Here is a 288358-nt window from a genome sequence, read left to right as displayed (position 1 = left end):
GCTATCATCATCAAGAGAGTATTGTAATGGCAAAAACAAAAACAAAACAAACAAACAAACAAAAAACAGACACACAGATCAATGGAACAGAATAGAAAACCCAGAAATGGACCCATAAATATATGGCCAACTAATCTCCAACAAAGCAAAAAAGAACATTCAGTGGAAAAAAGACAGTCTAGGGGCCCATGGGTGGCTCAGCTGGTTGAGCATCCAACTTCGGCTCGGGTCATGATCTCACAGTTTGTGAGTTCTAACCCCACATGGGCTTGCTGCCGTGGGTGTGAAGCCCACTTCGGATCCTCTGTTCCCCTCTCTCTGCCCCTCCCCAGTCATGCTCTCTCTCTCTCAAAAACAAATAGAAAATTTTTTAAAAAGAAAAAAAGACAGTCTCCTCTGCAAATGGTGCTGGGAAAACTGGACAGCAAAATGACGAAGAATGAAACTAGACAACTTTCTGACACCATAAACAAAAATACATTCAAAATGTATGAAAGGCCTAAATGTGAGACAGGAAACCAACAAAATCCTAAAGAAGAACACAGGCAGCCACCTATTTGACCTTGGGCAGAGCAACATCTTACTAGACATGTCACCAGAGCAAGGGAAGCAAAAGCAAAAATGAACTATTGGTACTCCATCAAGATAAAAACTTTCTGCACTTTAAAGGAAACAATCAAGAAAACTAAAAGGCAGCCTACAGAATGGGAGAAGATATTTGCAAATGACATATCTAATAAAGGGTTAGAATCCAAAATCTATAAAAACCTTATCAAACTAAACACCCCCAAAAAAAACAAAAAACAAAAAACAAATAACCCAGTGAAGAAATGGGCAAAAGACATGATTAGACACTTTTCCATAGAAGACATCCAGATAGCTAATAGACACGTGAAAAGATGCTCAACATCACTCATCGTCAGGGAAATGCAAATCATTTGAGATACCACCTCGCACCTCTCAGAATGGCTAAAATTAACAACATAAGAAACAATAGGTGTTGGCAAGGATGTGGTGAAAGGGGAACCCTCTTTCACTCTTGGTGGGAATGCAAACTGGTGCAGCCACTCTGTAAAACAGTATGGAGGTTCCTCATAAAGTTAAAAATGGAACTACCCTACAATGCAGCAATTGCACTACTAGGTATTTACCCAAAGGATACAAAAATACAGATTCAAAGGGGTACATGCACCCTAATATTTGTAGCAGCACTTTCAGCAATGGATAGATCATCCAGACAGAAAATCAATAAGGAAACACTGGACTTAAGCTATACATGAAACACATGGACTTATGGAATATTTATCCAAAAGCAGAATACATATTCTCAAGTGTACATCTCAACTCCATAAGACAGCATGTATTAGGCCATAATTCTAGTGTTAATAAATTTAATAAAACTGTAATCAATCAAGCATCTTTTCTGGCGAAAATGGTATGAAATTAGAAACCAATTACAAGAAAACAAAAATATATAAAAATACACAAAATATTGGAGATTACACAACATGGACAACCAATGGGTCAAAGAAGAAAACAAAGAGAAATAAAAACATACCTTGAGACAAATGATAGAAATATAACATATCAAAACATAAGATGCTGCAAAAGCAGTTCTAACAGGGAGGTTAATAGCAATAAATGCCTAAAAAAGAAACAAGAAAGATCTCAAATAAACAAACTTTACACATCAAGGATTTTGAAAAAGAACAAATTATCCAAAAGAGAGTAGAAGGGGGGTGACAATAACAAAGATAAAAGTGAAAATAAATGAAATCAAGACAAAAAAGACAAAAAAATATCAATGAAGCTAAAATAAAATTGACAAGCTTTTAGCTAGACTCACCAAGAATAAAAGAGAGAGGATTCAAATAAATAAAATCATAAATGGAAGAAGAGACATAACAACTGATATCACACAAATACAAAGGATTCTAAGAGAATACTGTCAACAACAATTAGCCAACAAATTAGACAAACTAGGAAATGGATAAATTCCTAAAAACATAGAGCCTACCAAGGCTGAATCATGAAGAAATAGAAAATCCAAACAGACTAATTTTTAGAAAGGAGATAAGGAGATAAGTCAGTAAGCAAAAACCTCCCAATAAAGAAATATCCAGGACCAGATGACTTCCTTGCAGATTTCTACCAAACATTTAAAGAAGAATTAATATCAATTAATTCAAACTCTTCCCCAAAATAAAAGAGGTAATAATGCTTCCAAACACAGTTTACAAGGCCAGCATTACCCTAATACCAAAACCAGACAAAGACTCACAGGAAAGGAGAATTATAAGCTAATATCCCTGATGAACATAAGTACAAAAATTCTCAACAGAACATTAGCAAACTGAATTCAATAATACATTAAAAGTATCATATACCATGATCAAATGGGATATATGCCAGGGATGCAAGGATGATTCAACATCCACATAGCAATCAATGTAATACATCACATTTACAAAATGAAGCATGAACATTATATGACCATCTCAGTGGATGAAGAAAAAAAAACATTTGACAAAATTCAACATCCATTCATGATAAAAACTCTCTTAACAAACTGGTTAGAGGGAACATACTTCAACATAATCAAGGGCCATATATGACAAGCCCATAGCTAACATCATACTCAACAGTAAAAAGCTGAAACTTTACCTCCAAGATCAAGAACAAGAAAAAGATACCTACTCTCACCATTTTTATTCAACATAGTACTGGAAGTTATAGCCAAGCACAATTAGGCAATATAAAGAAATAAAAGGCATCTATCTAGAAAAGGAAAACTGTTGCTATTTGCAGATGAATGATATTATATATAGAAAACCCTAAAAGCGAGTGGGAGAGAGCCAAAGCATAACAGACTCTTAAAAATTGAGAACAAACTGCGGGTTGATGGGGGGTGGGGGGGGGGGGGAGGGTGGGTGATGGGTATTGAGGAGGGCACCTTTTGGGATGAGCACTGGGTGTTGTATGGAAACCAATCTGACAATAAATTTCATATATTGAAAAAAAAAAAAAAGAAAACAGAAAACACAGAAAAGAAAAAAAAAAAAGAAAACCCTAAAAGCTCCACCAAAAAAACAAACAAAAAAACTTAGAACTAATCAACAAATTTAGTAAGGTTGCAGGATACAAAATCAATATACAAAAATCTATTCCATATCTATACATTAGTAACAAACTATTAGAAAAAGAAATTAAGAAAATAATCCTATTTACAATTGCACCAAAAATAATACAATACCTAGGAATAAATTTAACTAAAGAGGTGAAAGACCTGTACACTGAAAACTATAAGATACTGATGAAAGTATTCGAAAAAGAGAAAATAAATAGAAAGATATTCCATACTCATGGATTGGAAGAATTAATATTGTTAAAATGTTCATACTACCCAAAGCAATCAACAGGTACAGTGTAATCCCTATCCAAATTCCAATGGCATTTTTCACAGAAATAGAAAAAACAATCCTAAAATTTGTCTAGAACCAAAAGGAAAAACAAAACAAAAAACAACACCCAAACAAACAAAAAACCTATGAGCCAAAGAAAGCAATTTGGAGAAAGAAAAACAAAGCTGGGGGCAACGTGCTTCATGATTTCAAACTGTATTACAAAGCTATTGGTCGTCAAAAACAGTATGCTGTTGGCATAAAATTAGACACATTAATCAACGTAATAGAATAGAGAACTCTGAAATAAACACATGCATACATTTATGACAAAGGAGCCAAGAATATACACTGAGTGTGGGGGATAAGCTTGTGAATCCCCTAGGCTTATACCAATGGGTTCACAAGTCATAAAGAAATACAAAGCCATAAAATGCTCACATCCAAGTTTGGGTAAACTAGATTGGCATCCCAAGAATAGGGGGTGCAAAGGCACCCCGAGAATAGGGAGGCACAAAGGTGCCAGGAATAGGAAGGTGGAAAGGCCCTCCAAAATAGAGAGGGAGAGGGGCACCTGGGTGGCTCAGTCGGTTAAGTAGCCGACTTCGGCTCAGGTCATGATCTCGCGGTCTGTGAGTTCGAGCCCCGCGTCAGGCTCTGTGCTGACAGCTCAGAGCCTGGAGCCTGTTTCAGATTCTGTGTCTCCCTCTCTCTGACCCTCCCCTGTTCATGCTCTGTCTCTCTCTGTCTCAAAAATAAATAAACGTTAAAAAAAATTTTTTTTAATAATAAAAAAAACAAAATAGAGAGGGAGAGTTAAAGTCCTGAAATAGAAACAGCACAAAGGTGCCCAATACATAGGTATATGAAACAAACAAGATTAGATGTTCAGGGTGGAAGCACCCCCAATTTAGTACTATGGCAGAAAAGCTGCTTTCACGGGAGGATAGGGCTAGGTTAGGTAAATTGGTGAATTGGACTATGGACTGCTGCGCTGCAGGCAAAGCAGCCTAAAGCGGAGATGGTTAACAAAAGAAAAGGTGCCTTGTCAACCCTAAGGTTATTTCCCCTATCTGTCTCATCCCCTAGGTTAGCTAAGATAAACAGAGGTGCTGCCTCACGTCCGCTGTAAACAACCCTCCTCCCGGCTGCCCAGAGCCCAGATTTTTTTTTGTATTAACCCAAACCCCTAACCACAAATATCCTCAAAACCCCCTTTCCCTCATGTCCACAAGTTAATGTTCACAGATTCATTGTCTCTTTGTGCATGTCCATCGCCATGTTTGTAAGCTTTCTGATCCTAATAAAAACAGGACAAGGACCCTTTTCCCAGACATTAGTCATCTCTCGCTTTCAATACTGCATCCCACTCTTTTGCTAGACAAGAGAGAACTTTAGACCCAGAGTCTATGACAACTGAGGAAAGGATAGTCTCTTCAATAAGTGGTATTAGGAAAACTTCATAGCCACATGCAAGAGAATGAAACTAGACCACTATCTTCACTCACACCCCAAAAAATCAACTCAAAATGAATTCAAGTCGTGAATGCAAGACCTGAAACCATGAAACTCCTAGAAGAAAACATACATGGTAAGCTCCCTGACAACAGTCTTGGCAGTGATTTTTTGGATTTGACACCAAAAGCAAAGGCAATAAATAAGGCAAAAAAAATAGATAAGTGGGACTATATCAAACTAAGAAGCATCTGCACAGCAAAGGAAACCATCAACAAAATTAAAAGGCAACCTACAGAATAGGACAAAATATTTGCAAATTCTGTTTGGTTAGTATCCAAAATATATGAAGAACTCACACAACTCAGTAGCAAAAAAAATAAAAATTCTGATTAAAAAATGGGCAGAAGAATTGAACAGACATTTTTCCAGAGAAGACATGCAGATGGCCAACAGGTACATGAAAAGGTGCTCAGCATCACTAGTCATTGGATAAATGTAAATCAAAACCACAATGAGCTTTGGATATGGAGGAAAAGGTTCAAAATGTAAATTGATACAGCCACTAAAGAAGACAGTATGGAAGTTCCTCAAAAAATTAAAAATAGGACTACCATATGATCCAGCACTCCCACTTCTGGATAATTATATATCCAAAGGAAATGAAAACAGGATATTGAAGAGATATATGTACCCCCCCATGTTCACTGCAGCATTATTTACAATAACCAAGACAGAGAAACTATCTAAGTTTCATCAATGAATGAATAAAGAAAATTCACACACACACACACACACACACACACACACACACACACACAGGAATATAACTCAACCATGAGAAAGAAGTAAATCTTTCCATTTTCAACAACATGGATGGACCTGGAATGCATTATGCTAAGTGAGATATGATTCATCTCCTTGGTTCATCTCCTCCTCCTCACGCTCCACATTCATACACACCCTTGCCAGACAAAGAAAGACAAATTCTGCAGGTTATCACTTAATTGTGCAATCTAATTTTTAAAAAGCCAAATTCATAGAAATGGAGAGTAGAAAATTGACTTGCAGGGACTAGAGGGATGGAGGAAATAGGGATATGTTGGAAAATGGTATAAACTTTCAAGTATAAAAAGAATAAGGTTGAAAAATCTAATGTATAGCATGGTGACTACAGTTGATAACACTGTATTGTGTCATTGAAATTTGCTAAGACAGTACAACTTAAATGTCACAAAAAATTTTGAAAATCAATTAATTGATATAGATACATGGATATATCAACTAAGTAGATAGGAGGAATCCTCTCACAGTGTATACATTAATCAAATCATTTAAATGTCTTACAATTTTGTCAATTATACCTCAGTAAAGTTGGAAAAAAATAGAAGACATTTAATAAGTTGCCTCTTGGGGCGCCTGGGTGGCTCAGTTGGTTAAGCTTCTGACTTGGGCTCAGCTCATGATCTCGTGGTTCGTGAGTTTAACCCCCACATCGGCTCTGGGCTGACAGCTCAGTGCCTGGAGTCTGCTTCAGATTCTCTGTCTCCCTCTCTCTGCCCCTTCCCCACTCACACTCCATGTGTGTGTGTCTCTCTCTCTCAAAAATAAATAAACATTAAGAAAATAATGAAATAATAAATAAATAAAAAGTTGCCTCTTACATGTGAGTCTGGGATAAAGAGAGGTGGTATAAGATGAAAACAAAGCTCAACAGAGTCAAGACTATATGGAGTCCAATACTAGTTAAGTATTTTGTTCTTCTCTTAAAATACAACTGTAAGACATTGAGCATTGTTTTTATTTTGCTTTTAGTTTTAAGTGTGCATGTGTATGTGACTACACATATATACAAACAGTGGAAAAGGAATGGGGAATAAGATTTGCATGAAAAAGAAACCTCTGACTGCTGTGTGGAAAATGGATTAGAAGAGTACACACCAAGAACTATTTCTATAATTCAAGCAAAAGATGGAAATGTGTGTGAAAATAGTACATTGTCTTACATACAGTTTTTTCTCAGTTATAAAGTATTCATGATTATCAAATCAACTTATCTGAAACAAAAGTATTGGGATATTACATTGAGACATATTTCTGTTTTTTATGTAAAGTGAAATTTCCCAGAAAGAAAAATAGCCAATACCTGTCATCCACAGATAAGATAAAACAAAACAGACATTAAGCCATGGATGTCAATTCAATTTAAGTGTCTACATCCATCTAGCTCTGTTTTGTTCTTGTCTGGTGACAACATTCTAAATGAATCATCATTAGATATAACTAATGTCCTCTTAATAGGACTTTTAAAAAACACCATTAGGATAATTATTAAAAGTACTAATTTACCTCAATATCCACTAGTTAGGAGAACATTTTCCTTGGTTCATCTCCTCCTCACCCTCCACATTCATACACACACTTGCCAAAAACTTCATTCAACCATCAGTAAACATGTACTATGTTTACTGTACTAATCACTGTATTAATATAAATGTGAAAAGGCCAAATCTCTGGGTCTTAAGGTGCTTATACTCTAGTGCTAAATTTTATCCAATTAAGCTCTATTTCAAGTTCAAAATAATACAAAAAGATATATAGGATCTATAACATTCAATAGACACAAAAGAGAACACAGTACATTTGGATAAGGGCACAAAATCAGTGAGTGAATAAATTAACATTCTTCCCCATGCCAGAACAGAAAGGAAGAATACATATTTAGTCTTTCTTCCTTGATTAAGCCTCCATTGACTTGTTTTTCTTTTTTAATGTTCTCTAAAAGGCCAAATTATATTAAGATTTAGTAGTGAGAGTCAATGTGTTTGATTAGGATAAGTAAATGGAAAATAGAATTCAATCAGCAAAATTATTGGGATTTCACCCTACAAATTACAGAAATTTTTAATGCTATTTTAAAACAAATTACATAACCTTACTCTGCAATCAAGCAGAGTTGATTCTATTTCTCTCTTGTCATCTTCTGTTAGACTTGGACTATATCTAGGCTGTGATAATGATTTATTATAGTGCTTTAACTCATCACAAACCAGACTTCTCAAACCTAAATCTTATTACCATTTATGGATATATGATTCACAAACCTACAAACCCTACAAATTTCCACTATATGAGTGACAATCTAACAAACAGAATAGCTGTGTCATCATCACACAAAAACAAAAGTAATATTATAAAGCAAAAGTAGCAAATTCAAATGTTCCACCTTCCTTTTTTTTTTTCCTTCAGATACTTCTCTCATATTATTTCACTAACAAATAGTTTACCAGTCCTGTATGCCAAGTCCTAGTTGATTCTTGTAACATCATGTTTCTATTTCACTGAGGAGTCAACACATGAACAATCCATCCACAGTTGATCTTCATCTCCTCCTCCTCCTCCTCCCCCTCCTTCCTCATCCCTTTCTTCTTCTCCTTCTCCTCCTCCTCTTCCTCCTCCTCTATCATTTTTAACACATCTTATGTGCAAAGCACCATTAAACGTTAAGATAGATACTGTTAATATCCCCCTTCTAAAAGATGAGAAAACCAAGTCTTAGAGATTAAGAAATTTACAAAACAGACATGCTGGTTTAGGGATTGCTGAAATTTACACAGCCAGTAAGTGGTGGAATAGGTGTTTAGTCAGGCCTGTCTGACCCCAGAGCCCAAGTTCTTGACCACATATTAATCACATATGCCCAGGTTTTCACCACCATAAAATGTCTAGATCTTCTGCCTACAGGATCTGCCATACTTAGAGAATTCATAGTCTGTTAATTTACCCCCTTTTTTCAAAATAAGATGTTGCTTTAAAATTTGATTAATCTAGGGGCAACTGGGTGGCTCATTCAGTTAAGTGTCTGACTTTGGCTCAGGTCATGATCTCATGGTTCATGAGTTCAACCCTGCATCGGGCTCTTTGCTGACAGCTCAGAGCCTGGAGCCTGCTTCAGATTCTGTCTCCCTCTCTCTCTGCCCCTTGCCCATGCACACTCTGTCTCTGTCTCTCTCAAAAATAAATAAACATTGGGGCGCCTGGGTGGCGCAGTCGGTTAAGCGTCCGACTTCAGCCAGGTCACGATCTCGCGGTCCGCGAGTTCGAGCCCCGCGTCGGGCTCTGGGCTGATGGCTCAGAGCCTGGAGCCTGTTTCCGATTCTGTGTCTCCCTCTCTCTCTGCCCCTCCCCCGTTCATGCTCTGTCTCTCTCTGTCCCAAAAATAAATAAACGTTGAAAAAAAAAAAAAATTTTAAAAATAAAAAAAATAAATAAACATTTAAAAAAAATAAAATAATAAAATAAAATAAAATTTGATTAATCCAGGCTTACCAGTAGAGAGTGCATCTTACCCAAAACTCAGGCACGCTAAAACCAAGGGCATGTAAAAATTAAGCTGAGCAACAGAAAGAGACATTGCTAATTAAATTACAAACTAAAGACATTACAAACTAAAGTTTAAATATGCATTTAACAACTCTATTTAAAATAAAATAACCAATCCATAAAAAAAAACTAACCCACAGTTTTAGAAGATATAAAGAATATTGCTATCTATTGTCAGGGCACCTGGGTGGCTCAATCAGCTAAGTGCCTAACTTTGGCTCGGGTCATGATCTCAGTTCCTGAGTTCAAGCCTCAAATAGGACTCTCTGATGTCAGTGCAGAGCGTGCTTTGGATCTTTTGTCCCCCTCTCTCTCTGCCCCTCTCTTTCTCTTTCAAAAATAAATAAATAAATATTTTAAAAAATAATAATAATGCTACATATTGTGAAAGCACCCTAAGAATAATATGTAAAGCATCTATACCCAAAGATAAAAGCACTTCCTACAGGAAATTTAGAGGCTTCAAAATATGAAAATTGAATTGCATTGGAAAACAAGTAAAAGTATCCTAGGCATTCAGAGGAGAGAAAGAAAAACTGAGATGGATACAACAATATATGCCAAGGAAGGTCAAAAGTAAAAGTAATGGATCTCTTAGAGAACCACAGGCAAGAAACCTATGAGTGAACAGTACTAATAAAATCAAACTGAAGACACAGTTGAGGACCAGATCATAGAGGTACAAAATACCATGCCAAGATTTTTATACTTCATTTAGGAATAAAGGGGATGCATTCAAAGCTTTTAGTGGGGAGTTAGCACGTTTATGCTTTAAAAAGAGTATTCTGGCAAGGTTATGTAAGCATGGAGGAATCTTCAAAAATAAACATTTTCCTTAAAATAATGAAGTAAGAGGATAATAAAGTTAATTTTTTTAATTAATTAATATTTGGGCTGGAATGAGTATGAGGTGAATAATTGTATTCAATACATGTGAAACGTTAAAAACTAAGTGAGACTAATATGTTTGTAAATTCAGTATGATTTTCATTTTCCATAGCAGTTTATAGTTAAATAATATTTTAGACTCTAAACTAAATATTTGAAAAATCTGCTACTGAGATAATGCCTCATTTGACAAACTTACATATTTTTTAAAATTAAAGTCTAAAATAGCTTTATATTCAATTTGACATTGAAATTACAAAACAGTTCTTCAAACATTTACTGAGTGTTATGAATAAAAAGGTTGCTTCTAAACTGCCTGTCTTATTTATATCATAAGCAAATTATTTATTTTTTAACATTTATATCAATGATTTTATACAAAAATATCCCTCATGTAATTTTCGTTCATTGAATATTGCCAACTGACATATTCCATAACACTTCGCTCATTCCCTAGTGCTCATGAAAATATTTCACAAAATCAAAATAGCTCATAGTTGCTGCACACCAATTATGTGTCACACAGTGTGCTAAGCACTTTAATGTACTATCTCATTTAATCCTCAGAGCAACACCATGAAATAAGTACTATAATTATCCTCCATTTTATAATAAGGCATAGAAGGTTAACGTAACCTGCAGAAGGACACATTAATGGGAAGTGTAAAGCCAGAATAAGAACCCAAGAAGACTAATTGGAAAACCCATGCTTTTAACCACTTGTTCCATGGAGTTAAATCATTTCAAATCAAAAGTTTACACCAAAGTGTATCTCCATCAAACAGTCAACATGTAGGTCCTAAGTGATCTTTAAAACACCTACGTAAGTCACTTAAAATCATCCATTCAACACTTATTTAATAAATTTTTGTGTCTCTATTACATGTTAAGTAGTATTCCAGGTACCAGGTGCACAGCAATGAACAAAACAGGCAAAATACTCACATTTACTGTTCTAATGGAAAAATACAGATAATAAACAAAAAATATACAATATCCAACAAATATGAAACCAATATATGAATATTTTGTGGAAAAAATAGCTGTTTTGAAAAAAAATACAGTATGCTCAGTACTGCAGGTATTTTTCTTAGTAGGACACACATACTACCAAAATGGCAACTCAGCCAGACATGGTGTCAGAGTTACCACTCTGGTCAGATGCTCATTCTGAGCAAGAGTCTGGTTCCATATGCTAGCCCCCTTCTCCAAGCCTAATGACACCCTTTTCTCTCTTTCAAAAGTCTTATTTCCATTTTCCTAACCCTTCCCCTCTTCCAAATGAGGAGATGCCTGAAAACTGTGATTTATCTTTCATGACTAAGATCCAATCTCATTCTTTTGTGAAGTCTCCCTTGATCCATCCCTACTTCCTCCTCTGAACTATCTCTGCACCTTAGACATATTCCTATAATTGTATGCACTATACTATGTTATTTATTGGTTCACATCTCTATCCTCTACTAGACGGTAAGCGTATTCATCTTGTTACATCTACAATCCCTGGCCCTATCTCTAAGTAGGTACTCAGTAAAAAATGAAAGAATGACAAGCTTCATATTGCTGTGTATGGCTTAATAAAGTAAGCAGAATTAGCAGAACAGGCTGATAAAGAGACAGGAGGAGTTCAATCATGGATGTCCTCATATGCTAGGCCAAGGATTAAATATTTTTATCCTACTGATAATAAACTGCATAAACAGAAAAAAGCTTTAGGTACTGGTATAACTGGGCCCATCTCTACCATATTATTTAAACACCAGAAACCTTAAATTTCTCCGTCTGTTAACAAAGATAGCTAATCTTATAGATTTGACATGAGTATTAAAGGCAATGTTTATAATGCATCTAGCACAGCGCTTGGCACATACACAATAAGATGCTTAGTAAATAGTACCTATCATTATTATAAAAATGACATAAGGGCAGGAAGGACATGAATAAATCCATGTTTTAAACAGATCACTTTGTGAGGATATGAAGGATACGTTATCAGAGAAGAAACTAATAATTGGGAAAATACCCAATAAGCTATTTTTAAATTCTCCTGAAGAAACCAGATGAATACCATAACAAAAGAAGGAACAAATGAGGACATGGACCAAAGGATGAACATGAAAGTTATTTAGAAAAATTAATAATAATAATAATAATAATAATAATAATAAATATGGCTTAGTAACTAGTCAGATATGGAGACTATTGGGTAATGATGAAGAAGAGTTGGTAGAAATATCAATAGGTCAAAGATTTAGATATGTCATATACATGATGAGTTTTTTTTTTTAATAATAAAAAGATACCTTTAAGAGCATGACAACAAAAACAGTAGCAGGGGGAGAGGTGAATGGTATGAGCCTGGAGAGAGGTTGACAGATCTCCTTAGAGATCAAAATATGGAAGGAGGTATTAGAAAGCAAGGGTTTGTACCTTCTTGCAAATTAGATGGGGAGGTAAAAAGACATACTAATGAAAGATACATGCCTATTAAAGATATTTCCATTAATAAAAAAGCTGGCAGAACTAATCAGCTCTGAAAGTCCAGATGATAAGTTCATGTGAAATATGTTTGATTTGATCAGCTCTTAATGTCTTCAACTTAACTCCTCAAGAAAAAAATCTCGCTTGATTTTTTTTAATCTATAATGCTTTTTCTTCTTTTTCTTTTAGTTCATATTCAAGAGTATTTTTTTAGGCAATTTAAGCCACTTAGGTTTCATGTGGCTTGAAAATACATAAATAAATAGCATAATGAAAGGAAAAAAACTAAACTATTAGTGATTTTTCCTTCTTTATATTTTATTAGCTCAAGTGACTGCCTACGGTACAGATGAAAAATCTTATTTTATGTTAAGGAGTCATAACAGTTTTGAAAAAAAAGTCAAATCGAATTTTTTTAAAAATATATAAAAAAGTACAAATGAGTTTTATTATCATTGGTCAAAAATTGAGAATCTGTCCTAGGACTGAAACAGAAAACTACCTATGACTTAACTGGAAAACAATTTAGAGGAAAGGATTAAAATTTATAGAATAAGTTCAGGATTAACAACTACTGATTTTGCACTTGAAAATTTCAAAGAACAAAAATGATAATTTCAATAAATCAAATAGCCTTATAGTTTATTAATAAATAATAGAAAAAATAATATTGTATGACCTTGAACAAATTACTAGACCTCTCTATACCTCAGTTTCCTCATCTGAAATTAAAGGAATTATCATTGTTGACCTTTAAGATTCCTTACAACTCGAACATTCTGTTAATCTGTAAGATAATAAATTATATCATATAGACAATTAAATGTTGTAAGAGTTCAGAGGATAAGCACTAGTCTCGACTGGAAACCATGCTATATCAGAAAGAGAGAGGGCATCAAGTAATAAAACTGATAGCTGAACAGTTAATATATGTCAGAACTATATTAAGTATTCTAGTCATGGTCTGATTTTTTTAATTAGCATATTTTCTTTTTTAGAACAGTTTTAGGTTTATAGAAAATGAGAAGTACAGAGAATTCCCATATTCTCCCTCACTCCTCTCATTTATGATATTCACATATACACACATACTATGAACTTTCCATTATATTCATTGATCTGAATTTCAATGAACCAAATGGAAGTAAAACCTCCTTGAAGAAGACAAGACACTGTTTGACAGAATAGTCCTTTAGAGAATTCAAATGAAGACAGTTGGTTCTGAGGCTTCTTTGGAAAACAAAAAAAAAAAAAAAAACTTCTATCTAGGCAAAAGCTTATGAATGGTTATATAACAAGCAACTTAGCAAACACAAATTAGGTAATTGCAACGTACAATGCTCTATGCTGGTTGCTGTGGTGGACTGAATAATGGTCTTCCAAATATGCTCGTGCCCAAATAACCAGAACCTATACACCTTACCTTATATGTAAAAGGGACTTCACAGATGTGATTAAAGATTCTGAGATGGCAGATTATCCTGGATTACCTGATAGACCCAATGTAATCACAATAGTCCATATAAGAGGACCACAAAAAAGAATTAGAGAGAAGGCACAAGGGTGATGAAAGAAGAGACTGGAGTGATGCACTCTGAACTGAGATGGAGGAAGAAACTATAAGGCACAGAGAGAGATGGCCATTAGAAGACAGAAAAGACAAGGAAATGGTTACTCTCCTCAGAGCCTCCAGAAGGAACTACTTCTGCTGACACACTGACTTTAGCCCAGCAAAAATAATTCCAGATTTCTAACATTCAGCATTATAAGAAAATTAATCTGTGCTGTTTTAAGCCACTGTTTGTGTAATTTATTAAAGCAGCAATAGGAAATTAGTACAGTTGCAAAACAAGAAACCCTTATATAAAGACCCTACAATGGACTAGGCACTAAGATAAGAAACTTCTCAAGGCATAGTTCTTGCTTACACAGAAACTAGGAACTAGTTTCTAGGCAGGAACAAAGCTTCAGTGAGTTTATTATTTCCTCATCAATCGGGAAAATACTTCTACCTGAGACACAAAACATTTTCCGCTCTTTGTTGACATAAGAATTTTATAAGCTTCAGACAATCTCAACATTCAGAGTAAAAAATCAGTGAACTCATTTGGTGGAGTCTTTTTGGTAGGTAATGCTTTTTAAGTATCAGATTGTTTCCAAAATCTTTCTAAGTCAAAATGCCTGGGGAAAAAGTGTCTGCATATAATTGGACTTAGATCAAAACTTGAATAAAATAAGCATTGCCAGATAAAGTGTTTTAAATTTAGGATACAAATAATATGATATATGTGGATAGTGATGTTCTTGATACAACATAAAAGATATTTGTAGGGGCACCTGGGTGGCTCAGTCAGTTGGGTGTCCAACTTCAGCTCAGGTCATGATCTCACCATCCATGAGTTTGAGCCCCACATCAGGTTTTCTGCTGATAGCTCAGAGCCTGGAGCCTGCTTTGGATTCTGTGTCTCGTTCTCTCCCTGCCCCTCCCCCCACTAGCACTCTGTGTCTCTCTCTCAAAAATAAAATAAAAACATAAAAAAAATTTTTTAAAGATATTTGTTTGCTGAGTCCATCTGGATAAAAAGAAAACTTGCAGGCACTATGCAAAAATAGCAAATTTGAAAATACAAGCTAACAATAATGAAGACCTGTGGAGATTCGTAGTTGACTTTCTGTAATCTCTTCCTTCAATGGGAGAAACAATAGTGATGACCATACATTGTAACTTATAAAGTGGCAAGTAATCCAGAGAGAAGGATCTTTGAGGCAAATGAAATCAGCAGCCATAAATGTTTTCTGTTTCCTATAAACCAGTGGCAACCTGGACAACTATATGGAAGTACCACCGAATGAGGCAGACCCAATACTGAGAACTTACATGTACTTCAGTTACATACATGAGATACTGTATTAAAACTTTCTGATTTAATTGTGGTATTCCTGTTAGATATATCAGGGAGCAGATGTGCTTCTTATTAGGTCTATTCTGCAAATATATTTTTAAACACACAAAAAGAATCACTCATGTAAATATATTGGCTTAACAGCAGATTTTCATGCAACCCACTTAGAATGATCCATTCAATGTTTATCAACCCTACCAGAACATATGTTTCATAAGGGCAGGGACCTTGTCCATCTTACTCACCAATGAATTCCTAGAACCACACACAATGTCTCAAACATTGTAGGCTTCGAATAGGAGTATAAAATGTTATAACAACCATGTAAAACTGTTCAGAAACTTGTAAATTTAAACATACATCTACCTTATAACTAGGGAGTCTACTGGGTTTCTAGAGATGTGGGGCTTTCTGTTACAAAAAGAAAACAGTTTCAAAATAAAATAATGGAATAGAATAGAAAAATTAAAAAATAAAATAATAAAATAAAATACAGTCTCAAACTTACAGGGATGGCTGGTCACACTGCCTATAACTGAGCAACTCTGTTCTTTGAGACATACACAAGATAATTAAAGCATATGTCCATAAAATATGAACAATGTTCACAGCAGATTTATAATAGCAAGAAACTGGAAATGATCCAAATTTCCATCAACAGGAGAATGAATAAACAAATTGTGATGTATTCACACAATGAAAGAAATAAAAACTAATTTATGTACACTAACATATATAAATCTTAAAAACTGTACTGAGTTAAAGAAACTAGGTGCAAATGAGTATTACTCTTTAAGTTTATTATGTGAAGATCAAGAACAAGCAAAATTAATCTCTGGTTATAAAAACCAAAACAATAATTGCCCTTAGATGGAGACAGTATTGACTAGAAGGTAAGAGAAAACATTCTGGAATAGTGAAAATATTCTGTTTTTGTATCTTGATGGTAGTAGTAGTACACACTTAATAAATGTACACACCTATATACCTTTCTCTCTCTCTCTTTTCCATTAAGAAAGGTATATAGGTGTATACATTTCTGAAAACTCATTGAACAATAATACACTTAACATCAATTTACCTTATATAAATTATATCTCAAAAAGTAAGTCACAGTGAAAACTGTAATTACAGGGGCACCTGGGAGGATCAGTCAGTTAAGCATCCAACTCTTGGTTTCAGCTCAAGTCATCTCTTAGTTCGTGGGATCAAGCCCCACATTGGGTTCTGCACTGACAGCACAGAACCTGCTTGAGATTCTCTCTCCCTCTCCCTCTTCCTCTCTCTCAAAATAAATAAAAACTTTTTAAAAAATTGTAATCACAATATTAACAGAATAATAGAAAAAAAAATCCTTAGATTAAGTAGATGCAGAGAAAGCAACTGAAAAAGTCCAACACCCATTTAATTTTTTTTTTAATCTCTGAAACCTAGGAGTAGATTTCTGAAGCTGATAAATGACACCTACAAAGAATTTTTTAATTATGCACAATGTCAAAATGTTAAAAACATTTTATAGTGAAATCAGGAATGAGACAAAGGTCTCCACTATCTCTATCTGTCCAACATTGTAATGGATATCTCACTAGTGCATTAAAGCATAATAAGGAAATAAAGGTCATAGAGATTTTCAAAGAAATATATAAAACTGTCATTAGAGAAAAATTCTGACAAATTTATCTTCAAAATACAGTTGACCCTTGAACAACGCAAGGGTTGAGGCACCAATTCCCCACACAGTCAAAAATCCACATATAACTTTTTGATTCTCTGAAAACTTAACTACTAACAGCCTATTGTTGACTGGAAGCCTTACTGATAACATAAACAGTTGATTAACACAATTGTATGTTATACGTATTATAGACTACATTTTTACAATAAAGTACACTACATTTTAAAAATTTTATTTTAAAAAAATCATAAGGAAGAGAAAATATATGTACAGTACTATATTTATTTTAAAAATTTGGGGCATCTGGGTGGCTCAGTCAGATAAGAGTCCGACTCTCGGTTTTGGCTCAGGTCATGATCTCATGATTTCATAAGTTCAAGCCCCACATTGGGGTCTGTGATGACACTGTGGACCCTGCTTGGGATTCTCTCTCTCTCTCTCTCTCTGCCCCTCCCCCATTCATGCTGTGTCTGTCTCTCTCAAGATAAACCTAAAAAAATTTTTTTTAATCCATGTATAAGTGGACCTATATACTTCCAACTCATGTTCAAGGGTCAACAATATATGCAGAATCCTGACAGATCTCTACTTCCAAACAAAATAGAGTAACAGGGCCCATATTTACTCGCTAACCTGAAACAACTAAAACTCTGGACAAAAAAGAAATGGAACAATATCTTTTCAAGGCATTAGAAAAGGCAATAAAGAACAGTGATCCTTAAAACCAGAGATACAGACAAAATCTTAAAAGAGACAGAGGAAAAAAAGACACATTATACATAGGGGAACAAAAATTAAGAATGACAGCAGACTTCTCATCAGAAATAATGTGAAGTCAGAAGACAGTACACAACATCTTTGAAAACCTAAAAGAAAAAAATGTTAACCTAGAATTCAATACCCAAAAATATCTTTCAAAAATATAGTTGAAAAAAAGGACATACAAAGGCTGAAAGAATTCATCACCTACAGAACCACACAATAAGATATGTTAAAGGAAAGCCAATAGCAGCTACATGTAAAGGAATGAAATTGGACTACTTTCTTATACCATACTCAAAAATAAACTCAAAATGGATTCAAGACCTAAATGTAAGACCTGAAACCATAAAACTACTAAAATAAAACATAAGCAGTAATTTCTTGGACATAAGCCTTACCAATAATTTTCTGGATTTGTTTCCTCAGGCAGGAAAACAAAAGCAAAAATTAATAAGTGGGATTATATCAAACTAAAAAATTTTTACACCAAGGACATCAGCAACAAAACAAAAAGGCAACCTACCGAATGGAAGAAAATATTTGCAAATAATACTTCAATAAAAGGTTAATATACAAAATGCATAAAGAATTCATACAACCCAACACCAAAAAAAAAAAAAAAAAAAAAACACCCAAATAATCCAGCTAAAAAATGGTCAGAGGACCTGAATAGACATTTTTCCAAAGAAGACATACAGATGACCAGCAGACACCTGAAAAGATTCTCAACATCACTCATCATCAGGAAAATGCAAATCAAAACCACAATGAGATATCACCTTATACCAGTCAGAATGGCTAGTATCAAAAAGACAAGAAATAACAAGTGTTAGTGAGGATGTAGAGGAAGAGAACTCTTGTGGGAATGTAAATTGATGCAGACCCTATGGAAAATAGTATGGAGGTTTCTCAAAACATTAAAAATAGAAATACCATACAACACAAAAATTCCACTTCGGAGTATTTATCCAAAGAAAACAAAAAAAACTAATTCAAAAAGATATTTGCACCCCTATGGTTGTTATAGCATTATACACAATAGCCAAGATATGTAACCCAAGACTTCATCCATAGATGGATGGATAAAGAACACACACACCCCCACTGGAATATTACTCAGCCATGAATAAGAATGAAACCTCGCCATTTGAGACAACATGGATAGACTTAAAGGGTATTATGCTAAGTGAAATAAGTCAGACACAAAAGGACAAATGCTACATGATTTCATTTAGATATGGTATCTAAAAAAACAAAAAAATAAGAGAAATGAACATGCCAACAACAACAACAAAAAAAAACAGAAATAGATTCACACATAAGAGAACAAATTGGTGGTTGCCAGAGGGAAGAGGGGAAGAGGGTAAAGGGATGGGCAAAATAGGACAAAGAGATAAAAATGTACAAGCTTCTCGTTATAAGTCATGGGGATGAAACATACAGCAAAGGGCATATAGTCAGTAATGTTAGAATAATTATTTATGATGACAGATGGTAACTATACTTATTGCAGTGAGCATTTCATAATGTATATAATTGTCAAATCACTATGGTGTACACCTGAAACCAATATATTTATTGCATGTCAAATGCACTTCAATATGGAGGTCCAACAGGCAAAAGGAAAATGATACCATAGAGAAATATGGACCTACAGATAGAATGAATAGCACTAGCAATGGTGACTACATGAGTAAATATAAAAGAGTTTTTTATTGTTCAAACTGTATGCCGAATCCAACTCTATCTCTCAACTTCCTGTGCTACCTACCACTCTAATCCAGACTACCATTTTATCTCCCATGGAGTTTTATAATAACTTCCTAAACTTTCTTTCCTATGCTTCTACTTTATAATCTCAAAAGAGGAACCAGAGTGACTCATTCAAAACTTAAGTCTGATCATGTGACTTTTCTGTTAAAATATCCCAGCAGTTTCCAGGTGTTTTTTTTTTTTTTTTTTTTTCAGGTAAAAACCAATGTCCTTTCAAAGATCTTTAAGACTCTAACTCAACTACCTGTCTGATCTCATCTCCTGCCACACTCTCCTCCACATTCTCTAGCCACAGTGGCCTTCTTGTTGCCCCAAAAAAGACAATCACACTTCTGCCTTCAAGGTTTTTATATTTGTTGTTTCCTATGCCTAGGAATAAGAAAGAAGCCCAAAATAAATACTAAACATCAAAAGCACAATATGTGAATACAATACTACTCAGCGATTCTAATTTAGGCCCATATAGTATTAGGAAGTAAATCGCTTTTTAATAATATGATTAAAGCTGATAGGAGACAAACAAAATGTATATATTTTATCTATTGTTTATTCTGTAATTTTCCTGTCCTGTAATTGACACACAAATAGAAATATATGGGCAAGAGTCTTAAATAGGGGTTTCATCAAGAATAGATATCCAAATGGACAACAAACATATGAAAAGGTAATAAACTTTATTCATTGTAAAGGAAATTCAAAACAAAATTCAATGAGATATAATCATACCCACATTAGAGTAACTATTATTAATAAGACTTGTAATGCTTTCAAGGGTGTGGACCAACTGGAATTCACATATATTGCTGACAATACTGTAAATTGGTACACTTTGGAAAAGAGTTTGTCATTTAATCCCACAGTTTAATTTATGCAAAACCCATAAACCAGCAATTTTACCCCAGAACTCCCCATGAATAATACTGCAACAGTAAATAATTCCCCAAATCCCAGCAGTTTCAGACATGTAACCTGTGCAACTTCATAGCGTCTTGAACTTAGAAGGTCACCATGCTTAGTTTAATGCTCTGTTGCAACTGTCTTGAAATTCTTAATAAATGTTAAACAAGGGACCCCACATTATCACTCTGCATGGTCCCCACAAATTATGCATGTGGTCCTGTTTCTAGGCATAACATTAATAAAAATGTGTGCACGTGAGTACCAAGGGACACATACAAGGATATTCATAGCAAAAAAACTAGAAACAATTTACATTTTTAACAATAGACTGGATAAATTGTAGGACAATCATACCATGAAATACTACACAATAATGAAAATAAGAAGTATAGCAGCTACACAAATTAGTCTCACGTGATGTGAAAAGAAACAAGCAATGCACGTTAGAATATCTTCTATAAGCTCCCATTTATCTGATATACACAAATAAGCAAAACTAATATATAGTCTTAAAAGTCAGGATGGTGGTTATTTAGGGAGAGAAAGGAAACAATAATTGTTGGGAGGATACGCAAGGAAGATTTCTGAGGTCTGGCAATGTTCTATTAAACTTGATCAATGTTCAACATCTGGTAATGTCCTGTTAAACTTGACCTTTACCTCATCCTATGTACAAAATCAATTTTTGTTCAGCAAAAATTAAAAAAAAAAAAAAGAAGAGAAAGAAGGAAAAAAACTTAAATTGATTTTTGTGCATGGTGTGAGGTAGTGATCAAGCTTTGCTTTTTTTTTTTTTTTCATTATGCCAATCAATAAAGGAAGCACTATCAGTTGAAAAGAATACTCTTTGCCCAGGGTTCTGCAATGCCAAGTTTTGCCATAAATCAAGTCTTCACAGGTGTTCAGTTCTATTCCTAGGTTCTCTGTTCTATTCCACTAGTCTATTTACCTATCCTTGTACCAACACTATATGTCTTCATTAGTATAGTTTTTAAATTAGTCTTCATACCCAGTAGAATAAGTTCTACAAATTTATCCTTTTTTCAAAGAATTGTGGTTTTACAGGCCCTTTGTATTTTTCATACATATTTTAGAGTCAATTTGCCAATTTCATACACACATACATGTGCACACCTTTGTTGAGAGGTAGTTTGCAAGTTGTCACATCTTTTCTTCCCACGTTGACAAATTTAGAAGCATATAGCTAGCTGGAGCTTCCCTCCATCTAGGTACTTGAGTGAGGTCAATGTAAAGAAGCACGCATGCTTCCACCCTCCAACACATCATAAACACATGTTATGAGCAAAAAAACAAACCTTTGCTATTTAAAATTACTGGAATTTAGGCAATTTTTAATTGCCATAGCATTACCAGCTGATCTAGCTAGCATAAAAAATCTATCTAATGACCATTACCATTACTATTGTCTACTTAAAACCATCCACAAAATATCTACATTTTAATCTTGCTCACCTGCCACAAGAATTGTATCACAGTGCATCTAATATTAATTTGATTGAGAAATAGTCCATTTTATTTTTCTAGAATGATTCTCAATCATTCAATTTTGATTCTAGAATTCAAAATTCCCTGTAGTTCCAGTATTCTTGACTTTGGTAAACAAGTCGTCTCATGCTCTTCATACCTCTTACAATATTAATAACTATCATCATGTCCCCCCTTTACCTTTTCAATACTCTATTAAATTATCTTAATCCCAGGTGCACCTCTACATATAAAATCTTCCATTCCTTTAGGAAGGAATTAGGTCTAGCTTTCGGTCTAGCTTTTCCAGGGCCACACATGCAATTATGCATTTATGCTCCCAGACAAGGAGATGAGGTGGACTTTGTCTACTAGTCAGGTAATGCATCCTCACATGAGACTGGCAGGAGGACTATGATCCATTTTCTTTACATACATTTACCACCTTCTCTTTAAGCCAAGTACCCTAAGGGGTAGAGTTGCTCAGAGAGTGTGATTTTCTAATGGGTACATTCAATCTAGCAGAGTCCCTGAGTTTGCCTATCTTTAAAGTTGGCTTTGGTTCTGCTTTGTTTTAGCTACAGTTCTCACACTTCCTTTTTGCAACTCAACGGTTCATTGCCAAGATGATTTTCCTGAGTCTATTTGCCTGAGGCTATGTGCCACATGCAGTAAAACTGCTCTGTCCCTCTGTTCATTACACAACTCTGACGCTCTGATACACTACCATTTTTAACCCATTCACTTGGACTCAGTTATATTACAATTTCCTAAATCCCTTCAGTGGAAAGGATTGGGGGGCAAGTCTCTTCAGAGACTTCCTGCCCTCCCTTACTGCCATGATATATAAATAAATTAAAAATTAGACCAAGATTTCCTAGAAATACAATAATTAAAATAACTCTTAAAATAAGGTGTTCTTTACTTAATATTCAGTAAAATAATTTATTAAAAACTACTGCAATTATTTTAAAGTGCCAAGAGCATGAAATCATATAGTCGTTTTAAATATAAGATGCATGTATAATTTTTTTTACATTTATTTTTGAGAAACAGAGTGAGACAAAGCATGAGTGGGGGAGGGGCAGAGAGAGAAGGAGACACAAAATCTGAAGCAGGCTCCAGGCTCTGAGCAAGCAGCCAGCACAGAGCCTGATGTGGGGCTCGAACCCACAAACTGAGATCATGACCCGAGCTGAAGTCAGACACTCAACCGACTGAGCCACCCAGGCGCTCCAGAAACATATTTATACTTCATACTGGGGTGGCTGGGTGGCTCAATCAGTGAAACAAAGTTTGAAACTGTCTTTGACAGAAAGAAAAGTAGGAGTGAGCATCTGTGAAAGCATGAAAGTACAATAAAGTGAGCCTGTTACTGAATCAGGTTTCATGGGGCCAGAGGAATAGGGCAAGACACACACTGATAGACAAAATTAGAAAGGAAGACTTCTTCCTCCCCCTGGAGTTGATAACAGTAACATATTAATCTTTGAATGGATTATATTTAATGTCACAATAACCCTATGATGAAGATGCTAACATTTTCCCTATTTTATAGATGATAGATGATGGATGAATAAACTAAGGAACAGAAATGTTCATCAACTTTCCCAAAGCACAAAGGTAGAATTTTGAAAGACCTGGCATAACAAACCCAGGAAATCTGATGCCAGAACCTGGGTATTTATCTACTGTGTTCCACCTACTGCATCCAAGAAGAGATCCAATTAAAGAAAGGAAACTGTTTTGATTTATTATAATTTGTACAGAATAAGAGGAGATTTTTGAATGTCATAATCTCTAACATTCCTAGGTTCTCACTTACATGGCCCTTTACGTTACACAGTATATGAAAGAAAAAGTGCTCCTAAGTATGGAATATAAGCACAAGTTAAAAAACAAAGTAATGTTTAGTGTACTTTTCCACTGTTACTATTTCTTCAAAGATTGAAACACCCGAAAAGTGAAAGCCCTGAACATTAGTGGCATTATCAGAGTGTCCTGGAAGATTTTCCTACACTAGTTTCCCTGTCTTTATCCCACATGAGAAACAGGCAGGCTTCAGGCTTAGTGATTCTGCCACAAATCACCTGCTGCCATCCTCTATGCCGTCTTGTAGAAATTCTCATTCAGAAATACTATGTATTCATTTGTTTTTATATCCCATTCCTCCACATTTAAACAGAAACAGTTACAGGCTGAAGTTACATGAGCATCATAAACTAGACAATGATACCCATAAGGAATGGTCTACAGATGAAACAGATCATAATTTCCAGTGCAGTAATATTCAGATAGGCAGTACTGCCATACCCCAGCTCATTTCTTTTTAACCTGGCATGTCAATACCACTTTTGGATAAGAACACTCTTCCCATTTTAAAGAGCAAAAAGGTAAACATTCTTTTATATACCAATGACCCTATTATGGAGGGTCCTTAGCAGATAACTGAGCCCAGTAATTAATTTCTGTCAGAAATAAAATACATCATTTTAATGTCCCACATCTCTTCCCAACTTTCTTTAAGCTAAAGGTTTCACAGGAAAAATAAATCAATTCATTTTGTTATTTAGAATGTATATTTTATAACCAGGTTATCTTGGAATATATAAAAATAAATTGCATGGCACAACTTCAGAGATGCCCAAAGTGCCTTTCTGTGATTTTACTTTTAACTGGCTAGGGTGTGATTTTGGTTTCACTTGTTTTGGAGTAGAGGTTACAGCAAAGTTGTGATTCATGGCCAGAGATGGTAGGAGAAGGGGAGTAGATCATAGGGAGCTGGGTAGACTATGCTAAGGAATTTATACTTTTTTATCTGCTTTGCAGTGTGGTACTATAGAGTGTTTAGCTGGGTTTTATAAGGGTAAAAATGAGAATCATTCAAGACACTGTAGATATTATAAACATTATAGTATCACACACATCACTCTGTTTTTACTTTTGTGAAAATCACATCAAGTACATAGAGGTTTGCTTTTAATAATAGGTGTTGAGTAAACTGCATGAATGACAAGAGATATTTTTTGAATTTCGTATTTTAAAAGTTTGAATGTGGAAAAACTAAAACTTTCATATACTGATGGAAGGATTATGCAATGGTGAAACTATTTAGAAAACAATTTAGCAGCTCCTTAAAAAGTTAAACATAGACAGGGGGACCAGGGGAATCAGGGGGACTCAGTCGGCAGAGCGTCCGACTTCGGCTCAGGTCATGATCTCACGGTTTGTCAGTTTGTTCAAGCCCCAGGTCGGGCTCTGTGCTGACAGCTCAGAGCCTGGAGCCTACTTTGGATCCTGTGTCTTCTTCTCTCTGCCCCTCTCCTGCTCACATTCTGTCTCTCTCTCTCTCAAAAATAAATAAACATTTTTTAAAAATTTTTAAATAAAAAGTTAAACGTAGACTTACCATGTGAATCAGCTATTCCACTCCTAGGAATATACCCAAGAGAAAAGGAAACATAAGTTTCCACAAAAAATCTGTCTAAGAATGCTCGTAGCATCATTAATCCATAATAGCCAAAATGTGGGAACTACCCAAATTTCCATCACCTGATGAATGGATAAATAAAATGTAGCATATCATCATCATCAAGTATTATTTGGCCTTAAAATGAAATAAAGAACTGATACATGATACAACATGAGCAAACCTTGAAAACATTATCTTAAGTAAAAGAGGCCTGTCACAAAAGGCTACATACTATAAGGCTCCATCTATATGAAATGTTCAGAATGGGCAAATCTATTAAGACAGAAAGTATATTAACAGTTTCCAGGGGCTGGGCTGAGAGGAAAGTGAGGAATGCATGCTAATGGGTATAGTAATTATTTGGGGGATTATAAAAATATTCTGGAATTAGATAGTGATGATGACCACATCTCTGTGAATATATTGAAATCACTGAATTGAACACTTTAAAAAGATTAATCTTAAAGCTGTTACCCCAAAAATAATCATTAAAAAGAGTTTGACATGCCTATAGCACAGGGGTTATAAGTGAGAAAGCAAGAAAGATAGGTTGGGACTCTATTATAAAAAGAACAATTACTCTAATGTGCCATCCCAAGAAGTTTTTTACTTCATCTTATGGTGGAAAGCAATGAAATAAATATTCACAACTGATTCAAAAAGATAAATTATTGAGACCACTGCTAACCTAAGTAGAAATGATGTAACTAATATTTATATATGTATGACTTTAAATTACAATGCGGGACTTTCATTTACATATTGGACTGTTTCTCTCATTCTTAGTGACCTCACAGAATTTAGAACTAAAAAGTATACAGAAATAATTCAGACCAATTTCCTCATTTAACTGGACCTAGAAAATTAACTTACTTGTCCAATGTCATATTGCTAATGGGCATCACTGTTCATAAATATGTTTTATCCTTAACTAATATTTGTTATTATAATATATACCAATGGGTTATATGAAAATTGGATGAGTAAATGACTTAGAAAATATCCATCAAATTCTTTGAGATGGTTTATAAAACTACTACTGATTTGACATTTGCAACGAAACAATTAGTAGAGTAAGTATAAAAAATACGCATATTTGAATTCATAGAAAATTACTTTGAAGGATTAAAATCTGATCTATCACTCTCTATTCACTAAAAAAGTGACCATGTCAGCCAAATTCGGCATTATGAATTCAGCACCCCTTTACTTCTATCCCTCCCATTGTTTTGTAATTATTCCATATCTCCTAATATTAGGCTTCTTGTTGAATTACTAACAAAATCCAAGAAATGCCTGAAAAATTTAATTCAGATGTAAACGGAATTATTTGGGTTGTTTCGGTCTCTGCTTTTAAAAAATCATAATATGAAACAGTGTGCTGTTACTGAAAGCCCCACAGACTTCTCAGCTTGATACCTGAAGTAATTTAGGTGACCAAGGGGAAAAAAATCTGTGACTGCTTTACAGCTAATTTATTTACAACAACCTCGGAATTGAGAAAACCCACCCACACATGTATGCCCACAGAGAAAGAGAAATAAATTATATTCAAAACAGCAGCTATTTTTTATCCTGCTGGTGCTTTCATCTCATTTCTTTTTCCTTTCCATTCTCCTCATTTTAACTTCAATAAGATTTTAAATTTACTTCAGAGTGCAACCTAACTAGGAATTACACCAAAAGAAATGAGCCACCACCTCCATTGTTAAGCCATTTCCTGGAAATACATTATGTTGAAGAACATCCCCACAGACAGACACGAAATTGTGTGTACAAACTGACTTGCAACCAAATGGAATGATACCTATGTATTTGATGAGTCAATGAACCATACAAGGTCCTATGAAGCTAAAATTGAATAAAATAAAAAATTTTAGTTTGTTGGAAAGGAAATTCATGAGTGAGACTTCATCTTTGAAAGTAAATACTCACATCTTCAATATCAGCTTTTTTTTCCTTTGTAAGTTTGCATAATATATGACAACATGTAAAGTTGGAGGAAAACTGACTTATTACCTCTGAGTTTCAGAGTAGTATTTAAAGTTCTCAAAGATCTATTTTAGATCTTAAATTCTATAATTCTATGATTCTTTATTCTTCCTTTCTGTGTCATAGCACAATCATTTGACATGGCATTTCATAACCAGAAATGTCAAAGTAAATCATTTCAACACTGAATTATTGTTTTAAAGAGTAAAAGCCAGTACCAGCCCAAGGATATTTAGTAAGAAATGAAAATAGTCAAATTTATGTCAGAACATATAAGATATATGGTACATATGTGTTTGTGTATGTGTAAATTTAAATGTTTACAAGAATATCCATCCAAATGTTACTATCTCTAGGTAATATGACTGCTAAGTATAGCTATAAATGACTGACTCTCTTCCTATGCTTTTCTATATCTGAACATTTCACAATAAAAAAATATATTTTATAAGTATGGAAAAAAGCATTTCCCATCTAAAATATAAAAAAGACTAAAAAAAGAAGGTAGGATAAGGGAGTGTGTCATCTTTGGTGAGTATTTCCACTAACACCAAGATTTATCTTGTCCATGAGACAGAGACAGACAATAATGTGGTTAAACTTGACAGTGTCTCTTGGATTAGCTAGACAGGTTACGGATAAAGGGCAAAAGCAAATGAGTACCTGTCTGACCTTCTAAGTTCTGTCAGGTTGTCTGGCACACTGACAAATAAAGGAACAAAAGAAGTTCCTTAGAGTCATGTTTAGAGATGTAAGTGGATCAGCTAGATGGCCCATTGAGGTAGAATCAATCAAAGCTGGAACATATATGTGAAAGTCTTCCTACCAAGAGTGGCAACTGACTGGTTTGGACAAGGTAAATCACATACCTAATATTCTGCATCATAAGAGGCCTCCTCCTATTTATGAAATAAATATAAACATTTATGAAAAGCTTCCTATTTATGAAAAAAAAAAACCTCCATCTTAGAGCTCAAGACAATGGCAAGAATGTTCATCACTGCTAAGTGCTATAAATGGAAAAGAGAAGTCTCCTGTCAGAAATCAAAACTCCAATCCTGCACAACCCAAGAACAGCAAGAATCCCAAACCAAGAAATTTTTAAAAACTGGCCTCAAAACAATGGGACTCCTGAAGTTCCAAAAAAAAGTAAATACAAAGATCATCTCTGGGGATATTTCCACAACACATATGACTCATATGGAAAAATAAGAATCCTGATAAAGATTAACTCATAAAGTTTACAAATCATATGAGAACAAGATTCACCAAAATGGAGAGTCAATTGACATAACAAACAGGTAAAATAGCACTTCCTCCCAAAAAGAGAAAAATTTAGATAACAGAACAATCTGAGATTTTTAAAGTAATTTTTTGGAATTATTTTAAAAGGTAAAAGAATAAATAGAAACATACCCAGAAAATAAACCATAATAAAGAGTTGATTTCTTAAAAATGGAACATCTAAAAATAAAACATATTATCAAAATTTTAAAATCTCAATGTATAGAATAATGGGCAAATTAGATATAGGTGAAGAGAAAATCTTATTTGGGAAAATATACTTGAGAAACTTACCAAAAATGCAACCCCATAGAGACACAGAAAATACAAATGAGAGAGAGTCATGAAGGATAGAATGAGAAAAGCAGTCATATGCCTATTTAAATAAAATTTCTGGAGCACCTGGGTGGCTCAGTTGGTTGAGTGTCCAACTCTTGATTTTGGCTTAGGTCATGATCTCACAGTTCACTGGATCAAGCTCCATGTTGGATTATGCACTGACAGCATTGAGCCTGCTTGGGATTCTCTCTCTCCCTCTCCCTCTGACTCTCTCTCAAAATAAATAAATAACCATTTAAAAAATAAATTTTAAAAAAAAGTTCCAAGAGAGGGTAATAAAAATAAAATATTAAAAAGATAATAGCTAAGAATTTGCCATAAATGATTTGTAAAATGATCAGATTCAGGAAGAAATGAATCCCATGGAAAAATTTAAAAAGAACTCTACATCTAGATATATTATTGATAAACAGCAGATAGTCAAAGACCAAAAAAAAAAAAAAAAAAAAAGCTAACTGCAACCTCAGAGAAAAGAAGCATTGAATACAATAGAAAAACAATAAAATGGAGAGTAGCTTAATTATTATTTCATTTATTCATAAATATTTATGGAATGCCAGGCACTGTTCTAGGTGCTAGAGATACACCAGTGAACAAAACAAAACAAACAACTTCTTGCTTTCATGTAGCATATATCCTGGTGATAGGAACAGAATAATATTTACAAAGTACAAATATAAAATAAATATGAACTCAGAATTCTAAATTTACTTTTTGTTTCATTCATTAAATATTTATTAAGTACTTTGTACACATATAAAGAACTTTTTATGTGTCAGCCAGTATTTTTGGTGTTGGAATACGTCAATGAGCAAGTTGACAAAAACTCCTGGCTTCATGGAGCTTATATCCTGGGGATAAACAATAAACATAAAAATATATACAATATATGACATATTAGACTATAATAAATGTTGTTTTTAAAAGTTAAGTAAAATAAGTGAAGTAGGGAGTGGAAATTAGGGATGAGGCTGGAGTAGGTTGTGATTTTAAATAGGTGAAAGATAAGCATGTAACTTGAGTAAAGGCTTGAAGGATTTGCAGCTAAACTAACTTTAAAGAATAAAATACATTTTTAAAAAATTAACATTGAAAGACTCATAATGAAAAATGCTAAATGGCATGTGAAGGAAACTATATGCAAAAAAGAATACATTATAAAAGACAGTGTTAAGGAAAAATATTCCTTTCATGTATGCATTAAACACTTACAAAAATTATCCAGATAATAAGTCATAATCAATTCAACAAATACTGAATACCAAGAGTTAGCGTACAGAATATAAAGCAATAAAATTGGAGATCAAAAAAGGGCAATATCCTTAATGAACACAGATGCAAAAATCTCCAACAAAATGTTACCATACCAATTAAAGAATACATTAAAATGATCATTCACAAAGATCAAGTGGGACTTATTCTGGGGATTCAAAGATGGTTCAATATGAACAAATCCAAATAGCCAAAATAATCCTGAAAGGAAAAGAATAAAAAGCTGGAGGCTTCACAATTCCAGACTTCACGCTATATTACAAAGCTATAATCATCAAGACAGTATGGTACTGGCACAAAAACAGACACCTAGATCAATGGAACAAAATAGAGAACCCAGAAATGGGCCAACTAATCTTTGACAAAGCAGGAAAGAATATCCAGTGGAAAAAAGACAGTCTCTTCAGCAAATGGTGCTGAAACTGGACAGTGACATGCAGAAGAATGAACCTGGACCACTTCCTTACACCATGCACAAAAATAAACTCAAAATGGGTGAAAGACCTAAACGTAAGACAGGAAGCCATCAAAATCCTACAGGAGAAAACAGGCAACCTCTTTGACCTTGTCTGCATGAACTTCTTACTTGACATGTCTCCGGAGGCAAGGAAAACAAGAGTAAAAATGAACTACTGGTACCTCATCAAGATAAAAATCTTCTGCACAGTGAAGGAAACAATCAGCAAAACTTAAAGGCAACCTACAGAATGGGAGAAGATATTTGCAAGTGACATATCAGATAAAGGGTTAGTATCCAAAATCTATAAAGAACTTATCAAACTCAACACCCAAAAAACAAATAATCCAGTGAAGAAATGGGCAAAATACCTGAAGAGACCGTTTTCCAAAGAAGACATCCAGATGACTAACAGACACATAAAAAATGTTTAACATCACTCAGCATCAGGGAAATACAAATCAAAACCACAATGAGATACCATCTCACACGTGTAAGAATGGCTAACCTTAAGAACTCAGGCAACAACAGATGTTGGTGAGGATTGCACTGCTGGTGGAAATGCAAAATGGTGCGGTCACTCTGGAAAACAGTATGGAGATGTCTCAAAAAATTAAAAATAGAACTACCCAACAACCCAGCAATTGCACTACCAGGTATTTATTCAAAGGATCCAGGAGTGATGTTTTGAAGGGGCACATGCACGCCAATGTTCACAGCAGCACAATCAACAATAGCCAAAGTATGGAAAGAGTCCAAATGCCTATCGACAGATGAATGGATAAAAAAGATGTGGTATCTATATACACAATGGGGTATTAGTCACCAATCAAAGAGAATGAAATCTTGTCATTTGCAACAACATGGATGCAACTAGAGTGTATTACGCTAAGCGAAATAAGTCAGTCAGAGAAAGACAAATATCATATGATTTCAGTCATATGTGGAATTTAAGATACAAAACAGATGAACATAAGGGAAGGGGAGCAAAAATAATATAAAAGCAGAGAGGGAGACAAACCATAAGAGACTCTTAAATACAGAGAACAAACTGATGGTTGCTGGTGAGGTACTGGGTGGGAGGGGGGATGGCCTAATGGGTGGTGGGCATTAAGGAGGGACTTGCTGGGATGAGCACTGGGTGTTATATGTAAATGATGAATCACTAGATTCTGTTTCTGAAATCATTACTATACTACATGTTAACTAACTTGCATTTAAATTTTTAAAAATTAAAATTAATAAAAATATATTCACAAATCAATCAACATGATATATTACATCCACAAAATGAAGGATACAAATCATATGAACACCTCAATAGATGCAGAAAAAGCACGTGATAAAATTCAACATCGATTCATGATAAAAACTCTCAACAAAGTAGGTTTAGAGGAAACATACCTAACATATTAAGGACCTTATATGAAACACCAACAGCTATCTTATTCAATGGTAAAAAATTGAGGGTTTTCCTCTAAGATCAGGAACAAGACAAGGATTTCCACTCTCATCACTTTTATTCAACATAGTACTGGAAGTCCTAGCCATGGCAAGCAAGAGAAAGAAATAGGTGGCATCCATATTGGTAAGGAAGAAGTTAAACCGTCACTCTATGCAGGTGACATATTATACATACAAAATCCTAAAGACTCCAACAAAAAAATTATTAATAAGTGAATTCAGTAAAGGTGCAGCATATAAAATTAATACCCAGAAATCAGTACAGCATTTCTGTACACTAAGTAGCAGAAAGAGAAATTAAGAAATTAATTCCATTTACAATTGCACCAAAGGAATAAAATATCTAGGGATAAACTCAACCAAGGAGGTGAAAGACCTGTACTCTATACTATAAAACATGGATGAAAGAAATTGAAAACAACACAAACAAAATGAAAGATATTCCATGCTCGTGGGTCGGAAGAAATAACACTGTTAAAATGGCCATACACCAAAAGCAATCTATAGATTCAATACCATCTCTGCCAAAATATCAACAGCATTTTTCACAAAACTAGAACAAATAATCCTAAAATTTGTATGGAATCACAAAAGACCTTAAAAAGCCAATGTCATTTTGAGAAAGAACAACAAAGCTGGAGGTATCATAATTCCAGATTTCAAGATATACTACAAAGCCACAGTATAAGAGTATGATATTGGCACAAAAAGAGACACATAGAATAAGCGAACAAAATAGCTCAGAAATAAACCCATGCTTCTGGTGGCCAATTAGTCTTTGACAATGGAGGCAAGAACACACCATGGGGAAGAGAGTCCCTTCAATAAATGGTGCTGGGAGAAGTGGACAACTACATGCAAGAGAATGAAATTGGACCACTTTTTAACACCATATACAAAAGTAAACTCAAAATGATTAAAGACCTAAATGTGAGGCCTGAAACCATAAAAATCCTAGAAAAGAACACAGACCGTAATTTCTCTGGCATCAAACATAGCAACTTTTTTCTAGATATGTCTCCTAAGTAAGGGGAAACAAAAGAAAAAAATAAACTATTGGGACTATATCAAAATAAAAAGGTTTTACACAGCAAAGGAAAACATCAATAAAACAAAAAGGCAACCTACTGAACGGGAGAAGATATTTGCAAACGATCTATCTGAAAAGGGATTAATACCCAAAATACATAAAGAACTTATACACTTCAACATCAAAAAATTCAATTAAAAAATGGCAGAGGACCTAAATAGACATTTTTCCAAAGAAGATATATGATGGCAAACAAACACATGAAAAGATGCTCAACATCACTAATCAACAGGAAAATGCAAATCAAAACTTTAATGAGATATAACCTTATACCTGTCAGAATGGCAAAAATAAAAAAGGCAAGAAATAATAAGTGTTGATAAGGATGTGGAGAAAAAGGAACTTTCATGCACTGTTGGTGGGAATGTAAATCGGTACAGCCACCATGGAAAAGAGTATGCAGTTTCCTCAAAAATTAAATAGAAATACAACATGATCCAATAATTCCACTACTGGGTATTTACCCAAAGAAAATGAAAACATGATTTCAAAAAGACATGCACAGTCCTATGTTTACTGCAGCATTATATATAATAGCCAAGATACAAAAGCAACTTAAGGATCCACTGATATACAAATGGGTAAGATGTGGTACACACACACACACACACACACACACACACACACACACACACTTGACTACTACAAAGCCATAAAAAAGGATGAGATTATGAAATCTGTGACAACATCAATGGACTGAGAATATATTATGCTAAGTCAGGCTGAGAAAGACGAATACATACGATTTCACTCCTATGTTAGAATCTGAAAAATAAAGAAAATGAGTAAACAAAAAGCAGAATCAGATGTATAAATAAAGAAAACAAATGGATGCTAGAGGAAAGGGGGATAAGAGGATGGGCACATGGATGAAGGGAAGTGGGAGATACAGGCTTCCAATTATGGAATGATTAAGTCATGAGAACAAAAGGCACAGCATAAAGAATATAGTCCATGATATTGTAATAGCATCATAGAGTGACAGAGGGTAGCTACACTTGTGGTGAGTATAACATAAGGTACAGAGAAGTTAAATCACTATATTGTACATCTGAAATAATGTAACATTGTGTGTCTATACTCGGTTTTTAAAAAAAGAATGATTCTCCCTCAAAGAGAAACAAAAAAAGAAACACAATTTAGAAATTACCTTAAAATTTTACATAAAAATTATATTACATAAAAATTACACTGGGGACCCTGGGTGGCTCAGTCAGTAGAGCATATGACTCTTGATCTCAGAATCATGAATTCAAGTCTTTAAAAGTTCAAGTTCAATTTTTTTAAAAATTAAGTTAAGTTAGAAATTACACTGCTAAATAATTCATCATTTAAATTTCTATTTTATAGCATATACAGATACTTAGAAATTAACATAATATGAAAATATGTGGGCTGCAGATAAAGTAAAACTTAACAGAGAAAGTTATAGTGAAAATGCAGGGGACACCAGGGTGGCTCAGTGACTTTGGCTCAGGTCATGATCTTGCAGGTTCCTTAGTTCAGCCCCGCATCGGGCTAAGTGCTGAAAGCTCAGACCCTGGAGCCTGCTTCAGATTCTGTCTTGCTCTGTCTCTGCCCCTCCTTCACTTGTACTTCCTTCCTCTCTCTCTCTCTCTCTCTCTCAAAAAGTGAATAAATATTTTTAAAATGTATATATTAAATGGGGCATCTGGGTGGCTCAGTCGGTTAAGCATCCGACTTCAGCTCAGTTCATGATCTCATGATTCATGAGTTCTAGCCCCATGTCAGGCTCTGTGCTGACAGCTGAGAGCCCAGACACTGCTTCAGATTCTGTGTCCCCCTTTCTCTCTGCCCCTTCCCTGCTCGTGCTTCCTCTCTCTCTCTCTCTCTCTCTATCTCTCTCTCTCAAAAATAAACATTATAAAAATTGTTTCTAATGCCTATATTAGAGAAGAAAAAACACAGAAAACTATTAGCCAAGATTTCAACTCATGAACTTTTTAAAAGGGCAAAAGATTAAACCTAAAGAAAGCAGATGAAAGGAAATAATAAAGATGTGAATCAAATTTAATAAAAGAGAAAGAATAATATAGAGCAGATTATCAAACACAAAAATTGTGTCTTTGTAAACAATAGTAAAGTTGTAAAACTTCTGACAATGAAGAGAGATTTAACAATCATAAGCAAATAGATATTTTTGAAGGGATATGCAAGTTATTCACAGGAAGGGACTAGAAGGGGGTCATAAAATATTTTTCTGTACTTTTTTTTAATATATGAACATATATTAATTTTTCTTTTTATACATTTTAACAGTGAATATTTGGGTAATAATATTAACAGCCATAGTGATTTCCTTTCAAATAATCTTCCGTAAAGTTAAAAGGATTCTAGCACATGGATGCACCATAATTTACTCAATGATTCCTATTTATCATTGGACGTTTTAGTTCTAGTTCAATTTTTGCTACTAAGAATTGTACTATGACAAAAAAAATCATAAACAATTACTTAACTACCTTAAGTCAATAAATTTGAAAACATAGACAAAATGGACAATTTCCTTGAAAAATATAATTTACTTATATTGACAAATACACAACTTGAATAGACCTATAACCATTTCAGATACTGAATCAAAAATCACAAAGTCAACCTACAAAAAAAAAGCACCATGTGCAAATGGTTTCACAGACAAGTTTTATCATACCTTCAGGCAACTAACAACTCTTTTCTTATGCAAAACGTTCTAAAGAACAGAAAATGAGAAAGAGCTTCCCTAATTCTTTATGAAGCCAATGCAAACATGGTACCAAAACTGGACAAAACCAGTATAAGAAAAGAAAATTACAGTCTAAACTTACTTATAAACGTAGACATCAAAATTCTAAATATGACATCAGCAAGCCAACTCCAGGATACTATATTTTAAATTATATCAGAGAATTCCTATATAGTATATAGATCAATAATATTAGTAACTTCAACTTTTTCTATGTTAGGTATTTATGTACGTTAACAAAAATTTCCAGCAAGCAATTATTAAAACTAACAATAAAAAGCTGTCACATAATTTTGTAAAATTTTGTTATTTGCTTAGAGGTAATGTTTTCATGGAAATACAGTTTAAATGGGCATTATATGGATATCTAATACAATGTTATAGGAACCAAATAAGAGTCTCTGTACTGTGTGTTCACTATTATGTATACATGAAATCTCCTTATGTAAAACCCAAGTAGACCTATTCCAGTTGAAATATGGATGGAGAGCCTAGTACCTCCCTGGTTTACCATCTTCCCCTCTCTGCCCACACTCACCCACTAACTCCAGTACTCTGCAAAATTCATTTTGAAAACCATCAAAAAATGATCAAAACTACTTTTGAACAAGATTATATTGTATTTTCTTCCTAATTTATAACCTCTCTTGACATACCCAGGCATATTATCAGGGTTGGAATTATTGTTCTTCATAGTCAAGTTGGTTATCATTTTGAACATAATCTTCTAAGAATTTGAAAATTAATTTAATTTTACAAATATATCAGAAGGCCTTTTGATCTTAAAGCATTTCTTCAGACTAACAGGAGTTTAATTTACTTTTTATATAATTAATGTTCTTACTAAGATAGAATCATTTCTCTAAAATCTAAGATCCTAGGGGAATCTAGAGCACAGATGTGTTAGCAGATGTGATAAATTGGACAGTTGATCAGATTTAACACTAGGAAATATTATAATCCCAGCCATATGCACCAGGTAATCAGAATGACAGCAAAATAACAAAGGAATCCTCACAATATCGTAGTAGAATATTCTGAATTTTTCTTTCAATGACTGATTTTAAAGCTTTGCTAAAGGGGCAGCTGGGTGGCTCAGTCTCTGTTAAGTGTCCAACTTCCCCTCAGGTCATGGTCTCACAGTTCATGAGTTCAAGCCCCGCATCGGGCTCTGTGCTGACAGCTCAGAGCCTGCAGCCTGTTTCAGATTCTGTCTCCCCCTCTCTCCCTGCCCCTCCCCTGCTCATGTTCGCTCGCTCTCTCTCTCTCTCTCTCTCAAAAATAAAAATTAAAAAAAAAAAAAGCTTTGGTACAAAGTTCATTCTCACTTAGAGTTATTACAAGATAAAAAAAAAAAATACATTTCATTATATGGTTAAATTTATGTGGTACCGGTCCTCTGAAAAAACAAGTTTGATATGATAGAAATTCAAAACATGGGAAAACTACTTAAATAAATAACTATCATATAAAATGTTTTTTAAGCACTGAAGTTGCTGGTCATGTAGAAAACCAACATCGGCAAAAATGCAAGGTATCTCAAATCTCAAAATCTCAACATCTTGGGAGGGGCCAAGATGGTGGAACGGCATGGAATTTTTTTTGTGTGTGTCTCGCGTCCATGAAATACAGCCAGCCAACACTAAACCATCCTACACACCTAGAAAACTGATTGGAGGATTAACACAACAATCTGCACAACCTGAACCACAGAATTCAGCAGGTACGTGGAGCAGAGAGGTGAACTTGGGGAGAGAGAAGCCGGCAGCAGGCAGGGAGCCACCTTTGCGACTGGGGTGGGGGAGAATACAGGAAAAGCACCCGTCCACAAAAGCAGCTGGAGAGAAAGTGGAAAATTGGAAACAGCCACAGGGACTAAACTAAAAAGGGAGAAAGGAGAAAGGAGAGAGTTTAAATTCCATTAAGACTGTAAACAAGGGGAAGGCAAAGTCTGCAACTCCACGGCTCGATACCTGGCGGTGCTGTGGTGGGAAGAGCGAATCCCCAGGAACAGAGTGGGGTCCAGGAGGTTCTTGGGACACATGGGGAAAAGCAGGTCCACTGCTGGAAGGACATCTGGTAGAGACTGTTGAAGTCACCTAGTCCCAGAACCCCCAAAATGGCCACATTTGCTGGTGCTGGAACAAGGTCATTAAGCGTGAAGGCTGGTGCCAGATGTGTGTTGTGATTTTCCATAATCCCTGAAATGCTACTGCTACACTATCTCGCGAACTTTTTCTGGGGCGGGCTGGCACCTGGCCGCAGTCTCGGGGCACCTGCAGCAGCAGAGTCCAGCAGGCATTCCTGGGTGCAGCCATCATTCGGCCATTGCTTGGTGAGGCCCTCCCACAGAGGGGCGAAACAGGTCAAAGCCGCAGTCCTTCAGAAGTAAGGGGCCGGGGAAAACGGCCGCATCTGAGACAAAACTCGGGAGAGAGGTACTGCCTGGGGCTTGGTCACAGAAAGCGAAAAGCAGGGAATGGATGAAAGCTGAAGACAGAGGACTGATGCACGACTGCTGATCAGAGAGAACAGTTCCCATACTAGAGAGTGAGTAGCTGGGTGATGCCATATTTGCTGCTCCTGCACATGCACATACCCACCTACAAGCACTGCAACAATCTACCCCAGTAGGCTAGTGGCGCCATCTAGTGGAGAATGGAGCTGTTACACTGAGCCCCGCTCAATTGGGCCAGTCTTGCTCTTGGAACACAAGTCTCACCGCCTAGTTGGCTTATGGACTATAAAGAGCTACATAGTCTGACTTTTAGGGGAAAACGAAGTAATTTCAGTCCTATTTCAATCTGTTAGCAGGTCCATCTATTCAATTTTCTTTCTTTTTTTTTTCTTTTCTTTTTTCTCTTTTACACGATTCTTTCTCCTTACAGAAAGAGAAGAAATACATTTTTATTTTCAATTTTTATTAAAAATATTTTTAATTTTTTACTATATTTCTTACTTTTGTGTAAATTTTTTCAAATTCTATGTTACTGCCATCATTCTATTTTAGTCTACTTCAGTGTATTTACCTTTTTAAATTTTCACACGATTTCCTTGTTTTCTTTTTCTTTTTTCTCTTCTTCATTTCTTTTCTTTTTCTTGAATGAAGAAAGTAAGTGAAAAATTTCATTTTTACTTTCAATTTCTATTAAAAGTATTTTTCTTTAAATTTTTACTATATTTTTTGCTTTTATGTAATTTTTTTCAAATTCTATTTTACTTCCATCATTTTATTTTAGTCTACTACAGTGTATAGACTTTTTCAAATTTTCAAACAATTTTTATTCTTTTTTCTCTTTTTTGTTTCTTTTCTTTTTCTTGAATACAGAAAGAGAAAAAAATTCATTTCTATTTTTAATTTTTATTAAAAATATTTCTCTTTAATTTTTTCCTACTATATTCTTCACTTTTGTGTAATTTTTTTCAAATTCTACTTTACTCCCATCATCTCATTTTAGCCTAGTTCAGTGTATTCATTTTTTCAAATGCTCAAATGATTTCCTTTATTTTTTTTCCACTTTTTTTTCTCTAATCTGTCAAACCACTTTCAACACCCAGGTCAAAACACACCTAAGATCTAGCATCATTTATTAGATTTTGTGTGTGTGTGTGTGTGTGTGTGTGTGTGTGTGTTTAATTTTTTAACTTTAATATTTTTTAAATTTATTTTTTTTAATTTTAATTTTTCTACCTCATTAATTCCTTTTCTCCCTTCAAAATGAAAAAACAAAGGAATTCACCCTAAAAGAAAGAGCACAAAGAAACAACAGCCAGGGAATTAACCAACACAGATACAAGCAAGATGTCGGAACCAGAATTTAGAATCACGATAATAAGAATACTAGCTGGAGTTGAAAATAGATTAGAATCCCTTTCTGCAGAGATAAAAGAAGTAAAAAATAGAATGAAATTAAAAATGCTATAACTCAGCTGCAATCACACATGGATGCAGCGGTGGCAAGGATGCATGAGGCAGAACAAAGAATCAGCAATATAGAGGACTAACAGAGAATAATGAAGCAGAAAAAAAGAGGGAGATTAAGGCAAAAGAGCACAATTTATGAATTAGAGAAATCAGTGACTCATTAAAAAGGAACAACATCAGAATCATAGGGGTCACAGAAGAGGAAGAGAGAGAAATAGGGGTAGAAAAGTTATGTGAGCAAATCATAGCGGAAAATTTTCCTAACCTGGGGAAAGACACAGACATTAAAATCCAGAAAGCACAGAGGACCCCATTATATTCAACAAAAACCAACCATCAACAAGGCATATCATACTCAAATTCACAAAATACTCAGGCAAGGAGAGAATCATGAAAGCAGAAAGGAAGAAAAAGTCCCAAACCTACAAGGGAAGACAGATCAGATATGCAGCAGACCTATCCACAGAAACTTGGCAGGCCAGAAAGGAGTGGCAGGATATATTCAATGTGCTGAAACAGAAAAATATGCAGCCAGGAATTCTTTATCCAGCAAGGCTGTCATTCAAAATAGGAGAGATAAAAAATTTTCCCAGACAAAAAAAAATTAAAGGAGTTTGTGACCACTAAACCAGCCCTGCAAGAAATTTTAAGGGGACTCTCTGAGAGGAGAAAAGATGAAAAAAAAAAAAAAAAAAACAAATATATATATATATATATATATATATATATATATATATATATAACCAGAACCAGAGAACCAGAGAACCAGAGAACCAGAACAAATAACCAGAGAACATCACCAGAAACTCCAACTCTACAAGCATCATAATGGCAATAAATTCCTATCTTTCAGTGCTCATTCTAAATGTCAATGGACTCAATGCTCCAATCAAAGATATAGGGTAACACAATGGATAAGAAAACAAGATCAATCTATATGTTGTTTACAAGAGACCCACTTTAGACCTAAAGACACCTACAGATTGAAAATAAGGGGATGGAGAACCATCTATCATGCTAATGGTCAACAAAAGAAAGCCAGAGTAGCCATACTTATATCAGACAATCTAGACTTTAAAATAAAAACTGTATCAAGAAATGCAGAAGGGCATTATATCATAATCAAGGGGTCTATCTACCAAGAAGACCTAACAATTGTCCACATTTATGCACCAAATGTGGGAGAACCCAAATATATAAATCAATTAATCACAAAAATAAAGAAACTCATTGATAGTAATACCATAACAGTAGGAGACTTCAACACCCCACTCACAGCAATGGACAGATAATCTAATCAAAAAATCAACAAGAAAACAATGACTTTGAATGACACACTGGACCAGATGGACTTAACAGATATTTTCAAAACTTTTCATCCTAAAGCAGCAGAATATACATTCTTCTCCAGTGCACATGGAACGTTCTCCAGAATAGACCATATACTGGGACACAAATCAGCCCTAAGTAAGTACAAAAAGATCAAGATCATACCGTGCATATTTTCAGACCACAACGCTATGAAACTCGAAATCAACCACAAGAAAAAATTTGGAAAGGTAACAAATACTTGGAAACTGAAGAACATCCTACTAAAGAATGAATGGGCTAGCCAAGAAGTTAAAGAGGAAATTAAAAACTATACGGAAGCTGATTAAAATGATCACATCACAACCCAAAAACTCTGGGACACAGCAAAGGCAGTCATAAGAGAAGTATATAGCAATCCAGGCCTTCGTAAAGAAGGAAGAAAGATCTCAGATACACAACCAACCTTATACCTTAAGGAGCTGGAAAAAGAACAGCAAATAAAACCCAAAACCAGCAGAAGACAGGAAATAATAAAGATTAGAGCAGAAATTAATGCTATTGAAACCAGAAAAAACCATAGAACAGATCAATGAACCCAGAAGCTGGTTCTTTGAAAGAATTAACAAAATTGATAAACCACTAGCCAGTCTGATCAAAAAGAAAAAGGAAAAGACCCAAGTAAATAAAATCCAAAATGAAAGAGGAGAGATCACATCTAACAGAGCAGAAACAAAAACAATAATAAGAGAATATTATGAGCAATTATATGCCAATAAAATGGGCAATCTGGAAGAAATGGACAAATTCCTAGAAACATATACACTACCAAAATTGAAACGGGAAGAAACAGAAAACTTGAACAGACCCATAACCGGTAAGGAAATCGAATTAGTCATCAAAAATCTCCCAAAAAACAAGAGTCCAGGGTCACATGACTTTCCAGGAGAATTCTACCAAACATTTAAGGAAGAGTTAACACCTATTCTCTTGAAGCTGTTCCAAAAAATAAAAATGGAAGGAAAACTTCCAAACTCTTTCTATGAAGCCAGCATGACCTTCATTCCAAAACCAGACAGAGACCCCACTAAAAAGGAGAACTATAGACCAATTTTCCCTGATGAACATGGATGCAAAAATCCTCAACAAGATATTAACCAACCGGATCCAACAAATACATTAAAAAAATTATGCACCACGACCAAGTGGGATTTATACCTGGGAGGCAGGGCTGGTTCAATATCCACAAAACAATTAACGTGATTCATCATATCAATAAAAGAAAGGACAAGAACCATATTATCCTCTCAATAGATGCAGAGAAAGCATTTGACAAGATATAGTATCCTTTCTTGATAAAAACCCTCAAGAAAGTAGGGATAGAAGGAGCATACCTCAAGATCATAAAAGCCATATATGAACGGCCCAACACTAATATCATCCTCAATGGGGAAAAACTGAGAGCTTTCCCCTAAGGCAGGAACAAGACAGGGATGTCCACGCTCGCCACTGTTCTTCGACATAGTATTGGAAGTCTTAGCCTCAGCAATCAGATGACACAAACAAATAAAAGGCATCCAAATCAGCCAGGAGGAGGTCAAACTTTCACTCTTCACAGATGACATGATACTCTATATGGAAAACCCAAAAGATTCCACCAAAAACCTGCTAGAATTTATTCATGAATTTAGCAAAGTTGCAGGATATAAAATCAACGCACAGAAATCAGTTGCATTCCTATACACCAACAATGAAGTGACAGAAAGAGAAATCAAGGAATCAATCCCATTTACAGTTGCACAAAAAGCCATAAAATACCTAGGAATAAATCTAACCAAAGAGGTCAAAAATCTATACACTGAAAACTATAGAAAGCTTATGAAAGAAACTGAAGAAGACACCAAAAAATGGAAAAAGATCCATGCTCCTAGATAGTAAGAATAAGTATTGTTACAATGTTGATACTACCCAAAGCAATCTATATATTCAATGCAATCCCCATCAAAATAACACCAGCATTCTTCACAGAGCTAGAAAAAATAATCCTAAAATTTGTATGGAACCAGAAAAGACCCCAAATAGCCAAAGCAATCTTGAAAAAGAAAACCAAAGCAGGAGGCATCACAATCCCAGACTTTAAACTGGGATTCATCAAGACAGTATGGTACTGGCACAAGAACAGACACTCAGATCAATGGAAAAGAATAGAGAACCTAGAAATGGACCCACAAACGTATGGCCAACTAATCTTTGACAAAGCAGCAAAAAATATCCAATGGAATAAAGACAGTCTCTTCAGCAAGCAGGGCTAGGAAAACTGCACAGCGACATGGAGAAGAATGAACCTGGGCCACTTTCTTACACCATACACAAAAATAAACTCAAAATGGATGAAAGACCTAAATGTAAGACAGGAAGCAAAGCCATCAAAATCCTCAAGGAGAAAACAGGCAAAACCTCTTTGATCTTGGCTGCAGCAACTTGTTACTCAACGCGTCTCCAGAGGCAAGGGAAACAAAAGCAAAAATGAACTACTGGGACCTTCTCAAAATAAAAAGCCTCTGCACAGTGAAGGAACCAGCAAAACTAAAAGGCAACCAACACAATGGGAGAAGATATTTGCAAATGACATATCAGTTAGCATCCAAAATCTATGAAGAACTTAACAAATTCAACACCCAAAAAACAAATAAGCCAGTGAAGAAATAGGCAAAAGATATGAATAGACACTTCTTCAAGGAAGACATCCAGATGGCCAACTGACACATGAAAAATGCTCCATGTCACTCATCATCAGGGAAATACAAATCAAAACGACAATGAGATACCACCTCACACCTGTCAGAATGGCTAACTCAGGTAACAACAGATGTTGGCGAGGATGTGGAGAAAGAGGATCTCTTTTGCATTGTTGGTGGCAATGCAAGTTGGTGCAGCCACTCTGGAAAACAGTATGGAGGTTCCTCAAAAAAATAAAAATAGAACTACCCTACGACCCAGGAATTGCACTACTAGGCATTTATCCAAGGGATACAGGTGTGCTGTTTCGAAGGGACACATGCTGTTTCAAAGGGACCCATGTTTATAGCAGCACTATCAACAATAGCCAAAGTATGGAAAGAGCCCAAATGTCCATCAATGGATGAATGGATAAAGAAGATTTGGTGTGTGTATATATATATGTGTATACACATATATACACATATATATATATATACACACATATACACACACACACACACACATATATATATATATATATATATATATATACACACACACACATATATATATATATGATGGAGTATTACTCAGCAATCAAAAAGAATGAAATCTTGCCATTTGCAACTACATGGATGGAACTGGAGGATATTATGCTAAGTGAAATTAGTCAGAGAAAGACAAAAATCATATGACTTCACTCATATGAGGACTTTAAGAGACAAAACAGATGAGCATAAGGGAAGGGAAACAAAAATAATATAAAAACAGAGAGGGAGACAAAACAGAAGAGACTCATAAATATGGAGAACAAACTGAGGGTTACAGGAAGGGTTGTGGGAGGGGGAACGAGCTAAATGGGTAAGGGGCACTAAGGAATCCACTCCTGAAATCATTGTTGCACTATATGCTAACTAATTTGGATGTAAATTTTAAAAAATAAAAAATAAAACAAGTTAAAAAAAAATCTCACCATCTTAAAAAGAATCCTATGTGGCAGTAGAAAGTTTTTTTTAATCAGCTCCAAAACTTGATATCAGAAGTAGAATGAACCAAAACCCATTTAAGAAACAAAAGGATAAAATATAGATAGGGTACTATGAGTTAGTAGTAACAAAGCCATGAGAGGATCAATGTACAAAAAATAAATGGACCTGTTCTCATAAACATAGCACATGATGGCACAAGTTTGCATATCAGAAAATGAATCTAAACGACATATACAGAAGTTATTATATATGTGAAAGACAACTATATCAAGTGACTATATATACATATACACATATATATGTATTCATACATATATTTATTCATATAATCATATTGTTCCCAAACTCAAATTTGTCCTTTGATTAAATATGAATAGCTTCACTTTGCTCTTAAATAAAATATTATCTTAATACTAGGTTTTTACAGTTTAAATTCTTATTACTATGTCAAAAAATAGCAACTAGTTTTTTAAACTAATTAACAAATTAACCGTTAAATTCTCATGTGGTTGGACTTTCTGTACTGTCAAATACTTACCTGTGTTTCCTAGAGACACCATTGGAAAAGCCTTTGAAATTTAAATCACAGAATTAGTTGTCAAGATATAGAAAAGATTATAAAATAGTTTCTCATTCCTGAAGGAACTAAAATAGTTGTCTATTCCACCAAGTGCCAAGACAATTCAATAGGGAAAGGACAGTCTTTTCAACAAACGGGGTTGAGACTCTAGGAAATCCACAAGCAAAACAAAACCAAACAGCCTTAGATCCTTACTTCACATGATACACAAAATTTAACTCAAAATGGATCATAGACAAAATGTAAAAGCTAAAAAATTTAGTATAAAATGTATAGAAGAAAACAAAAAAGAAAATATTCATCATTTGGGGTTTAGAAAGAGTTTTTAGATATGATATCAAAGTACAAGCCTTAAAAAAACAAATTGCACAAGAAAAACTATAAGCCATTTTTAAATGGACATTATTTTAAAAGTTGAAGACAAGCTAAAGACTGGGGAAGCTATATGCAGTTAATATAGCCAAAGAAAAGAACTTGTGTTCAAAATATAAAATAATTCTTTAAACAATAAGACAGACAACCCAGTCAGTTAAGCATTCGACTTTGGCTCAGGTCATGATCTCACAGTTGATGAGTTCGAGCCCTGAGTCGGGCTCTGCACTGACAGCTCAGAGCCTGGAGCCTGCTTCGAATTTGTGTCTCCCTCTCCCTCTGCCCTTCCCTTGTGCTGTCTCTCTCTCTCAATAATAAATAAGCTTTAAAAATTAAAAAAAAAGATGGGGCGCCTGGGTGGCGCAGTCGGTTAAGCGTCCGACTTCAGCCAGGTCACGATCTTGCGGTCCGTGAGTTCGAGCCCCGCGTCGGGCTCTGGGCTGATGGCTCAGAGCCTGGAGCCTGTTTCCGATTCTGTGTCTCCCTCTCTCTCTGCCCCTCCCCCGTTCATGCTCTGTCTCTCTCTGTCCCAAAAATAAATAAACGTTGAAAAAAAAAAAATTAAAAAAAAGAAAAGATGGTGACATAGGAGGCTCCTGAACTCACCTCCTCCCATGAGCTCACTGAATCTACAGCTACACATGGAACAATTCCCTCTGACAAATATTCAGAAATTAGCTTAGTGACTACACATCTGGAAAATATGAAGAAAAAACCCACACTGATATGGATCACCAGTACTTCGCTGAAAGGAGATTGTGTTCATGTCTGGCACCTTGACTTTCACAGCTGCTATCCAGGTGACATGCTCTTTGATTGCCTGACCCTGGTAGTGAGTGAAGCTTGAGTTCCAGCTCCCATAAGACCATAGCAAAGAATCACTTCTGAACTAGCTATCTTCTCTGCATTCAGTACAGAGAGCACAAACAGAAACACCCAGAAACACCCATCTCCCACTCTCCCCCTGAAAGAAGCCTATTAGCACACTTTAAAAGATGCTGCCTGAGGGCACCTGGGTGGCTCATTGGGTTAAGTGTCTGACTTCGGCTCAAGTCACAATCTCACTGTTTGTGGGTTTGAGTCCCGCATCAGGTTCTGTGCTGACAGCTCAGAACCTGAAGTCTGCTTCAGATTCTGTGTCTCCCTCTCTCTTGGCTCCTCTCATGCTCTCTCTCTCTCTCTCTCTCTCTCTCTCTCTCTCTGTCTCTCTCTCTCTCAAAAATAAATAAACATAAAAAAAATTTAAAGATGCTGCCTGAGGGTCAGGCTTCTTATTTAGGATGCATCCAGAGACAGACTAGATTCTCCCTAGAGACCTAGGGAGAGCCAGCAGACATCACTCTGCATTCTCTTTGTAGTCAGGTCCAAATTACCATTATCACCCTGGAAGGAGTTTGTTTACACATCAGATACCCTGGCTTTTGCAGCTGCTGGTCAGGGGACAAAAAAAAAAATGATTGCCAAGCTGTAGTGGACAGCAGGGATTGTGTTTGTGGATTCCTCAGGGCTGTAGAAAACAAAGAAACTGTTCTTAACCTACTATATAACCTACTATCCTCTTAGGATTCTCCACAAAGGGAGCAAACAGAAATACCCATCTCCCAGTCTTTCCCTGAAAGAGATATACTTGCATACTTTAAAACCCACTGCCAGAGGGTATATATATCTCACGAGTAAATATGTAGTTAAATTCAGAACACTCTAATGTTGTAATGGTGGCGAGTAAACCATTGTAACTCTAATATGAAGGTTAAAAGACAAAATTGGTAAAAATATAACTACAGTAATTTGATAATGAATATACAAGATAAAAAAATGTAAATTGTGACATCAAAAAGATAAAATTAGTATGTGTTTGTAAAACTTCCCTACACTGGGGAAATAAATAAGACATCCAGATCCAGAAAGCCCACAGAGAATTCCAAATAAGATGAATCTGAAGAGACACACATGAAAACACATTATAATTAAACTGTCAAAAGTTAAAGACAAGGAGAGATTTGTAAAAGCAGCAAGAGAAAAACAACTTGCTAGGTACAAGGGAACCCCCCCCCCCAAGACTACCAACAGATATTGCAGCACAAACTGCAAGCCAGAAGGAAGTGATGTGATATATCCAAAGTACTGGGAGAGGATGAAAAACACTGCCATTCAAGAATACTCTAGCCAGCAAAGTTGTCTGTCAGAATTGAAGGATAATGAGAGTTTTCAAGACAAGCAATAACTAAAGAATTTCATCACCACCAGACCAGCCTTACAAGAAATGTTAACAGGACTTCTTCAAGCTAAAATGAAATGATGCTAGTTAGTAACAGCAAAATACATGAAAGTATATATCTCACTGGAAAAGGTAAATATATAGTTAAATTCAGAACCACTCTAATGTCCTAATAGAGGTGAATAAATCACTTATAACTCTAGTGTGAAGGTTAAAGAGACAAAACTGGTAAAAAAAAAAAAAAATACATACATAACTACAATAATTTGTTAATGGATACAAAGGTAAAAAGATGTAAATTGTGACATCAAAAACACAAAACATGGGGGACGAGAGTAAAAACTTAGAGTTTTAGTATGTGTTTTGAAATTAAGTTATTATCAAGTTAAAACATACTTATATAAAGACAGTTTATATAAGCCTCATGGTAACCACAAAAGCAAAAATCTATACCTTAGGTACAGAAAAGGATTCTAAACATACCACAACAAGAAATCATCAAATTACAAAAGAAGAGATGAAGGAAAGAAAAAAATGAAGGAATTACAAAACAGCCAGAAAATAAACAAAATGGCAGTAGTAAGGACAAAGTTGCCAAGAGCATGCAAAGGGGAAAGGATAGTCTCTTCAATAAATGGTGTTGAGAAAACTGGACAGCTACATACAAAAGAATGAAACTAGGCCCCTATTTTATGCCATACACAAAAAATCAACTCAAAATGAACTAAAGGCTTAAGACCTGAAACTATAAAACTCCTAGACGACAACACAGGGGATAACTTCCTTGACATCAGTCTTGGCAATGATTTGTGAATTTAACACCAAAAGCAAAGGCAACAAGAGCAAAAATAGACAAGTGGGACTATATTAAACTAAAAAGCAACTCCACAACAAAGGAAACCATCAACAAAATTAAAAGGCAACCTACAGAATGGGAGAAAATACTTTTAGACCATATATCTGATAAGAGGTTAATATCCAAAATATATAAAGAACTCACCCAACTAAAGAGGAAAAAGTGTTGGGGCGCCTGGGTGGCTCAGTCGGTTGAGTGTCTGACTTCAGCTCAGGTCATGATCTTGCGGTCTGTGGGTTCAAGCCCCGCATTGGGCTCTGCGTGACAGCTCACAGCCTGGAGCCTGCTTCCCATCCTGTGTCTCCCTCTCTCTCTATCCCTCCCTCACTCTCACTTTGTCTCACTCTGTCTCTCAAAAATAAATAAATGTAAAATAAAAATTAAAAAATAAAAAGGAAAAAATGGATAGAGGAACTGAATAGACATTTTTCCAAAAAAGAAATACAGCTGGCAAGCAGATATGTGAAAGATGCTTAGCATCACTAATTATCAGGAAAATGCAGATAAAAACACAATGAGATTATCACCTCACGTCTGCCAGAATGCCGAAGATCAAAAAGACAAGAGGTAAGTTTTGACAAAGATGTAGAACAGGGAACCCTTGTGCACTGGTAGATCGAATGTAAATTGGTGTAGCCAGTGTGGAAAACTATATGGAGGCTCCTCAAAAAGTTGAAATAGATCCACCACATGATCCAACTTTCCCACTTTTGGAAATGAAAATAGGATATCAACAAAATATCTGTACTCCCATGTTCATTGTAGTATTATTCATAGTAGACAAGAAATGAAAACAACTTAAGTGTTCCTCAATGAATGAATGAAGAAAGAAAGAATATTATTCAACCTTAAAAAGGAAGGAAATCCTGCCATTTGTGACAACATGGAGAAAATATGAAAACATGAGGGCACTATGCTAAGTGAAATAGGCCAACCAGAGAAAGATAAACACTGTATGGTATCACTTATATGTGGAATCTATTCTTTTTTAAATGGCTAGTAAGCATAATAAAAGATGCTCAGCATCACTGGTCACAGGAAATACAAATTAAAATGAAAATAAGATATCACTATACCCCTACTAAAATATCTAGAATCAAAAAGATACACAATACCAAGAGTTAGCAAGGATATGGAGAAACTGGAACCATCATACGTTCCTGATGGGAATGTGAAGCAGCATGACCAGTTTGAAAAATAATTTGGCAATGTTTTCAAAAGTTCAGTATAAACTTACCATATGACCTATCAATTTCACATCTATGAATCTACCCAAGAGAAAGGAATACATATGCCTACACCAAAACATTTATACAAATGTTGATAGCAACATGATTTATAATAGCCTAAACTGGAAACTATCCAAATGTCCATCAAGTGGTGAATGTTTTTTGTTTTTTTTAATGTGATATATCCATACTATGGAATACTATTTGGCAATAAAAAGGAATGAACATACTGATAGAGGCTACAACATGGATGAGCCAGTCAAAAACATTTGCTCAGTGAGACACAACATGTGAAAGATTACATATTGTAAGATTTAATTTATGTGAAATGTCCAGAAAAGGCAAATTTATAGAGACAGAAAGCAGTTCAGTTGTGGAAGGAAGATAGTAGTGAGGAAATTTTTACAGTGATGGGAATGTTCTAAAACTGGATTATGATGATGGGTTTCACAACTCTATAAATTTACTAAAAATTGTTGAATTATGCAATTATAAGAGATAAATTTTATGGTATGTAAATTAAACCTCCATAAAGCTGGTTTGTTTGTTTTTTTAAGCTCTGCAAACTTCCATCTTTTTCTTTGCTTTTGCTGACAGCGAGTGACAAAAATACTTTCAAAAGCCCTGAAATTCCTGCCAGTATTACAATGGGGAAACTATACACATAATTCTCAAATTAAGGATTAAGCTACTGTTCAACAGTTTTCAAGATTTCCCTTGGATTTGGCAGTCCAATCTAAACTAACAGCGTAATGAAGGCAAGAAGCATAGTTGGCAATAAGTAATTATTTAAATGGATAGAGCATAAAAGAAAACTCTTGTCAAATCAACTCCATAAGAAATGTTAGCACATGTGGTTCTACACTGATACACAGCACTGTATCTAACTTCACTATAATATAAATCCTGCCAATGTTCCAATCAGTCTCTGGTGCAGTCCTTTAATCTGTAATATTCTCATTGAGTTTCTCTCCTGAATAATTTTAAAATGATGCTTATAGTAATGATTTTATTGAACATTCTCAATATGCCAGTCACTATGCTAAGTATTGTCACATTTAATCTCATTAATCCTTACAACAATCTTGTTACATATTGTTAGCTCCGTTTTACGGATATGGAAATTGAGGCTCAGAGACACTGAGTGAAGGTAGGAAGTGACATATCTCCAAACTGATTTAGTAATCCATTTGCCTGACCACAGAACTATGTTTTCTACTCTAAAAAAGCAAAACACCTTTGCTTAAAAGAGGAACTTTATTACCTGAACATGCAATGCTCCTGCTTACAAGCAAGAATACCCACTAATGCTAGCAAAATTATATTGTGAATTTTGAAGTCAAATACGAAACACAGTCATCAGCAGCAGCTGAAAACTTGATCCAGGCAATTTATAAATGACTTTGAATTATGTACAGCCAAGTAAACCTGAGACCAGGTTTAAGACCAAGGTTCAATTTAGAGCTTAGAATTCCTGGATACCAGTGAGAAAGGAAATGTTTGCCATTTGTATTGACATTCTGTTTTTAGTCAGAGAATATGCCACACTATTCATAGATCTTATTTTAAATATCCTCAAAACTAAATCCATAAGTATTATGATCTTCAGTTTACAAATAAAAACTATAGGACATTGAGAGGTCAAGTAACTTGCCTCAAATCACACAGTTAATAAGCAGCAAAGCCAGGATCTAATCTAAAAGTCCACATTCTCTTCACTATACAATGCTCAAAGCCCATTCTTCTATTGCTCATTTTAGAACTGCTTTCCTCCAATCCAAAATGACCTTTTCTTATGCCTTCCATCAAACAATTAGAATTCTCCAAAGCTCTATCATATAATTGTCATGCATTCATTCATTTATTCATTCATTGTCATCCATTTAGCCCTTCTATTACCAGACAGAGCTAGGGGGAAAAAAAGGATGATTTAGATGAAACATTTTAAGGAAATGGCAGGATAGAAGTAGAGAGAGAGATTTGTGTAAAATAATTATAGTAAAATGCCATAAATAATCGCAAGGCACATTACCAACATGGAGAATGGAGTGCCTAAATTATTTCTCCTATTCTTTCTTACCTATAATGTCTTTGGGATGAAATATGTATTTCTTGCCTCATCTTTAAGGCCTTTAATTCGTCTGCTCACATTTATTTTCCCTCAATATTTATTGAGTACCTTTTGTGGGTATAAAAAGGCTACATAACATAGTGGAAAGAGGATGAACTTGGAGTCACATAGGCAAGAATTTCAATCTTTTCTCTGCCACTTACTAGCTATGTAAACTTGAGCAAGTAATTAGCTTTACCTCCTTCAGCTTCACTGAGCTTTTAAAATCGATTTTATTGAGGAATAATTTACATGAAATAACATGCTTCCATTTCAAGTGCACACTTTGCAGAATCCTGGCAAATGTCTACACTCATATAATCAACACAACAATCAAGACATAAAATATTTCCATCAACACAAAAGAGTTGCACAAAAATATTTACAGCAGCTTCTTCACAGTAGCCCCAAACTGGACCCCAAATATCCATTAGTACGTGAATGGATTTTAAAAAGTTCCCTTTTGCCCCTTCCCAATCTGCCCTCTCACCTCACACTCCAAATCTCCGACAACCACTATTACCTTTTCCTCAAAAAAATCAGAATTATAATAGAATTTCATAGAATTTCATACAAATAGAATCATATAGTGTGTATTCTTTTGTATCTGGCCTATTAATAGTTCAGCATGTTTTTGAGATTCATTTATGTTGTTGGATGTAGTTTGTTCCTTTTTACTGTTAGATAGTATTCCATTATACAGATACATCAAAATTTGTTTACCTATGCATCTACTGATGAACACTTGGAATCCAATTTGGGGTTACTATGAATAAAGCTGCTATAAAATTCATGCACAATGCTTTATGTGAACAAATATTTTCATTTCACTTGGGTAAAATATTCACTGGAATGGCAGGTTTGAATAAGTATGAGTTTAATTTTGTATGAAACATAAACTGCCTTCCAAAGTGGTTGCACCATTTTACATTCCCACTAGAAATGTGTATAAGTTCCTGCCAAAACTTGTTATTGTGAGTCTTTTTAATTTTAAGCTAGCTGAAGTTGTGTAGTTGTATCTTTTTGTGGCTTTAATTTGCATTTCCCTAATGACTAAACATAGTGAGTATATTGTAATGTGGTTATTTGTCATTCAAATACATTATTTTGCAAAATGTCTGAAAGATCTGTTCCTTTTTTTAGTGGGTGGGTAATTTGTCTTCTCATTCTACAGTTAAGAGTTCTTTACAAACCGCAAATACAGCCCTCCATCAGATGTTTGTGTTGCAATATTTTCTCTCCATCTCTGGCTTCTCTTTTCGTTTTCTTGACCGTGTCTTTTGTAGGGCAGAAGTTTTCAACTCTGAAAGGATCTATCAATTGTTTCTCTTATACTTCCGGGGCTCTAAGAAATCTTTGTCTCCTTTATGATTAAAAGGAATTTCTCTTACGTTTTCTTCCAGAGGTTTTATATTTGTACTTCTTTTGTTTACGTCTGTGATCTATTTTGAGTTAATTTTTCTCTATGATGTGAAGTAAGCCCCAAATTCACTTTTTTCTATATAGCTACCCATTTGTTCTAACATTATTTGTTGAAAAGACTATCATTTCTCCTACTGACGTGTTTTGGCACCTTTGTCAAAAATCAATTCACCTATATATTGTATCTATTTTTGGACACCCTAGTCTGCTCCATTGATATATATGACTACCCTTACGCCAGTAACACATTGTCTTGATTATGTTAACTTCATAATAGGTTATGTAATTAGGTATTGTAAATCTTCCAACTTGGATCTCCTTTTCCCAAATTGCTTGGCTATTCTAGGTTTTCTCATTTCTATATAAAGTTTAGAATTAGCTTGCCAATTTCTAAAAAATCTTGCTGAGATTTTTATTGAGATTACATTGAATTTATAGAACAGTTTGGGAAGAACAGACATTTTAACAATATTGAGTTTTCCAAGCAAGCAACATGTAATATCTTTCTGGTTATTCAAGTCTTATTTAATTTCTGACAGTTATATTTTATCTTGAAGAGATAACTGTACTCCCATTTTCACTGCAGTGTTATTCACAATAGCCAAGATATGAAAACAACCTACATGAACCTAATGGGTGACTGAATCCAGAAAATGTGTGTGTGTGTGTGTGTGTGTGTGCATACACACACAATGGAATATTATTATTCATCCTTAAAAAAGAAGGATACTGCTGATAACACTACATGATATAATTGAAATTTGCTAAGAAATTAGAACTACTCTCACCAGGAAAAACAGGGGTGGGGGTAAATATGTAAGGTGATGGATATGTTAATTAAGTCAATAGAATATTTTCACAATGTATATCAAATCATCATTTTACACTTTAAATATTCTATAATATTATTTATCAGTTATACCTCAATAAAGCTGAGAAAAATAATTTTCAATCCTCCATCAGTAGCCACTTCCAACTAATTTACCATGTAAGGATACAATTAAATTTAAATTCTTTTGATTTAAGAAAGTGATTCCAGATCTATAATTTTCTGTATATAGATCTTCTTTTGATGGAAAATAAAATTCATAATTCTTTGTCCAAAAGAAAAAGTTCTTATATAACAAATTTGTTAAATTTATCCCAAAGGATTGTGTATTTGGATGCATAGTATTCTTTTGATGCACTATATTTCTTAACGTCTAATTGTTCACTGCTAGTATATGAAGTCCAATTAATTTTTGTATATTTTTTATATCCTGTTATATTTCTAAACTCATTTATTAGTTTTATGAACATTTTTGTAGATTCCATAGGACTTTCTACAAAACCAATATGTCTTCTATGAATAAGAGAGTTTTACTTCTTTCTTTACAATCTTCTTTTGTTTTTCTTCCTTTTGTACAATGGCTAGATTCTCCAGTACGATGAAGGATAGAAGTGGTGAGAGCAACTATCCTTGTTTTAGGGGAAAAGCTTACAATCTTTAATAATTAAGTATAATGTAAACTGGAGGTGGGGCAGGCAGGGCTGGAGATAAAATTCACATAAAATTCACCACCATAATCATTTTAAAGCATACAATTCCATTTTTAGTATATTCACAATGTTGAGCCACCATCATAACTATCTGATTCCACGACATTTTCATCATTCCCAAGAAAAAACCCATATTCTTTAAGCAGTCATTTACCATTCCTCTTTCTCCCAGTCCTTGGCAAACACTAATCTACTTTTTATCTCTATAGATTTGCCTCTGCAGACATTTCACATAACTGGAATCATATATGTAACCTTTGGTAACTAGCTTCTCTCCTTTAGCATAATGTTTTCAAGGTTCATCCATGTTATAGAAAATGATCAGTATTTCATTCCTTTTTATGGTTGAATAATATTCCATGAATGGATATACCACATTTTGTTTAATTCATTCATCAGTTAATTTGCTTATAAATAATAAATTATAAAAATAAGTCAGTCTCATAAATATGTAATAAATAATTATATATATTATATTATTATAATAAATCAGTTAAGTTGCTTCTACTTTTTGGCTATTACAATCATCATTGCTATGAACATTCTTCTACAAATTGCATAAATGTATCTTTTCAATCCTCTCAGGTATACACCATGAAGGAGAATTTGGGTGTTATATAATAGCACTGTCTTTAATTTTTTGAGGAACCGCCATACTCTTTTTCATAATAGCTACACCACTTTATATTCCCACCAGCATTGTATGAGGGTTCCAATTTCTCTGCATCCTTGTCAACCATCATTGTTTATTTGTTTTTATTATAGTCATTTTAATGGTTGTGAAGTGGAATCTCTCTGTGCTTTTTACAAAAATTTTTATTATTTAAATGTAGTTGATATACAATATTATATTAGTTTTAGGTGCACAACGTAGTGATGACAATTCTATACATTACACAAAGTTCATCATAAGTGTAGGCTGTTACCATACAATGTTACTGCAATATCACTGGCTATTTTCCCTATGCGTATTTTTAATCTCCATGACTTATTCATTTTATAACTAGAACTTTGTACCTCTTAATCCCCTTCATCTATTTCACCCACCCACCCCCATTCCCCTCTCCTATGGCAACCACTAATTTGTTCTCTGTATTTGAGTCTCTTTCTGTTTTTTGCTGGTTGGTTGGTTGGTTGGTTGGTTGGTTGGTTGGTTGGTTGGTTTTTTAGATTCCACATGTAAGTGAAATCATATGGTATTTGTCTTTCTCATTGTACTTTTGATTTGCATTTCCCTAGTGATGAATGATGTTGAGCATCTCTTCCTGTGCTTACTGAATGTGAATGGTTAGTTTTATGTGTCAACTGACTGGCTTTTAATTGAATATTATTTAATTAAATACCAATTAAATATTATTATATTTAAATATACCAATTAAATATTATTTCTGGGTAGATCTGTGAAGGTATTTCTGTGTGAAATTAGCATTTGAATCTGTGAACTCAATGAAATTTATTGCCCACCCCAGTGTGGGCAGACATCATCTAATCTGTTGAGGGCCTGAATAGAATAAAAGGCACAGGAAGGAGAAATTCACCTCTTTTTTTGGCTTGACTAATTGCACTGGGACACCTCATCTCCTCCTGCCCTTGGAGTAGGATTTACACCAACAGCTCCCCCAGTTCTCAGGCCTTTGAACTTGGATTAAATTATACCAATTGCTTTCTTGAGATTTCATCTTATACACAACAGATCATGAGACTTTCAGCCTCCATAAGGCAATAAAATAATTTTTCATAATAAATCTTTGTAATATATAAACATAAATGTAAATATAAAAATATAAACATGAATATAAATATAAATATAAATATAAATATAAATATAAATATAAATATAAACAAATACGGGTTGGTTGGCTGAAACATGGGCCAAAAGGTGGCCCATCAGGAGCAAACTAAAAATGGCAGACATGTCTTGATTTAATGTAAAAGGGATTCAAAAGCTTAAGAAGATTGAAATGTTAGAGTGGATTAGTCACGTAAAATCTACTCATCCACACTGGGAGTGTTCAGAAGACATAGCTTTCACCAATACTGAGAGGAATCAATTGGTGATGGGAGCCCCTGCATCCTTAAAGAGCTCTATGATCACTCTTCTCTGTTGGCCAGACCTCACATTGGGCACTGCAGCCACTGAATCTGGGAAACCTAAATGCAGTGGGAATAACTGAATCCCCAGGTAGCAGGGATCAAGTGGCAGACTCAGCCACCACAGGCAAGGAGGACATGGGTACCATACTGGACAGCACGATTAAAAGCATTAATCAGAGTAGTCTGACTGCTGCAGATATATGGTGCTGGCCAACTGATCATGGTGTTCCTAAAAGTGATAAAGATAGGAAGCCTACTAAATTCTTACTTTATCTGTAAAAACAAAAAAGTTCTAAGTGAGCAAAAATCTAATCTGAATCATAAAAACAGAGAGTCATGGCCCTTCAATTAATTGCCTTAGAATGTCACTGTGGTGCACTAGTCAGAGTAGGGGTAGGTCAGAGTAGGGGTGATCATTTTAAATATTATAATGAAGAAACTATGGAACTTAGGTTCTCTCCCCTCCCCAGGATTTGTTGTTTTCATTTGTTATAGTTGTTTCTGTTAGGTTGTTTAGTGACTATATGAATTAATTTTGTAAAGTCCATATTCTTTGTCATGTGTGGCGTCTGCAGTCTCCATACCATTTGCTTAGTGGTCAGCTAATGATTGGACAGAGATTTCATTAATCACCAGAACCAAAATGTTCCCAGTCTTTGCAAAAGAGCTCTTGTATGCTGGGCCATATCTTTCACATTCAACCACACAGTTTACAAATCTGCATTAGCCTTCAATTACTAATTCTGCAGAGCCTCAAGATCAACCAGAGGTTAGACTTTAGGGTCTACTCAGATCCTTCCTGTAAATGTGCACAGTCATACACACACACACACACACACACACACACACACACACACACACACACGATTTTCTAGTTTCCCAGGAATATGTCAGAGCTTTTCAAAGCCCTTATTCTACTATCTCATTACCCAGGCTTTCCTCTGAAACTTATTGATTAGTCTACTGTTTGTACCAACTGTTAACCATTTTGTCCAATAGCAACAACTGAAACATTTGCTTGTAAACATTTTGACAGATGCTCCAGTATAGCCAATTTAGTACTGGGTAAGTTTGAGTAAGGTGAAATAAAAGTAAGCCTTTTGAGCCGGTATTCCAGGAAACCACTAGATGGGTCGAAATAAGTATATATTTTTTGCAAAAGAGGTATATTCTCTTCACTCCATTATATGTAGTGGGAATGCAGAACTTTATTTTCAAAGATATCACTGATTTGGAAACATGGGATATGACTAGGATAGGTTTTTAAAAAGCCACATCACTGGGCTGCCTGGGTGGCTCAGTCATTAAGCATCTGACTTTGGCTCAGGTCACGGTCATGATCCCACAGTTCATGAGTTTGAATCCCACATCAGGTGAACACAAGCCCCACTTCAGGTGAGCTCAACTCCCGCTTCAGGTGAGCATGAGCCCAACTTCGGGGAAACACAAACCCTGCTTTGGGTGAGCCCTGCTTTTCTCTCTCTCTCTCTCTCTCTCTCTCTCTCTCTTTCTCTCTCTCACCCTCACTCACTTGTGCCCTCTCTCTCAAAAAATAAAATAAAAAGCCACATCACTGTAAGATTTTGATTAATTTCTGGAGTTCTCAAAAAGTTGATTTCTGAAACGTTGTGCCAGTTTTTTTCACTTTTTATGGAGACATGAATTTTTAGAGTTAAGTCACCATTCTTCCAGCTATAGGTTTTTCCATAGATGTTTCTAGATCTACAGATTTTCTGCTTGTTCTAACAATTACTGAAAATGATTTTAGAAATCTCTTACTGAAATTATTTATTTGTCAACATTTCCTTTCAGTTTCTGATTCACAAATTCTGAAGCTCTTCTAACAGTTGCCTACCTATTTAAAGTTGTTTCCTTGAATTGGCCCATTTATCATTATGAGATACCTCTGTTAACCCCAGGTAATATACCTTGTCCTGATCCCTAAATTGCCTTAAATTGAAAGCCATTCTATCTTTCTTATGATTAGTGTTTAACATTTGTTTTTACTTTTAACCTGTGAATTTATATCTAAAGCGGACTTCTTATAGATAGCACATAGTAAAATTTTTCATTTTTTACCTGGCTGGCAATCTGATTGTTTGCATTTAAATCTACCATCTTGCTATTGTTTTGTTTGACCTATCTGTTTTCTAAACCATCTTTTTACCTCTTTTTGATTCCCTAAGTACTTTTTAGAATTCTACTTTATCTCCACAGTTTGTTTATTAGCTATATCCCTTTGTTTTATTCTTTCTTTTATTCTTAAAGAATTTTCCTTGACATTTCTTGTAGTGCAAATCTGCCTATAATCAATTTTCCCAAAATATGTTTTGTCTGAAACATATCTTTATTTTGTCTTCATTTTTGAAAGATGCTTCTATTGGATAAAGAATTCTAGGGTGACAGTTTTTTTCCTTTTATCAATTTTAAGATGCCATTGCACTGTCCTTCTGCTTACATAGTTCCTGACAAGATGTCTGTGTCTTTGTTTCTCTGGCTACTCTTAGGATTTTCTCTTTATCACTGTTTTCAGCAATTTAATTATAATGTGCCTTGGTGTGATTTTCCTTGTGTATATCCTGCTGTGGATTCAGTGAGCTTCTCAGATCTAGAGTTTTATAGCTTGCATCAAATCTGGAAAAATGATAATAATTATTGAACATTGTTTTAAGAATTATCAATAAGTTACATAAATAGCTCAAAATAACACCTTGCATATAGTACTCAACAATGGAAATTATTCTGTGATCTGTGCCAGAAACACAGTGAGAAAAAGAAAATAATAATAAAATCTTCCCTTTCAGAACTCAAAATGTATTAAATCTTTTTTCTTCAAAAAGTTCCACCTTGGGGCACTTGGGTGGCTCAGTTAGTTGAGCACCTGACTCTTGATTTTGGCTCAAGTCATGATCTCATGGTTCGTGAGATCAAACCCTGCATTGGGCTTTGTAGTGACAACACAGAGCCTGCTTGGGATTCTCTCTCTTGCTCTTTTATCTGCCCCTCCCCAACTTGCATTCATTCACTGTCTCAAAATAAATAAATATTTTTTTAAAGCCCACCTTTAAAAAAATTCCCACATTTTTGCCAGTTATAGTTTATTTACTCTCATTCTTTTGTCTCAATTTCTATATTTTCCTCCTTGTTCCCTATGTATCTAGCTTTCTTTGCACAACCATGAAGTTATATTATACGCAAGTCCCTGTTCAAGAGGTCCTTTTGGGAAGCTCACTACAATTTTCTCTGCAAGAAACATGAGAATGAAAGAAAGTGCCTCTAACTAAAACAAGCTTCTTAGAAATACACAAAATGCATATATACACACAATGTGAACATCTGTGAGCTGCCTCAATTCACTGCATGTGTTATGAGTCACATTCATCCACATCTAACATTACAACTTTCTTGTAGAGGCCGCTTTGAGACAACAGGCTGGAGCAATGGAAACTTGATCAAGGAAAAAGGGTCCACAGTGACCACCTGGCTGAATACAGACAGGCCTTTCAGGCGACCCACTTCAAATTACCCATAGGCCGTAACAGACCAATGGGCTATTTACAACCAGGCACAATTACCAAAAACAGGAAAATTCTGTATGTCCCCATACCTCCTCACCTTCCTCCTTTAAATTCAGCTCCCACCCACTGCCTCACTGCAAACAGTCTCTCCTTTGCTGTCCTGCCCACTGCTCCCTTGCAGTGTGTTCAATAAACTTCTATCTCCTTTGTTCTACCTTGGCTGGATCCTTTCACCGTCTGCACCACTAGCGCCCAGTCAATCAGTTTGCCCCACACTTTAAGGGCTCCCATCCAATCAGGACAGACACCACATTTCTGATTTCAAACAGCCCTGCTTTTACCACTTCACTATAACTCACAAGCTCCAACCCTGACAACATCCACTTCCACAAGCAATCTTTAGACCATTTTCAACATACTGAGTGCCATGGTAAGAAAAAAAAAAAAAAAACTGTCTCTTATCTCAACACTCTACACTATTTAAATACTTCTGAACTCCAAGTACATAGGAGTTTCTCACACCAAGCAACTTTCCCATTCTCTGTGGACACCAACTGGGTGTCCTACAATTCAAATCCATTCTAACAATATCTGCCTAAAGTCAGCATCAGATCCCATCAGTGAAGGGCTCAGTGCCACAATGCCATCCATCCTGACTTCAGATCTTAATCCCCAGTCTAGGTTGTCATCTGTGCTTCTGAGCAACCAGTTATAAATTAGAGATTTCTACAGCCCCTTCCTCAGGTTCAATAATTTTCTAGAACAGCTCACAGAACTCAGGAAAAGTTTACTTACTAGATTACTGGTTTATTATAAAAGGATACAACTCAGGAACAGTCACATCAAGAGATGCATAGAGCAAAATTTGGGGGAAAGAAAGAGGTCTCCCATGTCCTCTCCAGACACACTACCTTTCCAGTACCTCCATGTGTTCACCAATCCAGAAGCTCTTGGAACCACCTTAGGTTTTTTTTTTATGAAGGCTACTTTACATAGGCAAGGCTGATTAAATCATTAGCCGTTGGTGACTGAACTCTATCTCCAGTCCCTCTCTGCTCCTAGACTTCAAGGAGCAGGGATGAAAGTCTCAACTCTCTAATCACTCCATTGCTTCCCTTGGCAACCAGCCCCCATCCTGAGGCTATCCAGGAGTCCAGCTACCTGTGATCTCATTAGCATACACAAAAACATTTTTGTAGATTCCAAGAATTTTAGAAACTGTGTCCCCAAAAAAGGGGGGGGCAGCAGAGACCAAATATATACATTTCTTACTATGTCACAGTGATATTTACATCATATTTCTTGACCTAGGCATTTAATCTTCACAGAATGACTAACAGTGCTGGGAAAGTAAAAAATAACTCATGATGACTGTGGTAGAACCAAGAGTGTAAGGCCCAGTGATGAATGTTAGGAAGCCACAATCCAGAAGTGTGGTGTGGTAGCTAGTAGGTAATGGTAAAAGATCAGCATCATTAGAACTCTTTTTCTGTGGGGAAATCTTGACTATGCTTTGTAATTTTTGGCTCCTGTCTATTCTCTGAGTCTGATTTCCAGCCTTCCTGCAGTTTTTGTAAAGTATCTTACATCCTCCCAATAAATCCCTTTTCTATTTCAATTGCATGGCATTGGTCAGTCATTCTCAACCAAGAACTCTAAGTCCCAGGGTCATCTATTTCTAGACTTAATCTCTGTCACATTAGAAATGATCTTGATAAATCAATTCCAGAAGGTTTAAAAGTCAAGTATTGGTATATTAATTAATCAGGTAAATTCTTAAAATGATTAAATAAGCATGACCTCTTTTAAATTTGAAATTGAATCCCATAATGCTACTATTTATAGAAATTAGAACTCAGGCCAGTTAGAATAAGTTTTTTACCTAGTAATTGACACTTTTAAGAAGTTAGGAAATAAATTATTTTAACTTTAAAAAGATAAAAGCCAGTAAAAAGCTGTGCTGTACCCAACTAAGTAACTGGTTTCTATATGAAACTTTAATGAAGATTTTTGCACAACATTTAGCAAGAAAATAATTTCAACATCAATTATGAACACTATCAGCCTCAGAGAATTTAATAAATATTTTCATAGTACTGTGCATATCACAACCTCTTGCTTCTCCCTCCAGTCTCGTGGTTTTAAAAAACATTAATACTCTAAGTTTTCCCAAATTTAAGCTTCAATCCTTGATATCTCCCAGATTTCTATATCCAACTGTATATTTAACATATCCACATGGCTATCTCAAATTTCACACTTCCAAAACCAAATGCCTGATCTTCCACCCCTGCCGTAAATATGCTGCTTTACTAGACTTCCCCATCTCTGAAAATGGGAATGCAATATTTCCAGATGCTCAGGGTAAAAAAAAAAAATTAGTCCTCTTTACTCTACTTTTCTCAATCCTGAAAACCAATCTATTAGTAAATCCCATTGGCTCTACCTTCAAAATCTAGAATCTAAGCACTTCTCACCACTCTCACTGCTGTCACACCCTAATCTAAACCACAATTGTCTCAGGGTGCCTGGATGGCTCAGTCGGTTAAGCATCCGACTCTTCATTTTGGATCACATCATGATCTCACAGTTCATGAGATCGAACCCCACATCAGGCTCTGCACTGATGGTACAGAGCCTGCTTTGGATTCTCTCTCTCTCCCTCTCTCTCTGCTGCTACCCAGCTCACACAGGTGCTCTCTCTCTCTCTCTCTCTCTCTCTCAAAATAAATAAACTTTTAAAAAAATAGATAAACCATAATCATCTCTACCTGGAATATTACAATAAACTCCTAACTCATCTCTCCATTTTCTTCTTTGCATCCTTTCAGTCAATTTTAACAATGCGGAGTTGATCATTCCAGACATAATTCAGACCATATTATTCTTCTCAAAACTGCCAACAGTTTCCTAGATAATCCATAATAAAAATTAAAGTATTTATAATGACTAATAAATCCCTACATAATCTGTCCTCCTACCATAACCAAGCTCATTTCCTACTACTGTCTCTCAAACGAGTGATTGAGTCCATCACACTGGATTCCTATTATTTCTGGAATAACCTACACATGCACTCTCCTTAGAACCTTTGCACTAGCTCTTTCCTCCACAAATAGCCACATAATTCAGCCCTTCAGCTCTCTCAAGTCTACTCAAATGTCTTCTTAGACAGGACCACACTAACTACTCTTAAAATATCAGTCCTTCTCCCCACTCCATGGTACTCTCTATTCCCCTTCCTTGCCTTATTCTTCTCCATATCATATGTTTGTATATTGCTGATACCCCTCCACTTAACTATAAACTCCATGACATATAAATTCCATATCTATCTTGTTCACTGATACATACTCAGCATCTTTATCAGTGTTTGACACATCATAGCTGCTCCATAAATATCTGTTAAATTAACATATAATTTAATTAAAAGCATAGGTAAATACATCATAAAGAATAGTTATATCAGTAACAATACATTTTTAAGCAGTAGTTTTAAATTTCTCAAAACAGCTGAGACGCAACCAAGAATTTCAAGAGAAAGGTTCAAGTATGTAAAAGAAAAAAGATATATAAGAACACTTCTGCCTTAAACACTAGAAGTTAAGTCATATTATTAACAGATCCGTATTTTTATTGTTAAATTTTCAAAGCACTGCATAGTATTTTATATATATATATATACATATATATATAAATATATATATACATATATATATATATTTATATTATCAGCAATAACCTCAAAAAGGAACAGGACATGTAAACAAGTAAAATTTGCATGTTTTAATAGGCCTACCAATTTTAAATGATGCTGTTTTGATCATTTCATAGCATCAAACACCAAGAGATTGCTTGGCAATGCAGTAGAATAATTAACCTAATGTACTTTCCTGACCTCATAAATCACATTCTTCAATGCCCCGAGCTCTTGGCACAAAGACCCTGAAAATAAATGCAAAATTCTCACTGTATTAACTATAAAATATTGCAAACACAAGAGCCCTTTATAAATGAATATATTTTTCAACATTGTTCATCTAAGATTCCAATGATTTTGATTTTATAGAAAAAGCAAAAACAAAAAAAGTATTAATGCAGTTACCTTGCCAAAATCTAAAAGTTGACCATCAGTAGTAAATTAGCTTTTCCCTCATTCACCAAATTATATTAGCTCCTATTATATTCCATGAACTCTATTAAGTGTTGGGATTAGAAAAATGAACAGGACAACAAAGTCCTTGCCCTCAAGATTACATTAAAGATGGGAGGAAAAGACCACAAATATATAGCACAAGAAAATATATATTAATAAGTACAATAAAGAAGAGTCAAATAGAGTAAGCAAAAATGAGTAATGGGTGAAGGGTGTCTATTTTGGACAGAGTGCCCTAGAGAGGTCTGAGGAGGTGACAAGTAGACAGGTACTTGAGTAAGTGAGAAAGTAGGCAAACATTTGCAGGCAGAGAAAACAGCAAGTACAAATGCCTTGAGGTAGAAAGCCAGTTCAAGGAAAAGTTCAAGCCCAACAGTATTGGACAGGAGTGAGCAATGCTGACAGTGTTAATAAAACTGGTGGGAGAGGCAGGAGTCACATTACACTTAGGGTAATGAGAATTAAAATAAATTCTGATAATATCTACCCAGAGATAGCATGGAATTCCACAGGTTAAGGGCTCAGTCCTACCAGACTGCTACTACCTGCCCCACCCAACCCTCTTCAGAGCCAGTGGCAAGCCCAGGCTGTTACTTGTGCTCTTAACCCACCAACTACATATTGAAGGTTCACATCCTTCTCACGTTCCATTAATTTGCTAGAGAGACTTACAGAACTCAGAGAATCATTTCCCTTACGAGATCACAGGTTTATTATAAAAGGATATAATTCAGGAACAGACTAAAAAGATATATGAGGGCAAGGTATAGAGACAATATGCTGAGCTTCTATGCCCTCTCCAGGAGCACCACTCCCCACAAATCTCCACAAGTTTCCCAACCTGGAAGATCTCCTAACCCTGTCCTTTTGGGTTTTCATGGGGGCTTCCTTACGTAGGCATGACTCATTAAATCATTGATCACTAGCAATGGAATTCAATCTCTAACTCCTCTTCCTTCTCCTAAAGTGGGGGAAGGAGGGTTGAAAGTTCCATTCCTCCAATCACAGAGTTGGTTCTCCTGTCAACAAGCTCCTCCCTCAGCCTTGAGTTACCTAATGGCTTTGCAAAAGTAATCTGATTAACATAACAAAAGACACCTTTATTGCTCTTATGGAAGGAAATTCTAAGGATTTTAGGCCCTGTGGGTTCAGAACAAAGAATGAAGACCATACAAATGAGAAATATATATGACCAAACACATATTTCTTATAAATCACAATATCACAATAACCCGGACAACTACAATCTCTTTAGGGTGGAGAGAACAAGAGCCTAATCTGGAGTAGCTTCAAGAGAAAATGGGAGATAAAGAAGTGTTGGCTACGAATATAAACAATTCTTATCATAAACGTTGCTCTTAAAGGGATTAGTGTAAAGCGAAAAGGCCTACATACAAAAACTGTTGCCTTATGTAGAAGAATGCACTCACTGCTAAATCATGGCCCAGAAGAAAAGGGGCCAGAAGAATAAATAACCCAACCTGTCTTTCCTCTCTTTCTTCTGATCTCCTGTTAGTACCTTCCACTGACCTAACGCAGACAGAAACCAGAAGACAAGGTGAAGGGAAGTGACAATGAAGAGAATAGATTTTGAAGATGACAATAGTAGCAAATACTTATTATGTATCAGGCATTGATTGAAATGCAACACATGTATTAGCTTATTTATCCTGATGACAACCCTACAAAATGGGCACTTTTATTATCACCCCCATGTAATAGATTGAAAAATTGGGACACAGAGTGGTTCTGAAACTTGTCCAGAGCCATACAAACAGAAAGTGGCAGAGGAACCAAGATATAAACACAACTATCCTCTTAACCCTTACTCCAAACTCTTCTTTTAAGAAGTGATGTTTACTGTGTCTCCCTCTCTCTCTGCCCCTCCCCTGCTTGCTCTCTCTTTCTCTCTCAAAAATAAATAATAAAACATCCAAACAAATCTTTTTCAAGAAAAGATGTTTATGTGCTAACAGGCATAATTTAATAGGAAGGTGAATTAATTGCAAAGAGACAAAGAATATTTACAGTAGCATATTCTTTAAGTAAATGAGGAAAACCAGGATAGAGCTGTCATGAATCTGCTCCATTTGCCTTTCCAGATCATGTTTTTCCTTTTATTCACCCTGCTCTATTCCTAGGAGGCTGACCTCAACAAACTATGTCCTCTGGCTCTTTTGCCCTCTGGCTTCCAGTTCAAGTCCACTAATGGGAGGCACAAGCCTAAGATCAGGGTAGGGAGGAGAGAGGGGTTTGGATGTTTATTTCTCCAGCTCTCTCCTTTTGGGGCCACGGTTTGGCTCCTCTTCGGCTAAAGCCATAGTTTCTAACAGACAGCCCCTCCATTGGTTATAGCTCTCTGTGTTACAGTGATAGCTTGCTCTTCCTGCTCCTTCAGATTCCCACTATTCTTATTCCCCAAGTGTTTCCATCCCTGGATAGTTCCCATAACTCTGCCCATATCTTTGTGGGTTTTTTTTTTTTTTTACATGTTTATTTCTGAGAGAGAGAGAGAGAGAGAGAGGGAGCAGGGGAGGGGCAGAAAGTGAGGGAAACACAGAATCTGAAGCAGGCTCTAGGCTCTGAGCTGTCAGCACAGACCCCGACATGGGATTCAAACTCATGAACTGCAAGATCATAACCTGAGCCAAAGTTGGACACTCAACCAAGTGAGCCACTCAGGCACCCTGTCTTTGTAAACAGATCCTTCAATAAACTCTCTTTGAGAAAGCTTTCTGTTACCTTCTAGGACTCTTGACTTGATACTCTATCCAACAGGAGTATTTGGCCTTAGATAAAAAGAGGGACAGGTAATCCACTTTAATAAAAGGGAAGGCAGAATATATGGATACAGATATAGGTAGGTTAGTAGACTAAGTGGTAAAAATATAAGGAAGTTCTCTTTTGACTGTTTTTATTGTTTCAGTAAAAAAAATCAGAAGATAATGTTGCAGAATGTGAAGTGTATTATATTTGAGGAGAAAGAGGGTATGAAATGTTCCCTACAAAAACAAGAAAGTGAACTGTCCAAGAAAAAAAAAGCTTTCTGGTCATAAATTTAAAGTGAAATCAGTTAACAAGATTGTGTATTTTTCTTCAGCTACATTTGGCTGCATTGGTGCAGGCATGGAAGAGACAGAGATTGGGTTAACCACAGGTTGGATTTTGCCAGCAGATGGCAGGAACAACAAAGAAATTGAAGATGTATGCAAATGGTTAATTATAGCAATGAATCATGTATTCTAAGCTGGGTAAGGAGAGACATGAGGACTTATGGTAGCTACAGATCATGAAAATATATAGCACTGATCGTTTAGCAGTGCTTATGGGATCAAAGGAAGATGATAAGGGAAATATAGAAATGAACAGGATCAAAAAAGGTGATGAGTGGTGGTCAGAGTGGAGATTTTAGAGGGACATGGTTATTAAATAATGATAAGATGTAGAATAAAACATAAGAGTAAGTGGCTGACATGTGATAAAAGAAGAGATTATTGCTAAAAAGGAAATCAAAGAACTCATCCAAGGAATAGATTGTCCACAAACAAAGCCAAAATAATGATAATATTTCAAATTTGAAAGTATAAAACTATCGCAGACTATTACTAAAGCAGTGCTCCATAGGGTTAATAAGGTTAAGACTAACAGAAAATTTAAAACTTGGTTTTCAGAGACCTGTTCCTTCTTAATCACCTATTGTTTCTTTTCAGACACCACTAAAAAATCCAGTAGCGGTCTCCACAGAGACCTGGCCTGACAGAAATGAAAGCCACCAATATGGTTCCAGCCTATGAACAAGCAAAACTCTGCATTCCTTACCAGAAATGACAAGTCTAAGATCCCATATACTTTATATCAGCTCTGAGCATGCCCACAGCCCCTCGGTCCTGAAGATGACCTCCTAATGGCAGGAGCCAAATTTTGCTTCATTTTAATGTTAAGTCTGCACCTCAAAATGAACATGGGATGACTGTTATATATATTTGCTCAGTATGCATGTCCCATATTTCCTCATGAATAGTGATAAATTTCCCTGTCCTTTTCAATCCCTAGGATTACAAAAATTTGTTCTAATCTCCATTAGGGGAGACAAATTTGAGCCAGCCTCCTATCTCCTCGTATGACTATCTCAAATAAATTCTTTCCTTGCTTCATACAAGGAAATCCTTGTCTCAGTGATTGGCTCTGCTGTGTATCGGGCAGTACTGTCTATTTTCTACAATGCTCATTCAATATGCAGAGTCACTATTCCTCTCCATAATTATCCATGTTTATAAATAAAGTCATTAGCTCACCTCCTTCCATGTTACAATTATAAATACTCAAACTTGGGAAATGGAAGTATCCTGCACCAAAATTGGTTTAGTACTTACAGAGAGCTGTTAAATATGTTTAATTTCCCAAATTTCCAGGGGCTCCCTTCTAGAGAGGTTTTTTTGTTTGTTTGTTTTTTTAATGTTCGTTTTTGAGAAAGAGAGACAGAATGCAAGCAGGGGACAGGCAGAGAGAGAGAGAGGCACAGAATCCAAAACAAGCTCCAGGCTCTGAGCTGTCAGCACAGAGCCCGATGTGGGACTTGAACTCACAAACTGTGAGATCATGACCTGAGCCAAAGTTGCTTAACCAACTGAGCCACCCAGGTGCCCCTCCCATTCTAGAAAGTTTTAAAAATTAGATTTTATGAGAAAAATGGCAGAAAAATGTAAACATGTATCCTGAAAATTTATAATGGAGCTCTGCACCTAAAATAATCAAGTTTTGTTCATGCACCAATTATCTCAATTAATGAAATCTAAAACTCACCTTCATATTTATAATTATTGTCCTATTTTGATCAGTTGAAGAGCTCTTAAACTCTTCTTCAAGAAACTTTTGCAGAAACTATTTCTAAAGCATGAAGCTTATTTCTGAAGTAATTATTAATTTTTAAGTGGCTTATTTTTATAACTCAAGGTTTTTGTGAAAGTATTGTTTAATATTCTGTATAATTTGTCTCTGTGAGCTTATTAAAAGTGCCTTAAAATTCTAGGGATTCGTGATCAAGGCATTTTGTAAGAAATGCCATGCCCAATGGAGTTTTGTGGTTCTAGGTACATTTGATGACTCAATTTGCATATATACATATAGCCTACAAAGAGAATTGCTAATTTTATGGTTTCGTGAAGGTTTATTATTTTGACAGCAAACTGGAAAATGAATATAAAATAGAACCCAGGGACTCAGAAACTAGAAATCAGGGAAATTTATGCTGCATAGTGTATCTGTAGGTTATTACTAGAATGTTTAGAATTCCTAATATAGTGTAAGAAGTTCCAAGGCTTCTGAGCAGCAAATAATGTAGGGGATAAGTGTTTTCTTAAACAACTCTTAGGACCAATTCATGTAAACAAACTTAAGTAGATCAATGCACCTCATTTTACACCATGTCTATCTTTTGCCAGAAACCAGAACTAACAGGATGAAAGGGAAGACTTTCCCATCATATTCTTGTCAAATAATTCCTTTCCCATTGCTCCTTCTTGTGATTAATCTTTTTCAACACTCAATCCCAAATTTGAAAACAGTATGAAGTTAGAATCTACATTGAGAGCTATGTTCAATATAATGGAGTCTCGTGTAAAACATACACTACACCATGGATGTGCAAGCAAATTGTATAGATCTTTACTGTGTCCGTGGCTTATCCAGCTGCCTCAGAAACCCTAAATCCCTATAGTCTACCCATCATTCTGTTTATCTCTAAAATAATGCCCAGCTATATGTGAGTAAACAATTCTGGAGGGGGCATACAGTTTATCTGCCATCATAGCCATCATACTCTTGGGGGTAGAAATAGGTTGTATTCACTGGATTTAAATGCTGTTCTCTGCTCCTCTGGTCCTAAAGCAATGTCCCTGTCCATATGATCATTGAGCATACTGATGGCCACTCATGCAGTCATTCTCTCAGCTCAGACAAAGCTCCCAAGTGCTCAACCTGGCTGACAACACGTGCCTTGGGTTCTACTGGCACTATACTCCTACATTTCTCCCTAAGGACATATTACAATTTCCACCCAGCAAAGACATTGACCAGAACTTTCCTGAGATGCTGACCCAATGCCAGCAACTGCCTACCTTCAGATTTCCTATTATGTAGTAAAAAGTAAAACCCTACTTACATAAGTTTTCTACTCCTTTCAAATGAGTACATTTATAACTTAAGCAAGAATCTAATATAGTACCAGGCATGCAGCAACACTCACTTATTCATCATTCATTTAGTAAATATTTATTTAATGGCTAATATGTGTTAGGCACTAAGCTAATATAACAGATACAGCAATGAATAAGAGAGGCAAGATGTCTGCTCTTATCAAATCTACATTTTAGTGGAGAGACTCATGAAGAAAACACATAAACAAAATTTCTCATAGTGATCCACACAGTCACAAAAATAAAAAAAGTAATGTGATAGGTATGACTTGGGGGTGGGGTGGAAATGGGAAGTGAGGTAGAAAGGCACTTTAGAGGCACTGAGACCTAAATAATGATATAAGCCAATAAGGCAAAGATTTGGGTAGAAACATACTCCAAACAAAAGAAAAGCATGTGAAAACGTCATGAACAGCATTTAGGAACAGAGAGAAGGCCATGTGGCTGGAATGTAGTGAGTAGAGAAGAGATGAGATGAGACGTAGGCAGAGGAGATGGGGAACCCTACAGGTGAGAAGTCGGAATTTATAACGATAATAGATATGACTAGGAGGTTTTAATTAATAAACAGTATTTAAACATTTTTAATGGGTACCTGGCTGGCTCAGTTGGCAGAGCATGTGACTTTTGAACTCAAGGTCATGATTTCAAGCCCCACACTGGGTGTAGAGATTACTTAAATAATAAATAAATAAATAAATAAATAAATAATAAATAAATAAATAAATAAATAAATAAATGTTTGGGTTTTTTTAGAATAAACATTTTTAGGGGCACCTGGGTGGCTCAGTCGGTTAAGTGTCTGACTCTTGATTTCAGCTCAGGTCATGATCTCACAGTTCATGAGTTCAAGCTCCACATCGGGCTCTGTGCTGATAGCATGGAGCCTGCCTAGGATTCTCTCTCTCCCTCTCTCTCTGTCCCTCCCCTGGTTGCTCACTATCTCTTTCTCTCTCTCAAAAATAAATAAATAAATGTAAAAAATAATATATTTTTTAAAAGAATAAGTATTTTTAAACAAACACAATACACTAACATGAATTTGACCAGTTAAGTAATTCCTTATGATTTTACTGGTTAATCCAAATAACTTTTATTTCAAAGTACTTATCACTATAGTACTTGTTTAATGTCTGTCTCTCTTAGCAGATTACGTACTCTATGAAAATAGGTTCACATATCTCTTGTCACTAAATTCCCAGAGCCTGATACAGTATCTCTTAGATAGCAGGGGTTCAAAATGTATTTTGTCAAATGAAAGAAATTTAATGACAGAATATTCCATATCAGATATGTGCTACACACTGAATTAGAATCAGTCCCTGAATTCAAGAAGCTCACAGCTTACATGAGGGAAACTAACATGTAATCAATTAACAGTAATACAATGTAATATCTGCCGTACCAGAAACATGAACAAATACAGAAACATAAGGAAGAAAGTGACTAATTCTGCTTAAAGGTAAGAAAAGTGTTAAGGAAGTTTTTAACCAAGAAAGTAACAAATACTTATTTCTTTGAGATGAACGTTTACACTAAGAAAAAAACATCTACATCATGTTCTATTAATTTTTTTAGTTCTATAGTTCAAAAGATCATATGCTCTATTGAAAAAAAATTAATATATTATTATCATAATATTTCAAGACATCTAGAAAGGCCTATTCCTAAAATAATCTTATAGAATTTTCTCTATGTTTTTATTATGCATATCAAATCCCTACATCTGAAAGTTAAATTCAAGGTTAAAATATTCATAATATTATCACAATAGCTTTGGGAAAACCTAGATGGGCAAACCTGTAGTGTTCTGCTTTTTTGCCACCTGCCATAGATCAGTGACAGTGATCATTACCAACTTCTTATTTATTCTGTACTTAAGCAGAAATCACCCAAATCCTTTCATGTTCTCAAAGTTTTAGGGTTTCACTACCTTCCTCTGTAGAGAAGTCTCACATGCCATCAAAATAAATTAATTTTTCCTATTTCAGCTACAGCACAAATAAAATTGTTTCATTTAGAAACAACCAGCCTTATAAGCATCCAAAGTACATAAATTTTGTTAAATGGTGCCATCTGGTGACATAAATTCTCCAGCAAAGATACAGAGTCCAGAGCCAAGAATGGCATCCAACTCTTTTGATGGCATCTAATGTGAAGTGTCAAATTTAACTTAAGATATACTTGATTCCATGTGACATGAAACACACAACTAATCACACTCAGTATATGACAGTTTAACAAAGGGCTATAATAAGGATTGTTTGGGCCACATTTTACATTACCACTCCTGTTTGTCCAAGTTTACCTTCAAATTTAAATAAGCCTTTGGAAGAGACTTAAGTTTAACGTGATGCTTTATCTAATTCCTAGACATTTTAAAAACATAAATGTACTTATAAACATAAATAACATAAGAACCCTTGTTCTCATCATATCCGTTTCCTCGCTCTCCTTCTGACCTCCATGAATCAGTATAATTTTCATCACCTCAAATACCAATTCCCTAAGAAAGCTTTCCCTGATTCCACTGCAAAGGTTAAGCCTCTTTTCATAGCACCCTCTCCTTGTCCTTTGTATCATTTACCATAATTGTAAACATAACTATGCAATTTTGTTTAAAGCTTGTCTCCCCAGTATATATCACAATTCCAAGCACAATGTTCAGTAAATATCTTTTGAATGAATGGATGGATGGAAAAAATGTCCTTTTCTATCCTCTTCTTACCCAAATCCTATCATCGACAAGACCCAGCTCAAGTTTACATTTTATATAAGAGCTTTCCTACCAACACCAATGTACCATGATCCCATGCTTCTCTAAACTCCTACAGCAGCTTGGCCTAGCCTTCAGAGTTTAGTCCTTGATTTATATCCTGTCTTGTACTTGTTTGTATATATGTGAATATTACCTTCCCAATTGACCTTAACCTCCTTAAGGGAAAGGATTTTGTTGTTAGTAATACCAATTGCATATGTCCATGTAAATTAAACACTTCATAAATACTTCATTAATTATTATTACTCAATTGCAATAACTGAAATACCTGTGTAAGCAGAAGTAGGCAGAAGAGTAGGACTTAAAGTATCTAGGAATCTAACATGTACTGCTTTGACCAGTCAAGACTTATTTAAAGGTGTTGACATATAGCAATTTATATATTTTACTGGAGCACCTCATTAAGTCTGTAACTGTCAGCAAGCACACACTAGTGAGCCTTGTGTGTGCAATAGCAACATCTCAGTGTAGTTTTGCTGTTCTCTATCCATAGCCTCATAGGTAGACACTACCATTAAGTATCCAAAAGAAAAAAAAAATCAGTTTCAGATATACTATTGTACTTTAAAAAGAAAATTAGATGCCATAATTATATTCATTAAGTCATGGGTTCTTAAGGTGCTCCAAATATATCCTAGAATAATAGCTCATTATATTTGTTACGGATCAAATCAAATCTTTGTAAAATCCAAGAATAAAGAAATGACACGGTCGTATCTTACCAAATGTATTAATAATATTCATGTGCTATATTACTTTCCTTGAGTGACCAAATACCTCATCATTTTGAACATACGTTCTCAAAGTTTAGCATGCCTCAGAATCACCTAAAAGGCTTATTAAAACACTATTTACTGAGCACTACTTCCAGGTTTCTGATTCAGTAGGTATGGAGTAAGGCCCAAGAATTTACAATGCTAACCAAGTTTCCAGGTGATGCTGATGCTGCTGATCCAAGAACCATGCTTTGAGAACCTCTGCTTTGGGGGATTAGAGCCAAGTTTTTCCAAATTCATATAACCATGTGGATTTTCACCCTCATTATAATCTGTAATAAAAAAATCCTTTGACTATCTTATGAGCAGGTGGCAAAAATTACACATTACAATGAATAATTAGGACCAAAATAGCCAGGATGCTTTCACAAAGATGTTATTTTGAAAAAAAAAAAAAAAAAAAAAACATTATATTGGAATTACTATATCGGAAAAACACTACATTTTGTATTGAGTACTTGCCATCACTACATTTAAATAATCAACTATCTACATACCTAATGCCTCTTTTCCCTACTTGATCGTTCTCATTTATCCATAAGGGCAAGGACTATCCTCTCCTTTATAGTTTATTTTTGTATCGCCATTGCCTAGCACAATTTCTAATACATAACAGGAATTTTAAAAATAACTATTGAGTAAATGAAGAAATAAAATTTATTGAAGGCCTTCTCTTATTAGGGTCAATATACTGGGGATACAAAGTATCCCCATATAACTTACATATAACTTCAACTCTCAAACTACTCAGTCTACTAAGGGGACAGAAATATATTCAGTGTATTCATAAGGCAATATAATAAATGCTTTACAGTAATCTGAAAAAAAAATGCTACAAGCCATAATAAAAGGGCTGGTTAAAGTTACTATCAAGTAGGGATATGACAGAAGGCTTCAACAAGGAGGTGATAAATCCCAAAATAGTAGTATATCTATTGTATATTCCAATATGCAGTATATCCCAACATGTAGTATATCTACTGTATTACCCCTATGAATCCGTAAGGTTCTATGTTAAGATTTATGGACATGAAAAGTATTCTACTATAACACAAAATCTGACATGCAAGGGATAAGCACTTTTCTAAGATGTTGCTACTGGCAAGGTTTTAAGGAAAATAGCAGTTTACTGTCCATTCTCTTCTAAATATTTCCCCAAAAGACCCCCTCACACACTGCAGTGAAATAAGAGGAAATAAAATCAGATCAAAAGGTTAATAAGATTTTAAAGGGCTGAAACTCATTAAGTATATATGCATGGTTCTATCCATAATTTTATGAGTAATAAATAAAGAATAAAAAATTTTTCAATAAGGTATAAAAGCAAAGGACATTTGAGGTACATATCTGAGAATAAACTGACCCATTATATTATTAAAATGTTTCTTGCAAATAATTATAGTGGTAATGGAAATCTTTAAATATTCAAATAGCATCTGGAAGAGAAGTATCAAAATAATAAAAACATTTCCATCTTGCTCCTTCATCACCTAAATGAAGAATAAATAACCTAATAGAGTAGCTGGAAAAACTGAATGTTTTAAACTAAATAAAAGATACCTAAATTATTATGTAAAATATCACAGAAATCCAATTTACTTATATTCAAAATCTGTAGAGCTAATAATGTAATCATATAAAACTGTGATTATCATTGGACAAAACTTTTACCTTAGTTTAACCACAAGATGTCACCCTAAGCCCAACATCTAAATGTGCAGCTCCTAGCACATTGTTGTTTAAAGGATTTTTCTTTTTTCTACATTAATGAACACTAATTACTAACTTTTTTAAAGTTTAAGTGAGTTTTTCCACTATCAGTTATTGATAGATGGAAAATTAAAACAAAGTATACCAAAACTCAAGGAGGTAGAAAGTTAATCAAACAGTTGATCATTGTCTACATTTAGCATATATCCTGCTATTTACGATAAAAGGAATGTCTCTTACCATAGGATTTTATATTCTACTTTGACTTTATTTTAAAAATTTTTAAAGAATAAACATATTGCTTTCATAATCTGACAAAGTTATTATTTTAAAAATTAAAAAACAATACCTTTGTCACCGCCTTCCACCGCACAATCACAGAACCCACTTGTAAAATGCTTTCATGCACTATAATAATGGCCAAAATTATGTAGACAGAATTCTGTACTCACAGATAATACCATCTAAGACATAGTAGCGTGTGGGGTTTTTTTTTAAAGCATATGATGGAAGGACCACAAAAGGAGACTAGTATTCATTTTTGAAGTGATGCTTTTCATCTGTCGAGAGAAGGCTTGGTTTTCTGGTGATATGTAAACATTACAGTCCATCTTGAAATAATAATATTTTACTTCACTACCCACTTGTGCTGGGTTTTCTGCAGTATGATTCCTTTCTCTATTTAACTGAGATTCATGAAAGGTATTATTTCAATGTACTGGCTGTCTGAATATCAGAAGAACAGGTGAAGCCACTATGTTCCATTACTTGTAACAGAAAAAAAGAGGAGGGTAGGGTAGGAGGTAGCCAGTTCAAACAGAAAGTTACAGACCGTCAACAATGCTCTATTTATCAATAACTCCCTACTTATCCTTTTATAATGATATAATCCCCTTGAGGATGCAGAGGGCTACCTGGTTTTTCTTCTTTTGAGTCCTTAAAGAAAATACACAGTGAAACACTCAAACATTCAATGATAATAAAATTAGTTATCAGTTATCAACCCACATAGAACTGAAATGAAAATTATGTTTTGTTGCATAATGTTGCTCCAATCTTTGCAGTCTGGTTTATCCCAAAATGACTTTTAAAGACTAGCCAAAGCAAATCTATCCATTCCAAGCTGACCACCAGGATTACTTATATAACAGCTTTTTACAGATTATTGTTGCCTTTCATTTTATTAGAGAAATTCAAACTATGCTATAGGCTTTTTGCCAAGATATTTATCACTCACCCAAAACAATGGCAAAACGTAATTCTTTGTCATTCGTTTGCCCCTTTATTCCCCATATAATATTGTGATACCAAATGGCGACATTACCAAAGCATAGTAAAAGTATCTAAAGCATCTAACAATACTCTTCCTAAATCAAGTTCTCAAAAATTCAAATTCTCAAAACACTTGGCAAGAGTCAACTAAGCACATCATACAAATCTACTTAGAGATACTGCCATTCAGTTAATAACCTTTACTAATTATCAACTAGATGAAACTATTAATTTTTAATTGAGAAATCTGTGGTTTAAAAATGTTCTCCAAAATACTATTCTCTAATGGCAGGATTAATTTAAATTCTGTAAGACTCCATTTAGAGTTGTTTTTATTGAATACCACTAAGATGATTATAGTTATTTGTGTCATTAATTCTTACCAGCCACAAAAAAATATTTTAAAGAAATTAATCCACAGGCAAAATAATCCTATAAAGCTTTTTACTTCTATTTTTATTCAATAGCTGAATTTTAGATTTTCAAAATTTAATGGTTTTTTAAATTACATTCACACCATAAGGCTGGAGTTTTTGTCCGTAAGGGTAGACATAATAAAAACATACATAAAATGTTTTCAAAATTAATCCAAATGGGTTTTACATCCATCACTTTTAGATTTTACATCCATCACTACCAGACCTGAAAAAATAATGGGAATATGTAGTTGACTCAGTTATTTCTGTAAAATGTACTGTTTAAGCATAGTAAAATACAGTATAATTGAGTGGGGTTTTTTAATTGTTTAGTTACTTGATTAAAGTTAGTTTTTGTTTGTTTATATCTTTTGCTAGTTTATTTTAACTATTAAAATATTATGCCAAGAATGAAAAGTTATCTGCATAAATGCAAAACATACACATATAAAGACACACATACATAAGCCACACAATCTTTAACACATTAGAGATTAAACTAAGATTGACATTATGTGGTTAAATTCATGACAAATTGACAAAAGTTCCAAAGCACTGAGATCTTCATCAATAGAATTTTAAATATGGATCATAAACTTTCGTAAGAGAAGCAAAAGATGAAAAGAGTATTTTAACTTTTGTTTTAAGAGAATAAAAGTACAACTAAGAGGCTGAGTAGAAATGACCCATTATGTTTCGTGCTATATAGCCTGTTCCTTCTCTAGAGGGAGGTAGGTTCCTTCTCCAGCATTTGTTGTCAGTTTTTTGGCAACAAACCACTCAGATTTCTTCCCGTGTAAACTTCCCTTCCTATATAAATCATTCTTTAAATATTTATAGTTTTAATAACTACTCTATTTTTTCTACTTTTTAACAGTTCTTTTTTAGGTTAGCCTTAAATAAGGAAAAGAAAAAAAACAGAAAACACAAATCTGTTCCTCCACTATCATGGAAAATTATTCCAGTTTAAGTTTGGTTAACATTAGGTTCTTTGACCACGTTACTCAAACTATTAAGCCCAATTCTGACCATTATAATGATAACTTTTTAATACATACCTAGCAGAGCTTGGAATAAGCTGCTCTTAAAGATACCCATCACCTTTTTAACAGCATTTTTCAACTGCTGTTCCTCTGGTTTCCTTAATTTTTTGCAGTATTCTTCCAGTAATGATAAAGCTCGGTCAGTATCTGAAAAACATGATTTTAAAATTCTGTCTTATAGTCCTGGAAAAATAGGAACCTAATATATAACATGAAATGTACAAGTAATAAGAAGATGCATAACTTTTCATTATAAATTCCATATAATCAATAGATTCTCAAGAATATTTTTATTGATTTTTGCCCAATTCTGTTAATCAGAGCCAACTTAGGGTTGTAATTGATAAATGTAGTTTCAACATAAATGTTGGTTGATTTTTTTTGTTACATTAATAAGATAAAAATGAAACAACAAAGATGGCTTATGTTATAAACCTCCACTCACTCCTTCATCAATTTTGTGATTTCTTTGCTGAATCAAATAATTTTTTAGTAGTGGACAAATACTTCCTCAATGTCTATGCTAATCACAGTGTAACAGCTAGAGATATAATATGCTTTTACCTTGTACTTGCGTTATTAACATTTTCTTTATCACTTTTTTAGCAGAACAATAAATCGAGCCCTGATTTGTAGCATTTGCAATATCCAAGGTGTAAATATTCCCACCACGGCCAATTTCAAGATACCCACATGACTTAACTGAATGCAGACCCGGGAATTGATCACAGAGCTTTCCCACCATACAGATACAATAGATGCAAATAACCTCAAGAACATATGTAGTATCAAAATGTAGAAAAATATTAGGAAGTGATGAGTTTTGAGTATTTATTATTTTTATTTTTAACATAATTCATTTAATGTAAGTTTACATAACTTAATGTTCAGACGGCTGCATTTAAACCAGTTTACAAATGTGTTAAAAATGTAACAGTAGGCTCTTACAAACTGACGTGAGCCCATTCCAGCACACCAATGCTTCCAAGGTAGCACTATCTTATGGCTTTTCCTCCTATATCATGGCTGCCCTTTGTTCACTTTCTCTGGTTCCTTCTCATTCCTCAAGCCTCTAAACATCTGGAGACTCCTCTCTATTCTCATTCCGTAGGTAACTTTAGCAAGTCTCCTGGGCTTTAAATATTATCGGAACCCTTAAGACTCCCACGTTTATATTTATAGCTCAGGCATTTCCCCTTGAATCCCAGTCTCAAATTAAACTGTACACTCAACATTTCCATTTGGATGTCTAGTGAGCATCTCAAACTTAACTTGTCAAAACTGAACTCCAGATCTTATCTACCTTTACTGCTTCTCCTGCAGTTGTTCTCTCTCGTCCTTCCAATTTTTCAGGCCAGAATCCTTGGAGTCATTTGTTGTTCTCCTTTTCTAATTCTCTACATATAATCCATCAGTGAGTTCTGTTGGCTCTAACATCAAATACCACCACTATCATTTGCTCATACTACCACCTGGTGCACCAATATCTACTACCCCCTGCATTATTGCAATAACCTCCTACCAACCTACATGCTACCACCTTTGTCTTCCTGAAGACTTTTCTGAACACAGCAGCCAGAAAGATCATAAGCCAGATAATGTCATCCCCAATTCAAATCCTCCAGTGATTCCCCATCTCACTTAGCTTAAGACTACCTCACTGATTTCAGCTATTACTCCTCTCCCCTTGCTCAGTCTACTCCAACCACAGTGGTCTCTGCTCATTCTCACATATACTAAGAACTCTCCTACCCCAGGGTCTCTATACCTACTATTCTGCCTAATTATTCTTCCTTCAGATATCCATAAAGCTTGTTCCTTCACTTCCATATCTCTGCTCCTATACCACCGTATCAGTGAGGTCTTCCCAAATTTTCCTCTATAACATAGCAAATCTTAAGTTTACTCCATTGAAAGAAGGGAGAATTTCAATAGGCAGTCATGAGTGGAGACGGATGTCATGTAATTAGTTTGTCACCTAAAAAGGTTATAAATAAAAATGAATGTTGATGCACACGGAGCCCTTTCCAATTTTAAAGCAAAGCATAAACATATGCTGTACATTTGCACAGAATTTTGATTTTTTAAATGCTTTCATACTTTGCCCAATAAAATATTTTAACTCTTTGAGTCAAGAACCAATATTTGAACTCACATTTTGACAACAGTTAAAAAATCAGCTGTTTCCCTGAAACGATAGTAGCTTATTGATCTCATACTCTAATTCATTCCTAACCACTAATGTAAGTAATCAACAATACCATAATTATAATATACCTTCCTCAGTACTTCTACGTATCTTTGGGCTCCAGATTTCAAGCTTTAGTCTTTTTCATCCCTTCATTTGTTAGGTAGTCTTTGAAAATGTACTTAAACCTAGGCATCTTTTTTTTTTTCCTTTTTTTTACAATTATATTTTTAAGCTCTTTTTTAGCTTTGTGTCATTTTTGTAGGTATTCTCTTACTCTGATCTTTTATTCTTGTGAATAAAACTCATTTAAAATGAATTTTGAATTTAACGATACATTAAAAAAAGGTATCAACAGCATTTCCATAATCACATCTATAAATATAATTTGTTAGATAAGAGGACTTCCACTAATTCATTCAACACATATATACTGAATAACTACCCAGGGAAGACACTGTATTGATTCAAAGCAGCTAGATGTTCTCTAAACCAATAAAGCTTATTATGCTTCTCATCTCTGTATGAGAAAAACCTGACACATAAAATAAGATGCTAGAATATAAGAAAAACAAATGGTCAAATATGGTCAAGTTTCCCTTAGACTTTTGCATGCCAGCATCTAGTGCTGGAATTATGGCTGCCCTTTTTTCTTCTTTCGGTTATCAGTAATGATCACCTTCTTGTGTCAATTCCATTATGCCCTTTAGCTCACTCTACCGAAATTCTTATTTCTGAATAATGAGAGCATAATATCCAGGGTAACCTAAAACTAGATACCTGTGAAAAGATGAAGACATAAAGCAAAAAAATAAAAAAGACAAGATGACAAGGATCCTGTTTTATGAGACAAAAACCCCTAGCCAGATGTTGACAAGTTGGATAAAGTAGAAAATTGAGATAATTATCCAATCAGCACTAATACTTTAATTGACATTCAAATAACCAGTTAGAAGTGGAGAATTTTTCACCTGAATTGCCAGCATAATGACCACAATTCTCTTCTCCTATTTTCTTCATTAAAAGAAATCTATCTTCATAGGACTCCACCATCTACTGGAAGAATGAAACTACATTTGGACTACCTGAAGGCAGACACAAGAAGAAATGGAGAGTGGGGAATAATTTTGCAAAATAAAAATTTTTGCAGGAAATATGCAATGCAATGCAATGCAAAGGACATAGTGACTGTTACATAATTGCAATTGTAGGTAATCATGTGTCAGCTAATTAAGGTTCAACTTCTTGGTTTAAGAATAGCATTTCCAGAAGTTATAAATAATTTGGGACAGGTAATTTAAATTCGAAACAGTGAATGGCAATAGTGCTAACAAATGAGCTTTTTAAAAAAAGAAAATATGACACATAAAATTATTTGCCACAACTTAAAAATGGACAAATTACAGAATATATGGTGTTAAGAAAATTATGATGAAAGTATAGTAGGAGAAAAGGTGAACTTAATACACAAATCTTTAAGAGCAGAGCAGTTAGAATAATGAAATTCCTTTACGTAAATCTATGCAAAAATTTTTATAGCTCAAAAAGAACTTCTACATGCATTTTATCTGATTCTCACCACTAAGAAGTCATATCAGGTCTAATATACAGGAAACTTAAATCCATAGTAGCTTGTCCAAGAGCACAGAGCTACTAAATAACATATTTGGAGCTTAATGTTAAAGCTTTTGATTGCAAGTATAGTGTTCTCTCCACAATACTACCCTTAATCCTTCAGAATAGAATTGAGTAAATTGCTATAAAAAAAAAGAAAAGAAAAGAAAAGAACTTGGTCAATCAGACATAAATTGTTTGGGTGAATTTTAAAATCTAGTGTTAAATGTTGAATAACTAATTTTCACAAGCATGCAATTAACATAAAAATTGTATTCATAACATAAATAAATAACATATAAATGGCCCTACCTTTAAAAGTCTGGTAGATCAAAATAATAAGTTCTTTCTTACTAGAATTAAGTTCTATTTTTGGGTATCTAGCTATGTTCCAGACACTGGAAACTCAATATTAAACAAGATAGGCAATATTCTGCACTTAGAGATTTTTGTCTGAAAGTAAAGATAATTAAATAGGAAATTCCAACACAGTAAAAGATTAAAATAGAGTGTAATAATGCTATGATGAGGTACCAGGTGCCATGGGAGGAAAGAAGCTGATGCCAATAGAGACCATGTAAAATCTGTCCTTATACCCAAGGAGGAATAACAAGCCATGGAAGAACTTTTTTTTAAATGTTTATTCATTTATTTTGAGAGGGAGGGGTAGAGTGATAGGGAGAGAGAGAATCTGAAGTAGGCTCCATGTTCAGTGCAGAGCCCAACATGGGGCTCGATCTCACGATGCTGTGATCATGGCCTGAGCCAAAATCAAGAGTCAGATGCTTAACCAACTGAGCCACCCAGGTACCCCAACCCTGGAAGATTTTTAAGTGAAGATGAGCATGACCATTTTTAAAGCTTTAGAAAGAGCACTTTAACTACAGTGTGATAAATATCACTTAAGACAAGTAAGAACAACTAGGTTTTTTTTTCTCATACCATTTTAAGTAAATACAGGCAACACTGCAGTAATAATTTTTATTATTACTTATGACACATGTTTACTAGCAAATAAAAATATTTTATTAGGAAATATTTATATACGCTTAATTCTTATTATTGTTTTTTGTTATTTTATAAATTAAGGATATTCATATGAAAATAATAAAATGATAAATGCTAATAGAAAAGTCACCTTGTGCCAGGTCTTTAGAACGAAACTTTTTAGTATTAAAATTTACACTTCAGGGGAGCGTGGGTGGCTGACAGTTAAACATCTGACTCTTGATTTTGGCTCAGGTCATGATCTCATGGTTCGTCAGATTGAGCCCAGCATCGGGCTTTGCACAGGCTTTGGATTCTCTCTCCCTCTCTCTCTACCCCATCCCCACTCATGCACAGACCCATGCATGTTCTCTCTCTGTCTCTTAAAATAAATAAATAAATAAACTTTAAAAAATAAAATACAATTTACAATTCAAGGCGATACAACAAAGGTGTCATTTTATTACTAAGATTCTAGTTTTTGTTGAGCAATGCTAAGCATTCTGCGTAGATCACCTTTTCAATATTCACAAGAATCCTAAGAAATACTAATATACATATTTTTTTTTTAAATTTTTTTTTTCAACGTTTATTTATTTTTGGGACAGAGAGAGACAGAGCATGAATGGGGGAGGTGCAGAGAGAGAGAGGGAGACACAGAATCGGAAACAGGCTCCAGGCTCCGAGCCATCAGCCCAGAGCCCGACGCGGGGCTTGAACTCACGGACCGCGAGATCGTGACCTGGCTGAAGTCGGACGCTTAACCGACTGCGCCACCCAGGTGCCCCTATACATATTTTTCAAATGAAGACATGTCAAGTGAGAGAAATGAAATAACTTCTCCAAGGCTACACAACCAGTAAGTACTGAAACCAGGATTCAAATCCTGATCTGGCTGGCACCAAAGCCAACTTTTAATATTATGCCACACTGATACCTAACTTACTGGGAAAAAATCATAGTGTTTCTTTTTTCTGTAATTGTTCTCAGTATAATTACTCCTCCTACCCACCCACCCCCCAAAAACTGGTTCAATATAATTCAACAAACACCTATTGATAGTATATTTCCCCTGTGGAAACAAAAAGATATTATATAAAGTGGTGAACTTTTTTTTAGTGTTTATTTATTTTTTGAGAGAGAGAAAGAGACAGAGCACGAGTGGGGGAGGGGCAGAGGCAAAGGGAGACACAGAATCCAAAGCAGGCTCCAGGCTCTGAGCTGTCAGCACAAGAGCCCGATGCAGGGCTCAAACTCACAGACTGCAAGATCATGACCTGAGCCAAAGTCGAAGTCGGATGCTTAACTGACTGAGCCACCCAAGCGCCCCTAAAGTGGTGAATTTTTATTGCTACCTTTCAGATAGACATGTTTTCACATTTTCTATAGAACTGTTGAAGAGACCAATGTGGAAATTGCAAGGTTAAGTAGTAATAAATAGAAAGAAAAGACAATAGCAAATTTCACCTTCAGCTGAATATTGAAATATGCATCATTCCAGTTGCAGCAAACTAGAAAAAGACAATGAAAAAAGAAATAAAACTTGGAATTTGAATTATGGAAAAAATGTCTGGCCAGATTTAGAGCAGATCTAAAGATTGTAATCATTTTGTAAATATTGGAAGGTTTATAAATTACTTTGGCTTCAATGAAAGAGATAATACTCATAAGAAATATTGCCATAATCAATAAAGAAGCACAGTATGGCATTTCCTGTCTATAAGCAGATGTGTCCGTGCCATAACTGGGCAGACTTACTCCGAAGCTAACCAGGAAGCTAGACCCATCCACTGACAAAACGGGACTCTGACTCTGAACACAATTTTCCTCCTCCTTGAACCAAAAGGAAAAAAAAAGTATTCTGATGAAAAGCATTTGTGTAGCACTTTCCTCCTGACAAAACAATTTTTACATAGGCTATATATTTTTATTTGGCCATAATAATAATCCTAAGAGGTGAGTACAATTAATATAGTCGTTTTAAGATGAGGAATTTGAAGCTGTTTCTGTCAATTTTCTTTAGATAATTTAGCCAGCTAATGGTAAAGGCTGGATCCCTGGGCTCTTCTCCACTGTGCGATGATGTCATTCATTTGTTCCAAGAACACCACACTCATACAATGAAAAGAACATTGGATGAGCCTCTGGTCCTGATTCTATCACTAACTTTCTAAAATTGAAGTTCATATATGTTACCATATTTGATGTGGAAAAGAAACATTAAGCAGATAACTAGTTTTGCATTTTACTGCCTCAAAGGAGATATGTGCCAGGACAGAAAAAAAGCAATTTTTAAGTTTTTCCAGTTTTGCTTTCCTAAAACCTAAGCACTCAAACTAAGACTTTGTTACAGAAAGAGAGAGAAAGACATCTTCTAGCACCTCTCCAGTCTAGAAGAAGATTTTCTCAGCTGAAGAAGAGAGGTCTTTGAATTAATTCCAAGGCAGCAGGGATCTAGGCTCTGCTTCCTGAAAGCATTTCCTAGAAGGCAGAAAGAAGCCAGTGAGGAAGAGCATCATAATTGCACCTAGGTAAAGAGAAACACAGAAATTCGGGGTTGGGGGTGGGGGAATCTATGTCTTGGAAGTAGCAAATCACTGCTAGACCAGAAAGGAACTATCTAGACACAACAACTCTTGTCATAGAGGTAAGCTATTGCATATGGGATGATCGATGACCAGATGATGTCACCATTCCAGGCAGAACTCTACCATGACCCCGGAGAAGTAGGGAAAACCTGAAAAGTGATTGGAGTAATTGTATTCACCACTCAGTGACTAAGAGTCAAAAATAAAGTTGATCTATAGAAAATGAATGGATATTTCTTACAAAACTAAATTTATAGACTAAAGTCTATCTCAATGATTATCTGATCTTAAAGCCAGGTTTTCTGACTACTAGTACAGGTTTTTATCACAGTATCATTGCTATTGATGATGAGAAGGAGGAGGAGAAGGAGGAAGAGGTGGTGGAGGAGGAGGAGGAGGAGGAGGGGGAGGAGAGACCTCATGGTGAAAAGTTCAATGCAAAGAAAAAAAATAATGATCTGAAACAGTATCTTATAATCCCCCACATTGGTAAACCTCTACTGGTCTTTTGTGTCTCATCCTAAATGTCACCTATCCAGAAAGAATTCCCTGGTTTCTCTAGATGAGTTTGGGTATTCCTCATCGGTTTCCATGACAGTGTGTTAACCTCACCACACAACACTGAAATTACCTGTTTCCACATCTATCTCCTTAATAAATTTTAATCATCATAAAGGCAGACACTGAATATAATTTCCCACTGGGAAACATGCACCTAGCACAGTGCCTGGTACATAGCAGGTGCTCAATATATCTTTGATGAGTGGATAAATGACAGAATAAATAAATGAAACTAAAGTTATTGTCTTGAATACATACACATTTAGCTTTTAAAAGAACTTATAGTCTATTATTCAAAAGGGATTTTAAATTGAACAGAACTTAATGATTTATTCCAAGTCTTATCACAGAGTCAATGATAAAGATTCCACAGGTCTCTAAGATTATAGGCCCCCTACAGAAACTTCAAAATCTTATCTAACAGAGTTAGGGCCTCAGTGGCTAACAAGATGGTGTCATCAGAAGAAATGGGATACATAATCTTGCCATACTTGTCCACTGTCTTTGAAAGTTTTAACTTAATTCATTTCTACAGAATTTTCTACTTTTTATGCATTGTTTCTCTTGGTCCAAAATACTAAAACAAATCAGGTCAGGAGATTGGTTTCATAATGTAGGTGATTTGGCCATTAATTCTTGAAATAGCTTTGAGAAACTTACTAAAAATTGAACCTATGCAGAAAGCTTACTACTTGGAATTCAGAGTGACTGACTGGACTGAAGAGAGTAGGTAAAACTCATGATCCTTTGCTGACAAAGCAACCTAAATTGAGGATACAGAGCCCTCGTGCCTTGACTGATAAAAATTCCTGAGCTGGAGAAGAGGTCCTCTCCCCATAGTTTTAAAAAAGTTTTTTATACATCTTAGCCTGATAGTAAGAAATATTTTATAATCACTGAAATGGTTACACAGTAAATATTAATAGGAGAATATAATGAGAATATATAATTAATAAATAAGGGGATTCTTATAGTTTAGTGAATATACTGTTATAAAAGAGTGAGTGAGTGATTGATTGGCAAAGGCATGAATGAATTGAATGCCTTAATTCCTTGTTTTAAAAATCTAATATTTTGTGTACATCTTCCTACTGACTAGACTCTTCTACTCAAAGAAGTAACCAGTGATAGGCCTAAAGGAGAGATAAAATATTCTATCATATAGAGAATACTTGGGCAGTTTCCCAAAAACCTAACAGTTCAAATATTTCAGGTATCAAGTCATTAGCATATCATTTTCACACTTTCCCAATATATAAGAATTGTAGAATAAATTCAATTAACAGATAACTTTAATACTATGCCTAACGTTTGCTTCATAACATAGTCTTAACCAGTAGTTGAATACAAACATTTCTCTCTCCAGAATTCTCTCTCTTTATGCCTCCTGAAATGATGAGTATCTTCCAACCTCAAGAATCTGTGGCTTCATGGTTTCCAGTAATTCTCAAAACCAAAGTCAAGGTGACCCTTTTGAGGAATTTTAAATCTAAAAAAAAATCTTTGGTAAACAATCATTTTACTTTTACTTACAGAAATTAGAAAAACTATCTTTTCCCATCCCTCTCTAGGAAGATTCAGTTCTTAACTCATTTGAGTTTTACTGATTGAGAAAAAGAAAAAACATGAAGTTTGTGAAATGGAAAAAATGTCTGGATATAACACTGGTATGGCAAATATGAAAGTTCAAACACAAAGTTAGTAAAAGGAATAAAATAGCCACTCAAGTACGATCAATTCAGGCACACATTTTCCCCTTTAGTGAACTGAAAAAAAAAAAAATTCTAACAACTTGAGAAAAGTTAGAGATGGAAAGAGAATACATCCAAATAATGAAAGGAAAATATAAATTACTAAGATACTATGAGAAAGAAATTAAGCCACAAAGTACAAGAAACATAATGAAAGAAGAAAACTTCAAATGAGGAAGGAATGAACAGAAGAGTTTAAAGGGGCTCCTTCCCTAGGGAGAGGAAGAAAATAATAAAAACAAAATGACACCTTTAGAAAGTATAGACAACCAAAAGGAAAGATTGTGAACCCAGAAAACAACAATCTCAATTTCAGGGATGCCCAGGAGATACATGGAAGTATCAAGTCTTACTTAGAATTCTAATTACACAACACTCTTCAGCTTCCTCTCAAAAGAACAATATCAAAACATATGAGTTATGAATATGATGGTATTTAACTTCCAGTTCCTGGTAAAAATAAGTTTATACACACTCTATTATACCACTGAGAATAGCTGTAAAAAAAGAATTTAAAGGAAATAAAATGTTATACAAATGAAAACTGTCAGATAGACTTTTATACCAATTTAAAAGAAGCCCAGAGGATAATAAGACAATTTTTTTAAAAAATTTTTATTCTTTATTTATTTTTGGGAGAGAGACAGTGAGACAGAGTGTGAGTGGGGGAGGAACAGAGAGAGAGGGAGACACAAAATCTGAAGTGGGATCCAGGCTCTGAGCTGTCAGCACAGAACCCAACACAGGGCTTCAACTCACAAACCGCAAGATCATGACCCAAGCCGAAGTCAGATGCTTAACCGACTGAGCCACCCAGGCACCCCAATAAGACAATTTTTTTAACACAGACATGGGGGGCACATGGGTAGTTCATCAGTTATGCATGACATTCTTGACTTCAGCTCAGGGAGGTCATGATCTCACAGTTTGTGAGTTCAAGCCCCACGTTGGACTCTATGCTAATAGCGTGGAGCCTGCTTGGGATTCTCTGTCTCCCTCTCTCTCTCTGCCCCTCGCCACTAGTGCTCTCTCTCTCTCAAAATAAACAAACTTTTAAAACATAAATTAAAAGGGGCGCCTGGGTGGCGCAGTCGGTTAAGCGTCCGACTTCAGCCAGGTCACGATCTCACGGTCCGTGAGTTCGAAGCCTGCGTCAGGCTCTGGGCTGATGGCTCGGAGCCTGGAGCCTGTTTCCGATTCTGTGTCTCCCTCTCTCTCTGCCCCTCCCCCGTTCATGCTCTGTCTCTCTCTGTCCCAAAAATAAATAAACGTTGAAAAAAAAATTAAAAAAAAACATAAATTAAAAAATTAAAGCAACATAATGTATTTTTCTAAGTAGATCAGTTCATAAATGACATAATACATAGATTTTAGCATAATCCAAATACATTCTTGTCTTGCTAATTAGAACTTGTTGATTCCTTTAAAAAGTTGACCCTGGCACAAAAACAGACACTCAGATCAATGGAACAGAATAGAGAACCCAGAAATGGACCCACAAACATATGGCCAACTAATCTTTGACAAAGCAGCAAACAATATCCACTAGAATAAACACAGTCTCTTCAGCAAGTGGCGCTGGGAAAACTGGACAGTGACATGCAGAAGAATGAACCTGGACCAATTTCTTACATCATACACAAAAATAAACTCAAAATGTATGAAACACCTAAATGTAAGACAGGAAGCCATCAAAATCCTCGAGGAGAAAGCAGGAAAAACCTCTCTGATTTCGGCCGCAGCAACTTGTTACTCAACAAGTCTCCAGAGGCAAGGGAAACAAAAGCAAAAATGAACTATTGGGACTTCATCCAAATAAAAAGCTTCTGCACAGCAAAGGAAACATCAGCAAAACTAAAAGGCAACCAACACAATGGGAGAAGATATTTGCAAATGACATATCAGTTAGCATCAAAATCTATGAAGAACTTAACAAACTCACCCAAAAAACAAATAATCCAGTGAAGAAATCGGCAAAAGACATGAACAGACACTTCTTCAAAGAAGACATCCAGATGGCCAACCGACACATGAAAAAATGCTCCACATCACTCATCATCAGGGAAATACAAGTCAAAACCACCGTGAGATATCACCTCACACCTGTCAGAATGGCTAACATTAACAACACAGGCAACAACAGATGTTGGCAAGGATGCGGAGAAAGAGGATCTCTTTTGCACTGCTGTTGGGAATGCAAACTGGTGCAGCCACTCTGGAAAAACAGTATGGAGGTTCCTCAAAAAACTAAAAATAGAACTACCCTAAGATCCAGCAATTGCACTACTAGGCATTTATCCTCAGGATACAGGTATGCTGTTTCAAAGGGGCACATGCACCCCCATGTTTGTAGCAGCACTATCAACAATAGGCAAAGTATGGAAAGACCCCAAATGTCCATCGATGGATGAATGGATAAAGAAGATGTGGTTTATGTATATATATATACATATACATATATATATACACACACACACACATACACATACAACGGAGTATTACTCAGCAATCAAAAAGAATGAAATCTTGCCATCTTGCCATTTGCAACTATGTGGATGGAACTAGAGGGTATTATGCTAAGCAAAATTAGTCAGAGAAAGACAAATATCATATGACTTCATTCATATGAGGCCTTTAAGACACAGAACAGATGAACACAACGGAAAGGAAACAAAAATAATATATAAACAGGGAGGGGGGACAAAATATAAGAGACTCTTAAATATGGAGAACAAACAGATGGTTACTAGAGGGGTTGTGGGAAGGGGGATGGGCTAAATGGGTAAGGGGCATTAAAGAATCTACTCTTGAAATCACTGTTGCACTATATGCTAACTAACTTGGATGTAAATTTAAAAAATAAAAACATTAAAATTTTAAAAAAAAGTTGACCCATTACCATCAATTCAGTATTAAAGAAGGAAGGAAGAGGAGAGAGAGAAAGAAGGAAGAAGAGGAAAAGAAAGAAGGAAGGAAATAAACATTAAACTATTTCTCACAAAGTATAATTTTCAATTATGTATCTGTAATTTCTGTAACTTCCATCAAAGGTAAGAACTTTTGAGAAACTCAGCCTATTGGGCTTAGAAACCTTAAAATCAACCTGCTTACTGTTGGTGGGAATACAAACTGGTGCAGCAACTATGGAAAACAGAATGGAGATTCCTCAAAATATTAAAAATTGAAATACTATGTGATCCAGGAATTTCATTCTTGGATATATACCCAAAAAAACCAAAATGCTAATTTGAAAATAGTTTATTACAGCATATTTACAATAGCCCAGGTATGGAAGCAACCCAAGTATTCATCAACACATGAATGGAGAAGATGTGGTACACACATACACACAGACACACACACACACACTGGAATGAAAATCTTGCCACTTGTGACAACATGGATGGACCTACAGAGTGTTACGCTAAGTGAAATAAGTCAGAAAGAAAAAGGCAAATATCATATGGTTTCACTAATATCTGAAATCTAAAAACCAAAAACAACTGAATAAAGAAACAAAAGACAGAAACGGAGCCATAAACACAGAGAACAAACAGATGGTTGCCAGGTTGGGTGACAGACAGGTAGGGGGGATGGGCAAAATGGGTGAAGGGGAGTAGGAAGTACAGGCTTGCAGTTAGGGAATGAATAAGTCATGAAGATAAAAGATACAGCACAGGGAACACAGTCAAAGGTATTATAATGGAGTTGTATGGTGACCGATGGGGCTACACTTGTGAGCAAAGTATAATGTGCAGACTTGCCACACTATGTTGCACATCTGAAACTAATGTAATGCTGTGTACCAATTATACATCAATAATATTTTTAAGACATCATTTTAAAAAAAAGACACCTGCTTAGTTAAATTATACCTAGAACATCAAGTGCCTTTCTCCACCTCATTCCCAGATGCCTTTTTATCCCTGTCACTCTACCCTCCCTCTCTCCTTTCTCTCTTCCCCTCTTCTCCCCCCCACTACATATACACCTAGACAATGTGTTTAAATTCAATTATTAGTCTAAAATAAGGCAATCCAAAAGGGACAATGTCTAGAGAACAAGTGGTAGAGAGAGTAAAAACACAAAGTGAAGTAAGTCAAAGAGCCATGCCATTTATTGGCTACATTACCAAAACCATTCTTGTTCCAGACAAACCAACTGTGCCAGATCTGGACAGGTATGGCTCCAAAATCTCACAGAGAGTTTTGTTTCTCTTGGTGATATTAAGGGGGAGAGCAGAAGAAGAAAACAACCCCAGTCTTCAATCCAATGTACAAAGGAACATTTCTAGGTGTTTCAGAGGTTTTATATATCATTGTCCATCTCTATAGATACCAGTTGGCTATAGTATCTCACTGAGTATTGACTTTCCTCAATGCATCTTCCAAGTCCACAGGTAGAAGGATTAGACATTGTGCAGAGCCAGATTGCCTTAACCTCACCTGACCTTTACTTTCAGTGTGTAGCAACTCATAACTGGTCAGCACTTGGATCTATGCTAGCCCGGTATAGTGGAGTCCAAGGGTGTCGAATAAATTTTGGTTCGAAACTCTCAAGAGGGGCCACTGGGTGGCTCAGTCGGTTAAGCATCCCACCCTTGGTTTCGGCTCAAGTTATCATCTCTCACATTTCATGGGTTCAAGCCCAGCTTTGGGCTCCATGTTGTCAGTGTGGAGCCTGCTTGGGATTCTCTCTCTTCCTCTTTCTCTGCCCCCCGCCCCCCGCTCTCTCTCAAAATAAATAAATTTTAAAAATACCTCGAGAAAATTCTTTATAGTTGATCTGATCTTCCACGCTATGTCAAAACAACAACAACAACAAAAACTGGTTTCATGAGGATCCTTGGGAACAAAGCTAACCTGGGGTAGATCTAGGTTAAAGTGAATCCCTTGGCCTAATCTAAAATAAACTATACTTTAGGAAACCACTGGATCTCGATCAATTCTGGAGAGGGAGCAGGGAGTCAGAGGTTTGCCTCATTTGGTAAACTTGTCAATTGTGTTCTTAAATGATACATACCCTCTGGAAAAGCACAGCAGTTACTGGAGTTGTGCTTCATCACAGAAGTGAATATTTACACTACAGGAAACCCAAGCATGAAATCTGTTTTTAATCAGAAGATTGATAAATCCATAATTTTGTTCAGTATAAACAACTCTGTTATCTTTCACAACTAGGTAATTCACTTGATAAATATTAAATCCACGAGGAAGAGCTCCACTGTGCAAATTTTATTTTTAAAGATTGTTCAAAAGTAACCTTTAACAAGCTAAGAACACAGGCTAAAGAAAAGCTCAAATCAGTGGTATCAAATTTATGCTGATTATGAATGGTAATTTAGACAACCTGATTTATGAAATCACAAATGTCTGTAATTAAATACTATAGCCCTACTTCATTTTACTTTAGCAAAATAATATTAATGATGTACCACAGAGAAGACATTATTACAATAAATATTTCGCAAAGCCCAAGGAAAATTTTACTCTCAAATGGAAAACAGTTTAAATAGCAAATACCAGAACCAAAAAAAGGGAGAAACATATATTATATAGGAAGCTTCATTGCCCACCTTTCTTCTTGACTGGCATTCTTGGGTCTGTCCACTGCCACAGGATTCAAGATCTTTTCAGGTCTCAACTTGATCCAGCTGGACTGAGGCCAAGAGCCAGGTAACTGTTGCAAACCACTTCACTGTTCAATTTTGAAATCCAGGCTGTCTTCTCTTTCAATAAGGAAAAAAATGATGTATTTTCCCCACAATTAAACTTTTGACACTGCCCACAGAGTTCAGAAAAAAATAACCTTGAGTTTTTCGATTTTTATAAAATATTTATTCTGTTAAAAAAAATTTGAGAAAATTATCGTAAGCATAGAAAATGTTATTAAAACTCTTCTTCAGGCATCAACATTTTTGGAATTCAATGACTAACTCAATTAAGGCACAAACCAAATTTATACAGCTGTCTCATTACTCAGTACATGATCGAATTCAGATGAACTGGTTGATGATAAAGATTCTCAATTCTTTAGAGAAAAATTTAATCTCCCCAACAAAAAATACTTTTAAAAACCTTTTTGACTCTGGTGTCTAAAAAGGTGGGTGAGTTTGAATAGTTTTCTGGGGCAATACACAGACTGAAAGGCCCCCTTTTTATTTACTGGACCAGAAGTTCCAGATCTCACCCCCTCAGTAAGACAGGATCCAGCTTGCTGTCACTTTCATTTTTTTCTTCAGTGCTCTCCAAGCCCCTCAGGCTTAATCCTTAATGCCCCTCTGATTCTGATCCTCCCATGTATTAACCGAGAGGATTGAAAAGAAGGAAAGCAATCCCTTGGCATGGAGACATTAAAGTGACAGTGCTACTCAATGGGCACTTGATGCAGGATGAGTTGGCGAAGCAGATTTCTTCACACTGGAGTCATTCACATCATGCCATCTCTTCGCATCCAAGCAGCTCCCTATCCGGCGAGGAAAAACACTGAGACTGTTCGAGAGAAGTCAAACCTTCCCCCAAAGGTGTTTTCTGAGACGATGTAGTAGTATTAGGCATGTGAGCACAAGCTGTGCAAACGGTTCGCGATTTCCTAAATGAGAGTTCTGCTGCTTGGCTTCCACATCCACCCTTTCTATCTTTCTCCAAACTACCCACCTTCCTTTTGCAGAAAAGACAAGAAATCTCTCTGCTACCGCTGGCCACCCCTGCCCACACCCCGTTCTTATATAGAAGTGCACAGAAATGTCCTGCACCCTCCACGCGATGAAGTGTTTCCTCAGGCAGGAAAAACAGCAGCACTAGAAATTATATAACTCTCGAATTTGGCTTCTCTAAGACATGGAGACTGGAGGGTCGGGGGTTGCTGGTCTGGGAGATACTGCTGGGCACTGAACGTGCACAGAAGGGCGCCAGGCCTATTCGCAGCGCCCCCCACCCCCACCCCGAAACACCGGCTGGCAAAGGGGTCTTCTTGGGGAGTGGGGGGGGGGGTGTCTTTCTCTGGTCCCTTCCAAATGGGGTGAAAAGATGGAATATGAGGTAACTAAAGACTGGGAGAGGAGACACACCGCTGGGGGGATGAGGGGGGAGCGGGGAGGAGGCTGGTCGGGGCCGCTCTGGCGGCCGGTTGGGGGCTCTCGGGAGGAGGTGTCCGGGAAGCCTTAACACACGGACCAGGCCAGAGGGAAGAACTCCCTCTAGGAGCGAATGGGGCGGACAGCTCGGCCCCTGCTAACAGAGGTGCCCAGAAGAGGAGAAAGCGCGCGACATCCCCGCGCTCGGACCGCCTCACGCACCCCCTCAGCTTGAGAGAAGAGGGAGCTAGGCTAACACACAGCAGGATAAGGGAATGCAGGGCTGGCAAGAAGGCGGGACCATGGACGTCTGGACCTCCTCGAAGCCAATGAGAGGCCTTCATTTCTGGATGCCGTGCCCAATCACAGCCAGGATGGAGGGCGCGGCTTTTGACTGAGTTGGGGAGGGCCGGGCTGCAGGCTAGAGGCGTGAGCCCGCACCACTTCCCGCTCGGGGCGGGCGTTCTGGGTCCCCGCCCACCGCTAGTCACGTGAGCCGCCAAAATGGCGGCGCTTGGGCGTGAGGCTGGGGCTGACCTGAAGGATGCAGGTGTGTTGCCGATCAGAACTGGGGAAGCGTCCAAGGTAGGCGGAAACCCAGGGCGGTAGGAGTCGTGATTTCTGCAGCCTCAATATGTTAGCGGACTCTTCCGAAATTATGGGATTTGGAAATCTAAAGAGAAGAGCCTCCAAGTCCATGCAGAGCGCAATCAATGGAGCCCCCAGTTGCTATAGAAAGAGACGGAGACAAAGTAGGAGACCTAAAGTCTAGTCCCGATTGCTTGATGTTTCCTTTCTCTGGCCTCCAGGCCTTTGCGCTGGCCTTTCCTTCAACTTGCAGTGCTTCCCTGTAACCATCCCTCCCCACCTCACCTTCTTCAGCTATTCAGTTAAATTTCGCTTACTCCGGGAAACCTTCCCACGCTTCCCCTGGCCAGGTTAAGTTTGGAACTAAAGTTCCGTTTAGTTTCGTTTGTATGGCACACTCATTTCTGCCTGTAAATTACCTGCTTTTTGTCCTCACGTTGGCCGGTTTGTGGGTTCTAGAAGATACATCTACCTTTTAATTATCCTGGGGTCTGGCAAATATCAGGTGCTGTGTAAATGATGAGTGAATATTAAAGTTCTGAAAGTCAGGCAAAATAATACACATAAAAGCACTACAAAACTGTAAAATACTTTCCAGACTATAAACCTCGATACATACACTCGTAATGGTATAATCATGGTGACCTTGGACTAGTCAATTTTTAGATAAAATGTTAGTTATAGCAGTCTTTACATTTCAGCACTTGGTAAAAGTCTGTCAGAAAATTACCAGCCTATTTCTCTGCTTTAATAAACAGTGCCTTCCAAAGACTAGGCATTCAGTAAATATTTGTGCTCAATAAGTATCTGTCCTGTTTCAGGATTTTAGAATCATTATACTAATTGTCTGGGTTCCCTATAAACTGATAGTGTAGACTATCAGTAGGGTAGAAGCTTGGTTCAAAGCATTGCCTGAGAGTTTTCTTTGTGGGAAGTAAGGGACTTCAATGTCATCAATGAATTGAATGACAGAAAAATAAGTACTTTATCCAAGATTTTTGGTAAATTACCACATTACTGATACCTGCCTTCATAGTACATTAGATGGCTTAGATATAGAATCTCCCTTAGATGTTACTATCTCTTTCATTTTCCATTTAGATGTCTGAAAGAGCCAAAAGATTAAATCTAGTCCCTGAGAAATTGTAATTTATAATTTTTTTCCCTGTCCTCCCAGATATTTTAAAGAAAAAGATAGTACTGGCTTGAGTCCAATTCTGCAGTGATACAAGGAAAGAAACTTGCCCGTTATTACTTACTGTGTATTAACATAGGAAAGTTCAAAGGAGCCCGTACTTTCAGGAGGTTGATGCCATGAATGAATTGACCTTTCATTAGTTAGGATTGGTACATATCACTTACTCAGCAAATGAGTATTACAGTGATGTTCAACAATTACAGCAATGTGTCCACTGACAACCAGTGGCAAAATCACTTGGTACTATTAAAATGCAGATTTCTGTGGGACGCCTGGGTAGCTCAGTTGTAAGCTTCCAGTTAAGCATCTAACTCGATCTCAGCTAAGGTCTTGATCTCAAGGCTGCTTGAGTTCAAGCCCCGCATTGGGCTCCGCACTGGGCATGAAGTCTACTTTAAAAAAAAAAAAAAAAAGATAAAATAAAATGCAGATTTCTAGACTTAACCCTATTCCTGTTGAATCCAGCTATCTCAGGAGGGAGCTCAAGACATTGCATTTAAAATGAACCCCCCATGTGATTCCTGTGTACACTAAAGGTTGAGAATCACTGATTTATTATCTTCTGTGTTCATTATGCTTAATCCACTCTAATTCTCTTGCCCAGGACTCCTGAAATTTGAGATCTAGTCTGTGTCCTTGACTATAAATATTAAAACAGAAGTTGGTATAAATTGTGAAGGGCCATGATTTTGTAATCTATTCATCGGCTAATCTGGAATCTCATAATACCAATGTGGCAACAGGTTTAACACATGTCATTATTAAGACTTTTCAGAGACCTGAAAGTCTTAACCAGAGCAAAGCATTCAGGAAGGATCCTGTTTGAGGATCCGATTTTGTTTTGTTTTGTTTATCACTATTTTTTACTTTCTCTTAAGATGTTACTGGCCAAACCCTCATGGTCCCTTGACATTGGCAACTGTCTGTTCATATTTTACACTTGGGACACTGGAGCCTTCCAACCCTGAAGCTCAGTACCTTGGGTCCCAGCTCCCTCATGTGCCACATGTAGTTTCCAGCAAAGGCTGTGGCTTCTGCCCCAGGTGAGGGGGCTGGATATATAATTTCTGTAATCCACGGTATCCATGATCTACTACCTCTTCCTAGCCTGGAACAGTGTCCCTCTTTCTGATGTCTCTCTCACTATTCTCCAAGGCAGTCGCTGCTCTCTTCCATCTCCAGGAAACATAATCTCCAAAAGGAGGTCAGGCTTTCATGAGATAGTTGTCAACAAGTACCTACTGTTCCCTTCTAGCTTTGAAAAAGCTAGAAAAAGAACTACAGAGGACCTGGCTACCTTTGAGGAAAACTGTAAGGAAAACAAAAACTCAGTATCTCTGCAAGTTATCCTTCTACACTAGGTCTTAAGGCAAGTCAACCTTTCTGAACCTCATTTTTCTCATCTATAAAAGTATAAATTAGAGATGATTATTATCCTGCCAGTTTCTCAAAAAGCCATTGTCTACTAAATAGTAGCTGCTAAATAGTGATTGAATCATGGACACTGTATGTGAAAGCAGATGACATTTTACTAGGGTCTAAATGTTTTTTAATTGGAGTCTAAAATTTATAAAATTTATAATTAATATCATTAGCTATTATGGTTCTGAAATTTTGTGTTTTCCAGGACATCAGAATGGCAACATACACACATGGTCAGCCCAGTGTTTCTCTAGGAGATGAAAAATTCAGAAGACCCATGGTCATCGAAATCATAGAAAAAAAAATGGAGTATCTTAGAAAAGAAAAGTAAGAGACACACCCAGACTGACAGTCAATAACTTTATTTGCAGATCTTCTGCATTACTGTTGTTTCTAAGTATCTAAGATCTATTAACTTTATTGAGTTGGTTATAAAAAAGCTTATAAAAAAAACTGAAGAGAAGTATGGACAGATGAAAATAGTGGTTTGTTGTAATATTGAGACCGTGGATAATTTCTTTTGCTTCTTAAAAATAAAATGTCCAGGGGCACAAGGGTGGCTCAGCTGGTTAAGTGTCTCACTTTTGATCTCAGCTCAGGTTCCGATCTCTTTGTGAGATCGAGTTGGGCTCACAAGCACTCTCTGCTTGAAATTCTGTCTCTCTCCCTCTCTCTCTGCCCTTCCCCCACTGGCGTTCTTTCTTTCTCTCTCAAAATAAACAAGAGCGAGAGCTAACAGAGGAGGGGCAGAGAGAGAGAGGGAGAAAGAGAATCCAAAGCAGGCTCTGTGCTATCAGCATGGGGCTCAAACCCACTAACCATGAGATCATTACCTGAGCTGAAACCAAGAGTTGGATGCTTAACTGACTGAGCCACCCAGGTGCCCTCAAAATGAATAAATAAACTTAAAAAAAAAAAAAAGTCCAGAATTATTGTTGAAATGTTATTTGTATAATAAACATTTTTAAATTAAAAGTAATTAGGAGAACACCATTTTGGGAGCTATCTATATTTAATTGATGTTCAATTGTAATTAAATTCAGTTCAGAATTAATTGACTCAGCACAGTGCTGAATTCAGCAAAAAAGGAATACAGATTCCATGGTGTACATATTATCTCACATTACCACTTAAACTTAGATTAACAGAGGACATTATCAAAGGACATTAATCTTAGACCTCAGACATTTATGAATTTAGGTATGACCGGAATAAATAAAACTAAACCTATCAAATCTCTTTGCATGAAGTTTTGGAAATCCTAGACAAATTATTTGAAATATATCTGGACTAATTAAGAAATAGTTATTTGCTAGAAGGACTAACCAAAATGTAAACAACTTTGTTCATATGACTTAAGAAATTAATCCTTTTAGCAAGAGCAGCATTCTTAGATATCTCATAAAATTTGGCTATACTAGAACATACTAATTTTTATTTGTGACCAGAATTTATCTCTTAAAAGAGTTCCATTTTAGAACCACTCTAATTGATCTCAGAGAGAGAATTATCCTCTCATTAGAATGAAAGTTCCATGAGAAGTGAGATTTGTTTTTTAATATTCTTTATCAGTGCCTCATCCTCAGCACAGAGAAAATGTCTCTTGCATAGTAAGTATTCAAGAAATATTTGGTGTTGGTTATACCCAGGAAAGGATATATCCTTTAAGAGAATACTGTATTATGTTGAATGTAATTTTTCTCTATGTTTTCCCTGTTAGGATTTTAAATGTGTATGGCACAGTGTTCTTTGGAACAGCAGCTAGTTTCTCTGGAATGTTGGCGAACTTCATTTTCAGACACTGCTTCAAGGTTAAACATGATGCTTTGAAGACATATGCATCAGTGACTACACTTCCGTTTTTGTCTACTGTAGTCGCTTATAAGTTCCTTGTAACAGATGCTTTGTATTTAGGTAAATTTAAATTCATTAATGTATAATGTGTTCATGTCTAAAATTACACATTAACACAAAATTTTGCTACCATTTATAATGATCACTTACACTTGTATATTCCTTTACAACTTACAGAGTACCTTTACCTATATTGTCCTGTTTCCTCATCACAACAATCCTCCTGATGAGGCAGAACAAATAGTATCGTGTCCTTTTTACAGGTACACAACCAAAACTAAGACATGTTCACGTATGTTAGAAAGCAACATAATATAAAAAGCAGGCTTTGGCATTCTACACACATGATTTCAGATTCTACCCCCCCCCCCCCCCCCCCACTGCTTAAGTTTTGTGACATTGGATAAGTCATTTAATATCTGAGACTAAATTGTCTTATCTATAAATTAGGACTACTAGTACTTACCTCACAGGACAGTTGTGATAATTAAAATACAATATCTTAAATGCCTAATGAGATATCTGGCTTACTGTGTAGGCTTCTAATGTTATTTCCTACCTCCTCCCCTTACCTCAAGTTTCACAACTAGTAATTAATGGAACCTCTGAATCCTGTTTATCAGGTCCCTACTTACATATCTCTTTCCCAGGGAAACCTCGGATTCCCTCAGGGTAGGTTAGGTTTCTAGACACATTCTCTATTCATTTTACCTTCAAAGCATTGTACACACTTAAAAAATTATTTATTTAAATATTTGTCTACTTCTTTTGTTCCTACTGGACTCACCTAAAGGTTAGAGTTTGGGTCTCTTTTATGTAGCATTGTATCACTAACACATGCCTAACACATTGACAATAAAAATGCATTAACCTAGAATCCAGATGTCTGGGTCTGCTGTTTAATATTTCTCATTATGAAATTGCTTCTGCAAAAACCAAATTTATAAGAGATAACTCACCTTACATTAAGTGTAATAAAGGCATTTTTTAAACATGTTGCTGTTAGTCTATCATGTGCCTTAGAGACTGAATTTCTATTGTTTTCACTATGATTGAGGACAGTACAGATAACTACTCTGTGAGGACACAAGACTGTCTTAATTGTTCTTATCCTGAGTTTTAAAAGGAGACTAAATTTCCTTTTGTTTTCCAGGCAATATAAGCCAGGAAAATTGTGTTCTGAGGAGTTCACTGGTTGGCATAGTATGTGGTGTTTTATATCCCACTGGTTTGGCTTTTTCTAAAACTGGACGCCTGGCAGTCAAGTAAGTCCATCTGTTCCTTTTCTTCCTTCCTTCCTTCCTTCCTTCCTTCCTTCCTTTTGTTTTTGTTTATTTTTTTAATGTTAAACTTTTCTTTAGCTGCCAATGACACATTTTAATCAAAATGTACTTTGGTACTTCAAATAGCTAGCTTTCAACCTTTTTGCTATCTACATGAAAGACCTTGGAATTGAAATTATCCACTTAAGAGAACCAATGAACTTTTTATAGAAAATACATGCAGAAGAAGTGCTTAATTATTTTTCCTTTTTAGGTATCATACTCTTCCATTGCCACCAAAAGGAAGGGTTTTACTTTACTGGTTGCTGCTTTGTCAAACAGAGGTAAAAGCAATGATGATTCCTCTGGTCTTTCAGACAGTCTTTGGAATAGTTAATGGTCTACGGCATTATGCAATATTTGAAAGTACACGTGAGAAAACTGTACGTGATGATTAATCCAAGAGTGAATGAATACTAAATCAGCAGAATGGGATTTTTTTTATGATGAGGAATCCGGCATTGCTGAAGGAGTTAAAACTAACTCCAGACAGTTTGTTTCTGTTCCTCCTGCTTAGTCTATAGCAGGTACTCAATAAATATTCTGTAATTCACTATTTAAATGTAAGTTTCATCTTTCTTTCCTCCTGTGTGTGGAAATAGGTTTGAGATGACAAGGTCTGCTCTATACATATAGTCATTCATTCACCAGACATTTATTAGGCCCCTGTTATATCTCAGGCACTGGGTAATATATAATAAGAAATGGTCTTTAACCCAAAAGGAACTCACAATTAGAAGAGAAATTTAAAATGTGAACATATAGCAAGAGAAGGTTTAAGAGGTATACAAATAATTATGTGGGCACATTGAAGATATGGCTGTTAACTACTTGTCCAGAAGGGAAAGCTAAGAGGGAAAAGTGACATTTGACCTAAATTTTGAAGGAGAAGTGGAAACTTCATTAGGAAAGCAACACATAGAAATTAACACACAGTCTGCCCTAAACTCTGTGTATACTTTCTAGCCTCTTACCATTAACACGTGCTGTTTAAAGAACATTTATTGAGTGCCTATTATGTAATGTGCATTAATACACCAGGGGTTCAGAGATTTAGACCCTGCCCTCAAGAAGCTCAAAATCTAAAGAAAGAGATTACCAGATGTTTCTTTATGTCTTCTTGAGCATTCCTGAACTACACATTTATCTTAGTTGAGAAAATAAATACTGATGAATAAAGCACAGACTGGAACCCCAAACCCCACAGTTCAGTCTCCTTGGCTTAATCATATACATCTTGAGATAAGATGTGGTCATCTGAGGCCCCAAGCAACACAAAGCAGAAACGGAAGTCTTAACAAGGTGCTTTACGACAGCATAGATAACAAACTGGAATACATACCCTCTTGCTAATGAAAATGATAAAAATAGCTAGTTTGCCGTCCAGCTTTGTATTCTCAGAATAATTCATGATACGTGAAACTGAGGAAAGGGCAGGTGATGGGGGAGGAGGGGAACCAAGTCAAACTGATAACTGGATCAATGGTATTCATATTTTAACTGTTTGAAAAATTACTATGCAAAGAGTACATGAATACCTTCTCATTGTAAAATATTTAAAAGACCCAGAAATAAATAAAGCAAGATGTCCTCCTTCATTCCCACATCCTATATCTACTCCATTCTCCAGAGGTAACCACCATCAAGTTAGCATGTCTCTTTCATTGCAGTATTCTTTTGTAACTTACATATTTTTTAAAATAATATTAACCATACATATTATAATGAAAATTAATTTTTACTTCACCATATGTCTTGGGGATTTTTCCAACTCTACATATAGGTCTAACATGTTCTTTTTAGTGACTAATATTCTTGGTGATTCCAGTATTTACATAGGTGATCCTTCCAACACCTTGGTCTCTCTACCGGACCACTTAACCTATGGTCATACTCTAGAGCTGTGCCATCCAATATAATAGTCACTAGCCACTTGTAGCTAATGAGAATTTGAAATGTGACTAGTTTAAGTTAAGATGTGTTGTAAGTGTGGGGCACCTGGGATAGGTCAGTCAGTTAAGTGTGACTTTGGCTCAGGTCATAATCTCATGGCCTGTGAGTTCTAGCCCCACATCAGGCTCTGTACTGACAGCTCAGAGCCTGGAGCCTATTTCGGATTCTGTGTCTCTCTCTCTCTCTCTGCCCCTCCCCCCACTCACACTCTTGTCTCTCTCTCTCAAAAATAAATACACATTAAAAAAAATTTTTAAAGCTGTGTTGTTAAGTGTAAAATACACAAGTTTTGAAGAATTACTATGTAAAAAAAGAATTTAAATATCTCACCAAAATGTCATACGTGAATCACATATTTTTATTGGACTATGGTGCTATAGCCTTAGTCATAAATTATCAGTAAGTTCAAATTCTCTACGTTCTCAATTTTAAAATCCCATCTTCTGATCACTACCTCCTGTCCTTCCAGTCCATTCACTTTCACACAACTCCAACATTACTTCAACCTCACCAGAATCTATAATTCAGCAATCCTCCTCCTACCTTCTTACTATCCCTCATGCCCCTCACATCAGCCACATCTTTTTAAAGTTTGCCAATCTCAAAGCAAAAAATCAAATAAGAATGAATCTAGCTAAGGTTGGTTTTTTTAGATAAAAATATTGGCCTCTTTTTTGAATTTTCTGTTCATGTCTTTGACCCACTTGATTTGAGGAAGCTCATCAAGCAAGTTTTATTTGTTCATCTGCTGAGGTAGTAATCTGGGAAACACAGCAAGGTTGACTTATGTTCCCCTTCTCTGCCACCTGAAAGCTGAAGAGGTTGGTACCTTATTCCATGACTTCACTTTGCCTTTCCTACATCAGAAAAAACTGGGAAGTCTATTGATATTTTCCTTTGGTGTTGGAAAGCAGGGCTTGCCAAAGTGGCTGTAATGAGGCCTGAATGAAGAAATTAGGGAAATCTTGATCTGGGCGTGAAGCCAAAGGTGAAGCTAGGTGAAAGGCAGCAAGGAACTAGAGGCAAGATAGGGCAGAGGTATTAAATACAACCTGGGGCTCATCTCTCAAGGTTCAAATCTTGGCTTTACTCCTTACCAACAGGATGACTTTTAACAAGCTGTTTCGCCCCTCTGCACCTCCATTTCCTCATCTGTAAAATAAAGATTTTATTTACTTCATAGTGTTGTTGGGATTAAATGAGTTAATATCTGTAAACCAAAACAGTGGCCAACTCACAAGAAGTCTACATGTGTTACAGCCATTACTGTTATTGTTGCTATGACTCCATACCAATTATCACAGTCCTTTCCCTAGCTGTAATGAATGATTTTAGCATTTTTCTAGGAAATATTAGAAAAAGCACAGCAAGGAAAATTCACAAGATATCTTTCATATAAATAAATATGTACTCATTTATTCAGCTAGTATTGATTCAAGACCTGGTGTATGAAAGACATTGTATCCCACACATTGGGCAAGTTATTTAAGCTTTCTATTTCCTCTGAAAACATACTAATAACTGCTTTGCAGTGAGATTACAAAGATTAAAGTGCATGGAACCATACCATACCCCAGCATATACATAGTGCTTAATAAATGTGTTTATATTGTCTGTTTTCCCTGCCAAGTATATAACAAAGACTAAGATGCAGTCCCTATTATGATAGCTTACCTTCTCTCCTGCCTTTTCTCCTCCATTTCCCCCAATTGCCTTAACCATGTAATTTCCACCCCCCCAACCCCCTGCACTTTTGTATTGTATTGCATCACATTGTATTGTTTGCAGTGTATTGTATTGATTTTCTCCCTGCTTTTATCAATTACCACCTAAAATATGGGTGCCTGGATTGCCTGGCTCAGAGAGGCAATGGTACTTGCATTCAGTAGTCCCACAGGATTATAGTAAACAAAGAAGTTCTTAGTAAGCTCAAACATACCTCCTGTGGCAATACACCCCAGCCCAGTGCAGAGAAAGTAGGCAAAAACTCAGAACTACCACTTACTCTGTGGAAGTAGTCTAGCTACATATTTTCCCAGCTCTTGCCTATGGGGACCAGTCTCCAACTAGCCTACATTTAGGTGCTGACTGCTTCCCTTTGAGACAATAATGGATTTTGGCACACCCTCAACTGATTGGGGCCACTAAGAACAAAAGATGACTTGGACAACACAAAGATTTCAGAGACAACCAGGAAAACAAGCCAGGCTAATTGATTTATCTCCTACATGAGACCATGGAAAGCCACATGTAAAAGAATAAAACCTATCTCATACCATATAATAAATCAACTCAAAAAAATAGACTTAAACTTAAGACCTGAAGCCCTGAAACTCTTAGAAGAAAACACAGGGAGTAAACTTTATGACATCAGTCTTGTCAATGATTTTTTTTTATATTATTTGACACCATAAGCAAAGGCAACAAAAGCAAAAATAAACAAATGGGGCCATATCAAACTAAAAAGTTTCTGCACAACAAAGGAAACTATCTACAAAAAAAAAAAGGCAACCTTCTGAATGGCAGAAAATATTTGCAAACCATATATCTGATAACAGGCTAATGTCCAAAGTATATAAGGAACTCCTACAACTCAACAGCAAAAAGCAAACAATATGATTTTAAAAATGGGCAAAGGAACCTAATAGACATTTTTTCCATAAAAGACATATAAATGGCCATCAAGTGCCCAAAAAGGTGTTCAAGATCACTAATCATCAGGAAAATGCAAGTCAAAATCACAATAACACCTCATACCTGTTAGAATGGCTATCATCAAAAAGACAGATAAAAAGTGTTCATGAATGAGGAAAAAAGGGAATTCTTGTGCAATGTTGGTGGGAATATAAATTGGTGCAGCCACTATGAAAAACAGTATGGAGTTTTCTCAAAAAATTAAAAATAGAGCTACTATATGATCCAGAAATTCCACTCCTGGTACATATATGCAAAACAAATGAAACATGATATCAAAGAGATACCTGTATTCCCATGTTTATTTCACCATTATTCACAATAGCCAAGATATGGAAACAACTTTTTGTCCATCGATGGATGAATGGATAAAGAAGATGTGAGATATATATTCTATTGTGTTTATATACACTGTGTATATATTAAAATAATGTATAATAATATTGTATAGGATAATACATACAATTATAAGTGGATAACTATAATATTATAAATGAAAATAGTCATGTATAATATATAAATAACAATGTACTATATGTGTCTATATACATATATAGACTAATATTTTCCAGCCATTAGAAAGAAGGAAATCCTACTATATATAACAACATGGGTGGAACTTGAGGACATTATGTTAAGTGAAATAAGATGGAAAAAGAAAAATATTTCATGGTATCATGATGTCATTTATAAGTGGAATCTAAAAAAAAAAGTCATACTCGTAGAACATAGAGTAGAAAAGTGGTTGCCAGGGGCTAGGGTGGGAAAATAGGGAGAGGTTTGTAAATGGTTACAAACTTTTAGTATAAGCAATAAGCTCTAAGATGAATTGGTCTGAAGATCTGATATAAAACATGAATATAACTGATAAATACTGTACTGTATAATTGAAATTTACTAAGAGATTAGGACTTAAAAGTTCTCACAAACACAAAAGGATAATTGTGTGAGGTGATGGATGTGTCAATTAAATTAGATGGGAGGAACAATATACACATGTATCAAGTTATCACAATGTATACTTTAAATATCTTACAACTTTACATGTTAATTATACCACAGAAAAACTGAAATTTTTTAAAGCCCCAGATTCAAGAAACTCAATGAACTCCAACTAAATGAAATTTCAGAAAAAATACCCACACACTACATCATAATCTAATAGCTTAAAACCAGTATGAAAAAGAAAATCTTTGTAGGAGTCAGAGAAAAACCAAAAGAGAGAAGGATGACAACAGACTTCTCACTGGCAACAGTGCTAGCCAGAAAAAAAGTAGAGCAAAACCTTTAAAATACTAACATTAAAAAAAAAAAAAAAAAGTCTGGGCACCTGGCTGGCTCAAATGGCGGAGCATGCGACACTTGGTCTCAGGGTCATGAGTTCGAACCCCATGTTGGGTGCAAAGATAACTTTAAAGAGTCAACCTAGAATCCTATAGCTGCAGAAATATTTTTCAAAAACTAAGGCTAAATAGGGAGCGTGACATCAGCAATATGGCAAAATAGAAAGCCACAGACCCTCTCCCATGAAGACATAGAACAAATTAAAGGACAAGGAACAAATTAAATCTCCAGAAACTATTCCTAACAAAACACAGACCAAGTACCTTTATAAGAAAATCCAGAAACTGTTACTCCAACACAGTGTGGCACAATTAGGAGGAAACTCCCTTCTCCCTGTTGAAAGGAGTGAAACATATCCATCATTCTGACTTTTAGGGGACTGCCCAAGGGACGATTTTCTGTCTTTCCTGAATCCAAGTACTGACAGGAATAGTGTGCCAGGATAGGGATGGCTGAGAACAGACTATCAACATGCACCAGAGTCTTCATTACCACAGAAACAATAGGTAAAGCTCCAATACTGCAGCTTAATACAGCACCAAAGAGGCCACAGTATCACAAAGTGGCACCAGCAAGAGCACTTGAGACGAAATTGGCCAAGTTCCTCAAGCACAAAGAAGATGCATCCCCAGAAAAGCCTGGAGGAATCTCTAGAATATCTAGCTGGGCTGAGTAGAGAAAGTTTTTCCTACACAAAAGCAAAGCAAAAAACCTGGGGGCAATGAGTGATTCTTCAAATGCCGAAATCCCAACAAAAAATAACAACCCATACTAAGAAATAAGGAAAATGGCACATTTAAAGGAACAAATTAAATCTCCAGAAACTATTCCTAAAGAAACAGACATATACTAAGGATATGAGTATAAGGATATGAGATATAAGGATACTCAATAAATTAAAAGAGAGCATGGATAGACAACAAAATGAAATCGGGAAAAATTATGCATGAACAAAATGAGAATATCAACAAAGAGATAGAAACTATGAAGAAGAACCAAACAAAGTCTGGAAATTAGGAATACAATATCTGGATTGAAAAATTTACTAAAGGTACTCGATGTCAATCAGAAGAAAGAATCAATGAACTCAAAGACAAGACATTTGAAATTATTGCAGCAGAGGAGCAAAAAGAAAAAAAGAATGAAGAAAAATGAAGTGAACCTAAAGCACTTTTGGAACATCATCAAATGGAACCATATATGCATTATGTGAATCCCAGAATGAAAAGAAAGAGAAACTATTTGAAAAAATAATGGCCAAAACCTTCCCAACTCTGAGAAACAAATGGGCATACAAAGTCAAGAAGCTCAAGGAACCCCAATTAGGAAAAATCCAGAGGGATTTACAGTGAGAGAAATTGTTGAAGGAGGTAATCAAGAAGATATGACCACCAGTTGACGTGCAAGCTGAACCCGGGCAACCGGAGGCTCATCTTGCGGCCACCCAAGACAAGCCTTGTATGTAAATTCCTTATTAAAACTTCCACCAACCAATCTGGAGTGGTCTGATTCTTGCTTTGGTCTCTACTTGCCCTTTATGTACAGAGACAGTTTGCAAACCAACGGACATCATAAACTGTCCAAAGTCAAAAACAGAGCATCTTGAAAGCAATGAGGGAAAAGCAACTTATTACATACAAAAGAGCTACTATTAGATTTCTCAGTGGAAACTTTGCAGGCTAGAAGGGAATAAGATTACATATTCAAAGTACTGATGTAAGAAAAAAATGGCAACCCAGAATATTATATCTGGAAAATCTGTCCATCAAAAACAAAGAAGAAATTAAGAATTTCCCAGATAAACAAAAGTTGAGGGAATTCATTACCACTAGATTTACCCCCATAAGATAGGCTAAAGGGACTCCTTCAAATCGAAGCAAAAGGACTATAAACAGTAACACAAAACCATACAAAAATATAAAACTCCCTGGTAAAGTTAAATATTTTAAAAAATATAGAATCTCGAAGTATGATAATGTAGGTATGTAAATCACTTTACAATATAGTATAGAATTTAAGAAAAAGCATAAAAAGCTGTAGGTTTATGTTAAGAAATATGCAATATAAAAAGATGTAACTATATCGTCAGTAACATATAGTGTGAAAAGCAGAGATGTAAAAGAGTGGATTTTACACACAATTGAAGTGATTATCAGTTTAAAGTAGATTGTCATAACTTTAAAACATTTCATGTTATTGCAGTGGTAATCACAAAGAAAATACCCATATAGTATACAGAAAGGGAAATGAAAATAGAATCAAAGTATGAAACATTCCTCCAAAGAGACAACATGTTAGGCCACAAAACAAAGCTTAAAAAGAAGATTCAAACCATTCAAAATATCTTCTTTAACCATGATGAAATGAAATTAGAAACAAATTAAAAAAAAACAAGAAAATTCACAAATATGTGGAAACTTAACTCTTTTTAAATTATTCAACATATATTATTCCATATATTAATATATGTAACACATTAATATATTCAATAGGCATAACTAAAATCTCTCAAATTATAGCTCAAATATATTCAATTTGTTTAGTATAAACCAAATCTCTCTTACTGTGTTTAGACTCGATTGACATCAGTGTCAGGAGAGGCAGACCACTATTGGCCCTCCTACATGTTCTCCTCCATGTTCTTGCGGAGCGTGTCAAACTGAAAACCCTATCTGTCCTTTGACTCTGCATCCTTTCTATAGGTAGTCACACAGGCAAATTAATAAGTCCACAACAGATGACCATTATACAACTCCCTTCATTTTTTTTCTTCTTCACACATAAAAAAGCCTGTTTACTTAGTTTCTTTTTATAAATTATGAAGTTTTGTTTTTTAAAGTATTTATATTTTGGTTTCTTTTTTATTGAGATATAATTAACATATTAGTTTCAGGTGTACAACATAATGATTCAATATATGTGTATATTTCAAAATTATCACAATAAGCCTAATTAACATTCATCACCACACATAATTACAAATATCTTTTTCTTGTGATGAGAACTTTCAAGATTTACTGTCTCAGCAAATTTCAAAATTACAATACAGTGTTATTCACTGTGGTCACTATGCTGTACATTACACCCCCAGGACTTACTTATTTATAACTGAAAGTTTGTACCTTTTGACCACCTTCACCATTTCACGCATCCTTTATCCCCCACCTCTGGCAACCACCAATCTGTTAATCTGTATTTATGAGTTGGTTTTGTTGTTGTTGTTGTTGTTTGTTTGTTTGTTTTAAATGCCACATGTAACTGAGATCAATGGTATTTGTCTTTCTTTGTCTGACATTTCATTTAGTATAATGGACCTCAAGGTCCATCCATGTTGCCACAAGTGGCAAGATTTCCTTCTTTTTTTTTTATTTTATTTTTTTTAATTTTTTTTTTTCAACGTTTATTTATTTTTGGGACAGAGAGAGACAGAGCATGAACGGGGGAGGGGCAGAGAGAGAGGGAGACACAGAATCGGAAACAGGCTCCAGGCTCTGAGCCATCAGCCCAGAGCCCGACGCGGGGCTCGAACTCACGGACCGCGAGATCGTGACCTGGCTGAAGTCGGACGCTTAACCGACTGCGCCACCCAGGCGCCCCGAGATTTCCTTCTTTTTATGGCTGAATACTATTCAATTGTGTGGATGTATATCACATTTTCTTTATCCATTCATCCATCAATAAACATATAGGTTGAGTCTATATCTTGGCTATTATCAAGTACTGCAATAAAACTGGGAGTGCATATATCTTTTGGAGATAGTGTTTTTGTTTCCTTCAGATAAATACCCAGAAGTGAAATGATCAGATTATATGATAGTCATATTTTTTCCCATTTTTTTTGTTTTATTGATGCTGATGCTCAGGCCTTGACCTTCTGCAGCACTCCTGCTACTGCTGCTGCTGCTGCTGCTGCTGCTACTGCTACTTGGTCTTCAGGTTCTCCTGGTGCCGGTTAAGTCACAGCACATGGTATGTGTCTTCTTGGACCACAGATCCAGGGACTTGTATTTCTTACTCTCAAAGAATTTCCTGAGGTTCTCTTCCAAGTCTAGTTGATGATGGTGCTAGATTAACTTAAAAAAGAAGAAAGAAGACTCAAAGAGCTAAAATAGAAATGAAAGCAGGGATTTTACAACTTATGACCCCAAATTAACAAGGATCATGAGAGACTACTATCAATAGTCTCTACAATCAATAATTATATGCCAAAAAATTGGATAACCTAGATGAAATGGACAAATTCCTAGGAACATCTAACCCATCAAGATTGAATCATGAAGAAATAAAAAATCTGAACAGACCTATAACTAGTAAGGAGACTGAAGCTGTGATTAAAAAGCTCCCAACAAAGAAAAGTTTATGAGCAAATGGCTTCACTGAAGAATTGTACCAAACATTTAAAGAATCAATACCAGTCCTCCTCAAACTCTGCCTATGAGTTTAAGAGAAGGGAATACATGCAAAGTCATTCTATGAAGCCAGTATTACAGCATTATCCTGATATTAAAACAAAAAAAGTTAAAGATCCAAGAAAGTTATAGAACAATATTCTTGGTTCATATTGATGCAAAGATCCTAAACAAAATATTGGCAAACTAAATTCAAAAGAACATCAAAAAGTTCATATACAATGACCAAGTGGAATTTATACTTGGAAAACAAGGATGGTTCAATATAAAAATATCAATCAATGTAATATATCTCATTAACAAAATCAAGGACAAAACCACATGATCATCTCAATACAGAAAAATTAAATATCTCTTATGATAACAGTTACTCAACAAATTAGAATAGAAGAAAACTACCCCGATGTAATAAAAGCCACATATGGAAAGCTCATAGCTAATATACTCAATGGTAGAAGACTGAAAGCTCCTTCACTAAGATGAAGAACAAAGCAAACATGTCCACTCTTGACAACACTATTCAATGTAGTACTTGAAGTTCTAGCAAAAGTAATTAGATAAGAAATTGGGGGGAAAAGTAAAATTATCTCTGTTCTCAAATGACATACTCTTATATGTAGAAAAACCTAAAAATCCCAGAAAAAAAAAAAACTATTACAACTAAAAACTATTTCAACAAATTGGCAGGATACAAAAGCAACACACAAAAATTAGTTGTCAATAACAATAACAATGCTCAGTCCAAGAAAGTTGTCAATAACAATAACAATGCTCAATCCAAGAAAGAAATTAAGAAAATAAACCCAATTAATATGCCATTGAAAGGATAAAATACTTAAGAATACATTTATTCAGGGAGGTGAAAGACTCATTGACTCAAAACTACAAAACATTGCTAAAATATTAAAGAAGACAAAATACATGGAAAGACATCCTGTGCTTCTGGATTGGAAGACTCAGTATGGTTCAAATATCCATATGACCCAAATTGATCTACAGAGTCAATGCAATCCCTATCAAAATATCAGTGGCATTTTTTTTTTTCAGAAATAGAAAAAAATATCTTAAAATTCATATGGAATATCAAGGTATCCTGACTAGCCAAAACATTCTTGAAAAAGGAGAACAAAGTTGGAGGCCTCACACTTCATATGTCAAAACATAGTACAAAGCAACAGTAAGTAAGATGATGTGCTGTCATAAAGATAGATATATCAACCAATGGAACACAATAGATATTCCAGAAATAAATCTTTGCATATATGGGCAAATGATTATTGACAAGGCTGTCAAAACTATATAATGGGAAAAGGATGGTCTCCTCAAATAAATGGGGTTTGGAAAACTGGATATCCACATACATACATACATACATACAGTTGGATCTTTTCCATACTCCATATCCAAAACTAACTCAAAATGGATTAAAGACTAAAATGTGATTAAAGACCAAAAACTACACAACTCCTAGAAGTAAACATAGAAAAATGAACTTCAGTACATTGGATTTGGCAATAATTTCTTGGCTATGACATCAAAGCACAGAAACAAAAAAAGCCTGTGCAAAACAAAATAAATCCAATTAATATATGACAAATGACTTCAACAGACATTTTCCTAAAGAATATACACAAATGGCCAATAAGCACACAAAAAGATGCTCAACGTCACAAATCATCAGGGGCATGCAAAGTAAAACCACTATGAGATACCCTCTCACACTCATCAGGATGGCCACTATCAAAAGAACAAAAAAATAAGTGCTGACAAGGAAATGGAAAAGTTGGAACATTTGTGCCATGCTGGTAGGAGTGTAAGATGGTGCAGCCATCATGGAAAACAGTATGGCAATTCCTCAAAAAAATAAAAATAGAAATACCACATGATCCAATAATCTCACTGCTGGGTATGTATACAATAGCATTCAAAGCAGAGGCTTGAAATGATATTTGCACACCCATGTTCTTTGTAGCATTACTCACAATAGCCAAGTGATGAAACAATCCAATGTTCATGATTGAATAAATGGATAAAGAAAATGTGGTACCTACATATACATACTTGGAATATTATTCATTCTTTTTCATTTTTTTGAGAGAGAGAGGGAGCAAGTGAGTGAGGGGCAGAGAGAGATGGGGAGAAAGAGAACCCCACAAGGGGCAGAGAAAGAGAGAGAGAGAGAGAGAGACAGAAGTGGGGCACACCCAAGATGGGGCTTCAGCTCATCAGATGCAGGGCTCAAACTCACAGAACTGTGAGATCGTGACCTGAACCAAAGTCAGATGCTTAACTGATTGAGCCACCCAGGTGCTCCATAATATTATGCATTCTTTAAAAAGCAGTAAATCCTGTAACATGCTGCAGAATGGATGGAAATTTACTAAATAAAATAAGCCAGTCACAAAAGAACAAATAAAGTATGATTCCACTCATATGAAGTATCTAAAGTAGCTAAACCCAAAGAAACAGAAAGTAGAAAGGTGTTTACCAAAGGCTGAGAGGAGTGGAGAGGAGTAATTAGTATTAAGTGGGTATAGAGCTTCAGTAGAGAAAAAATTATAGGGGCTCCTGGGTGGCTCAGTCAGTTAAGCATCTGACTTCAGCTCAGGTCATGGTCTCACAGTTCATGGGTTCAAGCCTTGCGTCAGGCACTGTGCTGACAGCTCAGAGCCTGGAGCCTGCTTTACATTCTGTGTCTCCCTCTCTCTCTCTGCCTCTCCCCCACTCACACTCTGTCTCTCTCTCTCAAAAATACAATAAAAATATTAAAAAATCTAAAAAATAAGAAAAAATATAGAGATCTGTTGCATAACACTGAATATACTTAACATTACTGAACCAAACATTTTTAAATGGTTAACATGGTAAATTTGATGTTATGTGTTTTTTACCACAATTTTAAAACTAAGGTTAAATACTTTTTAGAGTTGGAAAAATGTGAGAGAATTCACTACCAGAAGATTTGCATTCTAAGAAATGACAATAGAAAGAAAATGATACCAAATGGAATATCTATAAAAAGAATGAAGGGGGGCGCCTGGGTGGCGCAGTCGGTTAAGCGTCCGACTTCAGCCAGGTCACGATCTCGCGGTCCGTGAGTTCGAGCCCCGCGTCAGGCTCTGGGCTGATGGCTCAGAGCCTGGAGCCTGTTTCCGATTCTGTGTCTCCCTCTCTCTCTGCCCCTCCCCCGTTCATGCTCTGTCTCTCTCTGTCCCAAAAATAAAATAAACGTTGAAAAAAAAATTTAAAAAAAAAAAGAATGAAGGGGTATTAAGGAGGGCTCTTGTGTTGAGCATTGGGTGTTATATGTAAGTGATGAATCACTAAATTCTACTTCTGAATCCAATATTACACTGCATGTTAACTGGAATCTAAATAAAAATTAAAAAAAATAAATTAACAGTTTTGATAAGGATATGCTTATCATAATTTGAATATCATACTTTGAAATGTAATATTTTGATTCCAATTAATTATTACTATATGTGCAACTAATTACCAATAGTAATTCCCAATTTTTGTCTTCAAACATTTACATATTTTATAATAAAAAATAAAATTAAAAGGCTAAATAAATGAATAAAAATAAAATAAAATAAATAAATAAAAATAAATAAAAAGAATGAAGAGTACTACAGATGGAAAATATGTGGATAAAGGTAAATTTTCTTAGTTTTAAAAGTGTTTTCAGGGAAACCTGGGTGGCTCAGTCCATTGAGCCTTCAACTTCAGTTCAGGTCATGATCTCATGGCTTGTGAGTTCGAGCCCCGCATTGGGCTCTATGCTGGCAGTTCAGAGCCTGAAACCTGCTTTGGATTCTGTGTCTCCCTCTCTGCACCACCATCCCTGGCTTGTGTGCCACCCCTCCCCAGCTTATGTGTGTGCTCACTCTCTCTCTCAAAAACAAATAAACATTAAAAAAAATGCTTTCAAAGACAAATGACCATTGAAATAAACAAAAAATAACCATGTATTGTGTTGTTTATAACATACTTAGAAGTAAATGTATGATAATAACAAAAAGACCAAGAAAAAATAAAGAAAAGTATACTGTTGTAACATTCTTTTATCATACATAAAATGGTATAATATTACTTGAAGATAGGTTGTGATAAGTTAAAGATGTTGCAGGTTTAATTGTGTCCCTCCAAAATATATTTGCAAGTTCTAATCCTCAGTACCTGTGAATGCATCCTTATTTGGAAACAGGGTCTTTGCAGATGTAATCAAGTTAAGATGAGGTATATTGGATTAGGGTGGGCCCTTAATGAATGACTAGCATTTTCATTAGACTAGAGAAATTTGGGTACATAGGCACACACAGAGGGGAAAAGACCCTGTGAAGGCACAAAGACACAGGGATAGATGCCATGTGAATACAGAAGAAATTGGAGCAATGCATTGACCAGAGACATCAAGGTTTGCCAGCAAACACCAGAAGCTAGGAGAGAAGCATGGAACAAATTGTCCTTCAACACTTCCAGTAGGAACCAACCCTGCCAATACATTGATTTCAGACTTCTAGTCTCCAAAACAGTGAGCAAATAAACTTGTTGTTGTAAGCTGCCCAGTTTCTGGTACTTTCTTATAGTAGCCTGAGGAAACTAAAACAGGTGTATACAGTACTATACATGCTAAAGCAATCATTGCAATTTTTAAAAAGAACTGTAGGTAATAGGCCAGTAAATGAATAAAATGTAATAAAAAATATTCAATTAGTCAAAACAAACAAAAGCAGAAAGAAAAGGGGGACATAGAACAGATGGAAGAAATAGAAAACAGATTTCAAGGTGATATATTTTAAACCCTGGGATATAAAAATCATATTAAATACAAATGGCCTAACCACCCCCCTTCATTAAAAGTCAGAAATTGTCAATTTAGATTTTAAAAATCCAATTATCTCCTGCCTATAAAGCCTGCATTAAGTACAAAGACACAAGTAGGTTAAAAAGCAAAAGGATGGGGAAAGCTATGTCATATTTATACTAATTTTAAAAAGTTACTGCAGTAGCTATATTAATATTAAACAAAGTGAATTACAAAGTAAAAGATATTACCAAGTATTAAGAAGGTCATTTCATAGTTATACAGGGATCAATTTATCCTAAATATTTATTCATATAATATGGAACTTCAAAACACATGAAGCAAGAACTGATAGAATTGAAAGGAACAATAGGAAAATTTCCATAATAGTTGGAGATTTCATTAACCTCTCAGTAATTGATAGAACAAGTTGGTAGCAATTCAGAAAGGATAAAAAGTCTTAAACAATGCTATCAACCAATTTGTGATAACTGATGTTTTAGAACACTTGGCACAACAACAGCAGCATATACATTATTTTCAATCAAACATGGAACATTTATCAACATGGACCAGAATCTGGGCTATAAATATCAATAAAATTTAAAGGATCTAAATCATACAAAGTATATTCTGTGACCACAATGGAATTGAATTAGACATATTAACAGAAAGGTACATGGAGAATTGGAACTATTAGAAAACTAATAAACATACTTCTAAATAACTCATGGATAAAAGAAAAAAAGCGAAGAGAAATTAGAAAGTGTTTTGAACCAGGGTCTCCTGGCTGACTCAGTCGTTTAAGCATCCAACTTTGGCTCAGGTCATGATCTCATGGTTCAGTTCTTGAGTTCGAGCCCCACATCGGGCTCTGTGCTGACGCTCAGAGCCTGGCGCCTGCTTCAGATTTGGTGTCTCCTTCTCTGAATTCCCCTCCCCACTCACACTCTATCTCTCTGTCTCTCTCTCAAAAATAAATAAACATTTTAAAAAATTAAAAAAAGAAAGTGTTTTGAACCAAATTAAAATGATAAACATTTCAAAATATGTGGGATACAGTTAAAGCAGTACTTGGAGGGAAATTCATAGCACTAAACACATATGTTGGGGGTGGGGGAAAGATCTCACTTCAAATGACCTCAGCTCCTTCCTAAAGAATTTGGAGATAAACCCCGGATTCTTGATTTCAGCTCAGGTCATGATATCATGTTAGTGGGTTGGAGCCCCATTACAGGTTCTGTGCTGCTGGTGTGAGCCTGCTTGGGATTCTCTGTCCCTCTGTCCCTCCCCTGCTCCTCAAAATAAATAAATTAATTAAAAAAAATTATAAATAGAGGAGCAACTAAATCCCAGGTAGGAAGAAGAAAACAAATAATATAGATCAAAGTACAAAACAATCAAATTGAAGACAAAAAAAACAACCCAAAAAAAAAAAAAAAAAAAAACCACAATGAAATTTAAAAAAGAAAAAACAATCCGGTTACTTGAGAAGATCAAACCAACCATTAGCCAGATTGACCAGAAACTCAAAAAAAGAGAAGACACAAATGACAGATATCAAGAGAAATGTGATCTCACTACCCATTCTACAGACTTAAAGGCTAATAAGAAAATATAGTAAACAATTTAAGCTAATAATTTGAGAATTTAGATGAAATGGACGTTTCTTCTTGTGAAGAACTGATTTTTTAAATAAAATCTCAATTACTAAATTGCTTTTATTACTTCAGAATGGCATGCTGCAGATACTGTACAGCACGAATATTTATAGATTTTAAAATTAGCTTAAAACCGTTAAAAATTAAATTTGAATGAGTATAGAATGGAGACAAAGTAGTCACTTGCGCACGCACTCACGCGTGCGAACAGACGTTATGGTTAGAATCTTAAGCTGGTTTTCTCAAACTGTCTCTGACTTTTACCTAGGAAACTTTCCAGGTGAGGAGTATACTGGCTTTTTGGCTTGGAATCTGAGGACCTGTTTTAATTTTCTGGTTTATTGACCAGCGACGATTTGACATTGGATAAATTCCTCCCAGCCAAAGGAGTTTTGGGCGCTCTTCTCCTGCTCACGTCGCCAATGAAATTTTCCCTCTTTATTTTGAATACCTCTTTCTCCTTGATAAAGCTCAGTCATTTCCAAAGCAACCTTGGCAAGCACTTTTATAGGATCCTCACAACTTTACAAAATAATCAAGGAGAGTATTATTTCCCCTCCTGTTTTATAGATGAGAAAAGAACCAATGGAGATGAGAACTGAGAGGTCTTCAGAGGCTTGGTCCAAGACTTTGGTTCTCAATTGTTCTGACTTACGAAGCCACTAGCTTTCTCACTCTCTAGTTTTTCTTTCACCATAATTCACCCAACCCTTTTTTTTTTTTTTATAAGCAGTCCTCAGCAGGGCACCAGAGATCCTCAGAAAAAAAAAAAAACTCTCGCTTGCTCTTGAGGTGCTCAGACTGTGGTGGAACATTTAACCAGATCACAACGTAGCACGGGAACTTAAGATTCAAGGGAGAATAAAAAACCGATGGAGCCAAGAAATCTCAGCTTCTTTTAACTACCTATAGCATGCCAAGGGCTGTGCAGTTTTCTATATACCCTATCTCAACACATGAGGTTGGCTCTATTGGCCAGGAACTGAAGTAATGTGTCCAAGGTAGGTTTTCAGTGAAAGGAGAAGCATTACGGTCACTCTGATACCGAAATCGCACAATTTCCACAGACTCTGTCCTGGAAGGCGGAGGATATAGGTTGTTAACAAGTAACCTCCGCGCTCGCCGAAAACCCACTCCTCCCTCAGCGGCCCACCACTTCCCTCGGCTGAACTCCCCCAGCAGGAAGTTACTACTGCAGGCAACCTCTGTGCTGGAAGCCCAATCAGCGCCCGCGACCCGGCGCCTGCCTGACCCGAGTCACGTGTCAGCCAAAGATGGCTGCGTTCAGGCTAGTTGAGCAAAGGTTGTCGTGAACCCCAGCGTGCCGAGGAGGGTTGTGAGCAGAGCATAAGGTAATGGCATTCTGGGGAAAGGGTACAGTAAATGCTCGGGTACCAAGAGAGGTACAGCGCGGTGACGTGCCGCTCACCTGCAGCGCGGGAATGAGATCCACTGACTGGGTCGGAAGAGGGAGGAGGGGAGACGACGCCTACCGTCTCTTCACTTTACATCCTAGAAGAAAAGACCTTATATTTAAATTAAGCTAATAGAAAAAAAAAAAAAAAAAAAGTCTGCGTTTGAATTTAATCCTGGCTTTACTGCTAATAGCCAGGGTGACCCTGGCCTAACTTAATTTTCAGAGGCCCCACTTGGCCCTTTGCCTATCTAAGAGCTATCCTGAGGGATGTGAGATAGCTAAGGCAAAAGCTTTTAAAAATGTTTGTAGGATTTAAAGGTGACATTGTTTTGGACTTGGATTCATTGTGTTTTTGTTTTTATTTTATTAAAAAATTTTTTGAAAGTAATCTTTACACCCAAAGTGGGGCTCAAACTCACGACCCCCGAAATCAAAAGAGTCGCATGCTCTTTGAACTGAGGACCCCCGAGATCAAGAGTCGCATGCTCTTCGGACTGAGCAGCCAGGCACCCCTGGATTTATTGTTAGTAACGCAGATACAAAGGCCTACTGCAGGCTACTATGGCAGAACTTTTTTGAATTAAGGAAGACTTTTAATAGCCACATATTAGAAAAAGCTAGTTCACAGAACTCGGAACCTCGTCAATATGCAGAGCATAAAATAGAAAACTAGTCCAGCAGCAGGCTGGACTTTATAAGGAAACAATTTATTTCAGAACTATACATCGTACACTTTCTCAGTACATTTTTTAGATTTTTTTTATAATACCTATTTTAGAAGGAGAGACAGAGCGTGAGCGGGGGAGGGGCAGAGAGGGAGGGAGACAGAATCTGAAACAGGCTCCAGGCTCTGCGGTGTCAGCGCAGAGGGGTCTTGAACTCAGGAACAGCGAGATCACGACCCGAGCTGAAGTCGGTGGCTTAACCGACTGAGCCAGCCAGGCGCCCCAAATTTCTCTGTATATACTGAATTTATATATCTATCCACACAACACACGTGCGCCTCCAGCACATAAACAGAATTATTCAAAGTTCCTGTAGGTCAGAGATGGTGTCTGTCATGGTACTATAACCAAGACCCTCAAAAAGTTTGTGTCCAGGAAACTAGATGTAAATTTCTAAGTCTATATTGTACTTATTAATTTTAAATCTAGGGATATGAAATTTCATTTCACTCAACATGTTCCAAATGAGGTCTTATATCTAACAGGTACCCAGCAAGAAATCAGTGTTGTAAATTAATCTCGTAGCAAATGTATAACAAAAATCTAATTTCATAAAACTGTGTTGTATTTTCCTGTTATTTCTGAACTTTTGCTTTGAACTCTGCTACCTTGAAATCTTGTTTAATGAGCTAAATCTTCAGGCTAATACTCATATTTCACCATCCCCCTACTCTACATTACTAGCTGGCCCTTCAGAGAAAGTGTGCAGATTTCTACTTTAGGGTATACCTGAAAGTGAAATTGATTATATGTTTCTTCTACCTACTAAACAATACCAAATTCTTTATTCTAAAGTGGTTGTATCCAAAGTGGGTACAGTGTACACTTTGACCAGTGGCATATGAGAGTTCCAGTTACCCAGCATTTTTGCCAGTAATTGAAATTGTGAGGTTTTAATTTAGCCAACCCAGGTACAGACTGATATCTCATGGTGGTTTTAATTTTTTATAATGAGGTTAAACATATTTTCATATTTATTGGCTGTTTGCTTCCCTCTTTGTGAAAGTACCTGTTCAAACCTTGTGCCAACTTTTCTATTGGGTTGCTTGCCTTTTTCTTGATATATGCACTTCTTTACATATTCTGGGTACTAACTGCTCCTCTGTCAGTTATATTGCAGACATTTTCTCCCAGACTGGCTTATCTTTATAGTAGCTATTGATCAACCCAAGTTCTTAATTTTAATCAGTTAATATTGGCTTAATGTTAGCTTTAGGTGTTATGTTTAGTGCTGTTTACAAATTCAGAAATATTTTAAGGATTATAAAGCTATTCTGTATTTCCTAGAAGCTTTATGGGTTGCTTTTCATGTTCTGATTCTATTTCACTTAGAATATATTTTTTGGTATGGTGTGTATGCATTGATTTTTCAGATTATGAATTCAAGCTATAGTTAAGTTTTTAATTAAATATTTATGGTATTTATAAAGATTTTTATAAGCCTTTTTGTTGTTTTTCTATAGATACATATTATTGAGAAATATTTTAATTTTTTAAGGCTCAAGATGAAAAATCATGAACCAGATGATACTGTCAAGGAAGACTTAATTTTCAATATCATAACCAGAAAAATTAACCACCTCCCAGAAGCAGAAAGGTAATTTAAATTTAATTTAAAAATATCTTTTACCAGGTGGATTTTCGTCATTCGTTCATTATCTCACATTTATTTGATTTAAATATAAACATAAAATGTCAGAAGGAAACGGAGTTCTTTTTCTTGCCTTACTGAGAAAACCCAAGACCAGGAGAGGTTAACTATTTTGCTTGAAGTTAAGGCTAGAATTCATGCCTTTGGACATATCTAATTATATGATAGTGCTCAGTTTTTCCATTTGGGTAAGAGTATAGTCAGATGTGAACATTTATAGACTCATCTAAATAATAGACCTTTAAGATGGCTTTTAAATTGTCTTGTCAGTTTATTTCTAGAACTATGTTTTACAGTCCAAGAGAGTGCCATGTGACACACATGACAAGAAATGCCAGAGAAATGAGATCATGGCTTAAAGATCTGTATTATTAAATAGAAAAAGGCTATATAGGAAACAGAGTATCTCTGAAGACAGCACTGAATAGTGCATTTCTATAGCAAGAAGACCTCTCTGAATAGGTTCCATTTAAAGAGAAATTATGAGACCAGAAAGCATGAAGGCGAGCCAGCCTAGGGAGGAGAGAGACACAGTATCTTAGGCAGAGGGGATGGCATATGCCTAGGCCACAAGATGGCAAAATGTTGATCATACCTGAGGAACCAGTATTACTGAAAAACAGGGAAGTGGGCATAAGATTGAAGGAACAGGAAGAGTTCTAAGCAGGGAATGATGTGATCCAGCTAACATTTCTAAAGAACATTCCAGTTGCTTTGGGGAACTAGATTTAAGGTAGGAGAGAAATTTAAGACCAGTAAGAAAACTGGTATAGTAATGTTGGTAGGTGGTGATGGTAGGGGTGGGGTCATTGGACATGAAAAAGGTGGATTTGAAATACATTTTGGAGTAAATTCCAGATACATTCTTGAGTAAATTCCAGTCTTGCTGCTACTTAGCCCAACAAGAGAGAACCTATAGACCAAGGGCAGCAATAAGAACTTGGTGAGATTTCATAAGCTTTCTATCCTACAGCTCTTCCCCCACCACACACACACATTGTACGTCCTTTTGTTGTTCTCCTGAGGGAGGTAACAGAACTTTTCAAGCAATAAATGGCCTGTGTCCATGTTTCCAGCTCAGTAAGGTAGAGAGCCAGAAAGACTGACATAATAGGTGGTGGCAGCTTTGAAAAGAGCAGGCTATCTCACTGGGACTTTCACCAAGTAAGTGCAGAAACAGTGGGGAAGTAAGCTGGAACTGCATAGTAAGTAAGCTTTAATTTGGAAGTAAAAATTGCTCTCAGGCATTGACATCTGAACAGGGCAGATGACAGTGTCTCCTTATCTTTGACTTATTTCATATTTTTCCCATTCCTATTTTCTTATCCTTGTTCTCTTAAGTTTGAATCCTCACCTGGTCTTGCATTATCATTAGATATGTTTAATAGGTATTTGAAAAGTCCTGAGGTGTGTGAAACTTTAATATCAAAAACTTCACTTTCTGATCTACAGAATAATTTTATGTACCATATATTTCATTGCCACTTAATTGTGATCTTCTATTTCATTTGTTTCATTCATGTTGTCTAGTTGTTTTGTGTGTGTCTTGCCAAACAGTCATGAGTTTCTAGTAATATAGGCACTTTCTTGGAAAACTGACTTGCAAAGGAGCTGCTAGATAGTAACTGTTTTGTACTGAATTATTAACTAAAAAATGTGACTCTAAACCATAAGAAATTAAAATTTGGGAGGCCATAAACTTTGCTATTCAAAAATACAAAAATACGTAGGTCTTTCACTTTCATGGGTTTTCTGTTATTGTTAGGTTCTCTAGGCTCTCCTCACTTTTTAAATATATCTTGTGTACCCTAAGTTTCTAAACTGCCTCTCTCTTATACTTCCATTACCATTTCAATAGACTTGTTTTATCTCATGCTCACATGTCTGAAGGTAGAAGATAGATAATTTTTTGTCTCCAGCATCAAGTCTGCTGCGTGTACTAGGTACTCAGTGATTGAATGACAAGCACCATTATGATTGCAGAGGGACAGGTAAGAAAAGTAATGCCTTATACAATGTAGGAAGCTCAATTAGGAATTCCTAGGAAAGCTTTTTAAGATGAGTGTTAACCACAGAAATTAGGGGGCATTGTGTGGGTTGTCTGGCTAAATAAATAATGAGAAATTTTTAGAGCTTGATGCCTGTGTTGTAGATGGCAAGGCAGGTGGTAGAAAAGTGGTAGGCTAAAGAGTATGGAGTACTTTCAGTATCCAGCAATAAGTTTAGGTATTATTTTTTCCAAAACTAAAGAAAGCATAGAACATGCATTTTAAAATTCATACATACCTTGGCTAAAAACCAATTCTACCACTTACTAGCTCAAAACATCAATTTCTTCTTTATTTCAGTGGGTTGTTGTAAAGTACCTAGCATAGGATATCCCTTAAATATTAGTACTCCTCCACCTCCCTATCCTGATTCTAATCCTTCAGGGTAAAGTGAAAGGAAACCTATTAATTTCACCTTAATGAATGCCTTTTAGGTGTCAGGTGCTACTGAAAACAAGACAAATATATCTTTGTATCCATTATCTTCAAGTTATTTACTTGAAGACTGGTGGGGAAGCCTGACATAGAAGTGTTTGTAAGATAGATCCACCTTATCCTCTGTTGTGCTAGAGTTAAGTATTGGGTATTGTGGGAGCCCTAAGAAGAGGCATTCACAAGACCCTTCAGAAGCTCTTCCCGGTTACATTGTTGTGGGAAATTTCTATACTGTCTCATGCAAAATCACAAAGTCCATTCAGCAAGATCTAAATGTATCACTCTATCCTTAATTGTTGAACAAATTCAAAAGACCTTAGAATAAAAATCTATACATAAAACATTATTCTAAAAGGTTTTTGTTTTACGGAGCTCTAAGGGATAAATGTGGTATCCTGTTATTCCTATAATTCTGTCGTGTTTACACCAGAATTATTGGACAGCACACACAAAAAAAGTTACTCTTTTTTTCTCACCATTCAGGAATCTATTTGAACATGGATCAGTTTATATCGGACTTAATGCTGCTCTCTGTGGTCTAATAGCAAATAGTCTTTTTCGACGCATCTTAAACGTGACACAGGCTCGTATAGCTGCTGGCTTACCAATGGCAGTGATCCCATTTTTGACTGCGCATGCATCTTACAAAGGTTTTGTAAATCTACCTTTGAATACAGGTAAATTCGATTTCACTATCACCAGAGTTTGCTTTGGTATATATTATTTGCACTTTACATTAATCCTTAAATATTAACACCAGGTTAATATATCTTAGTCGGTGCATGGATAAGACTGAAACTTGCTAGCCTGTGTAAAGTGGCAGTTCATATAACAAGTTAGTCTTCTATGCAAGTGAAATGCACACTCATAGCAGTTATAGTTTTCTTTAGCTAAGTTCTTTCCCACAATACTTAAAGAACTATGTGTAATTTTTTTTTAAATGCTTCCTTAGTTTTCTTTTTTCTTTTTTAACGTTTATTTATTTTTGAGACACAGAGAGACAGAGCATGAACGGGGGAGGGTCAGAAAGAGAGAGAGACACAGAATCTGAAACAGGCTCCAGGCTCTTAGCTGTCAGCACAGAGCCCGACGTGGGGCTCGAACTCACAGACTGTGAGATCATGACCTGAGCCGAAGTCAGACACTTAACCGACTGAGCCACCCAGGCACCCCGCTGCCTTAGTTTTCAAAAAAATTGTATAGAGGAAAAAAGGGGGGGAAAAACTGAAGGGAATAAGACCCTTTATAGATTAAATCTCCCAATGCACTAAATGTATATACAAGAATTACAAATATATGGAGACTTCATTTCCTTTTGATTGTTTACCGTATGTGCTGAGTGCTTTCAGTATAAGCATACCTTGGAGATATTGCAGGTTAGCCAGACTACTGCAATAAAGTGAATGTTTTAGCAAAGTCCAGAGAATTTTTTGGTTTCCCAGTGCATATAAAAGTTATGTTTACAATATGCTATAGTCTGTTTAAAGTGTACAATAGCATTATGTCTAAAAAAAACCAATGCATGTCCCTTAAAAATATTGCTGTCATTTAAGCTTTGAATGAGTGGTAATCACTGGTTACAGATCACCATTCACCATAACAAATGTAACAATAATGAAAAAGTGTGAAATGTCATGAGAATTACCAAAATATGACACAGAGACATAAAGTGGGCAAATGCTGCTGGGAAAATGGTGCCTACAGACTTACGCAAAACAGAGTTGCCACAAACCTTCAATTAAAAAAAAAAATGCATTACCTGCAGAGCATGATAAAATGAAGCATAATAAAACAAGGTATGCCTGTATGGCTAATCATGAAAATTTTTTGACTGATTTCAAATAAAAATATTATTACTGCAGGTGATGGTCAGATGGAGGGGAGATAGTCCACTTAAATTCTCTTAAGTGTTCCAAATTGGTTTAAACTGGATGAATATTTTGCATGAATCCCCATGATCACTGTGGAAAGAATTTTTAAGATCTAGGGAAACCTACCACCCAGTGAACCGAACAGACTAAAACTTAAGTTATTAATTTAGCTTTCTGTTTTTAAAATGGCTTATACTAATTTGGAAATGAATAAAGAATTTTATGAAAATAGTAACGCTATATAATATAAAAACAGAAAATGAAGTACAAATCATTTTTTAAAAATGAGTTATAAGTTTCCTGAAGACAGATTACCTCAGGTTTGCCAATACAAGTGCAGAAAGCAGAAGCAGTGCAAACTGGATTATTATATTCAAGTTCAAAACAAATTAGAGTATTTTTCCTAAGATGGTTTCGTTATTCATGGCCATTTTAGGTTATCCATACATATTATACCTTCTAATATGCCTTGTAGATTTGTATTTGCCTGAAAATTGAGTTCTTTGTGACACATTTAAGATAAGCTTGCATTTTTAAAATCATGTTTGCTTGACTATCGTGACCTTCATTTTAGAACTGATTTATTTCCTAGGTGATTTGAATTGTGAAACCTGTACCATAACACGGGGTGGACTGGTTGGTCTTGTTTTTGGTGGTCTGTACCCTGTTTTCTTGGCTATACCTGTGAATGGTGGCCTAGCAGCCAGGTAGGATTCTTTTTTTTCCTCATAATCATTGAAAAACTTCAAAAATATATAAATGACTACTTCTCAAGAATTTGAAAACAGTTCTAGAAATTGATGCCACTATACCTCTTGGGTATATAGGTTCATAACCTTAATTTGTTTATTGAATGCCAGCTACAAAGCTGCAAACATTACTCTGCCAAGCATGAGAGCTCATTAAAGAAAAACTCCATCACAAAATGGCTAGCTATAAGCCAAATATTGCAGTTATTTTCTGATGAATTCATATCTAGCAATATAAGCTATATGAGCCTTCAGAGGTAAAGTGGATAAAGGGTCAAAAAACCCAAAAGTATAGTTTTTTTTAAATTTTTTTTTTTTTTTCAACGTTTATTTATTTTTGGGACAGAGAGAGACAGAGCATGAATGGGGGAGGGGCAGAGAGACAGGGAGACACAGAATCGGAAACAGGCTCCAGGCTCTGAGCCATCAGCCCAGAGCCTGACGCGGGGCTCGAACTCCCGGACCGCGAGATCGTGACCTGGCTGAAGTCGGACGCTTAACCGACTGCGCCACCCAGGCGCCCCCCCAAAAGTATAGTTTTAAAGACTAATGACATCAAAGAGAATAACCGAATTACCTTAATCTTTACCTAAACTAGTTTTATCTTAAGACTTCTGGGATTAATAGATATTGTACCATTTGATACAACTGTCTTTTCTAGAGAACTGTCTCAATGTTTTCTTATAGGTATGAGTCAGCCTTGCTACCAGAAAAAGGAAACATCTTAACTTACTGGACTAGAATTTCTAAGCCTGTCTTTAGAAAGATGTTATTTCCCATTTTGCTCCAGACCATGTTTGCAGCATACCTTGGATCTAGACAATATAAATTAGTTATAAAGGCTCTTCAGTTACCTGAACCTGGCCTAGAAATTCAGTGATTGTTAAACAACTTTGTACACAAAAATAAAACTGTAATGTATGAATAAATGTCTAGTGTATGAATAAACATACATTTGTTAATTTATCACATGAGGTACAGTTCTGGGACCGATAACATTAAGGCTACACAAGGCAACACAAGGCTGAATACCAGTAAGGGCCATCCCTTTAAACAAGAGTGTAACTTCTTTAATTTGCCCAATGTTCTCTTTCACTTCACTTGCTCCACTCCTTTACATTAAGCATATTTTGGTCCATAATACAGGAAAAATAGCCTTACAGCAGTTTTAACTGAAGGCCTCATAAAGAATCCAAGCTGGAATGAAAATGGGAGGCAGGGATGAGGATCAGTTCACTACAGCAAATGTTACTCACACTTCCGTTTTCCCAATTCACTCTTTCCATTGGTATTATTAATCCATAGAAGTTTAGAACATATTTAACGACCTTCCTCACAGAGGGATCAATTCTTAAAGATGGTAGGCTCAGCTGGAGCTGATATGTTGATATTGCCAATACAGTGATAGAATGATAGAGTTAACGATTTAAAGAGTCATCTTAATTATCTCTGGAAATCTATGTTCTTGGAAGATCAAGGCAAATTCTACCTCTGAAGATTCCATCTAGTATGGGATAACCCTTTGGGGTCACATACCCAGACTTTTTTTTTTTTTTTTTTTTTTTTTAGCTGTGTGGTGTTAATTGAGCAACTTAACCTCTCTGGTCCTCAGTTTCTTCAACAGAAACCTCACTCAAGATTGGTATTATATAATATATGGAAGTTGACTAACCCACCACCTGACATAAATAGTAGCACTTAAATAGAACACTCTTCCTATTGCTCCCGGTTTTGTTTTCTGAAATAGCCTCATCTAATATTCCTCATTTTCTAAGACAGATCATTTAAATTTTCTAAGTGACGTATTACATTCCTCTTCCTAAAACTTTTCATTTCATTTCTTTAAACTATTTTCTTAAGTGAAAGCATCTAAATCACCATGGTAACTAGCTACTATCCTTATGTGGCTGAGATGTAACTAGTGCAACTGGAAAACTGCATTTTTACCTTTAATTAAAGTTTTTAGCCACATGTGAGTAATGGCTACAGTACTGAACAGTGTGGATCTAGACTAACACTCCCTTATGAAACAAGCCAATCTTACCAAATAAAGTGTCCTCCTACAACATATTCACAAGCATCTTATTTATTCCTTTCAAATATAGTGATGTATCTGTTATATAATCTTATGCTACTTAATTACATGAAAGGAGAATTTAATTTAGCTTGTTACCTAGAAAATGCAGCCTCATGAGTGAAATAGGCTTTCAGGGTCTCCTCAAAGAAAAGAAAGCAGTACAGCTAAATATTTTTAAATTCAAACAAAATTAACAAAATTCAAAATTCATTTTAAATATTTCAGAAAGATGATGTTCAACAAGTACCTTAAAATGTATTCCCTAACAAATTTATATATAGAACGATCCCAATTACAAGGCAAAAGAAATCTATATTTTACTATGAATATTCTCTGGGTTAGAGAATTAGTGGTGATTTTTCTTTTTGTTTTTGGTTCCTTTCTGTATTTTCTCAGTTTTCTATAATGAATATGCTTTACTTAAAGCTCTCTGACCCTGGGGTGCCTGGGTGGCTCAGTTGGTTAGGCATCCAACTTCAGCTTAGGTCATAATCTCACGGTTCATGGGTTTGAAGCCCACATCAGGCTCTGTGCTGACAGCTCAGAGCCTGGAACCTGCTTCAGATTCTGTGTTTCCCTCTTTCTCTGCTCCTCCTCCACTCATGCTCTGTCTCTCCCTCAAAAAATGAATAAACATTAAGAAAAAAATTTAAAGCTCTCTGACCCAAAATTATATACTTTACATTCTGTCATTTTTATTTAAAGGAGAGTTCTACTTATCACAGCAAAAATTAAAACTCCTGACTTCAAAAATAAGAAATCCATATTACTAAATTAGACTCCTTAAAGAAAAAGAATGGCGCAATCAACCTGGATAATTCAAAAGCCTCTGACAACTAAACTGGTAACTCAGTACAAATTGTTTTCTTGTGCTGAAACACTTCTACCATAATACCATCTATAAATCCATACAAGAGTTTACAATGTGTCTGTAACCAAAAAGAATTACTTTCTAACATCTCCGTCCTCTACCATATATATTTTTAAATCATCTTTCCAATTAGTAAAAATGGACAATATAAGCAAGAGACAATGTTATTTTACATCTGTTGCTACAAATCTACTTTACCAAAACTTGGATGGGGGCAGGTAAATGACATGTAAACTTGCTGTGGTCTTCCTTACAATTTAGGGAAATAGTCATTTGTAGCTAAGACCTGAAGAACACTACCCTTAGAGAGCTTTTAATAGTTCAGTTCAGTCATAGTAAACCAACTATTTAAGTCTGTCTTTTACAATTTACTTGGTGTAGTTATCTGGCTTTATGAAAGAGAGAAGGCTCATATTACATTGTAAACCCCAAACTATAGCACATTAAAAGCCAGACGGTCTAGGAAACTGACTGCAGTGGGTATCCAAAGATATAGCATTTGGAGGCACAGTGTAAAGAAAAGTTGGGCCACCAATAAAAATCAAACTGTGCATATTATCCCAATGACGCAATTTTTCAAAACACCATTAGTGACTACATTTTTAAATTAGATTGAAAATTAAGCGAAATAATTTTCAGCAAAAAATAATCTGGGGTCAACAAAACTATAAAAATTATTAAAGTTGATTGTAAACTGGTTTCTTTTTAAAAATTGGGGGAAATGGCTCTAATTAAGAAATCTTGAATGTACAAATTGAGGAAGGTAAAAAAGTAGGAATAAAAACACTATTATCAGTAACCAAAGCAATGAAAAAGGCAAGTTCATGAGCAACAATTCTATTAACCAACCTATATATTTTTTTAAAAATCAATTTTTCCCTGATACTGCATGATTTATATTCCTAAAGATGGTTACTTTCTGAATAAAATTTAAATCACCTCGTTTAATTTTTCTACATTTCAAAACTGAAAGTAAATGACCATTTTACTACAAACAGATCAGAGCTGAGAGCTATCTGGTATTGTAAGACAACGAGTGACTGCCAGGCAGAGGATTGAGGTATTCAAGTTCAAATATATGAAAAATACTATGCCGGCCACACAAAACATTCTACAAGTTTCTAATGGAAGACCCTCCCCTTTCTGATCCCTAACTTAGAGGGTTAACTACCTGGTTTCCGAAGAAAAAAAGTACACAGTAAAATACAGAAATATAAACATTTGGGAGGGTCTCAACACTTTGTATTAATAAGAGTCTGGGGGAAAAAGTAAACACTTAAAAGTATTTCAGTACCTACTCAACTTTTAAGAATCATCAGATTATTTAACTTAAAACTCTGACTAAATTAGTGAGACCTTAAACTAGAACTTCAAAATGCTGAACTAGGTAATCATGTATTTTTAAAGGTAATTACTCATTATCAGTGAGTTATCCACTCTGTTCTATCAAAGGAGTAATTAATCATCACGAACTAGTGTTAATGCCAAATCTTTGGTTGTAGAAATACAACCAGTTATACTGTTGGAACTGTAGGAATATCCATCAGTTGAGTATAAGCCACTACACATGCTCATTGTTGCCTGGCAGCACAGGCACTGAATATACTTAGATTACAAGCAACAGTGGATTTAATAAATTTTGTATAATATCATACAATAACTAAACTGTATAGTTATGATAATTCATTCTGGCTATCTCCTACCCCTCCCACCTCTCTGATCTACACACTTCCCAATGAGTCAGTAAGATAAAATGACTCAGTCTAGACCAGACTAAATAATGTATTAACATAATCCAATGAAATGAAATAAAACAATCCAGAGTTTTGAGTGTTTTTTCACACTTGTAATAAACTGGAAAAATGTTTCAATTAAGTAAAACAATCACATTCCGCATAAAAACAAAAAAAAAAAACACTCCCATCATCCAGAATACTAAAGCCCTTACGTAACACTAGAGAAATTTTAATATATAACAGTAGAAACTACGATACCGTTAGAAACCTCAAAATATTCAAGAAAGTGTCAAGTACTCAGAGAAAACTCAAGAAGCCAAAACCTCAGAATCCAAACATCCTATTACCCTGAATTGTAATTAACTACTCACATATTTAATCATAATCAATTTTTTCAGATACACAAGACAAATCAATGCATCTATTTAAAAAGACTACTCTTTATAGTTAAGGACTTTACATTAACTTTTATATTCTACTCAGCAAGGTCAGCCTATACTTCAGATTAGCTCTCAAGTTCCAGGAAATAAATACAAACTCATAATATGCTTTGTGATCCCTGATGGCCTGTTTATGTAATTCTACTCCACTAAATGTAATTCTACAGAATGTGCTCTTGATTGTGTAAAGACTCTATTATTCCTTGATGAAATACTATAATTCTCTTCTCCAATGGTTACAATTTTTAAAAGGTATGCAAGAACTGAGTATCACTCCCATGAAAGACAAAAGGGTATGATTTTGTTCCAAAATTAACTTAGTCTCATGTATTTCTATTAAGTCTTTCAAGGATTCCAGAGAATCTTTTCATATCTCCATTTCTGGAAAGTGAAATCTGGAAAGTGAAATCAGTACAGAAGTAATTTGGGAACTTGAATATGGCATTCATTTTTTTCAGCAGATGCCAAATTTTTGACCGACATGGCTCCCACAATTACTTTGTTACCATCAGTCCAGTCAGTTAACAGGTTGTAGGAAAAGATTCGTTTTTGCAGACACTGCTAAGCTGTTTAAAGAGAAGAGAGAGAGATTAATTTAGTGATTACAAAATGCACAAATATTTAAAATATTTTGAACACTTTTTGTCGGATTATATCAGAGGTGTGACGACATTTTAACAAATGTGGACTTTTTAGTTAGGACTGGTCAAGAAAGTGCAGAAACAGTAAGTCAATATGACAGAAATAGGAGGTCAATATGATGTGTTAGTTCAATTAATGTATGAATTCCTGTCACCATCAGAAGGCAAATATTAAAAAAAAAAAAAAACTACCTCTTTAATTCTGCATCATTTTGCCATAGAGGCAATTAGGGAAAAAAAAAAAAGTTTCCCAAATACTAAGTTGTTTTCAACCACTACAGTAAATAGAGCCAAACCTTAAAATTTCAAAACAATCCTTATTATATTCCAGAAATCTCCTTTATCCAACTACTAATCATTCAGAACACAATTTTCTAAAAATAGTAAGACAACAGTTTCATATTAATCATAACTTTTTTAATTAACAAGTAGTGAATCGGACACTTTAAGATATTGTTTACTACATACTGAAATAAACAGATCTGTTGTAAATTCAGAAACCCAAACATTTACAGTAAAATGTGCTTACACATAAATATGATCAAATTTATTTAAAGCCCCTGTTAGGTCCTAAATACATGCAATACCATGTAAAAACAAGACCATGAAGTTGATGTAAAAAATGACAAAATCACTAAGTCACCAAAATTAGGGAAAAAAAAAAAAAGGAGAATGAAATGGAAACTAAGAAAAGACAGTTAAAACGTAAGTAACCTAAATAAGCAGCTTTAAAAATAGGTGATACTAATCTCCATTCTCAAAAGTTCTTACTCAAGTATTTCCAAAAACTGCCATTTATAAAATGACATTCTAAAAATCTACACTTAGAATTTTCAAAGCATTCCAATTCAGAAAGCTCTGACTACTATTTCTCCCCAGCCCCAAACTTCAAATAATGCAGGAAAAGCAATGACATTAGGAAGAAAATATTCCAAGGGAATGGTATTTTAGAAAAACACACTTACTGCTTCCAGAACCTTTTAAGACCCAAAGTCAGCATTAACAATAATCATTTTTCCTATTTTCATCCATTATTTTCCAATGTCATGTTAGAGATGAATAAATTCTTTGAGCCCATAACTGAAAGATCAACAAACCTGGTTTTATTATGACACCATATTTTTGTCATTGGTACTGCACAAAATTATATACAAAGAAATATATACAAAATGTTCAAGTATTAATTAAATTTCAATTCAAGGCTTCTGTTTCAAAAAGCTACATTTAACATATTCCATAGAGATAGCACAAATTAGTCATTTCAAATAATTTTTCCAACTACTTTTGGTTTGTGTGTGTGTGTATATATATATATATATATATATATAATTCAGTAGGCACTAAAAATCCATGCAGCTGCATTGTGAGGGGCTTGCTCCTGCACTTAGGTATAAGCAGGTTCATCACTCCAGGTTGTGAGTTTGGCTATTACCCATTCATGCTCAAGTGCAGTAGATGATTTTACAAAATATGCTGTAATGCACTGGAAACCAGAGACCAAGTTAGGTCTCAAATTGTGTTATCTAGCAACAAAACATTTACAGTTGTGCAAGAACAAGGATTCCATTTTTATAACCAAATAACAACAAAACATTTTATGTGTAAGATAACTTACATCTTTGGACTGCTGGAAAATACTTTTTAATTATGAACATTTTAAAATAAAAGACAGCAGAAGCCCTGATATTACCTCTTTTTCCTCATTTCTTATACTACCTTTTAAAATAAAGCAGGAAATGTGGCCAGCAGCTGGTCCCGTCTCTTCTGCCCCAACAGCTGTATCCACTTTAGCACAAAGAAAAACAAGGATGCTAAATATGTATATACTTTATCAACCAGTGATGTTTCACAAAGAATTTCTTAATGCCTCTTACACTGAAGGACACAGTAACTGAATCTATACAATCAGACAATGGATAATACAGTACTTCAAGGGAAGAATATGTCCCATCTTTGGAAAAAGTGTCAATCGTGTTCTTGAGTAGCCAGAACCACTCAACTTTAAAAATTATTTTTAAATAGGACAAAAGACCTTTGAAATAAGGAGAGTAAGATTCTTTGTGAAGCCTCACTTTACACGTTTTCATTCACATTTCACAACCTTTAATATCTAATCGTACATAAATTTAACCTAAAATTTTAATACAACAAAAGTAAAAGTGTTTAACAATTTATTTATACTCAGTGATAAGGTAATCACTGTGCTGGTCCTCAAAGAAACATTTCATTAACCATTATTACTCCTCCTTCAATAACACAGATATGCATGTTAATTTCCAACTTCTCTAATGGTGAGATATTAAAATCTTTTACTCTGAATACTTTGTATTTCTACATCTCCTTCTGAAAACTAAATGGCATTCCCAAATATTTAAGACATTTCTGTCATCTCCAGCAAAATAACTATCACATTTGTGCAAGCCCCAAATACTTATTGTCAGCCTCTAAAAAGTTGCTCTAACATTGGAATTCCAATTTGCACCTTGTACAACTCGGAACTTCCATTCAACTTCACCTGTTTCACTGTCTCCAAACTGTATCTCTATTAGCAGCTTTCAGTGTACAGTTGGAACCGATGTCATCCAAGGCCATGTCCACACTGGGGACAGAAGAGCTAGGTACACGCAAGTCTGAACAAGGGGACACATTAACAGCTATTTCAACCAGAAGAAGCATCTTAAATACATTATTGACCAGCACAAGTCTGTTTCCAGGGTGGACAGGGCCCAAATTAGATTTCCCCTCCCACCTTCCAAAAAAGAAAAAAGAAAAAAACAAAAACAAAAAACCTCCACACACACACATATTGAGATGTTGCCCATTAAAGTAGACTAAGCAGCAGAGCATGAGCGTTACGTGAAGAGATGGATCCTTACCAGGTTGTGAGGCGGGAACGACTGTTCTGTAACCCCTACAACGGAGCCTGGCAGGAAGGAAATCACCTAAAAAAGAAACTGTCAGAGAGATTTAATAGTCACATGTTATCATTAGGAGTTGGTTACAGTGTCACATTCATGCTTTTAGCTAAACACTTAAAGATTCAATATTACTGTTTTCCTCCTCTGAAATGTGTCCAGTGAAGATGTCCCACTAAGGTGTTTTACATGGTGTAAGGGAGTTGAAAGGGGTAAACGCGGATAAAGAGCAGATTACTTGACCCTACATTTTAAGAGAAGACGACGCCTTCCGGGCGCACGCCGAGCAGAACTCCACCGACACCTTATCCTTGTCCACATGAAGACACACTCCTCCCGCCGAGTCGTCCTCTTCCAGTAGGTCCTGCTGCTGCTTTCCCACGGGCAGAGCGTAGTCATGGTCACCGGCGGGCGAGTCTCTGAAGAGCGAGGTGGTCAGCCGCAGTCCCACGCCGCTCAGCCGGCTCAGCAAGCGAGCCAGTCCGGTCTCGTTGGCTAAGACGGCCCGTAGGTATCGACTCTCCTCCTGCAGTGCCTGCACACGCTTGCCCAGCTCCCGATTCTCGGCCCGCAGCTCCTGGTTCTCGGCTGCCAGACCCCGGACTCGACTTTCCAGCCCCATCACGTACTCCTTCTTCTTCAGCCGATTGAGACGGGCAGCAGCCGCCGCCGCCTTCCGGGGACTCTTTGTCGCCGCCTGGTTGTTGTCGTTGCCGCTGCTGCCCGCGCCTCCTCCTGGGGACTTTCTCCGCCTCTTTTCGCCGCTGCCACTGTCACTGCCGCTGCTGCAGCCTCCGATGCCGTTTAAGAGCCTCTGCAGCAGGTCAGAAAAGCGCTGCATCTCGGCAGCCGCGGCCTCGTCGTCGTCGTCCCCTCTCCACAGGCCGCCGCTATCCGAGCCTCCGCCGGACGACGAGAGAGGCCCGGGCGAGCTGAGTCCGGGCTCCAGGTGCCAGTCCGGTTGCCGGGGGTCCAAAAGATCTGCCAGTTCCAGCCCGGACAGAAAGTCCATGTCCTCCGTCTCCTCCCCGGGGACGCTGGCGATCGCCTCCTCCTCCATCTCCTCGGGCGAGGGCGCGCGCACGGCCACGCCGCCGCGGCCCCCCCTCCCGGCCTCCAACTCGCCCTCGTCGCCGCGCGGCTGCTTGCGGCCGGGAGATCCGGCCGCCGCCGTCTCTTCCTCCTCCGCCGCCGCCGCTGCAGCCGCCGCCGCCCGGGTCAGGTCCGGGGGCAGCAAGCAGGTCGCGGCCGGCGCCGGACTCTCGCTGCGCGTTGGGGAGTCGCTGCCTGAGGCCGCCAGCAGTTTGGTCAGGCTATGCCTCATGGGGCCCAGCGGCGGGCCCACGTAGGCCCCGGCCCCTCAGACCGGGCCTCGCGGGCCCCCAAGGACCCCAGACCCCCAGCGCGGGGAGCCAGGGAGCTGGCCACAGCGAAATGAAGGGGAAGATCCGAGACGCCTCCCGCGCCACTTGACTGGTCGACCCCCCGCGCTGGGGCGGGGGGTGGGGGGGAAGGGATAGGAGATCGAAGCGGCGAGGCCCAACGATGACTCGACCGCGCCACCCAGACAACGGCCTGGCCGGAAGTCGGTTGATCTTACCCCAGCCCCTCCCACGGCGTTTCGCGCTCCACTGAGCTCTAGTATCGCGAGAGTTCAGTAAGGTCCGGAGTGGGAGTAATTTCAGCTTTCCAGTGATGTCATAGTAACAGCGGCAAAAATAACAAACCCCGAATTTATCAAGTGGTCTACTCTCTCCGCCCTCACTTCTCAACCCTGCATATTCTAGCTTCCACTTCCAGTGAAACGACTCTCTCAGAAATGATCTTTTAAATACCAAGTTTACGAAAAATCTTAGTTACCCTGCATGTCCATGGAATTTTAAGACTGGTGATAAAACACCGCTTGAATCCTTTCCCCTTCTGTTGTAATACAAGATCATTTCATTCAAACACAGAGTGCTAGGGGAAAAAAGTAAATAAGTCATTCATATATAATTTAATTTCCAAGTTTTAATTATAATTTTATTAAAACGTCTAGGCCATTTCTATGCCTTTTCTAAACAACAAAAAAAGGTCTTTTCCTTGTCTGTAATAAGATTGTAAACGCATTTTCTGTGTGTATTCTGTAGTTGGCGTATTGTGAGCATGTGTGGGTGTGCATATGCGCGCCAGTCTTTTTGTACTGTCGCTACCTCATGGTTTGAGCGATGGTTGTATTGCTGGTTGTGTTAATAGAATGAATCGTGTGTGTGACTTTTTTCCTCTTTGTTTTATCTGGGAGTTGTTCATGAAACTGACAGATGTTTTTCCTAAAAAGGACTGTTACCAGTTTCCAAAGACAATACTTTTCTGGTTTTTCCTGAATGAGCCCAATTTTGTTGCTGTTTTTCAGCTATCAGGGTAAAAAGAGTACTCTTAAAATCCCTGTAGCCAAGTTGAACACCCTTGTTGTATTCTTTTCTCTGTTCATTGTGTTCACAATTTTATGAACGTACTTAGATGTATAGTTGTGATAACCACAGTTTTGGTTTTTTTTAATTTTATATTTTGTTTATTCTGGTCAATATTTTAGGATCACATAGTCTTTGACATCAACTTTTCTTTAAATCATAAAAGAAATTCTAATTTAAAAATAGATATTGAAATGGACTACATTATCGAGGCTAACTCTTCTCCTTATAACTCTAGGGTTTCAACTAAATTTCTGTCCAAGTTCTTTAGGAATTTTAGAGCTTTTTTCCCTTTCAAGGCTACATACACATTCACTTTTGTGACAATGCTGTGGTCTCCCTCCCTCAAGATAACAAGAAAGATACATCTCTATCAGGTAGAGTATATAATTCCCTAAAATAGTTTTAACATAAGGTTCATTGATTCATTTTACAAATGATATCTGAAGCATATTTTTTGAATTTAACCACAATATTATCTGTTACAATTTCTAATGGCTTGCCTAAGAAAATAGCCATTTAAGAAGAATACATTAGGAAGTGTAAATGCAAAATATGAAATCTAAGATAATGATTCCCAAAATCAGGTGAATGAAAATACTACTCACGGAGCTAATGAATATGTAAATTACCCATAGACTGGTCTGTAGGTTTGTGTAACACTGGAAATCAAAATTCTACCAAACACCTCTAGTGGCTCTAGTGATGATTGGACCATAATAATAGGGTCTCTCAATTTAATCCCCATAGAAAATTAAGGCGCCAGTCTCTTTCTTTAGAAGCTTTACTGCATAAGAAATTGTTTCACTAAAATATTGAATATTTTTTATAATCAGTTTTATATATTTTATCTTTGCATAATAAATAGATATATATCAATTTTTAAAGTTTCCAAATATTTCACAGAATATATGAAAGAATAATACAGTATCCACTCTAATTCAGCAATACTACCCAGTATCCAGACTCAACAATTCAACAATTATCATTTGCCAAATGTGCTTTATCTGTTTATAAATGTTTGTAAAACATAAATTTTGGTGAATGATTCCAAAGTTGCAGAGAACACATATCACCCCAACATACTTAAGTATGTATCTCTAAGCATAAGAACGTTCTCTTTCATAATCATAATACTCTTATTAGGCCTTGAGAAAATTAACAATAATTTACTAAAATGATCTGTTTTCCATGCCATCTTCAAATTTCCTCATCTTTCCTGAAGATAATCTTTTATAGTGGATACTTTCTTTTGAGCCAGGATCCAAACAAGGGTCACTTGTTACATTTGGCTATGTTTTTGAGAAGTTTTTTTCCCATTTCTCAAACTCAAATAATAATCCCTCCCATTTTTTAGCTTTTCTTACTATTGGCTTTTTGAAGAGAGGTCATGTGTCTTAAAAAACACACCACATTCCGCATATGTCTGTTTCCTCATGGTGTATCTTGTTCTCTAACCCCACAAGGTATTTGAGATTTGAAGCACTCTACAAGTACATTAGAATACCGTGAAACAAAAAAATTCAAAAATTTTAAAAGCAAGGCCAATGAAGATATAGAGGAAATGGGAAGATAAGGAGTTCCAAAAGGGGGGAAAGTTTGATTGGAATAGAATAGACATAAAATCTTACAGTTACTCAAGTTGAGTTAACAATAGACTAAACTTCCCTGGCAAATCAAAAGGGAAAAATTTTCCTTCTTTGCCCACGAGTTAACTTTATATGAATTCCTTTATCCACTTTTCAGATTTTAGGTCTTAAGAAACTTCTCTTTGGGGTACTGAATAAGTAGCAAATAGCTTCAACAAATAGCTACTTTTATATGGTTGTTTCTTACAGGGATAGAAAGCAAGTTCCAGGAACGATGGACACTAATAAATCCCAAATATCTAGAACAGTACCTGCCACAGCTTAGGTTTCAATCATATTTATTAAACGGGTTAATAAAAAAGTCTCCAGTTTCATAGATAAAGAAGGTCTCCAGTTCCAGCTGAAGGTATAACACAAAATTCAACTGTACAATTCTGCAAAGAACAAAAATAAATATGAGCTATGGTATCTAGAAGAATAAAGAAAGAAAGAACATGCACGTCTTTCCTAACTTTCCCGTTGGGAAAGGTTTTGCTGCAGCAGAGCAGCAAACAGTGCAAGGTGCTTGCTATATGCTCTGGCCCCTCTTGGGTTACAGGCGCTTGTGTGGCTGGTAATCCTATTCAACTGAATTTTCTTCTTAGGCAAATCTCCTAGATTCTCAAGATCATGGATTGATTTCTTATATTTTTCCCTAAATTGCAAGATTTTGGCTTAAATACATGTATTTTAAGAGGCTCTCCAATCGGATTAAAAGTAGAAAACTGAAGGAGAATTTTTTACAATGTAGCCTCAGAAGACAAAAAAGCAACAAAGCAAGGGTAAACCTCCTAGAAAATGCGTCTTCTCCCCTTCACTATCACTCCCTTTTCTTCTATTCATTCTTCTCACTCTTTCTTTACAGATGTTTTGTGGGGGTTTTTTTTTTCTGGTTATAATGATTATTGCAAAAGATTCAGATGGCGTAGAAATGTTTAAATAAGTAACAAGATATTACAACCTGTCCAACCTAACTACTCCAAAATAACTGTTACTAAAATTTGGGTATATCATAGTTTTTCTATGTACAGACACTTGTTTTGATTTTATTTCTTTGAACTCAACTGTTCTGGCATGAATATATTGTGGATATCTTTCAGACAACTAGTACAGACTCACATGCTTTTTTTTTTTTTAATGTTTATTTTTGAGAGAGAGGGGCAGATCGAGAGTGGGGATGGACAGAGAGAGAGGGAGACACAGAATCAGAAGCAGACTCCAGGCTCTGAGCTGTCAGCACAGAGCCCCATGTGGGGCTTGAACTCATGAACTGTGAGATCATGACCTGAGCTGAACATGCTCAACCAACTGAGCCACCCAGGTGCCCACCACCCACCCCCCCCCCCCCGCCCACGTGCTTATTTCTGATGACTGGCTAGAATGCCATTACATGAACTTTCCAACTTATTCAACCAGTTTCTATAACACTTAGGTTACATTGACTTTTTCACTATCATAAACCACATGATAATATTGTACAAATATCTTTGTTCACTTACAGCGTTCTTAGGATAAATTCTTGAAAGCAGAATTTTTAGATACCATTTTTATACAGAGACCTTCATTACCTACAGAAAGGTATCTCTCACCAATGATGTGCAACAGTAGTTAGTCCTATGCACTCAAAGACAGTGGACTTGTTCTTTTTAAAATGGCCAATCCAAAAATAAAAAGTGGCATCTTTTGTGTCAATTTGTGTTTCTTTGATTATTAGAGGGCTGAATGTTTTTCACATGACCACTTGACATATAATGTGAACAACCTGTTCACCTCTGAGCTCATTTTTCTTTGCAGTAGGAAAAAGTATTTGTCTTTTTCCTTCTTGATTTAGGAGTTCTTTGCATTACAAGGATAATGTACCTTTATTTCCCATATATGTCCCGATTTTGTTCCTCAGTTGAACATACATTTGGAGAGAGAAGAAGTGAAATTGCTTGTTTTGCTATAATTTTTAAATAGTCTATGAAAGCGTTCTTCATGGTTTCTGGCTTTGGTTTTAAGGCTAATAAGGCTTTATTAGCCTAAATAATACTTCTTAATTACTTCAATTCACATTTTACTAAAAGTTTTTCACAATATGATTATTTATTTCATCTAGTTACAAATGGAATTTGTTCTTGTATAAATTATGATATAGGAATAGAATTCTTCAAAAAGTTATTTGCCACAATACAATTTATTGAACAATGCAGACTTGCTCCACAGATTTCCCAGCATACCTGCCACATATTAAATTCTTATGTATAGTTGGGTCTATCTCTGGTCTTTTTCTTCAGTTCCATTTGTCAGTATAACCATTCTGAGAGAAAAACCACTCAATTTTTTAAAATGCTTGTTTATTTATTTTGAAATAGAGAGCATGAGTGGGAGAGAGGCAGAGAAAGGGGAGAGAGAGAATCCCAAGCAGGCTGTGTACTGTTAGCACAGAGCCCGTCACGGGGTTCAATGAGATCATGGCCTGAGCCAAAATCAAAAGTCAGATGCTTAACCAACTGAGTGACCCAGATGCCCTCAAATCACTGTTTTTTACAATGTTTTCTAGTAACTCATAGGGCAAGTCCTTCTTTGCTGGTCTTACTTTCTCAGAATTTTCTATCTATATTTGAATATTTATTCTACCAGATAACTTTATAAAATTTTCCAAGTTCAAAAAGACCTGGAGTTTTCATGGAAATTGCATTAAATTTATTAATTTTTTCAAGTTATCTTACGTATTTTTTTTTGTTACTGGACTAGGTTATTTCTTCTTTTATATTTTCTAAATTGCTATTTGGGAAAGCTTTTGATCTTTTTTGTTAAATTTTTTACTGACTATCCCACTAGACTTTCTTAATAGTTTTTATTTTCAGCTTATTCATTAAAATTTTTCTAGTAGACAATTATATCATCTTATGGTATATAATGATAATTTTGCCTTCTCTTTTGCAATACTTTTTTTCATTATCTTGACTAATAATAAAATAGTGCTTCCACTTTGATGTTAAATAATACTGTTGATAAGCCAACTTCCTTGTCTTATTTCTGACTTTCACAGGAATGTCTCTGGTGCCTCACTGTTGATTTCAGATGGGTATTTTGATTAGGTTAAGCTAAAGTTAAGGAAACAGAAAGCAATCTGGCTATTTTAAGCAGAAAAGTTTGTAATACAGAGAATGTGTGCTTATAAAGTCATTGGAAGGACTGGAGGAATGGGCACTAGGCTGGGTGATCAAGAATGCCTCTCAGTACAATGTGTCCCAACAGGCCCAATAGAGATCTCTGCCCTAATTGGGAAAGTGTTAAAATAAAAAACTGGAATTTGGCTCCAAGAGTACTACCACTGCCCAAACTCTCAACCCCATGTATAATCTATTGGGCCCAGCAAGTTCTTCAAACTCTAAAAACAACAATAAATAATAAATATTTGCTTATTGTTATGGCTTAAACCCACAATAAACATTTATTATCTCTTAAAGTTTCTGTTGGTCGGAAAATTTCAAGTGCTTTGGTCATGTAGTCTGGCTCTGGAATTCTCATCGAATTCAATCAGATTTTGGCTGAGAATGCAGTCATCTGCAGGCTTGACTGGAGCTAGAGATCCACCTCCAAGATGGCTGGGGGAAACCTCTGTTCCCCTTCCATGTGGGCCTCTCCACAGGCTGTGTGAATGTCTATGCTACATGGTAGCTGGCTTCCCCCAGAGTGAATGATCCAAGACACCAAGGAAGCAGCAGCAATGTCTTTTATGACCTAGCCTCAGAAGTTACATACAATCACTTCTGTAGTATTCTACTGGTCACACCGTCAGACCTTATTCACTGTGAAAGGGGACTACACAAGAAAGTGAATACTAGGAGACAAGAATCATTAGTGCTATCTTGGGGGCTGGCTACCATATCCCATAAAACTAGTGAATGCATATAGGAATGCTGTTGCAGAAAAAGCCCGTGTTTCTGAGAATATGCTTGGCAGCAACAACAGCCAAAGAAGGGAAAGGGCCCCTGCCTTATTTGCATCTTCCAAAAAATATTGTAGAGAAGTCTGGCAAATATAGTTTGCTTTGTATTTTTTTTGTTTGTTTGTTTCAGTTTCTCCACTTTTTGTAATTCAGGAAAAAGCACATTAAAAGAGGGACTGAAGTAGATGACGATTACCAGTCTCTTAAGTCCTCTACAAAGACCGTGGCTTTGTGGTGCTTCAGCCGCAATACATAACGTTTATTGGATTTTCTATAGAGCAGGATTGGAGCAGAGGTGGCAGGGAATGCAGGTGAGTCAGGGTTGGGGTATTGCCGAGCGGATACAGCAGAAGGATAACAGTGCTACAGAGGCCAGAATGCTCATTTTAATCTAGTTTGCCTATTTACCTGCGAAGTATAATCTATAAAGAGTAATAAGACCATGAAAGGATCTTACGGCTGAGTGTAAACTGAAGACTCCGGACTGGCAGTGTTTAGGCACTGTAGGATTTGTTTACAAGCACTGTGTATTTGCAGGGATTACATGCAATTCCTAGTGTGCTCGCTGTATTTCCGTTCCTTTGTCCTCCTCCCAAGAAAGCATTTCTGACTGCAAGTGAATATTCTAGATTTGTCTGCTTTCTTGTGGTGCCATTCTACTTTTCCCATTAGACCCATACATCCTGCAAGTGGGAAATTGGTTTTCAGGGCTTAGTTCATTTAAGGTTCAACATTTATGGCCAGAATACTTCCTAGAATACGCTACTCTTCATAATGCATCATATGGGAAGCACACAATGTTTAGCTTTCCTGTTTTTAGTGATGCTAAGTTGGATGGATGTTTTCAAATGGTGACACTCTCATTCCTGTTCCATTGTAAAATTCTCCATTAACCTTTCTCCTAATAGTTTCATCTAATGATGATCAGTGTTTGAAAAAATTATTTCACTAGGAGTTATAAAATAATGATTTTTAAAATTCTCTTATTCCTTTAGTTCTCAATTAATTTAATTTAATTTAATTCTCAATTCTGTTAGTTTGTCACATATGGGCCATTTTTTTTACCCTGAAATACAGAAAATTGGAAAAGCAGGATAAATGACCAATTAATTCCTTTTAATAGCCACTTTTCAGTTAATGACCACTGAGTTTTGTTGTTGTTTTCATTATTGTTATTGTTTGTCTTTTTTGGTGTATCATAATGAACTCATAGATTTTAAAATGTTCCGTGTGTTTCACTCAATTGCAGTTATTTTTGTTCTCAAATTACTCATCTTTAGCCACTGGGAACCTCTCCAGCCTGGCTCTCCTGTCTTTTTAAAGAGAGCTGTGTTAGTCTTCGACACTTTATTTGCTTTCTGACACAACTAACTGCCTCAAGTTCATTGTATACATTTCCAACTCTAGTTCTGGAATTAGCCATTTCTCCAACAATTCCTTCTGCATTTTAGTGGAAAATAGTTTTTGGAGGCCACAGATTGGGCCTGAGGGATATTCATTACTACCAGATTGTCATTGAATTTAGGCTTCTCAGTTGACAGAGCTAGGGCATATGTTGTCTTTTTTTTTTTTTTTTTTTTTTTTGTGAGAGAGAGAAAGAGAGAGAGAGAGCTCAAGCAGGGGAGGGGCAGAGAGAGAGGGAGACATAAAATCCAAAGCAGGCTCCAGGTTCTGAGCTGTCAGCACAGAACCAGATGCGGGGCTCGAACCCACAAACCACAGAATCATGACCTGAGCCAAATTCAGACGCTTAACTGACTGAGCCATCCAGGCACCCGAAGAACATGTGTATGTTTTTTAAAGAAAAACTGTCATAGATTTAGACTGATATTTTCAATTTGAATTCAACATTAACTGCTTTACTTTACTTTTTAATATCTTAGTTTATACATTAAAAGTCTTGTCCCTAACTTTGTCCCCACACTAACATAATTATCTTTCCTTTAGTGTCTCTCTCATTCTCTGTCTCATACACAAAACATATACACATATGTCATATATATGTGATATAGTTAAAAATAGTTTTAAAATATAATAGTTTTAGAATAACACCAATATTACAACCAGCCATAAAACTAATAAATGAAATGTACTAAGATTTTGGTGTGGTTCAATTTCTCCTTGGAATATTGTCTATTAAGGATATTCATTTAAGAAGCAGTTTTCTAGATTTCGATAATTCTTTTCTCTATATGATTACACCAATGTGAAGTTCATGCCATCTTCTCTTCATATCTCTCACACACTGGAAGTTTTAGCTCTCTGGTTTCCTCTGCATCCAGCTAAGACCTAATCTGAGGTCCCCCAGTAAGTGACTGCACTTGAATCCAGGCAGTCTGATGCCAGTGCACTCGTACTGCACTAATACCTTGGTACTTCACTCACTGCACTAATACCTTGGTATTTTGCTGATCATAGATCTAGGTTTCCAAAGGACCTAGTAGAAGGATTTGAGTGGGGATGGTTGTGGGGGGAGGACTGAGCCAGATTATCAAGGCTCAGACCTCTGACAGTGACGGAGGTAAACACGGATGTGAGTAATGGGGTTAATCTGGCCACAGGGTCTCTTACTAGAACCTACTATGACTGCTTATTCTGCAGCCCTGGATGGTGTAGCTACTGGGAAAGGCAGTTTCTTACCAGGAATATGAGGTATTATGAAGGCTGCCGAGCTACTGGACTCTCATGTTTTCCTCTTCTCTTCTCTTGGGCAATTCTTACACATTCAACAGGCTTTAGTTTAAATGCCACTTCTAGGAAAACCTGTCCCTAACCCCCTCGGTATTATGTTGCAAAGCTCTGCTGTGCACTCCAATGTCATCCTATCCTAGAGCATTTTTCTCACCCACTAGGAGGCAAATTCCGTGAGGATAAGGTCCTTGTCTTGCTCACATTGTGTCTCTGTACTTAGCACAGTACCTGGCCAACAAAAGGCTCTTAAATATTTGTTAAATTAATAGGGTGCATTAGATGAATAACTTACTCAACTGGAAAGGTCAGAACGGCTTGGCCTGCTCTACCTCTACCATCTTTTGTTCGTCTGTTCAGGCAAAACCAACACCAACATCCAAAGCCTAAAAAATTTAATATGAGAAAATAGGCTTTCTAAAATCTAAAATTCATATCTCAGGGCTCCTGAATGGCTCAGTCGGCTAAGCATCCAACTCTTGATTTGGGCTTAGGTCATGATCTCGCGGTTCGTGGGATCGAGCTGGCAGATGAGAGCCTGCTTGGGATTCTCTTTCTCCCTCACTCTCTGCCCCTCCCCCACTTGCTCTCAGGCTTGCTCTCTCAAAAAAAAATTCACGTCTCACACAGACATATGAAAATCCATGAGAAAAGTTAATACATTCAAATCTTTAAATTCAGGAGAGAAATAGTAAGCTTTAGGAGGCATTCAGAATAGAAAAAGAAATTGTCATTAGCCGTATGTTGTTGAACATTTGTGAAAGCAGCAGCTTTCAGCCGAATGGCCTGACCTAGATCTGTCAGGCCATATTTGGCTCTATATAAAATATGTCTTGCCTACTTAATTCTTGGAGAAAGAAAAATCTGCAGGCTTTTGAGTCACCTACACAGAAATAGAGCTTACTAAGAAGTTAAACAGTTATGTGCAAGATGCTTTGTTTTAATTTTATTGCCTTTTTGAATAGGTAATACACTCAGATGGTTTAAAATTCCAATGATATACAATAGTGTACATGGAGTTTCCTTCTCAGTCCTATCCCCAACGATTCTGGTCCCCACAACCCTCCATACCACTAATAACCATTTTTTATTAGTATTTCTGATTTCCAATATTTATTTAAGCAGATGGGAGTAAATACGTTTGCATTTTTACTCCCCTCTTCACCTCCCTGTTTCTACAGAAGAGAGTATACTACAGATAGTATTCTGCACCCTGTTTGTTTTTTCCCTACATGTAACCTGATATTTTCATATCAGTACATAAAGAGCTTAATTTTTCTCTCCCCCCCCTTTTTGTTTTTACACTTGCAATGTATTCCAAAAAATGAAGGGCCCACAGTCTAACCAGTGCCTTATTTATGGTATGTAGGCTGTTTTGCTCTTACAAACACTGCTATAATGAACAATCTCAAACATGAAAGGGAAGATTATTTTAGACTAGTACAAATAAGAGTGGATTAGAGCATTAAATAGGCACAGTCTGGCAAATAGCTAAGACTAATCCCTTTGTAGAACTGAGGAGTGTGATTGATTGAGGTAGGGGGCTGCTGTGGTCAGTTGAATAAGTAACGAATGACCAGGGAGATCTGTCCAAGGGAAAATTTGGACAGAAAAAATTTGAAAGTTTTTTCAAGTGAGATAAACAGAAGGTTTGGAGAGAACAACATCAGGTAGGGAGACTCATCTGTATAGCCCTAGGCCTTTAAATTTAATTAGATGTTTTTAGCCTTTGAAAAATAACATCCAGCTTGTCCTCAGGAAGATGGACAAATGATTAGAAAAGCCTGTTCTTGGCCATTTCCCCTAAATTCCAACTTTTTTTTTAGGAGGCCAAGATAAAAAGAGACTCCCTGCAGATAAGGCTCTGTCAATCTAAGTAGATGTGGTACAGGAGGCATTGTTGATGGCCTATCCAACACCCATTGCCCTCCATCCATAGATATCTGGGTCAACAAGGGCTGGATAGAACAGCAAGCACCTGGGCAGGTACTCCTTCAAACACCGTTCTTTAAATAACTGTTTAATATAGTGGAGCTGGGAAGAAACAGATTAAAAAACAATTTTTTTTTTAACGTTTATTATTATTGAGAGACAGAGGGAGACAGAGCATGAGCAAAGGAGGGGCAGAGGCAGGGGGAGACACAGAATCCGAAGCAGGCTCCAGGCTCCAAGCTGTCAGCGGAGAGTCTGACACAGGGCTTGAACTCATGGGCTGTGAGATCATGACCTGAGCTGAAGTCGGACGCTTGACTAAGCCACCCTGGTGCCCCAGGAAGAAACAGAGCTTCTATTAATACTTTACTGGAAACAAATTAACCTGAATTAATGTTCACTAATTGAAGTAGAGTCTGTATTTGTGAAAATATCAGCCCAGTCAGCTCACCTTTTCTGTAATCTGTCTCCTTTTCTAGCTCTCTTTTATGTTTGTTTGGTTTGGTTTTTAACTAGACAAGTTCTTAAAGGCACACTGAGGGGCTTTCAATATAGGTAACACAAAAGATCACACTATCGATGGGGCATCACTCATACATTATTTGGTTTTAGAATTTCTATTCTGCTTTCATTTTAGGGTTACTGCTTGTGGATGTTGCAGAAAAGTTTACTAGAGATGTAGGTCTGCCTTGGAAAGGAGTTGAGCTATTTTGTTTTTTAAAATTTCCCCTCATGGGCATAGTTTGGAGGTGGCCACTTCACTTTTTTAATTTGTTCCAGTGATAAGCATCATTTTCTAGATCAGCATACCACAATGACTAAACTGGTTGCTCATCCCCGGATCTGGCTGTGGGTCACAGATTACACACAAGATAAGCACTGAGAGAGTGGAATGCAAAGTGGTGTGGAGCACAGAGGGGAAAAAACAATGCTTTTCTGTGGCTGGTTAGAAGGTAGTTTGTATAGTGGGAGAAAACATGGGGTTTTGAGCGAAAAAACAAGCCCAGCTACATAATTTGAAGAGCCCAGCACAAAAGGAGAATGTGGAGCCCCTTGTCACACAATGATCAAGCATCTCAAGGCAGGAACAGCAGAGCGTTAAACCAAGTGTGGAAGTCCATACAAGTGACACGCCATGAAGCTGGCCCTGCCAGATGGGGCTTATGTTCAAACCTCTCTCCTGCTCCAGCGCTGCCCCCCCCTCCCCCACAGCAAAACTCTTTGGCTTTGGGAAAGTCACCCTCCCTGAGTCTCACTTTTTTCATCTGTAAAATAGTGAATGAGTTGGTATGTGGCTGAAATGAAAACCACTTGATACATGATAAGTTCACATTCCTCTTTCCTATTCTGTATTGTGGGCTCCATATCGATGTGAAATGTTGGGGTTCGGGAGTGAATGGTCAAGAAAGAATTCTTGAGACATCTTAGGTGCAAAAAAGGTGGTTTAGTAAAGCACAGGGACAGGACTTGTGGTCAGAAAGAGCTACACTGGGATTGTGAGGAGTGACTGACTATATACTCTTAAGTAGGGAGAGGGTTAGGATAGTGTAAGTCTCTAAGGAATTTGCAAGCCAAGGTTTCCAGGACCTTGAGGGGGCTAGCCGCTGTTAGGATAAGGTCATTTACTACTGTCTAGTAAAATCTTAATCATGAGACCCTTCAGATGTGTATCAATGAGCCATATGTTTGGAGGAGGATTGCTAACATATATCTTTGGGGAAAGGGTTGGTGGCGGTGGTGTAGCGATGAAGTTTCCAAAGGGATTTTTATACAGAAAATATGCAGGATCCTGGAGGTCAGGCTATAATGTCAAACTAAGGTTGCCTTTGCCCTTAGCCAAGTATTAAGATTGAGGCAGTTCAGTTCCTCCAGGAAGCTCACTCTGCCTATCCCAAGTACTTGTCAATAGGCTGTAAGTTGTAAGGAATTTTAATTTTTTCCACATTTCTTTTACCTTTGGTTTCCACATCAGGCTCTTCCATCAGTTTTCCAAGGCATCCATCTTTGACTTTCTCTTCTCATTACCCACTATCCTTTTAATATCTTTCAAAAGGGTATTAGAGTCCACGTCACCGGTCAATATCTAATAATTGATGACTCACAAAGTGTCGATTTCATATCATACAATCTAATACAAATGCCTTAGCATGACTTTGAAAAGTAATGTCCTCAGACCCTGGCACCTGAGGCCCTTCTTTTGTGCCCATGTTTTAGGGGACATACGCCCCTGTCCCCCTACCTTACCCACCCCTGCACTCTTCCAGACACACCCTTCCCTACCACAAAAGGAGTCCCCTCTGCTAAGTCCTCCAACAGACCACACTTCAGTATGGGGGCACCAGGATTCCCTCGTTTTCAAGACCCACCTTGCCTCTGCACAGAAGCTGCCTTCTCCACAAGCATTGGGCATAAAACTTTGGGTGAGCTACACCACCACCCCAGAGCCTGCTGAGCCAAGTGGACCGACCTTGGACTCACTGAAAGACATTGGGGGTGTTGGTGGGAGAAAGGAAGGGGTGCTGGTGCACATGCGCACCAGGCCCCTTGCAAACCACAACCCCCAAACCTGGCTGGGAAGAGGAAGGCTCTTCTGTGGCTATGTTTCTAGGCTTGCCCCCTCCTCCCTTTTCTCCTCCCCCCCAATATAAGGGGTCTGCCTGGCTTTCTAGGCTCCCAGTATTCTGTCCACAACCTGCTCTTCCAGTTTTATCCATAGACATGCTTCTCTGAACCTCTTCCCAACTATTTATGATGTCCCCAAATATCCTGCTCTTTTTTTAAAAACCTCTGTAGTTTTCTACACGCTGTCTCAAATCTTTTTCTCCATAGATGAAATTCTACTACTTATTTAAGAACCAGCTTACATGTCAATTCTTGTGTTGGTTATCCCTGCCAATTAATCCTCTCTACCTTCCTGACCTTTAACCCCAGGCAGAGTTAGCTACTCTGTGTGTATGTGTGTGTGTGTGTGTGTGTGTGTGTGTGTGTGTTTTACCCACTGTGATCTCATAACACCCCCTGTGAAAACACATCACACTATGTATAACTACTTTGTTTTGTGTATATAATTGCTTTATGTGCCTAGACTAGACTGTGTGAGAGCTCTGCCAAGGCAGAAAAGATATTTCTTCATGCTTATTCTAAGTGCCTAACCTCTGAATTTGGCACTCAGTGGACAGTCAAGAAATTGTTCAATGGGGTTCAATGAGGTATGTCATCAAAATCCCAGCTTCCACAGGGACCAAGTCGCCTTGAGAAAATTACTGAATCCCAGTTTTTTCTTTTTTGAAATAGAAATAAACATAATTACCTTCTCAAAAGGCCCTATGGATTAAATAAAGCCAGGCATCCAAAGTGCTTCAGCACAATGACAAATAGTATGAGCTGAACAGGGACAACCATGATTCAACTAGCTCCTATATTCTGATCCTTGGTAATATGTAAGAAGTAAATAGTCCTTTCAGGCCATCAATGTGGTTTCTTGGAATTTGTGTTTAATATCACAATCTTAGTAGGACTATGAGAAAATAGGTTTAAAAAACTGCCTGAGGTAAAGTAACACTGGAAAATTGCTTATTAAAAAGATTCCAAGGGGCGTCTGGATGGCTCAGTTAGTTAAGCATCTAATTCTCAGGTCATGCCTCAGGTCATGATCTCATGGTTTGTGAGATCTGAGCCCCGCATCAGGCTCTGAACTGATAGTGTGGAGCCTGCTTGTGATTCTCTCTCTCCCTCTCTCTCTGTCCCTCTCCTGCTCGCATGCTCTCTCTCAAAAAATAATTTTTTAAGATAGCAAGTAATACTTTTTAATAAATCCAAATTATTAGGTAACTCTTGGGACTCTTGGCCCCTGTGAGGTAAGAAAAATACTCTATTACTGTGGGAAACAGAACACCATAATGACCATAGGCCCATATTCATTCAGGGTCCAAGATCTCTGAGAAAACTGGATATCATAAGGTTAAAAATAACCTGAAAGGACTTGAATGAATTGCCCTTGGAAAATGTGGTCTGTTCTTTAGTATGCAGATAGGGATGTTTTGCTTAAAGAAAGCCAGATGTATATAGCACAGTGCATTCACTCCCTTCTTTGTCTTTGCTTCTATGGTAAAGATTTCTATCGGAACATACGTATCTGCAAGTCTGCTCTCATTCGCAAGTACGCAAATACGTATGATAGCTGAATCAGATGTACATTGTTGACATGCTTTGCTAAGCTTCTGTTAATCAATGCTGATCTGTTTTTCCTGAAAACATATATAAGAAGATCTACAATAAACCTCAGTGCCTTGGGCTGTTGGCTTGGGGTCTCCTGTGCCTTGCTATACTGTCCTCTCTTTTTCTCAGTTCCTCCGCCCCCTCCCAGGTCCATGGCCCTTTGAGGTCGACATATTACAATCTATTTTGAGGGGTATTCATAATGTTTCTATATCAACTAAAAACAGGGATATAAGTAAGCACTAAGTATATTTTTATAACTACCTCTTTAAGAATTTTCTATAAATATATATAATAACTATTTTGTTTGTATGTATCTACATATTTAGGTATTCCTAAAACATGCTGTTAAGTATACATATATATATTTTGTTTAGATGTTTGGTTGTTTGTTTATTTGTTTTTGAGAGAGAGCGCGAGAGAGAGCTGGGGAGGGGGAGAGGGAGAGGGAGAGGGAGAGAGAGAAGCCTAAACAGGCTTCACACCTAGCATGGAGCCCAATGCAGGACTTGATCCCAAGACCAGGAGACCGTGACCTGAGCTGAAATCACGAGTAAGACACTCAACCGAGCCACCCAAGTGCCCCTAGATGTTTTTTTTTTTTTTAAGGAAAAAGTTAATTGCAAGGAAATATGCTAATAGAAACAAAACAATCACTTTGCATTGCTTTATGTATCGTACCCAGTCTGCTCTGAATGTTACCTAAATTGGGGCCTTTTGTCTGTTGGCACATTATGTAATATTAAATGAAACTACTGATATTTGCAACCTTGTACCTCTATATCCTGTTTTCATTAAGGGAAAAACCCAAGAAAATGGAATGTGATCTCAGCTTGCAGGAAAAATACAAACTGGTTGATTTCACTTATTTGAATCTTATTGCTCATATAGAATGACTGTAATAAAGTTTGCCTACTTTGGTAAAGAACTTACTGATTTCAATCTTTGTTTTCCAAACTAGTGCAAGTAAAATAAAATCAAAAGGATACTGCTGTAAAGCAGATGAAGCAAGCAACTGTTTGGCCAGTTGCAAAATATGACACTTTTTTCTGCGAGCTCTCTATGCCATTATCATGCTATTAACTGTTACAGTTTATAATTTAAACTATGGGAGACTACAAGCCTACCTATCTCCAAGGGGGAACTATACTAAATTACTTTCACCATAGTACATCTCATTGCATTTCAGATTCCCTTAAGCCCATAGGAGCTGCTAATTTAAAATCTTAGGATATACGAAGATATCTGAGGTTGAGAATGAATAGGTTATGAGGAAGGTAGAGATAATGATAGCAAACTCTGGAGGATTTCAAAGGCACAGAAAGAAGTCAGGTAAATCTTGTGTATTCTAGGTGGTAGGACTGAAAATCAGTGTTAGCGTTACAATAGTAATAACCACAAGATCATAGTAAAGCAGCTTTTCTTTTTCCTATTGTGCTTAAAGGTATAATACACATAATGCTAAGGCACAAATATTTCAATTCTAAACTAGAGGAAAGAGGAAACAGAAGCTTCCTATGGGAAGAGATGGCGGAGTTTGGCGTTGAGTTCTCTCTCCTTGCTTAAAAGGCCCAGGCTGTGCTTTTTGAAGGCTTCAGATTGCAGCCTGAGTTCATCATAGGCCTTCTGGATCCCATCGATCCTGCGCTGAAGTTCTCGTACTCTCAAGTTACTGTCCACGGCCACGGCCTCCTGTTCAAACCTCTGTAGCGCATGCCTCCTGGCCTCATCTGCTGTCTCCAGCTTCTCCTCAAGCTGGCGGATCTCCGCTTGCTTGCTCTGAAGCGCCCTGCCCCTTTCCATGGACAGCTGCAGCAGCTCATCTTTCTCGCGAGTGACCGTCTGCAGTCTGGCCTGCAGCTCCTGCTTCAGGCTGCTGTGAGCCTGCTCCGCCGCGGCCATCTGCTCCGCGATCTGCTGGTGCTGCTGCTGGAGGCTCTGCAGCTGGCTGTGCAGCTGCTCTGTCTCCTTGGCGTGGGCACAGGCCTGCCGGCTCTGCAGCTCCAGCAGCTCTTTCTCTCTGGCTTGTGCCTGGCGGGCATCCCGAGTACACCTCTGTTTCAGGGTCTCCAGCTCCTTGGAGAGGGCCTCGCTCCGGACGGTGAGCTGGCGCACTTTGGCCTCCTGGTCCTTCAGAGCCTGGCTGAAGAGGCTGTCATTCTCCAGCCTCAGTTTCTCATTCTCCTCCCTGAGCTTGACGTTCTGACTCTTGTGTTCGTCCTTGAAGCGGATCATCAACTCGTGGTTGGCTGCCAGGGTCATAAAGCGTTCCTCCAGCTTCTGGGCATGCTCGCTCACGGCCTTCAGCTTCTCAGCCTCCAGCATCCTCTTCTCTTCCAGCTCTGTGTTGAGCAGCTCCAGGATCTGGCAGCGCTCCAGGGCCTCATCTGACCTCCGCTTCAGGATGCAGATGAGCTGGGACTGCTCTTGGATGCGGGAGCAAAGCATGGCCTTCTCACTCTTCTCCTCCTCGGACAGTCCCCGGAGATTCGCCAAGGCCTCCCTCAGACCGCCCAGTTCCTTAAACTCCATCTCCTCTTCCTGCTTTTCTGGTTTTTTGTCTTTCTTATCGAAGGGTTCTTCAGTATGTGGAGTGTCCATCCTGACAGCCTTTTCTTCCTGAGGCATAGGTGCTGCTCTCCTCCAATATCGGCTGACTACACCTGACTACACAGCCGTTCGCCCTCAGATTCAAAAGCCTCGGAGTGTTGCTAGGGACTCCCAGCGCTCTCCAGCAGTTGCTTTTTCCAGTAAGCAGCCCCGTGATTGGTGGACAGGTCTTCAGAATGCCGTGAAGGAACAGGGAGATCTGAGGGACTGGAGAACCAATCTGTGCTTGCCTTTCTAACGAATCACAGCTCTCTGCTCCCAGCCCAGCATCTGGCCTATACTGTACAGAGAAGAGATGCCAGGCCCACTGGGTTTTCAGCCAGCATCAGGGTGCAAAACAAACAAACGCGACTCCACCTAATTTCTGAGAGGAGTAAATAAATCAAGCTGCCTGTGACATATTTTTCCTCCATCTCCCCCCTTCACTTGTCATGAGAATAAATTACTCTCTGTGGAAACACGTTTGCTCCTTAGAAATGTGTCATCTATAAATACAAAGTAGCAGTGGTGCTCTGGGAGCCAGGATCCTGAGTGGCTGTGAGTTGAACCTATAATGTTTAACACAGCTCAGTACAAGAGCAAACCCCAGTGAAATTTCTTTAGTTTCCCTTCCTATTGTCCCCGGCTGGGAATACATCTTATTAGATATTCAGCTTTCCCTGTTTCTACTCAATGGCAAAATAAGGTTATAGAAAGAAGCTTAATGAACAATATAGATGTGCTGAACATTAAAACTGAAAGAAAGATCCAGATGAGGCTTGCTATCATATACCAAAGTCAATTCCAGATTAAACACTTAAGTATAACAAGTAAATTAAAGTGTTCAAAATGGAAACAAAGGAAACACAGGTAAGAATAAAACCTTAAAATAAGAATCAGTTTATTCATTATGTAAAAGAGGAGTAAGGAAAAGCTTAATGTGACTTTGCCGAACATCTCAAGTTACTTATAACTTTTTTTTTTTTTTTTTTTTATAATATATGAAATTTATTGTCCAAATTGGTTTCCATAAAACACCCAGTGCTCATCCTAAAAGGTGCCCTCCTCAATACCCATCACCCACCCTCTCCTCCCTCCCACCCCCCATCAACCCTCAGTTTGTTCTCAGTTTTTGACAGTCTCTTATGCTTTGGCTCTCTCCCACTCTAACCTCTTTTTTTTTTTTTTTCCTTTTTTCCTCCCCCTCCCCCACGGGTTCCTGTTACGTTTCTCAGGGTCCACATAAGAGTGAAACCATATGGTATCTGTCTTTCTCTGTATGGCTTATTTCACTTAGCATCACACTCTCCAGTTCCATCCACGTTGCTACAAAAGGCCATATTTCATTTTTTCTCATTGCCACGTAGTACTCCATTGTGTATATAAACCACAATTTCTTTATCCATTCATCAGTTGATGGACATTTAGGCTCTTTCCATAATTTGGCTATTGTTGAGAGTGCTGCTATGAACATTGGGGTACAAGTGCCCCTATGCATCAGTACTCCTGTATCCCTTGGGTAAATTCCCAGCAGTGCTATTGCTGGGTCATAGGGTAGGTCTATTTTTAATTTTCTGAGGAACCTCCACACTGTTTTCCAGAGCGGCTGCACCAATTTGCATTCCCACCAACAGTGCAAGAGGGTTCCCGTTTCTCCACATCCTCGCCAGCATCTATAGTCTCCTGATTTGTTCATTTTGGCCACTCTGACTGGCGTGAGGTGATACCTGAGTGTGGTTTTGATTTGTATTTCCCTGATAAGGAGCGACGCTGAACATCTTTTCATGTGCCTGTTGGCCATCCGGATGTCTTCTTTAGAGAAGTGTCTATTCATGTTTTCTGCCCATTTCTTCACTGGGTTATTTGTTTTTCGGGTGTGGAGTTTGGTGAGCTCTTTATAGATTCTGGATACTAGCCCTTTGTCCGATATGTCATTTGCAAATATCTTTTCCCATTCCGTTGGTTGCCTTTTAGTTTTGTTGGTTGTTTCCTTTGCTGTGCAGAAGCTTTTTATCTTCATAAGGTCCCAGTAATTCACTTTTGCTTTTAATTCCCTTGCCTTTGGGGATGTGTCGAGTAAGAGATTGCTACGGCTGAGGTCAGAGAGGTCTTTTCCTGCTTTCTCCTCTAAGGTTTTGATGGTTTCCTGTCTCACATTCAGGTCCTTTATCCATTTTGAGTTTATTTTTGTGAATGGTGTGAGAAAGTGGTCTAGTTTCAACCTTCTGCATGTTGCTGTCCAGTTCTCCCAGCACCATTTGTTAAAGAGGCTGTCTTTTTTCCATTGGATGTTCTTTCCTGCTTTGTCAAAGATGAGTTGACCATACGTTTGTGGGTCTAGTTCTGGGGTTTCTATTCTATTCCATTGGTCTATGTGTCTGTTTTTGTGCCAATACCATGCTGTCTTGATGATGACAGCTTTGTAGTAGAGGCTAAAGTCTGGGATTGTGATGCCTCCTGCTTTGGTCTTCTTCTTCAAAATTCCTTTGGCTATTCGGGGCCTTTTGTGGTTCCATATGAATTTTAGGATTGCTTGTTCTAGTTTCGAGAAGAATGCTGGTGCAATTTTGATTGGGATTGCATTGAATGTGTAGATAGCTTTGGGTAGTATTGACATTTTGACAATATTTATTTTTCCAATCCATGAGCAGGGAATGTCTTTCCATTTCTTTAAATCTTCTTCAATTTCCTTCGTAAGCTTTCTATAGTTTTCAGCATACAGATCCTTTACATCTTTGGTTAGATTTATTCCTAGGTATTTTATGCTTCTTGGTGCAATTGTGAATGGGATCAGTTTCTTTATTTGTCTTTCTGTTGCTTCATTGTTAGTGTATAAGAATGCAACTGATTTCTGTACATTGATTTTGTATCCTGCAACTTTGCTGAATTCATGTATCAATTCTAGCAGACTTTTGGTGGAGTCTATCGGATTTTCCATGTATAATATCATGTCATCTGCAAAAAGCGAAAGCTTGACTTCATCTTTGCCAATTTTGATGCCTTTGATTTCCTTTTGTTGTCTGATTGCTGATGCTAGAACTTCCAGCACTATGTTAAACAACAGCGGTGAGAGTGGGCATCCCTGTCGTGTTCCTGATCTCAGGGAAAAAGCTCTCAGTTTTTCCCCGTTGAGGATGATGTTAGCTGTGGGCTTTTCATAAATGGCTTTTATGATCTTTAAGTATGTTCCTTCTATCCCCACTTTCTCAAGGGTTTTTATTAAGAAAGGGTGCTGGATGTTGTCAAAGGCCTTTTCTGCATCGATTGACAGGATCATATGGTTCTTCTCTTTTTTTTTGTTAATGTGATGTATCACGTTGATTGATTTGCGAATGTTGAACCAGCCCTGCATCCCAGGAATGAATCCCACTTGATCATGGTGAATAATTCTTTTTATATGCCGTTGAATTCGATTTGCTAGTATCTTATTGAGAATTTTTGCATCCGTATTCATCAGGGATATTGGCCGGTAGTTCTCTTTTTTTACTGGGTCTCTATCTGGTTTAGGAATCAAAGTAATACTGGCTTCATAGAATGAGTCTGGAAGTTTTCCTTCCCTTTCTATTTCTTGGAATAGCTTGAGAAGGATAGGTATTATCTCTGCTTTAAACGTCTGGTAGAACTCTCCTGGGAAGCCATCTGGTCCTGGACTCTTATTTGTTGGGAGATTTTTAATAACCGATTCAATTTCTTCGCTGGTTATGGGTCTGTTCAAGCTTTCTATTTCCTCCTGGTTGAGTTTTGGAAGAGTGTGGGTGTTCAGGAATTTGTCCATTTCTTCCAGGTTGTCCAATTTGTTGGCATATAATTTTTCATAGTATTCCCTGATAATTGTTTGTATCTCTGAGGGATTGGTTGTAATAATTCCATTTTCATTCATGATTTTATCTATTTGGGTCATCTCCCTCTTCTTTTTGAGAAGCCTGGCTAGAGGTTTGTCAATTTTGTTTATTTTTTCAAAAAACCAACTCTTGGTTTCGTTGATCTGCTCTACAGTTTTTTTAGACTCTATATTGTTTATTTCTGCTCTGATCTTTATTATTTCTCTTCTTCTGCTGGGTTTAGGCTGCCTTTGCTGTTCTGCTTCCATTTCCTTTAGGTGTGCTGTTAGATTTTGTATTTGGGATTTTTCTTGTTTCTTGAGATAGGCCTGGATTGCAATGTATTTTCCTCTCAGGACTGCCTTCGCTGCGTCCCAAAGCGTTTGGATTGTTGTATTTTCATTTTCGTTTGTTTCCATATATTTTTTTATTTCTTCTCTAATTGCCTGGTTGACCCACTCATTCGTTAGTAGGGTGCTCTTTAACCTCCATGCTTTTGGAGGTTTTCCAGACTTTTTTCTGTGGTTGATTTCAAGCTTCATAGCATTGTGGTCTGAAAGTATGCATGGTATAATTTCAATTCTGGTAAACTTATGGAGGGCTGTTTTGTGACCCAGTATATGATCTATCTTGGAGAATGTTCCATGTGCACTCGAGAAGAAAGTATATTCTGTTGCTTTGGGATGCAGAGTTCTAAATATATCTGTCAAGTCCATCTGATCCAATGTCTCATTCAGGGCCCTTGTTTCTTTATTGACCGTGTGTCTAGATGATCTATCCATTTCTGTAAGTGGGGTGTTAAAGTCCCCTGCAATGACCACATTCTTATCAATAAGGTTGCTTATGTTTATGAGTAGTTGTTTTATATATTTGGGGGCTCCGGTATTCGGTGCATAGACATTTATAATTGTTAGCTCTTCCTGATGGATAGACCCTGTAACTATTATATAATGTCCTTCTTCATCTCTTGTTACAGCCTTTAATTTAAAGTCTAGTTTGTCTGATATAAGTATGGCTACTCCAGCTTTCTTTTGGCTTCCAGTAGCATGATAAATAGTTCTCCATCCCCTCACTCTCAATCTAAAGGTGTCCTCAGGTCTAAAATGAGTCTCTTGTAGACAGCAAATAGATGGGTCTTGTTTTTTTATCCATTCTGATACCCTATGTCTTTTGGTTGGCGCATTTAATCCATTTACATTCAGTGTTATTATAGAAAGATATGGGTTTAGAGTCATTGTGATGTCTGTATGTTTTATGCTTGTAGTGATGTCTCTGGTATTTTGTCTCACAGGGTCCCCCTTAGGATCTCTTGTAGGGCTGGTTTAGTGGTGACAAATTCCTTCAGTTTTTGTTTGTTTGGGAAGACCTTTATCTCTCCTTCTATTCTAAATGACAGACTTGCTGGATAAAGGATTCTCGGCTGCATATTTTTTCTGTCTAGCACACTGAAAATCTCGTGCCAATTCTTTCTGGCCTGCCAAGTTTCAAAAGAGAGATCAGTCACGAGTCTTATAGGTCTCCCTTTATATGTGAGGGCACGTTTACCCCTTGCTGCTTTCAGAATTTTCTCTTTATCCTTGTATTTTGCCAGTTTCACTATGATATGTCGTGCAGAAGATCGATTCAGGTTCCGTCTGAAGGGAGTTCTCTGTGCCTCTTGGATTTCAATGGCTTTTTCCTTCCCCAGTTCAGGGAAGTTCTCAGCTATTATTTCTTCAAGTACCCCTTCAGCACCTTTCCCTCTCTCTTCCTCCTCTGGGATACCAATTATGCGTATATTATTTCTTTTTAGTGTATCACTTAGTTCTCTAATTTTCCCCTCATACTCCTGGATTTTTTTATCTCTCTTTCTCTCAGCTTCCTCTTTTTCCATAACTTTATCTTCTAGTTCACCTATTCTCTCCTCTGCCTCTTCAATCCGAGCTGTGGTGGTCTCCATTTTGTTTTGCATTTCATTTAAAGCGTTTTTCAGCTCCTCATGACTGTTCCTTAGTCCCTTGATCTCTGTAGCAAGGGATTCTCTGCTGTCCTGTATACTGTTTTCAAGCCCGGCGATTAATTTTATGACTATTATTCTAAATTCACTTTCTGTTATATTATTTAAATCCTTTTTGATCTGCTCATTAGCTGTTGTTATTTCCTGGAGATTCTTCTGAGGGGAATTCTTCCGCTTGGTCATTTTGGATAGTCCCTGGCGTGGTGAGGACCTGCAGGGCACTTCCCCTGTGCTGTGGTGTATAACTGGAGTTGGTGGGCGGGGCCGCAGTCCGACCTGATGTCTGCCCCCGGCCCACCGCTGGGGCCACAGTCAAACTGGTGTGTGTCTTCTCTTCCCCTCTCCTAGGGGCGGGATTCACTGTGGGGTGGCGTGGCCCGTCTGGGCTACTTGCACACTGCCAGACTTGTGATGCTGGGGATCTGGCGTATTAGCTGGGGTGGGTAGGCAAGGTGCACAGGGGCAGGAGGGGCAGGCTTAGGTCGCTTCTCCTTAGGTGATCCACTTCAGGAGGGGCCCTGTGGCAGCGGGAGGGAGTCAGATCCGCTGCCGGAGGTTTGGCTCCGCAGAAGCACAGAGTTGGGTGTTTGCGCGGAGCGAGGAAGTTCCCTGGCAGGAACTGGTTCTCTTTGGGATTTTGGCTGGGGGATGGGCGGGGGAGATGGCGCTGGCGAGCGCCTTTGTTCCCCACCAAACTGAGCTCTGTCGTCCGGGGGCTCAGCAGCTCTCCCTCCCTTTGTCCTCCAGCCTTCCCGCTTTCTGAGCAGAGCTGTTAACTTATGACCTCCTAGACGCTAAGTCGCGCTTGCTGTCGGAACACAGTCCGTCAGGCCCCTCCGCTTTTGCAGGCCAGACTCCGGGGCTCTGCTTGGCCGGCGAGCCGCCCCTCCGCCCCGGCTCCCTCCCGCCAGTCCGTGGAGCGCGCACCGCCTCGCCGCCCTTCCTACCCTCTTCCGTGGGCCTCTCGTCTGCGCTTGGCTCCGGTGACTCCGTTCTGCTAATCCTCTGGCGGTTTTCTGGGTTATTTAGGCAGGTGTAGGTGGAATCTAAGTGATCAGCAGGACGCGCGGTGAGCCCAGCGTCCTCCTACGCCGCCATCTTCCTGGAATCTCTACTTATAACTTTTTAAATTGTGAGCTCTGAGGTCTCTCCAGCCCCTTGTTCCTTAGGACCTGCTTGACATTTTACTTCCTAGTCCATCCCAACTACTGATGTTCCCCTAACCAACCAGCTCTCTGGCCTTGTTTGTGCGTGTTCTCTCTGCCTGGAATGCCTTTTCCCACCTTGTCCTTTGTTACTCTACTCACTTACTGAGCATCAATACTCAGTTGAGAATCATCTCCTCTGTGAAGCCTTTCCTGGCCCCCACATGTAGAATTGACTGCTCACCTCTTTTGGTGCATCCACTGGAGACTGTTCACAATTCTAATGGAAACTGTGAAAGCCTTATTGCACTCATGGCTCACCTGCCTGCCTCCCCCTATTAAGCCTGAGATCATTAAGGGCAGGGGCTGTGACTGTTCCATCATTGATACTTGACAAGCGCCTGGCACCTTGGGGGAGGCTTAGATAAATGTGTGGTGAATAGATGTTGAAGGCAAATTTCAAAAACCAGGAAAAATATCCACCATAAAGATGACAGATGATAAATTTATATTTTTATAGAGCCTGAACAAATAAATAAAGCATTAACATCTAAAAAGAGAAACAAATTCACAGATGAAGGGGGGAAAATGGGCAAGGATTGAACCCCCTCAGTGATCCAATAAGTTAAATTTAGATACCATTTCATCCATCAATTTAGTCACAATTTTCCCCCTATTTTAAGACTACCCAGGACTGGTGAGGGTATAGTGAAATAGGTACTCCCACACTATTGGTGAAAATCAGTTGACGGCACATATTGAGGACTAAAAACATTTTTATGCTTTTTAAACTAATGATTGCCCTTTTGGGGGAGCGTTTTGCTTAGGAAATAATCCAAAAGATAAAGTTTTTCACTGCAGTGTGGTTTATAACAACTAAAAGTTGGAAACCTCAATGTCCAAAAAAGAGAAAATTAAGAAATTATATTTTCTTAGGATATTATGCAGCTATTAAACATTATCATGCTTGTAAGTAATTTAATGGCATGGAAAACTTCATGCTAGAAATATAAGTGAAAAAAGAAAGATAAAAATCTTAAAATTCAGAATGATCCTAGTGACTATTGCTATGACCACTGTTTCTGGTGTTCGGACTTCATCTCTCAAGTCATGATGATCAGGAAAAAGCCTGAGTGTCATTGTAGATGTTGGATGGATTTTCAAATGCTTCAGATTTCACCAGAAGGAAAACAGATGAGAAATAATCTGATCTTTGGTCTCAGAGATCAGGGTCTCATGTCTGTAAAGGGAAAGCAATGTTGGAAGACTAGGAAATTTCCTGAACTGAAATTTTAATAACTACTTAAACTGTAGGATATTGAGGTTATATGAAAGTGGATTCCAAAGACTTCACAAATATGAATTAGGGGCGCCTGGGTGACTCAGTCAGTTAAGTGTCTGACTTCGGCTCAGCTCATGATCTCACGGCTCATGAGTTTGAGCCCTACATCAGGCTCACTGCTGTAAGTGCGGAGCCTGCTTCAGATCTTCTGTCCCTCTCTCTGGGCCCCTCCCACACTTGGTGCTCACGTGTGCTCTGTCTCTCTCAAAAATAAATATTAAAAAAAGTGAACTAAACTTATTTGTATTTCCCCCTCATTTCTCTTCTTTTCCTTAAATTTCAAGCTCATACACTGAAATGGAACTTACAAAGTTGAGACAAGTGACTAGAAAATTAGAACAGTCATCTTCATATAAAAAAAAGGGTCACAGATATATTAAATGTATTTGCTGATTACCACATATGGTTGTCTGATGTAGTAAAGTGAATTCACAGAATATATTTCCTAAGAAAAGAAAACACGACAGAAAAATACTCAGTGTTAATAGCAGTTGTTTCTTGAGGGATAAGCTTATGGATGCTTCCTCTACTCCCCTCCACCTTTCTATGCCCCTTGCACATAGTGAGTGCTTGGTGATATTTGTTGATTAAGTAGATTTTCCACATTAAAAATTGGTTACATTTCTATGTTAAAATTATTTTAAAAAACTAAGTCCATAGATAACTTGTCAAGTCTGAGACTCTCACAAGACCCTAATCAATATTCATTTACCTATTTACTCAACAAACAGCTACTAGGTATAGTGTGGTGCTAGAGGCTAAGTATACATTAATAAATTAGATACCATCTCTTTTCTGAGAGAACTTCCATTTAGTAATAATGACTCTGGGCTCCTCTCTGCCATGGTTGTTTTCCTTGCTCTACCATTTTTTCCCCCACCTACCTTTGATCCTGAAATTATCCAATATATTTCCTCCCCAGAAGTTCAAAGCCTAAAACTGGGCTGATGCTCTCCCTAGTGGTGACCAATGAGTCCCCTCCACTTGCCTGTAAGTCTTTTAATGTCTCTTTTTTTGAATCTACTATCTCCAGAGTTCTTCTATATAACCTGCACAGTACTAGGCATTTGTACATCTTCTCCCATTTAATTCTAACAATATTCTTGAAAGGTAGGCATCAGTATATACATTTTATAGTTTGCAGGGAACAAAGAAACGAAGGCACAGAGAGGTTGAACAAGTTACCCCGTGTCACCCCGAGTGGTAGAGCCAGAATTCAAACCCAGATCATTTGGATACCGAAGGTGCTTCTACTGACCACTCTGGTGTTTTGCAGGTCAGGGATCTGAGAATAGGAGGAGGCAGGCAGTCCCAGTCCTAGATGGGAGACACTAGAACCAATCGCAGTGTTTCAGAGCTGGCTGGCTGCTGGGAGGTGGCTGAGCAGGCAACTGAAAGAAGGGCTGAGAAAGAGCTGGCCCCATGAAGCGGCAGGAGCTGGAACAGGATCTGTACTTTCCACCTGGGAGCTGCGCCTCCACTCAGCTCGTGCCCCTCCTTGTGGTCAGAGCAGGATCAGGAAATAGAGCTAGACTACACATCTCCCTAAAAGACCTTGAGAGACCACGGGAAGGGGGTTCTAAGTTAGCCGCTCTTACTGGGCAGAAGTTTCTCACGTGTTTCAAGTGGATAGAGGTTCTAACATCTGTTCAGAGGAGACAAGCACACTAGTCATTTTCAGTGATGTTTCCTAGACACCTGTCGTAAGGTTTCACACTCCTGACCATCCAGACCCCGCCTAACCTACAGTGCTTGTTTTGAGAAAGGCAAGCAAGTTGGGTCCTAAGGAGGAGTCATGCTTTACATCCTAAAATGACCCAAAAAATGTCTCTGGGGAAAACTTTTCAAAAATAAATATTAACATATCTTCAATGCTTTTCAACTACTTCTTTAAAAGAAAAACTTCCACTTTCAACAACGTGGTCAAAGCATCTCACTCGGAGGAAATGATGTCCAGAGTTACAGTAAAGACTCGAGAAATGTTAGCTTACCAATTCTTTAGCCTTGCTGTGAATTTAAGATTTTAGGACTTCTAACATGAAGTAGCTCATTTAAAATAAGAAGTCTATTTAACTTGACAACACAATTAAATCATATCATAATTTCTTCTAAGGGTTTTTACAAAATACTGTATGAAAATTATACATAGGAAGCAAAGTTTAACAATTTACATTCTAATTAAAACTTTGTTGCAAAGCATGCCTGTGACCACTCTCATGCTAATTTCATATAGTAGAGTTACAGGAAAACCAAAATCTTATATATGCAAGGTTTTTGGTTTTTTCACATAGTCTATGACAAAATACAGGGTTGAGAGCTTGGGAGAAAATTAAGCCAAAAACTGAATTCCACCTATGAGCCAGGAGGTGGCACCAAAGCACATCTGAGACTCTGACATTGGGGGCCGGGTGGAAAGCAGTTTCAAAGGCAGAAAGAAATACATGCAATAAATTCAGTCTCAAGTCCCCAACACGGAATTCCATATCATAATAGAGATTATAGAGTATATCGTTTTCTTATGGTCAAATTCTTTATCATCACTGATATTTCCCCCACCTCCCTACTTCTTATAGGAGTGTTTTTCAGTCCCTCTTTTACAAAAACTATACATTTTCAGTTCCTGCAAGGGTTTTCAACCACCGAGAAGCAGGCCCTCCGAACTGTCGCACAAAATTGTGGTGTGAAACACACAACAGCAAACTAGAAAATGTTGCTCGTTAACATCACCCCATATTTAATATTTTTTGAAAGTGTTTTCCCTGAAGCCTCAGTACCATTTGATTTTGCTAGCTTTCTCAAATATCTTCTTTAATGTTGAGGGCACAAATAAGTTAGACTGTTTATTATTATTTAAATCTCTTGGGCCTTGTAACCAAAGAAGCACATGCAGGTTGACTTGAACATGCTGTGTGGCATCTGTTAGTGGAAATAGGTAACAGGTGAGAACTCTGTCCACACAGTCAGATTTTCAAGATCAGATTCCACCTGTTTAGTGGTTTTTAGTGGAGGAGCCAGTCGATGTTGAGTTCATTTTGAAATCTTGGCAATTAATAGCATTCTGAGAGGCAGGGTTGCTTCAATCCAAGTGTTGGGGGAATTCACCATCTTTTCCCAGAGAGCAACTTCCTCTGAAGTAGAGTCCATCCAATCCACTTCAGTGCCATAGCTTTTACCTGGTTGGGGAGGGGAGGGCAGAGAAAGGAAGCTTTGCATTTAGAAAGGAATTGTTCATTGGAGGCGGCGAGGAAGGTCATTCCCTCATTATAATCACCAGTGGAAGACAGCTAGGAAGTGTTTTAATATCACCAGGAGGGCAAATCTGGGGCTCAATCGAAGAAGAGCTGTTTAGTCACTTGAGCTAGCTGACAATCTGTCAGGGACATAGTGGGGTAGTAGGGAAGAGGCCTGGCACTGGGATGGAGGTGACACTAGATAATCTCTAAGGAAGTGTGGCTTGGGGTTTTGTGTCTAAGAGACTCGACTTTCAATCTTGGCTCTGATGCTTATTAGCTCTGTTATTTCATTTCTTAGAACATCAGTTCCTCTGGAGATAACATAGTAACGACTCATAGAATTTCTGTGAGGATTAAATGAAATAATATAATCAAAGCACTCAGTACAGTGACTACTGCTCCACGAATGTTAATCGCTATCATTATTTAAAGTATCCTTTTAGTCATAAAAGGATATAAATGTTTTTCAGGGAAGAGTAGTGATGAAGGATTTTCTGTATCCCCCCACATACTCTAACTTAAGCTCTGTGTGGACAGACACTACATCCTGTTAATCTTCATATCTAGAGCCCTTGGCATACAGCCTGACATTCCTTCATTCATTCATTTCATTACACTTAACAGAAATAGAATATCTGTTTTCATAAGGAAGAAGCAAAGCAACAAGCAGACAAACCTCTACTGTCTCCAGAAGCACTTGGTTCATAGAGAATTAAAAATGTAACAGACATTACCTGTTCCAAAGCCAATCCGAAGACCTCCCAAAAACTGGTTGGTTAATTTGTAATGGTCCCAGACAGTAAGCTCTACACAGGCTTCTGTCAGATCTTCAGGCCTGAAACCATCATACACCATGGTGTGGTTGAAGACAGGGTTGGTGGTTTTCCCTACAGCTCTTGTCTTTTGGCGACTTTTCCTACTTGTATCTGGAAGGATGATACTACAAAAGAAATCATTGTGAAAGCATTTTACTAAGATGGTGAACATTTACACCTTAAGTGTACTTCAACACAGCTAGTGAAGACTGGCAGAAGGATATAGAAGAAAAAAAGAGTGTAGAGAGGCAGTGGTGGTGGCGATGGTGATGGTGGTGGTGGGGATGATGGCGGTGGTGATGGTGGTAAGGATGGGGATGGTGGTGGTGGTCATGGTGGTGATGGCGATGATGATGGGGGTGGTGATGGTGATGATGATGGGGATGGTGATGGTGGTTGTGGTGGTCATGGTGGGGGTGGTCATGGTGGTGGTGGCAGTGGTGGCAGTATCCTGCTGGAGGTACTCTTCCTTACTCTTCATTACAGTGGACCAGACTTGCTTTGAATCCTGACTCTGCCATTTATTGGTTGTGTATTGTAAGAAAAGTCACTTAATCTCTCACTTGCTTCATCTTTAAAATGAGAATGGTAATACCTAATTCGTAAGGTTAATGTTATAATTACATATGAAGCAAACAACTTAGTTCAGTACTTTCAATTAGTAAGTGCTTAACATGGTAGCAATTGCTTGAGGATTCCTTTAAAATTTGGAAATATGATCCAGTCCTGATTATCTCTTTTCTGTTTTTAACCTACCATACCTCTTATAAATACAAGAAGGTCTGAAAGTTGTCTCAGAATGAGAGACTGCCCTGAGCTGAAAAATCTTACCAGATGACATCTATGAATAATATATAGAGAGAAAGTCACAAATAATGTCATATAAACTTAAACAGCTACAACTGGTCTTCTGAAAGAATAGGTATAGATAAAATCAGTCAGGGGGGCTAAGAGAGCAACCTAATAGCTGTTTAGACACTGCTGACTTGATGCCAGGCATTTATATGTATAACAGAGAAAAAAGTTTGCCACTTAAAAACTCAAATTAGGGGTTCATGTCACAGGTCCTTCCAGAATGTGTTGCCATTGTCCTAAGTTATTTCATTCGAACCATGAATGATGAGTTTCAGCATCACAGGTATGGAGGCTTGAAACCAACCAGCAAAGGCTGGGCTATGGTAGAGATGAGAGAGGCAGAGTTATCAATGCTGTTACCATTTAACAAAAGAATTTAGATGGTTGCCCCTTAGCAGAGGTAGATCGAGACATTCCTTCACCCAGATGTGCACTTCTCCAGTTGTAGGAAGCTTTTTACCTATAATTGAAAAAGGGCAGAAAAGAAAATTTCACTGCCATTCCTCTCTTGGCAATACTGCATCCAAAGATGCAGTCTGGAACAGTGATGCTAGCTAGAGCTTGATGATATGATCCTAATTGGCTAAATTTATACATTCTTAACTAAATCTTCCTTAGTCTGGCTGCACTGAGCTCAGATAACTCTATGCAAATAATTCATATTGATTCCAAGTACAGAGTACTACATCATTATTTCTGGGTTTGGCTTGTTTCAAGATAAATTATAGAGATCAGGTATGTAAATCATCCATTTACAGTTATATTCAAAACATCTCAATGAAATGCATATTCCTTTCAAATATTGTTAATGGGAGGTATTTGAAACATAATGAGTATAAAGTAACCAAAACAGGTACTGGCTAAGTACAGCCACTTTTCTTGTTAAATGTGGTTACACACTTTGTGACAATATTGCGTACACACACATAATAACTAGGGTTATGGCCAGGGAATTCTGAGAAGTTGGCTTACTCTTAATTGTTGGCTAGGCTGGATGCACATGGACAGAGGACCACTACCATATTTTTCTGAATGGGTTAACCTAATTAACCAACAGGAATTTAATGAGCATTTATTATATGCTCAGCCCTATGCTAGTAATATCATTGGATACAAGGAACATAAGAAATCTATGTCCTTGGGAAATGTTTACACTTAAAAAGAGTAATTCAAATAAAAACTATAAAAATGTAATACAGAATGAAATGCCAAGTTATTACTATAATGTTCTAGGTGACGATGTGCTCAACAAGGGTGAATGCATATAGCCAGGAAAAGCTTTATGGAGAAGATGGGGCTTCATCTAAGACTTGGATAGGTTGAGAGAGGAAGCCACTCCAGAGAAGAGAAACTACATGAACAAAAAATCAGACAAGGTGGAGCCCATCACAAAACATCATCTCCTTTGCCCCTGCTCCCACCAAGAAATGATAGTGGTGGAAAACAGACTGGCAGAATTTCTATGCATGTGGACCATAAATGATAGGATAGAAATTATATATTTTAAAAATCTGCCTTTTAGGAAGATCCAGAAGTAACAAGACAGTGGTTTGGCAGCCATATGGACCTAAAGATATCTTTTACTTGCCCTCCAATTCTTTTTTTTTTTTTTTTAACCGAATTAGAATGCTTTTTCTAGTTCAATCACTGCCCTTACCATCCAAGATTTCTTTCATGCCACTGGTTTCACTGCCTGATTACTGAAAGCAGTTGAGTTGCAACCTCTGATTTCAGTCATAACATTTATATAGATTCTTAAGGAGAAAAACGTGGGGAACTTGCTTAGGAAGTAATGGCAGGCATTCATTTCTTGCTAGTCTCTTGCTCCTTAACTGGGCTGGAGACCTGAGGCCCTAACATCAAGAATGCAATTAGGAATCTTGAGGAAAAAGCTTTCAGTCCTGCTGAGACCTTAAAAATGAGGAACCAATACACTCTTACTTCCTAAGGGCTCCATATGAATTTGTCTAATTCTTGCCTGTGAGGAACACCCAGGCTCCATTCTGAATACGGGAAAGGCCATCCACACTGTGCAGATACACCCAGTAAGTCTTGGGTAAGACTAGAAATCAGTGCTCTAGGTGATTTTGATGCAATATTTGGGAACCATTTCTTAAGCATAAGTGGGTTATTACGGAGATGCTAAACAATGATTTCTACTACTGATATTCATCACTTCCAGCTGAGATCATACCAACCCTCACACTGGGAACAATAAAAAAAAAAAAAAACTTTTGGAGAGTGAGGTGATAGTTCAAACAAGGATTGTAAACTAGAGAATTTTGGAAACTGAACATTTTTTTTCCCATGGAACCAGAAGGTAGAATGGTGGTTATCAGGGGCTGGGAGAAGGACATGGTGAGGCTGAAGTTTAAAGGGTACAGAGTTTCAGATATGCAAGATGAAAAAAGGTCTAGAGATCTGCTTTATAACAATGTGAATATGCTTAATCCTACAAATGGTACACTTCAAAATGGTTAAGATGATAAATTTTATATTATGTGTTTTTACCACAATAAAGAATTATCAACTATAAATTGACTCATCTGGTCCATATAATTACTAAGTTAATAATTTTGCCTAGGGTTTCACCTTTGAAAATATCACAGAGTTCAAAGAAATCCTTGGAGAGGGAAGGGATCGGGAAAGGACATAAATCTGGATGGAAAATCATTACATACCAGGAATTGGATCTGGAACATACTGGAGAGCTAACTTCATTTCACCTCTGTTTTCTGCTTCAAGGGCAACTGGTGCTGTCTGGAAAATGAAGGACACTGTCAGTAAGTGTGAAACACAAACTATTTTACTCTGTTGATATTGTGTTATAGGACAACCAATGCCCGTTTCTGTGAGTATGTATCACCCATGAGTGCCCTGAATTAACATTTCCATCAAAGCTAAACTCTTGCTTTTATATCTGGGAAAGCCATACTGTGTATCTTGGAAAGACTTGCTTGGTACCCAGAAAATATCTCAAGGCCTTTAGTCTCAGAGATAGTAAAGAAATCAGAATGGCTTTCTTGGAGAGAGAAGAAATGTTCTGGGATGCTTTGGTTTTTATAAAAGCCCATAAATTTTGTTGGTCACCCAGTCAGACATAAAACTATTTATTTGAGTTACTCTTTCTTTGAGTACGAAGAGTGTGGGGAAAGTCTGGGGGAAGAAAAGCCAAACATTACATTTCCAAAGCTGCATTAACTTGATCATTTCAGATCACATGGTTTGATGTCTGTAAGAATAACAAAGACTGGACAATAATTTTAAAATGTGTATCTATTATTTTCAAGTATAAGAGAGCTGGTTTCACTTTCAAATTCTGGTCCTTTAGAGCCTTATTGCCAAAACATAGCTATGCATCAGAAACCTAAGGGTTAGTTTAAAATGAAAAGCTTTTGACATCTTCTAAGGAATTCACACCCAGTGAGTCTGGGGTAAGACTAGAAATCAGTGTTCCAGGTGATTTTGATGCAATATTTGGGAACCATTTCTTAAGCATAAGAGGTTTATTATGGAGATGCTGAACAATGATTTCTACATTGATATTCATCACTTCCAGCTGAGATCATACCAACCCTCACACTGAGAGCAATAAAAAAAAAAACTGGATTAAACAAATTTATTTGAAGGAATTAATGAATTATCACGACTCAAATGGAGAACATCTTTGAGTCTGACATTCGTTGCTTTTCACTTTGAGGCAACAGCTGATTTTTAAGTAGTGCCAAACTAGAGCATAATAGAAAGGAATAGCCTTAGACATACTCTAGATCAGTGGTTGTCAAAGTATGGTCCCCAGGCAAGACGCTGTATCAGCAACCAGCCATGGCTAGAAACTTGGGCCCAGATGTTACTAAATCAGAAACCCTGGCAATAGGGCCCAGAAATCTGTATTACAATAAGTACTTCACGTGAATGGGATGCATGCTAAAATCTGATAACTACTTCCCTAGGCTTTCACTTGGAATCCCTGAAGGGCCATAGGCTAGGAATTTGAGCAAACAAAAACTACATGAGACCACATGAAAACTGAAACCCAGCTTCTAGTCAGTTTGTTCTCAGATTAAAGTGTTCTGTCCCCACTCTGTGTGTCAGAAACAAAAGTAAATCCTCTCAAAGTATCCCTAGAACTCTCATATACAATATCTAGCTTACAATAAAAAATGAACAGGCATACCAGGACAAAGGACCAAATGACCAAACTAAGATAAAAAATTAGATAAAAGAGACATACAAATGTTTAGGATATTGGGTTTTCAGATATATATTTTAACTAACTTTGATTAATATGTTCATGAGGATAATGTTAAGATAGAGAATTTTAGGAGAGAGTGGTCTATGAAAAATCAAATGAAAATATAAATCTGAAAAATATAATGATTGAGAACCTGTAAGATGGGTGTTTTAGACATAGCAGATGAGAAAATTATTGAATGGAAAGACAAGTTAGCAAAAACTAGCCAGCCTGAATTCTGGAGAGGAGAAAAAAAAAAAAGAACAGAAAATACATTAAAAGGGCATAAGAGACATATTGGACAGAGTGAAAAGATATAATGATCCCAAACAAGGGATAACCGTTATTAATTAAAATGCAGTTTATAGTAGCTTTCTCCTACATGCCAGGCACCTAACCAACCAACAAACCAAAAACGTCAGAACTTACCTTTCGCTTTAGAGGGTACCACTTCAGTTGTTTATTCTGTTTGTTGTCCCAGTCCCAAGTTTCCAAGTCAAGTTCTACTTCCCCTAGAAAACTATTGCGCTTAAAAGTATCTCGATGCCAAACGGACAGGTTCAGCTTTTGTGTTTTTAAGATTTGCTTTTCGACTTTATACTGCAGATCAAAGAAGGAAATTAAAGTGGTGAATAATACTATTTTATGCCAAAGTTATGACACAGAGATAAAGAGAAAAGTCATCTGTACAGATCAGGTTTTCTCATCTGCTAGGTTTCAAGTCTCAAAGATATTGCAAAGTCATCTTATTCTAAGTGTCTTGTTTCAAAGAGCTAAATCCATCTTTCACAAAAGCTGATTTTCTTTCTGCTTCTGGAAAAGCAAACCACAGTTCAAATATCATAGCCAGTAATAGCTTTCTAAAAATGAAAGCCAATTATTCATTTTTTACTGGATGTTTTTTTGTTCAAACTAGATATAACATAAGTCCAAATTCAGTCTCAAAATGCTAATGAAGTTTAATCCTGTGGTCTGTTTTCTACCTAAGGACAACGTATTTTTTTTCTAATAGACTCTGTTTTTTAGAGCAGTCGTAGATTTATAGCAAAACTGAACAGAAAGTACAGAAAATTCCTATATACCACTTGCCCCCATTTACACACAACATCTCCCACTTTAGATATCCTGCAATGACAAGGTACTTTTCAATTAAATTCCTTTTTCCTGATTCATATGGTTAAGTGGAAAATATCTGGCATCCTAACAGTTTTTCATCTAAGATGCAATCAATCCTAGATTGTATATAATCATGGGAGGGATAATAGTACTTCTGACCTAAAAATAATCTCTATTTGGTTTTATGATGTACTACTTGAATGTCCATTTTGGTTGTAGCAGGCTGGTCTTTCTCTGAATTTACCATTTAAATTAGGTGGCTTTTCCTGAGTATAGGGTTGAAGTAGTTGACCTAGAAACAGCTAGGGTATGGAGGTATATCACAGTCAAACTGTAATTAAAAACTGGCTACAGAAAATCTATAAAAAATTGACCCATGGATGACTGAAAATTAATTTAATTCTGCTTCTTTCCTCAGAGGATAATCAAATAGTTGGACAGCCTTTCAGAAAAAGGGAATGAATGACACTTCTTCTGTTTCCAGTTTCAAATTATCATGACTAAGACAACATTATACAGTCTGGGGTAGGGGGAAATATGGGTATTTGAGGCAGGCATACTTTCTATTCATCTGTCTATCCATCTATCCTTCCAATAAACATTTTTTGAGTACCTATCCAGACACTGTATTGAGTCAACATGTGTTTAATACATACTAATCACTTTGCATATATTAATTCTTTTAATGTTCACACCTACTGAAGTAGGTAGGTACTCTTATTGTCTCCCTTTGGCAGATATGAAGTACAGACAGGTTCAGCCATTTGCCCAAACGCACACAGTTGATAAATGGCACAGAGTTGGACCTTGCCCTCCTGGAACTCACAGTTTAATGGGAAAGCAGACAATGAGGCTAGTAGTTCAAGTGCTGAGTGTTAACAAAGCCTAATATAGAACAAGGTGACTGAGGCAGCAGACCGCAAGGTGGTCTGATGGGTTAAGGACAGCCTCTCATAGGAAGAGGCATTTAAGGCTGTAGGAGGTAGTTAGGGATGGAATGTGGGAAAGAGCACTCTGGCCAGATGGAACAGGAAGTCCAGCAGTGTGAGAAAATGTAGTCAGTTCCTCCAAAGAACAGAAAGGAATCAGGGTGACCTGAACAAAGACTCTGAAATTGAAAAGAGGAGGCTGGAGCCTGGGTTGTGGAGGGACTGGTGACATGTTAAGAAGGATGGACTTGCCGCTAAGGGTAATGGGAATCCTCAAAGATTTTAAGCAGAGAAAAAACATGATCAGAATTATGCTCTTGGTAAATCATTTTTACGATGCTCAATTCTATCAGCTGTGTATCTTTGAGCAATTTCCTTTGTTTCTCTAAGCTTCACCTGCTTCATCTGTGAGGTGCAGGCAGTATCCTCCTGGTGGCCTATGTAGAGAATGCATGACAGAACACAAACAACATTCAAGGTGTATGGTCTCATGCAAGGCAGTTTGTCAGAAAATGTTTATTCCTTCCCTTTTTCTCTCCCCGTGACTGACTTCACTTGTAGAGATACTACCCAAGAAGACGTGGCTATTTAGGGGCACCTGGGTGGCTCAGTTGGTTAAGCGTTGGACTTTGGATCAGGTCATGATCTCAGTGAGTTGGAGTCCCGAGTTGGGCCCTGTGCTGACAGCTGAGAGCCTGGAGCCTGCTTCGAATTCTGTGTCTCCCGCTCTCTCTGCCCCTCCCCCACTCACACTCTGTCTCTTTGTCCCTCTCTCTCAAAAATAAACGCACATTAAAAAAATTTTAGACAACATGGCTATTTACACATAATCACAGTGACACATCATCATTTAGGATTTTCCTAGACAGAGAGTTCATAGATACCCGCAGTATCTCATTATACACAGGATTCAAGGTCTTCTTCACTACAAGTGTTTTCTTCTTGCCCATTTTGCCCTTGTCTGGTAACAGATAGGCCTTTACATATCTAAAAAGAGAAGCGGAAAGACAAGAAGGTCAGAGAAAATAAAAGTCATGTTTCTATCTCTACTTTGAAAAATGCATTGGTAATTGACAGAAATAATTCATGACACTCAGAAAAGTGATAAGTAAATGAATGTTCTCACTAATGTCTTTTATACTTAAACGTTTAAACACATTGCAGCAGAATTGATCATTTCATAATTGTTTTAAAGTTTTTTAAAGGATATTTCCTGAACTCCTTTTTTCTTTGGCCTTATCTGATATGGAGGGTGGTGGGGGACAGACCTCTAATGTAGTGCTTAATTTTACTGGCTTGTTTCCAATTAAGAAAAGACTGGTGCTTACAGAATTTTTTCAAAAAAGTTTTGTTACTGCCTTTTGAAAACAAAAATTACTCTTAGCACCAACCTAATCAAGCCACATTCAATGGGGGGAAAAAGTATACTGGCCCCAATTGTTTTTATACTAAAAGCATGAAGGATTAGGCTTATGCCAGCAAAATAATTAAGAATCTGACTTCTGCATAAGGATAAGTGAGGAATGTACTCAATCTTTGCAAATAAACTGAAATATCAATTAAGCCTCTGATTTAAAAGACGAGCTGGTAATTCCCCCTAAAGTTCTTCTGTAAAATAGAAGTTAAATTTAGAATCTACCTCAGTCTAGAATCTTAACTGTTCCTGCACCACTGAACATTCTGAAGTATGCCCCTACATGCCCCTAACTTTAGAGAAGTTTGAGAGTCATGGGAACAGATTAGGGTTTAAGCCCTTATTCCCAGTTTTGCTGCTGACTCTCTGAATTTATGTAAATAGGTCACTTATCTTTTCTGGCCTTAATTTCCTTATCTGTTAAAAGAATGAATGGGACAAGATGGCCTCAAAGGTCCCTTCCAACTTGAAATATTTTGTGCTTCTCTGACATTTTTATAGTTTAATAACTTTGGCATATGAATTTATAAAGTAAATAAAACAGCACTTCCCCCAAACTTTTCTTGTCAAACATTTCTTTTTGATGCAGTCACACACATACCCTCCCTTTAATTTCTTTCTTTCTTGGCCAGTTTCTGCAAGATTATGAATAACTAAGAGAAAACAGTTACTTCAAATTGTACTTACGGGTCTGAGCGCTGTTTTTTAACATCTGCTGCTGCTAAGTCTTTACACTGGGCCACAAAGACATGCAACTCCTTCAATGAGTCCACATAGTCGATTGCAAACTGAATATTTCCTTTCACTTCCAGATTGCCAAAGTCTCCACTGTAAACGCTCATCACACTGCCGCTCACCTGAAAGCATCCGAAACACACAGTGTTTGTTTCTATCTCTTTCACAAATCCAATACAAGGATCATGAATATAATCTTTGCTTGCCATTATTTCTCTAGTTTGCACTTAAGGCAATTAATAAAATATGGCATAAAGACAGGCCAACACAGACAACCTGACGTAATATATGGCACAACTAGTGTGTAAAAAAAAAAAAATGCCTCTAAAAGATACAGATGAAAAGTGAAATGCAAAGTTATTTAGATACTGGCTCATTTCAAAGCAGGGGGATTTTTATGGTGGGGGGCACTCAAAGTTCCATTTTTAGGCATGCTTAGTATTTAAGACATTAAAGAAAGAGGATGTGAGAAACACCAGGCACACAAATCACAGTGACACATTGCTCTATCAAATTTCCAAGGCACTAAAAAGGAATTTTACTATGTTACTCATCCACTAAATCTAGGAAAATGCTTACTGGGCCATACGCCTTTAGAGGTCAGGAAGGGTAGAGAATGGATGATTGATGAAGGCAGTTGAAAGCCTTCCCAAGGCCAAACATTTGATTGTTATCAGCAGAAATTCAATTTAAACAGATTTTTTTTTTAAAGTTTGAGAAATGGGAGGCTAGTAAGAATTTAAGTACAGCTTTATCATTTGATTAGCATACCTGGTGAGATATGTGCATGTTTATGTATATCAGAGAACTATTTGGTAAGTGTATGTGGATATATTTACATATATATATTTCTACACACATACTACATGCACGATGACTGATCTCACTTTATGAAAGAAGTTCCAGGTAAAGTCAAATTTTCTAAAGCCAACCTGAATACACTTAAGTAGATTTCCTTTTAAAACCCTATTCTAAATCCTTCTGTAAGGCAAAGAAATCCTATTCTTTTATGTGAATCAGCACCTTTATTCATCAGGTTTGCTAAAAGAGAGATACAATTCTAAACCTGCAAAGAGAATATAAAACATATCTAATATAAGCAGAACAATAGTTACCCCATTTGTTGCAGAGAAAAATGCAGCGGTTCATCTTGTTGGTAATTTAGGCTTATTTCTAAAGTACTTACATCCCAAAAAACATATTCATTTATAATGGATGTGAACTCTTTTTATGCTTAAAAAAAGAAAAACAAAGATTTAGCTAGCCAGAAGCTAATTGTGGGTTAGAGAAAAAGCTAGTGCCCTTGGAATCTGGGAATACAATGGGAGCCATTTTATAGTAAGAAGGAGCACGGCAGAGCAAGGTTCACAGAAGCAGAGAGATATTAACACGGAGCCTTTGTTTACATACAGAAGACAGGGACGTCATGCCAGAGGAGCTGCTAAGATTGGTTAAAGAGCTTGGGCTCTTCTTGTGTCTGCTGAGCTGGTAACTGCTTTCTGATGCTGTATCTGTTTCTCTGTCATCACTCTACAAAACATCATATAATATACACAAAATTTAAATTCAGGATGAGTGAAGATCAGAATCTCAATTTAGAAAAATATGATATCTCGGTATCCCAGGGATCTGTCAACATTTCTGAAGGTCAAAAGACACTCGTGCTAATCACCAGGGAATGGGATTCAGGATGAAATGGGTGGTCTATCTTGGACCTCACCTAAGGAGGAGAGCAGTGCTTTGCTACCAAAACAAAGTGATTTTTTTTTTTTTTCACCTACAAGGTGGGCCCATAGTGCTACAGAAGGCAGCATTACTGTGAGCTTTCTTGTTACTGTCTTAGTATATGTATTTAGGTTACTTGGGGAACTTTATTGATAGATATGAGAAGTTAACTTTACCCACACAATAAAAGGTCTAAGACTTACTATCAAAACATAAAATGTCGTGTGTAATTCCTCATTATTAACATAGCCTGTCTTCCCTAAAATTCAAATCTTTTACTTGAGACACTATTAAACTAGAAAAATAAATGCTAGTTTGATCTGTTTCAACTAGAACTTATATATATATATATATATATATATATATATATATATATATATATATATATTTAAGAATTCTAAATCACCTCTTATGTATTTTCATAGTGCTATTGTGCTTATCTTTTTATTGCTATAGGGAAGTATATATTAAATTACATTTATTAACATGTATTAAATTCTACTCACATTAGATTTTAACAATTTTTTTAAAGTATTATTTTAAATATGTCCCAGGAAATATTTACCTGGGTCAAGAAAAAAAAAAGCGGCAATAATAAATTTTATTATATTCAGAGCTAAAGTTTATCAGACAGTACCTTTAAAAATTCATGATTCAGAATGTGTTCCTTTTGGGGTTAGAGAGTTTATGGAGCAGTTCAGTGGAGTTAGGGAAACATCTGTATGGAGTAGTTAGTTCATGCCAACATATTTTGGGGCCATGCAATTATGTATCAATATAACAGATGCCAATTCAAATGCAGAGTTAAGGAGTTAAAGAAAAACAAAATTTATGACTTATATGGATAAGAAAAAAATCCTCCCTCAAGGATTTAAAAAAAAAAAAAACAACAAAACACCATACCTTTCAAATGTCTCTGTTGTCACACCCTCTCCCCACATGCTTACAGTCCATTTCCCTCTATTATAGCATGCACTATGGTCTACCTAGTATATCAGGTCACTAGTGAATTCATGAAGGATGGGATCCTGTCTTGTTGACCTGGAACACCAATTTTCACATAGCATGTACTCAACAAATGTGACTGATGTTAAACTAAGCCTCAAAGGGATAATGGACAAAGGCACAAGGCCTGGTTTCATGTCCACTTCCTTTAACATTTAGTCTGACCCATGTGCTTTGAAAGACAAAATTATACAGCTTAATTTGGCATCTCTGATGCACAAACTCAAATGACTTGGACTCTCCTTTGTGTGGAGCTATGAGGCAGCACATTAAAAGTGAAGGAGGAGAATGAAAAACCAGAACTGGTATCACTTGCCTCTTCAGTTATTATATAGCTTATTCATATGACCAGCCAAGACCAAAGCCTGTTTACAAAGGTATAAAACCACAGGAACTCCATGAGGTGCCTACCAGTGGCTTCCAACTAATGATTTAGTTTCAAAGAATGAGTGATTCTTTTCAAAGGAACTATAATGTGGGCTGTTATGCATATGCAGGGGTAAATATTTGCAGATACAGTTCATCTAAGGCCCAAGAATAGACAAAGGGAAGGCCAGGAGGTCAGGCAAGAGATATGTAATTTATATGCTGTCTAGAACTTTCCTCATATTTCATCTACTAAGAGAATGCTTGAGGATAAAGCTTTTAATTTTACCATCAAAAATCAGACCCGAACTGCAAATAGTAACAGTTAATGTTTACTGGGTATTCACTATGTGTCAGGCACGATGCCCTGTGTTTTCCCTCCATTATCTCACTGACTCCTCACAACCTAATCAGGTAGGTACTAGGAAACCAGACACAGGGAAAGTAAGAAACTTGCCCATAGTCACACAGCAAATTTGTAGCACAGCCAGAAGTAGGAGTGTCTGACTCCAAGCTCCTAACTACCTGGCTGCAAGAACATAGAATCTTTTATTTTTTTTGGAGGGGGGGGATTTTTAAGTTTTTATTTTAATTCTAGTTAACTTACAGTGTTATATTAGTTTCAGGTGTACAATATAGTGATTCAATAATTCCATACAACACCCAGTGCTCATTGTGACATGTGCATTCCTTAATCCCTCTCACCTCTTTAACCCATCCCCAACCCAGAACATGGAATCTTAATTAAGTCAAAGGACCTAAGTTAAAGTCCTAGGTCTACCTTTTAGCAGCTGTTGGATTTGGGGAAAGTTATTTAACATCTCAGGCACTTTCCTGTTTTATGTACCTACCACATTTAGTTAGTGACAGTTAGATATCAGAATGAATATTAAGTGCCTGGTATTTACAAAGTATTCAGGGAATAGCAGATAATAGTCCTGTTCTGACCTGAGGCACTAGGCATAATGGCTAACCATGATAATCGGATCTGGGCTCCAGTCCTGGTTCAACCCTTTTCTAGATGAGTGATGTTATTTACCTCTCATGGTGTTTCCTGACCTGTAAAGTCTGGGGATAATGATGGTGCCCGCCTTCTAGGCTTGTTGGAGGAATAAATGAGATAATGTACACAAATTGTCTATGCCCAGGAGATACCCTTAAAGTCTGCTGTATAATTGTCACTCTATTACTTTACCAAATGCTTTCAAGCTAGTCATGCTACCCAGACTAAGCTTTCACAAATCAACTCTACTGTAAACTAAAGAGTGGTTATTTCACACCAACATATTTCTGTAGGGGTTTCTTATTTTGTACCCACTTTGAAACAAAAGTCATATTCCAAAATCAACGCAATTTGACTTCACCACCAAAATGAGTTGCCGTTTGAGTCAAATGAGACATGCCATGCCTCGTTCCAGGATCAACAACACTACCTTTATTGACAGGAAAGTTCATGGGTCAGTCCTGCTGACCTCTTTGGTCTCTGCCACAGCTGAATAAAAACACACCAACCTTGGCAGAACAAATTCACCGATTTGGTTCCATTTTCTGAAATTACAAAAGACAAACTTGCCTCATCTTGGAGAAATGCTGGCACGGACTTGCTCATCCTTTTGAGTTTGTCAGGGTGGGAAAACTGATTATCAGGTTGTGAAGGCACTGTGGAAACTAAACAGCAGCATTTCCATTCAAAATTATCCTTACAATTTTGGACAAACATAAAGCATAAGTTGAAAACACACTTTTCTTTCGTCTATGAATGAGATATTTTTATAAAAAGGTTAAAGGCACAGTAGTTCACATGCACAGGATCCTAAGATAAGCAACATGCAGTTTTCATAAATTATATAGAGAGAACTAGTAAGGAGATGAACCAATTGAAAATAAGAATTAATTTAAAAACTGTTCATTTTTATTAATCTGGAGCTGGAGTTGAATTATATTTGTTAAAACATAGAGACATTGTGAATCAGTTTTAACTTATTTTGCACATCAGAGATTTGAACCACACGATGTGTGATTTATTGGTTCATCTCCTTGAGATGTATTTTTAAAACATGCTGCAGGCTGAAAAACTATTTCATTGGACAGCAAGGATCTCCGTACACAACTCAATCATAAAAGTGTCCTGGCTACTGAGCGTCTAAGAGAAGGCTTGTTTGTTCAGTGATTATGAGGATCACTTCTCTGATAGTGTTTCTCACTCAGAATTATGAAAGACTATGATTCCGAACTATTTTTTTAAACAAATTGTTTAGACTTATTATTTAGACACCTTAATTTAGATACCCTTTGATACAGTAAGTATATACGTGGAAGTCACAATGAGATGATGAATTTTATTCCTCATTTGTGTAATTCTAGTTAGAAACCTATTTCCTTCTTTAAGAATTAGTGTCTGGGGCACCTGGGTGGCTCAGGTGGTTAAGCATCCAATTCTTAATTTTGGCTCAGGTCATGATCTTGAAGTTTGTGAGTTCAAGCCCCCACATTGGACTCCATTCTGACAGTGAAGAGTCTGCTTGGGATTCAACCTGTCTCTCCCTCTCTCTCTTTCTGTCTCTCTCTCTCTCCCTCTCTCTCTCCCTGGCCCCTTCTCTCTCATGCGTGCTCTCTCAAAAAATAAACTAAAAAAAAAAAAAAAAAAAAAAAAAAAAAGAAAGAAAGAATTAGTGTCTAAGCTTTTCTTACAGTGAATCAGAGCTTGCATATTATATGAGTTAACATGCTTCAAGGCCCTTAGAATAGTGCCTGGCACATAGTATACTCTATATATAATTATTTGCTAAAAAAGTAAATATTGTCTGATAATCCTTAAATTACCTATTCCATGTGCTACAAATATACTGAGTTGGTTTTAGCAGTGAAAGGATACCAGGAAAATAGATAAAAATCAAATTATATTTCTATATATAACTCAAAAGGCTCAAATTCAGCCCTAAGCATTAGCTAAATTCATGTTTGGTTAAAAGAAATCTAATGAAGGAAAACTGAAAACTGAACTATATATATTAAATATTTTCTTATTCACATAGTTCTCATCTAGCCTTTGGCTCACAAATGTATCAAAACACATTTTACGGTGACTCATGAAATGATACCTTCTTCAATTGCTTCCCATTAAACAATAACATGTATGTGTGCATATTCAGGTGACTTACACTGAAGTGGTGTAAGACTAGGTCCCGTGAGGGCACAGTACAGCCCAATGAGTACACAAAACTTATGTAATACTGCTTCCCATTATTTGCAAAATCTACATCTGCTCCTCAAATGTAGTCAGTTTTATATTTATTAGGCTTCAGTTATTTATGTTTTGATCATGTATTTCATTTTGTTTTTTGGTAAGAATACAGTCTTCACTGGAGAATAGCAATAGTCTCAGCCCAGACATTAAAGTCATCTTGGATAATATAAAATAAGAGAGAAATCAATACATCCAGAATTCAGCACATGACTAGCCTTCGTGGCTTGACCTAAGTAAGCTGGGTCATGAATGAAGACACAGGTACATTGGCATATATGTCCATGTTACTGTTTTCGCTCCTCCGCTAACTGTTGAACAAAATGTAACAAGATAAAACAAGATGACCATACCTAAGTACCTGCCAGTTCAAAAGCAACTGGAGAAATCTCTTTACCCAACACCCCCAAGGGGCAGGAATTTTGTTTCCTCTGCAGCAGCTGGACAGAGAACACACACTAAGATCTGAAGCCTGGAGTGTCCTTTCGCCAGGTCACGTGCCAGAGCTCAACACCTTCCTCTCTGGCATGACCTTATGAGCAAAGTTTCAGATTTCAGACTAGATGTCACTGCCTTCTAGCATCAGCACTTTGTTTCTCTATCGAATGGCTCCTTCAGTTAGCTGCTGTTCTCATTGAGACTTATTAGCACATCCAGACTGTTGGCAAACTGTCAATAAAAATCTTGTAGACTCTTGAGGGCAGACATGTGTATCATTGTCTTCATACCTCCAGCACCTAGCATTATGAAACTGACTGAAAGTGAGAAGCTTAGAAGACACACACGCAGTATCTGCATCCTTTGCAAGGCCCCGCAAACTCCCTTTGAATGTGCTATTTGTCCTTGAGACAGTAGTCAGAGTTAAGTACATCAATCTTAAGATTGAACAAAAAAGAGTAAATAATCATTACTTTTGATTCATGGTGGATATTAATTAGCTGATGGACATTAGCCACAAGTATACACTTACTTCTTAAAACTCAAATGTTCACTTGCTTTATATATTGAATATATACTGAGTCCAGTTTTGAACCCCAGAGCTTAAACCCTGGACATAATAAAATTTGCTTCCATAGATATGGAGAGAGGCATATACAACCATACCACATACTTGTAAAAGTACAATTCTTTCTTATGTCTAAATAACTCATAAATTGTGTCATGTCTACAGTCTTGTGTAAAGGCCACAAGAGATCCAATACTCAAGACCATATACTGCAACATAAAAGTCAAGTGATAAGACAAGGTGCCAACTTCATTTTAAGCCAAGACTCAAAGAGCAGAGAGATGTACAAAAGTATAACAATACTCAGCAATAACTTACATGTATATATTTATATATAAAATACACACACACACATATGTGTGTGTGTGTGTGTGTCTACATAAAAATTGTTTAAGTACATAACTCTTCCTCAGTGGAACCATGAATTAATCTTTCAACACTGACAGCAGTAAAATGTTTTTAATAAAACGCTTGCCAGAATGAAATAGTTTTATAAGCTGCAAGAGTTTAGTACCAATAATAAATACTGTGTTATTAATAGTGTTAGTTATTTCAGTATATTTAACACCATGTAAAGTGGCAACATTTAGTCATTTGTGAGAAAGATCCTGCTACTCACTTCCTTGTATGCATTCATTTGTATCTGGTTCCTGATCTGCTTTTTGATCTACTCAGAAGAGCAACATTGAGAATAAATACCATTTTAACAGAAGGATTAAAGAGACACGAAAGTAAAGCTCAAATGTCAGTTTCACAACAGAGACTGAAGAATACATCTGATGGGTTTTTAGCTTGCTTTCATCTGATCCCCAGAGTAACTCTTCATTAGCCGCTTTAGGGTCTCCTGTTCAACTAAAAATCCAACATCCAGCACAGGAGATGCTTGGCATCTTTCCTCTAATTCACTGAGCCACACATAGCTTGAGAAATGCAAAGAGCCCTGCACTAGGAGCAATGAAGCCGAGATTCTAGCTGCCACCTCCTTCCACTGACCAACCAGCTATAGGATCTTAGAAAGGCACCTAATTTCTCTGAGCTTTTCTTATCAGTAAAGGACCATGAAAATCCCCGCCCCGCCCACTTCCATGAAGTTGTTGTAAACATAAAATGAAAAAGACAAAACTATGACATAAAAGTAAGGAATGACTTTTGAGGAGCTCTGATGCTGCATTTTATATGGAAAACTCAGTTAATACACATTTTTTTTATTATAGTAAAGGCAATTTAGAAAACACAATTTCAGTATACAAATGTAAACTATACATTTGCATAAATGCTGAGCTATAAAATATAAAGATCAGACTCATTTCCATCCCTTCCCCCCAAAGGCACTATTACCCTATGTATTTTATAACTGAACCCAGTAATAATCCATTGACAAAGTTCAAAATCTTCTGGCTCCTGAATATTCAGAACCAGTTAAATTTTACCTCAGTCTATATTTAGCTATTTAAATTACCCAAGGAGGATCCTGACTCTGGTTCTGGGACTCTTTCCTTTGAAGTTAAAGCTTTACCAGCTATGCCAGAGAGATCCAAATGCTGAGATGTGCGAATCCAATACAGGAATAACTTAACCCAGGAGCCCACCCGATGCTTCCTGCCCTCGCAAGGAGTTTTGCAAGTCAGAGTAGCAAAAATCAGCTCATACCAATAGAAATACAATTTCCTATTTATAGAAACCCTCGCTTGCCAAGGGTCTCTGATGAGATCCTCACAAAGGTATCACCAGCAGAAGCCTTGAGAATACAAATAGTTAGTATTAAATGCACCGAGTCAGAACCATTTTATAATAACTTAGGCACCATTCATCACATAGTGGCAAATGACGTTCTTCTATTTATCCAACAGCTGCGTCCCGGTGACTGCCCAAACCGCCCCAGACAGACATGCAAATACGTAAAGATATTTACCATCTTCAGCACTACGTACTAATTCTTCTGGCAGATTATCTACTTTTGCTTGATCTGTTCAGGAGAAATTAACAAATGGTTAACACGGCTGACCCTTGGCGAGAGAGAACAATGAGACTGTCCCTGGAAGCCCCCGGAGTTGGAAGCAATTAGTCAAGATGCAGTGAGGGGTGCAACCAAGATGTCTTCCCCAAAATACTTTCTCTTTAGATTAGCTACTTGAACCAGTGCCATAGCGGGAGCTCCCATTTCAGCCCCGATGCAGCTTACATCAGCACACTGCTGCACACAGACTCCCAAGGGTTAGTGGGTTAGCTAAGAGCAAGCAATCGGCCAGAGGCAGAAGAAAACACAGGGCTGCAACAGCCTCTCTATTCTTCTGGAAAGGGTAAGATGCTAGCCATGACTAACACCTTCTCAAACCCATGGTCATTAACAAATATTTCTGTGCATGCATCATCATTTGTGTAAGCCTCTGGGAGCCTTGCTTGGGAAGTCAACTGAAGAGATGTAACTGGGGACCAGCTGCTAAGTGGAATCTTGGCAGGCTAGTGTGAGAGTGGGTATCGGTATTTGGAAGGGAGCGTGCAGGAATACCCGTCAGCTGATGGTGATTTTTTTTTTTAACCCTACACATTCCTAAGTACTTTAAAGCTGCACCATGGAAATATCCCCATGCTTCACAGGCAAGAGGTTTGTCAAACTGGACAATTGTTGCTGAGTTTTTTGTTTTTGTTTTTGTTTTCAGGACCCATCGCCAACATCAGGAAGAACAATTAGGGCGGTCCAACAAAGGACTGGACTCCCTTTCTGTGGGAGCATTCAGGCGGATGTAGGGGGTTGGCCACCTGTTGAGGAGGCTTTATAGAAAATTCCTGCATGGTGGGGAGGAGTGTAAAATGGGTGACCTTCAAGGTCACTTCTAACCCCGAGATTCTAAGATCTCCAGTGGGGATAGAACTGCCTAAATTGGGAATACTGTCTTCAGAGTCCTGAGAATCTCTGATTTTCAGGAATTATTTAATGGATTTTTCCTTTTCCTTTTTAAATTCAGACTTTTTAGTTTCAATTGCAGGTGCCTAAAGCATATTCTAAACATGAGAATGGTCAACTTTCAATCATATGAGTTTGGCAGTGGTTAACTTTCATTCAATAAATTTTCTCATGACCCTCTGCACTCCCAGGGGTGCATCTTAGTTTAAAAACAATTAAGAACAAACCCCCTAGAAGTCATGATTTCTAAATTTGCTTGTGTGGCTCACAAGTCCCTATAGATATTATCCTTTATGTTAGTACTCAAGAAGTCCTTCACCAATTAAAGGAGCAGTTGGGGGGGGGGGCGGGAACAGTGTGCCTAAAGTATTGCAGGCCAGATAGTCTTTGGGCTTATAGTTCCAGTATCCAAAAGAAATATGTGAAAAGAAGGAATAAAAGAGGACAGTCCCTGAAGCTAGGGACTCATTCATCTCTATATCATGTAAAATTCATCAGACATCCATCACTGTCACATATAACATGGTCACTTCATAACTACTCTTGGTATTAGTCTGTTAATTCTGAATCACAGTTCTGCTGCAGGACACTAAGCAATTTACTTTACCTCTCTGAGCTTCATTTTCCTCATCTCTAAAATGGGAATAACAATTCATCCTCATAGGGTTGCTTATGCCAGTTAAATGAGATAATGCATGTGAAATGCTTAGCCAAGTCTTGGTACACAGTGCTTAGTAAATCTTAGCTATTACTATTAGAACCACTAGCTACCCCAATCTTTTCAAACTCACTGTACTTGAATAAACACTCAAACTTGGATTCTTCAATTCAAGGAAACCTAGTGTCTAGTAACCAAACCTCATGCGCTATTTTAAAAGTTCCAGCCACTCTGCTCACTTTGGAAAGGTTATTCTCATCTGTTAACGCCCCCTTTAGGGGCTTCAGTGCACAACAAGCATGCGGTGAGGCCACAGAAGAGCACATAAGCATTTTTAAGCTCAGACTGGGGCATGAACAGTGGGGCAAATTTTCTCACTTGGTGAATCTGATGAAATGTCTTCTAGACTTTTGGAAGGCATTTTCCTAGTAGCACTCTTTTCCAAAGTTTTCAAGACAGGACTGGGTTCTTCTTCTGAACCTGTTACAAGACAAAATCGATGAACACTGCACAATACAAAAAACACCCAAACTCTTAAAAACCGGTGGAAATTGATATATATCATAGGTTGAAAGCAGGCATTATGTTATAAACCTCTATACTTGTATTTACTCTATGAAGCACTTCTCAAAAAAAAAAAAAAAAGAAAAAAGAAAAGAAAAATTTCTCCACTCTCTTGGTATGTCCTTTAAAAACCATTTCCCTGGTCAAGAAATATTTGCAAGCATAAATCATAAAGAAACAAGATTACCACATAAATAGAAGAGTGATCTCTTAGTCGTCTACACCTCTATTTTAGGCACATGATTTGTTCTGTGCCAGACTTTGAATCTTTCCACTTCACTTCCAGCTTTTGAAGACAACCACAAAGTGGTTTTAGGAGTATTAAAACAATTAGCTGAAAACCATAGAAGGCAGGATTCAAATGTTTAACATCTGTGTATAATCAGGTACACAGATGGGCGAATTCCCCAGATGAAGAATGTAGGCTTTTTGGGTTTCATGAGGTAGTAAAGTTTCCAACAAAATGTTGGGAAATGACATGAAATAGTCAACTTTTTATGTAATTAAGTCAATTTAAAGTCGGGGGGGGGGAGGGGAGGTGGCTGTATCATGTACTAATACCTGTATTCATTTTTTAAAAAGGCATGTTAGGACCAAAAGAAAAAAAGAAAAAGGGCATAATCTCAAAATAAGAATAGTCCTTTAAATTAAATACATCTAATGTTATAAAAAAAATATCTCTAGATGGCTCTTAATTTTTTCATTTTGACAGTGAAAACTCCATCATGGATTAGCCCTGGTCTGAATATTGTCATTTATCACTGTTGTATTCTTAGTGCCTAGAACAGTGGCTGACAATAAGCACTTCAAAAATGTTTGCCAGGCATGCCTGGCTGGCTCAGTTGGAGAGTATGTGACTCTTGATATCAGGGTCGTGAGTTCAATTCCCACGTTGGATGTAGAGCCTACTTAAAAACAAAAAATGTTTGCTAAATCACTGCATGATTTCATTAATGGGCCAATGAATTTGGGAAGCACTTCTCCACACAGTACTTTCCTGAAACGCATCCCAGTTCTCCCTAGTGTTAACAGGCATTCTAGAGCAAATGGACTCTAAGATGAATTAGATATGAGATGCTCTGTGTTCAGATTTAAAGGTTTCTTACTACAGATCTTCTTATAGACTTTAATATGCTAATAACGTGCATAATTTCCCAGCATTTCCAAATGTATTTAATCATGGAAACTTTTTTTTTTTTTTTTGGTAAGGAGCATACTGAGGTATTGGTTGATTAAGAGCTCAGCCACAGGTCAAACATGTTAAGTTGCTCACCCAAATTGTGGTGCTACTGTAGCCAGGTTCCTCCCTCTCCCACCCTACCCCCATCTGTTTGTTTTCAAATAAAAATTTAGGTTAGGGGATATAAAATTACAACTGTACTAATTTATACCTCTTATTGGCTTATGAATTTTAAATATCTTCTCTAAGCTCTGGGTGGTTATTTAATATTATTTCATTTTTAGATAGGCTTTTTACTGTCTAATTGGTTATCCTGATATAGTATAAACAAAGCTATATACATTAGGCAATAGTCTCCAAAGTAAGTACAAATTTACCCTCTTAGGGTCACTTCACCCTCGTCTCTAATGGGGTACTTTAGTAAAAGTCTACTTCAGCATGTTTAACATACTGACTTATACTCTTGCAAATGTCTGGTTTCAGAGACTGGTATATCACTTCCCTTTGCTTACCAACAACCTTTGTTAAAGGGGCTCCAAGTTGATTAATTAGGATTAAAGGGGATACTTTGGTCAGATTTCAAGAAGAGAAGACTACAGTTACTTGCAAAGGAAACCAAACCTCACAAGTCATCCACCCAGTAAGACTTACTCATTCTCGTCGATGCTGAGGGGACTCAAAAATGACAAATTTTTAAAACTACTAGGAGGGTGACTGACACTAGCTGTTGTGCAACTTTGGTTAAAATGTCCCTCCCAAAGAGCATCCTTTATCATTTAATCACTATAATTGGGTAACTTCTCATTCCTATTTGTCTCTGGGTTTCTCTTCTAAAATGCCCATGTTGATCACAATAGCAAACAGAGACAAGCCCCATGTCTTACAGCCTGGCTGAAACCACTACCCCCAAGTCCACTCAGATGAATGTGGTAATCAATTAAGATCCTCATCCATTTGGCCAAAGTTGGAGTCAAAGAAATGCAGCAGGCCAGGCAATGCCTTCAGGTGGAATCAGGTGAAGTCATCTGACCAAAGTCATACTCTAGAGAAGGGAAAGATTCTTCAGATAACTGAACACAAGAGGAAAAGAGTGGCAACAAAACACCACAGTACTATGTATCTGATGGAAAGAAAGTTCCAACCTTGCACTTTGTTCCTGGTATTTAGCCCCTACTGTGGTAAAATATTCATCCTAAAAGGGAAATGTCAGTCCATTTGTGGCACTGTCTTGCCACAAATCTTACTAGAGACTTCTGTGTGGATTGCCCATTAAGAACGAAATTCTAATTATGTCCAGGAGGAAAACTAGCTAGGATGTTTTAGAAGTACTTTCTAAACCCAAAAAGTTCTTTATAGTAATTTTTTTTTTTCAACGTTTATTTATTTTTGGGACAGAGAGAGACAGAGCATGAACGGGGGAGGGGCAGAGAGAGAGGGAGACACAGAATCGGAAACAGGCTCCAGGCTCTGAGCCATCAGCCCAGAGCCAGACGCGGGGCTCGAACTCACGGACCGCGAGATCGTGACCTGGCTGAAGTCGGACGCTTAACCGACTGCGCCACCCAGGCGCCCCCCAAAAAGTTCTTTAAAAAATACTTTTAAAACCTAAAAATTCTATTGTGATTAATGAGAATAAAGTCAGATTCTGAAACACTGCCTGTGGGTAAAACTGTCTCTATGTAACTGATTTGATTAAAGAATAAAAAGGAGGCTGGGTAGCTCAGTTGGTTAAGCATCTAACTTTGGCTCAGGTCATAATCTCATGATTTGTGAGTTCGAGCCCTGCACTGGGCTCTGCACTGACAATGCTGAGCCAGCTTAGGATTCTCTCCCTCTCCTTCTCTCTCTCTTTGCACCCCCCTTCTCAAAATAAATAAATAAACTTGAAAAAAAAAAGAAGAATATAAAAGGAAATGTAGCTTTTCATTAAGAAAGGCTAGGTAGAGCTAAAGTGATATGAAGAATTTAGTACCACTTGGAATGTCAAATTAATCTCAATTGTAAAAACTGTATCATCTTTTACATCAGCATTCCACAAATCAATTCATTAACCAACAGGTTAAAAAAATCAGAATGCTCACTACAGGTATTTCTCCAGCTTTCTGCATTGGAACCAATGTTTCCATCTGAAAAATCAGAGTCAGAGAAACCTTCTTTCTCTTCCTTTTTCTCTTCTCTCTTACATGGTGATGCCAGAATCAATTCAACTTTACTTGTTTTTGTAGGGTTTGCTTTGTCTGTCAGGAGAGAAATGGGTTGCCTATTTGTGGACACACTCATTGCTTTAGGAGCCTTTTCAAAGCCAGGTTCCTGAGAAGCCCCTTCTTGAACCCCTGCAACCTCACTTTCACTGTCCTTGTCCTCTGGGGCTATTATAGTTTCAGTGACCCCTATTTTATGTTCTGCAAAGAGCTGTGGGGTTCCAAAGATCTCAACCCCACTGTCAGGACCACAAAGATCTACTGATAAATCAGTCATAACTTGGTGTCCGCCCAACACTTCATCACACTGGTTGACTTGAGATTTGAGAACATTATTCTTAAGCTTCCTTTCAGAGGCCTCTGAGGCTGTCCAGTAAAAACGGGGCACTGTCTTCAAGAAACTGGCCTGCTCTGACTGTGGACACTCCTTCTCAGGAGTTTCTTCCTTCACTGACAACTGGAGCAGGTAAGAAGGAGTTTCCGATGCTTCTCTAAAAAGTTTCTCAAAACCCATATCAAAAGCACTCTCAGTTATTGATGGCGCCTCAGACTTTTTTTACTGTTTCTTTGATTTCCTCAGGATGGAATTCAGAAGCAGCTTGCCTGGGCACCTCAGTACTACCTGTTAGCTTTGATGGAGAAAGAGTCCCTGTATCACTTTCATTTTTTGAGGAGGGGCTTTCAACTGCTTCCTTCAGTAGTTTTTCTAAGCCAGCACTGAATTCTAGGAACTCTGATTTAGGTTGAATAACTGTTTCCTTCACAATTTCTGCCACTCCCTGGGATAACTTTTTGCCATACTGAGTAACAGTGCAATCAGATGAACAAAGGGTTTGTTCTGATGGAGATACTCGGGCAGCTAAGTAAGATCCAATTTTATGAGTTTTATCAGGAACTACGGTGAAGGGATAAAAATCCTTTCTGTCTGGAATTAAAATGTCCATTATAGCCCATGGTGTAGAATTCTGGGGGCTACCTGCTGCCTCAACTCCGTCAGGAAATTCTGCTTTTACTTCTCCAGGCACTACTCCCCTCCCAACTGGATAGCTCAACCAAGCTTCTCTAAGTAGCTTTTGTAATGTATCATTTACATACTTCAAGGCAGGGTTAGATGGAAGAATGACTTTTTCCACAGTCTCTGAAATTTCCCTTTGTGAAGGTAATGCCTTATCCTGGGGAGCAAGATGAGCATCCCTGGAATAAGGCATCTTTTGGGGAGAGTTGGCCACATCCCCAAAAGAATCCTTTCTGTATAGATGAGAAGGTCGACCCAATGAGTGAGAACTTTCTGCAGCCATCTGACACAAATCCTCCGTGTTTAGCTGGCACTCACCACTTTCAGCTTTCTGAAGGAGAGCTGCATTTCCCAAAGTTTCTTTCCCTTTTGGAAAAGGAGCTATTATCTCTTTTTGATAGTCTGATATGTTGTGACTCCATTCTATCCCTTTTTCATAAACTCTACTCTCTTCAGGCTCAGAGTTGATCCTAGTGGTAACAGGTTCTAACATGGTTGGTAAGGGAGAAGGTGAAGTCCCAGTTGCTTCCTTCAGGAGTTTGTCTAGACTAGCAGTCAAAGTGTTCGGTTTGACCTTTGGAGGAGCTACTGTTTTGTCTACGTGCTCATTAATGATCTCCTCATGTCCTCTGTCTTCTCCCTCAGTATCAGCAAAATCTGTGTCATGAGGCCATGTTTTATTTCCAGAAATCTCTCGTTCAGGCACTTGTTTTTCATGAACTTTTCCAACAGAAGTTTGCATGGCTGGTGATGAAGCTTCTGAAAGTAACTTCTGTAAGTTGTCATTAAAAGTGTCTTTGTAGTCTTTAGACAAAACACTTGTTTTTACTATTGATTCTTGTATCTCTTGGTCTGAGTAATCCTTTTCTTCCTTGAACACTGGTGTAACAAACCATTCCGTATTCTTTTTCACATTTTCCTTTGATGACTCATTTCCTGGCAACTGATGAGCAGACTTTCTGGATGGTCTCAATGGAAATGTGGTTTCGTCTGGTAACACCTGGAGTGTGCACTTTGAATTTAATTTCTCAATTTCCTCTCTTGCTGGTAATTTTTTTTTACCTGGAAGTGTCCCTATTTCATGGATATTTTTTCCTGATGATTTAATGTCACTGAGTTCTTTGTGTTTCTGGCTATTAAAAGGCACCAAAGGTTTTTGGCTTACTATGGTAGTATTCTTCTCAACATTGTCTTGACTATTTGTATTGGCTCCTAAGTCCCAAAACTTTCTCAAATTCTCAAATTGAGAGTGATTATAGACCTGTTCCATATTGGGTTCATCCATTCTTTCTTTTAGGGACATAACTTTAAAGTTGGGATTTGATTCACCAATTAAGGATCTGTCTTTCTCCAAAGGAGTATATATTCCATTCGCAACATTTGAAGGATGTTGCCATGATGGTAAAGTAAGATCCCTTTTATAATGCCAGCTCTCAGCCTCTGGCAACATTTTTATAGGCTCATTTATCCTATTCTGAAAAGGAGACATTTCACCTGATTGGTCAACTGAAGGATAATTTTTGGATGGACCTGGTTTCTGAGGCCTGGTCTCTTTAGATTTATTCGAGGAATAAAAACTGGAGAGATGGGCTATGTGGCCATTGTCATCTAGGACCACTTGTTTGCTAATGACTTGATTATATTCAGTCTGGCCTGTAGATAAATTGTCCATGGACTTCACAGGCTGATATGCTTTAGCAGAAGGTCGCCCTTGACCGCATGATGATGTGGGTTCTTTATGAGTTAATTTAGCAGCAGCTTTCTCACCTTCCCAAAAAGATATTCTGTCACTTACTCTTTTGTATTTCTCTCTTTGTACTTGGTTCTTGGGAGCCTCAACAGCATCCTGTAATTGGACTTCAGGCTTCTTCCAAGATTTGTCTTTGGCAATCCCATGTGGTGACTCAATATACTCTGGCTCTAAGGAAGCTTTCAGGATGTATGTATCTTTTTCTTTGCTCTTTTTCTCTGTCTTCATGTTGTCTTTCAAACTTGGTTCTTTGACAAGTGTTGAAGAGTCAAAATTCACTTCTGAGTTTCCTCTACTTTTTTCAAAACCATGAAGCTTAGGCTCTTCTTCACCTAAGGTGCCAACAGCCTTAATGTTGCATGGAACTTGGTCTTCTGCATCAGGTCCTGTGACAGCACTGTAGGAATAGTTACTGGTTGGGGGAAGTACCCGATTTCCTTCTCCTATGTTTTTCGAACCTTGGCTATAGTCCATACTTTTACTCCCTTGATTTGGGTCATAGATTTCACATGATTGCAATATGCCTAGACCTTCCTTGCCTTGTTGGAACAAATTAATAGGTTTGGGTTTGATATTCACATTATTATTTTGGCAATTTCCAGAAGGTAGCATATTTCCCTTTTCCTGGAATGTCAAATCAGATTCCATAGGCGTCAGTTTAACTTTGGCAGATAATAGAGCCTTTGAACCACTTTCTTTTACACTGGTGTCATCTGTCACCAAGGTAGTAGTAACCTGTGATTCTGAGTCTATTTCTTCTTTGGGCTCTATTCCTTGGGGATGTTGGAGAGATGACTTATTGTCTTCTGAATGACAACTTCGATTAAACCAGTCTAGGACTTTAGATATGGAATCATCAGTTGTCTTCCTTATCTCAGTGGCAAATGGATCAGAGTGTGAGGACGTCATTGCTTTTAGGGCCTTGAGAAGCGGGGGCTTACCTTGCTGATGGTCTCTAGAACTGTGACCTGGCACCTGAGATGGCTCAGGCTCAACACAAGACAGTCCATCTGCAACACAGAAATGCTTTTCTAAATAAGAAAAGAGAATGCTTAAAGAATTATTATTCAATCACTCACATTATCTTTTGAAGAGGCACTTTGTATTTACACTTTCCATACCACTAGCTGTTTATATTTGCACTTTTCAGAGGCTATAATATAAACAATCTTAATTAAGATATTCTATTAGAGTTGCTCTATGACAGTAAAGGAAGGTAAATGTAGACCTCTGAAATATGGGATATAGACCCAATTGAGAAATTCCTCTGAAGTCTCTGATTTATACTGAAAATTCATATGGGGGTACCTGGCTGGCTTGGTTGGTGGAGCATGTGACTCTTGATCTTGTGGGGTTATGAGTTCAAGCCCCATGTCAGGGGTAGAGCTAAATTAAAATAAAGTAAAAATTCATGTGAATTTAGTATTCTGATCTATGTTACATTAAAATTTTTGTCAACATTTTTGAGAGAGAGAGAGAGAGAGAGCACAACAAAGCATGAGAAGAAGAAGGGCAGAGAGAGAAGGAGACACAGAACTCGAAGCAGGCTCCAGGCTCCAAGCTGTCAGCCCAGAGCCCAATGCAGGGCTTGAACCCACTAACCATGAGATCATGACCTGAGTCGAAGTTGGACGTTTAACCAACTGAGCCACCCAGGTGCCCCTATGTTACATTTTAAATATTTTCTTCTACTCTCAAATCTATGTATAAAACTTACACTCTAAGAAGATACAACATGTTGATTTTGTGACTCCACCAATCCACTGGCATACTCATAAACATTAGAGGGGGCTTATACCCACGTTTGACCAGAAGATTCAGGAGTTGGGAAAACAACTTTCTGGAGCTTCCGCCAGAGTATAAGAATGTTACAATCAAGATATTTGCATTCCTGGGCCTTACTCCTGCTACATTAAAGCAGAATCTCTGAAGAGGGGCCCAGGAATCTTTATTAACAGTTATCCCACTGATTGTTCTACATACTGGAGTTTGAGGACCATGATCTCAAGAGGCTCCTCTGTTATCTTCCATTTCCCTGATATAGTTTGTGAGTTTAATAGTTTCTATGAGCCAAATAAACTAAACTGAAGACTGATGGAGAATGTGATCTCAACTTGTTCCCTGTTGTTGGCTGACCAATGGCTAGGAAGCTAGAGAAGGATATTTAAGTTTATGCTAAGCTATCAAGAAAGCAGAGAGAATCCTGTCTGAGCCTTAATTATTGGGCACACGGTACACTTAGATAAGGGAGCTCAGGCATTTCTACCCTTTAGTTAAGACTTGGATGTTTCAGGAGCACCTGGGTAGCTCAGTTGGTTAAGCATCTGACTCCATCTCAGGTCAGCTCATGATCTCATGGTTTGTGGGATTGAGCCCGGTGCGGAGCCCTGCCTCTGGCTCTGCTCTGATAGCATAAAGCCTGCTTGGGATTCTCTCTCTCCCATTCTTTCTGTCCCTCCCCTGCTCATGCATGCACATGCTGGCTCGCTCTCTCTCTCAAAATAAATAAACATTAAAAAAAAAAAAAGACTCCAGTGTTTCAGCATTTCTCCCTCTTCCTTACAAATGCTAAGCTATGTAATACATGTTCCTAAAAATTACATCAGCAGAATTTTTATGAAATCAGTTACATTTCAAATGCACTAGAGGACATCTCAATTAATAAAATTTTATCTTTAATTTTAATCATCAACTCTGGCTAAGAGTGAAAACAACAAAGTGTTACACAATAATTGGGGCATGGTTGATATTGGTTTCCGTAACTACCCATTGTACTATTGAATATATGTCAATAATTGTGAAGTTCTTTTGAGAAATCTTTAAGAATTCTATGTTAGTTTGTTTAACAGAAGACTATTTAATGATGGAGAAATGCTTATAATATGCTATAAGGAAAAAAAGAAATCTGGCAGTATAAACATAATTTAAAATTATAGTCATGCTTGAAAATTTTTGAAAGGCTCTACAATTAAATGTTAGCAATACTGTGGTTAATGCTGGCTGATGACATCACAGATAATATTTGTTTCATTCTGTGTGCACTTCTTTTCAAATGTTTTACAACAAAACTATATTACTTTTATTTTTTATTAAAAAAATTTTTTTAATGTTTGTATATTTTTGAGAGAGAGAATGAGAGAGACAGAGCATGAGAGGCAGAGGGGCAGAGAGAAAGGGAGATACAGAATCCTATGTAGGCTCCAGGCTCTGAGATGTCAGTGCAGAGCCTGACATAGGGCTTAACCCCATGAACTGTGAGATTATGACCTGAGCCGAAGTCATATGCTTAACTGACACAGCCACCCAGGAGCCCCAAAAGTATATTAGTTTTAAAATAAGAACAGTTATTTTAAATATTTGATGCCAGGTAATGTTTAATTTCCTCTGAGGAGTTCTTTTGTATTTTCCAGGTAGTAATGAATGTGATATTGACTGTCCTGAAGCTCAGAGCTAAAGTTAAACCCTTACAATTCACATACTTTGCATTTATCATTTTTGGGGGCCTGTTTTCTTTTTACGCTTTGTTATTTACTTGTATATATATTTTTTGGTAAGCAAGGCATTAATAAGTAAGTAGAACTTTGTATATAAGCTATAAGGCCAGGAGGCCCATCAATCAAAACAGGTGTAACTGATGATGCCTTCCTCCCAAATTTCCTGGTCAGCTGGGATTTAAAAATCAGAAAACACAAATAGTTAATACATAATTGTAGTTTGTGGGAAAGCAGGTGCAGTTTGAAAAACAGGAAAGGTTTACCAATTTTTTTCTGTGGATTATAGTAAATGAAAATATTATTAAAGAATTTTTTCATCTTTTGAATAAATATTTAAGTAAACACCATACAATTATTTGCCAGTGTTTATGAAACTTTAGTAATTTTCTTTAACATGAGGTGTTTTTATTGAAGAATCACCTGCTAATTTTTTTTTTAATTTTTTTTCAACGTTTATTCATTTTTGGGACAGAGAGAGACAGAGCATGAACGGGGGAGGGGCAGAGAGAGAGGGAGACACAGAATCGGAAACAGGCTCCAGGCTCTGAGCCATCAGCCCAGAGCCTGACGCGGGGCTCGAACTCACAGACCGCGAGATCGTGACCTGGCTGAAGTCGGACGCCTAACTGACTGCGCCACCCAGGCGCCCCACCTGCTAATTTTTAATTAAAAAAATATTCCTTTGTGTTCAAATAACTAAAATGTCTGGGGTGCAGGGGGGTGATTGAAAGTGCTCTGCTCTTTAAGAAGAGGATTGATCTGAACAAGTATAAAACTGTAGGGCTGAGCAAAAGTGACTCAGAGTTAACTTAGTACTGACTAATAAGGAAGGAGGAGAGCAAGTGCATCAGACACGTGGCTGCCGCTATTGTAAATTTTCTGGACTACAAAGACATCATCATAGGGCTGGATGAAGAATTACTGAAGATGGGAAAGAGTATACAACATGATTTTCTCCATTGTTCCTGTTTTATAAAACATAAGAATTATGAAGTAATCACATGGGTCTGGGAAAACAGTGTCTCACCTCCTGAGAGGTGTAAGATTTTCAAGAGAGGGCTAGTTATCTAGATAGCAGGAAAAAGCAGTATTCCCTTCACCTCTCTGCTCACAGCAGCTTAAGGAGAAAGTTCCTTCTGCGCTTTTAACATCTAAGAACACATGGCTGGTGGCCCCAGGCAAGCCAAGGTCTGAGGCTTTTCATAGTAAGTACTAGAACTCTAAGTTCCCATCCTTCAGAGCTAACAAAGTGAAGGTTCTTCTGAGGTTAAAAATAAAGTCAGGGGCTCCTGGGTGGTTCAGTCAGTTAAGCGTCTGACTCAGGATTTCAACTCACGTCATGATCCCAGGGTCTTGGCACTGAGCCCCACATCAGGCTCTGCATTGAGTATGGAACCTGGTTAAGATTTTCTCTCTTTCTGCTCCTTCCCTGTTCTCTCTCTTTCAAAAAAAAAATATCAAAGTTTGATTAAATGGTAATTGATAAAATAACTGAATAATATATCCTGAATAATATATATATATTATATATATAATAATATATCCTGTACAAAGCATATATTTAATTCTTACTCTATATACACACCTTGATTTAACTCAAAACATTATAATTTGTTTAGTTAAATTATTGGTAGCTAACAATTTTTAGTGAAAAGCATAATGGGCCAGAAAGTGTGTGTGTGTGTTTTTTTCATGTTTGTTTATTTTTGAGAGAGAGAGAGCAAGCAAGCATGAGGAGAGAGGGGCAGAGACAGAGAGAGACAGAGGATCCGAAGAGGGACCCATGCTGACAGCAGAGAGCACAATGTGGGGCTCGAACTCACCATGAGATCATGACCTGAGCTGAAGTCCAATGCTTAACTGAGTCACCCAGGTGTGCCTGGTTTTAGTTTGAGTTATCCCTTTATTTACTGGTGATTATACTACCTCCAAACCCATTAGAAGGTAGTATAATCATTCCCCAGTGGCACCTGCCTGAATTGTAGCTGAAATGTCTAAGAGGCAAAATGGGGCTTCTACAGGGCTGGGCTTGGTCATTCCAAACCCATTGGGTTGGTTTTTTTATAGCCTGGTAGTAACAACTCTTACCAGCAGGGCTTTTGGACAATTCTGATTTAAGCCTTGACAATTCTGATGGTTTGGCTTTGTGTTCATTGATGGTAGGTGAATTCTCAATGGACTCTGGTCTTGTAGTTAAAACTTGTGAGGGAGAACGGTGCCCATTAATTGGAAAAGAACCAGAAGTCATTGGCTGACATATTTCATTTTTTGATGCACTTGGGCTTGAGGCTGATTGATGTAAAGGCAAAGGCTTTCTGTACTGGGGAGGTTTAGGGTCATTCCAAAACTCATCTACGTCCACTTTATCTTCTTTTCCATTCTTCAATCTGTCAGATTCTAAAACACTAAATTCTCCTATGTCCCGGCCATGGCTTAGCCCAGGGCTCTGTGGGAGTTCATCCTTCACTGCAGAGAATCTCACATGTTTTAATGGCTCCAGGGAGTTTGAAGAGTCGTCATCTTCCAAGGAATGCTCCTTCTCAGAAATTCTCTCATGGATGGTTAGGCCAGGTGACACAATTTTGCTTTTGGGTTCAAAGTTCTGATGAAAACGAACCGTTTCAGAGTCTGTGCTGCTAGAACTGGAGTTGCGCTTCAGGATCCCTCTCGGAGTCCCCCTTGCACCCAGGGAGTCTGTCCTTTGTCTAGGAAAAGGCTGGTTATCATCTTGCTTTAACTCATGTGATTTGTGGAGCATTTTCCTGGCTTTGGGGATTGGAGCTTTGATCTGAGATCCATTCTCAGGGCCTGGAAATGTCTGCTTTGGTTTCTCTAAATTTTGGCTTGAAATATCTGGGATCGACGATTCTTCTTTTGACTCTGACAATTCACCTGAAAATTAAAACATGTTAGGTGATATACCAAATGGAGAATAACCCTAATTTAAAACACCTATCACGAATTTAATGTACATTTAGCAAAGAGTAAAATAAAATATTAAAGATAACAAAGTATTCGTGTAAGTGCAGACCTAATTAGAAAGCATTAAAAAATTCATTCATGAACTTCATTGAACTGTACATTTAAGATTACTGTGATTTACATCCATACTTTGAGGTATTTTTATACTCAGTAAAAAAGTTTTTAGAAAAAATTTTTAAAATTCCTTAAGGAGGCTAAGGAAAAACACAGAAGTCACTTAAAAAATTCACGTATGTTGGGGCGCCTGGGTGGTTCAGTTAGTTGAGTGTCCAACTTCGGCTCAGGTCAGGATCTCGTGCTTTGTGAGTTCAGGCCCCACATTGGGCTCTGTGCTGACAAAGCCTGGAGCCTGCTTCGGATTCTGTGTCTCCCTCTCTGTCTCTACCCATCCCCTGCTCGCGCCCTGTCTCTCACTCTCAAAAATAAATCAACGTTAAAAAAAAATTTTTTTTTAATTCACGTATGGAAACTAGAAAAAGGAACTCAATGTTTTAAAAAGAAAATCTCAATTTTTTAAAAACAGAAAATCTCTAAAACAAAAATTAGTTTTTTCCAAAAAGTTAAAAAAAAAAAAAAATGGGTAGCATGTTCCAGTGCCTTTTTTTCTGTAAAATATTTTACGTAATATAATGTGTATCCAATGGAGGGGGGAAGTACACTAATATTAAAACAGGATAATTGATACTCCAACTCCACTATTTAATGTTAATTTTCTACCCCTTGTCCAATTTTTAATGCCTGAGGGCTCTTCTTATAGTTGCTTTTGAAGAGACTGAATTGTCTAGTATTTCTTCTTAATGGTATGGAAGAACGGTAAAATTCTGTAAAAGGCAGACTTAAATCAATTAAGCCACAAACCTGATCAAATGCCTCCTGAGGGACTAGGCTGATAATTACAGATTAGAGGATCATAACATTGTCAAGTGGCCTTTTTCCCTTAAGGCAAAAACTCTTTTCGTTACACAAAGAATGTCCTCACATGATACACAGCCAATATGTGCTGTTAAATGAATGAATGAATGCCTCTGGTCAAAAAATTCCCCAGTTCACTGAGGGGGAACCTAAGGCCTGGAGGTCAAACAACAAGTGTGAGCTCCAAGACTGGAATGCGTGAACTTCCAGTTTCTAAAATTTCTGCTTCCTTCCCTCAGGCAGGAAACCAATGGGCACAGTAGAATAAGAAAATCATCATGACTTTTCACTTTCTCTTGAAAGTTCTTTTAGTTAAAGGAACTCTGAGAATTTCCCTTGGTCCACAGATAACAAAGATACAAATATCTAGTCCATAAAAATAATATTTACCTTCTTTTGAAGTCTTAAAGAAACCAGCCTTTCCATTTTTTGACGGCTCACTTTTGGTTTGTTGAGATAAGTGATCTTCTGGCAACTTGGAGCTATTAAATGGGTTCTTCCTTTGCTGGGGAAAAATATTGTTTATTAAACTCATTTTAAACGCCATAGCAGCAACTCAGTGTTAACAAATGCTTATTAGTTCCAAAACTTGATAGTTTCATCCAGTAAACTCTGTCTGGCATGTTTGAAAAATTACTGTCCTGGTTAATGTGGCTGACACAGAATTACCAAATATGCCAGACCAGAATTAAACTGTATAAAATATACTCAATCCCAGAGCCCTACAAAGTTAGACCAGAACCAGGCATTCAAATCTAAACCTCACATTTTACAAAGGTGAGAAAACTTGGGCCTAGTCTAGGTTAGGGTAAAGCTGAGACTGATCAGGGCAGATTCCCCCAATGCTCTTTCTACATAAAAGACTCTCACTGTGCTAGATTAAAGCTGAACTAAATACAATTGTAACTGACCTTTCCTATAAACATTTAAAAGACACTTATCAAGGTATTTGGAGTGCTTCATAATCACTATTATGATCATCAATTCCAATGACAGAAAGGGGAACAGTAAATAGAATTTTTTTATTAATATAAGACTGAATATGCTTATTGTCTTGACCTTCATAAATTGGCAATACCCTCCCATAAGCAGAACTCTAACAGAGATTCAGGAAGCCATGAATAGGAACATGGACTGATATGGAACTAACAAGCTACTTTCCGTATGCTTAAAAGCAGCAATCCCCAACAGGGGATTTTTTTTATTCTCTAGGGCAAGAAATCGGGGTCTTCAGCAATGTAGAAACATGGTATTCACCAACTTTTTCACCACAAGAGTGACTTCTTACATAAAATAGTAAAAATTATCTATATTTGGTACAAAAAAGGACTACAAAATCCTCTTTATATCATGGTACTTTGATACAATGAGAAAAATGGCATTCCTGCCAAAAATGAGACTTTTGGAGTCTGAGCTCAATCTACCTTAGCCGGAGACACAGCTGACTTCCTTGTGTTTTCCTGGGACATATCAATCACGGTGGAAGCTGGATTTACCACGCTAGAACTGCAAAAGAAATAATAATTCAGAGAATAAACCCTCACCCTTTGAGGAAGCATAAATCATGCCTCTGAAGCTGAAAGCTATTAAGGCAGGACAGGAGAGGAAGTTTGTAAAACCAAACTGCTGGGAAGGGAGAGAGAGTTGGGGCCTAGAGATCATTAAGCAGCAAAGTGAAGGCGGAGGCAGAGCAGACACGAAAGACAGGCATGACACAAGCAAAACCATCAGAAGCCTTGAGATTTTTATCATGGTACCAGGCACACAGGAGGTTCACAATGTAAATTTGTAGAGATGAACCCTTCTCAAAGTCAGAAGCTAAGGTCAGGTGCAGATGACAGGGAGCAACTTATCTCAAGGCGAGGGGATGTCATTGCTGAAAATAAAGCCCCAAAGAGTTTCAGGGCTTGGTTTCACAGAATGGCAGTGGTCACTCTAACTCAGGCAGGAAATAACTGAAGGAAAAACTCCGGTGAGACCAGTGACTTGACAGCCGATCTAAGAGATGCTGTGCAGGGAGGCCGGTACATTCAGGCAACTTGGTGAGGGCTCTCAACATAACTCTCCTAACTCAGGCTGGGCAGTGAGTTCTTATTCAAATACAAAAGGGGTAAGGGCGAGCACAGCAGCCAAAAGATGGTGGCAGGTAGAAGCCTGGGGCTGGCTCAGAAGAGTGAAGAAGATTCTCTACCCAAGGGACAGGACAGCCCCAGGGTGAGAGCACGGTGAGAGTAAATGGAGAAATGGGAGTTTAGCAGGGTTCCCTCCTGAACAACCACTCCTTTGGCTATTAAGGAAGAAAGGAAAAAGAAAGTCAGAGTGGCCCCGGACAGACGGGAAGAAAACCATCTGTTCAGACTTCCTGCTCCAGTGGCCTTGCCTCAGGCATAAAAGGTGAAGTCACTACTGGCTGAAACCACTGTGCCCAGGTGGACTCCACCTGTCCTCTTAGTGACATCACAGACTCAAGAACTTGGAAAATACCTAGGAAGGCATGGGCTTTTCACCATGTAGCAAAGGAACTGGATGTTGGGGAAAGAGAGCAATTTTCCCCAAAGCCACAGAGCCCTGCCCAAGAATATGGTTACTCAAAACATGGGCTACTTGTTCCCACAGCTTCATTTCCTTTCTTTCCCTCTGCACTTAAATTGTTATTTTTTGCACAGACTTAGTCCCAGGAAAAGGATGAACTTTTGAGGAAGCCATTCTTCCTTTTGTTACTCTCTTCATTGTTCCAGAAAGGAATTGCGGCAGTTGAGGCAGAGGTATATAAAATACATCTTGATTACATGGATGTGACAAAGAGGGGAAAAGGATGGGGAAGGGAAGGGCAAGGAACAAGAATGGGAATTTATAATGGAGCTAGAATTAAGGCTCATAGAAAAACACATTGCAGGAGGCTATTCTTACAACAGTGGGCACAAATTTCAATCAAGGTATCTATCAGCCAATGTGAAAACAAGTACCTGGTCACTGACAGAACTCACGGTGTCCATACAATAAAAATAGCCAATAGCTCAGGACTAGAAAGCACTATCTCTTGACTGTCATTTTAAGAAGCCCATGAATGACACAAGGAACCTTACAGCAGAGGCTAGGCTCAGTTTCTTAGAATGTTTTGTATCATCTCCTTATAAATAAAGCAGTCGTATAATCAGAGGACCTCAACCAAATGCTACTGGCTCCATGGATCACCCATTTTGTCCTGCCATCTTCTTCCCTCCTCTCCCACTCACCAAGACTGAAGGATAAGCAGTCTCAACTCTCTCCCTTCTCTGCTCCCCGGAAACCCAGTTCCTGTGCTTCATAGGCCCCAGTTCCGAGTGCCCATATTTCACATCATAAAACCAGACATGAAACTAGTCTCTCTCTTTCTAAATTCTATCAACCAATGTATGTCAGGTCCGCTATAAAGTACCTCTTTGACCGTCTTTATAAACCTCCTGCAGTGCCTTGTACAGCACCTGATACACAACTTGTGAAAAACTGAAAAATGAAGATCACTGAGCCAGTGCCAGGCAGCAGATAGGTATCCATGATTTTCTTCTTAAAAAACCTATGTTATTTGCCAAACAACAAGGCACATTATTTAAGTTTAAAATAAATGCCTTTGTTTCTATTAGTTCAGAAAACAAAAGAGGAAGAAATTACACATTCAGAGCACATGGTCAGACACTAAAGTACAGAGATACAGTATCACTGGGCCACTGTGTGTGTTGGGAGAGGGAAAATGACAAGGGGGTGGGACACGTGGTTAGGGACTGGGTTAGTCTGCTTAGAAAAAATGAAAACAACAGTCTTGTGCCTCAAAGTCTGTAAAAATACAGCTACTTCTCAGATTAAGCTCTGGCTTTACTTCTCTCAAGGAATACAGCAATGTTTTGCATTCCTGCCTTTTATTTGGCAATCATCTTATCCTCAGCTGATTTTTGCAACAACCCTTTGAGGTATGTATGCTTCTCCTCATTTAACTCATGAGAAAAACTAAGGCTGGGGAGGTTAAATAACCTTGATGTCACAAAATTAATAAATGAAGACCTGGGGATTTGAGCCAGGTGTGTCTGACCCTGACCCAACAGACAATCACACGAATAATGGCGAGGCTACACTGCCTCTGATTTCTCACGTTAATAAAGTGGTGGTTTATAGCAAGAAGACTGAAGTCCAGGTGATCCTTCTTTCCCAGTGACTGTCACATCTGCCACTTCCTTTCTACCTTTACAGTCACATCCTTTATTTCTATCAACTTTATTAGCCTCACATCTGACCTCCTGATTCTAAAGTTCCACGAATCCATTCAGCATTCCGCCACTAAGCTGGGATAATCTCAAATACAATTTTGATCATGTCACTCTTTTGCTCGTTCTCCTTCCCTGACTCCCCAAGGCCTGTTGGAATGAAGTCTGTTTGAACTTGTCAGGAAGGAACTGGAGATGCTCCGCCATGTACCCAATATACTTTCCCACTCTTTCCTTCTATTGCCCCTTCATGCCAAAGAGTTCCATCTACTCATTATCCCCAAAACTCACTTGACTGTTGTCTCCACTTGGTCTATCCCCCCCGCCCTGCCCTCATGTGTTTGCTCCGCTCTCTGCCCAAATCCTTGCTGTCATCTCCAAGCCCAGTCCAAATCTCACCGCCTTGTGATACTGCTCCTGTATCAGCCCAGCTGGAAGTGGGTCTCCTTGTCTCAAATCCTTATATCACATTTCAGTGGTACTTTGGATTCGAAATTTGCTCTCTGCCTGGCACTATTTGTTATCACATGATCAGATATTCACACACACGGATGCATTATTTTTCCTAAGAGAATATAGACTCTTTATAGCCAGATACTGTGTCTTTGTTTCTTGGAATCCCTCCCCAAGGCAGTAGACTGTGTCCTGCATATAAAAGATACTCAATACATTCCACAGGACTAGATTTTTAAACTGTAGCAAGCCAAATTCCACACCCTGTGCTTGTAATTCTTCCCTCAGGCACCCTTCAAAAACTACCTGCAATGCCAGAAGGAACACTTAGACAAAATGTGTTTACTTTGTTAAAAGAATTATTAAAGTATTAGATTATGATATTGACATTAGGGTTAAAAGTATCTGCATTTTAATACAAGTCTTGGAAGACTTAACTACAAAGAATAATAAGGTATCATACTGTTGCAGGGATGCTGGGGAAAGAGGTGCAGCTTTAAATCATACCACGTGGCCAGCTGGACACTCAACCTGTTTCTGTGTCTAGCCATAAAGTGCTCCCAAGCACATAAAGTGACTTTTAAGAGTTTCTGAACCTTAACTGGCCTTTCCCTCTAAAAAAGTTAAAAATAACAGCAGACATCTTACACTAGTTCTTTGCAGCTTAAATATTAACAGTGTCAAATCAGAAGCAAATTCTGCGAGTGATTTTTTTCACATGTTGTTGCTGTTGTTCACCTCTCTCCCCCTTTGGGTGGCAAGTTTCTTGGAAGCTAATGCTGGGTCACATCCCAAGTGCCCAACACTGTGCCAGCACATGTTACACTCAGTGAAGCTCAAACACATGGGTAAACAAATGAAGAAATGGCTCAGGGATAAAGTGAGGGAAGTAAATTAGAAAATATGCTACACCACGCCTTTCAAGTCAGCATTTTTTTTTTTTTAAGTAAAACATTACTTGTCTGATGCCACCATACTTCATGCTACAGAATTCTCTAACATGAATATTCTCAGCCAAGTGTAAGACACTCTGATGTCACAGTGAAACTATTTCTACCACAGGTGATTTGGGCAAATCCAAGATCCTATACGATTAAGAAAGATTGTTTTAAAGTGCTCAGTATAAGTGATTCCGGGGGGCAGGCCTCTAAGAAATGAAATGGTCACATCACTGCATATGCAATATATCCAAGGACAAAAGATCAAATGCATTGTCCTTAGAATGGCATCTCTACCTTGCTTTTGGGAGAAAGCTAGGTGCTTCACATTGAGCTTATTATTGGGGTAGGGGTTGAGGTAAGTGGCTAATTCTTCTGGGAGACTGAAACAGGGAGAGGAAGAGGGAGAAAGAGAGGGAGAGACTAAGAGATTGAGACACAAACAAAAGCCTTCCAGGGAAAAGAACATTAGTAGAAACAATAACATTATTTCAGAATTAAAGACATGGTTTAAATTTCTTGGTCCCCATTCAACAGAGGATAAGACAGAGATCGGTGGCAAAAGTATCACTGAAGCATAGGAAGTGAAGCTTAAAGATTAGCATTTTTGTTCATTATGATGACTCACAAGTAATCAGTGCTTTAACTCTACCAAAACCAAAGTGAGGTGAGGACGTACAGCTTCTCTTGTAAGAAAACTCATTGTTTTCTCACCACTTCCTAGGGAAGTGCAGAAGCCATGGAAAGAAATACCACAGGGAAAGCTTCACCTTGTTCTCCCTGAACTCATTTTGGAGATATTCTCTAGGGATTTTTTTGATTAACAGACATTACAAACCTCTGCAGCAGCCAAGCTCCCTCCTACCTCCATGCCTTCTGGTACTCTACTTTGAATGCCCCCTCTGATAGTTGTCCAAATGTGAGAATACCCTTCACATTCTTGTCCATCTTTTATAATCACCAGAGCTCATGGTGATACTGCTGAGCTGAGAGATTCTCAGTAACACAAAGCAATGAAGTCTGTAGGCTATCGATCATGTTCTTCATTTGTAGCTTAACTTTTCCCTTTCTCCTCTTTTCTACTTTATTCCTGAGTTCCAAACTACTTCATTTAATCATTCATTCAGTCACTCATTTGTTCATTCGTTAACCCCTCATTCACCATTATTCTTTACCTCATAATTCATTACCTATCAACTGTTTTCATTCAAGTGGTCAGTCTCTCACTCTCCATCTATTCTCCATTCATTCATTCCTTCATTCATTCATTCCACAAGACACTCTTTGGGCACTGTTGTATGTGTTAGGAATAGGGCAGTGAACCAAACAAAATATAGCAATAAACCAAAAGGCCTTTTCCTCATGCATTTGGAGGGCGGGGAAGGACAATACATACACACAAAAATAAATATGTAACCCAATGTCAGGCAGTGGTAAGTGTGCAGAAAATAAGAGAAAAGTGCTGGCATTCATACATTCCCCAGATACTTATCACTACATGTTGGGTGCTTGGTACATGGTGGTGAATAATATCCATGTCCTCAACGCTGAGAAAGAAATGCAGTGACGCTCAGCCCTGGGAAAAATCTGGATTTTTAAAAGTTCCTTGGGCAGTTCTGACATACAACTCACAGTTGAGAATATCTCATCAAGTAACCCACGTATCTTTTATAGATTATTAGATATCCCTGTGTCATACAAACACCTGAAATTTCTTCTAATTTCATCTCTAAAACTGTCGTACGTTTCCTCTTTTCTCCACTCCCTTGATTAGATTCTTACCATCTCTCACCTAAACTTCTGTTACAGTGTTCTAATGGAATTGCCTAACCCCATCTTCCACAGTTACCAGAATGATCACTCTAAAAAGCAAACTTGATCAAAATGTCATTTGATGGCTCCTTGTGACTTAAAGGAAAAGTCCAGCCTTTTGGCCAACATGCAAGGCTCTTCACAATCTTGCTCTGGTCTCTTCCTGCAGCATAACTACCCATCACTCACAGAGCACATCTACTAGACCATTTTCAGGTCTCCAACACGCCAGGCCCTCATGTCATTCTCTGTGCCTATATTGTCATTCTCCCCATGTCTACCTAACATAATCCTTCTCATCTTTCAAGAACTGACTTACATATAACTCTCTCTAGAAGTTTCCCTGACAATCCCTTGCATTCACCCTGGACATGGGGCTACTCCTCTGTGCTCCCATAGCTTTTAATTACACTTATCATGTGACATCACAATTTATGGTTATACATGACAGCCCCTTTTGCAAACAATAAGTTCCCTAAGGACAGGGACCATATGTTGTTCATCTCTGAATTCCTAGCTACTATCTTGCATACAATAAATATGGAATAATTACTGACTGACTAAATAAATGACTGAATGAAGAATAAATTAGAAACCCTATAAAATGATTTATTCTACTGGGTGCTAGCAAGACATTGAATCAGTGTTTCCAATCAGCTACATACAGTGATATTTAAACATTTTATTTCTAATAAATATCCTGAAAGTAAACCGAGCCAATATATGGATTAACTGTTCCATCCTAACCATTCATACCCGTTTCTCTTTCCTATTTTTGTACACATTTCACTGTCTTTCTTCTGGCCTTTCTGAACTCTTCTGCCTGTGGTTTAGGCTGGCCCATAGTACCCCCTGCTGATTTTGCTCCAGCAAAAGCAGTAACTGACCTCTGACGGAGGACATCTATTACCAGGGCTTGTTTGTATATAGTCAGAGTATACTACCGCCTCTTTGATATGATGCCAGGGCACTGAGATGCCCACTGCCACTAACACAGCCCTCTCTGCACCTAACACTTTGCTTCCCTTGGTTGAAGGCTCTGATCCCCATCAGTCTGCATTCTGAAGGTAATTCTTTAATCTTTAGAAACCATTAGGAACTGGAAGTCTTCCCAGCAGAAAGTCTATACAGGGTGGGAGACAGACACGTGACAGACCTCTGAATCCTTTCATTGAAATGCCCTCATCTGCACTGCACACCACATGATAAGAGCTACTTGGGCTGTGTGTTGGGATGCCACAAACACGCTCAGGCTCTTATTTCAATAAGGTGACCATCCAGAAAAGGCAAGAAGCTGAAAATTTCCATCCGTGTAGGGTTATTAAAAAGTCAATATTCCTTAGAGTGGAATGCATGCTAGATTCCTTCAAAGGAGAAAGGAGAGGCCATCGGGCAACTGAGGGATGTGGGATGGGGAAGGATGCGAGAAGAGGAACCAGAAGGGGAAAAGAAATGAGAAGCTTGGAATGCACTTGAGAAACTAGCGTTTTCTTTAGTGTATTGGGCTGGTCCTGTGAGAGGCCACAGTGTTAATATAAGCTATCACAGAGACCAGTCTTCAGACAGGCAGTCTTAAAGGAAGAGATTAGAGAGAGAAACTACAAGGCCAGTCCACTTGCAGCCTCCTTCAGACCAAAGCAGCACCAAAATGGGGACATCTAAGACTATCAGTGTTGCCCGGAGCACCCAACCTTGTTTCACAGAACATGTCATCCCAAGTAACAAAGGAAGGTCTTCTCACCCCAAAACAGGTCTACCTCTATAGTCAAGACATGTTATACCTCATTTATGGGCAGGGTCCTGACCCCCATGGGAAGAGCTTCTCACATCTTTATTTGTATACTCCCCACCTTGGTTCAGCCATGTCTTGTGGATTATTTGGGGATAGGGAGGACATGATGTGCTATCAAGGTGTGGTTCATGAACCAGTGCCAATCTGAGAACTGCGTGTCACTGGTTCGCAATGAGGGGAGTACAGAAATTGCGTGTGTACATTTAGACTCATTTATAGCAATTTGCTAAGACATCCCAGAACTGTATCGGAGCTTTATACTTTGTATGACTTTGCTGCTTTCTGTATTTCATTTTTGTTATATTTTTATATAAGATTCCAATCTGTGATGACTAAGAAATACAGATTATTTTTTAAAAAACCAAAACACTGGTCTTTGACCACAGTTTGTGCCAATACTGCACAGTTAAAATTCAGCAACCAGCACTGGAACTGTGAGCATTTGGAGTTTTCCCTTTGCCACTTTAAAGAAAACCTCACTCTCTATTCCTTCATCCATCAAACCTCTCTCTACTTCCTTGTGTGACAGGTGCAAACAAAGATGAGTTCCGGAAGAATGCAGGTACCAGATGGCGCGTGAGTTCATGCCAGGCACCCACAGTGTTTCAACTCTTCCCAGGCAGGACCCCACAGAACTGTGCCCATACAAACAAGGAATCTTGCCACAGAACCTATTAGAAAAACTGCTTCAGAAACTGCAATATCTAGTCACTGTTGCCTCACAACACTCCCGGACACCTGACTCCTGGCTAAGAAAATATTGACAGGTACTGAGTCATGCTATTGAAGTTCAATTCCTCTAAAAGTACAGGCCCCAAAATACACTTAACACACCCAGTTCGCAAAGGTTAAAGTATAGGTGAGAAACACCGCAGGAACCCGATACTGAGTAAAGTACTAGCTTCTGACATGGGAAGGAAGAAGTAAACAACAGCTCCTTCCACAGTTCTGGATGATTACCACCCATGTCACGTCATGAGCAAAGCAGCATACGTTTTTATTCTGACATTTTTATTCTTGCCTTCTGAACCATACCTCATCTATGTTATAATAACATAATTATAAAGCCACTGGAAATTGCCAATTTTCTTTCTTCCTGTGAAATGCTAAGTGGTTCCCACATCTCATTTCATTTAATCTCATAATATCCTGGTGAGGCAGCTCTGCTCTGATTTACAGATGAAACCAGAAAGACTCGTCTGAGGCCACACAAGGAATGCAGAAAATAATGAAGATATGACTTGGGGAAGCTATATTAATAGCCTCAAATTGAGGAACAGGGGAGAAACACCCACCAGCCTGCATGGGGTCATGAAGAAAAGCCAGGTAATGAGGGCAGCGGCGCCTCTGTCCCCCAGGCCCTTTGAGATGAAATGTGTTCTTGGGAGAAGGACAGGAAGTCTGACCCAGATAAAACTGTGCAGTAAGCTAAGTTGGTCTTCTGACACCCCCAAATCTCCTTTCCCCTTCTGTGGTACTTGAACCCTCCTCCCCTAGTTAGTCAGTGTTCTGGTGTCCCCATCACCCATCAGATTGGCTCTTAGGAGCTGCTCTCAGCTCCTTAATGATGATTCTAAATAACTGTGTTCTCACTCCTGGAGTTTCTAATACTTAAGTTCTCATCTTTCCCTATGGAAGGAAATCCTTTATCTCATTAGGGGGTTTGCTGGAAAATGGGAAGTCACCAAGGGGAAGTGGTAGGGGTCGATTCTCACTCAATGTATGTGAGTCCATACTTCCATTCACTAAATGCCCACTATGTGCTATTGACCATTTTTAAGAATTCTACATTTACTAGCTAATTAAATTCTCAGTAATCCTGCTGGAAAATCATTATCATTCCATTTTTATAGTTGAGAAACCAAAGGCCCAAGAAGTTAAGTCACTTCTAACACAAGGTCACAAAATCAATTAGTGACTACTTATTGTTTAACTTCTAGCCAACATGGTTTCTACATACAGAACATTACAAATCATCCCAGAGGGGAAACAGTCCAGCCTACAACCCATGGAAGTGAGTCCTCTCCAACCGGGAGATGGATACTGGGTACCTTAATAGAATCAGTATTCCATTATTCATGTCATGTAACTTTACTCATATTTGGCTCTGAAATGCCTATTGATGCCTACATTATAGACCTTCTCCCTCATGTGTCAACTACATTAGAAATATCCCTGTTCCCTAGGTGCCTCAGACTTGGAAACTGACTCAGTGATTATCCTACCAGCAAATTTGTTGACTTCAGCCCTGTTGTAGACTCTGAATTAAATTGTCTTCACTGAGGAGGTACAGATACAATGCAACTGCCTTCCAACCAAAGGGTAATAACTATACCTCCAAGGGATGAACACCAATGGGAAGATCTTAAATACCTAAAAGCAAATCATCAAAAGGTTTCTGGCAATGTAGCTCCACAGTCAGGTACTTCTTAGGAAGGATGCACAAATGTACATTTTTGACTGGCCAGATGGTAACAGGTATGGAAAACACCAAAAAAAAAAAAAAAATCAAGACTGAAATATTGAGGACAATCTGCATCCTAAAGAGGCATTTACTGAGCACCTCCTATATACCAGGTATTCTACCTACGTTATCACTAATTCTCACTATAGTCTTTCCTGGTATATATATATTATCTTTCCTATCTAGAGTTAAGAAAAGAGACTCAGAGAGGTTAAATGACTTGTCCATCATCAAATGGCTAATAAGTGGCATATTTAGGATTTGAATTCATGTCTGGTTTCCCAGAAACTTGAGCTTCTTCCATTGAACCAGGTTGTACAATTTGATCATAATTCACCTCTTCTCTGAAACGACTATATTTATTTTGAAGTACCTCTTCATTCTACTCTAAAGTGAAATCATTAACACAAATAAAAATCAGCTATTGTTGGTGCTAGAAGAAATCACCCACTTAACATTTTAATTTTATTTAACATTCAGGTTTGTTAGAAATTCTCGAAGTTGGAAGAGTACTGCTAAGGCTTTGTCCACATCAGGGCCCCAAATTCTCTCATACATACTCCCATCACAGTGCCTGTGAGAAGAGTCTGGTGTTTGCACTCATAGCACACCAAGCCATGAATCCCACATCCAGCGGCTCTCCCTGTGAGCTCTACCTTACCTTGGGCTTGCTGGTGCTACATCCTCTGGCTCTTCTAGAGCACCAGTTAGCTCTGGGGGAAGGATAGCATCTTTGTTGACGTTATTCACCCAGCTTTCCTTTGCCTCATTTGCTCTGTCCTTACTCTGCTCAGCTGAAAGAGGAAACAATAAAGACAGGAAGGTTATCCCTCACCTCCATGACCTACAACTCTTATAGTAGCTCTTATCACTGAAGCTCAAACTTGAACCTCAGGCCTTTCCAGAGTGCCAAGGCAATGACTAATGAGTCTGAGTATCCAGGGTCAGAATTACATCTGCAAGTCAAGTCAGTAGATTCTCATATTGTTAGCTTCCCTCAAGCAGAATCTCCTGAGAGCATGATTGTACATTTAAATGTGCAGGTAAATCCAGAGACCACTACAGCAAAATGCTGACCACCTCTAAGTGGATCTGACCTCAACTGGGGACAGGACTAAATATGTATGCCAGGGGAATTCTCTGGTCAGTGAGTCCTCATTGGAACAGAGACACCATCATTACCAAGCATTTACCAAACATCAACAGTGCCTGACTTGAGGTTGGGCTCTGGGACCCAAAGGGAAATAAACACTTATCATCTGGAATGTTCCTCTCCACTGCCTCTTCCTTCCCCCAGTCTCTACACATCCAAATTCTACATATTCCTCAATACCCAGCTCAGATGCCAAGGCCCCCCAAAAAACTCTGCATTCCCTATTCAGGAAATAACTTCTTTTTGCCTCTGAACATCAGATCTCTTCACCAGCACCTCTCATAGCATCAACCAAGTACTAAATGCCAGACACAGTGCTGAGTTTTTTGCATGCATTTCCTTGTGAGGAAGGAGTTTTTTTCCAAGTTCACAGGTTTGGAAATTGAGGATCAAAAAGTTCAGGAGACTTGCCTAAGACCACAGAGCCAATAAATGCCAGGAATGCTTATACATCAACGTTAAGAAGATGAAGCAGGGGCGCCTGGGTGGCTCAGTCGGTTAAGCGTCCGACTTCAGCTCAGGTCACGATCTCGCGGTCCGTGAGTTCGAGCCCCGCGTCGGGCTCTGGGCTGATGGCTCAGAGCCTGGAGCCTGCTTCTGATTCTGTGTCTCCCTCTCTCTCTGCCCCTCCCCCGTTCATGCTCTGTCTCAAAAATAAATAAACGTTAAAAAAAAAAAAAAAAAAAGATGAATCAATATAAGGGCTCCCAATTACCAAATAGTCACATTCCAGGGTGGTATTCCCTACAGAGTCTCTCTACACATAAGTCTAATTTCTTCAATTGCAAAACAGAATCCACAATAGTAACCTGTACCTATCAAGAGTTCTGAAGGCCGGGATGGTTTTGAAAATCAAGAGGGATGCGAGCAACACATGGCATATACTCAACAATAAGCCTTTATTTGCAAGGAGTATGACTCTGAGTCATAAAGAATGAAATCCCAGTGCGCCATTTGCCAATGATACAACCTTGGACAAGTAATTTCACTTCTCTGAACTTTACACGTCCCATATATAGAACAGGGATAATAATACCTACCTTACAGTATTGCTGCTATAGTTACAAATATAGAGAGTAAATGCCTATCATGTATTAAATGATCAAAAGGTGAGAGCTGTTTTCCTTATTGTGTACAGGTTAGATCTACACAGGGGCTATTCTCAGGGGTAAAAGTTTATACTGTCTAGTCTAGAGTGAGAGAGAAGGCACACTATAAATGTTTAATAAACCCAACAGAATTCTAAAGCCCTCAAAATACTGTCTTTACAGTCTCTTAAGTAATACACTTGGTTGATTAAAGAGGTATCAGATGTTAAAGTTGTTGAAAGAGATGCTAGTCTCTTTCTGTCACCCTACTCAAAGAAAAGGTTCTGAATCTTCTGAGTTAAAAGCCAAAAGGAATGCAGGGGTAAATGCCTTATAACCCCAACTGTTGGGGCGCCTGGGTGGCTCAATCAGTTAAGATTCTGACTCTTGATTTCAGCTCAGGTCATGATCTCAAAGTTTGTGAGTTCAAGCCCCATGTGAGGCTCTGTGCTGACAGTGCAGAGCCTGCTTGGGATTCTCTCTCTCTCTCTCTCTCTCTCTCTCTCTCTCTCTCTCTCTCTCCCTCTCCCTCCCTCCCTCCCTCTGCCCCTCCCTTGCATGTGCATACTCTCTCTCTCTCTCAAAATAAATAAAATAAACTTAAAAAAAAATAAACCCCAACTGTCTATACTACTACAACTCAATACAGTCTCTAAAGGACTCCCCATGTTTTTCTACATTAGCCTGGGTCACTTAGCCCTGCCTTCATCCATCTGAATTCAGGGCAAGAGGATTTTGAGCTGGGGGACTACACATTATGCAAAGCACACCTCTAAATGACATCCCTCAGCAGCTTCCAGTAAAGATTCTAACACCCTTCCCTTCTCTTGACAATGCCTTCCCCACAAATGCTGGCTCAAAATGTACTACCCAAATCAACTCACCTGCTACCTGGAGCTTCTTCTTTCTCATGGATGCTCTGATGATATCTGCACCATGAATTCTGTCTCTGTGCCTTTTTGCCTTGGCTTCATAAAACCACTGGCCACTCATATTCTTCAACTGTTGGTCATCCTTAATTTTTTCAGGCAAACGTCTACAAAAGGAAAAGAGCTTTACTTTGCTGAGAGCCCATGGTAAATAAATGAGTTTACTGTGACAGTGCATAAAGAAATTTGTAAACAGAAACACAAATAAAGCTCTCAATAATTTAGAAGACCCCACAAACCTCTTAGATGACTAAGAAATATATATTCCTCTTTGAATGAAAAGTCAAGACAGACAAGGCTTACACTTTTTAAAAATCAAAGACTTTATCCCTGACCTCCACATGATGTCTGGAATTTCTCAAGAACAGATTCACTTTTGGGCTGTGGTCTTCTGTGTCTACTGTTCAAATGCAAACACCCCAGGGAAAGATGATATATTAAGCATCTCTAAGCTTTGGTCCCTTTAGCTGTAAAAAGAGGTTAATCATACTAATCTACTTCATGGGATTGCTTTGAGGATTAAATTAGCTAATGCATATAAACTGCCCTTTGCAAATGCCTGGCACTTAATACCCAATGAATAAGTGGTGGTGTAGTTATCAGCTCATCAATCCTTTCCATTTCAGTGAAATGAGTTTTATCAGAGACTTTCTGTGGGGGAAGTGCATGATGTCTCTGGGTCTTAATGCTAGGGAAATGAATGCTGAAAAAGCAGGCAGGAGGCAGGCAAGATCAAATTTATGGTAGGAGGGGGACAGGGAGTAGAGGCAGAGGCACAGCCAATTGTGCAGCTACTGCTTTCAAGGGTTCCATGATCACTCATGCTCACTGAAAAGCTAAAGCCTATAGAACAAAACAAATGCAACCCTAAAATCTTCCTAATTTACTCACTTAAAAAAACACTGTTCTACTTAACAAGTCTTTTTTTGTTCATCGTGATAAGTGTATTCTTTAATTCTCATCCCCTATTTCTCCCACCACCACCCCCCCACATCCCCTCTGGTGACCATCAGTTTGTTCTCTATAGTTAAGCATCTATTTCTAGGTCTCTTTTTTCTTTGCTCATTTGTTTGTAAATTCCACACGAGTGAGATCACATGGTAGTTGTCTTCCCATGACTGACTTATTTCCTTTAGTATTACACTCTCTTGCTCTATCCCTGTTGTTGCAAACAAGATTTCTTTCTTTTTTTAGTGGCTGAATATATTCCATTGTAATACACACCACTTCTTCTTTATCCTTTGCCTATCAGTGGACACCTGGGTTGCTTCATAGTTTGGCTGTTGTAAATAGGTTGTAATAAACATAGGGGTGCATATATCCCTTTGATTCAGTGTTTTTGTATTTTTTGGGTAAATACTTAGTAATGTTATTACTGGGTGGAAGGGTAGTTCCAGTTTTAATCTTTTGAGGAACCTCCATACTGTTTTCCACAGTGGCTGCACCAGTTTGCATTCCTACCATCAGTGCGAGAGGATTCCCTTTTCTCCACGTTTTCACCAATACTTGATGTGTCTTGTGTTTTAATTTTCACCATTCTGACAGGTGTGAGGTGATGACTCATTGTAGTTTTAATTTGCATTTGCCTAATGATGAGTGATGCTGAGCTTGTTTTCATGTGTCTCCTGGCCATTTGGATGTCATCTTTGGAGAAGTGTCTGTTCATGTATTCTGCCCACTTTTTAGTTGAATTATCTGTTTTTGGTACTGAGTTGTATCAGTTCTTTATATATTTTGGATACCAACCCTTTATGTCATTACCAAATATTTTCTCTCATTCCACAGGTTGCTTTTTAGTTTGTCTCCTTCACTGTGCAGAACTTTTTATTTTAATGTAGTCCCAAAGTTTATTTTTGCTTTTAATTTTCTTGCCTTAGGAGACATATCTAGAAAAATGTTGCTAGGGCTAATGTCAGAGAGATTACTGCCTATGCTCTATTCTAGGATTTTTTATTATTTCAGGTCTCACATTTAGGCCTTTTAATCCATTTTGAGTTTATTTGCATGTATGGTATAAGAACAAGGTCTGGTTTTGTTACTTTGCACATGGTTGTCCAGTTTCCCAATACCATTTCCTGAAGAGTCTTTTTCCCATTGGATATTCGTTCTTCTTATGTTGAAGATTAACTAACCATATAATTGTGGGTTTATTTTTGGATTTAATATTCCAGTGATCTATGTGTCTATTTTTATGTCAGTACCATACTGTTTTAATGACTCCTGCTTTGTAATATAACTTGAAATCTGGAATTGTGATACCTCCAGTTTTGTTTTTCTTTTTCAAGACTGTTTTGGCTATTTGAGGTCTTTGGTGGTTCCATGCAAATTTTAGGTTTGTTTTAGCTCTGTGAAAAAAATGCAGTTGGTATTCTGATAGGTATTGCATTAAATACGTAGATTGTTTTGGGTAGTATAGGCATTTTAACAATCTTTATTCTTCCAGCCTATGAGCATGGAACATCTTTCCATTTCTTTGCATTGTCTTGAATTTCTTTCATCAGTGTTTCACACTTTACAGAGTACAGATCTTCCACCTGTTTGGTTAAGTTTATTCCTAGATATTTTATTGGTTTTGGTACAGTTGTAAATGGGATTCTCTTCTTTTTTTTCTTTTTTTTTTTTCAATATATGAAGTTGGGATTCTCTACTTAATTTCACTTTCTACTGCTTCATTGTTAGTGTATAGGAATTTGAGGGATTTCTGTACATTGATTTTGCATCCTGCAACTTTACTGAATTCATTTATCAGTTCTAGCAGTTTTTTGGGGGGATATTTAGAGTTTTCTAAATACAGTAACATGTCATTTGCAAATAGTGAGTTTTACTTCTTCCATGCCAATTTGGATGCCTTTTATTTCTTCATGTTGTCTAATTGTTGTAGTTAGGATTTCCAGTACTATGTTAAATAACAGTGCTGAGAGTGGACAGGCTTGTCTTGTTCCTGACCTTAAGGCAAAAGTTCTCAGTTTTTCACCATTCAGTATATTGGCTATGGGTTTTTCATATTTGGCCTTTATTATGTTGCAGTATGTTCCCTCTAAACATACATTACAGAAAGTTTTTATCATGAATTGGTGTTCTACTTTGCCAAATGCTTTTTCTGCATCTATTGAAATCATTATATGGTTTTTATCCTTTCTCTGATTGATGTAATGTATCATGTTGATTGTTTTGTGAATATTGAACCACTCCTGCATCCCAGAAATAAATCCCACTTGATTGTGGTGTAAGATTTTTTTTAATATAATTTATCATCAAGTTGTTAACATACAGTGCATACAGTGTGCTCTTGGTTTGGGGGATAGATTCCCATGATTCATTGTTTACATACAACAGCCAGTGCTCATCCCAACAAGTGCCCTCCTCAATGCCCATCACCCATTTTCCTCTCTCCCCCATGCCCACCTTCAACCCTCAGTTTGTGCTCTGTATTTAAGAGTCTCTTATGGTTTGCCTCCCTCCCTTTCTGTTTATAACTATTTTTCCCCCTTCCCTTCCCCCATGGTCTTCTGTTAAGTTTTTCAAGTTCCACATATGAGTGGAACTGTCTGTCTTTCCCTGCCTGCCTTATTTCACTTAGCATAATACCCTCCACTTCCATCCACATTGCTGCAGATGGCAGGATTTCATTCTTTTTCATTGCCAACTAGTATTCCATTGTATATATAAACCACATCTTCTTTATCTGTTCATCAGTTGATGGACATTTAGGCTCTTTACATAATTTGGCTATTGTTGAAATCACTGCTATAAACATTGGGATACATGTGCCCCTATGAATCAACACTCCTGTATCCTTTGGAGAAGTTCCTAGTAGTGCTATTGCTGGGTCATAGGGTAGTTCTTTTTTTAATTTTTGTATTGTTGGATTCAGTTTGCTAATATTTTTTTTGAGATTTTTACATGTATATTCATGAGAGATATTGGCCTGTAGTTCTCTTTTTTTGTGGTGTTCTTATCTGGTAAGGGTGATACCGGCTTCATTGAATGAATTCGGAAGTTTCCCTTTCTCTTCTATTTTTTGGAATTGTTTGAGAAGAATAGGTATTAACTCTTCTTTAAGTGTTCGGAAGAATTTTCCTGTGAAGCTGTCTGGTCCTGGACTTTCGTTTTAGGGGATTTTTTGATTATGGATTCAATTTCATTGCTGGTAATTGGTCTGTTCAAATTTTCTATTTCTTCCTGCTTTAGTTTTGGTAGGTTATTCGTTTCTAGGAATTTATCCATATTTTCTAAGTTGTCCAATTTGTTGGCATATAGGTTTTCATAATATTTTGTTACAATTGTTTGTATTTTTGTGGTGTTGATTTTATTTGGGTCCTCTTTTAGAGGTTTATTAGAGGTTTACCAATTTTGTTAATCTTTTCAAAGAACTAGGTCATAGTTTAACCTGTTCTATTGTTTTTTTAGTTTCTATGCCATTTATTTCTGTTCTAATATTTGTTACTTCCTTCCTTTCATTGGATTTGGGTTTTATTTGTTCTTCTTTTTCTAGTCCCTTTAGGTGTAAGGTTAGGTTGTTTGAGATATTTCTTGCTTCTTGAGGTAGTACTATATTGCTGTAAACTTCCCTCTTAGAACTACTTTTGCTGAATCTCAAAAATTTTGGACCATTATGTTTTCATTTTCATTTGTTTCTATACAATTTTTTATTTCTTCTTTGATTTCTTGGTTGACTCATTTATTGTTTAGTAGCATGCTATTTAACCTCCAAGCATCTGTGCTCTTTCCAGATTTTTCTTGTGGTTGGTTTCTAGTTTCATAGTGTTGGGGTCAGAAAAGATCCCAGAGTCAAGCCCCTATTTTTAAAGTTACAGGCCTTAAGTCCCACTGGTTGTAAGAAATCACATATTCAGTTCCTCTCAATTTCAAAGGCAAATATTATGGGAATTCATCCTCCATTTTATGGGTTCCCTGTGGGAAAGTCTGTTTTCTGCCCTTCTTTGTGCCACCAGCTTCCTCTGCACCATAGATGGCCCTAATCCACTTCACTCCCAAACTGGGCCTTCACTCTTCCTACCTTATTCATTGTGGCCTCTTCTCCACCATTTAATTGTGAAGTTTGTTCTGTCCATCTTTGGGTTGTTTTGTGGGTTATTTATACCAATGTGAGTGTAATCTGGTTGTATCTGTGAGATGAGGTGGGCTTAGGGTCATCCTACTCTGCCATCTTTCTAGCTGACCCTCTACCTGACAAGTCTTTTAATCTCTACATCTCTCCACCCATCTCAGTAAAATGAGAATCACAAACTCCAGAGTAGAGCAACAGAATAAAGAAGTATTAAAGCCTTAAGCAGACTTTGAACTTTTGGGAGGTAATGTGCTACATAAATCCAAGAGGGTTTATGATTGTCATTCAAGCTAATATGCACCCTTCCTAAGCAGCAAATCAAAATGTCTTAGCCAGAGAACATTGTATGATGGCCGCACCAAGGGGGTGGCAGCAGGGCTATGTGTGAGGGTTGCACACTGGCATGCCCAGGAGTGGAGAAAACAGGAGGGATTCTAGCAAGTGCATGTCCTCTCTCCAAGGGTGCCTGGAGTGTCTTCCAAGAGTTCAACTCTCTGCTGGAAGTTTCTCTCCTCTCCCAGTTACCTAGGAAGAAGTGACCCCATCCCAAACATGTCCAGTTACGATAAAACATCACCAAACCCTGACAGAAACAGTCATCACTTTATGGTTTTGAATCACCAGGGAGGTCATGGTTCTTATCAAACATTTCTAATGGTTTCCAATTGTCTGATGCTTTTGGCAAAGCAAACAATCCTCCATGGGCTACTGATGGAGCTTTTTTGGCTTCTCCTCCCAAAGGACCAAGTTTGAGTTCAATTCCAGAAGAGAGAAGTCCTTCTAGCATTCCCTGATTACAAAGTGAGCCCCTAGGAGCAGGTCTTGTACTCTATATATCCTTATTTGGTATCTCTGGAAAACAGTGGATATTTATTCAGTGCTTGTCGGGTGAAGGAATATCAAATGAGGCCCCTGACCACCTGGCTTCAGACTACCTTTTCAGATTCATTTTCCAGCATTTACCTCCAGACTCTACTCGCCAGTACTCTAGATTTCTTATTATTCCCCAAACTGCTCTTTCTGATCTCCATAAACATTACAAGCAGAAAGTCCTGGCAGAAAGATTACAAGGTTTAGACTCTCCCAAACAGATCCAAATCCTTGTTCTAACCCTTCCTATATGCTACCTGGGCAGGTTACTGAAACCCTTGACACTACAGTTTCTTTGTAAAGAGAAGGAAAATAAGATCTACTCTGTAGGACTTCTAAGATGATTAAATGAGGTGTTTACCTGAAAGCACCTAACAGTGCCTAGATCTTGGTAAGAGGCCAATAAATGTGAAGTCTCTCAGGATACCTTTCCTCACTTCTCTTCGCAGTACATTGGTCCTTATCCTTCAGATCCAGCTCATGCACCACCTCACAGGGGAAGCCTTCCCTGATTGCCAAGACACATGTGAGCAGCTTGCCCTTCCCCCAGGCTCCCACAGCACTGACCACATCATGTTCCAATGATCTATTTGCACATCTGTCTCACCCACTACTCTGTGAACTCTGCAAACACCTTGTAGGTGAGGACTACATCTTAATCACCTTTGTAATGTGAGCACCTCACACCACGCCTGGCACAGAGCTGATACCCAACAACTGTGAATTGAGTGAATAAAGAACAAATAAATGCTCAGCAGCCACCCCAGTCTGAGTCAGGCAAGATATAAGAGAGATCCTGTCACTGCTGGGCTTAAGTGAACCATACCCAATACAACGGCAGTGGCGGGTATGGTTCACTTCCCCTGATGAGGCAGGACATCTCACTCTTGGGGGAATGGGAAAAAGCATGATGAAATATGGCATCAGCCATCATCCTGTTGAAAGAGACCACAAACCCTCACAGCATAACAACTCTCAACTCCTCTTCAGGTTATTTATTTACTTATTTTTGTTGTTCAGCTGAAACGTACTCTGTAGCATCCTCGTGCAACTCTTACTCTGCTCCTGCCTGAATGACTGTCTGTAAGCCCTAATCATGCTAAACTTTCAGTGTGCAATGAACACACACCGTGTGAGTCAGGCTCACTCAAACACATTTGCCCCTGGAAAGGCTGGTAGCCATTACATTATAGAACGAGGGGTGAGTTTGTGGCTTAAGTGGCAAAAGAGTACGAAAATTTTCAAATTCATTAAGTGCCAATTATGTCTTTCCTAACATGATAATCACTGCTAGGTTTAATCAGTTTCCTTTTCTATCTTAGTCATTTGGAATATCCTATAGATGAATACATATATGTGACATTAAATCCCAAGTTTTACAAAGATGTAGGATCATTAAACAAAAATTCCACCATCTAGATGATGCTATTAAAATCTTCTCTATCAGCCGGGTTGATGTCTCATTTTTCATCAACTCTAATTGTACCAACAAAAATGGCATTTGATTCTCTAATTTTTATACCATTGAGTTGAAATGAGAAACAGATAAATTTTTCGGATCACAGTTTTCATTGCTTACCATCCTCTCCACACATGCACATTGTGCTTAGTAGAGAGCTGAGGATAGAGAAGATGCCCACTAAACCCCGCTGGGCTGGTGGGCAGAGATGAAGGTAGAAGAAAAGCACTCAGCCCATGAAGCACACTGTCCTGCTGGCCTTCCAGGCAGAATGCCCCTCATGCCCCCCTCCTCTGGCTAATACATATAAAGCATGCGTTTTGTACTGGGCCCCATGCTTGGCACTTAACATGCATCACCTATCATCTCATTTAATATTTACAATTTCACCATGATGTACAAAGAATTTAGTGAATTGTAAAAGACAGCCATCTTGCCTCCTCTGCGTGCTGAAGGCCATATCTATTCATTTGTTCATTCATTAATTCCCTATCATGTGTTAGCCAGATGCTTGGAATTGTGCATAAAAAATTCAATCTACAGCCTTAAGCACCAGTCTCAACTCCTGTGTTGCAGTGTGAGCACTTCCAGAGGAAAGTTGGAAAAGCAGTGACACCCTCCAGTCCAGCCTCAGTATTTCCCTCAGCCGAGCCCCTGCTCCCCTTTGTTTTTGTTTTTTTTTTTTAATTTTTTTTCAATGTTTATTTATTTTTGGGACAGAGAGAGACAGAGCATGAACGGGGGAGGGGCAGAGAGAGAGAGGGAGACACAGAATCGGAAACAGGCTTCAGGCTCCGAGCCATCAGCCCAGAGCCCGATGCGGGGCTCGAACTCACGGACTGCGAGATCGTGACCTGGCTGAAGTCGGACGCTTAACCGACTGCGCCACCCAGGCGCCCCCCCTGCTCCCCTTTGTATTCACACAACGCACCCCAGCTTCCAGTGATTCATCATTAGGCAAAGGCTTACCTTCAAAGGCGGGACTTTCATGATGTTACCTAGTCAACTGGACAAGAAACAGCAGTCTGTCCAGAAAGGCCCACTGGCCCACTCCCAGGCGCTTTTTTTTTTTTAACTCCTCAGTATATTCTGGACAAGGCAGTTAGACTATGTGATTTGAAAGTAGTCTGAGGCCAGAGAGGTTAGAAGGTTTGCCCAAGGTCACACAGAGCCAGGACCAGAAGCCATCCAGACTCCTGGCCAACACTGTTTCTGCTACTCCATCCTACCTGAGAAAGCCAAACATGATTTTGCTAAGATGGTCATCACACTTCACTTTTTCTACAAGGGAATTCAACCTTTGATAGAGAATCTGAAAACTAACACATGCAAAAATGAAATAAATTGCAAATGCTCCATGCGGAAAATGAGAGGAAACGTGTCCCTTGTGTCATGGACACATCATAAATCCACACAATCTGCTGAGGCAGCACAGCATGAGGGAAGGAAGCACAGGCTTTGCAGTTTGATGAGCAAGGCTTCAATCTTGCAGGCGCTTAACCTCTTCTACCTCATTTCCTCACTGTAAAGCAGGTTTAGCTACAATGTTATGTAGATGAAAGGGGAAAATGTAAGTGAAGCTCAGTGTACAATATAGTTCCTTAACAAATGTTGGTTCCTTTCCCCTTTGCACTGACAGAAAATACCCCAGAGGTCCTGAAAAGCAGTTCTTCAATGCCAACTGCCTTCCCTTAAAAAACTAGGTCTTAGGGGAGCAGCTAAGAATCATAAGATGTGGTCGCGGTAGAGATGTTATCTATGGCAAGAACTCCCATCACCGTAGATGTGGTTATGTATGCACAGGGGTGGGGGTGTGGTGCTGGTGGGGTACAGACGCACATGGGCAATGGTTTCCTGCTGACAGTATGACGCAAAGCACAGGAAACGCCACCTTTAAAGTGTCTCATTTCCAAACCATAAAAGACTAAAATTACATATGTGTATGTGTGATGGTGTTTCTTAAAATGAAAAGGGAGAGAAAAAGAATCCATCCTAATGTCTGCTTCACTGCTGGTCTGTGAAATGGCTCTAGCTGGTAGTTAGGGAAGCATGCTGAGTATACATGCATGGTAATGACTGAGCCCAGCACTTGTGGCTGTAGGCAGAGAGGCAGCATGAAACACAGTTGTAGTGGCAACAGTCACCTGGAACTATTATCTTGTAGCTGCATCCTGAGACATCACACTGGATATTCCCTTGGGTTCAAGTCCATGCTCTACCAGGTACGGGGATTTGAGAACTGAACACTTTCCCTGTGTGACACTCATCTTTCTCATCCATGAAATCATCCACAATGTCTTGAATGAGCTTGGAGATAAACAATTTGAACCCCTGGATATATTAGGAAAGGCAAACAGATTTCAGTTTGAACGCAAAATCTCACAGCCATGCTGAAAAGGATTCTGAGGCAGCATCTGGTCTTACTGGGCAACAGTGCTCCAGTCCATTGCCTTTCTAATGATGTCTTGTCGAGGTTATTATTAGAATTATATAATTTATGTTTCTAAAGCCACATTCCAAGTAGGAGAAGAACAGAAACTGCAAAATCATGTTAGGGAAACAAAGCTGAGATTTTTTTTTTTTTTAATTTTTTTTTTTCAACGTTTATTTATTTTTGGGACAGAGAGAGACAGAGCATGAACGGGGGAGGGGCAGAGAGAGAGGGAGACACAGAATCGGAAACAGGCTCCAGGCTCTGAGCCATCAGCCCAGAGCCTGACGCGGGGCTCGAACTCACGGACCGCAAGATCGTGACCTGGCTGAAGTCGGACGCTTAACCGACTGCGCCACCCAGGCGCCCCAAAAGCTGAGATTTTTAATTTGCAACTGATAATCCATTAAATGGACAAAAGTCAATTCCTTGAGGGCTGGGACCATGTCTTCATGACCCTAAAATTCTCTTCATATCATTGTCCAGAGTAGTTCCTTATACTTAATAGATGCTCAATTAAGTTTCACTGCATTAAATTATTGAGAGTTTTAGGAGTAATTTGCTCCTGAAGAGTCAGACTACCAAGCATAGAATTTTGACCTATTTTAGAGGTAAAAGCAGAGTGGGGAATAAGGGAATCGAAATGTATCCATCACTTCTCATGAGCTAAGAAGATTAAGAATTATTTTACTTAATCCCAACTCTAATCCCTTGAGTTTGGTATTATGGTCATTCCCAGTCTCTGGGTTAAGGCTCCGAAAGGTTAAATAACTTGTCCAATGAAGTATGGTTGGTTAGTGGTAAGGAGAGGATTGAAACTCATGTCAGTTTTGACTCCAAGGTTAAGCAGGGGAGTTCTTCCCTATTCTTCTGAAAGAATAATACCAACAATTTTGACCCCAATTGAACACGGATGCTTTATGAACATACTGAACTTCACTTCAAGCACTCCAGAGTATCTGATTATGGCTACAAATAATAATTCATGATAGAGAGTGCTTCACAAATTAACAAATGATTAACAAATGACAGTGCTTCACAAATTGCAAAGGGCAATAATACCAACATGGGATAGAGGGAATAGCACTGGACCAAGAGCTTTTCTTACCATAGCTTTGGCAATGACTAGCTGTGTGACCCTGGGCAAGTCACTTCCCCTCTCTGGGCTTTACCTTCTTTGTCTGTAAAGTAACCAACATGGACCAAAAAAGCTCCTTTTCAGAGCTATCAGGCTATATGGAAGGCTGACAGAAGAGTCAAAGACAAACAGCTGGAGAAGAGCAAAGGAGCTGAAAAGCAAAAGCCCATGGAATAGCATTTTCAGAGACCAGAGATCTAGTTCCACCAGCCCAGAAGCAGAACAGCCTCAGACCAATACCCACAAGTCCCTTTACCTCTAAATCAAACAAGGTGCCACAGCACGATTCTCTTTACATGAAGCAGGCCAGGCTATGGGCTGGGCCTCTTCCAGGGTCTTCAGACTATCGGCCTCATGCTCACCTGCCGCCCCCTGCCCCCCAACCCCACCCGGCTGTAAACCATCACTCCTCCCCAGGAGCAGAGTCCTAGACCTATCTGTGGCCAAGTCAACATCAGGTGCTTGATGTCTACCTCAAAACTCCCCCAGAATGGTGGTGGTATACAAGGCCCGACTGACACTTGATTTTTTGCCACCCCAAGACTTCTTCCTATCAGTTTACAAAAGTGGCAGCTGCTGGGGCACCCTCAGAAATGGCGAATGGAAGGGGCATCTGCAAACTCACCACTACCAAGGGACTCATTGCATTGTTGCTGCAGCTGTAGACTGGCTGGTACCAGAGGATATGCTCGCACCCCTTACCAAGGCCAGCTCCAGACAGAACTTTGCATGTTTTGAGGATTTTTCCATCAGCCACTGCAGATGTCTATGAAACACCTCCACTCCACTCACAAAGAAACACACAACTATGCAGAAGACTCAGCAGCCTGCAATCCCAGGGGCCAAGAACATTTAGAGTCAAAGGTGTTCAGCGATCTGGTTTTCACGGTCCCCATATCCTGATGTAGGAAGAGGGGCCCAGTGCAGCCTTTGCTCCAGTGCTTTCTTTCCAAGTCTCTCTGTCTTGTCTTCTGAGAGGATAAAGGAATTCCCACTATGCTTTAAGAATCAGCTAATATTGGTGCCTCGGATTCTGTGTCTCCCTCTCTCTCTACCCCTCCCCTGCTCATGCACTGCCTCTGTCTCAAAAATAAACAAACATTTTTAAAAATATTTAAAAAAGAATCAGCTAATATTGGGGTACCTGGGTGGCTCAGTCGGTTAAGCGTCTGACTTTGGCTCAGGTCATGATCTCATGGTCCGTGAGTTCAAGCCCTGCATCGGGCTCTGGGCTGACAGCTCAGAGCCCAGAGCCTGCTTCAGATTTGGTGTCTCCCTCTCTCTCTGCCCCTCCCCTGCTCACTCGCTCACTCTCTCCCTCTCTCTCTGTCTCTCAAAAATAGATAAGGATTTAAAAAAAAAAACAGAATCAGCTAATATTTTCTCTGTGTTGCCCTCACTCCTTATTTTCAAAATGGGTTTAACAGTCCTACCTTGCCAAATCTCAGCGTTGTTGTGAAGAAACATAGGATACCATTCGTGAAGGGGCTTTATAAACTGTAATGGGTAAAGGGTCAATGCTACCAAAAGGCTCTGAGGGCAGATTGGTGTAAATCCCCGCCCCGCCCCCCCCCCCATAAAATAAAATGCTCACAGCACCTCATTTGCTGAGAATGGAGAAAAGCACCCCTTCCAGGTGCACAGAGCACTACAGGTGACTTGTAGGGAGGCACATGCCAGGTAAAGAACCCCATTCTCACACTCCAGTATCTATTACCATCACAGCTCTGTGCCCTTCCTACCTCAAGGCAAAACAGCTGCCCTCTTAACCACAGCCAGGTGCCAGGATGGCCTGTCTGCAATTGTCTTCTCAGGGAGGGGAGGTGGAGTTAGTGCATGAGTACCTAAAGACCAGAACGTGACTCTCAATCCTGACACCTATGGGTTGTATGAGCTTGAGCAAGTCACCCGACCCGTGCCAACTTCCTCACACATCAAGTAGGCATAGTTGTATCCCACCGTGACCCACTGCCAACTGCAAAAGAATGTTTGGGCTCAGAAAAATGCCCTTTGCAATCTGTTCATCACTGTCATTTGTGAGTCATTTGTTACAGACAGTCACAGACTGTCTGTCTGTGAGATATTACTATGAGTAGCCATAATCAGATACTCTGGAGTGCTTGTAGTGACTTTCAGCATGTTCACAAAGCATACACATTCAGTTAGGGTCAAAATATCGTTCAAATAAATCCATTATTCATGATCCTGTGTCCCAGGAAATAAGAACATGGCTTATGCTCCTTTTGGGTAACTCCTGGGACAGTGATTATGCAGTTAATACTATTAACTTACACTCGGGAAGCCTTTCACTGTCTTCAAAGCCCAAGGTTACACAGGTGACAGATGGCTCGCGCTGGGCTCAAGCCCACATCTTTGACATCCTGGTCTCATGCTCCATCTACCCCGCAGGTGAGTGGAAAGCAGTAGGAATGGTTACATGGAACATTTGGGTTCCTTTCAGCAAGAATAGTGTGTCAAAGTTGCCATTCCTTCTTGTGAGACACAAATGAAAAACTGGCTCAGTGAGAGCCAATTTCAACTGCTGCTGAAACCAATTCAAACATTTCTGAAGGTATGCAGAAATGTGAGCTACTTCTCAATTTATTCTCTTTTAAAAATCTTAGGAATTAAAAAAAATTCTAATTTTGTCCATGATTCCTTTTTTTTAAAAAGTGGCTATAAATATGCACACATTCAAATATACAGATGTAGACGTATGTGTTTGTATATACTTCATTTTAAATTCAATATTTAATAAATTAAAGGGGTTTAGTTTATTAAGGACTTAGGCAAAAGTCCTAAGGAATTAGGAATTAAGAGACACTAAGAAGGAAAAAAGTCCCATCCTGGAAGTAAACCTAAAATTGGAACCTGTAAGTTCAGGCTCCAAGTCAGAACTACCACTTATGCCTGAGAAAAAGAGGTGTCCCATCTTCTGACAGACTGTGCCTCCTTCCCGCATGCCCGAGGACCTCCTGGCCCCTTACCTGACTCTCTCCTCTTCCACTCTCTTCAGAGCAGCGTCCCTCTGCAGAACCTTCATGATGGCTTCTTGCTCCTCCTCGGTCAGGAAGCTCAAGTCAATCATTTTGAGACGCATACACAAAGATAATAGCAACAAATCCGGCTTACAATTCTCAAAGCAAAACAACTATGACTGTAGTTCAAATGATTAAAAGACACAAAAATTAAGTGAAATAATATCTTGTTCAGTTCTGCAACAAAAGTCTTGTGTGTTGGCTCAGCTAAAGTTTTAGGTGACTGATTGCAAAATCCTCCGTACCCCCTTCAGCGAGGAAGTGGTGGCCTGTGGGACAAGGTGGAGAAGAGGCTCTCAGAAGGACGCTGAATTCCTTGCCAGACAGGTCACTTGTTCCTATGGTGGCATTCCTCCTCACACTCCCACTCTGGACCAGTTTTAGACACAACTGATTCTCCTTCCGTCCAGATCATCGACTTGAGGAGAGACAGCAAGATCCGAGCATCACCTACCTGGGGAATCATGAGACAGTAAACACCAGACAGTGAGAGGCAGTTCCTACAAGCATTGCTCATTATTACAAGATTTAAAACATGCCTGGGGAAAGAAAATGACCATGTGAGATGGTCTCTGAGATCAGGGAAACCAGTTCTGCCAGCTTCCTGAGCAAATGGGTCATGAAACATGCTTCAACTCAATTCCAGACTGCCAAGATGGAGAGCACACAAAATGCCGATCGACGTTTGACAACTGACTGAGCAAAGGAATGGTTGCCAAAAGGAGCTGGTTCTCTCTCTACAAACTCATGGGATGCTAGGCTAAAAAGTCACGCTCAAGGTCCATAAGACCAGGAAGACGTGATCAGCTGTCAAGTGATTATGGATAAGAAACTAGACGTAAAAATTCACAAATGCTCACATCTTCATGAGTAGGAATGTTGCACCAGAATATATCTGTGCTCTGTAATAACAGGTAGTGAGCTAGTATCAGGTTAAGGTACTTCGCGCAAGAGTGGAAATTGTTATTCTTCACCCAGTCCCACCTCTAACTTTGCTGAGTCTAGAGCAACTCACCAAGCTTGTCTCTCTTCATTTCTGAGGAGAAAATACCTGTGATGTGTGTGTACATAAACTGGGGAAAGGGAGATGCAGAATTTCAACCTCCACCCCCCATCCAAAATGAGAATTTTAAATAGGACTGTGGGTAAGAATCCTATTTTCTTTGAGGCAATTCAAACCCACGTGCAATGGGAAGGTGACACGAAGAATTCCATAGCCATCTGGGATTTCAGAAGCCACCTACTTCAGGATTGGGGCCCTTTAACAAACACCGTGCTAACGGTAGACACTGAAAACCAGGTGTTCAGTAAGTTTTAAAGCAGTCTCACTGAAGAATAAAATAGAGTGTGTACACGGCTGAGTACTTTTTATGAGTAAGTTCTTCGCTTTGGCAAAATAGAACTGCTGAGAAGCACCCCTTCTGCCACTTTAGCAAGCGAGCTCTCACTCTGCGACTCAGATTTCTTCTCATCTGTGCTGACTTGCCCATAGGACAGCCCTCAGAGGTTGTAAAGACTAAGTGAAACGTGAACAGAAAACAGCACATATCTTGCATCCTCTACCAAAAATAGCTCCTGAAAATACATTCTAGCTTCCTTTCTGAGTTCACACTTTTGTTCTATCCCTCTGAATAAGAGTGTCCTTGATTATATAGTTTCCTTTTCTCTTTTGTATTATGTTTCCTTCCCAACTTCCCCATGAGGTGTGGACTTCATGGACAGATACTCTGATGACCTTTGTTTTAAATTCCTGTAGCTCTCTTCATATTGCCCACAATGACTACTCAAAAATAAACATTAAGACACTACTTTCTTCTCTCTTTTTAAAATTTGCACTCATTTGTACAGGTTAGAGCCTACTTGTTCATCTTGGAGACTACTCATCCTTCAGGGTGAAAGTTACCAGTTCCAGGAAACCTTCCCTAATTTCCACAGCCAGAGTTAAAAGTAGATTCACTTATGGCTCCTAACTCTTCACTCCCTCCCTGAAACAGCCATGCAACCATGTTGCCATTAGAGTAAGCAGAGTATTCATCCCTACCTTCCTATTGTTGGCCTTGACCTGTGACTTTGGTCCATGGAATGTTACAAATGCCAGACAAGCCTGACTGTAGATGCTCATGTGGTTTGCCTTGGCTTCTTACAGTCCTGCCATGGGCTACAAGAAGAGCTGCCACAGGTAAGCTATTGCCCTTTCAGTCTGGGTCCCAGAAAAGGAGGTATTGGGACAAACTAGAACCTGACCCACCTGAAGTAAGGCCACCCCAGCTGACCTGGCGATATGGGAAGAAATAAATATTTGTTGTTGGAAGCCACTCAAGTGTGGCGTTGTTCTAGAACACTTCTGTAGCAGGAGCCTAACTAATACAAAAACTTTCTTCTCCATATATACACTTTCACTGTTGTAACTATATGTCTTCCTTCAGTCATTCCCATTTCACTGTGAGTCTCTGAATGTGAATAAGTAAATGAATGAACCTAATCCAAAAAATACAAGTTTGCCAGGGGATGGCTATCCTTTCATGCAGAATAGCTTCTTTCATGCATAGGAACTTCCTTAGATCTCACAGGCTAGCAAGGAAATGAATTTAGGCCACATTCTGAGAACCATGAACACTGCCATATGGTTCGATGAGACACTGTTTTTAAATCAATAAGTGGGGGACAGGAAGAGGACAAAGGAGAAAAACAACTCAGGTTGTCCAGCAGTGGTAATTGGCAGCGTTGCTAAAGGAGGAAATGCTGGTTTCCACACCTTCATGTACAAGCTAACCAGTGCTTCTGTGTAAGAGCCTCTAAGGGTTAAAGGTTTTTCCTAAGAATGGACTGTTAGTGAGACAAAAAGCAAAGTCTTCATTTCACAGACAAAGGAGTGAAGGGCTGGAACCTTCGACTCCTAACTGGGTAAGACGGCATTAAAGCTCTTGGATGGCAATCAAGACTCTTCAATGCCAGGTGCTTTCTCAATTCCCAGTATTCTGGATGGTCTCTACCATGGGAGCTAATCAAGCATTTAATTCATTAATTCAACAAACACTTATTGAGAGCCTATTATGTGTCTGGCACTAAATAGAGCAATAAATAAAACAGACAAAAACTTCGTGTCCCATGGAACTTCCATGGCACTTAGAGGAGACAACGATAAAACGAAAAAGGCCTAGATAATTAAATTATGTAACAAGGTGATAGCAGAGAAGGGAAGGGGAGAGCTGGAGTTTTAAAGACAGTGATTAAGGTTGGTCTTGCTGAGAAGATGGCATCTGAACAAAAACTTGACAGAGGCGAGGAAACAAGCCACGCTGGTAGCAGAGGCTCCTGAGGTGGCAGTGTGTCTGGAGTGTTCAGAGAACAAGGAAGCTGGTGCCAGGACACCGGAGTGTGCCAAGAGGAGGACAGGACGGGGAAGGTCAGAAAGGAAGTATATCGGACTGTATTCGGCTTTGCATTAGCACTGTATGACTTCTGGCTTTCACTCTGAGATGGAGCAGCACTGAGGAAAGGCAGAAAGAAGGAGAAGTAAGTATTTACGGGGTACCTGTAAACACCTGGCACTTGACATATATCATCTCATTGGATCCCCACAAAGATCTGAGGCTGGTAGTTTGGGATCTGTGTGTTTAGATGAGGAGAGTAAGGCTCAGAGAGGTGTTGGCCACCAAGCCTGTGTGTGGTGGGGCTGGTAGCTGTCAACAGCTTTGTCAGATTAAGCTGCCCCGATACTGAACTCTCCCTTAATTCTCCCAGCCACAGATTCTTCAAACTGGGAAGCAGAACAAAACTCTTCTGTCTGAATGTGGACTCTCATTCTCTGCTTAAGCATAAAAAAAAATCAGTGGCCCTCAGCTGGCAGTCAGCAATGGGGGCAACTTCAGTGCAATGGGGGCAAATTGGGAGGGATGAAATCCAACAATAGGGATTCCCTATGTGTTCACAGGAGTAGCTCCCAGGGTGAGGCATAAAGTCTTCCTTAGCTTCGGCCTCCCTCCCACCCACCCTCGTCATTGTGCCGAGTGACTTTTCTAAGTCACATGTGACTAAGCCATATGGCCAGGTTTAAAACCCTTCACAACTTCCCATTGCCCCTGGGCTAATGCTCAAACTCCCCACTGTGGCCTGTGGGCCCCACATGAACTAGCACCAGCTTTCTTCCTTAGGCCATTGCCACACAACTTTTGCCCCCTTTGAATATGCTGTTCCTTCCTCCGGGAATACCTTTCCTGAGCTAATACATTTGCGTCTCAAGTTAGATGTCACTTATTGCACAGAAGCCTTCCCTAACCTCTCAAGGCCAGGTTAGGCATCCCTCTTGTGGGCTACAATAGCACCTGACTTCCTGAGTCAGGATATCTATCACACCATCTGGGATCCCTATCCGCTCATGTTTTTCCTCCACTAGTTTATGAGCAAGGCCTGGGCATCTGAGTGCTTTGTGTCCCTAGCACCTGCCACTGTTCCTTGCATCCACAAGGCACTCACATACTCAACACATAAATACAAATGGAAGAGGACTGAGCTGCCCCTTCTTCCTTGACATGAAGCTGGCTCTAGGGCCATATTGAAAAACCAGTCCATATTATTCACAGCTTTCAAGCTCTAGGTCTTTCACATGACTGTGTGGTTTAAATAAATTACAGGACTTCCCCAGGTCTCAGTTTTCTCATCTATGTGATGGGCATATTTATTCTTACTTTCCCTTTCTTATGGAGATTACTGTGAAGCTCTCATAAAAATGCAGGACACCATCGAGAACAAATAAGGAGTGAGCAAGAGTAAGAGCAGCAGCAAAAAATAAACAAATAAATAAATAAATAAACATTAAAAGAAAAAAAAAAGAGCAGCAACATGAAAGGGAAATTTACAGGCTCCAAATGCAGACTGGGCTTAATTCAAGTTTTTCATGTGTCAGCCCTGCTATGCCACATCTACAAAAGCCACTACTCCTTGTCAAGTGTCCAAAGTTAAGCTAGAGAGGGAAACCAAGACCCCAAACAGTTGGTGCTTGCTGGTAATCACAGCAAGAAGAAGAGTTAGACTTATAGCCCTAATCCCAATCATTCTGCCTGACCAAACCCAGGTTAAAGCCTGATTATCAACGGCATTTGTTCTCCAACCGCACTCTGCTGCAAAGGCAGACACATATACCATCTCTTCCTTCCCCAGATGACTGTTGTTGCACCAAAGCCTGCAGACCCCAAGGAAGGGGAGGAAACCTCAAGTAAGTAGTGACTCTCACATGATGAGGTTTTCAGATGAGAAGCAAATTGTTCTGACAGTCCTGTGACATCAAGAATAAAGACTTGAAAGAAAAATCTGGGAGGCAGAAGGAGAGTAGGAAACAATACGGTGGGGTTAGGAAAAACAGCGCTGGACAGCCCTGATCAATTAAGGGACTCACCCCCAGCAGTGACAAACCATTATACATAAAACCAAATGTTTTGTAAACTTCCTAGATCATAGTGGCATCAAGGAATAAATGGAATAATCCACAGATGGTTCAGAAGATGCCTAGGAATGAACAAGTGAAGTGGGACAATTAGAGAACACTTGATCACCTCCCACCCACTGCAACGATCTCCCCCCTGCATACCAAACTGGTGTCATCAGACCTGCAGGCCACCCCACCAGGGCACCATGCATGCCCAAAGCCCTAATTCCCCTACGGGATTGCTCCACTTTTCAGGCTTAGTTTGAACTATGGTTGAACTTGCCCCTAATTTTCACCCTTTGCCTCCAATTTCCCCTGGCCCCCTCAGCTCACTCTCCCTTTCACACAGCAATTTATATATTTTTAAGTTTATTTATTTATTTTGAGAGAGAGAAAGGGAGCAGATAAGCAGGGGAGGGATAGAGGGAGGGAGGGAGGGAAGGAGGGAGGAAGGGAGAGAGAGAGAGAGGGAGAGAGAATCCCAAGCAGGCACAGAGCCTGACACGAGGCTCGAAGTCAGGAACCGTGAGATCATCACTTGAGCAAAAGTCGGATGCCTAACCGACTGAGCCACTCAGGCACCCTTCAACTCAAATTTTTTGAGCAGTAACCTTGAACCAGTCATAAGACAATGAATTATGCTTTCCCCTCAAGAAGTCAAATTTAGGCAACATATTAAGTTGAGTAATTTGCGTCTTTTCAATAGAGTGATAAAAGCCCTGACCACGCAGAAACAAGAAAATATTCATGTAACATTGTTTCTGGACAGTGCTGTGGACAAAATTTGCTTTTCATATAAACACATCTCTATGTAAGTCTATAACAAAACATTCTGATTGAGTTTAAACACATAAAGGTAGGTTCTTTTAGTAAGTTTCTGGTTCCTGGGATCTCCACCATCCTAAGAGGATCGTGGCCATGTTATAAACACTACCTGTTGACACAGGTGCCTTTTTCCCTCTACCCTGTGCTTGTGCTCCTTTCCATGTCTGTCCATAAAACAGATCCAAAGGGCCCAATCATTTTCCTATTCCTATGAGTTGTGCATAGAGGAACATGTCCTGCTTTGAGGGTCAATGCACATTGCTCATAGGGACAAAGAAGGAAACAGAATGTACAGAAGGAGGAACGCATGGTGAAACCAAACGGGACTGGGAATCAGGAAACCTGGGGTCTAGTTTCATCTTTGTCCCTGACTAGCTATGTGATATCTCTGAAAATAAGGGGGGGTGATGATATAGAGAAAGATGAAAAACAGTGGCTTTAGAATCTTCCAGGCCTGGGTTCAAATTACCTTCTGGTTGAGTGACTATAGACAAATTATTTAACTCCTTGAGCAAAATGTTATCTGCACAATGCAGAAAATACCTGCCTTGCTGGGTGGGCAGAGAGATCCAGTGGGACCATGTAGGTAAAGCAAGATCATGAAAAGCTTAGACAACATCATGTGAGGAACAGTCGAGAAGGAAGGAAGCTCATCTTCCCCTCAATAAAGGAGACTCAGGGAGAAACATGTTTTCCTTTTAAGTTGCTGTTTGAGGGGCACCTGGGTGGCTCAGTCGGTTGAGTGTCCGACTCTTGATTTCAGCTCAGGTCACGATCTCATGGTGGTGGGATCGAGACCCAAGTCAGACTCCATACTGAGTGTGAAGCCTGCTTGGGATATTTATTCTCTCTCTGTCTCTCTCTCACTCCCCCTCCCCTACTTACACACATGTGAGCTTTCTCTCTTTCTCAAAAATGAACACATTTAAAAAATATGAGTTGAATGAATAAATAAAATTAATAAATGACATGACCCTATAAATAAGTGAACAAAAAAAGGATAAAGATGGAATAAGAAAGAATATGTTAGTTTGTTATCCAATCATAGGTTTATTTTTTCTTAGAGGAACAACTGAAAAATTAAAACAAGCACCTTCAAGACACAAAACTTTCACTTTCATGAGGATTATTCCAAAGGTAGAAGCCATTTTGCTACTCCATTCTCCTCCTCCAGTCCCAGGCTCATGTGACTGACAGCTCATATTTCCCATGACTAATGTGGTGACCTCAAATTAAGAATGAAGGAGATAGGGGTGCCTGGGTGGCTCAGTCGGTTAAGCACCTGACTTCAGCTCAGGTTATAATCTTGTGGTTCATGAGTTTGAGCCCACCGTCGGGCTCTGTGCTGACAGCTCAGAGCCTGGAGCCTGCTTTGGATCCTGTGTTTCCCTCTTTCTCTGCCCCCACCCTCCACTCATACTGTGTCCTCTTTCTAAAATAAATAAACATTTAAAAAAATTTTTAAAAAAAGAATGAAGGAGATAGAAGGAAAGACTTCTTATGTGTGACATTCCCCCCTACCCTTTAATCTCACGTTCAGACCTAATGATAATGTGCCATTCCTAGTCAAGTGTAGACTTATGGTACCCATAGGAACAAAATATTTTCATCCAGCCCCAATTGAGCACAAGATCCTGGGCCATGTGAGGAAGGCAATATCACACACAACTAACCCTCAGGCAAGTACTATGTGAAGAATGAATAAAGGAGGCACAAACCAAGTATGGGGGTCCCAGGGATTTAGGAAGCAAATAACATGAGGTGAACCTTGAAGGCTGAATTAGAGATGGGAACAGGAATTCTGGGCCAGTGTACTGAGCTGTGAAACCATGAAGGGATTCAAAAGGAAGGCTGGTAACCAGAGTATAGGGTACGAATGGGGAAACAGTACCCAGGGTCAGACCACACAGGGCCTGAAATGCCAAAGAAGGGAAATTTGAAACTGAATTTTTCACATTTTCCAGTCTTGATAAATGTGCCAGAACCACTCTTTTAATCTGTATTTTCTTGGCATATCAGGATTCCAAAAGATGAAAACAGTGAAGAAAGAAAGGAGCTGGGGAAATGGGCAGCTGAAATTCATTTTAAATTTTATACTTGGGCCAAAAACTGAAATATTAAAAAAAAAAAGGATGACAATCGACAAAAGGGATGATTTGCCATTGACAATGTATCAACAAGGAGCTTTAAGACACAGTAGAACAAGGTTCACCTGACATTGCACAGACCATGGGTTTTTGTTGACTACCCAGCTTGGAAAGCACCAGGACCCTTGTCTAAGTTCAAAATGCCAGAGAGAAACTTCCTTTCCCTTTGTAATGGCAGTATCCACCACAGGCCCAGATAACAGTTTAGGAAGAGGAATCTGTATGTTCCAAAAGTTCTATAGTATACTCAGTCCCTGACCTCAGAGAGTTTATATTCTGGAAAGGAGGACAGATGTTGAACAAGTCCAAGAATTCCTACAAAGCAGAAGAGCAGGATGCTTTAAAACTCTTAACCAGGGCACTTATTAAGGAAGAAATACAATCTCTGTCAACTTTAAGCTCTATAGTCACAACTAAATTGGGAGTTCTATCATTATAATTAAATTCATCATTGCTTATATCTAAAATTTTTTTATTTTTTTATTTTTTTTTCAACGTTTATTTATTTTTGGGACAGAGAGAGACAGAGCATGAACGGGGGAGGGGCAGAGAGAGAGGGAGACACAGAATCGGAAACAGGCTCCAGGCTCTGAGCCATCAGCCCAGAGCCTGACGCGGGGCTCGAACTCTCGGACTGCGAGATCGTGACCTGGCTGAAGTCGGACGCTTAACCGACTGCGCCACCCAGGCGCCCCTCTAAAATTTTTTTAATGTTTATTTATTTTTGACAGAGAGAGACAGAGCATGAGCAGGGGAAGGGCAGAGAGAGAGGGAGACACAGAATCCAAAGCAGGCCCCAGGCTCTGAGCTGTCAGCACAGAGCCCGACACGGGGCTCAAACCCACACACCACGAGATCATGACCTGAAATGAAGTCAGACACTCAACCAACCGAGCCACCCAGGCGCCCCATCATTGCTTATATCTAAACGTGGCTGCTGAGTAGCAGATTCCCAGACTTTGCTCAAGACCTACTGAATCAAAATCTTCAGGACTGGGGCCCAGGAATCTGCATTTTATAAAATGTTTCCACATGATGCCAGATGTTTGGCCAGGTTTGGGAATCACAGCTATGAAGGATTCCCGGTGGATTAGAAACAGATGGTGACTGGTTAAAGAGCAAAGCAATTAGTCAAAGTTAAACATGTTCATATGTACATCAATTTTTTTCCAGCTGTAACAAAAGCAAGCCCAACAAAGGGAGTAATACCGGAATCATAGTCATAACTAGTTTTTTGTGCAGATGAGGACGCTGAGATGCAACTGACTAAGGTCACCTAGAACAATTGCCTAAGGACACACAGCTCCCTACTGTGAGAGCTGGGTCGCCCAGAAGAGGCCTTCTTTATCTTCCAGGACATGTGCATCTTCAACCTAAATAAGAATTTGCAAATGAACTACTACGTGGATTGAACTACATTTCAGAACACCCCTGAAGCCAGCACATTGACAACACCAGGCATTACAGGTGAGTTCTAGATTTAATTCTTTTCTAGGTTTCAAATTCAGAGGAAGGGAGTGCAGCAACCAGGTGATTTATTAACCAGCTGGAATTAAACCAGGATCCTAAAGTTAACTGAACTGTAGCAAATCACCAACTCAGACTTTAAAAAGACTACATAAAGCCCCACTTTTGTACAATCATGTACATTCCTCCTTGGGAATGAGGGACCCTTTCCAACCATACTACTCAGGGGTTTCCAAATCTGGCTGCACATCAGCATCGACCTGAAAAGCTTTAAAAAAAATATTAGCCATGTCCAGGTCTCTTCCTCCTCCAACCTCCGTAACACTGATGTAACTTGTCCGGGGTCAGACCCTGGCTGCCCAGGTGATTGTAATGTGCAGCCAGTGATGAGACCCTTGAACTAACTGGTCCTCTTTTCTCTCTGGCCCCTGCTCAAATCTAAGACCTCGGGGTGAGGCAAGCAAGATGCCCAGGGCACAAAATTCAAGGAGGCAAGGTTGTGTGAGCACAGCACTCTGCCCCTGAAGGCCCCCAACAGTGAGGCCTCCTTATCAGTGAGGCACTAGGGCACAAAATGTAAGAAGACCCTCATTTTCACTCAGGGTGCCACAAATCCAGTGTCTGTACTTACATAACCTTGTGTCCATAGATTCTGTGCCCTGGGGGCCTCATCTCCCTCACCCCAGTCCCAGAATCTGTCCAAATCCCTCTGCTCAGGCCATTAGTCATCTCATCAAAGATACATAAAGGTCCCACTATGTGCAAAGTCTTCCTTGCTCCTTTCCATCTCTATAGAGACACTCATTTTAAAACTGATACAGGTGAATAATGTCTACCACATCCATTTACTAGGGTGTTGTGATGGAATGGAAAACACTGGTTTGTGCATCAAAAAATGACTGGAAGGGTATTGATCTTTATTCATTCCTTGGAAGCTCCCTGAGGATTCTGTATATTGTTCGACCCGTACCATGCGGGCAGCAAGACGAACCTTCCAGGGTCACTGTGAAGATGTCATTAGACTGTAAGTTAAGTGGTCTGGGACACAGTAAGTGATCCATAAATACCTGTTGACAATAAATCTCCACATTTTACCAACTCAATCACCTTTCCATGCTACCTTGAGGTCAGAGTGTTATCGCTGCTGTTTTTCTCTTTTCCTCATTAGACTGTCGCCCATCTTCTAACCTCCCACCCCATTTTAAGGAGTCAAATTCTTGGTTTCCACAAGCCATACCCCCCTGGACTTTGAGGAGATAAAAAAAATCTTCTAAATTTGGTATGGGGGTTTGGCAATAGAGAAAGAAGGTGGGAGGATCTCATTTTCAAATTACCAAAAATTCTTCTAAATCTTCTCATCTTAGGCCTGGACTTCAGCTTTGAAAAATCAAAAGTCAGGAGTCTGATATCTTGGTCTCTGGGTCTACACCAACATCCCTCATCTAATTCTGCTTCCTCTGATGGTGGGCAAAGAGGCGCTTAGGCATCCTTGGGCCTCAGCACCTAGCATGGTGCCTGGCACACAACAGGTGCCTCATTTATTGAATAAAGGAAAGAAAAAAAAAGAGATCAGAAGGAAAAATCAAGACAGCAGCATAGTGAAAAAGCCTAGAAAAGTCACAAGAGTGGGGCAGAGAAACTGTGACAAGTTATCTTCCATGAATGTATTTATTAACTCTCTGTGGTTGGCAAAATCATGGTCCTCCAAAGATGTTCACATCCTACTTCCTGGAACTTATGAATATGGTACATGGAAAAGAGACTTCATGGATGTGTTTAAGTGAAGGATCTTATGGTAGGGAGATTATCCTGAATTATCTAAGTAGGCCCAGAGAAATTACAAGGTCCTTGTGAGGAGGAAGCAGGATGGTCAAAAGGAAAGAGAGCAGCTGTGAGAATGACGACAGGTTGGAGTGATATACTTTGAGAGTGGAGGAAGGGGCCATGAGCCAAGAAACAAAAAAGCAGCCTCTGAGAGCCAGAAAAGGCAAGGAAACAGAGTCTCCCCTAGAGCCTCCAGCAGGAACTCCACTCTGCCAACTCCTTGATTTTTGCCCTGGAAGACCCATTTCAGACTTCTGACCTCCAGTCTGTCTTATTGATTATAATACAATAAATTTGTGTTGTTTCAACCCACTAAATTTGTGGTGATTTGTTACAGCAGTAACAGAGAACTGACACATAGTGTGAGGACAGATGGTGTCCTTATTCATCTCTGAATCCCCAGTTTGTTGCCTGAGACTCTGTTGACTGTGTTCATCATCATCAACAACACTCTGGCGACACTTTCCTCCGCAGGCCCCCCAGCCAACCAACTGCCAGGTACAGGTGACTGAACCTACGCAATCTCCCTCTGGATCAACCCTTTCTCTCCTTCTCTACCACTCACTGAGAAGGCTGTAATGGTCTCTTGAACATGGCTCCTCTCCTTCTTGGTTCTCCCTCACTTCCGTCTATCGTACACAATCCAGCTAGATTCACAGTCCAGAGCCCCACTCTAAGCATGCCATACCTCGATTTAAAAACTTTCCTCAGCTCTTCCCTGATGGCAGAGTAAGTCAACATTCCTTCTCATTCCCAGCTCCCTATCAACCTAATTTCACACGGAGCTTTTCCTACCTCATGAATTCCAGCCAAAGCACTTCTCAATAGCACCATGACACCATCATCATCAGACCTCTGTTTCTGCTGTTCTCTCCACCCAGAATGTCATTCCCTTCTATCTGCACACATGCAAACCTTACCCCTCATCCAAGTCCCACCCTCAATGACAGACACCTCCTCCATGAAGCTGCTCCTGCAGCTCCCTTCCACCTCACAAATACCCCTTCCACAAGCTGGTGATAAGGTACTTCTTTCACTGAGCCCTCGTGGCACTTACGTGTACATCTCTCTCTGAAGTTGGAAAGAGCATAGGCTCTAGAATCAGATAGACCTAGGTACAATGTGACCCTCTTGCACAAGGTACTTAATTTCTCTGAGCCTCAGGTTTCTCATCTGTAAAATGGACATCATATCTATCTCACTGGGTCATTGGGAAGATTAAAATCCATATTTAGGTGCCCAGAACAATAAGTATGCAATAATTACATCAACATTATAGTAATTTATACACATATCAAATTCCTACTCCTAGATTCTTTTTAAAATTTTTTAATGTTTTTATTTTTGACAGAGAGAGACAGAGCATGAACAGGGGAGGAGCAGAGATAGAGGGAGACACAGAATCTGAAGCAGTCTCCAGGCTCCAAGCTGTCAGCACAGAGCCCAACGTCGGGCTCGAACTCACAAACTGCGAGCTCATGACCTGAGGTGAAGTTGGACATTCAACCGACTGAGCCACCCAGGTGTCCCCCTACTTCTAGACTCTTTAATGGAAGGATGTATGTCCACTTCATTTTCGTAGCCACATAGTATCTTGCATGTAGCAGTGAAAAAACTTAAATACTGAGTAAGTCAACAAAGTGTTAGGAGCATCTCTGCAGTCTTCCTGTTCCATAGATACTAAGGATGGCCTCATTTTTTCTCCATTTTAAAGGAAACCAGTACACTGGTTCTCTTTCTGGTCATCAGTGTTAGCCTTTTAAGACGGCAACTTTGGCAACTTTGCAAGACCCACTCTCTTTAGTTAATGCCTCTAAACCACTATTCACCCCCCAACTAACAATACTCAATGAGCATTGTTTGCACTAGCATAAGTTATATATTGTTATTCTAATGTCCTTGAATTCTAGCTCAGAAAACAACTGTTGTTCCAGAGCTAGTGGGACAGTGTTCACTTTTACTCCATCATGATTAGGTATCTCAAGCTGGAGATTCTCCTTCATTCCTCAGTTAGGTATGTAACAGAATCACGTTCCTTTAAAGGTATTCCTTAAACCACTTTTGTGGAGGGGAAACTTGGCCCTTTATTTCTCAGCCTAGTTGGCAGCATCATGAAGGGGAAAGAACATGAGATTTAAAGTCATTTAATATCTGATTTGAAATCTAGTTACCTGCTTAATAGCTCGGTGACCATGAACATAGCACTTACCTGAGTCTGAGTTTCCTGTCTCTAAAATTGAGAATAACCACTGCCCATCTCCCTCACTGAATCACTACAGGGGCCAATGATACCATATATGGAAAGACATTTTATCAACTGCAAAATGCTATACGATCATATTTATCCATTCAGTGTCTAACACAGCATGAACTCTACCAGATACCCAGGAGACTAGATAAGAGGAAAGATGCATAGTACATTCTAGAAGAAATGAAGAATGCTTTCATATAGACACTTCACCTGCCCAGACAGTAGCATTGTAACTGTAGATGTCAAATAACCACAGGCAAGCTCCCCTCACAGGAATCTTAAGGAACATTTGTCTTGACATCTATGAAGTGTTTGGAGGTGATATTACTGAATGAAAGGTGCTATTTAGTGTAACTATCATGTAATTAGCACCACCTCTGCCCAGACATCATGCCAGACTCTTTACATATATGACATCCCTAAATCTTCAAAATCCAACAATCCTTCAAGGTACTTGAAGGTACTTTGGTAATCCCAAAGGACTTTAGCTGTGATTGACAATGCGTGTGAGATGACCAACCTCATCTAAGACAGCACTTAACATTAAAAACGACAGCAACTATCTTAATCCCAGTTTAGTTTTCCCCAACTCTAGTCCCTTTATTTATTTTCCAGAACAGCCTGACTCAGACCCAGTACAATGCCTCACAAAAGGGTAAAAGCTCTAATGAGCAAATCTCATGAAAAATTCAGCTGGTCTTTTGGAGAAAAACAGCTGGAGCTGACCTTAGGAATTCCACTAATTCCCCCTACCACACAGCCTAAAAATAGCCAAAGAGCATTTCTAGCTAGTGATGGCCTTTCCTTTAAAGGACATAATATGCAAAAAGGCATGCTGGGGTCATTAGCCCAAACCATGCAGTCCCCATGATAAATCCTTGGCCAAACGTTCCTATGAGAATCTGCTTCACAAGGTCAACGTTGAAATTTCATTGCGAAGGCTCCCTCTGACCTACTCCCCAGGCACCACTGAGTCTGTTTAAAGATGAACACTATCAGCCACTAACTACCTCTGTGGCCATGAGTAAGACACTCCCCCTTCCTTGGCATCAGTTTCCTATTTTGTGAAATCAAATGGTAGACTGACCTCTAAGGTCTTCTCCTGGCATAAGACCTGGGCCCCTTCAGTGTTACATGGGCCCCTACAGATCTGCCCCCTACTTCCTCTCCATTTTCCCCTACCCCATGCCTTGATGTTCCTTAAATTTACCTCTGATGCTTCCATGTCTTCAGACAATAATGCTGTTTCCCAGCTTCATAAACTCCTACTCATCTTTCAAGTCAGAGTCCAGTGTCAGCTCCTCGGGGAAAGTGAGTCTAGCTCCTTCCTCAGAAGCTGGGTTAGAGTCTTGGCCTCTGTGGTCTTGCTGAACTCTGCATGATATAGCAATTGTCTGTTTACTTATCTAGCTCCCTTACAAGACTAAGTGCCTCTGGAAAATAGACATTCTATGTCCGTCTCCTCCATATTCCCACTATCCAACCCTGTGCCAGCCATTCGATGTTTGTGGATTCTGCACCAAATTCCACCAAAGTACCACATGGTTTTACAGTGTTATTCCAAAAGACCAGAAATTGTGTTTTTTTTTTCTTTTTACTGTATCACATTCTATTTTTATTTTATTTAAATCCAAGATAGTTAACATATAATTTAATAATGATTTCAGGAGTAGAATTTAGTATTTCATCACTTACATAGAACACCCAGTGCTCATCCCAACAAATGCCCTCCTTAATGCCCATCACCCATTTAGCCCATCCCCCCACCCAACACCCCTCCAAACCCTAAGTTTGTTCTCTATATTTAAGAGTCTCTTATGGTTTGTCTCCTCCTCTCTGTATCTTATTTTCAGAAACTGGGTTTTTTAAAGTATTGTTGGGGCGCCTGGGTGGCGCAGTCGGTTGAGCGTCCGACTTCAGCCAGGTCACGATCTCGCGGTCCGTGAGTTCGAGCCCCGCGTCAGGCTCTGGGCTGATGGCTCAGAGCCTGGAGCCTGTTTCCGATTCTGTGTCTCCCTCTCTCTCTGCCCCTCCCCCGTTCATGCTCTGTCTCTCTCTGTCCCAAAAATAAATAAACTTTGAAAAAAAAATTTTTTTTAAGTATTGTTTTCTCTATTCAAAAAGCAAGAAAATAAACTATTACCAAACCTTTGCCTTATTAGGAAAAAATACATACAGCTGTTTGGAATTGTAACATAATCTTTGCAGAGCTTAAAAATATACATTACATTTTCCCTGAGAAACCTCTCTTTTAACCAGCTGAACCACATTTTTTTTTAAAGGAGATTCAAATTTAGAAATGATGTGCAACTTGGTGGGTTTTGGTTTTGGTGTTGTTTTTTTTTTCTTTTTTTTTTTATCCAAGAGGAAGGAACATTTCCAAAAGGGATATATTATATACTAATCTTTCTGAAAATTCTCAGCCAAACCCTGGAAAATCAGATGAAAAGCAGCAAGAAAGAATGTGATCTTGTATAGAAAAGTAAAATGTCTTATTAACCACTAATAACATTAAAAGGCATGCATATGTGCCTGTATTACAGAAGATTTAAAAACTAAGTTAATACCATTAAAAGGTAGGAGTTGGGCTTGATGGAAGAGTAGAAGAAATAGACATTTTATCTTCCTTCAATACCTCTTTCCATGTTTATACACATGATATGTACAGCATAAGGAAACCAGCAAAGTAGGCGACTTTATCTGTGTTTTCCAGACGAGGAAAGTGAATTTCATGGAGGTTAAGGGATCTGCCTGTACCCATATTGCCTGTAAGCCACACAGGGATTTGAACCCAAGTCTGCCAAGTTTGAGTTATGTCCAACACACAGGAAGAGCTCTGGTAAAGGTGAAGAAAGGAAGGGCAAGGGCCCTGAGAAGGAGGCCAAGGATGCAAAGAAGAGCTGAGGTTTCCCTCAAACCCCGGTACACACAAAGCACTGAGCTTTGCAGTACACAATGCTGTTAACCTTGTTGTGTAAAGCAACCAGTTACAAAGGGACTTTTTATTCTTTATGTGATCCCAATTTAGCAGCACATATAGAGAGCAGGCAGGGAGTGTGATGTGGCAGCACCAGCAAATCTATTTTCCTAAAGCCTCATGAACAATGCAAATTCTTGCAATGATCAGGGAAAGAGCTTTACAGTATTAGCCAAAGACAAAAGATGATACACTTTGTTAGCTGAGGTCAACCTGTGCCTGCCTGGAGGAGCAGCCAAAGACAAGGGTTCTGGTCCCTGTTCTGCCACAAATGACTGAAACCCTTTGGTGTCTCTCACCTCTCTGAGGGCCCTCACCTGTAAAATGAGGCATGTGCTCTCTGATCACTCAAGTATCTTCCAATTGTATAATTTTTTCCTCATGGGCATAAAAGCAAACAGCCAGAAGGAATTTCAACACCACTACCAAGCTAGCTGAAGGAGAAGGAGATGCAGAGGAAACTGACTGGAGGAAAAAAAGTGATTCTGCTGCCCAGTGCAAATGCCTTTTAAAAACTAAACATTTTTGGGCCACCTGGGTGGCTCAGTTGGTTAAGGGTCTGACTTTGGCTCAGGTCATGATCTTGCAGTTCATGAGTTCAAGCCCCGCATCAGGCTCTGTGCTGATAGCTTGGAACCTGCAGCCTGCTTCTGATTCTGTGTCTCCCTCTCTCTCTGCTCCTCCCCTGCTCATGCTCTATCTCTCTCAAAAATAAACAAACATTAACAAAAAAATTTTTTAAAGAAACTAAACATTTAAAAATAAGATAGAGCTATACTGAGGGAGGGGATGTTAATTAGGAAAATAAGATACAAAAACTGACAGAAGTCCTCCATCCCTTCTTCCTGTCCCTCCCTCTTTCCTTCCTTTCTCACTGAAAGTATCCCCTGCTTGGGACTAGGCTAGGTACCACCAACACAACTGTTAGGTAGTTAAGACCTGGTTCGTGCTGTCAAGAAGATTTTGGCTCACAGCAATAACAACAGCTCCCATTTGTACCATATTGGGAGTTTACACTATACTCTGGCATACACACTCTTCACAACAACCTTGGCAGTGAGGGAGGGCAGGTGGGAGTAAGCATCATCATAATCCTCCTTTTATTGATGTGAAAACTGAGGTTCAGCAAGGTCAAGTGGTTTGTCCAATGTCACATAGCTTCTAAGTGACAGAGCTTGGAAGAGAATACATTTGCAAAAGGTGAAAATGACTACAGACAAAGGGGGCATACTTCAGCATCAATTATGTGAGAAGTGGGGAGGTGAAGAGATCAGAACAAGGACTGGAAAGAAGTGAGACTTGAGATGACCTTTGAACATGAAGTAAGATTTAGACAATTCACACCCTACACACACTGAATTCAATGCAGAAGACAGCACAGTACTACTTTAGAGGGTGGAGTGCAGAAAAACCTAAGGATGTCTATACTTAAACACACACAGAAGCACACTGTCTTTCATTTAAGAAGTGGTCATTCTTTAGCCGTCATCAGTAATCAGCATGTGTGTGCTCTGAGTATTTTCCCCAGCAGCAGAAATGTGTGGCTCTGAACCTTTTCCTTTGGCACTCACAGTGGGTATCAGGGAGAGGGTCACATGGTGTTAGGGATATGTGATCTGTACCCACTGAGCTAGGGTGAAAATTCCTGACCTTGGCACTCTTGATCCTTACTGTAGCTACCTGAGCTAACTGGCCTTCTCAGTCAAGTATTCTTCTCTGTGGGTGTGACTAATCACATGGTTGTACAGCAAGCCTGCCTTCCCTGCATTCATTGCTCCCAAGGCTCAAGAATGTAATTAATGAGCAACCTGGACGCGTTCCTATGTGGGAAGGGAAGAAAGAAAATGTCTGGGAAAGATTTCAAGGTGATGATAGAGTCTCAAAATTACAGAAGCGCTTAATAAAGCAGTCCCAGGCTCTGTACATCATGCAGAAGGAGATGTAAGCCAAAAAAGCAGAACTGGGGGGACTTTGGAATCAGGCTGAAGGTGCTTGAGAGAGAGGAGGAGGCCTTTGGCACAATGAAGAGTGAGATTCAAGTTAAACTACAGACCTGCAGGTGGGGAATTCAGGTGACAGGAGTCCTAAGGTTTACTTCTAGCAGAATTCCAGGTCTTGCTAGTGAGACTTCAGTCAGCCTCCAGAATTCTGGTTCCATTTTTTTTTTTTCCTAATCAGGTTACATTTCAAACAATACCAATTTCATCAAGGGTTCTGAGATGAAATTCACAGGGTAAGGGTAATGAGATTTATCAATCTTGTCTCACCCCCAGCCCCAAGTAACTGACAAGCATTAGGGATGAGGTGAAAGCAGGGACTATCTGATGACAGTACCCAGGAAGTGGTTTTGGAAGCTAGACTCAAAGCTGGAGGTGACTTTTTCCGCCACAGGGAATTTAAACCTTCTCATCCATCACATCAGAACCCAGTTCTACTTGCAGAATAAATACAATGGCCAAAGTGAGCTACCAAGTTAGAGAGCAGAACCTTTTCCAGCATCTTTCCAGCTTTTCTGGCATCTTGAGGGGCTAATCAGAAGGCAACAAAGCCTTCCCTAGACATCCACTGATCGAGATTTGAAGACTTGTCCTTAAGCAAGTGCCTAACAATGACTAAGTGAAGCGGAACAAGATAGACACTCATGCACTCTATCTGTCTAAAGTACAGAAGATAGATGTATACACATACACATGCAGGGATATATGTAATATATGTAAATTCTTAGTTCTCAGTCATTTGCAACCAATTTATGAAATCCTGAGAACTTTTCACTCTACTGTTACATAGAGAAAGCTAAGCAGGGTGGTTGCTAACTGACTACAAAACCAGAATTCTGGTGCCCAAGTAATGGGCAAAATCAGGCACCCTCCCCCCTCAAAGATGTCCTAATAAGGCTGGTTTTGGTTCAGATATAGCTGTTTATTGGAAGGAGGTAGCAGGATTAGATGCAAAGTCACTGCTATTGCTGTTGTTTCTATTCAGATTCACCATGCTGGAAGGCTTCCAGAACCATCACACCAAACCCTCAGTCCCACACTGTAAGGAAGGTGCCATTATCACTCCTACTGTACAGAAGATGAACTGGGCTCAGAGAAGTGGAGTAACTTTACCCTGTCTGTCTTCTTAAATACTATGTCATATTTGTGTATGTGTGTATACTAAAGATATTACAAACTGAGATAACAGAATTTGAAGTTTTCATTTCAAAAATTAAAAACAGATGGGTCAAGTAATATTTGTGCAATCTCATTATTCTTTCCTTTTTTTTTTTTTTTTTTTTTTTTTTTTGTCCTAGCAGAGGTAAATCTTAAATAGCCAAGCTATAATAGAAAACTGAAAATATTTAGGTAAAACACTTTATCCATAACTTTGATTTCAGAAGAAGATAAACACTCATGAATTTTTAATCAACAAAGGTTGACCAGTAAAAACCCCCTAAAACATGCCATGTGAGAGAGATTCACCAGGCGGCGCATCACACTGCAGAGAGGGGCTGTGATCATGGAAAACCTGTGTTGGGAAAAAAAAAACATCCTGGGACTCAGGCAAGGTCAATTGTACTCCCAGTTCGGTTTCTCCCTAGCTATGTGATGTTGGGCAAATCACTTGACCTTCAAGAGCTTTGTTCTCCTTAAGGACCCCTGCCAGCAATAAAACACTTATATTCATATTGGTGAAAGAGAAAAATTCAGGCCACAGCAAAATTTGGTTACAGTGGACCATGTCCATTTGGCTACAGGGAATGGCCCTGTAATTCATGAGTGCTACTTTCATTTCACCTCAAAGTCTGGATAATTCCATCCCAACCTTGCTGGACCAAGTTAACATAGCCCCTCCTTCAGTAGTGCTCACGCTCCTCTAAATCGTGTGATATTTTACAACCAAATTAAGTATCCCTCATTCCTGACAGTAAACAGCAAACTTGGAGTAATTATTTATTATTAATCACAGCAATATCAAAGGTTTACATAGCACTTATTATATATGCTAAGCACTGTTCTAAGCGCTTTATATCATTAACTCAGTGATTTCTCAAAACAACATGACAAGCATTTTATAGCTAAGGAAATAGGCTTAGGAGAAATGAAGTAATTAAGAAGTGGCAGTGCAGAACTCCACAAAGACATTCAACTCGAGGCTCCACACTCTGGACCTCCACACCACCTTGCCTCTCTTGGACAATGGTGTCACAAAGCACAGAGTCATTCTCCAGATGGCCTCAGTGTTAGCTTTTTAAGTCTCTGGCTCTTCCTACTTCTTTTTCTCTGACCCTCCCGGACTCTCTGGCTTGGCCCATTTTCTAATATCTGGCAGATTCAGCCCACAGATTTCTTCAGAACAAACAGCCCAAGTTGATGAGGCCCCAGGAGCTTCCAGCCTCCTGATGGGTGTTATTCAGCCAAAAGAGACATGTGTCCCTGGGCAAACTTCTTAGTATGGCCTGAGACAATGTCCTACAACCAACCCTCACAGAGTAACTGAAATTCATCTTTCTTAAGCCCAGGGAGAACTCTGACCCAGCCAGAGGAGAAAAGAAACATTTCCCCAAGAAAAGCATTTGGTGGACTCAGATAAATTGAGTTTAAGCTTTTGTAAAAGTTTAATGGCATAGATGGTGCAACACAATGGTCTGAAAATAGAGCTTGGGCTTTTATGAGCTGCTTAACCACTGAACTTGAGATTCCTTATGCCTTATTCTTCCATTAGGAAGGCCAAAGCCACTAAGAGGAAAAAGAGTGTGGTGAACCTCACGAAAGTATTGAAAAAAAGGAATAAGTAAATCAACTTATGAAGAAATGTGAAGAAAGAATCTTCTCTAAAAATATGATATTCTCTGCCTTGCTAATTCTTTTCTCATCTTACATACAAGAGAAGAGGGAAAAAAGTGGAAGAAAAACTAATCAGCCTGCAATGATTTTCACTTCTAATTCTGGGCCCATAATTACATTATTCTTCCAAAATAATGGCTTTCAAATGCCACTGTTATCTACAAGTGAAACAAATGATATCATCATGGGACTTAACTCTATTACATGTTAATGTTATTAAATTTATGCATATCAGAAGCCTACAAAATTATCAGACTTCAACATTCATTTAAAAAGAAAAGAATTGGGGGCGCCTGGGTGGCACAGTCAGTTAAGCGTCCGACTTCAGCCAGGTCACGATCTCACGGTCCGTGAGTTCGAGCCCCGCGTCAGGCTCTGGGCTGATGGCTCAGAGCCGGGAGCCTGTTTCCGATTCTGTGTCTCCCTCTCTCTCTGCCCCTCCCCCGTTCATGCTCTGTCTCTCTCTGTCCCAAAAATAAATAAACGTTGAAAAAAAAAATTTTTAAAAAGAAAAGAATTATACCAAAAAAAAAAAACCCATCATCTTAACTCTTATTTTTAATTTCTTTTTACAATCCCACAGAGCTGGTAAGGAAGACAATGTTTCCATCCCTAGATTTATAAACTAGTTTCCATCAGCCCTGGGAATGACAAGTTATTCCCACCACAGCCTCCTGCCAGCTGCAACATGCAACATTTGCACGTATTTAACGTAGTGCCTTCTTATTTGCTTGTTACTACTTATTTGAACCAATCAGTCAGAAGTCAAGGTATGTTGGGAAGAAGCGGGAGGTGAGAAAAGGGCCATTTAGGCCAAGAGAAATCCCACACCCACGCCACACTGAAGTCACTGTCTAGTCCCCTGACACAGTGGAAAGCACAAGTGCCCCTGAAAGCTGGAAGACAAAACATCAAACAGGTCTACTCTGTGGGACTCAGTTTCACCTGAGGATAGAGGTTTTTGTAATTCTAAACAAAATGAAAGAAAACAAAATACATTTACTAAATGTAAGAGTCAACAGAATAGAGTTTCAGTATGAGCTCAAACAAATAACACAGCCTATTTGAGAGCAACTAGAAATAAAAACCCTCTTTGAGGATGGAAAACAGAAGGAAAAGTGGGATTTCATTTCTTCCCTAGGCATTATCTGGCAAATGTTGAATATCTTCCTAGGAGTAAAAATGTGTGTGAGCAGGGGAGAGGGACAGAGGGAGAGAGAGAATCTCCAGTAGGCTCCATGCTCAGCACAGAGCGTGACACAGGACTTGATCCCGTGACCCTGGGCATGACCTGAGCCCAAATCAAGAGTTAGAAGCTGGAGGTGCTTGGCTGGGGGTGTCTGTTTAGCATCTGACTCTTGATTTTGGTTCAGATCATGATCTCACAATTTGTGAGTTCAAGCCCAGAGTAGGGTTCTGCACTGTCAGCATGGAGCCTGCTTGGGATTCTCTCTTTCTGCTCCTCCCCTGTGCGTGCGCGCGCTCTCTCTCTCTCTCTCTCTCTCTCTCTCTCTCCACACACACACACACACACACACACACACACACACACAAAATAAATAAATAAACTTTTAAAAAATGGTTTAAAATAGTGTTGGACGCTTAACTGACTGAACCACCCAGGTGACTCCCTTGTTTTTTTATAAAAGGAAAAGCAGATCTTTAAACTATTTTTGCAAAAACTTCTTTTATTCTTCTGTTTCCAAAACAATACAAAAGAATGATTTTTAAGATTTTAAATGAGATTTTTAATCATTATGAAAAGTTACAAAAAGTCTGAATTGGTTCAGGAGAATTAAAGAGAGTACGATGTTTAAATTTTAATTTGTGAGGTCTATCAGAGGCTTAAATGAGGTCCAGACTTCTAGTTTTTCTCCAAAGAGATTATATGCTAAGAGCTGTATGTAGGCCACTGAAGTCCAAAAGCCAAAGGTAATTTTCATTTATCTATTTCTTAGCAGAATATAAGTAGTACAATGCCTAGCTCAAAAAATAGCTGTTGAATAAGTGTTAAATGAAGAAATAAAATAGCCCCAAGTAAGGCCTACCATTGGACCCAACTATACTACATAAATAGCAAGAAAAAAATCCTGTTCATATCAGCTTGGTTTGTAATAGCCAGAAATCAGAAATAACCCTGATGCCCTTAAACAGGTGAATAGTTAAACTGTGGTATATCCATATTATGGGATACCACTAAGTGGTTAAAAGGAACAAATTACAGCTACATACAACAACTTGGGTGAATCTCAAGGAAATTAAGCCAATCCCCAAAGATTATACACTGTATTGTTCCATCTATTCTTGAAATGGCAAAATTATAGAAATGGAGAACAGGAGCACCTGGACAGCTCAGTTGGTTAAGCACCCAACTCTTGTTTTCAGCTTAGGTCACCATCTCACGATTTGCGAGTTCAAGCCCCGCATTGGACTCCACATTGGCACTGTGAAGCCTGCTTGGGATTCTGTCTCTCTTTTCCTCTCTCTGCCCTTCTTGCATGCTCTCTCTCTCAAAATAAATAAAAAAACATAAAAAATATTGTTAAAAATATTAGAAATGGCGAACAGATTAGTGGTGGCCAGGGGTTAGGGATGAGGATAGGGGAGGTAATATGGTTATAAAAGAAAAACGGGAGCAATCCCTATGGGGATGGAACTGAGAAGTCTCTTGGTGATAGTCTTGGCTACCTGTGATAAAATTGCATAGAATTTAATTACATACGGGCACACGAACACACATGATATTGACGTCAATATCGTGGTGGTGATTACTGTACTATAGTTATGCATGATGTTACTACCACTGAAGGCCACTGGGTTAAGGGTACACAGATCTCTCTATATTATCTCTTATAATAGCATGAGATTCTATGATTATCTCAAACTAAAAAGTTTAATTTTTTTTTAAATTTTTTTCTTTTTTAACGTTTATTTATTTTTGAGACAGAGACAGACATGAACAGGGGAGGGGCAGAAAGAGAGGGAGACACAGAATCTGAAACAGGCTGCACGTTCTGAGCGGTCAGCACAGAGCCCAACGCGGGGCTCAAACTCACGGACCATGAGATCATGACCTGAGCCGAAGTCGGACGCTTAACCGACCAAGCCACCCAGGCGCCCCTAAAAAGTTTAATTTTAAAAAATTACCTTGAATCAATCTCTCCTCTGCCACCATCAGCACCACTAATTTGAGACTGTGTGTGTGTGTGTGTGTGTGTGTGTGTGTGTGTGTGTGTGTAGTTAACACATTAAACCTTTCCTAACCACCTACATAGATCTCTCCCACTTCTAAACTCACAATGTACCAGGGCACCTGGGTGGCTCAGTCAGTTAAACATCAAGTCTTGATTTCAGCTCAGGTAATGATCTCACAGTTTGAGTTCAAGACCTACATCGGTCTCTGCACTAACAGTATGGAGCCTGCTTAGGATTCTCTCTGTCCCTCTCTCTTTGCCCCTCCCCAACTCGTGCTCCCTCCCTCCCTCCCTCTCTCTCAAAATAAATAAACTTAAAAAAGAAAATGAACTCACAATGCACCAATTGATTTAATCATACAATCAAATTCCTGTTCTTACATTAAGGACAACTATTTTAGGACTCTTCTCTCTTCACCTAGGGTAAAAGCACCTGAGATAGAGCCCATTTCTTAAACTTTTTTAATACTCTCTCAGTGCCTAGCACGATGCTGAGCCTAGAGTAGAGACTGAATAAAGTGTTTTCAATTAATTAATTTATTTACTTATTTATTTTAAAGTAGGCTCCATGCTTAGCATGGAGCCCAACACAGAGCTTGAACTGACAATCCTGAGATCAAGACCTGAGCTGAGATCAAAAGTTGGATGCTTAACCTACTCAGCTGCCTAGGCACCCCTGAATAAAAGTGGTCTTAATAAACAAATAAGTGAATCAGGGCACCTGGGTGGCTCAGTCGGTTGGGTGTCCAACTTCAGCTCGGGCCTGATCTCGCAGTTTGTGAGTTCAAGCCCTGCGTTGGGCTCTGTGCTGACGGCTGGGAGCCTGGACCCTGCCTCGGATTCTGTGTCTCCCTCCCCTCCTCATGCTCTGTCTCTCTCGGTCTCTCAAAAATAAATAAACATTAAGAAAAATTAAAAAAGTAAATAAATAAGTGAATAAAAGAATGTATGCATTTTCTACCGCCCACAGTAGGGCTAGATAAACCAGAAATTCACAATGCTTTTGCTCCAATTTTCTGAACTTCAGAGGTCAGCAACAGCTGTGCCCACTGCCTTACAGGCCTACTGCAAAATTAAAGGTCATCTGCAACTGAGCCTACAGTAGCAGCAAGCACATACAGAGATTCAGTCAGACAGCTGCACTGATCATTTGCTGTATGATCTTGTGGTAGTTAATTTCTCTGAACCTCAGTTTTCCCATTAGCAAAATGAAGAATAATACATATTTTTGCATGCGGCTTTGTAAATGAGACATGGTGTACATAAATACCTTAGCTCAATGCCACCTATGTAGAAGCTCAAGAAATGTTTATATCCTTCCACAGATACTTCCAGACACTGGTGGTAATTTCATAGTTAAAAATGGTGGCCAATTCTTAGTAAATTTATGCCTTTTTAAACAAATAAGCAGTGTTTCCTTCATGTAGCACCTTTCTTCTAAAGATCAGACTTTGCTTCCATTTACAATGGCAAAAGTAATATGGACAAAGTAAATGGAGATAGAGGATGGAGTAAATGGGAAGAGGCCAGTTTGAGCGGAAGATGATCAGGGTATATATGGGTAGCTGTTAGGATAGTGTATTCCAAGTACCTTTTCTGGTAAATCACGACAGAAGGCTTGTTTTGGGCTGGCTCCCCTCCCTCATAGTTCCTTGCAGTGGTCCTGCCCAAAGGCAGCATAGGCACTAGGGAAAGACACCCACAATTTCTACTGACCCCAAGAATGGTAGGCTGATCATCCTGAAGGGAAGCAGGACCCTATGGGAGGACCTATGTTTATCTTCTCTGCTACAGAAGTATTTGTTTTTAGGGTAAGTCTAATGCTTCCTTCTCAGGGCTGGGAGTGCCTTAGTCCATTCTTACACTGAGGGTGATAACTTTTCCCCTAAGTATGCAGCTGTCTGAAAACATATTTGCTATGGATGTGTCACTGGGTCATGAGGAGTTCTCTGAGAAATACTTCACACATGGGTGTCTCCATGACCAGGCAGTAGAGATATTTGCTGATACATGAGGCAGAGATGGACAAACACTGGATATGGTTCCAGGGTCCAGGTTTTAAAAGAATTTACTAACTCAGTTTGTCAGTCAACAGCATTTTGAGCCTTGACTATACACACCTGGTCTCTGGTAGAAGCTGAGTAGAATCATGCATGACTGTGACAGAAAAGGTGATTTTCCTTTATGGAACTCATATCTAATTCTGCATACTCACCCATGTTTGCTTTACTTATACCATAATGATTTGTGTGAGACAATAGCACATTTTATCAACACAAAAATCTTAAAAATAGAACATCATTCCAAGCATATTCTCTGTAACTAACAGAAACATAATATACAAAGAATATACAAATATGTATATAAAAGTATGTCCATCTTAAACAATGAAGTATGGCATATCCCACAGATTTCAGAAAAGATGACTGTGCCATTCAGAGGGATTATAAGGTTTTAAAGCTTTATAAGTTTTATTATTTTATTTATGTATACAATGAATAATACCCTTCCTACATAATTACTATGTACCAGACACGATACCAAGCCCTTCAAAGAATCATCTCATTTAACCTTTAGAATAAAAAATGATATACCTGACATTTTTCCTATTTTGTAGATGAGGAAACTTGAGCTTACAAAGACCAAGGATATCAAACCAGAATCATCTGATTCAGAACCACTATTCTTGATCAACACAATAAGATACCTATTATATGCTTGCTTGTTTTAGAGAGAAGGCCAAGGTTATTATTGCTATTATTGAACTAAAAAGTATACAGGATTGCTCCTTCAAACATATTTAGGTTGCACCTCACAAACTATCCATAAGCAAATGTTTTGAACCATGGAAATAGCAATTTCACTCGGTTCAACCCAATGTAATATGAAGACACAGAATGACATATGCCTATCCCCAGCACAGCCCCTAACAGGACTTTGGACAAATCATTTAACATTTGTAGTCTTCACTTGCTTGACCACATAAAATGAAGAGGTTGAACTGGATGTGTCTTTAGTTTCTTTCAGCTCTATAATTACAAGGGAAGAAGGGGGAGAAGCACAGTAATTCATTCGTCCGACAATTCTTCATTAAGTGACTATTATCTGTCTAATAGTGTGCTTTCTCTTTCTTTCTAAATTCACTTGCATTGCCAGGACAGCCTCCCAGCAACTTCCTCTGATCCCTGGGTCCCACATGTTAGAGAGAAAGAACAGCTTGAAGATCCTCGCTAATCTGCTATTTAGGCGAACTGAGGTGTGCCCTATGGTGTTGGTAGCTCCTGCCCCAACACAATTCCACCATGGAATAGAAAACCAAGGGACCCAAAAATCACTAGGATAAAGAGATGAGGTATAGTGTGGAAGAAGAAATGGGACATGGGAACAAATGTGTATCTTCCAAGGCAAAGAACTCTCAGTAAATATTCTGGCTCACAGTGATTTCCAGAAAAATATTCCACTCCTTTCTGGACTTCACTCGCCCCTCTTCAAGAAGTCAGAAACACACACTTTTGATTAAGACAAAAACAAACAAACAAACAAAAAACTCCAGAAAGGCTGTCAACTGCCTCCATGGCTCTGTGAGCTAGCTGATTCTGAACTATTCCAGAAGAGTGGGTTTGAGGGAGTTCTGTTGGTAGGGCTATCCAGCTTTGCTGCATAGGGCACTTAATAAGCACCTAGTCCCAACCTTTGCAATGACTGAGGATTGGGAGTGAAGGGTTACAGGAAACACCCACTGCAAGCCTGAGGACTGATTCAATACCTGGCTGTGCTCTTCTGCCTCAGTTTCCTCATCTGTAGAATAAAGACTAGGATAAATGACCTTGACACATCTTTCCTATTCTAAAGGTTGACCAGCCCTTTATCTATGTTTTTACCACCTAATCTGCCATCTGTTCCTTTTGCACTGTCCACTGTGTACACAGAAAACAGCTGTTTGCCACCACGCCTACAATAGGTCTTCAAATACATACTTGAATACTCTCATGAGTGCCCACTTCACTTCCTCTCCTCTGGCCTAAATCAAAGTTCTGAATGAAGTGGGGCTAGCAAGATACTGAACCTAACTCATGTTGGGTCATGTGCCGGAACTTAAAGCTCATAAGGAAGAGAATACATGCAGCTAATAGCTGTTTGCTTTCTCAACTTCTTGCAACTGAAAAAGACCCATAACTCTCAACCTCATTCCCTGGGAGTTCTACCACCTGTTATAGGAATACAAAAGCTGCAAAAGAAGGGGATTAATAACATTGGCATGCTGACAGTCTAGCTAAGATCGACTGTTCACACAGTATGTAACGGTGAACTGTCTATAGGACAGACTACTATCATGTGATATATTTAGGTGTATACCCAGTAAGACAAAAAGGAAGCCAGATGAACAAGGTCAGATGAGGGGTACAGTCTGCTTCAGGGAAAGCCTATTGTTCTGTAGATTAAACTCTTCGAATCACTGAAAAAGATATAACTTACCAGGGAAACCATGATACCAACCCAGCCTTTAGTGGGGAGTGGTTTTCAAATTAGGGGTGACCCTGGGCACCTCCAATATAGCCCTCAAACCCACTCTTCTGGAATAGTTCAGAATCAACTGTCTCACAGAGCGGTGCAGGCAGCTGACAGCAAGCTGACCTTTGCCTTTCTGTATTCTATTCCAAGTCAGGGCTGTTCATTTCTCTTAACCTGCTGCTTAACTTTCTAGTCCATTTAGTGCAGACCATCTTTAAATGGGGCTACTTTGAAATGTATCACTTTAAGTAACTTAAAGTCTCCAGAGGAATTTTTTTCCTCTTTAAATATTTTTTAGAAACAATAAACCAAAGAGTCAAAATGATTTCACAAGAAAAGTTATCATAAGAGCAAATTGTTTGTTGCTAAACTGCAACCCCACCACCACTCAGATTCTTAGTTTCAGAGTTTTATTACCACTCCTCTTCATTATAAAATATAAATACTTATAAGGAAGGAGGTAATGTGAGAATTGTTATTAATCAATGTCTATGTTTTAGAGATGAGCCATTTTCTTTTGAGACTGAATTAAAAATCTCCAATAGATAGACATGGAAAAAAGTTTCAGCCACCTCAAATTTTGGTAACATCCCTGAAATGTAAACTGATTTATCCCTAACTAGTGTTTTATAAACTTGTCCTTAAAAAGGGAATGTTCTCAACACTTTCTGTCATGGAAATTGTTCCAACAGGCAAATAAATAGGCATTTCCATGGTTAAGGCCTCACAGCTGTCACATTACTTAGTTCTGCACAAATGAAAAATCCTAGTACCAAAAAAAGGCTGGAGAATCTGTCACTGGAAGCCAACAATTGTATTTTCACATTGTTTTAGTCAGTATGCTCCCTCAATGCAAATATAAACCCTGCAAAATATTTAATTAAAAATATGTCGTCTAAAAAACAAGTCCAGCACAACTGGAAGCATGTCAAAATGAGAACTTAATGCTCTGCCATCTTTAATTGACGATGCTATATAATTCATTAGAGAAAAGGGCTCACAATTCCTCAATCCCCATGGTCCAATGACTCAAAAGTACAGATTTAAACTCTAAAGGGCAATAGAACAAGCAGTAAAACCTCCTACTTTCTCAAGGTCACAGAATAGACTGTCATAGCCCAAAACTCACAAGAATCCAAATTCCCAACTAGGCATCGTGTATCTCCTTGAACTGGTTCCCTATTGAGGGACCTTGAGTTTAAGAAGTCTTCTCTGATTACATGGACTTGATTTCTACTATTTGCCTGATATTAGAGGAAAGAAAAAAATCATTATATTATGGCAGGGGGGTACAAGACTCAAACATGAATTCTCATTTCTTTCTGATAAAAATGTAAACAATTTTTTAAGATTTATATAGAAGTAAAAGAAAAGCAGAATTTCCAGAAACTGCTCCAGGAACTCATGGAAAATGGAGCCCTTCACCTGTACTTTCCTTTCAGTAAATAAAACCAAGAGATATCAAGAGATAAAATGCCTTTAAAAAGGCCTAGTTTCCCTCTAATGATTTTTGACAAGAGTGCCAAGACCATTCCATGGGGAAAGGACAGTCTTTTCAAAAATTGGCCCTAGGAAAACAACATATCCACATGCAAAAGAATGAAGTTGGGCCCTTACCTAACACCATATAAAAAAATTAACTCAAAATGAATCAAAGGTCTAAATGTAAGATCTAAAACTAAAAAACTCTTAGAAAATTCAGAGAAAAAAGCTTCATAACATTGGATTTGGCAATGATCTCTTGGCCATGACACGAAAGAACAGGCAACAAAAGAAAAAAGAAAAAAATAGACAGATTGGACTTCATAAAAATAAAAATTTTGTACATCAAAAGACACTATCAACAGAGTAAAAAGGCAACCCACAGAATGGGAGAAAATATTGAAAATCATATATCTGAGAAGGAATCAATATCCAGGATATGTAGATAACTCCTAGAATTCAAAAACAACAAACTCCAGTTCAAAGTGGGCAAAGAACTTGAAAAGACATTTCTCCAAACAAGACATACAAATGGCCAATAAGCACATGAAAAGATACGTAACATCACTAATCACTTGAGAAAGTTTAAATTAAAACTACAAGACACCACCTCACATCCATTTAACTGGCTACTATCAAAAAAAAAAAAAAAAAAAACACCAAGAAATAACAAAGTATTGGTTGGTAAGGATGTAGAGAAACTGAAATCCTTGTTTACCATTGGTGGGAAACTAAAAAGGTAGAGCTGCTGAGAAGCACAGTACAGCCATTCCTCAGAAAATTAAAAACTGAATTACCCCATGATCCAGTAGTCCCATTTCTAAGTATATATCCAAAAGAACTGAAAGGAGGGTGTCAAAGATATATTTGTACCCACATTCATAACATTATTCACGATAGCTAACACATGAAAGCTACCCAAGTGTCCACTGATGGATGAATGAACAAGCAGAATGTGGTATATCCATACAACTGAATATTGTTGAACCTTAAAAAGGAAGAAAATGTTGGTCTATGCTACAACATAGATGAACTTGAGGATATTATGCTAAGTGAAAGAAGTCAGTCACAAGAAGAGAAATACTTTATGATTCCATTTACATGACATACTTAGCCAAATCATAGAGCTAGAAAGCAGAATAGTGGTTGCCAGGAGCTAGGGATAGGAGAGAATAGGAAATTATTATTTACTGGATATAGAGTTTCAGTGAAAATGTAACTGAACAAAGGTGGGTTCACTCCTTGGTAAGTCACAAGGTCAGGTATTAACACAAAGAAAAAAACTTGGTTTGCAGCTAACTGTGACTCAGAGAGACAGAGAGAGAGAATGAGAGAGAAAGAATGGGTTAGGATGAATATTTAGATAGGGAAGCCTTGTCATTGTATGTAGAGGCAGGCAAATGATGGTACATGTGCCTTAAGGAAAACCTGCCTATACACATATTGTATGTTATATAAATGAGACTGAGGCTCCTTTGTGGGCAGAGATTTTAGTATTACAATGAGGTACAGGTAATTGCCTGTCATTCTAGGGGTCACGCCTCAGGAGTCAGGGGTTAAACTCAAAAGGTCTGTGTGGTCTGGGCAGAGGTCTTGTCAGGACAGTCGCCATCACCTGAGGGGTGGTGTCCAGGATCACTCGCCTGAGATAAAGGTAAGCTGGAAAGAAGAGCTTGGGGTTGGGGGCAAGGGGGTGGGGGAGGATGTAAGACAAAGGTTAGTGAGTACAAACAGGTGGGCAGTAAAGGTCAGGTCTTGGGGTCTAGCTGGTGACCTGGGGACAGTTGGTGTCTGGAAATGGATGATGGTGATGGTGGCACAACCCTGTGAATGTGATGCCACTGTACACTTACGAAAAGTTACAATGATCAATTTTATGTGTATTTTACCAAAATTTAAAAAATGCGGGAAATGCCTGGGTTCCTATTTCCTTATATTACCCCTAAGGACAGGTTAAGTGGCCTGTTTCTTACCCATATTTAAGTTCCAGAATTACCACTTACTATGTGATCTTGGGCAAATGACTTAGCCTCTCTGTATTTCAGCTTCTTCGTTGGTAAAACATCTACTTAAAAATGTGATGTGAGGATTAGATGATTTTCCATGTGTAAAGCACTTAGTCTAGCACAGTAAACCCTATGTATTAGTTGTTATTACTATCACCACCACTCAATCTATTCTCCATAATCCAAATAAAATTTTACCCATCCAAGAAGAAACAATTTGCATTTCATTTTCTGAAAGATGATGGATGGCTTGGCCCCAGGTTCAGCACCTGATCTAAAAGTAATTGAATATTCTCTTCCTCATCCGGAACACACTAATGGGAACTAGGGTCCAAGTTACTGTGTTCTTTGGGCAACAAAAGAGTTAAGATACTTATGTCCAATTGCTTTCATCCAGCAAATGTTAACCAACCATGTACCTAGTGTATGCAGAGCATTGTACCAGGTGCTGAATTTATTTGTTCATGGTCAGCACTTTCCATGGCAGTCTCTGGAACCCAAGTCCTTGTTTCCTTACTGAAGTGTGCTCCTCATCTGAAAGAAATGTTACATGAAAGCATTTCCCAGGATGAAATTAACAAGAATACAAGAGAGTACCCCAACTGTCCATTTCTATTTTCCTCCCTATAGTTTTATTAAAAAGAAGAAGAAGAAGAAGAAGAAGAAGAAGAAGAAGAAGAAGAAGAAAAACAACCCGCCACTTATTTCAGATTTAATAAAGCAAACTGTTCTCAGATAAGTTTTGGCCCAAAATCTGTTAAGAAGGGAAACGTCAGGCAAACTTGCTTTGAAATTGGCAAAACAACAGAGCAGACCATCCCCTCCTTCCCGGGGCAGGCACGTGAAAAGAATCAGAAAGGCCACTAACTGCCATGCATGGAGACCCACCAGGACTGGGAAAGGTGCACTGACATACAGAGCATGCACACGAAAGCTACCCTCACCAAAGAAATCTTCTCTAAAACTTCCAGTCGGGAAGCTAACTAACACTTCTCAAAACTTAACATTTACGGAGGTCCAGATAAGATTTAGTCACTTGTGAAAGAGCTGATATGTGTTCAGGCAGGACAGAGGTAAACAAAACAAAAAGCACTGCTTTGGGAGTAAGACCTGGGCTTGAACTCCAGGGTTACCACTTCTCAGCTCTGTGACTCTGGGAAAATATTAACTTCTCTGTTTCATTTCCTTATCTATATTATATGGCTTAAAATTCCTGCCTTTGAGGGTCTTTGTGAGGATTAAAGGAAATGATTCATACCACACACCTAGCTGATGTCTGACACAATGGAAACTCAGCATGATGGATGCTCTGTCCACTTTTTATTTTCAGGCAGGAAAAATGGCCCAAGGAACTCAACTCTTGATATGGGAGAATAATGACAATGGATCCCAGGCAAATATTGTCCTTAATTTTTCTAAGAGCCTAGCCCTGATAACTGATATTTTTAGAACTCTTGACAGTACATGAGATGCTATAAAAAAAAATCCAACCAAATCTTCCCCAATAGCTCTTTCTCACCCAAATTTTATAGTGGGCAATCAAGAAGACTTCAGCTTTATTCTGCAGAGCACCATATACATTCACAAGGCCCTGTACATATAGTCTTAAGAATTGGGCTCCTCCTCTTATGTAAAAACCAATAATCTCTCTGAGTCTTTCATGTCTCTAAAGTCTTGGTTTAAAAAAAAAAAAAAGGATTGGCTCTGCATTTGTGGCATTTCATAGAGTTGGGGGATCCCCAAGACCAGCCCTAGGTTATGATATTTTACTAGGAGGACTCATAAGGCTGTGGTCATACTCACAGCTATGATTTATTACTCTGAAAGGATACAAGGCATAACCAGCAAAGAAAAAAGGTAGGTGGAATGAAGTCTGGGAAAAACCAAGCATAAGCTTCAAAGAGTCCTCTCCCGAAGAGTTACCCAAGACACACAAGTTCTGACAACATGTGTGAAATGTTACCAACCAGGGAAGTTCATTAGAGATTCGATGCCCAGGATTTTTATTGGAGACTGGTCAGGTAGACACTCCCTGCCTAGCATGGAACCAAATTCCAGACTCCTGGAAGGAAAGCAGGTGCTCAGCATACACAGTGCTATTTGCACAAACTATTTAGGTACCGTGAGCTGCTCTCAACTTAGAGTGCTGCCAATCCTTCTGAAATCCAAGTTCCCAGACACCAGTAAAGAACCAGCCTTGCAAGCAGGTCTTTCTAGGGATAAGCAGTCTCAGCCTTGCTTTATGAATTCTTTCCTGTACACAACAGAACAAATATCCAAAAATCTAATTAATACCTGCCCACTGACCACTAAATTTTCAGAGCCAATTGATGTGTTAAAATTCTAAAAAAAAGAAAACAAACTGGGGCGCCTGGGTGGCGCAGTTGGTTAAGCGTCCGACTTCAGCCAGGTCACGATCTCGCGGTCCGTGGGTTCGAGCCCCGCATCGGGCTCTGGGCTGATGGCTCAGAGCCTGGAGCCTGTTTCCGATTCTGTGTCTCCCTCTCTCTCTGCCCCTCCCCCGTTCATGCTATGTCTCTCTCTGTCCCAAAAATAAATAAAAACGTTGAGAAAAAAAAAATTTTTTTTTAAAAAGAAAACAAACAAACAAACCTTAGTCGGGGCACCTGGGTGGCTCAGTCAGTTGAGCATCCAACTTCGGCTCAGGTCATGATCTCACAGTTAATGGGTTCGAGCCCCATGTCAGGCTTTGCTCTGACGGCATGAAGCCTGCTTTGGATTCTCTTTCTCTCTCTGCCCCTCCTCCACTCACTGTCTCTCTCTCTCTCTCAAAAATAAACAAACATTAAAAATAATTTCTTAAAAAACACAGTGAATATAATTCATTGCTTCAAAATATATTCATTCAGCACATTTGTACTGTGTCAGCCTGCTGTGCTGTGGCATTAAGGAAATAACAAGACCCTTAGTCCCTGCCCTTTAAGAACTTTCAGACAAATACGGAAGATAAGAAGAGTACATAAAGAGAGATAACACAAGTTGGTATGCTGGCCATAAAATAGGTATAAATTGGCCCAGGTAGAGAAAGGGGAGGAAACTTCCTGCTCTGATGAACCAGGAAGATTCTGGTGAGAATCACCATAGAGCTGCAGTTTTAAGGACAGGTAGGATTTGAGAGTAAGTGACCGGCCAAGAAGAGCTCAAGGAGGGGAATAAAACTATCACTCCAGGCACAGGAAGCTACATGAACAAAGCACAGAGCCTGACACAGGGAAAGGAGAATATGATTTGAATAGAAGACAGGGTTCAGAGAAGGAGGTAATAGAAGAATTAAAAACAGAGGCTAGTATCACATCAGTGAAAGTCTCAAATGTCAAACTGAGATTGTCCTTTATGCAGTGGGTGATGGGAAGCGTGTGTGTGTGTGTGTGTGTGTGTGTGTTTACTTTTTAAAGCATGCTACTTTAGCATGAATGAAGGAGAGGAGTGACCATAAGCCAAATGGCCAGGACTTTCTCAGTCAACTTCACAAGAGCCAAAGAAGGCTGGCAGTAACAGAAGAGGTGAAATATAAGTATCATTTGGGAAGAACATTGGAAAGGAAGGAGTACCAATGTTCCTCAGGAAATGCATGAATCTAACAAGACTCAAAGTTCTTAAACAGAGTTAATTGGGGGATTCATGCACCAAACCAAGAATGCCTAGGAAGGCAGGCAGGTTAAAGGTAAAAACTGACAGCATGGTAGAAAATTCAGTAGACATGTCTAGAACTCTGATGGAGATGAGGAACAAGTGCTCAGGAGAGAGGCCATGGTTGGAACTATAAACATGGCAGTTACCAGCTTAGAGACTCAACTGATTGCTGAACTCAGCAAGGGAAAGAATGCAGTGAAAAAGCAGAGAGAAAAAAGCAGATGACATTGTACTTGTCAAGTGAAAAGAGAAAGACCAGTCAGGTTGGAAAAACAAAACAGTAGGGTGTCACAAAGCTAGGGAAAGAATTTTAGGAAAGAGGGAGCTGTCAACCTAGTCAGCTACTGCAAGGAGTTGAGGCAGAGTGGTGCAGAGAAAAGGGGAATAGACTTGGTAATTGATATGTCACTTATGACCTTTGCCAATCAAAGACAGGGTGGGACAGAAAACCGTCCACAGGAAACTGTGTGAGCCAAGACCTCTTGTCACTATGGGAAAAAAAAGGTGAGATGAAGTTCTAGAGGCTAGGGAGAGTAGTATAAAAGATAAAGAAAGTAGTATTAAGAGGGGACCCATCCTTTAATGGGTCTCCCAAAAGGAGAGATGGTTGTAGAAACATGGTGTCTGGACAACAATGACACTGACTGAGGTGCTAGGAATGGCGGCCTGCTCCTTCTCTTTCAGGCGACAGAAATGGGGAGAAGCTCAGGGACAATCAAAGGTGTTCTTCACAATCCAAAAGGATAGTGATGATTGTGCAAAACAGCCGGCTTCCTCAGCCAGCCATGGTGGATAATGGCAGAATGAAGGAGGAAACGAAGGTCCTTCCAATGGAACACTGGTTTGAAAATGGTGGAGTCCCCATTTTCAGTAACAGATGTGTGAACAGAAGAACCTGTCAGAGGCAAATGGTTCGATTCACTCCAGAATTAACTATTTGCAGGACACTTGAGGGAAAGTGATCCTCCCGCTCTTAGAAGCTTACCAGCCAGGTGTCCACCAACAAGCACAATATTTTTTCCCCAGACACACAGACCCACTGTAACAGGCATTTTGGAAAAGCCAAATACTATACATGGCAAGTGCACAGCTATGCATTCTTTTGCCTTCAGCCTACAGAACTTGGCTCTTGAGCTTGGCACAGAGTTAGCACTATAAACACATACATACACACACACGGAGAAGTTATCTTTAGACAGACTACTTCAGTTCAAATCCTAACTCCACCACTTATTAGCTTTATGATCTGAGACATCACTTAATCTCTGTGTTTTCTCATCTGTGAAATGGCCTTAATAATAGAATGGATAAAGAAGATGTGGCTTATATACACAGTGGAATACTACTTGGCAATGAGAAAGAATGAAATCATGCCATCTGCAGCAATGTGGATGGAACTGGAAGGTATTTTGCTGAGTGAAATAAGTTATTCAGAGGACAGACATCATATGTTTTCACTCATATGTGGAACTTGATAAACGTAAACTTAACAAAAGACCATGGGGGGAGGGAAGGGGAAAAAATAGTTACAAACAGAGAGGGAGAGAGGCAAACCATAAGAGACTCTTAAATACAGAGAACAAACTGAGGTTGGATGGGGGGGGGGGTGGGGGAGAGGGGAAAATGGGTGATGGGGATTGAGGAGGGCACTTGTCAGGATGAGCACTGAGTGTTGTATGCAAGCAATGAACTATGGGAATCTACCCCAAAAACCAAGAGCACACTTTACACCATATGTTAGCCAATTTGACAATAAATTATATTTTAAAAAATAATAAACCATTTCAAGTTTAGGTTTAAAAAAAATAATAGTACCTACCTAATAAAGTTGTAGTAAGGGTTAAGTGAGCTAATCTGTGTAAATGTTCAATAATTTTTCACTATTCTCTTATTTGAGTCTCAGTATTATTCCAAGAGGTAAAGCCAGGTAATCATTATCATCTCCATTATTGCTAATAAGGAAACTGAGGCCCAGAGAGGAAATACTTGACCAATTATCACACAGAACAGGACACAAGGCAGGATCTTTAAAAAGTCCAGTCTCGGATACACAGAGTTCTCCATGATTGGCCCACTGCCTACCTCTCTCTGGCCCCAGATCCTGCCAGTCCTGCTTTGAACATGAAATTGTGTGATGAGCAATTTCCCTATTCATCCCTCAGTCTCTTCTCAAGAGCTCTTAACTTTCTTAACTTTCTTAACTTTCCCTATTCATCCCTCAGTCTCTTCTCAAGAGCTCCCTCTTCCAGAAAGCCCTTGGCACTTGATCCCCCTTCCCCTCACCACCCGACTTCCTTCCCCTGTGCTCACATCTTACTATTAACATCATACTGCACAGTGATCACAGAGGTCTGCTTTTCCCACTGAATTCTTTTTTTTTTAATTTGAGAGAGAGACAGAGAGAGAGAAAGAGAGCAAGGGAGGGGCAGAGGGAAAGAGAATCTTAAGCAGGCTCCATGCTCCAAGCCCCAACATGGGGCTTGATCCCACAAGTCTGGAATCATGACCTGAGCCAGAAATCAAGATTCAGCTGCTTAACCAACTAAGCCAACCAGACACCCCTTCTCCACTGAATTCTGAGCCTAAAACAATTTCTGGCACATAATAAACACTCGGTAAGTGTTTATTGAATGAACTCTTGTCTCCAAATCTGATATTCTTCCCACTAGAGCATGCTTCCCCTTTTATCAACATATGTTCACTATTTAATAACAGTTTTAAAAAAAGGAAAAATAAAAATCAACCAGAGTGTATTTAAATATTAAACTAAACTTAAAACACTTGGTCACTGTAACTCGAAATAGTGAAACACACACATACACCCTTCAGAGACCCGACCACTCCCACCCACAGTTCATCAGCCCTTCTGCCTTTGGTCTCAAGAGACCAAAGCTAGATCTATCAAAGGACTCAGCCCAGGTTTGATTAACCCAGTGAGAAGGAACTGGAGCTCGGCACATAGAGAAAGACAGGTTCAAAGATCTCATACTCTAAACCTCCAAGATGAGAAGCCTTTAGGAGTTTGAGGTGTACATAATCCTCCCTGCACACCACATGTCAGCCCAAGACTTGATTTCAGTTCCCGAATACTCAGAGAGTGATCCTGGGGAAAGGCTATCAGAGAAGGAGAAAGCATCCACTCTACCTTCACTTCCTCACATGCCAAGCAAACACTGGTGCTCAGTTGTCCCCAGCAGAATCTCGTAAGTGGGACCACATCTCCTCACACCTTCAGTTCCCAGCCACCACCCAGTTCACGTGAGAAACCAAGTGTCTTCTTTACATCTAGGTACCTCTAGTAACCAAGGCAAATCTCTCTGGAGGCTTTCCCTGAGGAACTCTGGATATGTATCTAGTTTTCCCCCTGGTCTGGATAAAGCAGACAGCACTCAGGAAAACATAAACACAGACCTAGAAACACACAAACACATGTGAGTGTACTTGTGTTTCTCTCTGACTACTTAAGGAAAAATGTCACCCAGTTTCTTGCAATTTGCCCATAAATGATAGTTTTGTGGCCCAGGCCTCCCTGATCCTCCTCTGAGGAAATTCAGCAACTACTAACCACAGCAGCACATGCCGAGCACAAGAAATTCAACAAATCACCACCCAAATTCTGCACACATTGGGTGTCAACTACTCCCAGGATCTTAAACTCAGTGCTGGAGATATATATGTATAACATCTTAACATCTTTCTGGATCTAAGCCTCAATGATTTGCCAAAAGCATACCTGGTCCTTTACTGAAAAATGGTAAATATGCTTAGCTCCAAAGCAGGGCATATTCATCCTTTTGGAACAATATGGCTCCACGTGGTCCAGTCCACAAATTAGTAGATGAAGTCTCCATTTTCCTATACACATGTACCTTCATGTAGAAGTCTTGAATTTGATAGCAGCACCATCTCTCCAAGTACTTTTTACAAAAAAGTTTCAAAATATACTATTTTATGTTGCCCGTAAGTCCTAAGAAGTATGTCTTCAAATCCATCTTCCATAACTTGAGCAGCGTTAACAACTTCCATAATTTAGGCTGTTTGTCCTAAAGAGAAACCCAGCTATTTCGCTCACAATATTGAGAAACTTCCATTAGTTCCTTGCAGCCTCCAAGGTAAATGGCAAGTTTTGGTGTGGGGCTTGAAACTGCAAGCTGTGAGATCATGACCTGAGCCAAAGTCAGATGCTCAACTGAGTGAGCCACCCAGGCACCCCAGTAAAGGGCAACTTTTTAGCCTGGTTTCACCATTGGGCTTCAGCCCACATTAGCACCTCCAGCCACAACTTATCTACCCTATATGACAACACCATGATCTCTCCTTTGGTATCCCATGCCCTTCCTGCCTCTATGCCACTGAACATGAAAATCCTTGAACCTGTTCTCTCTATCCCATTCCCTTCTCAATCTAGCAAACTCCTACTGGGCTATGGTTCCACCTCATTTTTCACCTTTCAAATTTCCCAGGCAGCGCGCTCCGCAATTTCACAATAAGCTGTATGTATTTCCACCAGAACATTTACAGTGAATTGTAAGTACTCTTTACCATGGTTGCCCCTATTATGGGCATTTTCTTGTCCTTTTTTTAATCCTTAGAATCCAATTATCAACTTAATGATTAGATAAAAACCCCATAAAATAGTGGGGCAGAGATCATCAACTCCTGTTTTCTATAGGTGGAAACTGAAGCATCAGTGAAATTAAGTGATTTGATAAGAGTAGAGCTGAGTAATGGCAAATTTTGTACAATGGGAACTCTCGAGAACCAACAGAGGAATCCAAGAGGAAAGGAGGAAGAGAAGAGAGGGGCAAGGAAACGGATACTGAACAGTGACTCTGCAAGACACAATGTTAGGCACTTTAATATATTCATTATGTTAATTATTCCTTTGAGCCACTTTGTGAGAGATGGAAGATGAATGCAACTTTTTCCAGAAAAGAAAGTTGAGATTCAGAGGTTACTTGTTCAATTACACAATTAATAAATGGATCTAAGGTATAAACTCAATATTGTCAGACTCCAAAGCCAAGTTTATTCCTCTACAGGGAACATGGGCTTCCAGACCCACACCTGCCCATGGACACAATCCAGAAACACCTTCCTTACTATAGCCCTCCCTTATCACCTTGCCAGCCGCTGGGCTTCACAAAATTCTGACTTGTGACTTTCCACCTATGACTGCACCTCACAACCATCTGTTACTAACCATCAGATAGCAAAGTATCCCCAGGATTCTAGCAAGAACACAGTGACTGTATTTGCATAAAGGTGGTATGATGTTATTTCAAAAACACTTGAGTGTGCATGCCATCAGAGTAAAAACGTGTCATATTTAAGTGGTGTGAGTAGGGTAACTGGTACAAAGAATTATTTAATAAACCTCTACAACATGTACAATATGAAGACCAACTTTGTTTTACTCAAATTCTTCATATATTCTTTCTAATTTCTCAAGTGACACCCCAAAATAAAAAGTATTGGGGTCTTCCAGAAATTAAGCATAAGGAAACAATTACTTGCCAGCTCTCTAGATCATATTTCAGCTACTCTGGTTCCAGGTCATCCTGCTTCTTAGATACCAAGTAAGTACCTGACTCCTTAGGCTGTGGTGTGCTGGGAAAACCAGATTTTTCTCCTGTAAGGCTTATATCAAGTCCATCATTACTATTTCTTTTTTTTAAGTATAATTTATTGTCAAATTAGCTTCCATACAATACCCAGTGCTCATCCCAACAAGTGCCCTCCTCAATACCCATCACCCATTTTCCCCTCTCCCTCACCTCCCATCAACCCTCAGTTTGTCCTCTGTATTTAAGGGTCTCTTATGGTTTGCCTCCTTCCATGTCTGTAACTTTTTTTTCCCCTTCCCATCCCCCATGGTCTTCTGTTAAGTTTCTCAAGATCCACATACCATCATTACTATTTCTATGGTAACATAAATGTTCCAGGTTTTCTAGAACAATCCCAGTTTCAAATATAATAATCTGTTATGAGCCTCAAGCCAAGCAATATGTTTCAACAAAGGATTCAGCAAATGTGGATATACTATGATTCTTCTAGAGAAGCCCCAGAAAGATGCAGTACTGGCTAGGGGACAGAGCACAGGCTTTTAAGTCAAGGTAAGCAACCTGAGTTCGAATGTTTGTTTTGCCATTCACTGTTGTTGACGTTGGGCAATGTACTTAACTTCTTTGTGCTTCCATTTCCTCATCAGTAAAATGGGTAATTATCATCTAGTTCAGAGTTGTCCTTCCAATTAGAAGAGCAATGACCTAGCAAGGGACTGACACATAGTATGTACTCAATAGATAGTAGGCATTCTTTTTTATCACCATATTCTTGTTATTATTCATAACATCCCTAAAAGGAATGGAAAAGAAAGATAGAATTTGGCATTCTAAGCAAAAGATGATAAATGATGTGACTTACCTAATGTAACCAGAGCTACAACTTTACTTCCTAAGACACAACACTTCAGTTACTATATTACAGTACTGTATTGATACTGAAATGAGGCATTAAGTTGCTGACTCCTCATTTTTTAAGTCTCACCCCCAGATATTTCCTGTAATACTTAAATTTAATTATTGCTATTTCTGGGCAATAAAATTTCCTGAATATCATGCAACAAGTTCATTTTCAAGTATTATCTGGTATGGTCAGAAGGTTTGCCAAGTGGGGCACCTGGGTGGCTCAGTCAATTGAGCTTCTGACTCTTGATTTCGGATCAGGTCATGATCCCAGGGTTGTGGTATCAAGCTCTGCATAGGTCTCCCTGCTGAGTGTGGAACCTGCTTGAGATTCTGATATTCTCTCTCTCTCTCTGCCCCTCTCCACCACTTGGGCTCTCTCTCTCAAAAAAAGAAGAAAAAAATTGCCAAGCTATGCATCCTCATTCTGTATCTAGAACTGTTTCTAGCTTCTTGCTTCCATGAATAATAGAGTGGAACATGCTTAGTGTGTGACTGTGACTTTCTCGTACTTTATAGACAAATAAAACGGTTAGTTTTGATTGGAAAGACTATCCTCTGATGATCCAAAGCATGGGCTCTAGAGTCAGACTGCCTGGGTTCAAATCCCTGTCCCTTCTTTCATCAGCTATGTCATCTGGGTAACTTATTTAACTTGTGTGTCTTAATTTCATCATCATCAAATGGGAAAAATAATAGTACTCAAAATAGACTACTGTGAGGATTAAATAAATGGACGTAGGTACAGCGTTTAGAACAGTGCCTGGTACATGGTAACTGCTCAATAAAGGTCAGATGTCATCACCATTCACTTGCCTCATAGGGTTTTTAAAAAGCAACCAGATATAATCAAATATGCTATATTAGCAACAAAGAACATACCAGATCAGATAAAATACTTTTGAAATAACTAACAAAGATGAAGCCCACCTAACCAATTGCTTTCCCCAGGCATTATCAATGCAGGAGATCCATAGCATTTGCAGCCTGAATGCATATGGCTTCAACAATTCATAAGGCATCTTAAATACATGTCACATAGAAACTGTAGTTAAATGAAAAATGGCACCAGATAGGTATGAGGTGGTGAGTCCTTGGCTGATGAGTCTTTGGCTAACCAGCCAGCAACAGCATCTCAATCTGCTTTTGCTGTTTTTTATTAAATATGTGACCGAATTTAATCCTCTGAGCAACTTGTGAGGCAGGTATGATCATCCCCATTTTAGACACACTGAAGACATGATATGCCATACTGATAGTTGACTTGGGGTACCAAGTCTCAGAATGCATACCATGAACATGCCCCAAGATGGTAAACCTGAAACAACACTAGAATCCACTTTAAAAAGAGTGAAAGAATTAAACTGAAAACCCAGACCCCTTACTTCTAAAACTCAATGACTAATCTAAAACAAGCAATGGTAAAGAATATTCCCTAATGAATCTAACGTGCCATAATTCAGTCTTCCTCTCAATGTAGATTGCTGGCAGAAGGGGCGGGAGTGGTTGAGGCACTTGGCTTGGCCTGGGATCCAGCCCTTGCCTTCAGCCTCACAGACCAATGTTTTAATCAGCTGACTCAGCAAGTGGCAGGAGAGCCCAGGCGCCTGTGGCCGTGAGTAATGGTGGCACAAAACACATCTGTCTAATCAGAAGCTGATGGCACCAGTTCTGTCAAGACTTATGGTGAAACAGTGCTTCTGCAAGGGGGAAAAAAATGTTTATTCACCCAGAAGTTACGCAATGCCTGTCTTTCTCCCTCTGACTTGGAATGCAAATTTGTGGACTATTTACAGGTCTTATACCCCCACACCTCAAATATTTCTTGGTGCTTTTACAGAAAGACTTATCTAGAAATAATCAACCAAATCCTTTTTTTATCAGTACCTATGAAGAGTATAGAAAGTATGGCATTAGGCAATGTTTTCATTTTGGCCTTTTTAAAAAAATGTCTATTATCATTATGCAGGATAATGCACAGGAAAGTGTTTCCATAGGTTGTAAGTACACATTTCACATATATAAACACGTCACTGCAACCACCTGAAGGTCACTGTACTACATTTCAGCAAAAATTTCCTTTCAACAGAATCATTCATTCTTCATTTTTTCATTTATTAATTCATTAAAAATACTTTACTGAGTTCCCGTCGGGGGTTGGGCAATGTAGATGCAAAATTAAACCAAAAGTCCAAGTCCTTGGGGACTTCGTCTTTTCCCAAATTGGTCTTTTAATCTCCATTGTATTCTAACCACAACTGGTACTCTCTGCTCTCTCCTGTCCTTTCCCTCTCCCTCCTTATCTCTCCCACCTTCCTTCTCCCCTTCCCTTCCTCCCTGCCTCTCCCTCTTCTAGAGTTCGAGCCACTCAAGAGTGCTTCTCCCACATTCTGCAAAAGCCATAGCACAGGCAAAGTTCCCAATGGGCACTAAGGAAAAATACTGTATTCAGTAATTTCAAAAGCCAGTACATAGTGACACACACAGCCCTATTACCATAAGTAACCTACTTTTACTATACTTCTATCAACCAACCTTCCCAAAAGTTACCAAAAGTAGTTCTCCCTCCCAACAATCTAAAAAGGTTCTAGTTAAGAGTAACACATAGACAAGCAAAAATAATTCTTCTTTCAATGATGTACGGATCATGTGTTGTGCATAAAGGTTTCCAGCTGGGAAGCCCCATAGGAATCATGAAGGGCACCAAAAGCTGGAACATTCTCCCACACCTGATTTATCTGTGTGGTAATTCTCTACCAAAGTTCCATTTGGGCAGACATAGATGAAAAAACAGCCAGAATCATAGATTATTAAGAATTGAAGGTACCTCATCTGGTCCTATTCCCTCACTTTATTAAAAAAAAAAAACAAAAAAAAACAAAAAAAAACAAAGCTCAAGAAGAGGATATGACTAAGATTACACAGCTTGTCTTTGGGGCAGGAATAGAAGCCAAGACACCTGCCTCCCAATCCCAATGCAGGGCCCATTCCTCTCTTCAGAACTGAGTTGAGTGCATGCCTGTGAGCAGCCCTTGAGGCAGTGGCTTCTAGCATTCAGCCATGCACCGCCCCCCCTCCCCCCCACACACTGCCTTTCCAGTTACTCTCTCTGCTTCTCCCTTGTACACCTCTGCCCTCTTAAGGCAGCTACAGATGGCCCTGGAACTCTCTGACTCTCTCTGCCAATGAGCAGCTCTCTTGAATGGCAAGCCCACTTTTATTCTGTGAAATGGGACTATTTTCTGCCCTTTCCTTCAGTTCAGAATTGTGATGAAAAGTAATGAGATGTTAGCCATCAAGGAATCTTCTATTCTTTGAAGAAAACTTAGAGTGGGGATCCAATAGAGCATTTGCTTTGTAATTAAGTCCTGCTAATGTTAAGCCCAAGAGTTAGATTCCAGCTTTTTATAAAGACTGACAATTCTTTTGATCTTTCTACATTTAAACCTCCTTTTAAAAATAGCATAAACACCTGCATGCAAATTTAAGTAACAATACCTGACACCTGGTCCTCATTAGTGACTCTGGTAGGCAAAGGTACAGTAGGTGTCATTATCCCCAATCTAAGGAAGGGAAAACCAGTTCAGAGAAGCTACCTGTCTTGCCCAAAGTCACACAGGTAATAAAATTCAATGCTGGAGGGGCACCTGGGTGGCTCCATCATTTCAGTGTCTGACTCTTCACAGTTTGAGCCCCACATTGGGCTCTGCAGTGACAGTGAGAAGCCTATTTGGGATTCTCGGTCTCCCTCTCTCTCTGCTCCTCCCCTGCGCGCGCTCTCTCTCTCTCTCTCAAAAATAAATAATATTTAAAAAATGCAATTCTGGAGCAATGATCTTATCTGAGGCTCCTCCGTGTGCAGTTTAGCTTCAGAATTCTCTGCTCACATTTTCACTTCAACAACACTGAGGAGCTACCTTTTCTGTTACATTTAAGACACGTGAGTCATCTCATAAGAAGCACAGCTGGACCCTGTGACTGCAGCAGCAGCCCCAAAGGTAGGCACTTCCCTCTGCTGGGAACTGTCTGACACGGGGGAATTATGGGAAGGTGAACTTCACAAACAGGATTAACCTTTACGATGATTTTAATTATTCAAAATTAATTCTCTGTATCCTTTCAAAAACAATCTGAGATGACTCCTAGCTCTAAGGATGATTGAGTCAAAAGTAAGGGTTATATTAATACATTTGTTCATTTTTTGTTTTCAGCTTACTATGTTTTTATCCTCTCTTTTTAGGTTTATTTTTGGTAGTAATCTCTACACCCAACATGGGGCTCGAACTCATGATCCCAAGATCAAGAGTCACATGCTCTTCCAAATGAGCCAGCCAGGCACCCCTTCATTTGTTCTTTTTTTTATTTTTATTTTTAATGTGCTCATATAGACACAGAGAAGAAGATTTGGAAGGCTATAAAACCCAAGTTTTGCATTAGTTATTTCTGAGTATAAAGGTATTATTACTATTAATGTTAATCTGTAGTTTTTCTTTTTCTACAATGAATATATATATATATACATTTTTCTACAATGAATATATATATATACATATATATGTGTGTGTGTGTGTATGTGTATATATATATATATATATATATATATATATATATATATATTACCTTTGGTAATAGGAAAACAAACAATAAGGATCTTCCTTCTACATATAATCGATAAAGAGCTGAACTCACAGAACAGGGAATAGAATGGTGGTTGTCAGAAACTTGGGAGAGGGAGAAATGGGGAGAGGTTGGTCAAAGGGCATAAACTTCCAATTCTAAGATGAAGAAGTTTTGAGAATCTAATATACAATATGGTGACTATAGTATTATATACTTGAAAGTTGCTAAGAGAATAAATCTCAAATGTTCTCACTACAAAAATATAGTAGCAATGTATACACATATGAAATCATCATGGACTTATACAATGTTATATGTCAATTATATCTTAATAAAGCTGGTGGGGGGGTCAAACAATAAGGATTGTTTTTATTTTTAAAACATGTTCTTCATTCTGATAAATAGAAAAGGGGCTATCTCCACAAGGAGTTGGGAAGCTCTATTACTGTAAACCAAGTGCATGAAAAATGCAAATGGTACCCTATGCTGCCACACCAGAATGCTTGCCATTTGGGTACTTCTCCATTTAGGTACTCTCAGCACCCAAGAATATAAAATAATGTACCAAGACACCAATTTTACACAAATATTTTGAGGAAAAAATTTGTTTTATATATTGAAACCAAATTCAACATATGAAATCAAATTTAAAAATCGCATAATTTCGGGGCGCCTGGGTGGCGCAGTCGGTTAAGCGTCCGACTTCAGCCAGGTCACGATCTCGCGGTCCGTGAGTTCGAGCCCCGCGTCAGGCTCTGGGCTGATGGCTCAGAGCCTGGAGCCTGTTTCCGATTCTGTGCTTCCCTCTCTCTCTGACCCTCCCCCGTTCATGCTCTGTCTCTCTCTGTCCCGAAAATAAATAAACGTTGAAAAAAAAAAATTTAAAAATCGCATAATTTCATAAAACAATTTTCAAGCTTGTTGGGGTCAATCTGAACTGTACCCCAGCCCCTAGGAGCACTTGCCAGTTTTGTTATTGGAGATTCTTCTATGAAGAAGTTTGGGAAACCCTATGGCAAATAGCACCATCTTATTTCCCTCCCTTTTTAAGAGAGACTAAGTGATTTCTCCTGTTAGTTAAAAAAAAACATCAAATTTTTCCTCATCTATAACCTTTAAAATTTCAAATAAAGCAGGTGGCAGAAAACATATTACCAGGCAAATCTAGAAGCCCACAGGGGCACAGCCCAGAGGAGAGAACTGCCTGGCCTGGCATCCTGGGTTCTGAGCATGGTGAGCCCTAGGCTGCCCCACTTCTGCAGGACAGCAGACCACTCTGCACAAGGTACTAATTCATTCATTCCACAAATGTTTATTGAGCAAAACCTGAGAAAGGCCTCTTAGGGGACAGTGGGATCATTCACAAGCCAACGGTCAGGTCTAACGGATCAGACGTGGACAATCAATCTTTCATTAGACCTCAAACCACCTCTAGGATAAAGCAAACAGGGTCCCTGCCCCATTCACTCACTAGCACCTGGGTGGGATCAGGCAGGCATTCTGGAACAGCACTGCTGCTTTGAGAAAGGCTAAGGCAGTCACTTATTCCCAGCAGAATGACCAAAACTGCACCATAAGTGGCATAACTCTTTTTTTTTTTTAACATTTATTCATTTTTTGAGAGACAGAGTGTGAGCAGGGGAGGGGCAAAGAGACAGGGAGACACAGAATCTGACGCAGGCTCCAACTCTGAGCTGTCAGTGGAGAGCCCACAACCTGGAATCCACAAACCTGTGAGATAATGACCTGAGCTGAAGTCAGCTGCTTAACTGACTGAGCCACCCAGGCACCCCTATAACTCTTCTAAAATGCTTTGAAAGGTGTCTGGCACATGTGAGAACTCAGTAATACCATTTTTGCTGTTACTAGGCCAACTTGCCCTTACTCACCAAAAAAGGTAGAAAGATCACAGGTTTTAGAATCAGAGAAACTAGATTTGCATTCCAATTATTTTGCTTACTAGCTATGCGACTAAAGGAAGTGATCTTTCTAACCCTCAGTGTCTCATTGGTAAAATGGGTTAACTGACAGTACAGGATCCCTCATGTGGCTTTGTGAGAACCAAAGACACACTATACACAAAGAAGAGTGGCCCCTAAGTGCCGAATGAAGACAGTCAATAATGCCACTGCCATGCCTCCTTCCTTCCTCACCATTCTTGACAGGTCCTGGCATCTGATTTCACCCAGGCACCACACTAAGGAACAAAAGAACTATAGGGAGGGGAGAGAGCACCTGGAGACTTTCCACAGAAACACATCAAAATCCTCAACTCCTTTCAACCATCCCTCTGTTTGGCTGCAGTAACCAACTGGCTGCCCAACCAACTAGGGCCCCTATTCCCTCACTGGGAATGGCTGCCAAGAAGAGGCCAGGAAGCTGGACAGCAGTTTGAATCCATCCCACCTTCCAGTGTCTGTCTGTCTGTCTGTCTGTCTGAAGCCCACTGGGCTTCCGCTGCACGTCCCTACCAGGCTCTAAGGGTCAGGAGGCTGCCAGCGGATCCATAGTCTGTCCTTATCCAGACTTCCATCCCTACCCAGCGCCCAAAGCTCTGGAGGCTGCTGGTCACAAACCAGCACTAAATGAAAAGTCAAAGGGGATTTATAAAAGCCGGAAGGAGGAAAGGGAAGAGGAGGCAGAATGGGTGCAGAGACAGAGGCCCACTTCGTACAAGCTGATGGAGCCCTAGGTCCTAGCCGCTGAAGCAGTGGTTTTCCTCTCTGAAAGATGATAAATCCCATTCCTGTGATTTGTAACTCAAGACGGGACAAGGTCTGGGCGTAGGGAGATAATTCCAAAACAAACTGCTTGTTTTGCAAGTAAACCTCATCGGCTCCCAAACCCTCCTTCCCAACACCCCACCTGTGGATAGGTCCTATCGCCCTTACTTCACCTGAGCAATCTGGAGGCAGTTACTCTGCAACCAGATCCCGCTAACAGCCAGCCCGAACGAAGCCCAGGGTCGGTCCTCAAAAGCCCCAGGAAACGCGACAGCCCAGCAGAACCCCCGCCTACCCGGCACGTCGGCTTCCTGAAGACTAGGCCCCCTGGGCAGCGGAGCTGGCTCTTAAGTAGGTGCGGATTTGAAGGGAGCTTGCCGCTCGCCAAAACGCGGCTCACGCTTTACAACTCCGAAGACTACAAAGCATCAGTCAACACCAACAACTCCCTCATTTAAGAGGAGGAAAGAGAGACCCAGAGAAGGAACGAAAGTTGCCCGAAATAACACCCCGAATGGGCAGAGAAAAAAACCCCGCTGCTCTGGTCGCCGCGGGGCAGGGAGAGCGTCTCGCCGCCTCCCGCGTCCTCGAGTCCACAGACGTGCAAACCCTGCATCCCCGGGTGCTGCGCGTTACCTTCCTCGGGACCCGGCGCTCGGAGCCTCCTCTCCCGCGAAGGCGCGCCAGCAGCTCTACCCCCGCACTCTAGCGGGGCAGTCCAGGTGTCGCCCCGCGGCTGTCAGCGCACCGAGGCGGGTGCAAGCTCCCCCCTGCGGGCGGCAGGCGGGCGCGCAGGGGCGGCTCCCGGGAGCGCCGACCAATGGCGTTCCGCCCGCTCCCCGCCCCGCCCCCGGCACGCCTCACCCGCCTGCTCCCCTGCCCTTCTCCCACTTCCCTCCGCCCCTCCCGGTTTTTCTCTTCCCCTTGGCCCTCCCGCCCAGACCTCCTCCAATGCACCTTGCCCCGAAGCAGCTTCTTCACTGTGCAAATAAGGAGTGCAATTGTTTTGTGACCACTGTGCGTTAGGTGTCCCTGGAGCCGGAGAACGTGGCGCTCAAGGAACCAGTCCACTCAAGAGAGAGGAGTTAGCCACCGGGCCGGGAGAGCGGACGGGATCAAGATGCTTTAACCGCTCCGGACGTCAGTTTTCTAACGTGTAAATTAGATAAAAATACCTCACAGGCAGTTGAGAGGATTAAGTGAAGTGATGCTTGAAAAGTATCCAATAATACCTGGATAAGTTGTGAGCGTGATGTGTACAGACTGAGCTCCCCCCGCCTCCAGCGCCCTGGATGGTGCTGGAAGGCAGGGTATCACGGCCAATTAAAAAAAGGTTACCAATGATGGGGAGAGCCCAGGCAAACTTCTGAAAGAGGTAAACCTTAAGGCCTTCTCCATTCTCCTCATCTTCCCCATTTGTGCTGTCCATCCAACTGAGGGTGGCCCAGGTCTGCCTTTGGTTCTTTCAAAAACCTTCTCTCCAACTTGCAAATGCTGATCCCCACGGACCTCATTCAGTGCTGGGTGCTGGGCTGCTAACCTGGCCCAGGAATCCTTGTGCCGTGTTAATTTGTGTATTCTGGCTTTCACCCAAGCTTTGAGTCCCATGTGTCCGTACGGTGGGTGGGCACTAGGGGGATGCAAAAGAGGAAAAACCACTCCTCTTGCCCTTGAAGAGACAAACATGCAAATAATTTCAGTTTAGTGTCATAACAGCTAGAATAGATGTGCAAAGTGTTACAGAGTCACGAACACTGGGAGAAGAGGGCAATACAAGTTTAAATACAGATGTGACCAAGTCTTGAAGGAGGGCTATAACTTAGGTCAGACAGAAGGGGAAGAGAACAGTGGCTGCAGAGAAGCAGGCAGACATGCAGATGCCTGTCATATGTTGTACAGGGTATATTGACAGTGAGACAGAGATGAAACTAAAGAGGTAGAGGCGGGAAGAGCAGCCAGGCCTGCCTTGCTGAGGGAAGCAGACTGTGTCCTGTTGGTGAGGGCTGCTGGTGAATGATTTTAAGCAGCGGAGTGGTCTGATCTCATTTATCTGGTGTCTTGCTTCCAGTGTTTGTGTGTGCCTTCATAATCCCCTTCCTGTCCCTCTTCAACCTGGAAGGCAGGCACTGGATCTTCCTCACCTGTGAGTGCCCTGCATGCTTGGTACAAAGCTTTGAAGAAACTCAATGCTCACTATTCCCGGTGTCACTCCTCCCAGAGGAAAAAAATAGCAACACCTGCTAGGAAAGGTCTAAGGATTCTCTGAGGTTAAAAGCTAGAGCCCTGATGTTAAGTGGCCAAAGTTCAAATACTGGCCCCACCACTTTCTAACAGGACCTTCAGCCAGTTACATAACCATTCTGTGCCTCACTTTGCTCATTTGTAAAAGAGATGATAATAATGCTCCTCACTAAGACTACTTGAAGCTTATAATGAGAAAATGTGTGTGTATAAGCATAGTGGCTTGCACAGAGGAAGTATTGAATAAATCTTAGTTAACATGATTATATCAAGTCAGCAGAGGCTTGTTCCTCATAACCTATAAGATTTTGCCATTCTTCAAAATAGTTTTCATGTAAGTGACAAATTTCACAAATATTCTCTGTTGATATTAAGGGGAAAAACAAGGGTATAGGGATAATGCAGGGTTGGAGTACAGACTGGTGTGTGTCCCAGCTCTACCACTGGACTCTACAACTGACTGTTGAACTATCCAGTTGACTTTGGACAAGTCACTTAACTTCTTTAGGTCTCTGTTCCTCTTCTACAAGAGAAATACAGTTGACCCTTTCATAATATGGGTTTGAATTGCATGGGTTCACTTATATGTGAATTTTTTTAATATAAATACAATACAGTACTGTAAATGTATTTTCTCTTCCTTACAATTTTCTCAATATTTTCTTTTTTTTTGGCTTACTTTACTGTATGAATACAGTATATACTACATATACAAAATGTGTGTTAATTGACCATTTATGTTATTGGTAAGGCTCTGAGTAGGCTATTAGTTCAGTTTGAGGGGAATCAAAAGTTATAGATTTTTGACTGTGTGAAGGAGGGGTGGTGAGGATAGGTACCTCTAATCCCTGAGTTGTTCAAGGGTCAACTGTGGTCATATTACCTGTCCCATGTGAGGGAGATGCTGCAAAATACATAGCACATTGTGTGGCCCAAGGTAAGATTTCAAAAACTGTGGTAAGAAGAAAGGTCTTATACATTTGGGAAAGGGAAACGTCATCTAACAGTAATGCACTGGAAGGGGAAAATGTAATCCCAGGAAAAAAAAATCTAAGTGGAAAAGTTGATTCTGGATCTGTGAAAACTGGAACAGGAGTAGACGTCAGCTTAAAAACCTACAGGTGGAACCCTGGCCTGGAAGAATTTTCTAGTTGGGAATGGGTTGTTGAAATCTGGAACCCCCTTCTGGTCAATTTTTGCAACTCTATGGAGCTGCAATGAAATGGAGTGTTGTTTGCCAGGGTGTGTATGGTCTCTGAGCTGTCCTCCCGGAATGGTGGAATGCCATAAGGCTGGTGCTTTCAAATGAGAATCTGGGATTTAGCCTCTAATACCACCCAGCCATGACTTTGTAGGGTCACAGACACATGGCCAAGTTGTTTAGTTTTACCAGCTAGTTAGTAGGTGAATATTTATTTGTGGGAGAGTAGGTGTGAATCCTTTATGCTTGAAATATGTCCCATCTATCTCAGAACCAAGGAATCCTTCTCATGCATTAGGGCCTGGGACAAATGTCCCGAGATTCTTCCTTCTTAGGTTGAATGAATTAATCCTTTGGACCTCTGGAACGCCCATGGCATATTCCTCAAGCCTTTTCTTGGCATTGATTTCATTGTCTTTATAGTTAGTTGTCACAGGACTTGCAACTCCACACCTGTTTTAAAGCCTACCCAGTCAAGGGACACCCCTTTTCTCTTTGCATTTTTTCTCACTACCTCCATCATTCCCCTCACACCATCTCTACTTCAAATGCCTTGCACACTATAGGTACTCAATAAATGCTTATTAAATCGCATTGCAGGCAGGTCTCGCAGAGTAGATACATTACAGAGAGCAGCACCGTTGCCACCATGGAAAAGTTAAAAAAAAAACAAAAAAAAACAAAACTTCCTGTGCAGACATGACTTTGCTTTTAAGCTATGTGGATTTATAACTTCTTACCCACCAAAAATTGAAGATATTGCTGAAATGCTGTACAATTACATCTAGTATGGTAATGTGGTTAGATGATGTATAGCAGTAGGTATCAAATGTACAGCATTTAGAACACAATTGAGTCATGGTGCTGGGTCACCAAAGTAGGAATTTGGTTTTCTAAATAATTTGCAAAAACTGAATATCTTTTTAACTTTTGGAAATACAAAACTCTGGCCTTGAATCAAATCGTATTAGCAATCTCTCCACAGTCTTTAATAATGCCTTGCCTTTCTACTGGGCTTTGTATTTTTCAAAGCTCTTCCACTTTAATTATCTTGTTTGATCTTCACATCAACCCTATGATGTAGGAAGGGCAACTATTATTAGTATCTGCATTTTACAGATGAAGATAGGAAGGGCTTGAGAGGACCAGGCCCTAAACCCAGGCCAAATGGCAAACTAGTGACAAAGTCAAGGATCTACTATACCAGCGAGAGTTCTGATATTCATGAAAATTGGGCATCATTATGGGCAGTAATCTCACGCAGACATGTCTTAATTTATATTCATGTGTATATACTCTCGCACAGACTTCCTTTTATAAAGTAAAGAAGAACCTTTGTAGTGACCATCTCCCTCAGATATGTAATAATTATAATTTATTTCTTCAGTGGCTTTCATCTGTGTCTATCAACATGCATTCCAACACTAATATTCTTTTTTAAAAATTTTTTTTATTACTTTCTTTATTTTTGAAAGGCAGAGAGAGACAGAGCATGAGTGGAGGAGGGGCAGAGAGAGATGGAGACACAGAATCCGAAGCAGGCTCCAGGCTCTGAGCTGTCATCCCAGAGTCCCACGCGGGGTTCGAACCCGAACCGTAAGATCATGACCTGAGCTGAAGTCGGATACTCAACCAACTGAGCCACCCAGGCGCCCCTCAACACTAATATTCTTTTAAAAAAAACCTCTAGGTTTACTCAGTCAGTATTTTAGGACAAATTTTCTTATTTTAATGTTTAAAGAAAGAACAAATGTTACTTCAAAAAAACATAAGACCTCTGTTTATATGAGATTCCTAGAATGGTCCAATACAAAGAGACAGAAGAGTGTTTAGCAGGAACTGGGGGAGGGGGTGCTGGAGTTAATGGGTAGTTACTGGGTACAGAGTTTCACTGTGGGATGTTGAAAAAGTCCTGGAGATGGATGATGGTGATGGCTGCAGAACAGCTACTTAATGACACAGAACTGCATATTTAGAAATGCATAAATATTTATTTTAAAAATTAAGCAAATTTTATGTTATGAATATTTTATAACAATAAAACATAGAAGAGGGGCACCTGGGTGGCTCAGACGGCTAAGCGTCCGACTTCAGCTTGGGTCATGATCTCACAGGTCGTGAGTTCGGGCCCCGCACTGGGCTCTGTGCTGATAGCTCAGAGCCTGGAGCCTGCTTCAGATTCAGTGTCTCCCTCTCTCTCTGCCCCTCCCCCACCCATGCTCTGTCTCTGTCTCTCAAAAATAAATAAATGTTAAAAAAAAATTTTTTTTTTTTATTTTTTTTTTTATTTTTTTTTTTCAACGTTTTATTTATTTTTGGGACAGAGAGAGAAACAGAGCATGAACGGGGGAGGGGCAGAGAGAGAGGGAGACACAGAATCGGAAACAGGCTCCAGGCTCTGAGCCATCAGCCCAGAGCCCGACGCGGGGCTCGAACTCACGGACCGCGAGATCGTGACCTGGCTGAAGTCGGACGCTCAACCGACTGCGCCACCCAGGCGCCCCAAAAAAA

The 288358-nt window shown here is 38.4% G+C and overlaps 6 protein-coding genes across 31 annotated transcripts in view; 2 read left to right on the top strand and 4 right to left on the bottom strand.

Moving 5' to 3' along the window:
* Window positions 1–94857, bottom strand: part of DLG2 (discs large MAGUK scaffold protein 2) — a 2060218-nt gene extending 1965361 nt beyond the window's left edge. For all 12 annotated transcript variants that reach the window (XM_045483773.1, XM_045483776.1, XM_045483777.1 and 9 more), the window contains exons 1-2: window positions 94714–94857; window positions 79465–79596 (exon numbers count right to left, since the gene is read on the bottom strand). In XM_045483773.1, the coding sequence (XP_045339729.1) occupies window positions 79465–79596; window positions 94714–94732 (151 nt within the window). In that variant the 5' untranslated portion in view covers window positions 94733–94857. The remainder of the gene's footprint in view (window positions 1–79464; window positions 79597–94713) is intronic.
* A 1759-nt stretch (window positions 94858–96616) lies between these two features.
* TMEM126B (transmembrane protein 126B) lies at window positions 96617–103153 on the top strand. 4 transcript variants are annotated; one of them, XM_045483806.1, is made up of 6 exons: window positions 96692–96798; window positions 99255–99368; window positions 99627–99748; window positions 101142–101335; window positions 102429–102540; window positions 102812–103153. In XM_045483806.1, the coding sequence occupies exons 3-6, from the start codon at window positions 99636–99638 to the stop codon at window positions 102993–102995; spliced, it is 603 nt and encodes a 200-aa protein (XP_045339762.1). In that variant the 5' UTR covers window positions 96692–96798; window positions 99255–99368; window positions 99627–99635; the 3' UTR covers window positions 102996–103153. The 4 variants fall into 4 exon arrangements, with proteins under 4 accessions (XP_045339759.1, XP_045339762.1, XP_045339761.1 ...); XM_045483803.1 differs by lacking the exon at window positions 99255–99368 and having other exon boundaries at window positions 96617–96798; XM_045483805.1 differs by lacking the exon at window positions 99255–99368 and having other exon boundaries at window positions 96716–96763.
* A 17536-nt stretch (window positions 103154–120689) lies between these two features.
* On the top strand, window positions 120690–129293 carry TMEM126A (transmembrane protein 126A). Its single transcript, XM_045483772.1, has 5 exons — window positions 120690–120820; window positions 123109–123207; window positions 126228–126421; window positions 128208–128322; window positions 129052–129293. The coding sequence occupies exons 2-5, from the start codon at window positions 123116–123118 to the stop codon at window positions 129242–129244; spliced, it is 594 nt and encodes a 197-aa protein (XP_045339728.1). The 5' UTR covers window positions 120690–120820; window positions 123109–123115; the 3' UTR covers window positions 129245–129293.
* A 1823-nt stretch (window positions 129294–131116) lies between these two features.
* CREBZF (CREB/ATF bZIP transcription factor) lies at window positions 131117–138640 on the bottom strand. 12 transcript variants are annotated; one of them, XM_045483767.1, is made up of 5 exons: window positions 137293–138640; window positions 137006–137083; window positions 136645–136759; window positions 135846–135914; window positions 131117–134054 (listed from the first exon to the last, which is right to left on the bottom strand). In XM_045483767.1, exons 1-2 carry the CDS (start codon window positions 138366–138368, stop codon window positions 137068–137070), a joined length of 1092 nt encoding a protein of 363 aa, XP_045339723.1. In that variant the 5' UTR covers window positions 138369–138640; the 3' UTR covers window positions 131117–134054; window positions 135846–135914; window positions 136645–136759; window positions 137006–137067. The 12 variants fall into 12 exon arrangements, with proteins under 12 accessions (XP_045339723.1, XP_045339717.1, XP_045339727.1 ...); XM_045483761.1 differs by lacking the exon at window positions 136645–136759 and adding an exon at window positions 135095–135209; XM_045483766.1 differs by lacking the exon at window positions 131117–134054 and adding an exon at window positions 134525–135209.
* Window positions 138641–155225: 16585 nt separating this feature from the next.
* Window positions 155226–157446, bottom strand: CCDC89 (coiled-coil domain containing 89). Its single transcript, XM_045483758.1, has one exon. It carries the CDS (start codon window positions 156523–156525, stop codon window positions 155413–155415), a length of 1113 nt encoding a protein of 370 aa, XP_045339714.1. The 5' UTR covers window positions 156526–157446; the 3' UTR covers window positions 155226–155412.
* Window positions 157447–165137: 7691 nt separating this feature from the next.
* SYTL2 (synaptotagmin like 2) lies at window positions 165138–283198 on the bottom strand. The gene is given in 21 exon segments (XM_045483744.1): window positions 165138–167963; window positions 168758–168963; window positions 170054–170153; window positions 172375–172453; window positions 174357–174527; window positions 176857–176959; window positions 178074–178243; window positions 179532–179651; window positions 182791–182885; window positions 186087–186134; window positions 187380–187433; window positions 189409–189510; window positions 192856–193531; window positions 193533–196750; window positions 201323–202126; window positions 203519–203633; window positions 204553–204634; window positions 215487–215619; window positions 217951–218102; window positions 231952–232456; window positions 283042–283198. Coding segments are annotated over 20 exon segments (6687 nt in total). The 5' UTR covers window positions 232065–232456; window positions 283042–283198; the 3' UTR covers window positions 165138–167817.
* Between the last annotated feature and the right edge of the window lie 5160 nt (window positions 283199–288358).

This window comes from Leopardus geoffroyi, chromosome D1, assembly GCF_018350155.1.
Source record: "Leopardus geoffroyi isolate Oge1 chromosome D1, O.geoffroyi_Oge1_pat1.0, whole genome shotgun sequence".
Classification (NCBI taxonomy): Eukaryota; Metazoa; Chordata; class Mammalia; order Carnivora; family Felidae; genus Leopardus; species Leopardus geoffroyi.
Note: the sequence above shows the minus strand (reverse complement) of the source record. Positions and strands in the feature narration are given on the sequence as shown.

Coding starts and splice junctions, on each gene's coding strand:
- TMEM126B (XM_045483803.1), top strand. CDS start 96,718: ATGGCGGCGCTTGGGCGTGAGGCTGGGGCTGACCTGAAGGATGCAGGT. Junction 99,749..101,141: donor GAGTATCTTAGAAAAGAAAA/GTAAGAGACACA, acceptor TTTCCCTGTTAG/GATTTTAAATGTGTATGGCA. Junction 101,336..102,428: donor AACAGATGCTTTGTATTTAG/GTAAATTTAAAT, acceptor TTTGTTTTCCAG/GCAATATAAGCCAGGAAAAT.
- TMEM126A (XM_045483772.1), top strand. CDS start 123,116: ATGAAAAATCATGAACCAGATGATACTGTCAAGGAAGACTTAATTTTC. Junction 126,422..128,207: donor AAATCTACCTTTGAATACAG/GTAAATTCGATT, acceptor TTTATTTCCTAG/GTGATTTGAATTGTGAAACC. Junction 128,323..129,051: donor AATGGTGGCCTAGCAGCCAG/GTAGGATTCTTT, acceptor GTTTTCTTATAG/GTATGAGTCAGCCTTGCTAC.
- CREBZF (XM_045483767.1), bottom strand. CDS start 138,368: ATGAGGCATAGCCTGACCAAACTGCTGGCGGCCTCAGGCAGCGACTCC.
- CCDC89 (XM_045483758.1), bottom strand. CDS start 156,525: ATGCCTCAGGAAGAAAAGGCTGTCAGGATGGACACTCCACATACTGAA.